At 35.9% G+C, this 226061-nt stretch overlaps 19 protein-coding genes and 1 long non-coding RNA gene across 37 annotated transcripts; 10 read left to right on the top strand and 10 right to left on the bottom strand.

Annotated features, from left to right (window-relative positions):
• Positions 1-10824: 10824 nt before the first annotated feature.
• LOC108320171 (glycosyltransferase BC10) lies at positions 10825-17529 on the bottom strand. 6 transcript variants are annotated; one of them, XM_052880189.1, is made up of 4 exons: positions 16700-17520; positions 15990-16616; positions 14451-14543; positions 10825-11127 (listed from the first exon to the last, which is right to left on the bottom strand). In XM_052880189.1, the coding sequence occupies exons 1-4, from the start codon at positions 17267-17269 to the stop codon at positions 10840-10842; spliced, it is 1578 nt and encodes a 525-aa protein (XP_052736149.1). In that variant the 5' UTR covers positions 17270-17520; the 3' UTR covers positions 10825-10839. The 6 variants fall into 6 exon arrangements, 5 of the variants coding, with proteins under 5 accessions (XP_052736149.1, XP_017407008.1, XP_052736150.1 ...); XM_017551519.2 differs by having other exon boundaries at positions 11116-11181; positions 16700-17516; XM_052880190.1 differs by lacking the exon at positions 10825-11127 and adding an exon at positions 13618-13958 and having other exon boundaries at positions 16700-17516.
• Positions 17530-26962: 9433 nt separating this feature from the next.
• Positions 26963-30859, bottom strand: LOC108320157 (protein FAR1-RELATED SEQUENCE 9). 5 transcript variants are annotated; one of them, XR_008250423.1, is made up of 5 exons: positions 30712-30859; positions 28690-30173; positions 28443-28518; positions 28073-28187; positions 27527-27664 (listed from the first exon to the last, which is right to left on the bottom strand). XR_008250423.1 is itself a non-coding variant. In XM_052880192.1 (4 exons), exons 2-4 carry the CDS (start codon positions 30166-30168, stop codon positions 27624-27626), a joined length of 1596 nt encoding a protein of 531 aa, XP_052736152.1. In that variant the 5' UTR covers positions 30169-30173; positions 30712-30859; the 3' UTR covers positions 27476-27623. The 5 variants fall into 5 exon arrangements, 4 of the variants coding, with proteins under 4 accessions (XP_017406993.1, XP_017406992.1, XP_017406991.1 ...); XM_052880192.1 differs by lacking the exon at positions 28073-28187 and having other exon boundaries at positions 27476-27664; XM_017551504.2 differs by lacking the exons at positions 28073-28187; positions 28443-28518 and having other exon boundaries at positions 26963-27664.
• Positions 30860-31730: 871 nt separating this feature from the next.
• Positions 31731-58064, top strand: LOC108320168 (brefeldin A-inhibited guanine nucleotide-exchange protein 1). 2 transcript variants are annotated; one of them, XM_017551516.2, is made up of 11 exons: positions 31731-33011; positions 36354-36671; positions 37931-38264; positions 38509-38931; positions 39420-39712; positions 49842-50115; positions 53297-53796; positions 54142-54463; positions 55117-55453; positions 56223-56905; positions 57114-58064. In XM_017551516.2, exons 1-11 carry the CDS (start codon positions 31957-31959, stop codon positions 57720-57722), a joined length of 5148 nt encoding a protein of 1715 aa, XP_017407005.1. In that variant the 5' UTR covers positions 31731-31956; the 3' UTR covers positions 57723-58064. The 2 variants fall into 2 exon arrangements, with proteins under 2 accessions (XP_017407005.1, XP_052736153.1); XM_052880193.1 differs by lacking the exon at positions 31731-33011 and having other exon boundaries at positions 36489-36671; positions 37921-38264.
• A 2097-nt stretch (positions 58065-60161) lies between these two features.
• Positions 60162-65651, top strand: LOC108320174 (protein FAR1-RELATED SEQUENCE 5). The gene is made up of 2 exons (XM_017551523.2): positions 60162-62648; positions 65198-65651. Exons 1-2 carry the CDS (start codon positions 60453-60455, stop codon positions 65369-65371), a joined length of 2370 nt encoding a protein of 789 aa, XP_017407012.1. The 5' UTR covers positions 60162-60452; the 3' UTR covers positions 65372-65651.
• A 1311-nt stretch (positions 65652-66962) lies between these two features.
• Positions 66963-74946, bottom strand: LOC108320173 (chloride channel protein CLC-e). Its single transcript, XM_017551522.2, has 7 exons — positions 74551-74946; positions 74063-74474; positions 73767-73967; positions 71953-72419; positions 70442-70999; positions 69618-69820; positions 66963-67282 (listed from the first exon to the last, which is right to left on the bottom strand). Exons 1-7 carry the CDS (start codon positions 74896-74898, stop codon positions 67252-67254), a joined length of 2220 nt encoding a protein of 739 aa, XP_017407011.1. The 5' UTR covers positions 74899-74946; the 3' UTR covers positions 66963-67251.
• A 5282-nt stretch (positions 74947-80228) lies between these two features.
• On the bottom strand, positions 80229-80960 carry LOC128197729 (uncharacterized). The gene is made up of 2 exons (XM_052880194.1): positions 80691-80960; positions 80229-80622 (listed from the first exon to the last, which is right to left on the bottom strand). Exons 1-2 carry the CDS (start codon positions 80901-80903, stop codon positions 80362-80364), a joined length of 474 nt encoding a protein of 157 aa, XP_052736154.1. The 5' UTR covers positions 80904-80960; the 3' UTR covers positions 80229-80361.
• Positions 80961-81939: 979 nt separating this feature from the next.
• LOC108320177 (CMP-sialic acid transporter 2) lies at positions 81940-93093 on the bottom strand. The gene is made up of 15 exons (XM_017551525.2): positions 92852-93093; positions 92699-92753; positions 92544-92619; positions 92360-92471; positions 92137-92216; positions 91408-91483; positions 91184-91284; positions 90784-90855; positions 86665-86713; positions 86528-86569; positions 86097-86218; positions 85775-85834; positions 83797-83845; positions 82409-82503; positions 81940-82144 (listed from the first exon to the last, which is right to left on the bottom strand). The coding sequence occupies exons 1-15, from the start codon at positions 92876-92878 to the stop codon at positions 82093-82095; spliced, it is 1068 nt and encodes a 355-aa protein (XP_017407014.1). The 5' UTR covers positions 92879-93093; the 3' UTR covers positions 81940-82092.
• A 3405-nt stretch (positions 93094-96498) lies between these two features.
• LOC108320162 (uncharacterized) lies at positions 96499-97338 on the top strand. The gene has a single exon (XM_017551510.2). The coding sequence runs from the start codon at positions 96636-96638 to the stop codon at positions 97068-97070; it is 435 nt and encodes a 144-aa protein (XP_017406999.1). The 5' UTR covers positions 96499-96635; the 3' UTR covers positions 97071-97338.
• A 2345-nt stretch (positions 97339-99683) lies between these two features.
• Positions 99684-102954, top strand: LOC108320176 (probable anion transporter 5). Of its 2 annotated transcripts, none has more exons than XM_052880195.1 (3): positions 99684-100034; positions 101097-101227; positions 101320-102954. In XM_052880195.1, exon 3 carries the CDS (start codon positions 101572-101574, stop codon positions 102859-102861), a length of 1290 nt encoding a protein of 429 aa, XP_052736155.1. In that variant the 5' UTR covers positions 99684-100034; positions 101097-101227; positions 101320-101571; the 3' UTR covers positions 102862-102954. The 2 variants fall into 2 exon arrangements, with proteins under 2 accessions (XP_052736155.1, XP_052736156.1); XM_052880196.1 differs by having other exon boundaries at positions 101097-101224.
• Positions 102955-104291: 1337 nt separating this feature from the next.
• Positions 104292-112758, bottom strand: LOC108320166 (calcium-dependent protein kinase 26). 2 transcript variants are annotated; one of them, XM_017551514.2, is made up of 9 exons: positions 112541-112758; positions 111551-112397; positions 111141-111284; positions 110906-111058; positions 110366-110481; positions 109920-110087; positions 108414-108638; positions 107778-107925; positions 104292-104706 (listed from the first exon to the last, which is right to left on the bottom strand). In XM_017551514.2, exons 2-8 carry the CDS (start codon positions 112305-112307, stop codon positions 107803-107805), a joined length of 1686 nt encoding a protein of 561 aa, XP_017407003.1. In that variant the 5' UTR covers positions 112308-112397; positions 112541-112758; the 3' UTR covers positions 104292-104706; positions 107778-107802. The 2 variants fall into 2 exon arrangements, with proteins under 2 accessions (XP_017407003.1, XP_052736159.1); XM_052880199.1 differs by having other exon boundaries at positions 111551-112402; positions 112541-112743.
• Positions 112759-114445: 1687 nt separating this feature from the next.
• On the top strand, positions 114446-120657 carry LOC108320165 (monosaccharide-sensing protein 2). Of its 3 annotated transcripts, XM_017551512.2 has the most exons (7): positions 114446-114645; positions 114715-114744; positions 114913-115085; positions 115188-115754; positions 116597-117510; positions 119065-119252; positions 120054-120657. In XM_017551512.2, exons 3-7 carry the CDS (start codon positions 115007-115009, stop codon positions 120496-120498), a joined length of 2193 nt encoding a protein of 730 aa, XP_017407001.1. In that variant the 5' UTR covers positions 114446-114645; positions 114715-114744; positions 114913-115006; the 3' UTR covers positions 120499-120657. The 3 variants fall into 3 exon arrangements, with proteins under 3 accessions (XP_017407001.1, XP_052736158.1, XP_052736157.1); XM_052880198.1 differs by having other exon boundaries at positions 114446-114744; XM_052880197.1 differs by lacking the exons at positions 114446-114645; positions 114715-114744 and having other exon boundaries at positions 114778-115085.
• A 1532-nt stretch (positions 120658-122189) lies between these two features.
• Positions 122190-124420, bottom strand: LOC108320156 (homoserine kinase). 3 transcript variants are annotated; one of them, XM_017551499.2, is made up of 2 exons: positions 123203-124420; positions 122190-122607 (listed from the first exon to the last, which is right to left on the bottom strand). In XM_017551499.2, exon 1 carries the CDS (start codon positions 124333-124335, stop codon positions 123232-123234), a length of 1104 nt encoding a protein of 367 aa, XP_017406988.1. In that variant the 5' UTR covers positions 124336-124420; the 3' UTR covers positions 122190-122607; positions 123203-123231. The 3 variants fall into 3 exon arrangements, with proteins under 3 accessions (XP_017406988.1, XP_017406989.1, XP_017406990.1); XM_017551500.2 differs by having other exon boundaries at positions 122190-122653; positions 123203-124413; XM_017551501.2 differs by having other exon boundaries at positions 122190-122681; positions 123203-124413.
• Positions 124421-125620: 1200 nt separating this feature from the next.
• LOC108320161 (glutamate receptor 3.2) lies at positions 125621-129233 on the bottom strand. Of its 2 annotated transcripts, none has more exons than XM_017551507.2 (6): positions 128699-129231; positions 127284-128614; positions 126904-127181; positions 126758-126789; positions 126266-126660; positions 125621-126147 (listed from the first exon to the last, which is right to left on the bottom strand). In XM_017551507.2, exons 1-6 carry the CDS (start codon positions 128994-128996, stop codon positions 125719-125721), a joined length of 2763 nt encoding a protein of 920 aa, XP_017406996.1. In that variant the 5' UTR covers positions 128997-129231; the 3' UTR covers positions 125621-125718. The 2 variants fall into 2 exon arrangements, with proteins under 2 accessions (XP_017406996.1, XP_017406997.1); XM_017551508.2 differs by having other exon boundaries at positions 126007-126147; positions 126247-126660; positions 128699-129233.
• A 1442-nt stretch (positions 129234-130675) lies between these two features.
• Positions 130676-142962, bottom strand: LOC108320169 (actin cytoskeleton-regulatory complex protein PAN1). The gene is made up of 14 exons (XM_017551517.2): positions 142804-142962; positions 142550-142711; positions 141227-142370; positions 140729-140938; positions 140373-140599; positions 138144-138218; positions 136616-136687; positions 136435-136533; positions 135549-135620; positions 135347-135461; positions 134430-134498; positions 133661-134072; positions 133148-133277; positions 130676-131412 (listed from the first exon to the last, which is right to left on the bottom strand). The coding sequence occupies exons 2-14, from the start codon at positions 142688-142690 to the stop codon at positions 130984-130986; spliced, it is 3195 nt and encodes a 1064-aa protein (XP_017407006.1). The 5' UTR covers positions 142691-142711; positions 142804-142962; the 3' UTR covers positions 130676-130983.
• On the top strand, positions 142315-142712 carry LOC128197730 (uncharacterized). The gene is made up of 2 exons (XR_008250424.1): positions 142315-142394; positions 142481-142712. It is a non-coding gene; the product is annotated as an uncharacterized LOC128197730 (long non-coding RNA).
• A 3223-nt stretch (positions 142963-146185) lies between the features above and the next one.
• LOC108320175 (probable serine/threonine-protein kinase PIX13) lies at positions 146186-149161 on the top strand. The gene is made up of 6 exons (XM_017551524.2): positions 146186-146456; positions 146556-146941; positions 147402-147537; positions 147654-147793; positions 148225-148348; positions 148518-149161. Exons 1-6 carry the CDS (start codon positions 146387-146389, stop codon positions 148919-148921), a joined length of 1260 nt encoding a protein of 419 aa, XP_017407013.2. The 5' UTR covers positions 146186-146386; the 3' UTR covers positions 148922-149161.
• A 962-nt stretch (positions 149162-150123) lies between these two features.
• Positions 150124-175573, top strand: LOC108320167 (uncharacterized). Its single transcript, XM_017551515.2, has 40 exons — positions 150124-150498; positions 151392-151581; positions 151674-151729; positions 151810-151909; positions 152005-152112; positions 152537-152653; positions 153482-153632; positions 154206-154450; positions 154642-154833; positions 155898-155974; positions 156041-156158; positions 157161-157244; positions 157814-157909; positions 158019-158120; positions 158328-158396; positions 158761-158856; positions 158929-159036; positions 160008-160121; positions 160264-160347; positions 160552-160680; positions 163349-163547; positions 163714-163857; positions 164695-164738; positions 166106-166189; positions 166301-166369; positions 166447-166523; positions 166795-166864; positions 168719-168868; positions 169113-169178; positions 169301-169445; positions 169574-169638; positions 169730-169795; positions 170799-170892; positions 171638-171674; positions 171773-171830; positions 171947-172057; positions 172309-172376; positions 174410-174476; positions 174559-174627; positions 175210-175573. Exons 2-40 carry the CDS (start codon positions 151546-151548, stop codon positions 175255-175257), a joined length of 3813 nt encoding a protein of 1270 aa, XP_017407004.1. The 5' UTR covers positions 150124-150498; positions 151392-151545; the 3' UTR covers positions 175258-175573.
• A 6569-nt stretch (positions 175574-182142) lies between these two features.
• On the top strand, positions 182143-184299 carry LOC128197836 (uncharacterized). The gene is made up of 2 exons (XM_052880660.1): positions 182143-184154; positions 184242-184299. The coding sequence occupies exons 1-2, from the start codon at positions 182143-182145 to the stop codon at positions 184297-184299; spliced, it is 2070 nt and encodes a 689-aa protein (XP_052736620.1).
• A 3576-nt stretch (positions 184300-187875) lies between these two features.
• Positions 187876-195027, top strand: LOC128197837 (uncharacterized). Its single transcript, XM_052880661.1, has 2 exons — positions 187876-191405; positions 191583-195027. The coding sequence occupies exons 1-2, from the start codon at positions 187876-187878 to the stop codon at positions 195025-195027; spliced, it is 6975 nt and encodes a 2324-aa protein (XP_052736621.1).
• A 7214-nt stretch (positions 195028-202241) lies between these two features.
• LOC128197838 (uncharacterized) lies at positions 202242-209066 on the bottom strand. Its single transcript, XM_052880662.1, has 3 exons — positions 208239-209066; positions 205864-208088; positions 202242-205686 (listed from the first exon to the last, which is right to left on the bottom strand). Exons 1-3 carry the CDS (start codon positions 209064-209066, stop codon positions 202242-202244), a joined length of 6498 nt encoding a protein of 2165 aa, XP_052736622.1.
• Positions 209067-226061: the final 16995 nt, after the last annotated feature.

Consider the following 226061-nt stretch of genomic DNA (forward strand, 5'->3'; position numbering starts at 1 on the left):
TAATTTCTTTCTTTTTAACATGTTTGGTTTTCTTATTGTAAATTGTAGATTTAGTTTTTGTTAAATATTTAAATCATTTTGCTGTTTCTTAGTTTTATTCAAATATTCGTATGTATTTTTAAACTTTTTTTCTATTTTTATAGTTTAGCTTTGATTTGAACTTTCATTTCTAGTTTTAAACTTGTATAGGTAGTTTGTTTTACTATTTTAAGAGATTTCAGTTTAAGTACAACTGTTGAGTAGTAGTTTTAGTTTCTATCCTGTTTTAGTATTCTGTTTCAGATTTGATAGTGAGATTCTTAGTTATGTGTTGTTTTTAGATAGTGAATTTCTATCCTCTTTTCTTAACTTTCTTTTATAGTTTCAAACTTGTTTAGGTCGATACATTGATGTTCTTTGAGTTTTACAGATTTTGCATGATTACTACTATTTCTAGTTCTTGATTGTTGTTAGAATATTTATCCTATTTATCATGATTATATTATGTCTAGGGTTACCCTATTTATCATGATTATATTGTGTCTAGGTTATCCTATTTATCATGATTATATTGTGTCTAGGTTACCCTATCATGATTATATTGTGTTTAGGGTTACCCTAATTATCATGTACTCTTGTATCAATTTATTTTTATAAATAGAAGATTATGAGAGGGATTAATCAAGCCTTTAAGCATTATTTCTTTTCAATCTCAAGTTGGTATCTGAATCTTTTCTACCGTTAGTCTCCAAACCCTAGTTGTTGTTCGCAATTGTTCGACACTATTTGTCACTGTCTGGCACGGTTTGCCGCTGTGTGGTGCCATTTACTGTTGGCACTATTTTTCCACTATGAGGAGCTGTCCACAAAAGTTTGTCACCATCAACCTCTGTTTCCTGTCATTCCGACGCCGTCCGCTAATGCCCGCCATCGACCACCGCCACAGTTTAGTCTAGTGACCAACGGATCTGCATTGCCTCCTTGAGCCATGGTCAACCCTGCCTGTGTCAAGGGCTAGTTCTCATCCAAGCACCGCCACGTGCGCCACATCTTGTTTTCTCTAGCAAAGTTAGGGGTTTTGTGCGCATCGAGGAGGGTGACCCATCCCTAGTCGTTGCCTCATTCTCATCCACACGCGCTGTCACACACGACTTCTCTCCGATAAGCTTTCGGCGTGTGTCTGTCACATGCCACCTTCCTGGTGTTGGAATCACACGTGCCACTTTCGTTCGTCTTGCTTGACCAAATAAAAAAAAGAAAAAACTCTCTGTTTCAACATTTTAACTCTGTTACAGCATTGTTCATTAGCCTCCCTTCATAATATTTGTTTAGCTTTGCATGTTGTAGCAGTTGTGATGTTCTTGATGACTTGTGTTATTTATTTAAAAGTCTCTGAGGAGAGTCAGTGTTATCAATAGTTAACACCAAGGAATTTCAACACTAAAGTCATGGGTTGAACGTTGCTCATGACATGTGGAGGAGTCTATTTCTGGCAAGATTCAATATCTTAGTCAAACAATTTCACCAGTCCCTTGTTAGATCTGTTTTTGGATGCTTTAATGAATAAAGGAGACTATTATGATCTTCCATCTTCACGATTTGTCATTGTTGTCATTTTCGTCGTTTGTCGTGAGGGGAAGTATGTTTCCAACCACTGCAATATGTTTCCAGCCACTGCATGTCCCATCAGTCAAGATGGTAGTCCTTGCAGTGAGGTATTATGATTATATTGTGTTTAGGGTTATCCTAATTATCATGTACTCTTGTATCAATTTATTTTTATAAATAGAAGATTATGAGATGGATCAATCAAGCCTTCAAGCATTATTTCTTTTCAATCTCAAGTTGGTATCAGAGCAGGTTGTCTGAATCTTTTCTACCGTTGCCGCCAGTGGCACCGGCGGCCTTAAAAATTTCATCTTTTCTTAAATACCTCAATGAGCAGTCCTGTTCTGGTTTCTATCTAGTCTCCAAACCCTAGTTGTTGTTCGCAATTGTTCGACACTATTTGTCACTGTCTGGCACGGTTTGCCGCTGTCTGGTGCCGTTTGTTGCTGTGTGGTGCCATTTACTGTTGGCACTATTTTTCCACTGTGAGGAGCTGTCCACAAAAGTTTGTCACCATCAACCTCTGTTTCTTGTCATTCCGACGCCTTCCGCTAATGCCCGCCACCGACCACCGCCACAGTTCAGTCTAGCGACCAATGGATCTAGATTGCCTCCTTGAGCCATGGTCAACCCTGCCTGTGTCAAGGGCTAGTTCTCATCCAAGCACCGCCACGTGCGCCACATCTGTTCAACCTCCGTCGTCGTTGCCGTCTTGTTTTCTCTGGCAAAGTTAAGGGTTTTGTGCGCATCGAGGAGGGTGACCCATCCCTAGTCGTTGCCTCATCCTCATCCACACGCGCTGTCACGCACGACTTCTCTCCGATAAGCTTTCGGCGCGTGTCTGTCACATGCCACCTTCCTGGTGTTGGAATCACACGTGCCACTGTCGTTCGTCTCGCTTGACCAAATAAAAAAAAGAAAAAACTCTCTGTTTCAACATTTTAACTCTGTTTCAACATTGTTCATTAGCCTCCCTTCATAATATTTGTTTAGCTTTGCATGTTGTAGCAGTTGTGATGTTCTTGATGACTTGTGTTATTTATTTAAAAGTCTCTAAGGAGAGTCAGTGTTATCAATAGTTAACACTAAAGAATTTCAACACTAAAGTCATGGGTTGAACGTTGCTCATGACATGAGGGGAGTCTATTTCTGGCAAGATTCAATATCTTAGTCAAACAATTTCACCAGTCCCTTGTTAGATATGTTTTTGGATGCTTTGATGAATAAAGGAGACTATTATGATCTTCCATCTTCACGATTTGTCATTGTCGTCATTTTCGTCGTTTGTCGTGAGGGGGAGTATGTTTCCAACCACTGCAATATGTTTCCAGCCACTGCATGCCCCATCAGTCAGGATGGTCGTCCTTGCAGTGAGGTATTATGATTATATTGTGTTTAGGGTTATCCTAATTATCATGTACTCTTGTATCAATTTATTTTTATAAATAGAAGATTATGAGAGGGATCAATCAAGCCTTCAAGCATTATTTCTTTTCAATCTCAAGTTGGTATCAGAGCAGGTTGTCTGAATCTTTTCTACCGTTGCCGCCGGTGGCATCGGCGGCCTTAAAAATTTCATCTTTTCTTAAATACCTCAATGAGCAGTCCTGTTCTGGTTTCTATCTAGTCTCCAAACCCTAGTTGTTGTTCGCAATTGTTCGACACTATTTGTCACTGTCTGGCACGGTTTGCCGCTGTCTGGTGCCGTTTGTTGCTGTGTGGTGCCATTTACTGTTGGCACTATTTTTCCACTGTGAGGAGCTGTCCACAAAAGTTTGTCACCATCAACCTCTGTTTCTTGTCATTCCGACGCCTTCCGCTAATGCCCGCCACCGACCACCGCCACAGTTCAGTCTAGCGACCAATGGATCTAGATTGCCTCCTTGAGCCATGGTCAACCCTGCCTGTGTCAAGGGCTAGTTCTCATCCAAGCACCGCCACGTGCGCCACATCTGTTCAACCTCCGTCGTCGTTGCCGTCTTGTTTTCTCTGGCAAAGTTAAGGGTTTTGTGCGCATCGAGGAGGGTGACCCATCCCTAGTCGTTGCCTCATCCTCATCCACACGCGCTGTCACGCACGACTTCTCTCCGATAAGCTTTCGGCGCGTGTCTGTCACATGCCACCTTCCTGGTGTTGGAATCACACGTGCCACTGTCGTTCGTCTCGCTTGACCAAATAAAAAAAAGAAAAAACTCTCTGTTTCAACATTTTAACTCTGTTTCAACATTGTTCATTAGCCTCCCTTCATAATATTTGTTTAGCTTTGCATGTTGTAGCAGTTGTGATGTTCTTGATGACTTGTGTTATTTATTTAAAAGTCTCTAAGGAGAGTCAGTGTTATCAATAGTTAACACTAAAGAATTTCAACACTAAAGTCATGGGTTGAACGTTGCTCATGACATGAGGGGAGTCTATTTCTGGCAAGATTCAATATCTTAGTCAAACAATTTCACCAGTCCCTTGTTAGATATGTTTTTGGATGCTTTGATGAATAAAGGAGACTATTATGATCTTCCATCTTCACGATTTGTCATTGTCGTCATTTTCGTCGTTTGTCGTGAGGGGGAGTATGTTTCCAACCACTGCAATATGTTTCCAGCCACTGCATGCCCCATCAGTCAGGATGGTCGTCCTTGCAGTGAGGTATTATGATTATATTGTGTTTAGGGTTATCCTAATTATCATGTACTCTTGTATCAATTTATTTTTATAAATAGAAGATTATGAGAGGGATCAATCAAGCCTTCAAGCATTATTTCTTTTCAATCTCAAGTTGGTATCAGAGCAGGTTGTCTGAATCTTTTCTACCGTTGCCGCCGGTGGCATCGGCGGCCTTAAAAATTTCATCTTTTCTTAAATACCTCAATGAGCAGTCCTGCTCTGGTTTCTATCTAGTCTCCAAACCCTAGTTGTTGTTCGCAATTGTTCGACACTATTTGTCACTGTCTGGCACGGTTTGCCGCTGTCTGGTGCCGTTTGTTGCTGTGTGGTGCCATTTACTGTTGGCACTATTTTTCCACTGTGAGGAGCTGTCCACAAAAGTTTGTCACCATCAACCTCTGTTTCCTGTCATTCCGACGCCGTCCGCTAATGCCCGCCACCGACCACCGCCACAGTTTAGTCTAGCAACCAATGGATCTGGATTGCCTCCTTGAGCCATGGTCAACCCTGCCTGTGTTAAGGGCTAGTTCTCATCCAAGCACCGCCACGTGCGCCACATCTGTTCAACCTCCGTCGCCGTTGCCGTCTTGTTTTCTCTGGCAAAGTTAGGGGTTTTGTGCGCATCGAGGAGGGTGACCCATCCCTAGTCGTTGCCTCATTCTCATCCACACGCGCTGTCATGCACGACTTCTCTCCGATAAGCTTCCGGCGCGTGTCTGTCACATGCCACCTTCCTGGTGTCGGAATCACACATGCCACTGTCGTTCGTCTCGCTTGACCAAATAAAAAAAAAGAAAAAACTCTCTGTTTCAACATTTTAAGTCTGTTTCAGCATTGTTCATTAGCCTCCCTTCATAATATTTGTTTAGCTTTGCATGTTGTAGCAGTTGTGATGTTCTTGATGACTTGGGTTATTTATTTAAAAGTCTCTGAGGAGAGTCAGTGTTATCAATAGTTAATACCAAGGAATTTCAACACTAAAGTCATGGGTTGAACGTTGCTCATGACATGAGGGGGAGTCTATTTCTGGCAAGATTCAGTATCTTAGTCAAACAATTTCACCAGTCCCTTGTTAGATTTGTTTTTGGATGCTTTGATGAATAAAGGAGACTATTATGATCTTCCATCTTCACGATTTGTCATTGTCGTTATTTTCGTCGTTTGTCGTAAGGGGGAGTATGTTTCCAACCACTGCAATATGTTTCCAGCCATTGCATGCCCCATCAGTCAGGATGGTAGTCCTTGCAGTTTTTTCCTTTTAGCCACTGCAGCCCCCATCACCTCGTCAGTCAGTGATGTCAGTGCTTGTAGTTTTGTCGCTTCCAGCCACTACAGGCCCCATCAGTCAGTGATGACAATTTAGTCCCTGCAGGCCCCATTAGTCAGTAATGGCAATTTAGTCCCTACAGTGAGGGGGAATATGTTTCCAGCCACTACAAACCCCCTTAGTCAGTGATGGCAATTTAATTCCTACAGGTTCCATCAGTCAATGATGGCAATTTAGTTCCTGCAGGCCCCATCAGTCAATAATGGCAATTTAGTCCCTGCAATGAGGGGAGTATGTTTCCAGCTACTAGTCAGAGGCCCCAACTAGTCAGAGATGACAGTCCCTACTTTCAGCCACTGCATGCCCCAATTAGTCAGAGATGGCACTCCTTGCAGTTTTGTTGCTTTCAGCCACTGCAGGCCCCAACTAGTCAGAGATAGCAGTCCCTGCATTTTTGTCGCTTTTAGCCATGCAAGCCCCATCCTTACTTGATGGCAATCCAGTCTCTGCAGTTTGTCGTTGTCTACCACTCATCATTCACTTTTGATGGAAATCAACTTTGTCAAAGTCATCCTACTTGAAGGTTCATGGTGCTAGATGAAGTTCCGTGGTTGTTCAATATTATTCTCCAAAAGCTTATGAGGAGTCTCTTTGGTTACGCTGGTTTGTGAGTCCAATTTGGTTTATAGACATTCTCTCTTGATGGTCTGAAACATATGTACATCTTATTCGAAGTCAGAGTTACCACGTCTATTGCCTCAACATTTTAGACAAGTGAATTTTGTTAGACTGAGTTTATTTATTCCAAGCTTGGCACATACAATTTTTATGCTATAGCTTGAGGGGGAGTGTTAGAATATTTAACCTATTTATCATGATTATATTATGTCTAGGGTTACCCTATTTATCATGATTATATTGTGTCTAGGTTACCCTATTTATCATGATTATATTATGTCTAGAGTCCTAAGAGACCTAAAAGCCCCTAGAGTCGAAATATCCCTCAGAGCCCTTAAAAGCCCTTAGAGCTCTAAAAGCCCTCATAGCCCTAAAAGCCCTTAGAGCCTTAATAATCCTAAGATCCTTTAGAGCTCTTAGAGCACTTATAGTCCTAAAATCCCTCAGAGTTTTAAAAGCCCTTAGAGTCTTGAAAGCCCTTCGAGCCCTTAGAACCCTAAAAGCCCTTAGAGCCCTTAGAGTCCTCAAAGCCCTTAGAACCCTCAAAGCCCTTAGAGTCCTAAAATCTCTTAGAGCCCTCAAACCCCTTAGAGCTCTAAAAGCCCTTACAGTGTGTGTGTTTTAGCGTGTTTGGGTGTGTTTGTGTGAGTGTGTTTGCATGCATAATATGTTTGTGCGTGGGTGTGTGTTTTTACAGTTGTGTGTGTGTGTGTTTGGGTGAGTGTGTGTGTGTTTGTGTGTGTAATATGTGTGTATGAGTGTGTGTGTGCGAGTGTGTTTGTGTGTGTGTCAGTTTTATTGTGTGTGTTTATGTGTATGTGTGTGTGGGTTTGTGTGTGCGTTTGTTTGGGTTTAAGTGTTTGTGTGAGTGTGTGTGCGTCTTTTTTTTTAGTGTGTCTGTTTTTGTTTTTATATTTATGTGTGAGTTTGTGTCTATGTGTGTTTTTGTCTCTGTGTGCCTATGTGTGTGTGTATGTTTATATGCATGTTTATGTGTTTTTGTTGTGTGAGTGTGTTTGTATGTGTATGTGTGTTTGTTTGTATGTGTGTTAGCGAGTGTAATGTGTGTTAGCGAGTGTAATGTGTGTGTGTGTGTATATTTATAAGGTTGTGTGTGTGTAGTTGTTTGTCTTTGTGTTTTTGTGTGTTAGTGAGTGTTTATGTGTGTGTGTAGGTATGCGTGTGGGTATGTGTATGTGTATGTGTGTGTATATGTGTTTGGGTTGGGGTAGGTTAGGTTAGGTTGTGTGAGGTTGGGCGGGATGTGGTTGGGTTGGGTTGGGTTGGATTGGGGTTAGGGTCAAGGTTGGGTTGCCCTTAGAGCCTTAAAAGCCCATGAGTCCTAAAAGCCCTTAGAGCCCTAACAATAATAAGAGTCCTAACAATAATAAGAGCCTTTAGAGCACTTAGAGCTTTAAAAGTCCTTAGAGTCCTGAAAGCCCTTAGAGTCTTGAAAGCCCTTGGAGTCCTCAAAGCCCTTAGAGCCCTCAAAATCGTTAGAGTCCTAAAAGCCCTTAAAGCCCTAATAGCCCTTAGAGTCCTAATAGCCCTTAGAGTCCTGAAACCTCTTAGAGCCCTTAGAAGCGCTAAAAGTCCTTAGAGCCCTAAAAGCCTTTAAAGCCCAAAAAGCCCTTCGAGCCTCAGAAGCCCTTACAGCCCCAAAAGCCCTTAGAGCCCTAAAAAGCCCTTAGAGCCGTAATAGCTCTTAGAGCCCTAAAAGCCCTCAGAGACTTAAAAGCCCTTAGAGCCGAAATAGCCCTTAGAGCCCTTAAAAGCTCTTAGAACCCTCAAAGCCCTTAGAGCCGTCGAAGCCCTTAGAGCACTCAAAGCCTTTAAAGTCCTAAAAGCCCTTGAGCCCTGAAAGTCCTTAGAGCCTTAAGAATCCTAAGAGCCTTTAAAGCCCTTAGAGCCCTCAAAGCCGTTAGAGCCCTCAAAGCCTTTAGAGCCCTCAAAGTCCTTAGAGCCCTCAAAGTCCTTAGAACCCTCAAAGCCCTTAGAGTCCTAAAAGCCCTTGGAGCCCTCAAACCCATTAGAGCCCTAAAAGCCCTTAAGAGACCTAAAAGCTCTAAATCCTTTAAGCTCTTAGAGCCCTAAAAGCACTTAGAGCCCTAACCGCCATTAGAGCCCTTATAGACCTTAGAGCCCTTAGAACCCTAAGATCCCTAACCGTCCTAAAGGAAAGTGTGCATATCATGGGTATTGGATTCAGATACCTTAGGACCCCAAAGAGGGCCTATTTTTCCAAGATGTCTTCTTGAGACATAGTATGCTTTAAGTATTCATATTAATCCTGTTGCCAAAACTGTATTGATCTTATTCTATTTTCTAATTTGTCCCAATTATAGTTGATTAGGTTTGAGCTTCTCATCTATGTTTTCATGTTATATGGTGTTGAATATCTTGTTTACCTTTTCCATTCATAGTCATAGTTTTAGTTTTATATTTTACACTTCATTCTATATTGTTCTTCTTTCATTCCCTTAGGAGATTAATTGTTCTTCTGATTTTAGATTCTGTCATTAATAATGTTCAGGTTTTTGTATTGCATTAGTATATCATTTTAGGTTAGGATTCATGCATTAATTTTCTTTCTTTGCATTTATTCATCCATACACCATTCATTCTAATTCTTCATTATCAGTGCATATATTTTTACATAGTTTCTGTTTTCATCACATTATCTTGCATTCATTGATTAGATTTAGTAGATACATGCATTATTAGTTAGTTTCATATTTTTAAACCCGCTGCTGAGGAGGTCGAGCCACGCGCTAATACTTCTCCCGTGAAGGTCAAAGACAGTGTTGTGATTGTCCTAGAGGTGAGATTTTTAAAATGGTACATTATAAAATTGTAAGACAATTGTTTATTTTGATGCATTTTTGTGTTTGGAATTGGTATTGGTTTGGGTTCTGAGATTTTTAGTGATATGATTTGGTTTTCCAGTGGTAGTTGTAATTGCACCTTCATTCTGTGTTTACTGATTTAGGTTCTTCCTGTATATATGTGATTATGTGAGTTTATAGGGTATAAAAATAGGGTTATAGATACTGATGTGATGGATTTATTTAGAAATAAAACAATGAAGAATTATAGAATACATTGAAATATTTGGAAGAAGGGTTTTGGATGAAGATGAAGAGTGAAAGAGATATAGAGATATGGAGTGAAATGGGTTCATTGCTTGTATAAGTGATTTGGTTGGTGATTACTCTGTAATTTGTGTAATGAGTAATTGTAGTATTACTGACATTACTAGTAAATAATGAAGACAAGATTTTGTATTTCTATCGGCTGAGAGATCTCTCTCAAGCTTGATTCTTAATCTATACATTGTCCACTATCACTTCTGACTGCCCTCTGCAGCTGGTGCACCTCATCCAACAAGAAGCAATTGTGGTGGTCATTGAGGCAACGACTATCCATTCTCCATTATCGCTTTTGGCTGCCCTAGTTGCCGACCTCCATAGCTGGTGCACCTCATCCAACAAGAAGCAACTGTGGTGGTCATTGAGGCAACGACTATGCATTCTCCATTATCGCTTCTGGTCGCCCCCTGCCACTGCTGACCTCTAGATTTGGTGCACCTCGTCCAGCGACAAACATAGTGAGCATTGAGGCAACAAATTCCACACAACCACCACATGCTACCCTTCTATAAAGCTTAGTCATGAGTGTGAGGTCCACACACCAGACTACGATGACCAAAAAACCACTACATTTCTTCCCGTGGTCTCATGGGCTCCTCTAGTCTCAATTTTATCCTTCTTTAGGACTTCAAACCTTGTCTTAGTTGTGGATTATAAAAGAAATCATATGTTAGACTTCTAAAAAATCTTTAGTTGAGATTGTTAGATGACGTTTGTAGAAATCATAACCTTTCTAGACTTTAACCCGAGACCCCAAATCATAACTCCTAAATGCAAAACTGTAATTTTTTAATTTTGTTATACTTTTTTATTTTAATAATTATTGTAGTAATACTTTTTTATTTTTTGTCATACAACAAAAAAAGTGAACAAGGACATATGGCATATGTTATTAGAAAAATATAAACTTAAGTACTCTCGATTAGTTAGTTTTAAGATGATAATAATTTTGTGGCAAATGAAAAGAGGAAAAAATGGGTATATCATGGACCTGATCATCAATAAAGTAAGATGTGATTTCGGGGTGACCCATTTGGACAATTACCAATTGCTACCCCAGAAGGCGAAGGAACCCTGTACTTCCACATTCACAAAACCTAACATCAATTTCTAGATATCTATCATCAACCTAGAGCGCCTGTGCACAATTTGATCTCCAAGCAGTACAAAAAAATCTTCTATCTTCCTGTCACTTGCAATTAGCTGTGCTACCTGAAGCCTTTTTTCATTGGTGTCAAATTTGCCACCTCTTCCCTCTGGACCAGGTTTACCTTTTTCTCTTGTCTTTTTGGTTTTGGTTCTTGACAAGCCTGTGTAATTGTTTTTTCCACCCATTGTTTACTTCATGCAATTCGTGCACAAATTTTGTGATTTAAATTGCTTATTGTACTTTTAAACTTATTGTATAGTTGTATCTGAAATTACATAATCTGATTTCAGGATGTTTGGATGTGCAAAACTGATAGATATACCTTTATAGGCTAGCTTATTCACCATTTATGACAAATGAAATCTATTCATAATACTCCATTTTTCAATTATAGCAATATTTAATATAAATAAAAAGAAATTGGTGACCATAGGTTGAAGTACATAAACCCCAAAATGATTATATATGAGATATGAGAAGATGATTAAGGAGAATACATTTCCCATGAACTTGCGGAGGTTACTGGAATTGTTGGCAAAAAGTGTACATGAGAATGATTGGCTGTCACGTACACACCAAACATGGCAATTTCTAGAATATCTTTGGAAGTGCCTAGAGATGACATCGTATCTTTCCTATTACCAACAAACACCAACAAATACCAATACCAGCAGCAACAGAATCAAGCACTGTGTTTGAAATCAATCAATAAATAAAGAGGAAATTTTATCTGAATCAGTCACCATAACCAAACATAAACAGAGATATGAAATATTTCATTTTCACCTGAGCGAACCAGGATATATGCAAAGTTATCTTATTGAGTTGATAATGTGACTGAAGCATCACCTTATATTTTTTTTACTTGAATGTTGCTGCAAAATAAATCATTGATTACTAGTCTGCTGTTTTTGGTAAGTTCTTAAACTTGATGTCGGCCTGTTTAGTTCCTAAAAGAGGAAGGTAGGGGGAGGGGGAAACCGAGTTGTTATATTTTGTGAATGTATAGTTGCTGGTTTATTATATTTATGTTTAAATGTGTAACTTGCAAAGTTCGCACATGAACTAGCTGCCAATTTTGACATTTTGGTTTGACTCCGTTTTTGGCGGGTCAATTTGTTGGTAAATATAAGGCTGTGCATGTAATTGCCTTATTGATATCAACACATGGTAAGCCTTCTTTCTTAAAAGTTATTTGCCTCTGATATATTCTGATGATCCTTTGTCACCTCTTTTTTAGTTGTCTTGTCATTCTCTCTCAATCGGTTGTTGTTCTTCCTCTGTTGCTTGGCTCATTTCTTAACAGGTATTTCCAATCTTGTTAAATTTGGCATGCAGGCAGATTCCATATGTTTAATGATCGCAACTGTGTTTAATGGAGGTTGTTGTCCTTGTTGCTCTGATCACGTTCAGAGTTATTGGGTTCCTTTCCTACACTTCAGATTCCAAAACTGTGCTTAATTGAAACTTTGAATTGTATAAATTTCTTGTGTTTATGTTAACATCATGGCTAACAATGGCAACTCCTCCTCCAAAACCCAACCCCCTTATGCTCCTAGTCCTAACCATCAAAATTTCTTACAAAACAATGGTGTGGGCATGACACCCCAGCCCCAGTTTTGTTCTGGCAACCACCATAGCCAAAGCTTGGCGCCAAACGGTAGGAGGCAAGGGGAAGCAAGCCGAGCGGTGGAAGGCATGGAAAGGTCAGGTCCAACGATAGAAGGCGGTGAAGAGCTGGAGCCGAACAGTAGGGTGCAGGGGAAGCAAAGCCGAACGGGAGCTGGACCCGATCGGTTGAAGAGTGACTATCCTAAGTGGGACAATAGTTAGGATAGGCGGGAAATATTTAGAAATAATTATAGTAAATAAGAATATATCTTAAGGAAATATTTTATTTAGAATAATATTCATATTTTATTCTAGGGAATAATTAGTATAAATAAGGCTAGAGGCTATTGTTAGGGTCATGCTTTTGGTTTGAGAGTCTTGTGAAGGAGGTTATGCTCCAGAATAATTGACGGAAGTTATGCTCCCAATTATTGTTTATTCTATTTGATTCAGTTATTCTTATCAATAAAAGAGGTTTATTCATCCATTTTCTATTACTCATTGTCTGTGAGAGTGTGAGGGATTGTTCTGGTTACGTTCTGGTTACGTTTCCTACTCAGATACGTAACAGTATACCAAACGGCCAATTTTGTGCCCCTTATCTTGTGCAGAATACCTACACAAATGCCAAGCCCTGGTTCCTGCCCCATGTTTGGGTTTCCAAACCAACGGCCTCAGGCTATGGTCCCTCAGTAAGTCCACAGTTAGGTTTTGAGCCTGGAGGGCAGGTCCGGCTGCAAATTGACCCGAATGAGAAAAACCTTGCACCACCAAACGTGAATGCAAATGCTTTGGTATCATGGTTACCTCCATCTTGTTCAAGGTAGTCATGGTAACCTTGGCCAACGAACCACATTTCAACAAAGGCAAACCACGACATATACATTTTCCCATTTAGTTTCCAAGCGGTAATGGAAGGAATTCTAGAGGAAATAGTAGGTCTAGTAGACATTTCAATCACACTTTGAGGAAACTAACAGGGACAAAGAACTAGCCAATAAGAAAACCTTAGCAAACCCATTAACCAAGTCAGAGAACAAAAGGACGGTAGGGACTAAAACGACACTAAGGAAGTCTGGCGTGCCCTAACCAGGAGTCGCAACGTTGCTCTGGTGAAAGGAAGGTGGCATGCGGACACACCCAACAGTAGGGAGGAGAAAGTGCATGTTTGGAGGCGCATGGAGTAGAGATAGGCTTAGGGACTGATGGGGTTGGCCGTTGCTTGGAGAGACGCTCTAGTTCCAATGGTTGTTGAAGAAAATTTTGGCGGTAGACAACAACAATAGATGACAATGAAAAAGGCACCCAAGAAGGCTGAGACCAATACAACGATATTGACTCACTCAAATACTAACTTAAGATTAATAAGAGAGAAAATATATTTTAGAGGGCTTAAAAGACCCCTCTTATATCTCATACTTATAATGATAAAAGATTGATACAATGAGAAGATGGAAGATCAAAAGGCTGAACTAGAAACCTAGGTACAACTTATAGGTACAACAGATAGTAGTTCCAAATTTAATACTTATTCTAACATCCACAACCACAGATAACCTGATAAATTGAGTGGACAAAGACAAGAAAAATACTTGTGTCCTTGGGTTATTTAGGTTTGGGTTTTCTAGGCCCAAAAATGGTTGATGGCTAACCCTGATAGTCATAGTGGGAAAAGGAATGGGCAGGAAAAACATAACAGTGCCACACTGACAAAACTCATGCGTAGCTGCAAACTGTTGCTCGAAAAAGATGGGTGTTGGTGAGAAAGAATGTGCTCACGTTAGTGGGAAAATTAAGCTTTCATTTAAAGTTGAAATCTCCAATTCAATGGAAGAGAGATGAATGCCATCATCACCTGAAAAGCCATAGGTGACACTTACACAAGGCTCAATTAAGGTTCTTTCAATGCCTTAGCACCACCCATAAAATGCCCCAATTTCACCATTTATCACAACCACTATTTAAAATTGTGATGATATTTAAGTTTCATAATGACCAAGAGCGTATCTGCTACACTATCCCACTATATCATTCTATTGATAACTATGATTTCAAAAACCACAGAATTTTTTTTGAAAATGTGGATATAAACACACGCACGTATGGGGAGGGGTCAAAAAGAATGACAAAACAAGACAAATAGATATAAAAAATGACTCCATTTTATTTATTTTGACGTCTCTGTGTAACTAGATATTACAGAGAACCCATAAAATTTTATTCCAAGATATTGAAAATTGCATTAATATGTTAGTATGAACTAAATGCCAAACTGAAATGAGAAATATATTTTCAAAATTTCAGAAGTTAAACTTATACACACACACACACAGCAGTAAAAAAGAACCTTGAAGTTCACAATTTCCCCAAACTTCAAGAATTCTGTGTGGACATCCTCATCAAATTCTTCAAAGCAGCGATCAATCTCTTCATCTGTATACTGGAAAAGGGGTTAAAGAGGTCAAAAAACATATTATGCATTAAAATATGATATTACATAAGGTCCTTTATACAAGAAACAAAGGGGTGTCATTTTCTGGCCCTAATTACAGAAAATATACAACTATTCTAAAATATATTAATTGATAACTTTCTTTTATACACTAAATTTATTGTCAATTCTATTGATGAGATAGTAATTCATTTCTCATAAAGGTGGATGCATGCATTGGATTATTAACTATATAATATGCAGTAGTTGGTAGGAAAAACTATCCTTTGAATTACGAGTAATGTCAACATATATAATATAACTAACACTTACACTATTTACTTCTATGGGTGTTCCTGAAATAATATTTTAGTTTGTAGCATTGTTAATAAAATTAACTAACTTTACTATTTTCCTCAAATTCAAATCAGTTATTTGTTTCTCATATAAAGGAATAGAGGTAGTAATAATACATATAAAGCATTAAAACAACCAAATACACACATGTCATTTAATACATTTTTGTATGATACAAGCATAAATTTAATAAACCTGACCATTGAATCACGGGATATTATCTTTATGATCATGCATACACAAACTATGGAACATTCATAAGTATGCAATATTATTATAGAAAAACACTTACATTTTCAAAATATATTTGTGTTAACATGAAGTAGCATAATGAAGGCTCAACTACATCTATTTGAAGAATACATCCAATCTGATGTTTGCATAGATGGAATTCAATGTACAAGGAGTTATCAAACACTGTAAATATGACAAGACTTATTCTTGGAACTAAACACATGTTTGGATGAACTCATTGAGGCAAAAAATAGTTTAACTCAAGGGTTCTTAAGAGTATTTTTAGGGAAAAAAGGATCAATTATTTACTAAACGATCATTATTTACCAAACATATTGTAATAGGAACAAATACACATAGCATATGTGTGTGTGCCTTGTGCCTAGAAGACGAAGTACTAAAAGTGCTAGTTTGTTTTTTCAGAACCTAAAATAGTCTTTATAAGTTATCAAAAGTTTTCGATAAAAGTAAAACCATTCTAATTAATTTCTATGGATTATAAAAAAGAATGTGAAGAGAAATAGTGAAATAGATGTCCGTTTCAGCTTTCTCTAGAGTGCATAAGGAGTGAAAAAGATACTACAAATTTTGGTTCATGGCGTATGGGATGTTGTATGATATTGGAAATCAAAAAGAAGAAATAACATACAAAAACCCGAAGAAAGTGCACCCTCAACTTTATACAGAAGGTTGGCAGGTAGGACACAAAAGAGAAACCAAAAGAAAATCCTCTGCCACAACAGCTGCATTGACAGAAACTGCCTACGAAATCCTAACACTCTACTCCAACCCAATGCAAACGTTGGAAATCTGAATAAAATATTTGCTTCATTCTTTAGACCCTAAACCCTAAAAGTTCATAACCTGAGAAGAAAGGTTTAGCAAGGGCTCGAGTGCACTGGGATCAAACTTGCGGGCAAAGAGGTAACAAATGGAAGTCATCTCGGAATTATATCGACAGAGGGAACCGTTGTTCCTTAAAGCCTGAATAAAATCGGCAGTTATATTAGCTCTCCCAAAGCTTGCAGGATGAGGACCCAACATTGACCAGTCAACCCATGTGATGGTACGGTTGGAATTAAGAGGACCATGAAACATGTTCAAGAAGGTTGGAATGTAATGCTCATCTGGGTAGCAGGCAGGCTTACAGTATTTTCGGAAGAGGGAAAAATATTGGGTGTCAGAGATTATATACACAGCAAGAAGACGATTGAGTTCAAACCACTGAGAGCCTTTACGCCAGTGTCGAAGTTGAATATGAGGAAGCATACTGCGACTGTAGCGACCGCGGCCATAGCGGGTGGGATCATCGTAGGATTCAACAAAACTGTGGGCGGAGTCTGTGAGATATCGGTAGACAGTGGGGAAGTTGTAGATTGGGATGCAGCTCTCGGAAAGGAGAACAAACCGCTCATTGGAGAAGTCCAACAGAGCATTTGCCAAAAGCCGTCTCTCAGCATCTGCCAGCGTCACTGTGCCCCACGAAACATCCTGATCACAATCCAATATCATGTCTGAGCACATCACGGAACCAAACAAAAAGGAAAAAAAAAACGAGAGTATTTGTGATTTACCTGGCTGGGGATTTGGCGCCCGTAGAAAGGGGAAGACTCGGAGACGTTGAGATGGAATCGCGGAGGCGCGTGGACGTAGATGCTGAAGAGAGGGGCGTGGCCGTTGAAGAATCTCTCCCAGAGGGGCAACATGGGAAGGGGACCCCTGGTCAGAAACATGAAAGCCACCTTCGGGATTCTGCGGAAAGGGTACCCTTCTTTCTTCGGCATCAAGGAAGCCCTCCAGAACAGCTCATCGTCCGACAGAGTATGAGTGAGGTTGGGCGGATGAAGGAACTCCCCCATGTCGAGAGGCGGAGGAGGAGGAGGAGGGGAAGAAGGCGGTGGTGGTGGTGGTGGTGGTGGTGAGGCTGCGGTGGAAGAACAGTTGGAAATAGGGATATAATTGTTAGGGTGATGAGGGTTGCGGTAGGGCTGAGATATGAAATTGGTGTTGTGGATGTGAGAGCTAGTGGTGAGACCCATGACGACTCCCCCCGCAAAGACGACGAGGTATGTGAGGATTTGGGCCAATTTGAGGAGCCCCGCGTGCTTGTCTCCCTCCTCCCTCTCCCTCTGATTCCGACCCATCCTTTCCTTTCCCTTCCCTTCTGATCCACCGATCCTGAACACCACGCCGCCGTGACCACTTTCACTCGCTCACTTGTATCACTCGGATGAATTCATACACACATGTATCGATCATCACCCTCCCACCGCTTCAACTGCCAATCGATTCCCTCTGTTTCTCGACCCAATCGCAATCACTCTCTGATATCGATGATGCGATCAACGTCTCTTTCTCTCTTTCTCTTTCTCACTCACCCTTTTCTCTCCTTCCCATCTGCCACCTCACTATTCCTCACCTAAACTAAACTAATTTCAAATTCAATTCCATTTTTATCTCTTATATTATTCATCTCTCTTCATATTTATTTAAATTTAAAAACTCTTTTGTGTAAAATGATATAAAATCGAAACTTAAAAACTATAATATTTTATCTTTACCACAATACGGTGATAAAAAAGACAACTTAATTGAAAGTAAACAATTTGGATAGATTGAAAAACAAAATATTTCGCATAATTCATATGTTCACAAATCATCTACTAACAATATTAGAAAACAAGTATACTAGTAATTTACATTTATACTCAGTTAACACCTCTTCCCTTTTAAGGTTTTTTTATCATTTCATGAATTGATATTACGTGTATTCCTCTATTTATTTAATTGACACGTGTCCATTACCAGTCTTTTGTTTCATTTGACTCATTGGTTTGGCCTTTTACACTTTCCGCCCAACATTCTCTGACGCAACTACTGTGCATGATGGCGATTTTCGATTTCTTGACTCTCGGTCTCTCTCTCCATTCATTCGCGTTGCTGGGTTTCTTGTTCTTCGTGGTGGTGGCTTTTCTCTCCTTCCTGTCCTGCAATTTTTCGATATGGAGTTTTCCCACCTTTCCGTTACTTACAATATTGATGTATTTTATTTTTGTTGAATGTTGATGTAAAATGGCGTTTTTTTTATGTTACCCAGTTTCGCAGCTTCCGAGCTTACTTGGTAATATGAAGTCTTCTTAGCTTCCCCTTACTTCCCAGTTTTCCAAATTTGTTCCAAGTGTTAATTTCCAGTTCTGTCTCAGATCCCTGTTTTTTTTTTTTAGTTTTGGTAGTTATGTTCGTTACTTCTTGCGCCAATGGTCCCAGTTTTGGGTTTGAACGGTAATTTCTTGTTTCTGATGCTTAATTATGGTTCTAATCACTGTTTCGTGATTGTTTACATGTTATATTCATGCTTCTATAATAAATTCCATTTTTAATTCTCATTTTCCACTTTCTACATTCTAGTTAGGTTTTACAGTTGGTTAATTTTAGGAACTTAATTATGCACTTACCCTTTCTATTAATTCTCAGTTTAAATGTTCAATTAGCATTGGTTTACACTTTTTTTGCATGTTAATATCATCATTCCATTCATAGCAAGACATAGAAATACATTTTGCATCATAGAGCACACTAGATCCTTTGCTGTCAAAACTATGTTACTCTGGTTCTAGAGTATCGGCTGCCAAATTGGGTTTAAAGTGTGAATTTGTGTATTTTGATGTTGTTTAGTAGTTTTGCATGCATCTCATGCTTAGTTTTAGGGATTCAAAATTGTCTCATTCATTTACATTGTGTATAATAGAATAGAATTCTGCATTAGCTGTCAAAAGCCCTTTTACTATGATGCTGAATTTGAAAAGTTTTATGCTTTAGTATATAAAGGAATTGGTTACAATTTCCCCTTCTGATTGATTAGTCAACTCAATTTCATGAAATTACTGCAACATAATTTTTAGATGAACTTTTGTAAGGGGTTCTTGTCATTTAAGCCATGTATTCCACAGAGCTTAATGCTAAGTGGGAAGCATAGTGTTGGATCACATTTTACTCTTTCAATTACCAATTATGTAAGTATCGACTTGAACTTTTGTTTTCAACATTTTAAGTAAATTATTTGCATGTTTTAATATGTGTTGCTCATAATTTTTAAAGATTAAACAGATTAGCAATTGCTTCCCATTTGTAACTAATAGGTATTTTACACACAAGCAAACTGTCATCAAATCACTTATAGTCTCACATAAACTCTATATTATGTGGTGCACTTGTTGAAACTAAACTATAAAAAAGAAAACAATCTATTATTTTATTTTACTCCCACAGAGCTTGTTTTATCTCATATAGAGCATTCTTCTTTTATGAGGTACATGTTTGAAGCAAAGAGAATCAATACATGTAGATGGCTTACTACAAGTTTTCTTCCTTACCATGCTTCCTTTGGAGGGACATCATGTAGACTCTTAGTTGGACAACAATTCAAAATATACGAAGTAATATGTTGAATGATACCCTACAAACATAATTGGCTCTTCCTTGCCATCCCACTTTTTTTTTTTCATTAGGTGCATGTATAAGGCAAAGAGAATCAAATACCTGTTAGATGACATACTACAAGTTTTCTTCTTGAGCATTCTTCCTTTAGAGTCACATAATGTATGTTTCTAATTGGACTTATATTATATAGACAACAATAGATACAACTTCTCCCCATAACTGTTTTGACATGTTTTTTTCTTTAAGCATACACTTTTTTCATGTTCATCAATATTTTATTCCTTCTTTTACCTTTTCCACTGTGTTAAGGAGCAAGTTCTTGAATTATACCATTCTTATTATAATAGGAATGGAAATCATTTGAGTTGTATTCATCACCCCATTTGTTCTAAAAAATTTAATAAAATTTTGTTGAGTACATTCTCGATTACAATTAGAACACTTAATCTTTCTTGATTTATGATTAAGTTTAAATAAACTTTTTTTAATTGGACTTTGTTACATTAAAATTTATTGAGCATTAACTAAAATTGTTGATTAAAATCAACTTTTAAAGGCTTGGTAGACATCAGGCGTACTAGATAGATAAGTATAATTAAAGAGCCTATGCTATTGAACTTCACTAGATAATTTGATAAATTTTCCATGAGCTGAGTTTTGATGTTATGATGCAGAGACATTTCCTTATCGCTATAGCTTGTGCTTTGTGCATCTAAAGTATATAAGTAAGATAAAAGTTGTTTATAGATGATAAAATGATAGATCATCTAATGTATCTATGGATGGATGATGCTAGCAAGTTGATTTCTAAATTTTTTTACAGAAACAAAGATAATAAGTTTAATGAATAAAAAAAAAAATTTTGAAGATTGAAAACATTGCTAGAATCGTCTAATGAGTGTATGGTCAAAATAGTCTATTTAGGTTATGACTAAAATTGTCTAATGTGTATTGGCAAAATCGTTTGATGAATGTATGACTAGTGTAACACCCCTTTTTTAGAGGGTTACAAAAATATTCACTTACATTCAAGGACACAATATTTATTTTTATTTCGTAATAATACATCACAGTCAACAGTAATAACTAAAATATAGACCGAATCTTAAAAAAAACTGTTTAAAATTATAAACCAAATCATTTCACAACATAAAATTACATATTTGAAAATACCAGAGTTTTTTCTAATGTATCCTAGCTCTAAACTTCTCCAGCATCACCTGAAACATCATCTACTCTCGTATAAATAAGATACAATAAATTTACTTACACAATTTAATAATTAAGATACTATCATCGTAGTCATACAAGTAGGGTGAGCTAACCAAATACAGAGAAGAAATAAGATACAATAAATTTACTTACACAATTTAATAATTCATCAATAACATTAACTGTCAACCTCTAACGAAAACAATCTAAGACTATAAGTTTAATTAGTTAGTCTATTCTAAAAAATTAAATTCTTAAATCAATTGAAGTTTATTTTATTCTTTGATAATGTATCGGGTAACACTAGATAATCAAAATAAATGAACATAAGTCTCTCTTCGTTTTCCATCCCTCACACTTAGATATTAGATTTATTGATTTTTGTCCTTCACACACAACTACTAGACACTGATCCTTCACACGTAGCTATTGGACCTATATCGGTTCTATCATACTCATACATTTGATAAATATATATCAAAACTAGTCCCTTATATGGACTACGAATAAGAGTCGTCCTCCACACGCAGCTTTGGACATATCTCCCATGTTCTTCAAGGTCTTATGAGTAAAAACATCCGTTCAACAAGCATCATACTCAGCACGAGTCATGAAACCTACGGCGACATATATATATTCCATCGAAAGAGGAAAATGATAGGACTTGAATCCACCTATCGCCTTACACAGGCAAAAGGAATTATCCTTTTAACTACCAAGATAAAACATAAATCTTCCCGATTATACATGATAAAACTAAAGAATCATCAAAGACTATTCTATCGAATCCTAACAAGACCCTCAACGTCAACGTATAAACTAATAATATACCAACTCCGTTTTTTAAGATTTCTCTATCCTACTATAAAAAAATAACCTTAATATAAATGTTCTCGGGAACTAAGAAGTTGAATGTGGCATAGCCGGTTAGACATCTTCTTATCCTTCCAGAAAATACAAGAGAAAAAGAAAAACAATAAACGTTTTGGGGAATCAAGAAGTTGAATCTGGTATAGCCGGTTAGACATCTTCTTATCCTTCCAGAAAAATGCAAGAGAAAAAGAAACACAACAAAAGTTATGGGGAAACAAGAAGTTGAATCTGGCAAAGCCGATTAGACATCTTCTTATCCTTCCAGAAAGATGTAACAAAAGCATAATATAATTCTAAATTCATAAAGAGAATCAAAATTCTAAACATATTTAAGATTTCATATCATACAAAAAACAAAAGACTCCCTTATCTCTTTTCCAGAATTTTTTTTTTCTTGCTTAGAAGTTGTTTCTCCGAAAATCTTCCAAAGTCTTTACCCTCTTTGCAACCAAAACTTCCTAATTCTCTCTCTCCTTAACTTATTTCTCATTCTTGGTGCAGAATTTCCCTTCCTCTTTCTTGGTACAAAATTTTCCTTCTCCCCCTTGGCTATTTATAGCCAAAAATATTTTTACTATCCATTTTTACTATTCAAAAAATAATTAATCAAAACTTATCTAATCATCCTTGATACCAACTTGGAATGCTTATCCAAAGTTTTTTTTTACTATTTAATTTTACTATTCATTTTTACTATTCATTTTTTACTATTCATTTTTTTACAAAATCTTCTAAAATATGTTCTCAAAATTTTGAACCCCTCCTTCTAAATATTCTATAATTCTCTATCATCAAATTTTAATTTTTCTTACTATTTTTGTTTATCTGGAAAAATATACTATTATAACAAGCTTCTTTCTATGCATTGAACTACTACAAAATTTTCTCCAAATATTCATACCATGTTCATATGCATAATTTTATATATAACATAATAAAATACATTCATCACATAAATCATACAATTGAATATATTATGAAATAATTTAACCGTACATAATCTGTCTGATAAGAATTTGGTTAAAAATTCATTGAGTAGACTTTCAGGAAAGAGAGGTGCGTCACAACAGACAACTTAAGTACTAAGTCTTTCCTAGCCAAAGTGTTTCTCAACTAGTTTTTTAACCAATTTCTTATTTACAGATCCAAAATAACAACATAGTTTTTTTATTAATAATATTAACACATAAATTCAAATATGTATAGTTATACAACAAGCACATATGTTTTTTTATTAACGGTATTCACACATAATTTTACATTATTTGTGAAGCAACATAAAAAATTGGAAACATCTTATCATATTTATTTTAGGTCTTACAACTAGAATTGTTTAATTAATGTATGTTTAATTAATGTATGTTATACTCCTATAATCAACGTTTAACTAGAATATCTACTTTGTGGAGAACTAGACTTGTCTAATGCTTTTGAGACTCATGATTGTCTACCACGTTAGACCTTCTACAACTAGATTTTGTTATTTTGGAATATTTTTTGCTTTGAATTTTGACCTATAAATTATTATAATGAGAAAATATATCTCTAATGCATTTTATTAATTATTTAATTTAAAGTATTTTCTAAGAGATAAAAAGGTCTATTATTCATTAAGATTTATTTTATTTAAAAAATTCAAAGAGAAGATGGTTCATTAATTATTAATATTTACTTTATTTAAAATATTTTTTTAGGAGATAAGAGGATTTATTATTATTAAGGTTTACTTTATTTAAAATATTTAAGAGATAAGATTTAGTAAATAATTATTCAATTAAAAGAATATTAAACAAACTTTTTAAGAGGTAGAGTGGTTACAAGAAGCGTATAAACTAAATTAGATCCCGAGTATATATAATAAGATTTTCTTCAAAATAATAATAACATAATTATATATATATATATATATATATATATATATATATATATATATATATTATGTGTAATTGTTCATAAAATATTACAAAAACATGTATTTATATATATATATATATATATATATATTTATTTATTTAATATCTCATTAGAATATTGATATAAATTCTACATGAGTCAATATGAAGAAGATCTCTTGACAATTTTCGAACAAATCTTACTTTCTTTTTCTCTTTGTACAATAGGTATATATGAAAGAAAAATATGATAAGAGTAAGGTCTTCCTAAACCTTAAATATCAATTTTAATAAACTTAACATACAATATTAGGGTCTAGAATTGGACTTACCATAAGATTTAATTCCATTGTATCACATATATGAATATATGTTTTACTTATGATGATCCACTATGAATATCAAAACTTAATTTGGGAAAAGATTAGTTAGTTGAGTATTTTTTATTAAAAATATTAGTACAATCATAATTAATTTTTTTTTAGAATATCCATCATTTATTGACTCATAATAGAGATATATTCTCGCTGCTAGGATTTCAACAGGCTAGGTCAAGAATAATAATATTTACTTGTTACTTTGCACATAAAAAATCACTAATTATCTGTCAGATACTCGTTTAAAAATTACTCGTGAGTATTTTAAAACTTACGAATACCATGAATATCTGTAAATAATTAAAAAATACGTTTTATAAATTTTTAAAATAAAATTTTAATTAAATTATAAAAAAATATAAATATAATATAAATTCAATTAAATATAAATTAATTTTAATTAAATTTTAATTAATAAAATATAAATTAAATTTTAATTTTATGTCATCCCTACTCACTACTTAACCTTGGCATGTGAGCAAGTATTAAACAATCTCACGTTTGACCTACAAATATCCTAGTCTAGAGCATTATTTTAAATTATCCAAATATTCACCTACCTTGTAAATACTTCTTTAAACTCCACCATGATCCTTGTCTTTTATTTTGTAGTGTACCAAACTGAGTTCTAAAACATAATCACTCTTTTATTAATTGAATCTCAACACATTAAAATTAAACCTAAGAATCTTAAACCTCCAATCAAGATGACTCATATACTTGTTAGAACACATGCCAAAACATACACAGAAGAAAGAAAAAGAAAGATAACAAGATAAATGAAAACTAAATATGAAATTTTTATATTTTACACATGCGTATAACATCATTACAATTTATATAACTATTATAAAAAAAATAGTTAACAACAGATTAACTTTTAACCAATATATAACACTAATTGAATTATCTACAACAAAAAACAATCATTATTTAAAAAAAATCTAAAAATTAGAATTTCTAGTTTGAAGACTAAAGACACAGTATTCCTTAATTGAAAAACTAAATACATAGTTAAACCTTTTAAAGATTTGAATTTTGAACATGATAAAATCACACTAGTTATTAAATAAATTGTACAAATTAGAAACATACTAATGCAAGTGTATAAGAAAAATGATTTTCATACAATAAAAACAATTCAATGAGATTAATTCAGCTAACATGACAAATATTCTACAAAATATATATATATATATTATGTTAATTATGTTATTAAAACCCTATAAATAAACATATGAATATGGTTAAGCTCACATATCCTCTTTTATATGGGTACATGAGTCAAGGTCAAAACAATTTACAAGATCAAAAGATACACATAAGAAAAAATTTAGATGGCCAAAATAGTTTCAAAAGCCTCATGAGGACCAACCCTAGACCAATTTATGTGAGTTGATTTAACATCAAGATAGAAAAGGTTTGGTTAGATATGGGTCAACTCAACTATATCCTTAATGTGGGCAAAATCAATTGAACTCTTCAAGTTGGGTCATCTCATATTGACTCTCAATCCAATCTGACTCAAATCGACTCTCAGTCCAATCTCACTCGAATCGACGATCGATCCAATTTGACTATAATCGACTCTTGGTCTGATATGACTCAAATTGACCTTCATTCCGGACAACTCGACTTGAATTTCAACTTGTGTTGACTTGGATAGTGTTTTGGCTTGAGCTAACTTATCTTAACATTTGGCTTAGACCGACTTGTCTTGACATTTGACTAGGGTTGTCTCATCTTGATTTTCAACCTACGTCGACTTAGCTTGACTATGGACTTTGGCTAACTTAGCTTGAATATGGGCATGGGCTAACTCGATTCGGTTATGGGTTAGGCCGAATTGGCTCAAACTTCTATCTAGGTCGGCTTGTCTTGACTTTGGTCCTAACCTATCAGTCTCAAACTTGGACCGAGTCGACCTCTTTCGACCCTCAATCCGAATGAGTCTGTCTCAATCTTCAACCAGGATCAACCCGTCTTAACCTTCGAACAGGGTCGGTCCGACTAAACTCATCTTAACCTTGAATCAAGGTTGGCATGTCTCGTCCTTTGCTAGAATCCGTCTATCTCGACCTTTGATCTAGGTCGACCGATCTTGACCTTCGGCCTAGGCTGGTTGTTCTCAACCTTATCCCTAAGTTGGCTACTCACGACCTTTGATTTAGGTCCATCACACTTGACCTTCGATCCCGGGTGACCCATCTTGACCTTTGGTACAATGGTCTCATCTCGACCTTTGCCTTGATAGTCTCCTCTCGACCTTTAACGTAGGCAACTTTGTTCGACCTTCATCTTACCTTGACTCGAACTTTGAACTGCACCAACTCAATTTAACCTTCAATTTGTGTCAACTCAACTCAAACTTTGATTCGAGTGGACTTGGATTGATCTTGAAGTCTTAACAACTCAACTCAACCCTTGACCAAGGCTAAAAGTGTTGTATTTAGAAGTTAATAAAAGTATTGTAGTTGGATCAAACCCACTTTGATCTCAAGCCTAACCTACTTTAAAAGAGGGCTTGGAGAGTTCGGACTTTGTTTTTACTTATTCATTTGGAGACCATATAAAAGAGAACTTATTCAAGAAAGTCGGAATTGGTCCATAAGTCAAATTACACCTCTGCCTATATGAAACCAATAATATATTGTTTGTAACTAAAAATGTGACCGAAGAAGATAAATGAAAACATCTTTATATGAAGATTCTCAAATGTCTTCCATTACTAATGGGCACGAGAAATCTATTCTACCATTTGTTTTAATTAATAATTTGCCGAGAAATTTAAATATTCAATGAGACTAGGATAAAAAACACACAAAAGCACAATTATTATATTCAAACATAGACAGTAATAAACTACGCATAGGTTATTTCGGTATCCTCAAAGGAATCAAAATGTACATATAGTGAAGGAGTCCTCTTGAACTTAACGAAGAATCTATCAACTTAAAGGATTTAAAGTCGATATAACATCCATGCCATTATGCGTGGATCTCGCCCAAACAGAAGAATAAAGAACAAAATATAAACAGAAAAAGAATCAACAAGAAAAGGAATTATGTTTTAACATTTCACCTCAGTTGAGGCAAGAATAAATACAAAGATTATTCTACACTTAAATAGACTCTTCAAGATAATAACCTAAAGCTAAAGACTAAATTCTCACAAAACTCTAATTCTCCTTTCAAGTGTGTAGAATATATGAGAAAATCCTTTCAAGTCCAAAATTCTACGATGATGTCCAGAGGTAGTCATCACCTCATCATTAATGAAGTAATTAAATTCATAAACTTGCATAATTTCATTAATGAAGTGACTATGACTACGTGGCTTCATGCATCGTTTCACTTCATTCTTCCTTAGAATATCTTAGAACCTTCTAGAAACTCCTAAAATATTTTTCATCACGTTTTCTAAACATAATTCTAAATTTTATAAATTTATTTTAAGCTCCATCTCTTGTTCTCTCTCTTGAGTAGTCTCCTTCTATTGTTCTTCCTTCTTCAGATATTCTATGATGCTAGATGTCTTCATGAGATCCTCATTAAAGCCTTTGCAATCACTGCAGTCATTCTTTCAAACTAAGTCTTGCATTTTGGACCTTTACTGATAGCTTTAACTTTTGTTCTTCCATATCCTTCAGCACAGCTAGCAAGTTTGCTCTATACACTTCGCATCGTTGATTTGCGACTTCTAACTCAGCAGTCAACTCGTGGATTTTTTTTAGCTTCTCTGCATGCTGCAGAAGATCCATGTGTATTAACAACAATACAGGTCATGTATTAAAGGTGTATACACTGGTGCAAATACACATAAAACCTGCGCTCTACTAAAGCATTAGTAAAAAGAAACTCTTCATTTATCATATAATGTTAAAAGGTTCACAAGATAAGCACAAAAACAAGGATGTATCAAGACCATGTGCCGTTCCTATTATCCTATGTCAGACTCAAGTCATAACAACAGACTCAACTTTAGAAGGTTCAATTTAAACTTACTGGAAAGGTAATTTCAATTTCTTAAAATATTAAGAGATGAGAAAAGAGATCACCATAGTCTTAAAACAAAAGAAGTAATACTAAAAAATAGTCCATCACATACCAACAAATATGTTATAACCGAAACACATAAAATTCAAATTATTCACCTAATATCGTATAAATGGTACGCATGTTTAAGGGGAAATGCAATGAGCCTTCATAAATTTTGACCCTTCCGTAAAATGGCATCACCAGCATTAAATTTGTACCAAACTATTAAATCTGCAAAATATTACAATAGATTCTTCTGTTTAGCTACCGTTTAGCTCAACAAGGGAAGAGCTAAGTGACATCTAACCAAATTCATTTGTGAAAATCTTTTGAACATTTACCAAAGTATCGAGAAAACATTGCCAATATTCCTCATAAGAACATTATGTAAAGTTTAATGATTAATTGAGACAAGGTTAAAGTTGGTGGTAGCTTAATAAAAGATCAAAATAAATGTTATTTACATACTAGATTGAAAAGGGTTACCTAGAAAACACCAAGCACGATCTTCAAGAGCCAGCTTGGAGGTAGTACAGTACAAGGGGAAAAATGGTCCCACCCCCTAATTCCATACATTTTATTTTGTTGACACAAAAACATATACAGTTATCCTAACCATGGATGCAACTCGTTATAGAATTCATCAGAAAAGATTTCGTGTACATAATTGTTTTAGTGAGAACCCAATGAGTTTATGATCTGAGGAAAAAATCATAAGGTCAAAGAAACTAACCATAGACTGATAGGTTGGAGCATCTTCATCTGCTGCAAGCAAACCCCCACTGCTTCCATTGGTTACTATAGCTCCCTCTGCTGTTCCAGTAATCTGATTTTTTAAAGTACAAACCTTACTAGCTGCTTCTTGCAAAGCTCTCATGGCAACATGGTAGATTTGGATTGATTTCGCCCCTTCTTCCACATATTTAATTGCTTCTTGGCGCAAATTGTTATAACGAACTGTTATAGACTCGCGAGAACTACTTGGCAATTCAGATGCATGTTCTTCTAACAATGTACCAGTTTTAGCATTTCTTGTCCAGCGTTTCAACAAATACTGTGATGGAAGAGTGAGAACATTTTTAGCTCTGAAGACTGCCAATATATGCCTACAAATAATTCCAGAATATTCAAACATCTGACAACTGCAACTAGCTTTTGTCTCAAAAGAATTAAAAGTCACAACGTGAGATTTTTGGTTTTCCCCAAATTTGGCAACTCTATATGTAGTGATGGTTCCTGAATCATCAATTTTTGTAGCAGGATTTGCAAGAGTCTCTACTAACTCTTCCTGGAATTTCATGAATATCTTTCTCGTGTAAAGACTGGCAGCTTGTTTTTCCATAGGAGATGGTGTTTTTAAAACTGGACTACTATTAGTGGTCTCATAATCTGCTTTTAATTCTCTTTCATGCCAATTTGATACAGCTTTCTCGTACTGTCTAACCAATCCCAGTAGCGTGGTGGATGAATTCACATATCCATCAAAGAAAAAATTCAAAGACTCATTTACCTCATTTGAAGATATTTCTCCAAAGAAACTATCCCGCAAGTAGACAGGAACCCAATGTTGTCGTGCATTGTACATTGACTGAAGCCATTCATTATCCATGACACAGAATCTTTCCAAGAGTGAATGCCAATAAGATTCAAATTCATCAGTAGTCTCACTCTCGTGAACGCATTTCTTGAATTCAGTTTCAAAAGCAGGATGCGATTGATATAAATGAGCCAGTTTGCCTCGGGTTTCTCTAAATATGCTCCATTTACTAAACCGGTGGCGAGTTGAAGGGAGAACTTGGGCAACAGTAACATGTATTGAAGGGTCAAAATCTGTTGTAATGGAGACAGGGTGACTGCCAGACATGGCATGAAGCCAAGTCCTGAATAGCCATATAAATGCTAACTCAGATTCATTGAGAATCAATGCACAACCAAATAACACGGGTTGTCCATGATGATTCAACCCAGTGAAAGAGGCAAATGGCACCCTACATCGGTTAGTCTTGTAGGTTGTGTCAAATATAACAGCATCTCCAAAATAAGAGTAGTTTGTTCTAGATGTTGCATCAGCCCAAAATATATTACCACACGAGAGATCATCGTCATCCTGGACTGCATAAAAGAAAGAATGATTTTCTGCCTGCATGCGCTTCAAGTAGTCCAAAACATGATGACCCCCGCCACCAAGGGTACGCTGTCTAGATATACTCATATGTGCTGCAAGGGAGCAAGCGGAAAGTGATCAGGATTGTCCCATAAATGGTGAGTTGACAGGTTCAAACTTTAGACGAAATCCATAAATAAATGATGAAAAGGTAATCAATTAGAATTTCAAACTTAATGAAACGGCAAAGATACGACCCTGCCATATCTAATCCCAGTACGTCAGAAACAAATGTGAATAAGAATACTATATTCTTAATGGGTGAAGAGAATAGTACAAAGCAGATCATCAACTTACACAGAACTCATATAGATAAAGCCATTAGCCATACATAATATAAGTCTAAAATAAGCTCAGCCAACGGTAGTTAAAGGCTACAAAATGTGAGCTAGAAATGCAGCTTACAACTCCTTTACATGAACACGAAAACTCTACTATACTAAAAAGCAATAAATTAAATAATTTCAGAAATATTTCTTCTGTACGAGAACAACCTACAAGTTGCTACAACTACACAAGAACAAGAAAGCAGCCCAGAATTTATTTTCTAAAAATCACGATCAGAGTGGCTGTCAGCGGTAGGGTCCTGACCAAGTGACGGACGGCCGTGGCGTCGGTGGCTTCCTTTCTTGGCGGCAGACCGCCGGTGGCCGAGAGAGTTAAGCGTGTGAGGGGGAGAGAGGGTTGGGAAAAGGTAAAGAATGTAATGTTTAATTTGATATTTTGATTAGGGCATGGAAGTGACAGAGGAAAGAAGTTGATTTTATGAAAAATAAAGTGATTTTTTTTTTTAAAAAAGAGCATTAAATTAGGAACAAAAATGAAAAATAAAACTAAATTTTTTATTAATTATGTGACTAATATGATAGAATAATTTTTAAAATATTGTTTACGTTTAACAATAAATTGGATTTAATATTGAAAAAAAGTATATCTATTATTCATATTTGGTATCCTTGTAAAATGATTCAACTATATTATATTGTCACTTAACAATATATTTAAAAAAAAATAGAATTAAAATTGAAACAAAAAAAATTCTGCAACGTTAGTACTAGTAAATTTTTGTTAAAAAGAATAACGATAATTTGTCCCGAAAATACCAAAATTCAAAATAATTATGTCTGCTATTCTTGGTAAAATAATAGTCAATTATACTATATTGTCTTGTCACTTAACAGTATATTTAAAAAAAAACTAAATTGAAATTGAAATAAAATTAAAAATAAAACAAAATTCTACAACGTGAGTACTACTACTAGTAAATTTTTTGTGGAGAATAACAAATTAGAATAATTTGTCACAAAAATACCAAATTTAAATTAATTATATATATTATTCATATTTGGTATCCACTTGTAAAATAATAGTCAATTATACTATATTGTGACTTAACAGTATATTTTTAAAAAATTAAATTAAAATTGAAATAAAACAATATTCTACAACGTGAATACTAGTAAAGTTTTTGAAGAGAATAAAAATACCAAAATTTAAATTAATTAAAATTTGAAATTCAAACCAATTGGGGAGATCGGGTCGGATCTAAAAAACCCGTTCACCATGTGGTAGATGTTGCCCGGTTAGCTAGACAATTGTTTTCCTTATTACGCAAACGTAGGTTCAGGAGGCAGAGACTCTCAACCAGCAAATGAGGGAGTTATGCTTATATTGTGCTTCATGCATGCAAATTCCCAAATCTCCAGGCGATAGGAGAATGAATATGTGAACGGACTCGGAGAAACGCATATAGATTTTGAGTTTTTTCCGTGGTTCACACACATCAGTGAATGTGAACAAATTCTATGATCCTGTTTTTTTCATCTCTGAAAGAAAATGTCCGCATCGCAATCTCTTGGAGGTCCTTCCCGCTGCGGCCGAGTTGTAGGTCCATCACTGGACAAGATCATCAAGAACGCCGCCTGGCGTAAGCACTCTCAGCTTGTCTCTTCGTGCAAATCCATCCTTGACAAGCTCGAATCCCTCTCTGACTCTGACTCTAGTTCAGGCGACACCCAATCTCCTGTTCCAGGCCTTTCCTCTTCAGATGCCGACAGTGTCCTTCAACCTCTCTTTCTCGCGCTTGACTCTGCCTACCCTAAGGTTGTTGAGCCTGCTCTTGAATGCACCTTTAAATTGTTCTCTCTCGGCCTTATCCGCGGGGAGATCAATCGCCCCGCCAATTCGAATGCTTCGCAGTCCGACGTTGTCTTCAATATGGTTGATGCTATCTGTAAGTCGGGTGGCCTTGGGGAGGAGGCAGTTGAGCTATGGGTGCTGAGAGTATTGCTCTCGGCTGTAAGATCCCCCAGCATTTTGATCCGGGCAGACAGTCTCATTCAAATTGTGAGAACATGTTATAATGTATACCTCGGGGGAGTCAACGGCACTAATCAGATCTGTGCTAAATCGGTTCTTGCCCAGATCATGATCATTGTTTTCACCAGAGTCGAGGAAGACTCCATGGATGTCTTCCTTAGAAAGGTTCCTGTCAGTGAACTTTTGGAATTCACAGATAAGAATTTGAACGAGGGCAATTCCATACACTTTTGCCAAAATTTTATCAACGAGATAATGGAGGCCAGTGAGGGTCCTCCTATCAAACCATCTTCAATATCACTTCCTGTGGAAGTCCAGAAAGTCCGTATACCGTTGCCCAAAGCAGCGGATGAAACAGGTACCGACAAGTCGGATAATGAAGCTGGAGCTGATGGTAGTAAAATAAGGGAGGATGGTTTTCTTCTTTTTAAAAACTTGTGCAAACTGTCCATGAAATTCTCATCTCAACAGCACCCTGATGATCGTATCCTCTTGAGAGGGAAAATTTTGTCATTAGAGCTCCTTAAGGTAGTCATGGATACTGGTGGTTCAGTATGGCGCGTGAATGAGAGGCAAGTAATGTTATACCTACGATTCTCTTACAATCACTATTTGTTGATTGTAATTTTTCATCTAGTATACATATTTATTCTATTCAGGGGCCTTTTGAAGTGTGACTTTCACTTTTACAGAGATATAAGAAGTAATGAAACTAATGGATTACAATTACTTACATTCTCTTACAATCACTATTTGTTGAATGTAATTTTCGTCTCTATTTTTTGCATAATTCACACAGAATGAATTTTTATTCTATTTAAGGGTTTCTTGAAGTGACACTTTCACTTATATAGAGATGTGAGAATTAGAGAAACTAGTGGATTACAATTGCTCACATTTGTTGTTAAGTTTGAATTTGGATCTCTGGCATGTTTTGTTGTGGGTGTTTTCACTCAAGCTGTATGAAAGACAGAAATTCATTTATGCGTCCACAGTTTCCCACTCATTAACAGGATCAAAGCAAACAATTTGGTACAGATTTGTAGTTCTTGTATTATAATGGCGCTGCTTTTTTTAGCTTCTTGGGGAATTCTTGGTGTGTCCTCTTGATGGAAACAAAGGGAAGTTTCTTTTGTAGTTGGACTGAGCACTCAAGTTCCAAAGAGGTGAAGAAGAGTTAGGAAGAAGAACCTTGCTTAAGGTTAGATTCTTGGATGTGTTTTAGTTAGGTTTTTGTTCAGCTAGCTTAAGGAAGCAAAGGAAAGAAGGTAGGTTGGTTTTGGTTAGATGTTATGAGGTTATTGGCTAATTCTTGAAGTGTTTCTTGGAGGCTCAAGATGTTAGAGGTTGCAAATGCTATGAATAGAAGATGCTAGCTTTGAATTCTGGTTTGGGGTTTGACGGGTTTTGTTGCGGATGGCTGGGGAAGGATGATTATAGGTTTGGTTTGAATTGTGGAAGCTATTTGGATGGTGTAGTGTAAAAAGGCTGAGAGCTATGGAAGGCCTTGGAAGATGGTTCTTGGTTGTTTGCTTGGATAGTTTGGTTGGGAATGAGGTGTCTAAGCTTGGCCACTTGATCCCTATTTATAAGAGCTTGGCAGTGAGCAAGCCAAGTCCAAACACAAAGAAAACACCTAGATTAGCCATTCCAACTTAGGTTTAAGTATCCTATAAACCGAACAATGCAATCTATAAGGAATTGACCCCAAATGATGCTATAATATGAGTACAAGGCTGCTTAACCCTTTCTAAGCTATATCTACTAATTCTAAGAGTCCTAATGGACTTGTTGGCTTGCTGAATTTCTTCCTCTTTCTCTTTATCCTTGCTTCTTGTCAAAACTCCTTTAGAAGCCTCCTTGATGGCTTGGACTCTCTTCTCCCTTTCTTGAGCTTTTTCCTTGCTTCTTGTAGTTACTCCTTCATGTGTAAGTGTCCCTTGATCCATGACCACACCACCTTCGTTGGAGCAAAATTTGAAAATATTTGGTAAATTAAAACACAACATTAAAATTTAGTTGAAGATGTTATCGGGGTAGTCCTTTGGTGTATTTGGTTGGATAAGAATGTTGATATCATAGGAAATCTCTTTGCCCTTGAACTTGTTAGGTAATGGGCTTATGTTTATGGTTTTTCTTTACTCTTTTTTTAATAGAAATGAGAGTGCTATCACTTTTTTGTTTGCCATCCCAACTATTTTGGCACCACAAACATCAATCGTAGGGAACACCTCAAAATGTCATAAAAGAAATAAGAAAATGCAATAAATCATAAGGGGACCAAACCTAACCCACTAATCCCTAACCATATAAAAGGGTAGAAGAAAGGTGAAATTCAAGATTGGAGATTGGGTTTACTGGAAGATCCAACCTTATAAGCTAAAAGAATTAGCCAAGAGAATTAATCAAAATTTGAGTCCTACCAATGGTGTGAACAGAGGTAATGGTGCAGCCACTTCCTCTGTGTATAACTGTGAATTGGGAGCTGGAAATGCAACTAGAAAAGATTCTAGCTCTGACAGAAGGAGAAGACAAGGCCTCGGAGGTGTTAGTCAAATGGAAGGGTATGCCATCATGTGACAATTCGTGGGAATCTCTACAAAATATGGAGAATTACTTCCCTGAACTTCACCTTGAGGACAAGGTGAAAATTATGAGGGATGGAGTTGATACGAGTATCAGTTTAAAAGAAAAGGGCAAAGTGGGAAGTTCAGTGAGGTGTATGAAAGGAAGAAGTGGAGACCTATTTCTTGGGGTCCACCAGCACACACCCAATGATTGGGATCTTAACATAATTGTTGTGTGGCAGGTGAGCTGGAGGTGGGATCTGGTGAGGAATATTTTCTGTTTTGAAGAGAGAGAAAGGGAGAATATAGAGGGGAGGAGCATGTGGGGAGAGGGGGGAGGGAGGTGGAATTTGGGACTTGGGATTGAGGTCATTGTATCATGTATAGTGAGCAAACCTTCTCCTCTGTAGTTTTGGACAGAGTGAGCAATAATTTAGAGATTTCTTTTTTCCTCTTCTCCTACTCTGTGCTGATTGCTATTACATAGCATCATGGCAGCTGATAGTTATGGCTAACTTGTCACAATATTTTTTACGGAGTGGCAATTACAGATGAGATCAGGTATGTTGTGGTTGTATCAGCCATTAGTCCATCATACTATCAATGAGCTAAAAATCCATTTTGCCTTTCCACTTTTCCTGATATAAATGACAAGCAGAATGTTTTCCCTGTTGAAGTCCAGAAGCATAATATTGATCCATGGCATCTTTTAGCTCTGCACTCCTATGTTTTTAGAACCCGAGTTTTTTAGAAATAAAGCATATGCAACGTTACTAATACGTGATAGTCAAACAATCTTTAGATTTCCTCCAATTCAATTTTACATAAAAGCACACAACACATAAAGGTGGACTTCCACTTCATGCAAGAGATGGTTGTCTAATTTTGGGGCACTACTTGCTTTTCAAAATTTGAATAATGTTGGAAATAGGAATATTTTAGAAGATAAGAGTTTCTTTTAAGTTTATTTTGTCCAAATGACATAATTGGTATAGCTAGGTTCATTGCGTCTTAGAATGTAGGTACTTTAACTATTCTCTTTTAAGTTGTTTTGGCATTAAATAAATTTTGTAATACTCTTGATTGTAAATAATTAATGGATGTGTTTGTTAAGTCTCTTGAGTGCCTTTGGTTTTCTATGTTTTGTAATAGCTTGGTTCATATAATATATATGATCGAACATAAGATGGAGTGTGAAAATAGTATCATAGAGTATTCTTGTTTGTGTGTTCAATGGCATTGACTTAGTCGTATGTGAAAAGGTTCTTTACCTAGGATCTTTTTCTTTTTCAATATTATTGATAATAATTTGTCATGACACCTATATTTTTCTTTTACATGGTGCAGGTTTCTCAATGCCATCAAGCAATATCTTTGCTTGTCATTATTAAAGAACAGTGCACTCTCAGCAATGGCCATTTTCCAACTTCAGTGTTCCATTTTCATGAACTTGTTAACAAAATTCAGATCAGGCTTGAAAAAGGAAATTGGCATGTTCTTTCCCATGCTTATCCTTCGAGTTCTAGAGAATGTTCTTCAGCCTAGTTTTCTACAAAAGATGACCGTTCTCAATTTATTGGACAAAATATCTCAGGATCCTCAGATTATTATTGACATTTTTGTCAACTATGATTGTGATGTGGATGCTTCAAACATATTTGAAAGGTATCTTGCTTTTGTGATATTTTGCTGTTCTTATACCCTGTTAGTGGTCAGTTTCCAAGAACAGAAATGGGTTAATACTTCAAAAGGCTTACATAATAATTAAACTTGATTACCAAACAAAAAATGACGAATAATCATGTTTTCATTTATTGATAGAAAAAAAAGAACGCTGACTAACTTCAATCCTAGGAGTATCTTGAGATTTGTATTTGGGCAAAGGGATTTGGATTTTTTTGGGTGTAATTGGTGTCAAATTAGGATTGTTGAATACTTTATCTACAATTTTGAACATTACAATTAGTTCTATCAGAAATATAATATAAAGGAGAGTTGTGCTAGGCTTTTTATTACTAATGTAAAACTTATCGATGTACCAAACATGGATCACTCACAAGATTTTTGCTAATGCTCGTTTGTTACCCACAAGTAACATGCAGTGTGAGTCAAGTATAATGTCAAATTAAATGAGCTAGAGCGGGTACATCAGCACCTAGATGTAGTGTTAAATGAGCGAGATTGCTCACATTTTCTAGGATGGATGTGTATAAAGAAGCTAGTTTAGAAGTGTCTGATTAGGAACGCTACTTGGAATATTGGTACTTTGACAGGTAATTCTTTAGTGGTGGATGACATGTTTTGGAGGAGGATAAAAGCTGTCTCTTAAGGATATCAAATGGGCTTGAGAAAATAGCTATAGAGCTTGATACTGCATGATTTAAACTTTAATAAACAGGGAGAGTTAGAGGAAAACTGGTAGGATATTATTGTGGACAGGGATTTGAAAGACTTCAACTATATAAGAAAGTAAAGAATTATTTTATTGACAATAATCGAAAAAATTACATTCTCATCACATAACAATCAAACTCCAAAATAAGGAAATAACAATATGTTTAAATGAAGGGAAAGATTCTAAATGTATTTTTGCTTCATCAATATAGAGATATTGAGTATTTTTTTTATCCTAATAAATATGTTTGTAACAAGTTCTGATGAAAGATTATGTTGTTTAGAGTAGAATGTCAATGTTGAGGGCTTCACTGAGTCACTGGATTTTAGGGTCATACCTGTTTCCTTGCTTGTGTTATTGAGAAATTTGCTTAAATGGTGTACTTGGAGCATTGTCTGTTCCAAGAGTTAAAGCTTGTTCAAGGACTGCAGTATGAATATAATAGACAGTTTTTTATTTACTTATGTTTGTTTTGTTTTGCATCGTGTTTTAGTATTTAAACTCTTATAATTCCATCAGATATTTTCAGGATTGTCAATGGCCTTCTGAAAACTGCTTTGGGACCACCTACAGGGTCAACTACAGCTTTGTCTCCAGCACAGGATATTACTTTCCGACATGAATCTGTGAAGTGTTTGGTCAGTATTATTAAGTCAATGGGAGCGTGGATGGACCAGCAGATAAGGATAGGAGATTTTGATGTAGTAAAGAGCCCAGAAAGCAGTAGCACTGCCGAAACTTATCTAATGTCAAATGTAGAAGAAGGAAATGCTTATGATCATGAGCTGCATCCTGATGTGAATTCTGAATTTTCAGATGCTGCCACATTAGAGCAACGTCGAGCATATAAAATTGAACTTCAGGTATCCAGTACTTGGTTCGGAGGACTACTAATGTTATATCATCATCATGTTAAATTATCCTCTTATACTAGCATAGGATTCAGTTATGATTGGTGATTTTACCTACACAAAAACCTGTGTGTTTTTGTCTGCAATTTCTTTTCTATCTCCTGCTCCAACGAATTCCATTTTTGCATAATTACACCTTCCTGAGCTTCAAATGTTCATGTTCTGTGCTGATTTTTTTTTTCTGGGTTAAATGCAGAGAGGCATATCACTTTTTAATCGAAAACCTCCAAAGGGTATTGAATTTTTGATAAGCAACAAAAAAGTTGGTAGTTCTCCAGAACAAGTGGCACTGTTCCTGAAGAACACAGCTGGCCTTGATGAGACCAAGATTGGTGACTATTTGGGAGAAAGGGAAGAGTTTTGTCTAAAAGTTATGCATGCGTATGTAGATTCCTTTAACTTCAAAGAGATGGATTTTGGTGAAGCTATTCGGTTTTTCCTTCAGGGCTTCAGGTTGCCTGGTGAGGCACAAAAAATTGATCGCATCATGGAGAAGTTTGCTGAGCGCTACTGCAAATGCAACCCTAGTTCTTTTAGCAGTGCAGATACTGCCTACATTCTCGCTTACTCTGTGATAATGCTTAATACAGATGCTCATAACAATATGGTGAAAGATAAGGTTTGACGTTGCTGAATCTTTTATATCATGTCTTAGGCTCAGCAGTTAGACTAGCAGCTCTGTGAATTAATTGGTGCCCATTCTTGTTGTGGTTTATTTTCTATCAGGCTTAACTAAAATATAATGATTGATACATCCTGTTTTACTGATGAAATTTGAATATAATAATAGAAAATTATCCTTTGAAGGCAATTTGGTTTAGACACATTATTCTGAATATGGCTTTGAAAATATCAGTAATTTTCTCATTCCATTTATTTGTCTTCTTCTGGTAGTTATGTTAAATTTTAGCTGTGTCAGGGAAACACAGTGAACACCATGAACGATCACATTTAAAATTATTTTGAAAACTACTTATCATTTGATTGTTTAAATCCTTATATTGATCTACTGTTTTACAAAATTGAGATTGTAAGGATATCTTGCAATGCCAACTATAGGTTTGACCTGATTTTTGTGGTGCATATTCTCTGTTAATGACTTTCCAGATGACTAAAGCTGATTTTGTTCGAAACAACCAAAGAATAGATGATGGAAAGGATTTAGCAGAAGAATACCTCGGGGCACTTTATGACCAAATTGTTAAAAATGAAATTAAAATGAATGCCGATTCTTCTGCTCCTCAAGATAAACAAGCAAATAGCTTCAATAGATTGCTAGGATTAGAAGGTATACTCAATCTTGTGAACTGGAAGCAGAGTGAGGAAAAAGCAGTGGGCGCAAATGGGCTTCTCATTCGGCATATTCAGGAGCAATTTAAATCAAGTTCGCGAAAATCAGAGTAAGCTAAGACAATGCTCATTGTTTGGATTTGTATTTTTAGGTTTATACTTGTTTTTGGTCCCTTAAACTTGGGTCTAATTTTCTTTTGGTTTTCCAAATTTGGAAGTGATTTTTTCATTCCTCTAATTTGGAAATAGCTCCCCTTTGGTCCCCATTACGGGACTCATGATTACTGAGAAGAACCTTAAGGGCTAAAAGTGGACTATTTTCGTTGTAGGCAATGAAGATAATCATTTTTTTAATTTGGAGATCTAAAGGAAACTAAGCACATAGTCAAGGGACCAAAAAGATATTCAAAAGTTATTTATATTATTATTAATTTTTTTGGAAGTGCATTTGGTTTCAGAACTGGACCAGCTAAGCTCTTTCTTCTTTGGTCCCTATTAGGGGGACTCATGATTACTGAAAATAACCTTAAGGGCTAAAAGTGGTCTATTTCGTTGTAGGGAATGAAAATTATCAATTTTTTTTAATTTGGGAGATCTAAAAGAAACTAAACACATACTAGAGGGACCAAAAAGATATTCAAAAGTTATTTATATTATTATTAATTTTTTTGAAAGTGCATTTTGTTTCTTTTTGATTTGGCTGTTTTCAATGGATTTTTTTTTATTTACATATTTTTGAGTGCATGTAATGAGTAAGATTTTCCTATGAAGTGGTTGGTCGTATGAACTGAGTGTCTAGAGTATAGTAGAGCGTTTAGAGTATAGTAGAGAGGACCAAATTATGTACCATGAGGTATGAAGGGAAGTAGAAAAGAAAGGCACAAAATGGCTTGTTATATAGATATGAAAGGTAGTTTAACAAGATCATGAGATTGGGGATAAAGCTAGACGAGTAGAGAAGTACCTTAATCCCTATGTATGAGTATGAAAACAAGGACGACTTACGAAAGTAGGCTAATTATATAGATATTAAGCGCATAGCCATAAGATGAAGCTACATGAGAGGGTAATTAAGAAGTTATTACAGAAAGTGATTTTCGTTTTATCTTTGGGAGGTTGATTGAAGGAGCGGTAGCTCAAAGATTAATGGAGAGACATTGGAGGAATTAATGGAGACATTAGAGGATTAAAAGGAATAGTCACCAACATGGAAAAGCCATATATTGTGGCAGGCGTAAGAGATGAAAGGAGTTTGTCTAGCTTGTAGTAAAAAAAACAAAGATATGTAAGACAGTGTCACAATTAGAGTGAGCCTGTTTAGGTACAAACTAGAAAAGCTTTTGAATCTTCTCTATTGGAAATATAGAGCTTTTCCATCTAGAGAAGGTCTCAAAAGCTCTTTTTGCTTTGCATTCAGACAAACTCAATTTGAACATAAAATGAAGCACCACAAAAGACTTTTGTCTGTCTACAGGACTGCACTAATGGTGAGCTTCAATCCAGTCTCTTTGACTTGGTCTTGGATGTTCTTTTCCTTACTAGAGAACCAATTAGCCTATACCCAAAAGTATAAACCCGGTGTCCACCAGCACAAGTTGTTAATCATGTATCTAAACACATTTAATTTTGTTTTGAAAGTGGTTAACTACTCTTAGTTATCTCCGTAACTTCAGTGCAGTTAACCATATCTGACAGTCACAGTCAATAACCTCATAACAGTGTTAACAACTTGTGAAACAAAGTTAATCATATTTGCACATGTAATTAACCACGTGAGATAGTCAATAACTCATGACATCATTAACCACTCATGAAGCAAAGTAACTATCATTAAAAATATCATTATTCTCGTGACTCTATTAGTCATATATTGATAACTATATACAATCAAGTTTATTTGCTTTTAACTACTTGTGAATAAAACTAACCAGATTTATACATACAATTAAATGGTTAGTTATACATATAATTAACCACATTGTACTGCTAATATATCCATGAGGCAGATACCATAATGCATGCATTTTGCAGATGATATGTCCTGGTTGGGGAGTTGAGAAAATAAATAAATGGGAAGCAATACGGGTGGAGATAAACTTTTGAAGCTTGACTTTCATTTATGTAAAGGGAAATGAAGTGTATGTAATGGAAGTTTAGCTAGAGGTGCACAAATTTTAGCATGGGCATGAAACTCGAACACCAAACCATACCAACAATCATGCCTTCAATCATTAAGTATCTTGGTTATAATACAAAATGACAGGGAAATAGAGGGAAATGTAAACCAAAGTATTAAAGTGGGATGGAGGAAATATAAATTGTTTCAGGTTTTATTTGTGATAGAAAAGTATCACTCAACTTAAGGGAAAGTTTTACTACATAACTACAAGATTAGTGATATTGTGCGAGACTGAATGTCAGTCAATGAAAGCCAACAATGATAAAATTTCAATCTTGAAGATATTAGAATGTTATGACGGTGATATTGTGCGAGACTGAATGTCGGTCAGTGAAAGCCAACGTCGAGAAAATTTCATTCTTGAATGTTATGATGGCATGCAGACAAGTTTGAGGATGAATGCGCTTGAGAAAATTAGATAGCAGCTATTGTTAAAAAAAAAGAGATTGTAGGTGGCTTGAGCTTTTGTAGAGAAGACCTACTTGAGAATTAAACTGTAAAATAATTCTTGAGGACTTGATTGATCCCTCTCATAATCTTCTATTTATAAAAATAAATTGATACAAGAATACATGATAAATAGAGTAACTCTAGACATAATATAATCATAGTAAATAGGATAACTCTAGACACAATATAATCATGATAAATAGTCTAACTCTAGACACAATATAATCATGATAAATAAGGTAACTCTAGACACAATATAATCATGATAATTAGGGTAAATATTCTAACACTCTCCCTCAAGCTGGAGCATACAAAATGTATGTACCAAGCTTTGAATAAATAAACTCACTCCAACAAAATGAACTTGTCTCGAATGTTGAGACAATAGACATGGTAACTTTGGCTTCGAACAAGATGCACATATGCTTTAGACCATCGAGAGAGAATGTTTATAAACCAAATTGAACTTACAAACTGTTAGGATATTTATCCTATTTTATCATCATTATAGTGTGTCAAGGGTTACCCTATTTATCATGATTATATTATGTCTAGGATTACCCTATTTATCATGATTATATTGTGTCTAGGGTTACCCTATTTATCATGTATTTGTGTATCAATTTATTCTTATAAATAGAAGATTGTGAGAGGGATCAATCAAGCCCTCTAGAATTATTTTACAGTTTCAATCTTAAGTTGGTATCAGAGCGGGTCGATCCCGCTCTGGTTTCTGTCTCGTAATATATATTTGTCCGGCGCCACAGTTCTTTGTCGCCCGCCGCTGCCCGCCGCTGCCCGCCGCCGGCCACCGTCAACCGTCGGCCACCGTCGGCCGTCGCCGGCCACCGTCCGGCCACCGTCACCGCCGGCCACCGCCCGCCATTGCCGGCCACCGTCGTCCATCACTGTCAAAGTTTCCTTCGTCTAAACCCTTAGGGTTTTCTTGTTCTTCGTTAGTACTATTCGTCTTCTTCAGAAATGGCGTCTGGCAGTACTCTTTCCTTCTCTGGAAGTCCATCAATTACCTCCGAGAAGTTAAATGGAAAAAATTATCTATCATGGTCTGCTGCCGTTGAAATGTGGTTCCTTGGCCAAGGGCATTATGACCACCTTGAGCGAGATGGAAGCCATGTGCCTACTGAAAAAGCTGATCAGTGGAAACAAGCAGATTTCCAGTTGTGTGCCCTGTTATGGCAATCAGTGGAACCCAAACTTTTTGTATCTTTGAGGGCTTTCAAAACTTGTCACTCCTTTTGGAAGAAAGCCCAAAGCATTTATGCCAACGATATTCAACGTCTCTATGACACTACGAATAAACTTGCATCTCTTAAAATGGAAGACCATGATATGGTGTCCTTCATGACTGAAGCCCAATCTGCTGTCGAAGAACTTAGGATGTTTTTGGAAGTAGATCCATTAGAGGATATAAAAAAGAAACTAGACAAATTCTACATGGTGTTGATCCTTCGTGCCCTACATCCCGATTTTGATCATCTCAGAGATCAACTTCTAACTAGTCATGAGGTCCCCTCTATGGAAACATTGACCACTCGCCTTCTGCGTGTCCCGGTATCTCAAACTCAAGAAGCGCATGAACTAGTGGAACCATCTGTCATGGTTGCCACACGAGGAAGAGGAGGACGTGGCACTAGAGGAGGAGGACGAGGAGGTCGGGGACGTACTCAATGCACATATTGTAAAAGGATGGGTCATACTCAAGAGAATTGCTACTCCTTACATGGTTTCCCTTCCAAAACCGCCAATATTTCGAAGACTGAAACTTCCACTTTGAAAACTGAAACCTCTACTTCTATGTTTTCTGAGGATGAATATCAAGAGTATTTAAGGTTAAAGTCTAACAGCTTGGCACAACCATCTCAATCTCCCAATACATCAACAGCTTGCGTTTCTCAATCTATGGAATGTCAAAATTCATGGGTAATTGACTCAGGTGCTTCTGATCACATTTCTGGTAATACCTCTTTGTTCTCATCTATTTCCTTTCGAGAAAAACCTCATTTCATAACCCTTGCAAATGGATCTAAAACTTCTTCCAAAGGAGTCGGTCATGTTTCTTTGTCTCCCTCCCTCAATCTCAACTCAGTCCTTTTTGTCCCTAATTGTCCTTTTAATTTAATTTCCTTAAGCCAGTTGACTAAAATGTTAAATTGTTCAATAACCTTTGATCATAAATCTTTTGTTATACAGGAGCGTGGTTCGGGGAGACAGATTGGAGAAGGATATGAAGCTGGCGGATTATACCATTTTGGATCTCGTCCAAGGGTGTCTTGTGTTGCTGCTCTTAATCCTAAAGTGCTACATGATCGACTTGGCCATCCTCATTTGTCCAAATTAAAAAAGATGTGTCCTGAACTTAGTGGTCTCCAAACCTTAGAATGTGAGTCATGTCAATTAGGAAAACATGTTAGATCTTCCTTTCCTAAAAGGTCTCAATCAATATGTAATTCTAGTTTTTCCATCATCCATTCTGATATATGGGGACCTAGTCGTATCTCCTCCTTTGGTTATAGATATTTTGTTACCTTTATTGATGAATATTCAAGATGTACTTGGGTTTATCTTATGAAAAATCGTTCTGAATTGTTAGCTATCTTTACATCCTTTTTGAATGAAATCAAGAATCAATTTGGTCAAGTAATCAAAATATTAAAAAGTGATAATGCCAAAGAGTATTTTTCATCCTCCTTTTCTGCCATCTTGAGTTCCCATGGTATCTTACATCAGTCTACTTGTCCTCATACACCACAGCAAAATGGTATAGCAGAACGAAAAAATAGACACTTGGTTGAAACTGCTCGTACCCTTTTGCTTGGTGCCCATATTCCTGTCCATCACTGGGGGGATGCCATCTTAACTGCATGTTATCTTATTAATAGGATGCCCTCCTCCTCTCTTGATAATAAAGTCCCTTTCTCCATTTTGTTTCCTAATGATCCTCTCTTTCATACATCTCCCCGAGTGTTTGGCTGTGTATGTTTTGTTCATGACATGTCTCCAGGTCTAGACAAACTCTCCGCTCGCGCTCTCAAATGTGTCTTCTTAGGCTATTCTCGACTTCAAAAAGAATATCGGTGTTACTCTCCTGAAACTAAGAAGTATTACATGTCTGCCAATGTCACATTCTTTGAACAGACTCCTTACTTCTCTCCATCTGTTCAGGATGTTTCTATCCTCCAGCAGGTCCTTCCTATTCCAATGGTTGAGTCAAATAGCTCCACTGTCTCTGTCATTCCCAGTCATGATCACAATCCTTCTACACCTGTTTCTCCACATACTGAGATCATCCCACACAGGGCCCCAATGAATAGTCCACCTCCCCAAGACAATGGTGAATCTCCTACTTCAGATTCTTCTCCCTCGTCACCTCCTCCCACGCCTCCTGGTGCAAATGATTCAGCATGGCCTATTGCCCTCAGAAAAGGTACTCGTTCCACTCGGAACCCTCATCCCATTTATAATTTTCTAAGCTATCATCGATTGTCGCCCTCCTATTTTTCTCTTTTATCCTCAGTGTCCTCTGTTGTTATACCCAAGAATGTGAAAGAAGCACTTGATCATCCTGGATGGCGACAAGCTATGATTGCAGAAATGCAGGCTCTTGACCACAGTAATACTTGGGAGCTGGTGCCCCTTCCCCCAGGAAAAAAGGCGGTTGGTTGTCGATGGGTGTATGCAGTTAAAGTTGGCCCTGATGGTGAAATTGATCGGCTCAAAGCTCGGCTTGTTGCAAAAGGTTACACTCAGGTTTATGGTCTTGATTATTGTGACACTTTCTCTCCTGTAGCCAAGATGACTACTATTCGTCTCTTCTTTGCCATGGCAGCCATTCGTCACTGGCCACTTCATCAATTGGATATCAAGAATGCCTTCCTACATGGTGATCTTGAGGAAGAAGTTTATATGGAGCAACCTCCAGGGTTTGTTGCTCAGGGGGAGTCTGGTATGGTATGCAAATTGCATCGATCTCTATATGGCCTCAAGCAATCCCCACGTGCTTGGTTTGGAAAGTTTAGCTCCATTGTTCAAAAATTTGGGCTAAAACGCAGTGAAGCAGACCATTCAGTTTTTTATTGTCATTCTTCTCTCGGGAAATGTGTTTACTTAATAGTATATGTTGATGATATTGTCATTACAGGAAATGATGCTGTTGGAATATCTCAACTAAAAGAGTACTTGTGTAGACATTTTCAAACCAAGGATCTTGGAAGTCTCAAATATTTCTTAGGCATTGAAGTAGCGCAATCAAAAGATGGAGTTGTAATCTCCCAAAGGAAGTATGCTCTTGATATATTACAAGAAACAGGCATGATTGATTGTAGACCGGTAGACAGTCCCATGGACCCAAACCAGAAATTAAGGACAGAAGAAGGTGAATTATTCTCCGATCCAGAGAGGTATAGGAGGCTGGTTGGCAAACTGATTTATCTCACTATTACAAGGCCAGATCTATCCTTTGCAGTTGGAGTGGTTAGTCAGTTCATGCAGGCTCCATGTATTGACCATTGGAATGCTCTCATTCGCATTCTAAGGTATGTAAAGAAGGCTCCCGGGCAAGGATTGTTATATGAAGATAAAGGAAGCATTCATGTCTCTGGGTATTGTGATGCAGATTGGGCAGGTTCACCTATTGATAGACGGTCTACAATAGGATATTGTGTTTTTCTGGGAGGAAACATTATTTCATGGAAAAGTAAGAAACAGAATGTAGTAGCTCGATCAACCGCGGAAGCCGAGTATAGGACAATGGCATCACTAACATGTGAACTTATATGGGTGAAACAATTCCTTCAAGAGGTTAAATTTTGTGACATCCATACTATGAAGATGTATTGCGACAATCAAGCTGCTCTCCACATTGCATCAAATCCAGTGTTTCACGAGAGGACTAAACATATAGAAATTGATTGTCATTTTGTTCGTGAAAAGTTGTTGACCAAAGAAATATGTACTGAGTTTATTGGGTCAAACGATCAACTCGCAGATGTATTGACCAAGTCATTAAGGGGTCCTCGGATTGAGTTTATTTGTTCCAAGCTTGGTACATACAATTTGTATGCTCCAGCTTGAGGGGGAGTGTTAGGATATTTATCCTATTTTATCATCATTATAGTGTGTCAAGGGTTACCCTATTTATCATGATTATATTATGTCTAGGATTACCCTATTTATCATGATTATATTGTGTCTAGGGTTACCCTATTTATCATGTATTTGTGTATCAATTTATTCTTATAAATAGAAGATTGTGAGAGGGATCAATCAAGCCCTCTAGAATTATTTTACAGTTTCAATCTTAAGTCAAACCATGTAACCAAAGAGACTCCTCATAAACTTATGGAGAATAATATTGGACAGCCACGAAACTTCAACTAGCACCATGAACCTTCAAGTAGGATGACTTTGACAAAGTTGATTTCCATCAAAAGTGGATGACAAGCGGTAGACAGTGACAAATTGCAGAGACTGGAGTTCCATCAAGACTGGATTTCCATCAAGTATGGATGGGGCTTGCAGTAGCTAAAAGTGACAAACGACAAGGACTAAATTGCCATCACTGATTGATGGGGCCTGTAGTTGCTGAAACAAACTGCAATGACAAAACTTCCATCACTGATTGATGGGGTCAGTAGTGGCTGAAACATACTGCAGGGACTAAACTGCCATCATTGACTGATGGGGCCTACAGTGGTTGAAACATACTGTAGGGACTAAACTGCCATCATTGACTGATGGGGACCTGCAGTGGTTGAAAGCGACAAACTACAGGGACTAAATTGCCATCATTGATTGATGGGGCTTGTAGTGACTGAAACATACTCCCCCTCACGGCGAACGACGGAAATGACACGTCGATGACAAATTGTGAAGGTGGAAGATTATAATGGTCTCCATAATTCATCAAAGCATCCAAAAACAAATTTGACAAGGGGTGGTGAAATTGTTTGACTAAGATTCTTAATCTTGCCAGAAATAGACTTCCCCTTATGTCATGAGCAACCTTCAACCCATGACTTTAGTGTTGAAATTCCTTGGTATTAACCGTTGATAACATCGACTCTCCTTAGATACTTGTAAATAAATGACACAAGTCATCAAGAACATCACAACTGCTACAATATGCAAAACTAAACAAATATTATGAAAGGAAGCTAAGAAAGAATGCTGAAACAGAGGTATAATGCTAAAACAGAGAGTTTTCTTTTATTTGATCGAACAAGATGAACGGCAGTGGCATGGTGTGATTCCGACACCGGGAAGGTGGCGTGTGATAAACACGCGCCGGAAGCTTATCGGAGAGAAGTCGTGCGTGACAGCGCGTGTGAATGAGAATGAAGCAACGACTAGGGATGGATTGCGCTTCTCAAGGCTCACAAAACCCCTAACTTCGCTAGAGAAAATGTGACGACGACGGAGGCGGACGTCAGACAGATGTGGCGCACGTGCGACGCCTGGATGAGAACTAGCCCTCTCGCTCAAGGAGACAATCTAGATCCACTAGTTGTCGGACTAAACTATGGCGGCAAATGGCAACGGAAGACAGTAGACGGTGGTCGGCAGCAGACAACGGCAGATAGTGGTCGGCAGCGAACAACGGCAGACGGTAGGAAACAACAGACAGTGGCGGACAGCGACAGATAGTGGGAAACAGCAAACAGTGGCGGACGGCGTCGGGAACAGAGGTTGATGGTGACAAACTTTCTCCTCACAGTGGAAAACAGTGCTAGGTGGACAACGACAAATGGCACCAGACAACGACAAACGGTGCCAGACAACTGCAAACGGCACCTGGACAGCGACAAACGTCGCCCGACTGTGGCAAACGGCACTGTACACTGACAAATAGTTCCAGACAGTTGCGGACAAATGTTTGGAGACTAGACAGAAATCAGAACAAGACTGCTCATTGAAGTATTTCATAAAAGTTGAAATTTTTAAGGCCGCCGGTGGCGGCACCGGCCACTGGCGACAACAAAGACAGAGTAGGAAGAGACTTAGACAACCTGCTCTGATACCAACTTGAGAATTAAACTGTAAAATAATTCTTGAGGGCTTGATTGATCCCTCTCATAATCTTCTATTTATAAAAATAAATTGATACAAGAATACATGATAAATAGGGTAACTCTAGACACAATATAATCATAATAAATAGGGTAACTCTAGACACAAAACTCTAGACACAATATAATCATGATAAATAGGGTAACTCTAGACACAATATAATCATGATAATTAGGGTAAATATTCTAACAGACCTGACAAAGTCCCAATAAGGAGAGTATAGGTAAACCAAGTTATAGGGAAAATATTAAGATTTAGATTTAAATAATTTGTCTATTGACATGTTTTTGAGGGGATTTCATCTTTTGATACATGTTTCTGACCCAACCTGGTGGTAAAAGGTTATTGTTATTTGTTGTTATATATTTATTGTCATGTATTAGCTCTGCACCTTACATCCTTTCCATATTTACATTTTTCTTTTCCTTGAAGGCTTAAGCTATTTGGCCAATATTTATTACATGAGTGATGTTATCTTTCTATACATTTCATAGTTTAGACATTCTATTTACCTGTTTTTGCAGATCTGCGTATCATGTTGTCACAGATGTGGCTATATTGAGGTTTATGGTCGAAGTTTGTTGGGGGCCTATGCTGGCTGCATTCAGTGTAACAATTGACCAGAGTGATGACAGGGTAACTACTTCTCAATGCTTACAAGGATTTCGACATGCTGTGCATGTTACTGCAGTGATGGGCATGCAGACTCAAAGGGATGCTTTTGTTACATCTGTTGCCAAATTTACGTATCTACATTGTGCTGGAGATATGAAACAAAAAAATGTTGATGCTGTCAAGGTAAGTGAATCTTGATTTAACTGTCATCAAGATTACTCAAATCAAATAATTTACATAAACATATTCTCCTTTTTCGTTTATAATGACGGTTGCCTATTTCACACACTTAAAAGGTTTAATCTGAAAAAAAGAAGATTCTTATTCAATTGATGCATTTGAAACAATACACCAGTCTCTATATATAGAGAACTCTAACCCTAACGTAATAATTATAAATAAAACTCTAGAATCTTCTAACAATTTCTAACAACTTCTATCAATTTCTAGTAATACATTTAATATTATACCAACAACTTCTAGTAATGAATTTACTATCCTACTAACAACATTTCCTCAAACTAGTGAATGGATATCTTTCATTTCTAGCTTGCGTGTGAGATCATGCAATCAGGCTCAATGGGAAGACTTCTTGTAAACGAATCTACTAACTTTAGCCTAGATGGGACATACGTAGGAAGTAGTGATAAGGTCACTATCCAATTTCTCTTTAATACAGTGTCAATATATCTTTGTGTTTGGTCTTATCATGTTGAACTGGATTGTGAAGAATACTAATGACTTATTATCACAATAAAGGATCATAGGTTCTTCACATGTCACATTAAGATCATTTGGAATAATTCTCAGCCATAACAATTCACACACCCCTTGTGCCATAGCTCGGAATTCAGCCTCTACACTAGACCTTGCAACAACATTTTGTTTCTTACTTTTCCAAGTCACCAAATTTACAGCCAAGAACATGCAATATCCTGAGGTGAATTTCCTACACGTGACACACCCTACATAATCCCAGATGCATAGATGGTAGTGAGAAAACTTTGGTGCTACATAGATAGGTTTTTGGAAGATACAAAATGAGAAATAGGATACTTGGTACAAGACCGAGTTCCTTTTCTAAAACCAATGGGAAAGTCATCAAGGTCAAGCTCACGATTTATATTCAAGGAATTTTTTAAAGGTTCAAGGGTGTCAGAAGAAGGAGCACTTACTCCCGAGTTAGGTGATTGCTGCTATTGTTGGATCAAGCTAGGTTTCTTTTGTCTCTTTTGATATTGTATATGGAAGAAAGTCTCTAGATGACAAATATCCAGAGTTGTCCTTGACTTGGGAACATAGATGCCTTTTTTAGGAGTACCTTCAAAAACATGACTAATTTTTGGAGCTAACACTGACTTGAGAACAAAGATGCCCTTGTTAGGAGCAGCTTCAAAGATATCCATACGAGATATGTCAAGAGTACCATGAGTAGTATGAGACGGTTCTTGTATGAAAGGGACAAAAGATGACTCAAGAGATTCAAAAGAACTCTCCCCTTGAAGTTGAGGGACATTCATAAAAAGATGTAGTTTCATCAAAAGCAATTTCGTAGAGGTAAAAAAATTTCAACTTAGAGAATGGTAAGAATGATATCTCTTTTTATTAGATGCATAACCAACAAATATGCATTTAACAACTTCAAGATCTAACTTTCAACGAAACTGACTATGAATATGGACAAACACAATACATCCAAACATCTAACTATGAAGACTAGAAAGGAAAGGACCATATGGAAATAAGGAAAACATGAACTCAATGGGTCTCAGACCATCTAGAACTCAGAAAGGGTAATCGATTAATAAGATAGGCAGTAATGAGGACAACCACTCCCCAACAAGATTTGGGGACATTAATTTGGAAAAGAAGTGTTTGTGTCACCTCAAGAAGATGCCTATTTTTTCTTTTAGCAATGTCATTTTGTTGTGGTGTATCCAACAAGTAAATTCATAAACAACACTATTTTCATAAAGAAATTTAGACATGTCATGATTTATATATTCGCTCTCATTATTAGAACGTAAACATTTAATTGACTTTCCAAGTTGTGTTTTTACCGTATGGAAGAATTTGACAAATAAGGAGGATAAATTGAGAAAATGAGGGATATCCTAGACGATAGTGGAGTAGCCAAATTTGAGAGGACTCAAAAGTAGTGCAAGATTGGAGACAAGAGGTACCTGTTTGAGTACTAATATTATCTTTAGTTCCCAAGTTGTTAAAACAATACAACCTTCCCTGTTACTTAACAGTTCCAATCGTCCTCCACGTGGCAAGATCTTGGAAAACACACTGAGTAGGAAAGAAGGTTACAAAACATTTTAGGTCATGGGTAAGTTTATTAACAGAAATAAGGTTATTAGAAAGGTTAGGAACATAAATAACATCTTTAAGGTTGAGGGATGGCAAAAGAGAAAAAGTTATTGGGATACGAGTCCCATTGGCAACAATAATGTGGTTACTAAAAAGAGAAACATATGATGTTAAAAGAGATGAATCAGGGGTCATATGGTTTGTCGCAACAAAGTCAAGAAGCAAGACTCATTACATAAAAGTTTTAGAAACATAAAAGAAGAATTGAAGTTCTTACCGGTCATGACTGGAGAGAAAGTACCAAAGGTTGACTTACTGATACACTCCATGAGAGATTTCAATCATTCAATTTCAGCATCTAGTGCATGTATATCTGAAGAGAGAAGCTCTACATTGCTTAGTGGAGCTGCCATGCTTAAATAAATAATAGAGATTATTTAAAAGGTTTGACACTCCGGCGAAAGTCTAGTGACAGCTCTGATGATGGCTCCAAGCAGCAAAGGTCTGTGGACAGTAAATGGGTTGTGGCAACAGTGATAAAACCACATATTGGGTGCACTTCAAGCATCCTCAATATTTAAAGGATATGAGTGCACTTCAGGCAACCCTAAAAAGAACCGTAACTAAGACGGTAAAGAAGAATTGCAGAAGCAATGCTCCCAAGATTCGAAGCTCTCATACCAATGTGAAAGGATTAATCTGAAAGAAAGAAAATTCTTATTCAATTAATGCATTTGAAACGATACATTAGCCGCTACATATATAGAACTCTAACCCTAAAGTGATAATTACAAAGAAATCTTTAGAATCTTCTAACAATTTCTAGTAATACATTTAATATTATACCAACAACTTCTAGTATTGCATTTCATATCCTACTAACAACACACTATATATTAGTGTCATTCTATTTCTAGTCATATTGGTCTTCTATCAAAAAAGCAATAATGAATGGATTACTTTGATTTGTACATTGTTTTTATCATGTGAATGAGCCACTTAATGTCATGTATGTCATTGTAATATCTTTTAAATCTTTTTTTTTCAGGCAATAATATCGATTGCAATTGAAGATGGAGATCATCTATTTGAAGCATGGGAACACATATTAACTTGCCTCTCCCGAATTGAGCACTTACAACTGTTAGGTGAAGGTGCTCCAAGTGATGCAACGTTCTTCAATTCAAGTAATTATGAAACCGATGAGAAAGCACCGAAAACATTAGGTTTCTCTCCTTTTAAGAAAGGAACACTCCAGAATCCAGCCATGGTGGCTGTGGTTCGTGGTAGTTCGTATGACAGTACAAGTATTGGTGTCAATGCTTCAGCAATATTAACAACGGAACAGATAAATAATTTCATTTCAAACTTGAATCTACTGGACCAGATTGGGAACTTTGAATTGAACCATGTTTTTGCTCATAGTCAACGGCTGAATGGGGAAGCAATAGTAGCATTTGTCAAAGCACTTTGCAAAGTTTCCATCTCGGAATTACAGTCTCCAACAGATCCCCGAGTATTTGGTCTCACTAAAATAGTAGAAATTGCGTAAGTTTCCTTGTCCTTTTTATGATAGATGTTCTCTTTGTGAAATTCATTCAGATCTCTTAGGTAACATTCTTTTTTATATGGAGTTTGCAAAGTGAATATAAATCATGTACATATTATGTTAATTGGTATATCTTTTGAAATGAGGGAGATGCTTCTTGCATGAAAAGGGATCTTTTGTTGATTTTATTAGTCCTTAAGAAAAGGATTGTGATGTTCTCTCAACCACATTCTATATAGTTTGTAATTGATGAGTCTAAGTTATTTTCTTGCAAATTTATGATTATAATTCTAGTGATCATTAAAACTACTTAAGTTATGACTAGAACATGATTGCATTTGCAGGCATTATAATATGAACCGCATCAGATTAGTATGGTCTCGCATATGGAATGTTCTCTCAGATTTCTTTGTGTCAGTTGGATTGTCAGAAAACTTGTCAGTTGCAATCTTTGCAATGGATTCCCTGAGACAACTTGCAATGAAATTTTTGGAGCGTGAGGAGCTGGCTAATTACAACTTTCAGAATGAATTTTTGAGACCATTCGTAATCGTTATGCAAAAAAGCAACACCACAGAAATTAGAGAATTAATTGTTCGTTGTATTTCGCAGATGGTCCTTAGTCGAGTCAGTAATGTGAAATCTGGCTGGAAAAGTGTTTTTATGGTAATGTTGAAGTTGGCTTGATTCTCCCTCACCTCCCCCAAACCCATGTTTGAGATATGGTTTCAAACTATCTGATAAAAAAAATTAATTTGTCAAACATTGCTCAATTGTTTTTATTAACAAAAGTGAAACAAATTAAAAAGTACTTTGTGATGATTTACTGTTTTTTTTTTTTTTTTTGAGAAAAATATACATTTGATTACTTGCATACACAAGAGATGCATTGAAGATAGAATGGTTACAGTTGTTGTCTATTTTTTAATTCATTATCATTGAAACATTTGATTTTATTATTTTGTTGGCAATTTAGATTGTCCAAGTGATATATTTCAGGAATGAATGTTAATAGTTAAATTATTGATCTAAGTTTGTACCCACTAAAACAGCTTCTTCAAAAGAAAATGAATACAAACAAAACAAAAGGGACATCAAGGATGCATATCCAGTCAAACTATTGAGGGTTTTCAAGAATCTAAATGTAATACACAAGTTTGGTATACCAGCAAATTGTTATTATAATTTCATTTAGCAAGTTTTCCTCTTACACCATGTTCAGATAATGGGCATCATAAATGTACATGTCATGTGTTAGCATTGGTGAATTGAGACAATGAAACAATCATGACTTCTCATGCAATGTTTTTGGCTATCAGGTTTTCACAGCTGCTGCAGCTGATGAGCGGAAGAATATTGTATTATTAGCATTTGAGACCATGGAGAAAATAGTGCGTGAATTTTTTCCTTATATTACTGAGACAGAGACAATGACCTTCACCGATTGTGTCCGCTGCCTTTTGACATTTACAAATAGCCGATTCAACAGTGATGTTAGCCTCAATGCAATTGCATTTCTTCGTTTCTGTGCAGTCAGACTTGCTGATGGAGGACTTGTTTACAATAAGAAGAGCAGTGTTGATGGCCCATCGGTTGTTGCACAAGGCCATACTGATAACGATGATCATGTTTCTTTTTGGAATCCTTTGCTATCAGGTAATATGCCTTTAGATGATTTGACTTAAAATTGTTTGTACTGTGGCCAAGCCACCATCTTGGTGGATCAAAAAACATATTCTTTTCTGTTAGGCATCTCATTGACTAAAAATATGATTAAATTATACTATATAAGCACCGGAAACTTTACTGTTTAAGTCGATTTTGTATAATTGAGTAGATTAAAATCACTTTTTAAGATGATATTAAAGTCTATCCTAGCAAGATTTATCGTGCTACTTGTTATCAAGCTATTATTGGACTACTTGTTAATATCTAAACCAATGTTCAAGTTGTCAAATTTTTAATGTGAGGTGTATTGGGTCCCACATTGAATAAATATATGATAAATTATATATATAAGTAAAAATGTAAACCTCATATTTCAAGTCGATTTAGTGGAATTGTATTAGATGTAAAATCCACTTTTTAAGATATTCCAAATAAATGTTATTTCTTGCATTTCTATTGAATATGCACTTTATACACGGTATGTTGCTTTTCTATTAAGTTTTTCAATCTAAAATCTTGATTGATGATTGCTGCGTTTTGTCAACAGAATTGCTTATTTTTCTCTTGTTAGATGTAACAAATAAATGTATCTTTAGCTCCATGTTTGTGTAAAAAAAGTCAAATAATTAGTGGCTTAACACCATTCTCTGCAGTACTGAGATAACCTAAATCTGCATAAGGATATTTCAGGCCTTATTTTCCATAAATATTACCTGTTCTTTCTGCTTCAAGTTAATATTCTGATATTTCATTGCAGGGTTATCAAAACTAACTTCCGATCCTAGATCAGCTATCAGAAAGAGTTCTTTGGAGGTGCTTTTTAATATTTTAAAGGATCATGGTCATCTATTCTCCCACACGTTTTGGAATAGCATTTTCTGTTCTGTTATTTTCCCTGTATATAATTCAGTGTCTGGAAAGAGAGAGGTGAATGTACAAGAAGACCAGTCCTCACCTTCTTCAGTATCTGTGCATACTGAAGGAAGCTCATGGGATTCTGAGGCTTATTCAGTAGCAGCAGAAGGTTTAATAGATATATTTGTCACCTTCTTTGATGAGGTGAGGTCTCAGCTACCAGGCGTGGTGTTGGTACTGACAGGGTTCATTAAAAGTCCTGTTCAGGGTCCAGCTAGTACTGGAGTTGCTGGATTAGTGCGTCTCACAGATGACCTTGGTAACAGGCTTTCAGCAGAGGAATGGAAAGAGATCTTTCTGTGTTTGAAAGATGCAGCTATGTCAACAGTACAGGGATTCATGAAAGTCTTGAGAACCATGAATAATATCGAGGTGCCTCACTTTTCACAGCCTTCCACGGACTTGGAAAGTTCTTCTGATCATGACTTGACAAATGATGAATTTGATGATGACAATCTGCAAACGGCCACCTATGTTGTGTCCAGAACGAAGAGCCATATTGCTATGCAGCTACTGATTGCACAGGTTTACTTATTGCTTTTGTTGTATGTATATTAGTTGACAATTAAAACACAAGCAGTAAATTTCTAGTATTCAATCTATACATGCATCCACGGAATTTAAATTGTAATCCACTCATTTTTTTTATTTCTTTCAAGAAAGTCTTTTTTAAGACTTACGTAGTTCAAGCTTGATACGAGTTTGAGGGCATTTTTCTGTGTTCCATTTGCAGGTTACAACTGATATGTACAAAAAGCATCAGAAACTTTTATCTGCAGCCAGCATCAAAGTCCTAATTGAATTATATTCATCTATGGCTTTACATGCTCGTGAGGTGAACAGAGAGTCAATCCTACTGAAGAAGTTGCAGAAAGCTTGCTCCATCTTAGAAATATCTGGCCCTCCCATGGTTCATTTTGAAAATGAGTCTTTCCAGAATCACCTCAACTTCTTACAAAATTTACATCTCCGGAATCATTTTGAGCATGACGAGATAGACCTGGAACAAGAGTTAGTTGCTGTGTGTGAAAACGTATTGGACATATACCTAAATTGTTCTGGTTCTGTTTCCACTCTTCACAAGCATGATACCTTGCTCGCCCCACACCGAAAATTGCCCGTCAGTTCAGCAAAGAAGGAAGAGATAGCTGCTAGGACATCTTTAGTCATCTCAGCATTGCATGGGTTGACTGGCCTGAAAAAGGATTCATTCAGACGGTATATTCCACAGTTCTTTCACTTACTGGTTGATCTTGTAAGGAGCGAACACACCTCTGGAGAAGTTCAACATGCCCTGAGTAATATTTTCCGTTCAGCTGTTGGCCAAATTATAATGGATTAAATTTAGTTTTGGGATACTTTGTTTCTGGATGTTGCTGAATATCAATCAGCATTTCCATACAAGATACCAAACGAGCCAATACATGGTCATATCTTGATTTATTCACCATTGTTGTCTAGATTTATTCTTGTTTGTTTTTTTATTGTATGTGCCATTAATGTAAATGAGAAATTTATTTCAAGCGGAATACTGAGGTACCAGATTTACTGATCGAGCTGTCAAGGACCAAGACTTCAGCTCCTTTTATTTTTAAGGCAATGGCGTAGGAATTAAGATATACAATTAATATTCTTACATTTTTAAGTTGTTATGGGATTTCTTATTATATCATTAACTTATTGATTAATTTTCTTATAGTTTATTCTTCAATCTCTGGCAAATTTGTAAAATAATTTCTTATTTGGTGAAAAAATTTACATGTGGTATCACCACAAAGTTAACTATCGTATTAAATGTTATCTACATTATAGAAAATAATTTATTTCAACTTTAAATCAATATAATTTAAATACATTAATGTTTTAACATTATGTAACAAATTATTTAATATAACATGAATTGTTGTGATTATAATATGATAGCAATTATATTGTGAATCAGCCATTTACATTGTCTATAATTCAAACCAACATGATAGGGCAAACCTTAATGAAATGGATAGATATTTCAAAAATATCGATAAAAGTCTAAGATTTCAAATAGTAAACATTTTCACTAAAGGGTTTGCTCAGGAGACATTTCAGGATCTTTTGTAAGCATGTTGAGAATAATTAATGTTCATCTATTGGAGTGTTGTAAATAATATATTATTAGGATAAAAACAATTCTCAATAATTTCATAATAATTAGAAAATACTATTCTTAGAATCTTCTTATTTATTTCAATGTGTTTTTATTTTATTATTTTTAAACTTTTAGTTATTAAATATAGATACGATGAGAATGTAATTTGTATGATTGGAATTAATAAAATATTCTTTTACTTTTTTACATAATTGAAGTATATGAATGACCTACCAATATTTTAATCAAATTAAAATTGGGGGACCACAAAGTAAGTCTATTAACTATCCTTCAATATTATATAGGTTATTTGAAATCTAAAAGAATAATCAATTTTATAGTCTCATTTGTCATGTCTTATAAACATCTTCTTTATTTACCATCCTTTTAAAAACCTAAAAATGCGTATCTCTTCTCTCATATCATTTATTATTATGTATGTGATTTTTGGATATTGAATAACAAATTCTAACTAAAAGGCAATTCCTTAAACTCATTTCAATACTTTATCACTAATTGCAAAGATATATAAAAAATTATTAGTCATCAACATAGTAATGCTAACTTAATCTAACAATTATAAAAAAATACTTTGGGTTGTGAAATCATTACTACATCCCCAACCTTTAGATATCTATCAATATGCTTTTCCTACATAATTTGTTATTACATCAAGATCCATTTACTATGAAAACATGTACTTTTAACATGTTTACTAATTTAAAGCATTGCGAATTAAGTATTAAACATAAATAATCATATAAACATAAATAATCGCATATGCAAAGAAATTTTTGCACTCTATCAAATTCTTAAAATACTTCAACTAAAAATAAATATATTTTTTCATATATCCAAGTGTGAGTAAAAAGAAACATTTCAATTTACATATCCTTAATTTTACCCACTTAGAACAACTAAACTAAACGATTAAACAATAAAGTAAAGTACAAAATAATTAAAATGTAATGAATACTTTTTAATTTTGATATATTTTATTTTTGTTTTAAACATTTTTTAATCTCTACAAATATGACTGTGTCTATTTTAAATTATTGTAAAAATATTTGTCAGTTTTAAATCTCTCGTATTTTTCATCCATTCTGTTTTTTTATTTTATATTTATCGTTAATTATGGTCAGTTTAATATAAAAATGGAAATATTAATTAATATATTTAAGGTAATATAGAATATTTCAAGTTAAGATAATTAGAATTTTAAGGTATATAATTTAATTAAGTAATATATTTTATTCTATTTAATATAAATAAGATAATTATACATATGCATTTTATGTTTTGACTAATATTTTACTTTTAAAATTATATGTTTGTTAAAAACAATTTACTCATACGCTTATAGTTTATTTTGATATTATGTTTAAATGACTGCAAAATAATTTATTTTCTCATAATTATGATTTTATCTTTTTCATAAAAATATTAAATGTATTAATTAATTTTATTATACATTATTTTAATTAATAATTTATATTTTTTTATTATATTAACTATAAATAGTGATAAAAATTAAAAAACACTAAAAAAATGCTAAAAGTTTTAAAGTTAAAAACAAATTTAAGAAAATAAGACAAAATAATATTTACAGGTGATTCCAATAAATTGTTTTATATGTACAATTAGAACTTTCTGATAAATATGATCATTGTGGAGTAAGTTTGTGTTGAAAAGAAAGCATTTCCTGATTTTGCAATCGTAGTGTATAATTCGTGGTTAGCATATTCTCCACTCCACTGGTGGAGCTCTTCTCGGTGTCTGCCATTAGAGTCGACGGTGAGTTGTTTTCTTTATATGTATATATGTGTGGTTTCGATGGTATGCTAAATTTGTAGTCGCTCTGATTTCGCTGCATATAATGAAATCCATGTAATAGAGTGATTCCTGATCACACAAGTAGTAAGTAGTAGTATTTGGGAAATTGAATTGATGATGGATAATGAGGTGTTAGAATTTGATATTGGGTTGGGCGGAGTAGGCGAGGGAGAATATGACGATGATGGAGGGGACATCGAACACCCAATGGATGAAGATGAATTGGGCGATAGCAGTGGAGGTGGAGGTGGTGGTGGTGGTGGTGTAACCGCTGGAATATATCTTCCGGAGGGGGACCTCTCAGATCTGGAACCCTGCGAGGGCATGGAATTCGAGTCTGAAGAGGCTGCCAAGGCCTTCTACAATTCCTACGCCCGTCGTGTTGGGTTTAGTACACGTGTCAGCTCATCCCGTCGTTCGAGGCGCGATGGAGCTATCATACAGAGGCAATTTGTTTGCGCAAAGGAGGGTTTTCGCAACTTGAATGAGAAGCGCACGAAGGATAGAGAGATCAAGCGTCCCCGAACAATTACCAGAGTCGGATGTAAGGCGTCTTTGTCTGTGAAAATGCAGGACTCTGGGAAGTGGGTGGTGTCTGGCTTTGTTAGAGAACATAATCACGAACTGGTTCCCCCGGACCAGGTGCATTGCCTTCGCTCTCACAGGCAAATATCGGGAGCTGCCAAGACCCTCATTGATACCTTGCAGGCTGCTGGGATGGGTCCTCGTAGAATTATGTCAGCACTGATTAAAGAGTATGGTGGGATTAGCAAAGTCGGCTTCACAGAGGTCGACTGTAGGAACTACATGAGAAATAATAGGCAGAGAAGTTTAGAAGGGGACATTCAACTTGTTCTCGATTATTTGAGACAAATGCACGCCGAAAACCCAAATTTTTTCTATGCTGTGCAAGGGGATGAGGATCAGTCCATAAACAATGTTTTCTGGGCTGATCCCAAGGCAAGGATGAATTACACATTTTTTGGTGACACTGTAACTTTTGACACTACATACCGATCTAATAGGTATCGCTTACCATTTGCTCCCTTTACTGGTGTAAATCATCATGGACAGCCTGTTCTTTTTGGTTGTGCCTTCCTAATTAATGAATCTGAAGCATCATTTGTTTGGCTTTTCAAAACATGGCTTATGGCCATGTCTGGACGTCCACCAGTGTCCATAACAACTGATCATGATTCTGTAATTCGTTCAGCCATAATACAAGTCTTCCCCGAGACCCGACACCGCTTCTGCAAGTGGCATATCTTTAAAAAATGCCAGGAGAAGTTATCCCATATTTTCCTCAAATATCCAAATTTTGAAGCTGAATTTCACAAATGTGTTAACTTGACTGAGTCAATTGAGGAATTTGAGTCTTGCTGGTCAACACTGGTAGATAAATATGATCTCAGGGATCATGAATGGCTTCAAGCAATATATTCTTCTTGCAGGCATTGGGTACCTGTATATTTGCGAGACACATTCTTTGCAGAAATGTCCATCACTCAGCGAAGTGATAGCATGAACTCTTACTTTGATGGGTATATAAATGCTTCAACCAATTTAAATCAGTTCTTTAAGCTTTATGAGAAAGCACTTGAAAGTCGCAATGAGAAGGAAGTGAGAGCTGATTATGACACAATGAATACTTTGCCAGTATTGAGGACCCCATCTCCAATGGAGAAGCAAGCATCTGAGCTTTACACGAGAAAAATTTTCATGAGGTTCCAGGAGGAGTTAGTTGGTACACTAACATTCATGGCATCCAAAGCTGATGATGATGGGGAGGTCATTACATATAATGTAGCTAAATTTGGAGAGGAACATAAAGGGTACTATGTTAAATTTAATGTTTTGGAGATGAAAGCAACTTGTAGTTGCCAAATGTTTGAGTTTTCAGGCCTTCTTTGCAGACATGTTCTGGCAGTCTTTAGAGTTACCAATGTGCTTACTCTCCCATCTCACTATATATTGAAACGTTGGACAAGAAATGCAAAGAGCAATGTAATATTAGAAGACCATTCTTGTGATGTATATACTTACTATTTGGAATCTCATACAGTTAGATATAACACCCTTCGACACGAGGCCTTTAAATTTGTTGATGAAGGTGCACAGTCTACTGAAACTTACGATGTTGCCATGGATGCTTTACAAGAAGCTGCAAGAAGAGTTTCTCAGGCAATGCAAAATGAGGGAAGAATTCCTATCAGCAATGGAAAATTAAGGAGTCATGTGATGAATGATGAAAGTCATGCTAATTACACAAGTGCATGCCAAGAAGAATGCTTGAGCCAACATACATCTAAGGTCAGATTTCCGTTAGATAAATATTATATAACCTCTTTAATGGTGGATGCATCGAGTGTGTTTTACTATTTTATCCACCCTTATATGAAACCATTCTTGAACCTTCACCTAATATTAAGGTATTATGATATAAATCTTAATCTAACCAATCTTGTATGTTGAAATGGTTCCAAAGCTTCTATGACCAAGTGGTTAGGAGTTTGATCCCTGCCACTTCCCCATAGACCAAGTCAATAATAATAAAGGTAAGCTAGTGTTCAAATATCGTACCGTGATGAATAGGTGGTGGATATTTTAATAAATCCTCGTAAGGCTGACTGATTCAAGTTGATTGGAGAATTGATAATGGTACAATCTATTGCTGATACAAATTAAAGAGAAGTATAGTAGATAATTTGGTTAGTGGTTATATGTTAATTAGTTAATTAGTGGATTATCAACTAACTGCTTGTAATTGTGGACTATAAATACTGATATTTTATACTCTTTTTGATCTCTAATATCAGTAATTGTGGATTATCAATGTTGCCTTGATTGGTCATTAACTAGTCCAATTGTGGGAAAATGAGAAGGGGAATTTCTGAACATTGAAATTCACTGGAACAGTAATTGGAACTGATAGCTGCCAGGAAATCTGTCAGTCACCAGAACAGTCTAATAGCTACAAGAGTCCGGTCAAGCTTGCTAAGGACTTTTTGGAAAAAGTAGAAGAGCCTTCTTAGATCGTTAGCTCTGATACCATGTGACAAGAAGAGCAAAGAGATTTTCTAAATGTGCTTGAGTGTTTTTTTCCACTCAATTTAAATTGATTTATTTATTACAAGAATGGTTACAAAGATAATAAATAACATCATTACTAAATATTAAAATATCATAACTTCCTAAGGTACATTGGACTAAGCTAAACACTAACTAAATTACTTGGAAAGATAATAAACATTAAATACTCTTATTTCCAACACCACTTTGGAGGTTGCCTTAATTGCATCTTTAAGGATGGTGGTTCGGTCCTACATTTAGTAGAGATATATCTTAAATAAGCTTTATAAAACTTCAACTTGAATAAAACCATTGAAACACTTATTTTAACACTGGTTCTGTTTAATTTATATTCTAAATGGTGAGCATCTTAGTTATTGATATGATATAGTCATAGAGAAGTTAAATACTTTGGTAGATTTCTGCCCTAAGCTACCAATTTTATGTCTGAAAAAATTATTTGCTACAATCTTACTTTCCGCAGAATATTTACTTCAATTGACTATTATGAAGAAAATTTAGTCCTTCGAGATTGGGCCTACATTAATTATGACTAAATTCTTGTAACACATTTTTTAAGAAGTAAATTGGTAGTTTAATATATTTAGAGAAGAAAGGTAATATCTTAAGAACATTACTTTTTCTTGTTTGGTCTCTCATCTATCCAAGCTCTTTACGGTTTGGTGTATTCTTGCAAAACTCAGTGCACATGAATAATCTATTCATCAGTTTTCCTTGTTCCTCTGGGATTGGTATTTTGTCAGCCATATTACTGCTCCGTCAATTGTCTGATGTGCATTACTTTTTTCCCTTATTTAAGAATTTTCTTAATTATATTTCTGAATTAATCAAGTATGCATATTTGTGTCAAACCTAGTTTATGAAAAATACTTTCACTACATATAGTCTCATAATCTTTCAGATTTGGTCTTGGTTTTGCTTAGAATCTTCAATAAACTAAGATATGGTATGTGGTCTTAATTGTGGGTTTTAAGCAATTAATGTTGATTACATTGGTCTGTGGATAGTGAATGTTGGTATTATGATGTTACGAGGAGCACAAATGTACAGATTTTTAATTTTTGTAATATGAGGTTATGGTTGGTGCTATAGGATTTACTGTGTTATGGAGTCAAAAAAAACTGGAGAACGCTAATACTCATGAATTCAACATATCATCTAAACAGATATTTGAAATAAACATTTGTAGTTTATTAAGCCAAATTAGACATTTACAAAATTACATGATCTGTGTAATATTGCCCTTTCATGCTGTGCTGAAGCTGAATTTAGACTTGTTTAATAACCTTCATATGGTTATTGCTGGATGCATTTACTTAGATCACATAATTACACAGCTATTGGATGGATATTGTCTGATATCCACTTTAGCTTAACATTTTGTAAACTTTCCCTGTCTCACTTCTGCTATTTTTGGTACAGAAGCATGTGCTTATTTTGTCCTTGTTAACTTTGTCAAAAGTGTGATTTCAAGTCCATAAACCTATTTTGTTCTCGCATGCATGCATTTGATTGAGAAAGGTTAAAAATATTTATGTTATTGAAAGAGACTAAAACACTTCGTTACTGTTTTACTTTGCGGATCTTATCATTTTTCTATCTAGAATTTATTATTCTTCCCCTGGATGTACTTTCTCTTATTTCCTTCAGATGTTATATTGTTTCTTGGAGGTGGGAGAGGTGGGATATTTTAGTGTCATTGTTTTAAATATTCATTCACGCTCAAGCATACTTTGTTTATTATAATTCCATTGCTTAATGTCCTGCAGGATGATTTGGATACAAATATTAGAAAGCTTCTGAATGAACTTGAGTGTGCAAATCGGAAGTGCGAAATTTATCGGTCCAACCTGCTTTCAGTTTTGAAAGCTGTTGAGGATCACAAGTTAGAGTTATCTGTTAAGGTGGAAAATATCAAAATAAGCATGAAAGATGGCATCTAAGACTGGAGAATTAACGTTGACCATGAGCTGTAACTTTAACCAAAGGAGGTATTTGATAAAGGTTAATTTTATATACCAATAATCATGATCGCTGAAAATCATAAATTTCAAGATTCACATAAGAATCATGGATCTTGTTACTCATGATTTATCGGGATAACTAAAATCTATGAGTTAATCATAGACATTCATGATAATATTTATACACGTTTCCTTGTAGGTAAGATTCACATGAATAAAACATTTTCCTATTCTAAATATATACAATTTTTCATAAATATTCTTAGAGAAATAATTTGTCAATATCCTTCTTAAAACCTTATTATTAATTAAAAATGTCTTTTTGTTTATATGTAGAAATGACAAAAATATTTGTGTGGTAGATAAAATCTAAGATAGATAATATTTATGAGTATTTATTATTTAGGAAAAACCTGTAACATAGAATATTATATGTATCTGTTTGTAAATAATTTTGGTGTGTGAATTGTATTCATAGATATTTATTATCTATAAAAAAATTAAAATTAAAATTTAATTTATATTTTATTAAGTTTAATTTAATTAAAATTAAAATTAATTTATATTTTATTATATTAAATTAATTAAATTTTAATTTATATTATAAATTATATTTAATTTAGTTTATATTATATTTATTAAAAATTTAATATATTTTATATTTTTTATAATTTTATTTAGATTTTATTTTAAAAATTTATAAAACATTTTTTTAAAATATTTAAGAGTATTTACGGATACTTAAGATAAATGGATAAGAGGTGAATACAATATAAAAAGTTTAGAAGGAATATTTATAAAATATTTATTATAACATTTTCTTGTAGCTAAGTAAAAATGTTAAAATCTAATTTAATCAATTTATACATTTGGATACTTTTAGCTGTAAAATATTTTTCAGAAAATTTAAAATGAATAAGTCAGTCTCTTAAAAAAAATTTAGCTCCTACATTTATAATAAAATTAATAATTCGATTTTAATTCCATATCAGATACCAAACGTGTTTTGTTAAAATATAAGATGAAAAACACTAAACTAAACTTCTGAAGGACCGAGAGACCAAAGTATATTTTATCCGCATTATGATTACTAACATTTTTTATTTAACTTTGAACATCAGTAAATTTTTCATTGTCTCTAATTTAGATACTTTTTAAAGATTTACTAAAATGTTTCTTGGATATTCTACAATAGTACTTTTAATGATTTGTTAATTAATGTATTGACCAATTTAAATTATTAAAATTTTTTAATAAAAATATAAGATTTAATATGTTTACAAAAATAAAATATTTATTCTTCTTAAATTTTGTTATTTATGACATTTAATAAAAAACTTTAGTTTATATAATGATTTTGAATAACTAACAAAGGTATTGATATATTTTTAGATTATTAAATATCCTCCTTAGTTAAGTAAGACTTCAGATGCTTATAATTTATGAAAAAACATGGTTACCACACTAATAAGAAAATATTGACTTGAATGAAAAACTGCTGAATTTCTGTTAAAAAGTAATAGAAAAATATGTTTTGCATTAAAATTGCAAGGGTTAGTACTATAATAAGTTGACGTACCAAATCGATCCTGCAAATCAAATATCGAACAGTATAAGTAGCTTTATCAGTTTACAAGAGTTCTTTCTTAGGCATCTACCTATATTTCATCCAGCAATAACAGAACACAACTCAATTGAGCCCTTTCTTTTACGTATAACACGGAACCGACGTGGCGTAATTCAACTTGACGTTTAAAGGATGACAATCGAATTACTAAAAATGGTTCATAATTCAAAACCAAGAAATATAAGATGAGAGCAGAGTCTTCAGCCTCCGAAATGTAATTAAGTGAGGAATATTAGCTGAGGGTTTGTCTGGTGGCCAAAGCACTGCACTTGACAAAAACAATTAATTACGTAAAAGAACAGAAAACATGGAAGAAGATACATAATATCCTTTTAAACCCAGCATGTTTTGAAATTAATTATTCTCTACTTTTCTCACGACGTTTTTCACACATAAGGTTGCTTCTAATCTCCTCCCAGGCCATCTTCGATTTTCCCTTTAATCATTTTAAAATATATCTAGCTTTTTACCATCATGGAAGTTTTCTGCATTCCCCCTATTGGAGTTCATGATTTTCCTGTCTACGCACCACATTTTGACACTATTCTATCGTACATTTAGTTAGCATTCCATATCATGAAGCAAAGGTTCAGTGATGGCAATGTTATTAAAATTCAAATTACATTTAGCTATCCTTCAACCTCCAAGATATTAAAATTCAAATTAAAAATTCCAAACGAATTCTAAATCATCAAACCTATGAGAAAATAGTTAAATATAATTATTATTCAAATAGTGAGTGCAGAAATATTTAAATTCAAATATCATCTTGCTGAAAGTAGAAAGGATTATTAGCCTTGTTTTTCTGTTTCTTTCTTAACCTCTAATGAGATAAAATTAAAAAATTTGATGACGAAAATAGAAACTAAGGAAGCTTCTTTGAAGATGATGATGTCATTAGGGAATTAGAGTACTAGAGGATTAGACATAGACACATCTGAATTTATGTATTTTATTTCAAGTTCTCCTAAGTTATATAATTCTGTGGACTTGTTTAAATTAAGATGGTATTCATATAAGTTATTTTTTTAATGTGAAATAAACTTTTACAAATTAATGAGTAGAATTTATGAATCTTACTATACTCTTCTAAGTTTATATAAACTTTCGAAGTTGAGAACCTTAATCATAATTAGGAGTAATATTATAAAGATAGTGAGTAAAGAATGTAAACGTATATAGTTTCCGAAAAAAAATAAATTAAGCATTCAAATCATTCAACACTATTGAACATGTCTTAAAAAAACAAAATGTGAATACATAACTAGAAGTAACAAATAATTATAATGAAAAAAGATGAAAAACAATGATAAAGGCTTGTTCTGGGTGAATTATAGGTCAACAGCATACCTCTAACTTGGTTCAAACCTATTTAATGGACAAGTTAAGTCATATTCAATTTGACCCATATCTAAAAAAATATTTTTCCCAATCCAGTCCGCCTGTGGTGAATCAAGTTTAAATACATTTTGACACATTTACATTCACATGACATGTTATATGATATGGTACTTCCTGTTTTTCGTATGGTTGTCACATATACAGGACAAAATTGAAATATAATTAAATTTAACATATAATATTTAAAGAATTAATTTTTTCAAACTTCTTTAAATAGCATTTATATAACATTGTGAAATCAAAAGTCACTACACATTTAAGGACTTGAAATGCTATTCAGCCTATTTGTAATTGTAACACATAAGTATAACCTAAGAAGCAACATAATTTATTTTTAAACATATAACATGAAAAGAAAAAGACAAAACAAAACAATAATTTTAACTAATTTATACAAAATAATGAAAAAAATTATATAAAAGATTAACATTTTGGGCCCTCTTTTATTGTGGGTATTTGCTAGTTGCACTTAAGGATTACGCCGGGGCAATTTCTTTCTGCATCTCCATAAGTCTCTTCCCACACTTCATATAAAAAAAATTTCCATTTTGCCCTTTCTGGACTGTGCAATCCGAAAGTAAAAAATGACTAGCTTCCAAATTGCACACTCCAGATGAATTGCACAGTCTAGAAGTCATTTGGCTTTAAGACTGCACAATCTAGAAGTCATTTTTTACTTCCAAATTGTGTAAGCTGAATGAAGTAATTTTTAGCTCTTGGATTGTGCAATCTTAAAGTTTATTTTAAGAAAAAAACTGTCTTCCGGAGAATCCGTAAAGGGCAAAATAGGATTTTTTTTTACATGGGGGTTCAAGAAGAAATATATGAAGGTGCATGAAGAAGCTGTCTGCCCAAGGCTATATCAGTAAGGAATATTGGAATAACGCTTTTCAAACAATCAAGAGAGACTAGCGTAGAAATAGAAAATGTTTATGTAATTTCTCAACTTCGAGAATAGTTTGGATATTTGAATAAAAATGATGAAATTAAATTAGTTTATGTACGAGTCAGAAATCAGATTTTTGGAAAAGCTAATAGGAAATAAGCTTTTTCAAATTTAGTTCATGCATTACTAATTTTAATTTCTAAAACAACTAATTTCATTTTCTTTTTCTTCTTTTTTTTCATAAGTATGTCTATAGATATCTCTCCAAACAGGTCCTTAGGGAAATTTACTATTCGAGAAAGTAATAGAACCTGCATGTTAGCCTGATACTCTCAGGGTCTATAATGCCAACTGGATACGTTCTTTCGTAGATATTCCTCACGACTGGAACTTGATTGAATCCGCGCTCCTTCATAATCATTTGAGCATAACGAAGTTCCATATCAGGTGTAGCTGTCCATGGCACGCTGCATATTTGTCCATCTAAAAGGCATAATTCAGAAACTAAAAGCTCCTATAAGAGGAAGAATCAAATAATTAGATTTGTGAAGCAACAACAAAGTTTAGTTCAGCACTTTGCTTTAGCAGTATCTATTGAATTTTGAAAAGACAACATCAAATCCTACTGTAAGCATTTCACCGACTGGTTTACCTTGGACCAAATTGACGTAAAATGGTCAAATTTTCATACTTTATGGAGCTCAGATAGGTAGCCATTATTTCCCCCTGTTAATATTTACTTGTCCTACCAATTATGTACAAATGAAACTTCCAAAACTTAAAAGCATAGAGAACCTATATTTGTCATCTCTACATTTGTTTAATGAATGCTGATTTTAATCAGTGATTGGTTAAATTTTTTATAAAAAAAAATATTTCTCTGCTACCGTCTAATGATTAGTGTTAATCAACTGCAATTGATAGTATAGAATTGCAAACTCAAGATTAAGATACAATTTCAATAGCATATTCATCACCCCTTATCACGGGATCTATAGATCCAATAAAGTTTTTGAGACTATTCTTTTTCCTCATTGCATATTTAGATTGTAACTGAAAATAATCTAGATTGCTTCAATTTGAAAGAAATATATAGACTGCACATCCAAATAATATGAAACTTGGATTATTGTACCTTGTGTTTTTTGCTTCTTGCTTTAGCAAATTTACCATACTCTTGAATGTCTCTAAGTGTCAAGAAACCGATTAATGTATCATCAGTATCAACAATTACTGCACAAGACTGTTTCTCTGCAATCATGAGATCTATTACTTCTGTAAGTAGTGTGCACATTGAAACCGTCACGTATCTCGTCTTCATGGCTTCTGAAACAAATGTTCTCCTTACAATATATGTTGTTTCAACATTATCATCCTCTACACAAAGTGAACTTTCCACTTGACACAAATTACTCAAATATGGCGCATCTTCAGCAAAGGTATTGCCAGCAGATGACTCAATTGAACTATGAGAAGATATTTTGGAAAGTGATGTAAAATTTGAATTTTCTGATTTGATCTTTTTTGCCCCTTTGTCATCTATTTTTGTCTGTACAGATGAAATCCACGAAGACAACCCTACAGCTCCAAGCAGCGGTAGAACAATTCGATAGTCCTGTGTTAATTCAAACAGAAGCAAAACTGCAGTAAGTGGTACTTGACAAACTCCTGCAAGAGTTGCAGCCATTCCAACCTACAAAAAGAACTTCAATATGATCATCTTTGCAGTAAGCCTGGTCAGCCAAATTTATGCATTATCTACAACAGGCATTTGTACGCAATAAATAAAACAAGTGCCGCTCTTCCCACAAGTGAAACCCACGCATACCTGTTCCATGGATGAAACAAGTGCCGCTCTCCCTTTATTAAAATGTATCCAGGCTACCACTCTTCCATCTCCAAAATACACAATTTCCACTCTATTTTCAGCTATTTAATTCAACTTCCAAACTCCATTTAGTCTCATTCCAATCCAATCCATCTTACTTCCTTTGCTTTTTTTCACTGCACCACCACATCACTCTATTTAACCAAATCTGCCCTGCCACCACACTTCAGTCCAATCCATTTTTCTCCCTTTATTTTTCCTAGTGCATCACCACACCACTCTGTCCACCTAAACTACCAAGTACCCAAACTTCCCTTTCCCAAACTGAACTCCAATTTGCATTCCCACTTATTAAAATGGCTTCAAACTCTTCTATACCCATGGCTCCCAAAAATGCTCCAAGAAATAGGAGTGATATAACTTGGAAGCATTGTATTTCAGTTGTTGAGTATACTAGGAAACTTCAACGCAAATACTGTCAAAAGGAAATAACGGGGAGTTTATCGATTGAAGCATCACTTGGTTGGTGCTCAAAAGGATGTTGGAGCTTGCAAGGATTTTACTGAAGGAGTGAAGAAAGAAATGTGGGAAATTGTTGTTGGTTTGCAAAGCTGTTGGTCAAATGTTGATAGCAAAGATGAAAAGACTAATTTAAAACTTACAGTCCTTGTATCGAAATAAAATTGACTGGGAAACGGCTTGTTTGTACACCCATGGAAACCATCTTGGAAAGATACAGTTCTTTCATAAAATGAACATGGCAATCATAAAATACTAAATGATAAAAAAACATATATCCAAAAAGAAAAGAACAGTACCAGGCCATAAGCTTGCGGTGATGCCACTTCCAACACAGAGAGGTTAATCATGGGATTAAACTCAGCAATTGCCAAACTAATTAATTTTCCATAAGCCATCCCAGTTGCACCACCAATAAAGAGAGATGGGGCATAATACCCCCCCACTAATCCAGAAGCCCTGCACAGAGAAGTTGCAACTATCTTGACGGCTATTAGCTGAAGCAATAGATCAGTGGAAAGGCCTTTAACAAATGGCCGAGATTCTAATAAAATGTCAACATTCTCAAAACCCCAGTAGAGGATTTCAGGATATATCAATGCTATCAACCCAACCGATAAGCCCCCCAATACAGGGAATGAAGCTCGTGGAATACCCGTGGCCTTGTGCAGATTGTCAACAATAGTCAACATATATGACGTACACCTAGATAGGACCAATGACACCAGGCCACATAAAATACCCAGCAATAGATACAGCGGGAGCTCTGAAATCAAGTTCAATACTCTCACTTTAAATCTTACCCATCAGATTGAGAATAGCAAGAAATGTTCACAGAGAATTTAGCTTTTGCTTTCTTGAGTTTCAAAATAAATAGTTCTATAGAATGCATTACTCAGTTTCTTTTTCAAAGAGACTTAAATATCACTAAAGAATATACAATGCCAAACATGAATTTCTATAAGCAGTAATTTACAAATGAAATCATATTGAACTACACTAGTAACCTTGTTTTCATTTTGAACATTAAAATCTTGCAAAAGTAGGAAGGACAAAGGTAATTCCATTAGTATATTGATATGCTTCCAAGAACTAGGAGATTCAAGAGGATGAGACTATGCACCTCACCTGTGACTCTTGTAGATTTAGAAGCAGTCATAGATTTTTATTTCCAGCAGTACAAACAATTCTTGAACGAATTAGAACAAAAATAGCAGCATTGTTGCTAATAAAAGAAACTTTTCAGCATTCAAAATGGAGGAACTGAAAGAAGCATTGGTATTGGCTTACCTGGCAGAAGAATTGTCAACAACAATGACCATAGTGACAAGATGAGCATAATCAGAGACCATCAATAGATGACGAGCATAGTCATTCTAAGGAATTTATGCCCAAAGATGTTCAATAATCCAATATGACACCCTAAAAGGATAATTTTCTTGTATTTGGTTGCATAAATTAGCATTGTAGGAGAAAAAGACGACTTTCCTAGAGGCTTCCACTTATTATTAGTATTACACTTAACTGGATTTAACCAAATTTGTACGGAAACACCCAGGTACCGCAATCCTTATATGTATGTTTGTAAGATAGGCTTAGTCAGTTAATTCAAAAGTGCTTCCACAAACCAATTCAGTAAACATATTACACATTAATGCCTTGTTTGGTTGCGGAGATGGAAGAGAATGGATGAAGATGGAAATAAAATAGAATGTTTGGCCGAGAGAAAAAGGAGAGAAATAATTCTAAAAATGGCGGGACCCGCTGTATTATTTCTCACCTTTTCCTATTCATCTTTCTATCTCTCTTCATATTTCCTACGAAAATAATTAAATTACGCAAGTTTAAAATCTACGTCTTCATTTCCCAATTATTTCTACTCTACCAAACAACTAAACACTCAATTTTACTTTTTACCTATTTTTGTTTTCTCAACTTATTCGTTCTTTATTTCCATTTCATCTTATTCTCTCCAAAAAACAAACATGTTATTAAAAATGGACCAACTCCACGTATTGAAATACTTTGGTAATACATGGCAGGGCAGAAAAATGATAACCATGAGCAAGTGCGACATATGGAAGCAGTGAAGTGGAATCCCTTGATGACTTACCACCGGGCGACCGGAAGTCGTAGTCTGGAACTTTAAAGGCTGGTTGAGAGCCAAGGCCAATCTCAGAAACTACAGAAGCAATGACAGCACTGAGTATGACCATGGAAGTATTATTAGTAAGTGGTAAAGATGCATCTGCAGGTGATGGCCACAAGACAGACTCGACAGCAAAAAAGCAACCGGCAACAGCAGCATTGAAACCTGATAAGAAATATAAATTAGAAATGAGAATAATGTAACTCCGAGAAAAGTGATGACATTGGTAAAAGCAACAGCGTAACATGCAAAATAGATACCGGCAGAGAGGCCAGCAGCAGATCCAGCAGCAAGAAGGGAGAGCATTCTGCCGGAAGTCTTTCCATTGTGAAAGAAAGGAGCGAGGCCTTTGGCGATGGAAGTGCCAATGTCGACGCTGGGACCCTCTGGACCCAAGGAATTGCCTGTGCCTAAAGTAACAGAAGCTGCCACGGCCTTTAGCAAAGGGCGGGAAGCAGACTTGAGGTAGGCAGAAGGTGTTCGGAGGAAAGGATCTTGTTGGAGAGAGGAATCAAAACGTGAACGGAGGAGGTTTAGCACAGACACGGCAGCGCCTCCAAAAGCCGGAACCAGTACTACCCGTGCCCATGTTGTCTCAATAGGCGCTTCTCTCAACCATGAGGCGCCACGATTGGGTATCCCATCCCAGAACAAATCACGAATTTCATGGACCTTACATGAAAATAGGAATATAATTGAAGAGCATAGTAGGAATCAAGTATCTATCGCATTCGGCGAGTTAACTTACAGCATAATTGAAGAGCACGACAGCGAAGCCGGTGAGGAGACCGACCAAACACGAAGAAATTATGCCGGAATCTCCAATCCTTCTGCTGAGGAGCTTCCACTCTAACTCTAGTCGCTCCGAAGTAGAGGGTCCCTCCTCCTCGGCGTCTATATTGTCAGGCCCACAACACGGACGCCTGGGCCTGGGCCTGCACCGATGACGAGTCTCGTATGCAGAAGCAGAGAGCAACGACCACCACCGTGTTACTTTAACTGCTTCTTCAGATTTAGAAGCGAGAATTCGAATTCGATGATGCTGCCAGCTGGGGTGGTAAACTCCTACTCCCGCAATGCATCCTATGCCAACCATTTCTCTAGATATTCCGACTTCCTCCCACCCCACTAACTAATAACGCATTTTCCCCCTCTAATTGAAAATAAAATTAAATATACAGGTGTCAAGAATCAATGGAATGGATAAACAATACAGCAGCACAAATGAAGAAATAATGGAAAATATGATTCTTTATATTAAGAGAGAGAAAAAAAAAAGGAATGTTAACCAAAACAAAATTTATAAAAATTTGAGAACGATTTCTTTGATATTTTTATTTATTTTATTTAATATTTTTATGTTAATTATTCATTTCATGATAATAGTCAAATATATTTATGAATATTTAATTATTATTTATAATTATATATTTCAATTATTTATTACGTTATACATCAAAATTTCAATTAATAAATTTTATTTTATTTATGATTTTAACATTTTTATTTTATTATAATAGAAAATATAATACAGCTATACTAAAAAAATAATCATTATAATAAATTAACTTATTACGTTTTTTGGTTTTTATTTTCTTACCTTCACAATTTTATTTTATTTTTACATCCTCTCAAATTTTTTAAATGATTATATTATCTTTCGTAAAAGTCACATCATGCAAAATTCTTAGAATAAAATTTTCGAAACACATGAAATGTGTTGAGATTTAGAATAAGCTTTTTAAAACGCATATAATATATTATAAAATAAGTTTTTCGAAACATTCTTTATATGAAGGTTTAATGTCTCCGTAGGTCCCTATTTTGGTCATGAATTTCAAATAGGTCCTCTTCATTTTCGGCGTATCAATTGAGTTCTTATTTTTGTAAAATTGAATCAATTACAGGCCTGCCGTTAATTTGGAGAAACGGCCGTTACGGTATTGGTTAGGTGGCATGGTTGAGTGCAGACGTGGCATTTAAAACGATTATTGTATTAAGTAATTGGTATGCACGTATGTTTATTCAGTTTTGGGGTAAGGGCAAAGTAGGAAATTTGAAAAAATTAAAGGGCAATTGAGATTGGGGAAAGATTATTAGAGTATTAGGGTTCGCGTGAGAGGCCAAAAATCGCGATCGTAAGTTCGACCTGAAGCGGCAGAGTGCATGCAATAGGCGGTGTCTGTGGGTCCTTTTGTTGTTGGACGCAAGAAGCTGAAGCACGTGGTCAGTGGAGGTTCATCTAAAGGAAGGTAAGTGTTTGTGCTTTATTGTATTCGTTTTTATTCAATCGAAACTACACCGAATACGTGGTCCCCCATTGATGTATGGTTTGGTCTCTGGTTTTGATTGCATTTTGGTGGTCCCCCATGTATGTTTAAAGTTATTTGACTTTGTCTGAGTGCGTATGTTTAAAGTTATTTGATCTCTGTGCCTGTTTTAATATATATTTTTTTTGTCGTCATATGTTTTCATAATAGGCCTGTAGATATATTTATGTTGTGTTGTGCGTAATGGAGGACGCTATTGTGTGTGTGTTCCACCATGGAGGAAAGTTCATTAATGATAGTACCCTAAAGTATGAAGGGGAGACAACAACTTTGTCCTTTGACCCTGATAGGTGGAGTTTTTTTGTGGTTGTCAGTGTAGTCAAAAGTTTAGGATATGAGAATTTGAAAGATTTATGGTACTGTTTAGGAGGGGGTTTAGTGTTGGAAAATAGGTTGGAACAATTGATTGATGACAGAGGTGCCATGCATATGGCTAACTTAGCTAGGCTTAATGGTGAAGTTCACTTATACGTTGTCCATGTAGTTTCTGATCCCGAAGTCATTCATATGCTTGAAGACATTACTAATGATGAAGGAGAAGTTGAAGGTAATGGTACAGTACAAAAAGAGGTTGAAGAAGATGGTGATTCTGTTAAAGTAAATGGTGAAGGTGATGGTGACTTACAAGAGGTCAATGTTTGTGAAGAAGATGGTGACGGTGTTGAAGTAAATGGTGTAGTTGATGGTGACTTACAAGAGGTCAATGTTTGTGAAGAAGATGGTGACGGTGTTGAAGTAAATGATGTAGTTGATGGTGACTTACAAGAGGTGAACGAGGGTGAAGAAGATGGTGGTGCTGTTGAAGTAGAGGTTGAAGGTCATGGTCACGTACAAGAGTTGCATGAGGTTGAAGAAGAGCAAGAGTTGAATGTGTGTGAAAGAGTCGTGGAGGATGAAGTTTATCTTTGTAGTTGGAGTACATCTTCTGAAGAAGGTGATGTACATGGAATTAATGAGTGCTTAGAGGGCCTAGTAGATGTGAGTGTTGAATGTGATATAGATGGTGATGTAGATTGTAATGTCGAAGTAGATGTAGAAGTACAAGTAGAAAGTCTTTATGATAGTGAAGATGACCGTGATAATGTCAGTGTTGAATGTGATGGTCATGACGATAGAGGATTGTCAGATTTTGAGTGGAAATCTGAGGAATTTTTTAGTGCAACAAATAGTGATGAAGAGGTTAATGACAGTGAAGGTTATGGGAGGTTTGGTATTTTTTGTATGCCAAAAAGTATGGTAGACTTTACATGGGAAGTTGGGACTTTTTTTGCAGAAAAGCAAGATATTTTAGATGCTGTAAAAGGGTATGCCTTGGAAAATGGGAGGAATATAAAGTTTGTAAAAAATGACAAGAGAAGATTGAGGATGAAGTGCTTTGGTGCAAAAGGAGAATGCCCATGGACAATATACTTTGGTTATATGGAGACTGTAAAATCATGGCAGCTGAGAACTAAAAAAGACATTCATACATGCAGCAGGGAGTTCAACCTGAAGTTAGTTGACGCCAAGTGGTTGAGCAAAAAGTTGGTGAAAACAGTTCAGGAAAATCCTAAGATGAAGGGTGTTGATATTCGTGAAAAAGTTCAAAGGAAGTGGAACATAGGTATATCAAGGTCTATGGCTTATAGAGCCAAAGCTATTGCATCTAATGAAATTGATGGGTCCTTTAATGAACAATATAAGAGGATATATGATTATGCGCATGAGTTGTTGGAAAGAAATCCAGGATCTACAGTTAAGGTCCATGTTGAGAATAATGAGGGTGAGTTAATTTTCAAGAGATTTTACTGTTGTCTGAAGGCATGCAAAGACAGTTTTGTCTGCTGTAGGCCAATAATTGGATTAGATGGAGCCTTTTTGAAAGGGAAGTATGGTGGTGAGCTGTTGACGGCTGTTGGGAGGGATGGAAATGATCAAATGTTGCCCATTGCATACGCGGTGGTAGAAGTCGAAAACAAAGATTCATGGATGTGGTTTTTGGAACTTTTGATTGATGATCTTGGTGGTGGAGAAGTGTGTTCTTCAATTACTTTTGTCTCCGACCAACAAAAGGTAATAATCATATTTAAATTGCTTCTTTGGAATATTGGTTCATTAATTTGATATGGTGATAAATCATTTATGTTAACACCACAGGGTCTACTACCAGCCATACAACAGTTACTCCCAGGTGTTGACCAGAGATTTTGTGTCAGACACTTATATTCAAACTTTAGGAAAAAGTTTCCTGGTAAAAATCTGAAACAGCTGATGTGGAGGGCAGCTACTGCCACTCATCCACAAAACTGGGAAAGGGAGATGAGAAACATTAAAGATATAAATGAAGACGCATTCAAGCATTTGATTGCCATCCCTCCAAGGTTGACAATTTGTATTAATTATTTTTGCCCTTTCTATATTATTTTATGTTTGTCCATATTAGTTGCAGTTTTAACATGTGTATATATCATCTGTTGTAGATATTGGTCAAGGTCCAGATTCAGTCCAACACCAAAATGTGACACATTGGTCAACAATATCACTGAGGCTTTCAACAGTGTCTTGGTTCACACCAGGACTAAACCAATCATAACAATGCTGGAAGAAATTAGGGTATACATAATGCAAAGATGGGCAAAAAACAGGTCTAAGATACAATCATTTTCAGGACCAATTTGTCCAAAGATCCAGGCCAGATTTACAAAGGAATCCCAAGCAACCAAGAATTGGATACCTAGGTAACTTTAGTCATAACTTCATAAATGTTTATTCATTCCTTCGTAAACTTTATGTCAGAAACTTAAATGTTTATAAATGTTTATTTCTTTATAGCTGGTCAGCACACAAACTGTTTGAAGTAAGACACGTCTCCCAAAGTGGAGAAAAATTTGTTGTAAACATAGACGAGTTCTCCTGCTCGTGCAGGAGATGGAGCATCACAGGAATTCCATGTTGTCACTCCCTTGCCGCAATGAAGTTTCTTAATATTGATGGCCAGCAGTTCATTCCGGCTTGCTTTCTAAAGTCCACCTATGAAGAAACCTATGCATCAATCGTATATCCCATCAACGGCAACAACATGTGGGACCTAACACCATATCCGGATGTCATGTCTCCTAGGAAAAAGGTTATGCCTGGAAGACCTAAAAGGAAAAGAAGACTGGAGCAGTGGGAGATCAGAAAGGATGATTCACGAGTGAGCAAGGGTGGTTTGCGGAAGAGATGCGGGATATGTAGGGAGGTTGGGCACAACAGGAGTCGTTGCCCGAAAGCAACCGAAGAACCAATCATGCCATCATCGCAATTATCTGAAGTGTGTATGAATGATGAGGAAGCTGAACTATAGATGTGTGTAATAGTCTAAGGAACTTTGGTTATGTAATAGTCTAAGGAACAAGGTTAATTGTTTTACTGCTATGTACATTAATGAATGACAATGAGCAGGAACTATTTTGGATGTATTACAATGAGCAGGAACTATTTTGTCAATGACCAGGAACTGTTTTGGATGTATTACAATGTTTTGGTTATATTACGTAGTTGGACGAGCGCTAGACAAGGGAGGACAACCACATCGAACGGTCTTCAGCACGCACGTAGTTGGACGACCGCTAGACAAGGGAGGACCACCAGACCGAACGCTCTTCAGCAAGGACGTAGTTGGACGACCGCTCTTCAGCAAGGACGTAGTTGGACGAGCGCTCTTCAGCACGGACGTAGTTGGACGAGCGCTAGACAAGGGAGGACGACCACACCGAACGGTCTTGAGCACGCACGTAGTTCGACGAGCGCTAGACAAGAGAGGACCACCAGACCGAACGCTCTTCAGCAAGGACGTAGTTGGACGAGCGCTAGACAAGGGAGGACGACCACACCGAAAGGTCTTGAGCACGGACGTAGGTGGACGAGCGGTACACGAGGGACGACGACTAAACCGAACGCTAGGGAACAAGGACCTAGTTTGACGAGCGATACACACGGTAGGACGACCGGACCGAGCGTTAATTATTATGTAACATTGCTGTCAATAAAATAAACATTATACAATTTTCAAAAGGCTTAAAACCTGCTAAATTAAACCAAAACCTCAATTTATTATGTTTATCACTTCAGTAACACAACTTCATTCCTTCACATCTAGTCATATACATAAACACTACTACATCTAGTCATATACATAAACAGTTCCATCCTAACAAACAGAAAAACCCAGCTAATTTCTTCCTAAGAATACGATCAACACTACTACATTATGGATTTATGATCCATATTGAAATTACAATAATATTAAGTAAAAAAATCAAAATAACTAATCCTGTCAACACCTTCATCCATTTCTCCACAACGTTGACAGATTTAATCAAATCACTCATCATCTTCGATCCACCTCCCATTTCTCTTGTCTTTGACAAATACTCATGCTTTTCTTCCCACTTCACATTCGTATAGCTTTTGTCATCACCGTCTTCACAACACCATTTGAAGAAATTGCAACCACCTTCATGTCCAGTCTGTGAAAAAAATAAAAATTAAAACCACTTTCCAGGAGTAACAAAACCCTACTTCTACACGTTCTTACCTTGTACTTAGGGCAGCTCCAGAATTGCTTCCCTCTGTTCTTAGCAGTTCTAGCTGTTCTTACCACTGTTTTCTGTCCACAGAGGCAAAGGGGTGATACACCATCAATGGTAGATACTCCACCACCACGAAAAACGACATCACAGTTTTGATTCCGCCACCCATTGCATGTCGAAGATGAACAAGAATGCGACTTTTGCACTTCATTATCCATCACTTGGAAACGAACAAAGAACGCGCACCCTCCCACTTCGAATCGAACAAAGAACGCGCACCCTCCCACTTCGAATCGAACCAAGAACGCGCACCCTCCCACTTCGAATCGAACAATGAACGCGCACCCTCCCACTTCGAATCGAACCAAGAACGCCCACCCTCCCACTTCGAATCGAACCACGAACGCGCACCCTCCCACTTCGAATCGAACAAAGAACGCGCACCCTCCCACTTCGAATCGAACAAAGATACACCTGATTTTTGGATCGAACTTAGGATCCCATTTTTGGCCTCTCACGCGAACCCTAATATTAAAAACCCTCAATTTCTTTCCCCAATCTCATGTGCATTCGTCAATTAAAACCTTTTGGCCTTTAATTTTTTCAAATTTCCTAGTATGCCCTTACCCAAAACTGAATAATCAAACGTGCATACCAATTATTTAATACAAAAATCGTTTTAAATGCCACGTCTGATTAGTTACTGCAGTCAACCATGCCACCTAACCAATACCGTAACGGCCGTTTCTCCAAATTAACGGCAGGCCTGTAATTGATTCAATTTTACTAAAACAATGACTCAATTGATACGCCGAAAATGAAGAGGACCTATTTGAAATTCATGACCAAAATAGGGACCTACGGAGACATTAAACCTTATATGAAATGTATTCTAGAATACATGAAATATGTTTCGGAAAGCGGAATGAATTTCTTTTCCACGTTTTCTTTCTTCTTTTCTGCAACATTTTCCCTTTCTTCTTCCTCTACAATAGCACTAGTGATGGAAGTTGTAAGAGTAGCACTGAAAATAATAGTTTGGTAAGAAAGAGTGTTGGAGTCTTTATTCCTCATTCCATACTCAATTTTTCTGAAATGCGTAATCCAAAAGCTTTTTATTACACGGAAAGTATTTTTCAGATTATGTTGGTAGTTTAAGAGGTTATTTTCATGATTCCTGAACGCAATTGCCATGGTTTTTTCCTGTGGAGGATGGGAACATCTCACGCATCAAGAAGTACAATGAAGACAATCGAAACTAAGCCTGGTCACTTCCGCGTTGAGATACATATGAAAATAAATATTTCATTGTATACACTGTTACAACGAACTAATAGGTTCAACATGAATTCACTTGCTCGAGGCTGAACAACAACGAATAAAATAATCCAGAGGCGGAAGTCACGGTTATCTTTGCATCTTCCCAACAGAGTGCAGATAAATTGCAACAGAGACAACACTGTAAACATACGTTAACACTCGTATTAAAGTGAAGGAAAAGGGTAGAGAACAATTTATGTGAGACTACAGAATGAAGCATTTCAAAATCTGACGAGTTATCATTAAGTGCCAAAGCCAAAAAAAACACTAAAAAATATTCAAGATTTTAATTTCAGTTGCTGGTACAATATGACGTATTCGTGTAAGTGCAATACTTGGACATGGAAAGAAAAACACGATAGACATGGCAAGCACACTCATGATATAATATAAAGTAACTTACACTGTGCCCAGGAAGAAAGCAAGGGAGAGCTGGAAGCCAAAAAGGAACACAGAAACAACTGCTGTAAGAAGCATTGCAACTGAAGTAGAATACACCTGTGTCAATGGGAAAGTTAACTATAAACTTGAATTCCACTTCAAAAGTTTGTGCTGGAGAAAATAATAGGCGTTGGAATATTCGTATAAACAATCAATAGCACACATATAGATCACATTTTATGAAAGCATTATCAATCATCATAATGCAGCTCAAATTCAAAACAGTAGGTACAGAATAAAACCTGTGTGCAATTAACTTTATGAGCTCTAAAATTTCATGCTTTCACATTTGTGCTTTCATTCTTCTTCATATTTTTTTGTTGTTGGCTTCACAGTGATGCAGATTGGGGTTCAGACCTAGATTATAGAAAGTCTACAACAGGTTTTTTGTGTTTATCTTGGCCACAATCTAGTTTCTTGGGGATCACACAGAGAGTTGTCCCCCGTAGCAGCACAGAAGTGGAATATCGTAGCACTGCTGCCACTTTGACTGAAATCTTATGGACTTCTTCCTTACTTCAAGAACTGTGTTTTACCACAACTATTCCAACTATCTACTCTAACAACTTAGGTGCTGTTCTCCTCTCCTCAAATCCTATCACGCATTCTCGAAGCAAGCATTTTAAACTTGATCAACATTTTGTCCGTGTTCAAGTTCAGCAGAAGCAAGTTCGTCTCGTACATCTTCCTGGACGTTTTTTCAAGTAATGGACATATTGACCAAGCCTATCTCTGCCTCTTCCTTCAATAGATTGAAATATAAACTTAAGTTGTTTAAAAATCCCACCTTATGTTTAAAGGGGGATGATAATACATCACAAAAGTAACTGACTCTGTTTTATCAGATACTCTTCTTTTCCTATATATTTATGTTCTCCCTCTTCTATTGTAAGACAGTGTTATAATTCTTTGAATACAGTTTGCATCTATTCCTCTCTCCTTTTCTTCCTTTCTTACACAGTCGTCTGAAGAACATCGCTGAAGTTTTGTTCTTAAAGAATAGTTGGGGTCTGCAGTAAGTAACATTATCATACACTCTAGGCAACAAGGGATACCGCAAGAAGGTGTAATTCTAATCTAACATTCTTGCACAATTTTAGTCATTTCACCATTTTTATATTCAGTATATGTGACCATAAAATCCCGACAAACAAAAAAAAAAGTTTATCCTACGAACAAACAAATAATAAAAACTTATTCTGGAAGTAGCATGTTTAATCATATGAACAACTCCATTTAAAAAAAAAAAAAAAAATCCCATAGCTTAATTAAACTTGTAAATATTTAGAATTCTGTTGATGCAATTAAGTGGCAGAAGTATCATAAAATAGTCATAAACCCAAGTCTTACTTTGACAATGTTGTCAGCATACTTCATTACCATTGATACAGCAATTCCACTGCAAAAAGAAACAGCCATGTAAACTCATTACATCAACAAGAAACTGAAAAGTTCTGCGTGTATTCACTTGGAAAGAGATATTCACAGTTTTTGTGCAGTTTATGAGGTAAAGAGGTAGAGACAGAAAACGAGAGGACTTGAGCACTAAAAAGAAAATGGCTTAAAAGTGGCAATAGTTGAAAATAGAAATCACCAAAGATAAAGTGGAAATAATGCTTGTTTCATTCAATTGGTCTCAAAATTAGAAGAAAATAACTTCTCTCTTATTCAGTCTCCATTACATACATATAATACACACACACACACTGATTAGATGATTTAGGAAATAAGCAACCCCTATTCTAAGAAACAAATCCCTGCGTGATTGATATGTTAGTAATAAAATCAAGATACAGTCAGTATAAAGAATTAAACCATCCGAAACTTCCTAAAATATCTCTCCACGAAATAAAATCTAAAACTTCCTAAAATATCTCGACACTCTTCATTAAGTTGGTGAATAAGTGTTCACCATTCCCACCTAGGATATAATTCTCTCAAAGTTATCGTTGTTTAGCCCCTTGGTGAGTATGTCTACAAGTTGGCTTTGAGTAGACACATATGGAGTACAAATCAAGTCATTGTCGAGCATTTCTTTGATAAAATGTCTGTCCACTTCAATTTGTTTAGTTCTATCATGTTGTATTGGGTTGTGAGCAGTAGTTGACCTCCTATCAATAACTAAACTTGCATAAACAGCATTAGTATATATCTCAAGATTAGCATGCTTATTTCTTTTGGACAAAATTCTTCTTTCCGGTATCCCGTTCGAATATTGAACAATTCTAAGAATAGCATGTAAATGTGTTTTCTTTGGTTGATGTATAAATTGACTGACTAGACTGCAGTAAAAGTAGTACCTCATCTAAGCATAATAACTTCCTCTTTGTCTTGAATTTGAACTTAAATCCTAATACAACCTCAAAAACTAGTATTATGGAGTGAGAAATTGTCCAAGCCTTTAATGTGAGATCTCAACAGACTAAATCCCAAAAACCAGTGGCGGGATAGAAGGGTGACCCAAGTGGTCATTGAGACTTCAAACTTATACAGTATATTATGCTGTTAAATAAACTTATTTTGGTCCCTCCAGCAATCTGCACAGTAAAAGGAAACCAAACTTTTCAATCCTATTCAAACTTTTACAATATATTATGTTGTTAAACAAACTTATTTTGGTCCCTCTAGCAATCTACATAGTAAAAGGAAACCAAACTTTTCAATCCTAATAGTTATTCTGCTTCTTCTTAGACATGCTACCCTTACCTCCACTTGGTTTTCTTCTCTGACAGCTCAATTGTGTCACAGTTCCTGCCATTTTTCTTCACTCTCAAATTGCGATCAGATCTCGATTCCTCTATATTCCTAAGGTATGATTCTTGTGCTATTAAATTATAACTTTATCATTTGTTAGAGATTATAGAGTTTTTTATTTATTTAAGTGAATAAAATCCAAAGTAAACACCATAATTACATCCTTTTAAGATTTGAAGAAAGAATACCAAAATAGAAGTAAATTCCAAATGAATAAAATCAAGAAAATGTTGTGAATCCACAAACAAATTGTACCAATAGGTTTAAAAACTTTGATGTAATAGGGAAAGTGAGAAACGATGGTAAATTTAAATGGTGATATACTCGCATGGTGTAGTCAATACCTTAAGTACTTGAGCCAGTTATGTATTCCTTTCACTCAAAAAATACAGTTATGTATTATGTATTAAAGTTACATGTTATGCATATTGAAATTTTTTGTCACAAAAAGCTATGCTTTTGGGCTGGAGGCTCTCATAAGACTAATGGTTCCGTCCCAACCAACAACTAGCTACACAAGAATGGTAACTAGGGAAAAACTTCCGGCCCTCAACAAATTTTATGTCGCCATTACCTGAGTGCATGGTTGAAAATCATGAGAACTGTAATGAATGAATATCCATGGAAGAATCCCCTGAACAAAGACAACGTAAGGCATAAGTATATATTAATCATTTGACAATTTAGGGCTTATAACTACATTGAGAACAAACATATGGTTTTACAATGGTTGGTGCTGACATGATCAAATCATCAAACAACATATATTTCGTGTTACCCATTTGATGACAAGATTTTCTTCATATATGATCACAAAAAAATAGGAGTAAAATAGTGAGCAATGATCAAAAGAAACTGATTGTAAAATAAAAATCCGAAAGAAAAGCTCAGATTACTTGTTCATCACCGCATCAAAGTCTTGAACCAACATTGCAACCAAATTGAAGCACATGCCAAAGATATACAACCAGAAGTTCTGAACATTTATGTTCCGTGAAGGACGCTTTTTAATAATAGCCTGCAAAAAATTACGTACAAAAATTGCTAAGCCACAAATTGATTGCGAAGAAATCTTAGTTTAAAAACAGACAGGCAGATCCAAAAAGACTAATGAAATTTAGCTCAAGAATTAATAAATTCAGATGGACTGATTAAATCATTTGAACTTAATCCAAACAGGTATGAATGCTAAACAATTTTTAAGCAGCATATTCCATCAGTCAATAGCGGTCAACAGTACAGAGTATAACTTTGGCTTTACACTGAGTGGACTGTCATTTCGTGAAACCTCTAGGGTATTAATCTAACTGCTCCAAATTGAAATTACCTCAGTGTATACTCCTGCAAAACCACTCAAGAGAGCCATGACCTAAAAGGAAAAAACTCATGATCAGTTTCAAGCCATAAATTCAGCTTATATTTTATATTCCTAATATGAGAGCACCACAAATCTTAACAACTCACGATTGCCATCGCCCAACCTTGAAATGGAGTTTGAAGAACACGATCAGAACTGAAAACACATTACAATTTTTCTTCAGACAAATACAGCATGATTATCAATAAAATGTAAAACTTCTGCAATACTTTTTTTTTGAAGAAGTGTTCAAATTATAGGATTTAAGATAGCAGAAGAGGAGGGAAAAGAAACCCAGACTAAAAGGACACCAACTCACTTGATTTATCATGATATGATACAAAAGACGAAGCACCACTTTAGTTTATAGTAAGAATTAGGCTATGTACTAAAACAACACTAATACACTACATGAACAAATAATTACTTTGAAAAAGTTGTTTAAATCTAACTCAACTTTACAAAACTGGCTTAGAATGTGAGAATTGTCTCTACTTATATGTTGCATTTTTGCATTATTTCTAGTTTATGTGTGACTTTTTTTCCAATAATTACTAATGGGAAGTTAAAATCCTTAAGAATAAAACAATGTTCTTAAACACATAATTAAGGAAAAATTAGGCTTAAAGTTCACTTCTTAAGATAGTATCAGAGTCATCCGAAGTCTATCCTACCGATATTTGTTAGTTGTTAGGTATATCATGTCACCCACTATCACACTGTTAGGATATTTATCCTATTTTATCATCATTATAGTGTGTCAAGGGTTACCCTATTTATCATGATTATATTATGTCTAGGATTACCCTATTTATCATGTATTTGTGTATCAATTTATTCTTATAAATAGAAGATTGTGAGAGGGATCAATCAAGCCCTCTAGAATTATTTTACAGTTTCAATCTTAAGTTGGTATCAGAGCGGGTCGATCCCGCTCTGGTTTCTGTCTCGTAATATATATTTGTCCGGCGCCACAGTTCTTTGTCGCCCGCCGCTGCCCGCCGCCGGCCACCGTCAACCGTCGGCCACCGTCGGCCGTCGCCGGCCACCGTCTCCGGCCACCGTCTCCGGCCACCGTCCGGCCACCGTCACCGCCGGCCACCGCCCGCCATTGCCGGCCACCGTCGTCCATCACTGTCAAAGTTTCCTTCGTCTAAACCCTTAGGGTTTTCTTGTTCTTCGTTAGTACTATTCGTCTTCTTCAGAAATGGCGTCTGGCAGTACTCTTTCCTTCTCTGGAAGTCCATCAATTACCTCCGAGAAGCTAAATGGAAAAAATTATCTATCATGGTCTGCTGCTGTTGAAATGTGGTTCCTTGGCCAAGGGCATTATGACCACCTTGAGCGAGATGGAAGCCATGTGCCTACTGAAAAAGCTGATCAGTGGAAACAAGCAGATTTCCAGTTGTGTGCCCTGTTATGGCAATCAGTGGAACCCAAACTTTTTGTATCTTTGAGGGCTTTCAAAACTTGTCACTCCTTTTGGAAGAAAGCCCAAAACATTTATGCCAACGATATTCAACGTCTCTATGACACTACGAATAAACTTGCATCTCTTAAAATGGCAGACCATGATATGGTGTCCTTCATGACTGAAGCCCAATCTGCTGTCGAAGAACTTAGGATGTTTTTGGAAGTAGATCCATTAGAGGATATAAAAAAGAAACTAGACAAATTCTACATGGTGTTGATCCTTCGTGCCCTACATCCCGATTTTGATCATCTCAGAGATCAACTTCTAACTAGTCATGAGGTCCCCTCTATGGAAACATTGACCACTCGCCTTCTGCGTGTCCCGGTATCTCAAACTCAAGAAGCGCATGAACTAGTGGAACCATCTGTCATGGTTGCCACACGAGGAAGAGGAGGACGTGGCACTAGAGGAGGAGGACGAGGAGGTCGGGGACGTACTCAATGCACATATTGTAAAAGGATGGGTCATACTCAAGAGAATTGCTACTCCTTACATGGTTTCCCTTCCAAAACCGCCAATATTTCGAAGACTGAAACTTCCACTTTGAAAACTGAAACCTCTACTTCTATGTTTTCTGAGGATGAATATCAAGAGTATTTAAGGTTAAAGTCTAACAGCTTGGCACAACCATCTCAATCTCCCAATACATCAACAGCCTGCGTTTCTCAATCTATGGAATGTCAAAATTCATGGGTAATTGACTCAGGTGCTTCTGATCACATTTCTGGTAATACCTCTTTGTTCTCATCTATTTCCTTTCGAGAAAAACCTCATTTCATAACTCTTGCAAATGGATCTAAAACTTCTTCCAAAGGAGTCGGTCATGTTTCTTTGTCTCCCTCCCTCAATCTCAACTCAGTCCTTTTTGTCCCTAATTGTCCTTTTAATTTAATTTCCTTAAGCCAGTTGACTAAAATGTTAAATTGTTCAATAACCTTTGATCATAAATCTTTTGTTATACAGGAGCGTGGTTCGGGGAGACAGATTGGAGAAGGATATGAAGCTGGCGGATTATACCATTTTGGATCTCGTCCAAGGGTGTCTTGTGTTGCTGCTCTTAATCCTAAAGTGCTACATGATCGACTTGGCCATCCTCATTTGTCCAAATTAAAAAAGATGTGTCCTGAACTTAGTGGTCTCCAAACCTTAGAATGTGAGTCATGTCAATTAGGAAAACATGTTAGATCTTCCTTTCCTAAAAGGTCTCAATCAATATGTAATTCTAGTTTTTCCATCATCCATTCTGATATATGGGGACCTAGTCGTATCTCCTCCTTTGGTTATAGATATTTTGTTACCTTTATTGATGAATATTCAAGATGTACTTGGGTTTATCTTATGAAAAATCGTTCTGAATTGTTAGCTATCTTTACATCCTTTTTGAATGAAATCAAGAATCAATTTGGTCAAGTTCACCTATTGATAAAGGATTGTTATATGAAGATAAAGGAAGCATTCATGTCTCTGGGTATTGTGATGCAGATTGGGCAGGTTCACCTATTGATAGACGGTCTACAACAGGATATTGTGTTTTTCTGGGAGGAAACATTATTTCATGGAAAAGTAAGAAACAGAATGTAGTAGCTCGATCAACCGCGGAAGCCGAGTATAGGGCAATGGCATCACTAACATGTGAACTTATATGGGTGAAACAATTCCTTCAAGAGGTTAAATTTTGTGACATCCATACTATGAAGATGTATTGCGACAATCAAGCTGCTCTCCACATTGCATCAAATCCAGTGTTTCACGAGAGGACTAAACATATAGAAATTGATTGTCATTTTGTTCGTGAAAAGTTGTTGACCAAAGAAATATGTACTGAGTTTATTGGGTCAAACGATCAACTCGCAGATGTATTGACCAAGTCATTAAGGGGTCCTCGGATTGAGTTTATTTGTTCCAAGCTTGGTACATACAATTTGTATGCTCCAGCTTGAGGGGGAGTGTTAGGATATTTATCCTATTTTATCATCATTATAGTGTGTCAAGGGTTACCCTATTTATCATGATTATATTATGTCTAGGATTACCCTATTTATCATGTATTTGTGTATCAATTTATTCTTATAAATAGAAGATTGTGAGAGGGATCAATCAAGCCCTCTAGAATTATTTTACAGTTTCAATCTTAAGTCACACCAACCATTAATGTATAGTCCTACACTCAAAATGTATATGTCTCGGCATGAGGGTGTGTTGGAGATCCTACCAAGAGATAAGGCAGATTTAAAATATGAGTGAGTGCAAATCTCATCTTACAAGCCAACTTTGTAAGATTGATTTAAGCTTAAAGTTCACTTCTTAATCTATTATAGAAAAAAGACACCCTTCCTGGTGAGACATTCAAACCTCACCTTTTCACCTTTTTTTCTGCATTCCACTATGAAATGATAGAAACAAGGAGGATGTATCCCAAAAAGAGAATGCCCCTATGCAACCGTCTTCTTAAAACCAAATGCCTAGAACCATAAACTTCTTGAAAAAATATATAAACCAAAAACCAACTCCCTACTATTTATGCCTCATATTAATACAAGCAAGGAGCACTAATGGTAATAGCTCACATCTTTTAGCAGTCACACTTGCTAAATTACTAACCTATTATTTATGATTCATTTGTTCGTTACATCATAACTTGTAAATAAAAACTTGACGACAATGTGTATTACTAGAGAACACATATACTACATTTATGGGAACATACAAATACCCAAGTGAAGGCCACATGTCAGGCTTGAATTATTCTTACTTTGAATTCAACTGAGCAGTAGTGCACCCAGCAGTGAGTAGAACAAAAGCAGCCCACTGAATTTCACTTAACCTGAAATGTTACAAGACAACGCCAAACAGATTTAGGAAACCTGAATTTCGGTGATGTAATCAATTCAACTAGATAACATTTATAAGTCATTAGGCTTAAAATAATAAAATATCCAAATAAAGATTGACAGTAGTGTGTTTGTAGAACATTTCATAACACATTGAGCCATAAGTTTTTCCTGCTCATTTTTTTCCAGACAAAAGTTTGGCATATAGAGGATATGACTTGCATTGATCCTTCACAACAATTCTCATGATGAAAGGAGAAATGACAACAATTTTCTTTTTTTCTTTGTGTGCATTTTAAGAACAGAAAACGAAAGACTTACCTCTTCTTAAGTATAATTCTGTATAGAACACCTGTACTGATAATATTTAAGTTCTTTAATATTTGATAGCCTGGAGCATCTACATATGCAAAGATGTAATACTGCCAAAAAATTGAAAAGAAAGTACATCCACATTTCAGAAGGGATTAACGTATCAGTTGCAATAACAAAGTTGTACAACATTCTCATGGCCACCATAACAAACATAACCATCCGTCACCGACCTGAAGCAAATTTTTGACAAGATAAAGTACGGCTGGTATAGGATACACTATAACTTCATCGAGGGTCGTAGTCAACCTAGGTCCAAGGAAAAATACACATCAAGTTATTTAAATTCATTTTATACAAAACACCAAGGGGAAAAGATAATGCTTTGGTGAAAAGATGAAGCTGCAAATGCCTAAACACTTCTACAAAAAACACTGTTCACACACTCCCCCACAACATTAAGTAAAACAATATAAAAGAAGTTCAAAATTAAAGTATCAAAAAATAGTAATGGAGTAGTCATGGGAATACAGCTCAAATTCCCATTAACACAGTTTTGGCTTCAAAATTGACCTTTGAGATCATATAGTATAGCCATATGTTTCAATTACCTAATGCAATTGTGCTTAATTTATATGGTGAAGTATTAAACTGTCAATCAGATTCAAAAGGAATACACAGCTACTTTTTTCTTCCTATGAATTAGACATCCGGGTTATTTCTTCAGGAAATAAAGAAGTCCGAAAGTTTACACATGCAATTAACAGTCAAATTAATCAAGTTCAAAAAGTGTCCAATAGAATGGATTAAAAATCTTCACCAACATAAATTAAGAGACAATGCTCTGTTAATTGTTTATATACTCCCTGACTTGCTCCTCATTATTGCATAATAGTTTGGGCATAGTAGTACGTAAGAACTAAACCAAAAAATAAAAAATAAAACTTGTGATCAAAGAACACCTATTGTCCTCATTGACACCATCTTTTTTCCATATTCTTCCCAGGGCCACCAGGGATATAGCACATTTTAAAGTCTCAACCTATAACCAAAAGAGTAATCAAATAAAAATAAATTAAAAAGTTCCAAATATTATCACTGTAAGAAAGATAATAAAAGTAGAAACAAGTAAAAGAGAATTAAGAGAATGAGCCTTTGGGATATGAGGATGTTGTATCTCCTCACCATAAAGTTAGCAGTAGTGACACTGTACTCATACTTTCCAGCTCTCTTGGACCAAACTATTAGAATGGCTTGTGAACTAGTAAGAATAGTCAGTGCAAGTGTAACAACGGACCTATATCAAAAGGGGTAATGATTAATTAAGAACTCAAACAAGTATTCACTTATTATATGTCAATTGTCATACTTGCGCTTCCACTTTGCCTTGGTCCTGTGGATGTCAATCCTGGTTTCTCCCCCGGAACTCAAACTGCTATCTGGCACTGGAGGTGGAGAAAAGGTGTTTATACGGAATGTGAAAACCAGAAATGGATTCTACATCAGAGGAGCGACATTAGGTACCTGAAAGCAAAAATGATTTTTCAACGTCTTCAAGGGCCCCGTCCCTAACTTCATCCTACAGCAACGCACCAAATCAAAATCACCATTAATTAAGACCAATCGGTTGACGGAAGAAATATGCTAACTAACTCTTCACCAAAGCAATCACCTCACCTCGTCTTTGATTTTCCTGTACTCCATTTTTTTGCCTATATCACAGAGATCTGCCCTTCACTCTCATGTGCACCGGAAAACAGAGTTCAAATTCTAAACTCTTACTTTCCGAATCCTGGATGCAACCCAATGCCAGCCAAGCCAACAGATCTCGTCTCCACTGCTCGCTGAGGCTTAATTGCCACACGAAAATTTCTAATCCAATAAGTCTATTGAATTTGGAACATGACCTTATCACATGGAAGAAATTTATGTCAATTTTTAAAAACTTTATGAATATACAAGCGGAGTCCTAAATACAAGTATAATTAAGGAGATAATTATTATGGTAAAATTAATTAAAAAATATTTTATTTTCTATGTTTATAATATTCTAATTATATTGTAAAAAGACTCATATATTTTATTAAAATAAAAAAACTATAATTATAATCAAATATGTATAATAAAAATAGCTATAAAATATTTTAGCTTTTATTTAAAAATGATAATTATAATATATACAATAAAAGCACTTTAAACTTTTGTGTAATATAAATATATAAACAGTAAAATAAAAAAAATAATGCCAAAAAAATACATAATTCAGTTTCCTTGATAATTATTATAGATAATGGTTTATTAAAGATTTTCTTAAAATGTCTTTATGATCGAGATTTTATAATTTATAATATTAAAGATATGAAATTATTAGATAGAATTTAAAGAGAGTTTTATACATTTACGAGAATTATATATATATATATATATATATATATAGATTAATATCTTAATTTTAATATAGTATTTTCAAAAAGTCCAAGATTTTTTTTAAGTGTGATGACTTTTATTTTTAAGAAAAAAAATATTTTTAAAATAATTTTAAAGAAGTACATGAAAGTAAATTCAAAGGACATTTTGTTAATGTCAAAAATTTAGACACTTGAAGAAAATTTTATTGGTGTAATGTAACAAATTATGTTTTAAAGTTTTGTAAAAAAAATGTCTATTATTTAAAAATGTTGACTTTAAGAAAAAATGTCTATTATTTAAAAATCTCAACTTCAAGTTTTGCATATTTCTTACCAAAGTAAAGACTAAAACTCCATGATTCGCTAAACATTTGATGTAACTTACCAAGAATAACAAAAATACCTATAGATATTTGTTAGTGATATTAACAATACATGCAGGTAAGAATAAAGATAATATATAACAGGTATCTTAATACTTATTTATAAATAGAAAAAGTATAAATATTATATTATTCGTATTAGTTTGTTTGTATATTAAAATTAAAATTTAATTTATATTTTTATTAAATTAAATTAAATTTAATTAAAATTAAAATTTAATTAATACTTTATTAGTTTAAATTTAATTAAAATTCAATTTTAATATATATATATATATATATTTATATTTTATTTAGAAAAATTATAAAATGTATTTTTTTAAATGTTTATAACTATTCGTAAATATTAGTAGATTTTTTAAAATTCAACAATATGTTTTAAACCAAACTAAGGGATAAGGGTTTTGTGAAATCTTTTTATGTTAATAGGTAAAAGGATTGGAGTTGGTTGGATGTATTTACTAAGATAAGCTAATCTTTTTTTAAAGCTAATGCTTTATATCATTTGTTGACGAAGCTAACTCTCCATGAGGTAATTGGATGATTTTCCAAGTAAAAGAGCCTATTACCTGTTAGAAACAAAAATAAATAGAAATAAAGTTCCAAAAAAATGAACACAATAAACCATATTCTTCTCCAATATGAGTTTTACTCACGTCTCAAATGAATTCAATAACATATTCAAATAAAATTTGATCGAAAGTGAGAATGGTTTACAGATTTCAATAGAAATAACAAATTTTTTTTCTGTTGCTGATCAAGTAATTGGTAAACATTATTCATGTTCGACACGACTAATTGTCATCCCTATCTATTACACAAATCAACACATATCTCTGAACCAAATATTGTAGGAAAATATTCTTCATAAGTTACTATTCTTACTTCTCCACTTCCTTCATTCATCACCATCAAACCTTCATCTTATTTATTTTTTCTTTTACTAGGTTGATACATAAATCCAAGATATCAGAATCTCTTAATAATTCAAAATATCTTATCCTAATCTATTATTTCTTTTTATAACACATCCTTATGCTTACCTCCAAAAACTAATAAAGAAAATCATCATATTTGTGACCAACTCCATCTTGAATAATTAATTATCTTATCATATATTGTCCAAACAAAAAAATAATTGTAAACACACAATTTTTTTACATAATGATGAGTTTTTAGAAGATAGTTACTATAAAGATAAATAATACTAATGAAATCTCAACCTGATCAACATAAGATATTGACACAAGTTTCAACCAAAAGCCTTAAAACAATAGGGTCATCATCTTTATATAGTATTCAACTCTCGTGTTTATCTTTAATACAGAGTTAGGACTCATACTATAATTTCTATTATTCTTCCATTGAGAAGTGAGTTTCTTTCACATTAGTGCATCTCCTCAATATTCCTAATTCTCAAGTATACATTTTTTATTATGATCCTTGTTAACAAAATAGACTTACTTGAATTCTCCATAAAAAAAACTTTCAATACATAAATCGAACTAATGAATTAATAAAAAAAAATAACCAATTTTTCATACCACTATTAATAATAAGGAAAATAATCTCTTAATATAATAGAAATTTAACTACTTCCACACTTCAAAACCTAGTTCCATAAATACTCAATGAAAATTTTATTATTCATCATACAATTTTTTTATAAAAGGTGAAAATTCATATAATTTTTGTTAAGTATTTATAGATATAGGCACCACTTCTTATACTTAATATTATTTTCATTGCGTGATTTCCAATATATAAGTGTTCCGTTATCTAAATTATTGAAATATAATAAAAAAAATCTGTTCAATCCAAGCGATTCATTAAATAAAAATCATCAATATTTGAATTAAAATATGCGTGTTAGATTACTAAAAATACAACGAGGATGAATGTCGGTTATAAAAAATACAGAAAGGATTATATCTAGTCTATTTAAAAATGATAGTAGGAGACGTAAGTGTATTCTAATTAAGGGAAACACGTATTTTTTTAAAAACTAAAGGAGGGTGTGTAATTTAACTCAGGAATTGAGAACTCTATAACTATTAAATTAACTTATATACTAAGGTAACCAAATTTAAAATACTTTTTAAAAAATATATAAGAAAAATATATACAACATATTAGTAGTGAGATATCTTTTAACTAATTTAATTAAATAAATTTGTTGAATAAAAAAATAAAGGTAGGTATTAATGTAATATTTAATGTTATTATTATAGAATTTAAATAATTAACCATTTTTTCTAGCATATTATATATTTAAAATATGTGTTTGTGTTAAATAATTTTATTTATATATAGACATAAGTATGAAATCTATCCTAAAAAGAGTATGAAATATGTAATATATTTAAAAATATCATTTAAGCTAAATAAAATGTAGATAATAACAAGATGAAAGATTTTTACCGCCCTGGTCCGATCTGGATCCAGTGAGTGAGTATTGACTTGAAAATAAAAACACCACATAAGAAGAGACAACTGGAAAGTGAAGAAAGACAGAAGAGAAGAAGTAAAATAGCAACACATGACCCAATGCTCGCGACCCCACCAAAGGAATAAAACAGGCTGTGGTAGAGCTGTGTGGTGCGAAGGTTCCATTTTACCTCCCTACCTTCTTATTGTGCTTTCCTTCGTAACCAAACAGTGCTTGAAAGCATGGGTGTGGGTGAGAACCGGAGTTTCTTCGGCACCGGAAAGCCATCGCTTCCTGTGTCGCGTTCTGACTCTAACTCTAACCTAAATGAAGGAGGCCTTCGCCGGCGTCTTTCCTCTCTGTCTCTCAAGATCCAAGGCTCCACGGCCGGCGGCGGAGGCGCATCGTATTGGTCGTTTCCCAGATCCAAGTCTCTCTCATCGATGAGTGACTATGCCGGCACCTCTATCAGGAAATGGTGGGACCGGAGCTGGGCTTGGATCCTCTCCAGGAAGCCAATCTTTGTGGCGGATCTCGAAATGAACCATCAGGAAACGAAGCTCCTCGGCTCCCACAACAGAGGCACTCTGAGACATGTTATCTATAAGATGCGCTCTGAGATCCGAAGATTCATCCCTTCTTCTGATCACGCCACACTTCCTCAAACCTCCTCTTGAATTCCAGCTCGTAATGCTTCATGTGCACCTACGTCTTTCAAATTGCAGATCTATTGCTATCTATTCCTTTGTTCTTTCTTGTGTACAATTTTTAGTGTTCATGTTTCTTCAATATTGTTTCTCCCAATGGACCATCTCACACTAAGCCTGTACTGTACGCAAATTACGTGCATGTATAATTGCTATATATCCATTAATATTCTATCTATGTTGTGGCTTGGCTTCCTATGCTATATATAAAATTGCCTAATGGAGTATTTTATTTTTAGCTGCAATTGCTCACTGCAAGCTCTTGAATTGTAAAACTCATTTTAGTGAGAATTCCATAGAATGCATAATGATTGGTGAATCCTTTGTTTTACATGTCCTGAGATGGAAGTTTCTTTTCCCAAGTTGCTGTTTCCTTTCATTTTTTCTGCCATTTGTATCTAACTCATCTCTGTCGGTGTGGTGCGGTTGCCGTTTCATGTGGCGGTTTATGACTCAACGACACACTGTTCCACCACCACAACACCAACCAACCAAAAATCACATATATATTCATACGATTTTTGTCGGTGCACTATTTATTTTCTCCCTTTTTTTTCACTCTTTGCTAAATAATTTTTTTTCCTTTTCACTTTTTGATAAATAAGAAATAATTGTTTTATTATATGTATATTTGAAAAACACGAACTACGATTATAAAAAAATCGTAAAAAAAATTGTTAAAAGAACTTTTAACATAAAAAAATATAGCTAAGTGCATGCTTTCGAGCTGTAGTATAAGGATGAGAATGATGTAAGGAAAATAATAAAGAAAAGAAATTAATATAGGTAACTGAATTATTATATTGTTTTTTTATATTATAACACTAACCATAGAGACACGTGGTAGGTAGGAAATGCTTAACTTTTTATATAAATTTCTTTAGGAAGTGAAGATAAAAAGAAAATATTTCTGTTTTAAAGATACTTTCTTTTTTAAATAAAAAAGATAAGGAAATATATTATAAATGTTAATATAATTTACTTTTAATATAATAAAATAAATTATAATTTTATTTCAATAAATTTAATTTAGTTAGTTTTATTTATTAAATTTTTGCAGTTTATATAATTAATTATATGTTTAATCTTTAACAAGTATGATTATGTGTATATTAGAGAAAAAATAATTTTAATATGCAATTTTTAAGATCCTTTCACTTTAGTTTTGTTTTTGAAAATTTATATAACTTTTTACTTTTATTTTATTTTATAAATTTATAACTCTCAATATTTTATTTATGTATTGTTTGGTATATATAAATGAGTTTTTTACCTTTTATTTTTATTTTTTGTTTTGTGAATTTAAAATTCTTACTTGTTATTTTAAAGCTAATTCTACATTCATGTTAGTTTTTTCTTTAAGTCACATATTACACTTATTACATACTAAAACATGCTTAATTATATTAACTATTAATAAAATTTGATTAAAACTAACAAAACAAAATCAAAGTTATTACAGTTTTTTTTTATTATATGAAAGATAAAGTATACTCAAAATTTATATTGAGCGGATTATTTATCCTAATCTTAAATATTAATAAGTACCAAATTATAGATTTTACTTTTCGTCACACATAAAAAATTTTCATGTGAATTTGTTTTAATAGATTGCTTATATTATTTAAAATATAAGCTTTCCTAAATTTGTATAACATATTTAATATAGAGATCTGTTCAACCAGATAAAACCTCAAAAATAATGAAATATATAAAAATGATCTGGTAAAAGATATCTTAATCTAAAACACATTATTGAATAATATACCAAATCTTATAAGACAAATTGATTCTACCAAAAAAACATGAATAGTTATTATATCAAGAAAAGATTAACTCTCTCTCTATATAATGGTAACTAAAATATTAAAAACTAATTTACTACTCTAACATTTTTTTTTTGAAAAAATAGAATCATAATATTAATTTTACAAAACTTAAACTATTTTCAGATTTCAGAAAAAGTAACTATATAAATAAAATTTACATTCAAATTGTAGAAAATTACGTGTAATTTTATTTAAAGGTCATTTAAAATAGTTTATATTATATCATATAGTTATTTAATTTATTATTTACGTGCACCAAACACTGTACAGGATTATCTTATAACAAAGATTTTTATTTTGGAAAAAATAATTTTAAAAGATTTAACTGTTCGGAATTTTGGAAAAAGTAAAATGAATTTTTTAATATTTTTGGAAGTTTTTCAAGTAACTTCTTCAAATGCAATGTTTTTTTTTTAAATAAAACAATGTATTTATAGATGCAGTAAAATAATATATATTAGCACTTGAAAAAATTATTTTTACGATAAATAGTCTTTTGTTTTAATCTATGGTTATCAATTATTGAATGAAAATACATCATACTTTAATCTCCTAAACAAATTTCTATAAATAATTATTCCTTAATTTCTGAGCATACATCATGGTCTTAGAAAAACAGACATTTTTTATGTACATATAAAACCTTTATTCTATAACACTTTTTTTAATGTTTTCTTAAAACCTTTAATTTAATATATTTTTTTGTGGACGCGCTAAACCAATCATTTAGTATTCTTTAAAACTAGTTTTCTCATACAATATGAAACCCTAAAATCAATTTTGCCACCACTTTCTCCATTTCTTATACAGTCCGAAGTCCTAATATTTGTTCCCATCCTTCTCCGTCTTTTTCCCCATTTCTGGAATAAACTGAGTGGAATTTGTGATTACTGTCTCAAACCTCAGGAAAACTCCCAAACCCGTGTTGCATTGGCGAGGGCCTTAACAGGTCTCAAATTCAGTCGTTCGAAATAAAGTTCGTGCGTGAAACAATCTTCAACTGGAAATTTGAGAAGCTCAAACCCGCTGCTGAGGAGGTCGAGCACGTGGTGGCGCTGATGCTTCTCCCATGAAGGTCAAAGACAGTGTTGTGATTGTCCTAAAGGTGAGATTTTTAAAATGGTACATTATAAAATTGTAAGACAACTGTTTATTTTGATGCATTTTTGTGTTTGGAATTGGTATTGGTTTGGGTTCTGAGATTTTCAGTGATATGATTTGGTTTTCCAGTGGTAGTTGTAATTGCACCTTCATTCTGTGTTTATTGGTTTAGGTTCTTCCTGTATATATGTGATTACGTGAGTTTATAGGGTATAAAAATAGGGTTATGGATACTGATGTGATGGATTTGTTTAGAAATAAAACAATGAAGAATTATAGAATACATTGAAATATTTGGGAGAAGGGTTTTGGATGAAGACGAAGAGTGAAAGAGATCTAGAGATATGGAGTGAAATGGGGTCCATTGCTTGTATAAGTGATTTGTTTGGTGATTACTCTGTGATTTGTGTAATGAGTAATTGTAGAATTGCTGACATTACTAGTAAATAATGAAGACAACATCACACTAAAATAACTTCAACGAGAGCTTTGTTATCTTTTAATATATTTTTTTTATGTTTATTGAGTTTTTAACTAATTGAAGTTGCAATATGCTAGAGTTGCTCATGCCTGATCAATTTGTTAGTCTTGGAGCCAAGCATCAGTAATTTGCATATAACTGTTACCAAGAGAATTTACTTTACTTTTGAGTGAAATGAAAAGAACAGTCTTTTGATAGCATGATAACATGATCTGTCTTAGTTGCCTACTTCGTGAAAGAGATATGGTGTAATCATTTTAATTATTGAGAAAGCTTTTAGCATGATATGATATGAGCCATATTATGAAACTCTAATTTTTGGGTGCAGATTTATGATTTACTAAAAAAGAATCACGTGATTTGTCTTCTATGCAGCTTTAAGTATCCATGCTTATATGCCTTTTAGCTTTAAAGTTATCATATTCTTTGTTATTTCTCTCTTAAAATGCTTGAAGGGTATGTTGTTAGCCTTTATGTCAACATACTCTGTTTTGTGGAAATAAAATTTGGAATGAAATGTTTCTTCTCCCTTTGTTTACCTTTGTATCAAACAATAGCCACCTGACCGTCTTACCTTGTGTCTAGGCTTAGCCCCAAGTTTCAATCCGGAGATTATTTTGCAAGTGGTTCTTACTTCAATTAAGGATTGCAGTTTAAATGGGAAAGCAAGTCACCCGCAACATTAATGTCTCAATCCGGGGATTATTTTGCAAGTGGTTCTTACTTCAATTACCTTGTTCCCATCCTTCTCCGTCTTTTTCCCCATTTCTGGAATAAACTGAGTAGAATTTGTTGTCTCAAACCTCAGGAAAACTCCCAAACCCGTGTTGCATTGGCGAGAGCCTTAAATTCAGTCGTTCGAAATAAAGTTCGTGCGTGAAACACAAATCTTCAACTGGAAATTTGAGAAGCTCAAAAGGATTGCAGCGTCCATGGCATATTTTAAAAGCCGTTAGATTAAGCAAGAGCTTGGTAATCATTGTTCTTGCTCTTCTTCCCTCAGATTTCGTCATTTTTTTTTATCTTGAATCAATTGTATTTTGACTTACACCCGTTGGCAATGAAGCTCCCTGTGCGGTACTTGATTGTTATTTTGACCTTCATCTGCACCTCAGTTTGCTACATCGAACGAGTAGGGTTTTCCATCGCTTACACCGTTGCTGCTGACGGTGCTGGGGTGAATCAATCGAGCAAAGGTACTATACTGTCCACCTTCTATTACGGATACGCCTGTTCTCAAGTTCCCGGAGGATGGGCTGCTCAGAGAATCGGGGGGAGGAGGGTCCTGCTTCTTTCGTTTCTTTTGTGGTCATTGACTTGTGCACTTCTTCCTCTCGATCCCAATCGTGTTATTCTTTTAGTTGTTGCTCGTTTGCTCGTTGGTGTAGCACAGGGTTTTATTTTCCCTTCCATTCACACAGTTCTAGCACAGTGGGTTCCCCCTCACGAGAGATCTAGATCCGTCTCTCTCACCACTTCAGGGATGTATCTGGGTGCAGCTCTAGGAATGCTTCTTCTTCCTACTCTGGTCAAGTTCAGAGGCCCTCAATCTGTGTTCCTTGCGGAGGCGGCATTGGGTGCTTCATGGTCTTTACTTTGGTTCAAATATGCCATTGATCCCAAATCCACTGCTTCTGGTGTTGGGGAATTAGTCTTACCCATCAATAAAAAAATGGACTCTCACAACAAAAAGGTACTTTCAGCCAAAATCCCCTGGGTCAAAATTTTAACCAGCTTCCCTGTTTGGGCTATTGTTGTCAATAACTTCACCTTTCACTATGCTTTATATGTGCTCATGAACTGGCTCCCAACCTACTTTGAATTAGGCCTTAAGCTTAGCCTGCAAGACATGGGTTCCTCTAAAATGTTGCCCTATCTCAACATGTTCCTGTTCTCCAACATTGGTGGTGTTGTTGCCGACTACTTGATCACCAGGAGAATATTATCTGTCACCAAAACCAGGAAATTCTTGAACACCGTAGGGTTCTTGGTTGCTTCTCTTGCCTTGGTGGTGATTCCCAGTTTCAGAACTTCTGGTGGTGCTGTCTTCTGTTCTTCTGTGGCTCTTGGTTTCTTGGCACTTGGCAGAGCTGGATTTGCAGTGAACCACATGGATGTTGCTCCGAGATACGCTGGAATAGTGATGGGTGTTTCTAATACTGCGGGTACTTTGGCTGGCATTGTGGGCGTTGACCTAACTGGGAAGCTTCTTGAAGCTGCTAAGGCTGCTAATTCTGATCTTTCAAGTCCAGAAAGCTGGAGAACAGTGTTTTTCATTCCTGGATTTTTATGCATTTTTAGTTCTTTTGTATTTCTACTATTTTCAACAGGGGAGAGAATTTTTGATTGAAGTAGCCTTGTCAATTTCATGGCTTAAGAGGTGTTGTTATTCTGGGGATTTAATTTTTATTACATCTCCATGTTATATCATTCTTGGATAGAAGAGGTCATGTTGTTATAACTGGATATGATTTTTTCTGTTATTATTAGTTCTTCAGCTTGTACAATTCCTGGCAAGTAAAGAACAAGGTTTCAAAGTGTTATAGCAAATTTTAAATACTTGTTACAATCCTTAAAATAAATATAAAATAATAATTGTAAATGTTATACTTAATTGTAAAAATGTTTTAAAAAATAAATAGAAATTAATTTTTATAGATTATATTTATATTTTAATTTGAATTTGACTATTTAAGAAAATGTTTTTTATTAGCTAATCAATAAAGGGAAATAATATTAATTATTTTTGTAATTATGTCTTTTATACCCTAGGTTATTATAAATTTAAAAGAAATAACATTCAGGTTATTAAAAATTTGAAATTAAAATTAATTTTAATATATGTAAAAAATTAATTACATAATTTAAAATTATCTTAAATAGTTAAATCAAAGGAAATATGGTTGTTTATATAAAAATTGTTACTGAATAACAAACTGTTAAATTTAGCTAAATGACATTAAATTATGTAATATGAAAAAAAAATAATGAAGGAAAGTTATTTTTTAATTATGTATAATGTAAAAATAAAACAATTTTAAACATTATATAAAATATTTTGTCAATAGAGACAAAACAGTGTTTCCTTATTCACGTTATATAAAATACTTATGTTTGTTGTAAAGTTGGGCAGGGGAGTAATTGCTTCATGTCATCTGTGCTTTATCAGGGATAGAAAATATTTTTCATCATAATTACTTTCAAATCTCGTTGCATCCCAGAGATGAAAAAAGCACCTAAATCAGCGCTAATCATTCATTGCAAATCTCTCTATGCATACATAGTTAATCTTCTAAATCCATCTCCTAAAATATCTCTAAACATTTTTTTTTCTTAAAATGAATAAAGCCGTATTCTTTGAAATTTCACCAATGACCATAATGAGAAATGACATTGTTAATGCAATTATTTTTGTTCAAAAGAAGTTTTAAACCCACAGTGGAAAAGATGGATTGCGCTGTTTAGTGAAATTGTGAAATATTTAGTGAAATATTTTACATCGTAATTAAATTAAATTCCAAAAAAAATTATCCACCTTTTCTACCTGTTTCTACTGAAAAGTTGGATCAAACTCATTTATTCTGATTGTGATTTTATTTCTACTTTCACATTAGTTCATGAGAATGCGAAAGGGACTACAATATGCAACTCAACTTCAAAAACTAATGCAAACGACTCTTTAAAAAGATAATTCCCTAATTTTCTTTTAGAAAAAAAAATCTCATAGACTTTATAATAATTCTACTTAAACCTTTTTACTTAGCCAGCTGAAAAATAATATACTTCCAATGTCACTTTAACATTAGCATAATGCATGTTCTCTGACATCATTCACAAAGGCTTCTTAGTTTGCCGAATACATCATGTCACGCGTGTGAAACTTTACATTCGTGAAATTAAGAACCTGAAAGGTCAAATCAAAATCCTTCTACTTAAACTATAGACAGAATGCCCCTACATGAAAGCACAGAAAAATAGAAGACCAACTTGAAAGAGCTGCAACACCCAACACCGAGGTTTACAAAGAGAAAAAATTTGCACTCATACAGCACATAAATGTAACACTTCATGGATGCTCGTGTTGAGCAACCACAATCCTGATTCTTCTTCATGGATTGACCCACCAGCAGGATATGAACAATTTTTTGTAAAGATTTACGGTTGTTTTTCTTTTTCTGGCTTCGCTGCATACAACCTGCCAAATTTGTATACCAGAATACAAGAATGACGTTAACATTTAGACCAACACAAAGTGAGCAGCTATACAGTTTTAGCAAATTGCCAAGATATAAACTATCATGCAAGACACACCTTGTTGAAAATTACTCACTGCTTACATCTAGAGACAACTCTGGATGCATTATTCAACAGAACACGAACTGATTTAAGACCTTTCACGAGAAGCAAAACCAAGATTTACGATTGGAACGATATTTATTTACAAATATGTACTTACATGAGGGCTTCACTCGCACCCCAAAGTTTGGCCTTGGGGCTACATCTTTTTATATATCTACTAATACTATTACCATATATAGAATTGCTAAGGTTCGTTAGCCATTTGGCTGGCGTACACCTCCAAATGTATGCCAATATGCTGCCCTCTTCCATTTATACTTTCATAACTCAAGCCATCCTGATTTATCTTTTTCATCGGAAAATCATAGACAAATATATATTGTATGGTATACGCTATAGACAAGGCAGCTCCATAGTGCTTGGACATTTTATTTTCCATACAGGCACATTGACTAAGCATGCTTGCACTTGCATCTTAGCTCCACCCCATTCTTCACTAGAAACAATACTTTATAGATTTTCAAATTCAAATATCAAACACGTCTAACCTCACCCAAAAGTGAAATGAATAAGAATGTCCGTTTTGTTTCATCATTGTCTACTTGAGAGCCTTCCCAATACATAATTATCTTTAGTTTTTCATCTCTAATGGGACAAACGAGTGGTAACTCTTTTATTAATAGATACTGAGATAGGATTTGACTTCTCTAATGGAAAAAGTGCATGATATAAAGAGAGAAGGTGAACTTATAACCATTGATAGAAAAAAAAAACATTTAAGATTTTAACGCTATAACTGTTATTCACGTAAAGATATTCTGTCACAACCCTGGACAACTGAACCCAGGGCACTTCAACTTCCAAAACTACAGATTAAATTCAGCAGCCATCTACACAGAATGCTTTAGAGTGGTTGATGTTAGAATGAGAGCAGATCACAAAAAATATTATGTACATGTACAAATGAGACTAATAAATTGGGCAATAAGGGTTGAAATGTCATGAAGCGATAACTGAACTTCACTCAAGTCATTTGGGTCCGTAAGGTTCATGATGATTTCTTGTGTATCAAAGAGTTAAAACTCTAACTCAGCTAGAGACTGGCATCTATTATCTATAAGTCTATTCCAACCACTAGTTGAAGATGATCACATTTAGAACATTTAATCATAACTTTCTTGGATTATAAATCCAATGTTTTAACTGGAATTTTTCCAAGTGGGGTTAGCCGAGCTTCAACTAGAATCATTGTTTAAAATAAGTTTATAAGCCCTGATAAGCGCTAGACATTTTAGATTGACAACCCTCATTAGACTATTTAGATAGATGAGATTCATCATACGGTTGAGCTTAACTAGATGATCTGATGGACCGTCCTTGAACTGATGATAAGTGTCCAAAATGCATACATGTTTCTTTAACATTCTAACATTTTTCTAAAGCAGAAGTATAAGCTCATATAGCGTTTATAACTCATACATCATCTATAGCTAATACAACAATAGAAGGTCTAATGGACCTATCGACGATGATAGACGCTTGATCTAGTGATTATTCCAATGTCTTTGAGAAGCTAAGATTTTGAGTTGAATGAAGAAATAAAGTATTTTGAAGATTGAAAAGATAAATTGATTTATGACAAGTCCAGTGGACTAGACCATCTGATGTGTGGATCAATTGACCGTCTAATTCTTTAAAGGCCCATTGAATAATTTGCTGCATTGGACCCTCTGCAACCGAATTTTGCCGGAGCCAAAAACTACGCCTCTGAAACATATTCAATTACCCCGAGACATTTATAAATAGAGACGGACACAAGCACACAAACAATCAATCACTCCAATGCTCATCACACCACATTCTACACCATTCCCTGCCACTTTTCTATTTTCTTATTTGTAATTATATTTTCTTAATTTCACAATAAATTATTAGGTCTTTTGCAATTCAAGTGTTCTTCAAATTCAGTAAGCATAGTGTATATCGCCTGTTCGTTTTGAATTCTAATTTGTGCTCTTAGGATTGTTTTTGAATACTTGTTGATAATTCAATTATGTTCTGTAATTAGAATTCTTGCTTGTTTACGTAATTCTAACAATTTCTTGTTTGTTTAATTCAAGAGTTGAGACAATAGAAATCTCAAACATAGATGCTTGGTGTCGCATGAGATGTCTAACAAATTGATTGACGCTTGTTTGAATAATTGGTAATTAAATGAATGATAATCATATAATAAATGATGAACAATTTAAGGAGAATTAATTTTTTCTCTAATTGTTTTATTCTCACTGTTTTAATGCCCTATACAACACAACCCCCTTTCAACTTTATTGTTCTTTCTAATTTTATGCTTTCTGCATATGTCTGAGTTATGGTTTATTGAAATTTTAATTGAATTTGTTGGGAGATAACTTTGGGTTGATTAACCCTATCTATACTTAATTCTTGATAACTTTTTATGTTGTAGGCAATTTTGGAATTCACAGTGGATGGTCTAATCTTGCATTAGACGATCTGCTCTTTAGAAGATGGTTTGTCCATTCAGTAGACGATCTACTCCTATTCGATTGTGGAAACGACAACAATCAATTCATGATGATTTTTTGTGTATCAAAGAGTGATAGCAACCTCCTTATGTTAGGTTGGACCAAACCTAGGAGATATGCATGGAGGGGTGTTTCCTTGGAGTATGGGTTCATCTTCCATGATGGACCAAGTAAAACAAAGCTTTGTTTCTCCTTCTAAAGATGGTTCTTCTTGTAGGAGCTTTGCCATATTTCTAGTGATAGGACCCTTGGCTATGAGTTTGCCATCATCAAGTCACAACTCTAACTTCAGAGAAAGAGACTAGCATCTATTGTCTCTGTCTATTCCAACCACTAGAGAAAGTCTACCACATGATATTATAAGTATGTTGGTGAATTTATAAAGGTGATGAAGCTCTACTTTACCCAAAGACAAAAGTACCTGTACATAATGAGTACAATTGAAGCTATTGAGCACTTGATGCGTCCCTCATGCTTAAATTCAGACTATTGCGCATAGTCCTCCTACCAATTCCAGCATTGCCTTTTTGCATCATTGCAGCAAATTCACCATAATCAATCCTTCCATCCTAAAACAAAAGATATAAACATAATCATGAAGCATAATTACACAAGACGATGGAAGAACTTTAATTCAATTAAACATTTATATGCAACAAAGAGTCATACACGTCAAATTGTCAAGCACTTGATATTTAAAGTGTATTTGAGGTATGATCTAATTTTGATTAATTGACTGATTTTCATAAATACAACATTTTCAATAAGAAAACAATTAATGAATAGATCAAGCATATTGAGATATAAGAGAAACCAAGAAGGAATTTAATAAATTGTGTTTTGGGTGCACACATGAGTATTCTTATTTATAGTGAAGAAAAGATACAATAATAAAAAACAAAAGTAATATCTAATAATGCAAAATATTTAGCAAAATATTTCCCTGTCAAATCATAGAACATAATAATTGTGATAGTAAGATGTTGTGATAGTAACTTTTAACATCCTACACTGATTTCCAATGTGAATGTATATACCACGGGTCAAAACAACTTACATTATCTTGATCAACTTCCCTAATGATATCTTCAAGAAAAGCATCAGTCATGTTATGTTCTGCACAAGCTTGTTGAAGTTCATCAACCGTAATATAACCACTGCCATCCTTGTCAAAATATTGGAATGCTGCAATAAGATGTTCTTCACGTTCTAGTTTGTTGAGATGAACTGTAGCAGCAATAAACTCCCCATAATCTATGGTTCCACTTTTGTCGACATCAGCCTGAAACAGTTCAAACATTTTAGCTGGATGGAATATAATCAGAGATTATTTATTTAACATGAACAAGCAATGCAGCTCAAAAGAAAAATGAATTAAAAATCTTTTACATGATCAATAGTATCTGTCTGTTATTTTATTTTTATTAAATAAGTGAGAAAAAATTCAGAAGGGGTGAGGATGAGGTTCCTCAAGAGTTGAGAAACACTAAACAAAAAATAGAAGTAAAACAAATATAACAAGGACATTAAGAAAGCATTAAGAAGACGAACTGACTACACGCTTAAAAAAATCTTAGGCAGAACACAACAGAGTGGTCAAGAACATTACCAATTCCAAAGAAAGTTTTAAGGGCAAGGGGATGTCTATGAGCATTAAGCTCAAGGAAAATGACCAATGAATAGACAATCTCAGTACCACGGCATTTCAGCCTAATGCCCTTACTCTTGCCTAAACTTTAAACCATAAAAAATACCCTCGAGTACAATGGCATACTCAGTGCTATTCAAAAATTCCAAAATGATTGCTGCAAAGAAAGGTTAATATATTGCAAAAAGAAAAATAAAATCCGAAGCATTTCCTCACTTCAAATACAGATGAAACCTATGTCAAGGGAATGAGGTATGGGGTCTATGAATCTGTAGCGGATCAATCCTGTTAATAACTGCTGGTAAGGCAAAGGAAAAAATAGTCTTACGAGGGAGTTGTGGATTTCCTGATGGGCTTTTTCAGGAACTTTTTATAGCAACCAGCAGGGGTAGGAACACACCGAGAAGCCATTGAGGGGTCTACAACTTAATCTCTCTTTGGCCTAGTGGCTACCTAGTCTATTTATCAAACAAGGCTTTTAAACCTATTCAAGGTACTGGGTAAAACTTATATGCCTTCAAGAATATCATTTGATCAAATTTGGTACACTATTTGTCATTTAAAAATATAACAATGATCATTATATAGTTTACCAATAATAATCATTATATAGTTTACCAATAATATATTGATATCATTTATTTATTTATTTATTTTATACACTATGAAATATTTTTTAAGAAGGCAGATATTTTTGAAACCTTCTAAACCTCTTTGCAAGCCATGGTCCTGTCCTTTGAGAATAATCATGCAACAGAGTGGATGACAAAGAATACAATACAAGCATACAGAGTACAAGGAAATATACAAGGAAATTTAAAATATTATATTCGAAAAAGAATATCTAAATAAAATGGACGCACAAACACTAGATAAAAAAAAAAAAAATTCTCACAAACCAAACCAACAACCTACCGCTTCCATCAGATCACGTATTTCTACATCTTTAAGGGTAGAACCATATCTTCTTAGACCAGCTTTGAGTTCATCAAAAGTGATTGCACCACTGTTATCGGTATCCATAGCCTGAAACATTTCTCTCAAACCAGCAATCTCCTCTTCAGATAGACTTTCAGCAATCACCTACAGAAATATTATGATAAGCAACTATAACCACAGTTACCTAGTTTCAGGCACCAAAAAGATAATAGATGAAGGAGAAGTGAAAACAGAGTTAGTGTGGAAGCCTAATAAGGTGAGGTTCATTTGGCATCCAAGAAGTGCATAGTAGTAACTTGACTCCACAAAGGCAGGAATTGCATTTCATATATCATCAATGGAATGAGTTATCTATTTCATAATAGTGTATGAGCTACATCCATACATCTTCTAATATCCATTCATTGATCAGCTTCACTTACCCGCAATGCCATCTTCTTCAGCTTATTCATTGCAGAAAACTGTTTAAGACGAGAAAGAACAGCAGGGTCTATTGCCCTGTCAGGCGCAACTCCATTTTCACATATCCAAGGATGACCTAAACAGGCACATGAAGGAACATTTTCAGACAAACACATTGAAACACAACTTTTGAATATTTGTAAAGTTTAACACCTAAGGAAGTTAAGCTGGACTTTGCTTTTGGGAAATATCAGCATCCAAGTAACTTGTTTAGATAGGAGGACTCTTTCCTCTTGGATGAGTCTGTTAGGGACGTTACAAGCCCACCCAGTGAAATTATAATCACCTAATGCATCTTTATAATGAAGATAACTTGAGAAATTTATGTAGCACAGGGAAAGCAACTTTATAATGCTCAGCCCCCTCAATTTACAACTAAAATAGCATCCACTGAGTAATCATAGCAAGATAGCGACTCCGAAAAGGAAAAATGACAGTTCTTTTGATGCATGGGCGGTCCTTGCTTATAGTAGATACAGTAGAGAAAAGGATGAACATACATAACACTTGATGAGCAGTCAACCGTTCTGAAGGCTGAGAACACAGCATCTTTCTGATCAGATCTTTTCCACTGTCAGATATTAGAGGCCAAGGATCTGAGTCAAAATCTATATGTCCCTTCAATACTGCATCAAATATACCCTGTTGGGTCTCTAGACTCCAAAAGGACAAAGCATTCAGTGATTAGACAGACGATGGACAGGAAATAAAAAGAGTATGGGCATTGAGATATACCTGCCCAAAATGGTGGTACACCACTAAGCAATATGTACAGTATGACACCTGCTGTCCACACGTCTGCTTCAGGCCCATAATGCTTGAGGAGAACCTCAGGAGCAACATAGTATGGGCTGCCGACTACATCAGTGAAAACTTGACCTGAGGCAGATAAGTTAAACGAACAAACACTGATTAGTATTAAAATGTGTCCCCTAAACAATAAATACTAAAGAACCTGAATCGGTATGACAATTAAATTTAAAGAAATTCTAATTGGAAGACAGGGATTTTCGCAAATTCAGAGGCATTAAAGATTAAAAAAAAGAAGATGGAAAAGGCCATAAAAATATATTCAATGAAACAAAAGTAACGGTGTTCTAAAAAGAAAAGTAGAGGGATAAAGCAGAGCAAGGAATATGCGTTACCGGGTTTGAAGAAAACGGAGAGGCCAAAGTCAATTGCTTTAAGAGAGAAATCATCATCTTTATTGACCAAAAGAAAGTTTTCTGGCTTGAGATCTCTGTGCATGACCCCAAGGGAATGACAAGCCTCAACAACCCCAACAATAATTTTGGTCAACTCTGCAGCCTTCCTCTCGGTATAGTGGCCCCTCTGGATGATGCGATCAAACAACTCACCCCCAGAACAAAGCTCCATGACTATATGCACATAGAGAGGATCCTCGTAAGCACCCTTAATGGTGACAATGTTCTTGTGACCAGCTAAATGATGCATTATCTGAATTTCCCTCCTGACATCCTCAACATCCTCCTTGGAAATCAACTTTCTTTTGGAGATAGATTTGCAGGCATATTCATTGGAAGTAGAATTTTCGGTGCATAAATAAGTAGTGCCAAATTGTCCCTGTCCCAATTTGCGGCCAAGAGTGTATAGATCACGAATGTTGGGAGTCTTATGGCCCAAGACATAATATGCCTGGTTGTCTAGGCCGCGGCGCATGATGGAGTCTTTCTTGGAGTTGAAGGGTGGATTGTTGTTGTTGTTGATGATGCCGGTGCTGTTGCTGTTGTTGTTTTCTGCAGAATTGATATTTTGTCTGGCTGAGGAGGGGTGTTCGGAGTCGGAGCGATCAGAAAGGGTGGTGCGCTTGGAGTGGTCTTCGGGCTGGCTGAAGCCCTGAATATATTTCCCTTTCAAAGATCCACGGCATGTGTTGCCCATCAAACAAACCAATTATTATATATTCATCAAACGATCTCTCATCAGCTTCCACTCCCCGTCTTGACCTGTGCTGTGCTATGCTATGCTATGCTGCGCTCAGCACAATAAAGAATCAAACGTCAAAGCCCATTCCCTTCGATTATTCATTTCATATAAACATGGCATCGTCGAAACTTGTAACAGCAGAAGAAGACGGTAACCGAAATAAATAAGAGATGAAGTATTGAGCGTACCAGAAGGAACCAGAAACCGAACGAATGGAAAGAGGATAATCGCTTCTTTGTTTCTGCTCCGACAGATCTCCACAAAATTAGTTTAGGAAAATATTTCTATTTTTTTGGTTGTTAATTTTAGGATGTGATGGTATTGGTTCCTGCCGAGAAACATCGGAGGTCAGTGCTGACCAGCTACGCCCACTTCTCTCCTTCGAGAATTTTCAATTAAATATCACGCGGCTTTCTTTTTCATTTCCTTCTTTAATTCAATGCATCTGGATCAAAGGGCCCAAAGCCCAATTCACCTCATACCTTTTGCATGGGTGTTTCTTCCTGCACCCCCAAAAACCTATAAATTCCAAATTATCTTTCATTAAAATTATAATAAGAGGATAAATAATTATCTCTGCATTTCCCTTTTTTTAAATAGATTCCAAGTTGTATAATTTGAAAGGCATTTTTTAAAATATATTATGAATTACGTAATATGGAATATATTTTTAAAAAATGGTTAATTATGTTTTTTATTTCTAAATTATAACTTGATTTTGATTTTTGTTTCTATTTTAAACTTTAATTCTAAGAAATGTATGAATTTAGTTTTTTTTTATTGTATTAATTGTCTTTTAGTGTGACAAATGACATGATTTAACGTGCTTTATTGGACAAAATTATTGCACTCATCGTGATTTTGTTAGACAAAAATTACTGCCTTAATCCGTTTCTTAAATATATTGACCTAAGGTGATTGAAGTTTTAGATAAATATAAAAATCAAAATCATGTTATAATTAAAAAAGAAAAATAAATAGTTAATCCTAAAAACTACATTCCAAGATATGGATCTACTAGATATTTTTTAATCCACACATGAGATATACATTTCTGAATACATTAAAAAAAAGCTATTTTAAAATGTGTATTCTAAGAGGTATTTTTAGATTTAAAGATTATACACATCTCATTATGGATGTTTTTAATATATTGTGAGATGTACATTCTAAAATGAAACGTGTTGTTATAAGCTAAAATAATTATCTTTTGCATTCCATTTTCATGGCTTTTTTCTTTATGCACTCCCACGAATTCTAAAATCACTATTTATTTTCCCTTCGATTATTCATTCCAAACAACCTTTTTGAAACATATATGATACTTTCTGGAATGAGCTTTTTTGGAACTTTTCCTTTTCTCAAAACAAATTTTCATTTTCTTCTTCTTGTCTAAGGGGTAGTGAAGAAGGTGTGAAAGTGAAAATGGAAGGAAATAAGGGAAAAAGAAAGTAGAAAGTGAGATTATTTAAATGTAAGAAAAAAAATGAAAAGTTTCTACAAGATGTAATTAAGGTGACTGAAAAAAAAAGAAAGAATTAACTGCTTAATTTAATCATTTAATAAAATGTCCTTGTGTTTACTTAGTCTTGATTTTTAAATAATTTAATTGAGAACATGTATGTTTGTATTTAAATGTATGTATGCATATATCTTTGTAATGGATTGTAGTAAAAAGTTATAATTTTTTTTTGTGAAAGTAATTATTACAATAAAAATCGTTTTACTTCTGAAAATTGAATATGTGTTTGTGTGATTTTAAATTGTGTGGCATTAATTTTAAATCATAAAATTGTGAGGTGCATGAACTTTCTTGGAGAAAAAGGTGTATTATAAATTATGGTTGCATCATAATATGTTATGGACACACATAATCAATTATTGTTTTGTACATAATGGATTATGCAGATACATGTAATCGTAATTTATGTTGATTCAACATACATATATGTTCTCACCGCAAATTCTCCTCAATTTCAAACATAATGACCTTGCCCTACTTGATAAAAACAGGAAGAGGGGTGCAAAAAGAAGAAAAATTGTGAATATTCCGCCAATTTTGTTAGTTCAAATTTGGCACAGAATCAGCAAAATATTAAAAAGCACGGTGGTGGTGATGATGGAAAAGGCAGAGCACGGTGAAGTTTAGAATTCTTGTATAAACAGGGATTGTTGAAAGGTGAGGAAATTCTGACAGGAAAAAAGAGACTGATTTGATTGTGTTGCAATGAAATAGGTGTTATCATTTTGTACCATTGCCGAATCGTTATGTTGAATCGAGTAGAGAGTGCAGGTACTGATACTATATGAATATGATACGCTAATGTTGCTACGCCCACTCACTTCATTATTTTATTTACAGAATACATCCAAAAGAGAGAGAAAGGAAGAGGTAGACCACCCTCCTAACCTCGTCTGGCACCAACTTTCTTCTTAATTATTATATTTTTATGTCCTTTTATGCATATCAGACTGATTTTAATACTTGAAAGTTGAAACATCAAACTCAAACTCACTCCAAGCCTGCAAGCTGATTTTTATTTTTCTTTTTTAACCTCAGAGTAGGGATCTCATCTGCGCTGCACCGTCGACCCAAACCTCAATCCGTTCAATTATTTCATCTTTCACTGCCTCAATCATAAGCGCTGTGCAGAATGAGCGGAGCCGTTCTTGTTGCCCTCGCTGCTGCTATCGGCAATTTCCTGCAAGGATGGGATAATGCTACTATTGCAGGTATTTTTTTATTTATTTGGGATATGAATAGCATAAGGTCTTCAATTTCATTGTTTTTGAACTGTGTTTGATCGATTCACCGGGTTCTGCCATGCCATGCAGGATCTATTTTGTACATAAAGAGGGAGTTCAAGTTGGAAAGTGAACCCACAATCGAAGGTCTAATTGTGGCTATGTCACTTATTGGAGCCACTGTGGTTACCACGTGCTCCGGGTCCCTGTCAGACTGGCTAGGCCGACGACCTATGTTGATCATCTCCTCTCTGCTTTATTTTCTTAGTTCTCTCGTCATGTTGTGGTCTCCAACTGTCTATATTCTCCTCTTTGCAAGGCTTTTAGATGGATTGGGCATTGGTTTGGCAGTGACCTTGGTACCTCTTTACATATCCGAGACTGCTCCAACTGAGATTAGGGGATTACTGAATACCCTTCCTCAGTTTACTGGTTCTGCTGGAATGTTCTTTTCCTACTGTATGGTGTTTGCTATGTCCCTCACCAACGCCCCAAGCTGGAGACTCATGTTGGGTGTTCTTTCAATTCCCTCTCTTATTTATTTTGCACTCACACTATTCTTCTTGCCCGAATCACCAAGATGGCTTGTCAGTAAAGGCCGGATGCTGGAGGCCAAGAAGGTTTTGCAACGACTTCGTGGCAGGGAAGATGTCACTGGTTAGTTATGTTATGCCCTTTTTCTTTAACAATTACTTATTCTCTCGACTAATCCTATTTGTTTGCTTTACTACCTTGGAGTTCATTTCAGATTTAGCTACCTTCATTCGAAGTCTGTAGGATTGTTTTGAGGTCACTTCATCTCTAAACACAACCCAGCTGATGCGGGATGTTCTGTTGTTCATTTTCAGAACTTTAGTTAGTGACTGTATTCTGTGAGCCTATCCTGCCGCATTTAGCAAAAACTATGTGCTACATTCATTTGTGTTTATGCAAACAGAAAACGGGACTTAGTTAACGAGAATATTACCGAACCATAGACTGTTATTGCAGTACTGCGTCTGAATTTGCCATTGATTAAATTTTTTGAATAAAGTGGTTTAAAAATAATATTGTAACTTTTGTAACTTTTTATTAATTTACTTATTAGAATATTGTTTTTTTTTATTCTTAAGACTCAGGATCTTATATAAGATACTTTCAACGAAAGTTTCTTATAACATCTGCGTCTTAGATTTAAAACCTCTGTATTGAAAATGTTCTTAATGCATCAATAAAAGGGGAAAACAAAACTAAAGTAATTAAGCTTTAAAATCGATAGCATGAACATTTGTTATTTGTCATTATTTCAAACCTATTGAAAATCATGATATTGAAAACTTAAATTGAATAGTCGTAGTGCAATTGTTTATTGTCGTTGTTTTCAGGTAGATTCCCTCAGTGTAGGTGCATTTATTTGATTCTACCAGTTGTTGTTGTTGACTTGCTTTTGATTCAACTATGGCAACTGATTTGTTATATGCATGACTTGGATGGTGATTGCTTTTGGTTATAATGATCAGGTGAGATGGCTTTACTTGTCGAGGGTCTCGGAGTTGGGGGTGATACCGCAATAGAAGAGTACATAATTGGTCCAGCCAATGAATTCAGTAATGCAGAGGATCCTTCAGCCGCAAATGAGCAGATCAAATTGTATGGGACGGCAGAAGGTCTATCTTGGATTGCTAAACCTGTCACTGGACAAAGTTCCATTGGCCTTTTATCTCGGAAGGGAAGCATTATTGCAAATCCAAGTGGTCTGGTGGACCCTCTAGTTAAGCTCTTTGGTAGTGTCCACGAGAAGTTCACAGAAACAGGAAGCATGCGTGGAAGCGCACTTTTTCCACACTTTGGAAGCATGTTTAGTGTGGGGGGAAATCAACTTAGGAATGAAGATTGGGATGAAGAAAGCGCTGCCAAGGAGGGTGATGATTATGTCTCTGATGCTGCTGCCGATGATTCTGATGACAATTTGCAGAGTCCATTGATCTCACGACAAGCAACAAGTGTGGATAGGGACATGGCTGCTCCCACCCAGGGTAGCATGAGGCAAGGTAGTCTTGTGCAAGGAGAAGCTTCTGGAAACACAGGGATTGGTGGTGGATGGAAGCTGGCATGGAAATGGTCTGAAAAAGATGGTGTTGTCAAGAGAATATATTTACACGAAGAAGGTGGTCCTGGATCTAGACGTGGGTCTCTCATTTCCCTTCCAGGTGGTGATGCACCGACCCTAACGGATGGTGAGATTGTTCAGGCTGCTGCCCTGGTGAGTCAGTCAGCCCTTTATAACAAGGAGCTTATGCATCAGCAGCCAGTTGGACCAGCTATGATCCATCCATCCGAAACAGCTGCAAAAGGACCAAGTTGGAGTGATCTTTTTGAGCCTGGAGTGAAGCATGCACTGATTGTGGGGGTGGGGATTCAAATTCTTCAACAGGTAATGAATCTTTTCAATATCTGTTTCTTTCTTCTTCTTTTTTTTTTTTTTTTTTTTTTTTTTGCTTCTATGCGTTTACACTGCCTTCCTGTGCTTTCACATTCATGCATTGCCCTGTTTTGTAACCCTGTCATGTATACTGATGCTTTGTTATCTTGTTCCCTTTATTGAAAACAAATGAATTTGTGAGGGCAATATTGACTCTACATTTTTGTGCAGTTTGTTTACATCATAATTATAGATTTTGTTTAATGCCCTCGTATTCAGTTCATACATAGTTTCTTTGAGCTTCAATTAGTGCGTCAAATGTAATTGCTGTTTGATTTTAAGTTTTCGAGTGATTTTTGTCAGTAATGATTATAGAAGATTCATTACTAAACAAAATATTAAACTAGGATATGCAACATGAAAAGTGATGTGAGTGACATTATTTTGGTTAAAGTATTGTCGGAGGAAGTAACTTTTTAATTAGTTCAACCCAATTTGCTTGGAGGCTCCAGGTCTTTGGGAAGCCGTAGAGGAGTATTGTAGAGATAAGTGATAGAGTCCTATGATGAAATTGTTATGTGTCTCAAGCACAGCAAAGGAAAATATTATATATACCATTGCAATGCATACAGATGGGCCTAGGCCCATGTAGTAATATACATCTATCCCAAGTTTGTTACAAATATAATCAATTGTAGGACTCCACATTGATTTGTTGAAGATATCCGACAACTTGTAATTGGATTTAGCAAACTGAGTAGTAATGTCCCCAGATGAAATCTTTTCGTTGATGAAGTGACAATCTATGTCAAGTAGCAAAAGAATTCTTAAACATGTTAAAGGCACAATTAATAATGGAATAAGGGTCAGTGAAGTTAAAAGTTCCATTCTTCTTGGTTATTCTTAGAGTGACTTGGCTTGATTTGTCGATGATATCAGAAGCACCTCAGGAGGTTATTGCTTCACTTTGGTTCTAGTCTGTTTTCATGGTGCTGAGGAAAATAGCTCAGTCAACAATAGAGGTAGAGTATATAGCTGCCAGCTCTTTGGATAAAAAGGCTCATGATAGACTTGCACATGGAACAAACGCAAAGAACATAAACAACCAATCTGCAATTTGTATTGCTAGCGATCCATTGTTCCATGGCAAAACAAAACACTTCAACATCAAGTTTTTCTTTTTAAGAGAAGTTCACAGGGATGGAGAGGTGCAACTTATTTGTTGAAGTACAGAACATCAGAATGCTGACATTGTACCGAAGTCTCTTCCTAAAGGCAGATTTGAGTACTAGAGGAAAAGACTGGGAATATGCAGCTACTATGTCAAGTAGGACTGCTAATTGGAATGACAGATGAAGATGCTAATCAATTTTTAGTTTCCCTGAAAAAGATAATTAAAATGCCATTTTTTTAAATTGTCAGGAAACTATAGACATAGGATATATTTTTATTTGACAACTCCTTGAGTAGGTGATTATTCATTAACCAATCACTGATCATCTTAACCAATTGTACCTGTTAAAAAGCTATGCTGACTGTGATCTCACTACTCTATAAACATTGCAGTTCTCTGGTATAAATGGTGTGCTCTACTATACACCTCAAATTCTTGAGCAAGCAGGTGTTGGGTATCTTCTTTCAAACCTGGGCCTTGGTTCTACTTCTGCGTCTTTTCTTATCAGTTGTGTGACAACCTTGTTAATGTTACCTTGTATAGCTGTGGCCATGAGGCTCATGGATATATCTGGCAGAAGGTATGCATCTTTCTCTTCTAACTTTTTGTTGGTTTCTTCTTGTTTAAATGATAAGATTTGTTTCAATTGGTGGATGTATCCTGGCGATGATTTTTTAATGGATAAACTCTTTACGTTGCATTTTTTTCCTGAACGTTATTTGCTATATTTTGCAATTTATGGTGGTATTTCAACAACAATTGCGTTTGAAATTACTACTATTGCAAAGAGTCTCTGAAACAAAAGCAAAATTACAGCGAGCACGGCAGTAAATGTTGGGTAATGATGTTTCAACGTGAGAGAAAGCTAAATGTGTTAATGATAAGAATGCCGGGGCTGAATGAACTGACATAAGAAGGCATAAGAATAGGAGTGCTTTTATCCTGGAAAATGTTGAAGTTAGCATCCATAGATATAGAAACTCATTCAAACAAGGATGTTCGAAGATCGATGAAGGATCTAGTGAGAAAAGTTATTCAAATCGAAGTGCTCTGACAGTAAAACTTAGGAAAACATAAGTAGTAGACTTAGATTTTTTTTTTTTTTTAAATAAATTTGCTCTATTTTTTATTTCAATTTTGGTTTTTATTGAGCTCATCCATGTACGTTGATTCAACCTAGTGAATAAGGATTTGTTGTGGTGGAAGTGCTGTTTTGTTTTGCATTTAAGTTCCTATATGAAAGTATCTGAGATAACTATAGAGAGTGTTACCTTAATATGTGATATTTGCGTAGTGTGAATATATGATATTCTGTTTTGCTTTTTTTAACGGATTCTGTATACTTCCCCATTACCTTTTTCTGGTTTTTTTCTTGATGCAGGACCTTGCTGCTGACCACAATCCCCGTCTTGATAGTGGCTCTTCTGATATTAGTAGTAGGGAGTCTTGTAGAATTCAACAGTAGTGTGAATGCTTTTATCTCAACTTTGAGTGTCATTGTCTACTTCTGTTGTTTCGTCATGGGTTTTGGGCCAATTCCTAATATCCTTTGTTCAGAGATCTTCCCTACTCGAATTCGTGGTCTATGCATAGCTATATGTGCTCTTACATTTTGGATATGTGATATCATCGTCACGTACTCGCTCCCAGTTATGCTTAATTCTGTGGGCCTTGGTGGTGTTTTTGGTATGTATGCGATCGTATGCATCATAGCTTGGGTGTTTGTCTTCTTAAAAGTTCCAGAAACCAAAGGCATGCCACTGGAAGTGATAACCGAGTTCTTCTCTGTCGGGGCAAAGCAAGCCGAAGCTGTCAGTGGTAGCTGAGTTAACATTATTGGAACTTTTCTTTAACATAAAATTGATTTCAATATATGGTTATCATGGTTTACTCCTCTTCAAGCACCCCTCCCACTTCTTAAAATATCTTCATCCTGGGAAGGGATTTGGGATTATAATCTATTTCTTTTGAAATTGATTTTATAATCCTTATTTCGTAATTTATATAATTTTTAAGCAAAATACTACTACTTATCTTAGTCCTTAGTAATGTGAAACATTGTGAAAATTTTAATTTCAGGAAGTAAAGCAAGTATTTATACATAGCTACGTCTTCAATTTAAACTCGGTGTTCTGCGGAAGGGATGTTAGTGAAAGTGGGAATTTTGGGAATAATAAAAATAGGAATAGTGTTTTTTTTTGGGTAAGCAATGTCTACCATAGAAATTATAATCAATGTTAAATATTTGTAAGGTTTTTTGCGTGGGTATTGTAAATGTTCTGAGAATGTTAGTATTTTAAAAATGGCGAAGATGCTGAATATAACTTAATTATTATATATTGTCAATATTTTTTAAAACATTATTGTCATCTTGATAAACTTTATTTTTGACTAGTTGTTTTGAAAGTTATATTGTTCTAATTTGACTACAACAAGAATATAGACATAAACGGGTCTAGCTTTTGGAGGGCAACTTAATCAGTGTTTGATAAAAAAAAAGTTTTGGTGGTATATAACATTTCAGTAATTATGGGTTCCAGAATGCATCATCCTTCTTTTTGTCATAAAATTAATTTATAGTATCAAGAGAGTTTACTCTTAGAGTTCCTTCTGAACAACTCTCGCCTATAAATAATAAATATTATTATATATCATAATTAAATACTAAATAATGAGTTGTTTGTAATTGTTTAAAATTTTTTCCAGGGACGAAATTGAATAAGTTACTACCAAATTATACCATACTATCCCATTCACCTTTCACAATTAAAACAATTCGAGTAACCTTACCCTTACTTCTTTCATTTTTTAAATAATTTATTTCTTAAAAAAAATAAAATAGCATAAAAATTTGTAATCAACTTATCCATTTGAAAAGAACGAGTAAAATTAGATTTTAAATTTATATGTAATAAACTTAATAACTGTTTTTGGATGTAGTACTTAAAGATGAGTAATTATTTTTTATTCTTTTATTTTATATAATTATAATTTTATATTTGACAAGAAAAAAAATATTTTTATTGATTTTTAAAAAAATTATGTTTATTACTGTAATTTTTTTTTGGTACAAAAATAATTTAATTAATAATTTAGATTAAAAGAATCGAGGTGCAAGTACTAGTATACCTACTTCCCATGAGAATGAAAATGAAACAAAGTTTATACTTGTTACATATAAAGATGTGAATGAACTTTTATTTTATAGATGAAAACTGATACTCAAACCATTACATGCCTTATTCCCATCCCTAGCAATAAATTATAATTTTGTAAAGTCTAATTTAGCAGCAAAATATTTTAAATGATTAATGTGATTACTATTTATTCTTTAAAAAATGATCTTAGAGGGTTTAACAATTTATTTTATAACAAGTAAAATTAGTTAAAGATTGGATTTTACAAGAAAAGTTAAACAGGCACGGCACTTCAGTTCATCTTAAAACAATCCTTCGACGAGCAAGGATACACATCCTATGGAAACTAGATCCTAAAACCGTGATGAAGTCTGAATGCATTTTTCTTAGATTTAACTAGGAAAAAGGGAAACTTGACATTGAAATGACAAATATAAGTACTACAGAACAATTAGTGAAAAACATTTTACATGCTACTGAAAAGCAAGATTAACACAATGAAACTAGGAGTAACTAGAAAGACAAAAAGGTTTAGCGGGTAGAAAAAGAAAACATAATCAAAGAAAACCTAAAACCTGCCTTTGGGCTCGCCATAACAACTGACCTGATCCAGTTCTTTCGTAATTATTCATGTATTTAAATTGTCGCCACCCAAATGCAGCTCCCATGGTTTATGTTTCTCTTTTTATTTAGACCTCCACACCAGATTGCTGCTTTTCCTTTATCAGATACACTTGAGCCAGCACTAGTAGTGTCCGGGGAAGTGAAAGAAATCCAATTTTTGAAATCTTCAAGATTCTGGTAAGCATATTAAGTTATGAAACAATTCATTCAGCGCCACTGGCTACAAATAACAAAAGCCGAGAAAGATTCTATGGAATTTCAGTCATGGATGCATTTAAAAAGGATAGGCAATTCAAAACCTGACCAAAATTCTAAACTCAAGATTTAATCAGAATATCACAATTTCAAGAAGCTTAGAACAGAAACTGTGGGGTTGGGAACAAAATGCGAGTGGACTTGTGCTGACACAATGAATGATGTATATGAATGTACAGAGGCAAAATAGATCAACAATAATCTGATCTGAAAAAGGTCTTCATTTTATATAATACCATTCAAGTTTCTGATGCGAAGGAGAAAAATGGAGAGTTGAGACATGGCAAGAACATGGCAACAGTTTTTTCATTGACAAAGAGAGTCAGTAGAGTGATTCATCAGAACAGAACAATTTGTGCAAGGAAGTAGTCCAAAAACGCAAAAGGATGTAAGAAGCATTACGGTAAAATGGTGGTGTCAGAGAGTAACAGAAGCAATGATGAAAAATGTATGTGAGATATGAAATGTTATTCGGGTGATCAAACAGTGGAGGAGGGAAGAGAAGAGAAGGTACCATAGGAAAGGAAGACACTGAGATAGAACTCAATCTAGAATGCGTCTAGCACCAAGGCGATCGAGCTGCAAGACTTTTGCAGAAGCCTTCAAATTGCCGTGGCTGAGAAAGGCGTGAATCATGTGTTGCGCAATGGCATGTCCGGTGGGCTCATCATCGATGACGGCAACGGCGGTGGGGCCAGCGCCACTGATGGTACAGCCAAAGGCCCCAGCCTGAAGGGCAGCCTTCTTAACAGCCTCCATGCCGGGAATTAAGGGGGCACGCCGGGGCTCAACGATCTTGTCAGAGGACAAAGCCTTCCCCAAACCAACCACGTCACCCTTCAACACCGCCGCCACCAGAGCGCCAGCCTGGCTGCAATTCCAAACGTGGTGCGCCATCCCAATCTCGCCGGGGAGCGCTGCGCGCATCTTCTTCGTCGGGGCTTCAAATTCAGGACTCACCAGCACGAAATACAGCTCCTTCTCCGCGGGAAACTTTAGCTCTATCAACTGCAGCGGCTCGTAGCTCTGAATCAGCACGAAACCCCCCATGATCGATGGGGCCACGTTGTCCGCGTGATACCCCGAAACCTTCTCTTCCGATTTCAACGACGCCACAACAAGATCCTCCACGCTTAATCTCTTCCCAAACATCTCGTTCACCGCCACGGCCGCAGCGGCGGCGCTGGCGGCGCTCGATCCCAGACCGCTTCCCAAAGGCAGGCCCTTCTGCAGGGAGAGCGAGAGGCCGACGGATCGAATGGAGAGCATTTTCATGACTTCGATGGCGGCGATGCCAGCGCAGTTCCATAGAGGGTTTTTGCTGAGCTTGTCGGGAGCGTGGCCGGTGATGTCGGAGATGCGTATCTCGCCCGGGTGAACCTGTGGGTCGACCCTGACGGAGACAATGTCCCCCATCCCGTCGACGGCGCAACCTAGGAAGTCGAAGCCGGGACCGAGATTGGCGACGGTGGCGGGAGCAAACGCTTTGACGAATGTGGTTACGGGTTGGGGCTCCGTTCGAGTATTGAGCGAGACGCTGTGGCTGTTTCCGCTGCTGCTGCTGCAGCATCTGAATCTTGCTATCGGCATCTCACTGCCTTTGAAACTCGCCGGAGACGGACACGGGAAGTAAGTTGCCGTCGCCATTTCCACTTCCTCTTCGCACCACTCTTCCCACTTACAAACCTATATTTAATAATAAATATATAATATCACTTTCTCTTTCAAATTGAGATTATATTATCATTGTTATTATTATTATAAATATAGTAGTTTTTCAATTAAATTTGATTTTCCTTTACAAATCAAAACAAATAACTCTCAGTCTATTCTGGGATGACACAAAATGTTGGTAGTTTGGCCGGACCTTTCAAAATTATTATTGAATCGATTTGAATGTTTGTAGTATGATTTGTATTAGATGTAGAGTTAAATAATACAGAGTTTCTTTTCTTTGAAATATATTTTCTTTTTCAAAAAGCATTTTATCTGTTATTTAAAAAATAAAACTTAAAATCGTATTAATTATGAATTAGATTTCCGGTTAACAATTTATTATGTTTATTCTTAAACCTAACCGTTGAAATCAAACTTAATTAAAACTATAAAAATATGGGTGTTTATTTAGTTGGATAAGAAATTTAAGTTTTTATTTCAAAGGCCTATTTTAAGTGTTGAATAATTAAAATTTATTAAACAAAAAATTTCTAGTGATCATGTGATCCATTAATTATCATTATATTAATCATGCCCTTACTTTTGTTTGTGGTTTAATTATTTTCCCTATTATCGTGACACAATCCATCCATGTTGTAGCAAATTTCAGTACTAGCACTAGCACTAATATTTGTGTTACTATTGAGACAAAATGTTGGAAATTGGGCTCTTTTTTCTTACACCTCTATGGTTTCCTCTTGGATATTCATAAGAAATGATAAAATTACTCTTTCTATGTATTACTTTATTAGAATTATATAATTTAAAATGTATTTTATATTTGGAAATGTATATTACAAAACGTATATTTTTTCATTTTTTGGATTATATATTTCAAAATATAAATTTGATAGTCCAAAATACAAATTTTAAAAAATATATTTTATTTGGTATTATGAATTATACTTTCTATAATAATAAAATATTGATGTTCAAACTGAAAATCCTAAAATAAAGAGTAAATCTGAAAATTTGAAATTTATGGAGATGGATTATGAAATTATGGGAGTGCAGTAAGAATTTGCCTGGAAATTGAGTAGTGTTGAATCCAAGTTGGCAAGTCCATCCAGTACTCTAATATAGTTTTTGTTTCTTTGAATGCCAAGTTATAATTTTATAGTTTTCATTGTTAAGCTATGTGCAATTTAATTTGCAAGTGAACCGTGAAGCTTGGAGCAAAAAAGCTTTAGAAGAAAATTAATTATGAGGTGAGATGACTTAAGAGAAGTAAATTAGAGAAGAATAAGTTTGAAGTAACTTTGTATATGTAGAGAGAATGACATATGTTGATGAAAATGAGAATGATGCAGCTTATTACTGTACTCTCTCACTCCTGCTCTTTGATATGCTCCTCAAACGATTTGATGAAATATGTTCCAGTTTTCTTTTTAATTTCCTGGGAGATACGACTTCTTTCTCGTCCACAAAATCTAGAAATGTTTGGATGCGTGCAGAACGCGAGCTGTCACGATTTGAAGGACCAGCTTTTATAGGGGATTTTTTACTGAACTGGTGTAGCATTGATAAGAAGTATATCAAAAGCGCCACGAAACATGTTATCCCACATATTAGAAACAGGCCCTTGAAGCTATTCAATTGAAGTTGTTCATTCTCACTACTGCGATGAGCACAAGCCTTTTCTGAAAGCCACTTTTCATGGATCCTCTGAAGTTCACCATTTTCAGATAAAGTTAAAATGGCTGTTGACATATCAACTGCAAAAGGAGAGTCCCTAGGAAATGCCTGTCACCACACCCAACAAATTAATATGGAAATTCAATCAATCCTTGAAACTTATTACAGCCATAAATTAATCAAGATAACATAAAATCCACTTTATACCAATTATAAAGATACTCACAAATCCCCATCCACTTTTGGTGAACTCTTGGCCCCTGATTGAGAATTCGCAGTGGTCTGAAAGGAATAGTTCTACATATGGCCTTTCATCCACCACTGCTGCAACTGTTCCTCTTTCAAGGGCAATGGCATATTCTTCTGGCGAGCCAAGAGGAACAAGTCTATGTTTGGGGATGTTGAGTTGCTCGGTTAGATAGTTTGCAGCAAACGAGCCTACTTGGAATCCTATACGTTCACTGCTGGATATCAAGCTATCAATTCCTGTTATGGGTGAAGACAGCTGCTGCACTGTCAGAATTGATGTCAAGCTTGCAGTGTAGCTTGAATTGATTATCAGAACCACAAAAAGCCAGATAATCAACACAATTCGACCAAGTGGACTCACTGTGTTTTCTCCTGAAATAATGAAGAAGCTTATTAATATCTACCAACAAGGATACACCAGAACATGTTTCTCGAATACGACATCAATTGCTAAAATGGGTGGACTTACTGTGCGCAAAGAACATGGTTGAGAAACTAAACCTGCAACATGATACAAAGATGATCAGTTACGTCAAGATATATGTACACAAGCTACAGGGAGTCAATTCAGAAGGGAAGTAAAGTTCAGTAATAGGAAAACTCCTCAGTACTTACCAAAGAACTGTAACTATCTGTTCCTTTGGCGGCCCCCGAAAGTCATCGTTCGTTCTATGTTCAAGAATCCACACCACTGTTCCAACAAAAAGGAAAAAAAATGCAGTGACACCCCACATCATTGGAGTAAATGGTCGCAAGAAAGCCCAAGCATGCGACTTCAATTTGTTTACCGGAGCAACCACAACTAGCCCCGACTCTATATATGGTTGAGTAAAATCCACAATCTTTGTTCGGTCAGTGACAATAGCAATGTCACCTACAGCAACATCGAAAACCTGTAGATGCAAGCGAAATAAAATCAATAAAAGCATGAAAATTAGCATGTTTGTACTCTGTAATAGAAGGAATGTAATTTTTTTGGGTATTGGTTGCATTACATCAAGAGTAATCATGTTGACAAGATCATAGTAGCTTGGGTTATTTTTTCCATCTCCAAACAGAACGAACTTATACTGAACTTCATAAGGAAGAAGTTTTATGGCAGCTCGGAATATCTCTATGCAATATCCTTGAACTGCATTGGAGGCATTTATTTGTGAGACTATGTCTCTATAACTAACTCTGTTGGGAACTCCAATTCTCAGTTGCCTCCCATTATTTGGGAAAACCCATCCACGAGGCCTTTCTATGGTATTTCCAGGCCATATGACAGGCTTTAGATGCTGGTTTGAAATTGAACGATTGGCAGGCTTCAACTGAAGTTTCTCTGGGGTGATTACGGAGAGCCCAGAGTAATTAGACCAGTAACCGATGCTCCGAAAACCTGTGGCAATTACATTAATGATATCAAATGATGGATGTGGAGGAGATCTATCTGAACCAAAGTGAATAGGTCCAGTCAATCCAGTCATATTAATGCGCAATATGTTATCAAGTAGTTGCTTCCCTCCATCAAAAATGCTCAAAGCACCCAGATCCAGAGTCTCTTCCCCCGTACTACTTAAATTTTTGTTAGAAAAAGAAACCCTTCCTTTCTGATCAAAGAATAAGTTCAGTGCCCGAGCAATCATCCACACAGAATCATAGGCATAGAGTCCGTATGGATTTAACCCAATTGAGCCATTACTTAAGTGTTTCCACCTTGAGATAAATGCCTGTTTTTTTAAGGATTGAGGGGTGTGAGGGCGAAGGGTAAGAACTCCTAGAATTGAGTTAGAAGTGTTTGAAGCAGATGAATCTAAAACAGTCGATAACCATGCAGTAGCTATCCAAACATACCCTTTGGACATCATTTCTTGTTTTTGAGCCAGGTCAAAAACCAGGAGACCAGTTTTGGCGAAGGTGTGTAAAACGATTATTCGAGACTCCATGCTCTTAATCTTCACTAACTGACTGATAATAAAGCTTGGAGTGGCGGTTGGATCAGGAGGCAGTGCTGCTTTGTAAGACAACTTACAACCCCTTTCTGCAAGTTTATCCCCCAGAACAGTTACCCCATTTCGACCCGGATCATCATCACTGAATATTGCTATGACTTCTCTCCAACCATAATTACTAATCATGTCCGCAATTGCAGTCATCTGGAACTGATCGCTGGGCGCTGTCTGGACAAAATAAGGATACTGGAGAGGTGTTAGGGTGGAATCCAGAGCGGTGAAGGAGAGTAGGGGAACATGGAGCTCATTTGCGAGATGCGAAAGCACATGGGCCATTCCTGAGGTTTGTGGACCGATTATAGCCACTGTGTCGGTCATCAAGAACTTGAGGGCTGTAATCAAGTGCACCAGTCAGCACCAACCAACAATCAAAACAAGAATATCAAACAAGCAAGTGATAGGCACTGATACCATACCCCCAATGAAGCCAAGAAAACCACTGAAGTTGGAATCATGGACGTTTATGGACAATCTACGTCCCCCCAGGATGCGGGGGTCGGAGTTTACGTCTTGCTCAGCTGCTTCGATGGCAATTTTGGAAACTTTGCCGTTTATAGTTTGCAATGTGAATATGGCACCGATATTGACGACATCATCGTCATCATGTCGGGAAGCTTCTTCTCTTGCTGTTGATGATCCATGTAATAGGATCAATGTGAATGCAAGGAATAGCAGATTCATGAAGAACCTACGATAGGCAAGCTGCACATTCATGTACTTATGAAAAAGGGCTGAAGATGGCGAAGAGAGACATGCGTTATTATAATTATAGCGGGAGACAGTTAAAGCAGAAAGCGGAGGTGGAGGTGGAGGTGGAGGTGGACCACTCTACCACCATAGTTTGTGCTCACTTGGTACCAAGTGGGAGTCAGAGCACAGCGCCATTTTGACATGAGTTCAAAATGCGAAATGAGCGCATCAGATTGTGACGTTTCATCTATGGCAATTTCAACGTTGAAGTGCTTTTGTCAGAGTTTATTGTATGACATGGTCTTGTCTGTCTAATCTATGATGCAGTGCTCATTAACTAACGCACTACTCGTGTGAATTATACGCTTTCTTCTACAACAATATTTTTTCTTCCTATCTGGACACCTTTCACAAATGCCATATCTGTACCACGCATGTACATGCCTTGTAAAGTGGATAAGTTATGCCAAGAGGAATTTAGGAGTGTTCATAGATCATGTGATTATAATGAAGTGAATTTGCAAATATAGAATATATCAATGCAATCTAGAATCACTGATCCATCATGGTTATATTGTACTTTCTTTTTATTTAATTACTTATTGATCATTTGGTAATACTTTCATAAAATTAAAAAGATTAATACAGCTCTAGAATTTACAATATAATCATATGTTGTAGAGGCAGTCGAATTTGTTTTTCTTAATCATATGTCTTTACTTAATTTTTATATGCTGATAAAAGACTTATTATTTCGGTGGTTTTCATATTAAAAATTGATGGTTCAAATTAGAGATTTCAATCCATTAATTTATTTTAACTCACTTTGTTAGCACGTCAAATTGACAAAAAAAAAACTAAATAAATGTTTTTTTCAAAATGAAAATAAAAATAATTTAATATTTTACATTATATTATTTTAAATATACAAATATATATTGTAACTTAAATCAATTATAATTATAAATTAAGTTTTAATCATTAATTATAATAAAATAAATTAATATATAAATATAATAATTATTTAAAATTATTCCATTAAAAAATTAATTAAATAATACAAAATTAAAAAATATTGATATAATTAAATATGTTTTTATACAATTGGCCAACTCAATCCGTACCATCCCCTTTTTAACTAATCGATGATAAAGCACGTCAGAACGCGAAAACGAGACGCTGAGTCGTTTTACCACCTTTAATTACATTAAGATAGTCAAGAAATGTCATTAATTTCAAATAACCCATCTGGATATATTCTAAGAATCTTTTCTGCCAATGCGGTCAGAAATAATTTAAATTTGACGCTTTAGAAATAAATATTTTAAACTATTTTAGAAACATTATTTCATCATAACAAATTATTATAGAATATTTTAAAATGATAAATTTAGAATAGTTATGCAAACAAACAGCAATTCCATTTCACTGCATTTCCTATTAATTTAAAATTCTCCACCCAACTTCAACATAATTTGATAACTAATCAATAATAAACACCTGCAGCAAAATCAGGACCGGGTCGGGTGTTCCGATGTGAAGAGGAATGGTAATAAATTTCAGACAAATAATTACGCGAATTTAAATAAATATCAGTTAACAACAAAAATAGTGAGAAAGTATTCTGTGTACATTTCTCTAAATTTAATTGGACAAATTAGGTTGCAGTTATACTTCACAAATGAAAAAAGAATTATAATAAAATTCCGCTGAGCAAACATCACTCAAATGAGACAGTCATCAATACCACAATCTCTTGTGCAGGAGTATGGAAAAGTATCAACCAACAAACCAAAAATATAGACAGGCCTTCAGTTTCAATTAAGGGAAGTGAGATTGCTGGAGTGGAGACAATGCCGCGCCCTTCCCCAAAGAAAAAAAGTGAGGAACAAAGAATACACAGGATAAAATAAAGATAATACATTACACTTATAACAGGTCCAAATAGTAAGACTAACAGACAACCCACTCCACCAAAACTACAAATAATGCATTGTGTGAATTTGCTAAGCTAAAATGCGCTCCAACTATCAGATTCTTTTCTGGGAGTTTGACTATCCGATGAAGTCCTAAACGGCCCAGAGCCGAAGAGATCGGAGTCATCAAATGCTGGAAATCCATGAACATGATCAAAATCCACACTGTTGCGTACTGAATCAAATTGTTCTGTCGCCTCCCTAGCAGGCAGAGGTACACTGTCGTGTGTTCTGAAAGAATCAAATCTTGAGAAGTCAAAAGCAGTTTCCAACCACTCTTTTGGCCTTTGCGGAGAGCTACTAGAATTGAAAAGTGGCGTGCTTGGAACAGAATCATCAAAATTGAATCCACTGTTCCTCTGGACAGGATCACCAACCTGTGGTGAACCTGTTTTGATGGGGTTTAAGCCCAGTTCTCCAGAATCAAAGAAATAGTTGTCTCCAGCTCCCTCAAAATCTCTCTCCTGTAAACAATTTTCCAAAAGTAATTGGTAGACTGCTACAGTAAAAATAACCATTGCTTAAACAAGCTGAAGCAACTAAAACTTGTACATTAACACAAGGAGGGGGTCCGGAAGAATAAGGTATAATTATGCTGTTTTTCATCATTCCTCGATTATATTCAATTTATGTACCTTAGGGCAGCATAACTAAGCTCATTAAGATTATACAATGCTTCCTCCTCTGATCCCATCAATCCTCTGCAAACTAGCTTCAATATTTATCCCTTTGATTTTATGACAATCATAAAATCCTGTACAAACTCTGAATTCGTACACCAAATCATCATGTCTTCATATTCCCTCAAGTAAAATGCAATTTAACTATTCACATCTCCTACATCCAATTCATATTCTCAATAAACACATGGAGGCCGACTAATGCTGGGGTTGATTATAATCAATAAAAGGACACAAAAGACCAGCCCAATCTTCACAGATCTAGAAAAATCCTATGATAGGGTGCACACGAAGTCCAATGTAAACTCTAGTGAGAAAGGACGTTGTAATTTACATAATATAAAGGATGTGTATAAAATGGAAGTGTCAACAGAAGATTCCCTTACAAATTACGTTAGCACCAAGGTCAATTTGCAGTCGAACCGTTCACCTTAGGCAATAAATAGTGAGTATCCTAATAGGCTTGTAACATAACAAAAGTCTTGGACTAAAAATCAACCTTTCATGCCTCTAATCCGCTATCCAGGTATTGGACATTTATTCGACACAACCAAGAGCCGATCCCTCAATTGAAATTCCCTTTGATATCTTTAATTATGGTAATTAGGCAATTGTTTCAAATTGTTAAATATCCTTGATTATCGGTAATTAGACAATCATTTCCTGTTTAACTATTACCCAGAGTGTATACTAATACACTCTAATGAGCACAATCAATCACGTCTCAAGCTTTTTCTTCTATTCAACAATAATAAACACCGCCTACAACTCAGTCGAAGTTGATGAGTGAAATAAAGAAAGAAATACAGTAAACTTAAATTGTGGAGGAAGACCACCAAACATAATAATGTTGTCTCGCAAAATTCTGTTTTCAATTGGGTCAGAGCTACCTTAACCACAAAAGCTAGCTCTTTAAGTTAGGATTGTTCAAGTGGTCATATAAGCTCTACATTGACTGTCCGCATAGTCAATGTGGATTCTCAACAAAATTTGAGGTTTATTCTGTTTAAAATTTCACAATAGACAAATTAGAAGAAATTTTGTGCATATGAGCCTTTCTGTCTACCTCGCTCGGGTCAATAATTCTTCATTCTCTCCAAACATGCATACCTCGAATGATTTAGTAGTACTACTAGATTGATTGTTAACTCATCCAGAGGTGCATCATTCCAACCATCTAATCAGTGTGTTGTCTCTATTAATATTCTTTTGGACAAGTTCAATTAAAGTCGGTGTTTCAGAACCCTATTAACATTGTGTGTTTTTTTTGGCCTGTCTAAGTTTGAAGTTATCATGCTTTTCAATTGTGTGTTAAATGGGTTGATTGTTAACAAGATGAGGGCATACCCATCTTCCACTAGAGGGGTGCTACCGTATTAGGATGACCATTATTGTGTACGGAGTCTAATCATGTACTTATACAACATTTGTACTTAGTGTAATATTAGTATTCAAAGGTATTTTAAAGATATTACAGCATCATAACCCAGCTAGTTTTAGGGTGACAGAATTGGCATACCTCCTTAGTGGTGCTATTGGCATTGAATCCCCAAACTGAATCAATATCATCATTAGCGTCAAAGGTTCCCCAATTTGGTTCATCAAAATTTTTGTCTCCAGAAAACACAGACTTCACATCACCACGATCACTACATATGCAAGATTAAATTTAAATTATGTTGCATCATCACAGGATCTATAGCAAGTGAAACTATTTCATACTTTTTTGAATAAATTTAATTTAACGCATAATGGATTAAAAAACATTGTGTATTAGATTACATATCTAAAAATGTGCGATTTAACTAAAAGCTTGATTTTCACGGCTGTTGAATCAATATCTACATATTCAATTTGTGGATTAATCAAATTTAATAGTCCAAAAAGTTATCAAAAAGAGTAACTTTACCAAGAGTTGCTTCTATAGTAACTTGATCCCTTCAGATAAAAATAATAATAATAATAAATTATACGGTAAAATGGGCAATTGGCCAGCATTTGGGAAACTGGAGTAAATATCTTAAAAACAAACCTTTGGGATTCTTGTATGGTATGATCACGGGGTGAACTATCTTCACCAGTAGTTTTTCTAAAGTCAGAATCAGCAAAGTCCCCATGTGGACTTCCAATAGCACTGCTTGCAAATGGACTACTGGGAGCACTTTTTGCAGACCCATCTTCACTTTTATTATAAACAGATCCATTGCCAACTTGTTCATTGGTAGTCTGTGGCTTTTCTGACTTGTCATCACTCCTAGGAGAAGCTGCAAATGTAGGACTGTCAGTGTTCACAGCTTCTGTGTTCACAGCTTTTGTGTTCGCAGCTTCTGTGTTCACAGCTTTTGTGTTCACAGCTTTTGTGTTCACAGCTGATGGCAACTTTTGCTTTGGAGGCGCTATAGTGTTTTGGACATCAAGAGTGAGTTCTTTGACAAAAACATATTCTGCAAGCATAGTGAATAACCAATTTATGTAGCCATTTCCAAAATATTATCTAAAAGTGAATAGGAGCAGCTAACCATTATTTTAATTCAAAAATATCATAATATCTCTTAAATTTACAGCTATGTTTTGGGAATATATTGTCTCCTGAAATACATAACTGTTCAAAATCAACCGCTCACAATTGGATAAACAGCAATGCTGAGAAAATAGTCACACAACAAAATCAACTAAGTACAGTTCATCCGCTAACAAAGAACCAAGTGTGAAAGAACATGGATACAAGGCAGGTATACGCAAGCATTTTTAGTTTTATTCAGTTAACAGATTATCTATCAAGTTAGGATTATTTTGAATACCTTTATCTTCAAGCTTATCCCAATCTTCATCCCAGTCAGCAGCTCCTTCTTGGATTCCGGGTTGCCAGCCTTAAAGGATAAAATTGAGTGAGGCCACAGAATACAAGATCAAACTCGATGTGTATGATTACTACATTACTCAATACAAATATATACTAGACAGGATCACGAGGGGTTCATTGGCAGGGCACCACAAAAACCACAAACCAAAGAGAAATGACAAGACACAAGCAAGAAAACTACATTAAAATAATGGTAGATAAATGCAATCATACATATACTAAAAACGAACAACTAAAGTTTTCTGTCAGAACAATCTAAAAATAAGCATTAATTATAGGATGCCATCAAAACATCAATCACATCAAATGTTTTGAAACTGAATAGTATATCTTGCATACAGTTGTCAGAAACATCAGAGTTCAAGTTTCCCTCTTCATAAAATCAATATTAACCCAATATATGATAGCAAGTACAGTAGTAGCTATTACAAAGAACCGTATAATTATATAAGTATCATGATACTGTATTGTAAACTGATTTCCAAAAGAAAAAATTGCACATGAGAAAAGATGCATGATAAGAGACACGCGTTGTATAAATTATTTTATAATCTGTCCAAACTGAGTTGTGCAACAAAATCAGTTAAAAAGGTCACATAAAATCTGAATAAACTGAATATGTTAATGCCACTTGATCAGGCAACCTGTACCAAGCTGCACTAGCACAAATAATTATTGCCAATTCAAAACCAGTGGTTCAGCAACTGAAGGCCACTTCTTCAAATTAAAAAGTAAAGCTGGTATCTAAACAAACGCACTAAACACAATAAAATGAAGTGATAGACATGACAAAGATTTGGGAACAACTGGAAGGATATAATAAAACAATAAAATCAAATACAAATTTGAATTTACCAAAGGGTAGCTCCAGTAATGTTGTGGGCTTAGCACGTAATCCATACTTCTTGCACCGCTCATTCAGAGATTTCACCAGCTCATCAAGGTCCGTTTGGATACGATCAACACGAGCCTTAAAAATTCAGGTGATAAATGAGATACAGAAGTTTATCACAATCTGTCAAGATGGATGCACAAACCTGGTAATATTAAAATGTACCTGCAGAGTTTCATCACCTTTTTCATCCTGTTCCATCTTTACAATCGCTTGATACAATTCAATTTTTTTCTCCTACACACAAACGAATTTTGACAATATCAAAAACAGATACGAAGAAAAAAGAAGATAATCGAAAACTGATCTTGTATATTGTTTCACTTGACTAAAAACAGAGAATACAAGCCTATTATATATAGGCTCTAAAGCCTTTTGTACAAGACACAAAAAACAGAAAACTAACATCCAGTTGAGTAACTTAATGTTTTTACAACAATATCTCTAATACCCCCCTAAACTCAAGATGAGGGATTTTTTCGAGCAAAATCATTTACATTGAGTTTGTGTCAAAGAACTTCAAAATGATTAGAGGGACTTGACCACAAACACGAAAAGACGTCAATCTCCATATACGGATCATATACTATGGCAACAGAACTTTGATTGTCACAGAGCATGATGGATGGGATTTGATATTAGGTTCAACTTGTTTCCAATGAAGGTAATTGGAATCATCAAGTTTTTCTGCTATGGAATTCATAAAAAACTGTGAAGCAGATGGGTGGGAGCTTGAATTGACCATTGCAGATCAAATTCTAGCCCTTGATACCATATCAGAAAACGATATGAAGAGAAGATAAGAAGATAAACAAAGACTGATCTTGTATATTATTTCACGTGACTAGAAACAGAGAATACAAGCCTAGTATATATAGGCTCTAAACTGTACAAGATACAAAAGACAGAAAACTAACATCTAGTTGAATAATGGTTTTGCATCAATATCTCTAATAGACAGCAATGAAGCATAACAGGCAAAAGAAAACAAACCATTTAGTACATATGCTTATAACCGATCAACTGAAGAAAAAGTCAGATTTCATTGCACCTGTATGTCACGAAATGTGGCTTCCTCAGTAGTTAACTTGGATGATAAATCTCCTACTTGCTTATATTTATTTTCATATTTCTTTGCTAGAATCTCAACCTGAAATTAATATTTTGAGCAAATAATAAATGTTATGATTACTGAGGTAATAAAGAACACATTCAATTTTAAAGAAAGATACCTCATGTTTATCAGCTGATATTCTTTCTATGACCTCATTAAGCCGATTGTCACATCTGCTTTTGTATAGAACCTTTTATAGCAAAAAAACAACAAATTTGTTGAAAAAGGGTAAAAAAAAAATTACATAACAGTAGTAACCATAAGAAGAAGAAGAATAAAGCCTGCTTTTATATGCTTCACTCCTTTCTATCACTTATTAACCATAGAAAAGGTGAAAATAAGCAGAAAAGTTAATATTAATATGACCCTATTGACCATAAGAACATTAAAGGTGAAAAAAAAAATGCCTTATAAAAAATTCTCACATTTGGCTTCATAAAAAACATTTATTCACAAAGAAATAACAAATTCGTTAAGAAAGCAATAAGAAAAAATAAATATGATACTCATAGTTAACATTCCTGCGTAGAAAATGTGGGGCAAAAACTACTATATTAAAGGTGAAAAAAAAAAGAAAAAAATGCCTTTATAAAAAATTCTCGCATTTGGCTTCATAAAAAACATTTATTCACAAAGAAATAACAAATTCGTTAAGAAAGCAAAAAAAAAAATATGATACTCATAGTTAATATTCTTGGGTAGAAAATGTGGGGCAGCCAGTTAAAAAAACTGCTATAGCAAGATAGCGGGTATAGGAATGACCTCTAATTTGAACTTATCACATGCCTTATTTAGTTTTTTTTATTAATCATTATAATTTGGTCTATATATTATATGTTATTATGGTTTATTTTATTTATTATGTTAAATTAAACAATATTTTGTTATGCTTTAAGTAAAAAATATAAAAACAGAATATGTAGCTATTAACCATAACAACGTGAAAGGTAGCTTTTATATGCTTTACTTTTCTACACAATTTTTACAAAAGGCATTACAACAGAACATGTCCGATTCATGTGCTTTTTAAGAACCTTTTCCCAGTAGTTTCTAGGTATCTGCAGAAGCAGACAAAAGCTGAAAAAAGAGGTGGTGTAACATCTACTAAACTACTAATAAGTAACAATAAAGTAAAGAGCTTTCCAAGTCCAAGTGCCTCTTGTTCACTTCCATAAGATTAATAGGAGAGGAAACCCAAGAAGTAGACAGGTGATTATGCATTTATGTTCAGCAGACCCAAAGTATGAAATTATTACTTTTCTTAAATCAGAACATATGTATGGTATATAGCTAAGCCTGCAAATCACCATACACTATACATGTAGACAAATCCTATATTAATCCAGAAAAGAGAGTTAAAACAGAGTAAAAACAGAGTAAAAACGAACTTTAATTAAATAGACTAGAGTTTTAAAGTTCTCTTATTTAAACCTTTTTATATCAAAGAAAAATTGTTTTTTTAATTAAAATGACATGTTAAAAGAATTTATAATGATTAGATAAGATTTTGGAAAAAGGAAAACCTTTTTCTCAGAAGCAGAAAACAGTAAATCTGAAAGAAGTCTCTAAAGAAATGCATCACATAACTACTTTCTATAAACAGACATTAATAAAATAAAAAGGAAGAGTGCAAGGAAATCACTAACAAGTTCTTGCATTTTTGCACGGCAGAAGTCTATTTTCTCTTTGGACTCCGCAATCTCTTTCTCAAGTTCTTCCACCTGTATTTAACATAACAAATGAAAAGATGAGCATTGACTGTGTTCAGTTGAAACAAGAATTTTATCAAGTATACATGGACTGCAGAAATGATATGATTCACACAAATGACAATCTAGATCATAATCTTTCCATGCTATTTTCAAATATACCAGTAATAGCTAATAATTTTTGTACCTATAAGTTTCAATCGGTAGCAAAAAACAGTGTGCACACTTCAAGGTTTAAACCAAAAATAGATTACAATGTCATCTCAACAATTCTCAAATTAATTGAGCTTAAAAGATTACCATAGAGGACACATTCCCTATAAAGAGTTGCTTAACATGAAACTAAAAATTCAATGAAAATAAGCCATTGCAATTGATGGATATACAAGAAAATACAGCAGCATATACAAAAGACATGTAAACATATGCAAAAATTTCAATCAAAATAAAAACAATAATCTGCAGCTATGTTAGTGAGGGAAAAAATAGAGTAAATTAAACTCCACATTTTTGAGAGATGTTTAATTCAGTCTTCCTTCTCTTATTTTAAAAGATACAATCCCTTTCCCAGAGAGATGAATATACACCACCTGATTCATAACAAACCTCTTAAAACAGTGCATAACTATGAATGTGTCTATCAATGACATTTTTTTCTACAATATTTAGTGTCATAAACAACCAGTTTTGAACATTCGACTATTAAATTCAACAAATCTGCCTATGGTATCATTCAATGTTAAACTTATCTAGACTCCAAAAAGGATCATTCAACAGATTATGTTTGCTAACGTAAACTAAAGGGTCGTATGGCTCCAGTAGTATCAAATAAGTTAAAGTTTCCACATTGGCACGTGGCTATAGAGTTAAATTAGCAAGGGTTGACACATTCTTTTTGATGAATGTGGGTAAAGATGCAAATTCAGGGATGCCTGATAAGATTTGCTATTTGGCATGTTTATACTTTGATAGGTAAGTCTTTGGAGGTAGTGGACACCCCAATTCAGAGAAGGACTAACATCTTGTGTCTTTGAAAAACTAAATAGGTTAGAGAAAACAGACTGTCTTCGTCTTATGTAATATATGAACATCATCATGGGTATGAAAGAAGATTGATGCAATAATGCTAAAAAATGGGAAGGTATCGCAAGGCTATAAATAAAGCACAAAACAAAAATTACAAACATTATAACATGTAATGATTGACCCAAAACTTTCAAGAAGTTTGATAAGAATGTAGGCATTTGGGGAACCCACCCAAAAAAGCTAGATGTTAACGGGGGAGGAAGAAACCACACACTTAAACACTCCTTCAAACGTGTCATCGTGTACTATAGGGGACTTAAGAATCCCATAATAACCAAGTCCTATTAAAGTTTTGTTGAGACCTAAGGACAAAGAATGGAAAAACAAAAAACTACAAAGCTTGCCAAAAATAGAGAAAGGAAATCAAGAGATTTGGACTAATTGACTTAGTAAGTAGTATTAAGGATGGAGAAGAAAAGTTTTAGGTTATAAATCACGGGGTCAAAGAGAGATGAGAGAACTATTTTTGTATGTTTTTAAGTGACAGACAAGGATTGACCTGTATATTATATCAAAGGATTGGGAATCCAAGACATCATTTGGTGTGGAATTCAAATTAAGTAAAAGTAACTATTTTGAGTGGATGGGTGAGCTATTTAATGAGAGTTTGAGATCAAAGGAAATGCCAGATGAGTGGAGGTAGATTACTTTGTTCCTATCATTAAGAAAAAGAGAGATATTCATAACTTTGTAAAATCTAAAAGGGAAAAAACTTATATGTCACACTTGAAAGTAGAGGAAAAGGTGATTGAACTTGGATTGTAGAAATCAATTTGGATTTAAAATTCTAAGCCTAAAGAGATGTTTTATCTTATTGCTATATGACTAACTATACTCTATGGTGGTGATACTGAGCTTTAAAGAGAGAACAAGAGAAAAAAGGGAGAATTTATTCTTTATAAGGACGTATTAGTGTAATACCTATCAAGGAAAACATATTATAAATTGTTAAGGTGGTTTATATTTATACAAAATCGCTGAAAGAACCAGTGAAACGAGTAGATTGCATTACTTTTAGCCCCTACAGTAAGTGTGACAATAGAAATTAGGCAAGAGAATAAACAAATAAAAAAGAGGTACCTTCTTATCAGCTTCTGTTGCTTCTTGAAACTTTGAATTAATTGAATTTTGCTCATCTGAACTCAGCTGATTTATGAGGTGCTTCTCCAAGACTGGAATTCTAGATTTCTGTGGTTTGTTCTGAGGTCCTTCATCAGACTGAGAGACAGCAGCTGGCCTTGGCGGCCGACCAGAAGCAGGATTCACTTGTCGAGCCCCAGAACCAGTCATCCCTTGTTGTTGAAAACCTTCAATATATAAAATAGTGGAGAAACAAAAGCATTAAATTTTCATTTATCAGAATGGTTATATTAGTAATGTCAGTACTGGGGCAGTAGTAGAAGTAAAATAAAAGCTGCTAATTATTGGGCACACACCTGACGGATTTCCCCAAGGTACAGCACTGTAGGGAGCAGCAGGTTGACCACTAGTTGGTAAATCAACCATGATATTACTAGGAAGTACTGCTGGAAGAACACGTCCTTCTCTATGTCGCTCCATTAGGTACAACGCAATACAAAACTCCCTGAGAGAAAGCATGCTATCATTATCTTGATCGGATAAGTCCCAGACCTGCTTTAAAACCTCTGAAAAAAAATATAAAACATGGCATACAGATTATGTTCAGGAAATTAGCTAGCCATTGACAAGTAACACACATGTTGGGTGTCAAAAATAAACATAACCCCCCCTTCCCTATAAAACATGCATAAAGGCAGATGTTATCAAACACACCTAGTCCTGCAATTTGTGTAATTAATCATATCTAAGTTGATTTCCTGTTGTGTGCGGAGCTAGACAAGTAGAAAAATAAAGATAGCCTTTTAAGCCAGCTGTGCAAGAAAAAAAAGAAAAGGAAGGAGGAAGAAATATACCTCTTGGCAACCTCCAACTAAGAAATAGGTTCCGTGCTTGTTCCCCAGTTATTTTCCCGTCTCTATCTGTGTCTACTTCCATGAATACTTTCATATATTTCTGAACATCGGTTTGTGCCATCTTTGGCCATGGAGACTGGGGCTGACTGGAAGCAGAATCCTGCAATCTCCTAGGAGTTCCAGATGAATTCAGCATGTTATGTGTTTGGACTGGGACATGTTGGTCCTGTTTTACCACAGCCTGGGTTTGCTGAAGCTGAGCACCAACAGGCTGGACTTGCTGAAGCTGAGCACTCACAGGCTGGGCTTTCTGAAGCTGAGCACCAACAGGATGGGATACAACAAGTGAGCTCTGCAAAGAATCAGGGGTAGTAGTCCTAATAGAAGGCTGGTTTCCTTCGGATACAGGAACAATAGCTGAAGAAAGCACTGAACTGCCAGAAGAATATCCTTGTAGAGAACTAACTTGCTTGGGCTGAAACGAATTAGCTGAGAATAAATCACCTCCAAAAAATGAATCAGGGGCATTACCATTAACAGTGACTGGTTTAGAATCCTTAACGATTTGATCTGACGGCTTTATGCTGGAGGCAGGATATTGGCCAGGTGGCCGTGCCGCATTTGATCCAGAGGTTGCAGGCCCAAACCCCTCCTGCGTAGCTGGGAAACTAATTCCTCTGACTGCTATCGGAGAGGAAGTTAGTTCTGGAGCTTCACCCATCTTGCCAGCGGACCCATAACCTGATACGTTGAGGGTTTCAGGGCGTGCTCCACCAACAGCCATACCAGGTGGTAGATTAGGAGCTGGAGGCCTCCCCAACTGACTTCCCAGAGAAGGAAGGTTTTGTCGGTTAACGCTGAGATTTGGAACTGCCCCCCTTGGTCCAAGATTTTGGTGGGACAAAGGATTAACAGGACCCGCCTGTGGTGCAGGTGCAGGTGCAGGTACAGGGGGTGCAACTGTGGCACTGAAATTAATTTGAGGTGCAGGAATCTTAGATGCAGCCGGGCCATACAATGCTGCTTTTACCATATCGGGGGTTAGTTCCCGCTTACTTTGTGCCACAGTAACAAGTTTGAGGGCATTGTAAAACTCTGCCCGGCCAAGGAAACCACTTTGGCTTTGGTTTGCAAATGCCCAAATCTGCAGACCGAGTACACAAGAAAGGTAAGTGATCTCTGATGTATTTAGCATTTAGACGAACGAAATTATGAAGCAGTACCAGATTAACTCAAAGCAATGCTTAATGGCAGGAAGGATATTGAGTAATTGAAATCATTAGCAGAAATTGAGAATAAAGAGTGTGTGAGAGAGATAGTGACCTGTGCAAGGACATGCTTGGGCAAACCGGAGCCTTGGAAGAAGGAGACGGCCTCGGCACCGCTGATACGGCCGTCGCGATCCAAATCGGCGCGTCGAAAATAAGCATCGAATAGATCGACATTAGGCGCTGCCGATGCCATTGCAGAATTCAACAGCACCGCCTGATTTCAATTGATTGCACACTTTTACAGTTTGCCTTTGCAGATCACACCATGTAACCAACAAAGAATTAACCTGTGATTCATTCACTCACCAAACCATCTGAAGAACAGAATTGATGAATCCCTTGGTTTGCACTTCGATTGTCTCCGCCTCCAATCCAATCGACGCACTCACCCAACAACAAAATTACAGATCATCCCTCCTTCTCATTTTTCCCCAACGGACAATTTTAATCCTCTCCGGTTACCAAATTTCAAAAATACCCCTCATCTATTAATTTCGTTTATACAGGCGAAAATACATGTACGCACCTTTTCTTTTACTTTAATCAATATTTTTTAATAATTATTAATTAAAAAATAAAAAATAGGATTTCATATTTTTCATCCCTAAATTTGATGTTAAATTGAAATTAGTGTATATTATTAACTTTTCACAAATTTTAATCTTCAGACTCATTGAACTTCTTTTTACATACATGATAAACTAATTTTTATACAAAAAAAATTAACTTTAGAAAAATTATATTTATTTTTAAAAAATTAGAGATCAAACTAAGTTTGAGATAATGATAAATTCAAATTTTGTATTAAAATTTAAAGATTAAAAATATATTTAATCATGAAAGTATTATTAAATTTACAAAAAAATATTAATAAATTATTTTTATAATTTCATTATAAGAAATTTTTCAAGTAATTAATTCAGTTTAAAAAATAGTTATAAAACTAAAAATATCAAATTAATAAAAATAAAATTAGTAATAACACTAAAAATAATTATAAATATGATTCATTTGTATTATAATAATAATTTATATCTATAACTTAATAATTAGAATTATATTACAATTAAAATTCTCAAACTGAATTATTAGCGAATAAATCATGACTAGTTTAATTACATGGTTATTTTTGTTGACTTTTTTTTTATTCACTAAATTTAAAGATCGTCATTTTGATTATTATCCATAATATTTTAATTTTTTTAATTCTCATACCTTTAATATTAAATATTTTGAGTCTTTGCTGTTTAAATTCATGAGAAGTAAAAAAAAATGATACGTAAAATAATTAAAATAAAAAATGTATCAAAACTAAAAGTTAAAGTTGATCTAAATATTTAATTAAGCTCATGTAAACTTTATCTCATGGTATGGAGGAGTGGAATGAATGATAAGCTCTGAGTATATGTTATTGTACTGTCAAAGACTACGGATTTGTAGTGTTTGGATCAACACATGTGTGAGGAAATGGAGGCAGCGAGGAAGTTCCATAAACACATCTATATTCACACGAAACTATTTGAGTGGAAACAGACGAAAATACCCTCAAATTTTAGTTGTGCGTGACTTGGGTCTATGAGTGATAAAATGGGTCAATCTCATTCATTTATGATATTAGTTTGCCAAAAAAAGAGTTGGATGAGGCTCATTATTAATTATTAATTGAAAATTGATTGAATTTTACAATTTGGATTAATCATCTACCAGATTAACAAACTGATTAACTTAACTTTTTTTCTGTCATCAAAAGTTTAAGATCATATCAAATGATTGATTTTTTTTTATATTAAAACGATTGATCAAAGGCGGTTGGGTTGATTCTGAACTAAAACAGACAATCATTTGGACTATTTCAGATCGTAATCGAATTGTATCATACTCTGACTAAATTGTTGAATTGTGTTAACATGAAGTATTGCGATGCAAATTTTATTTTATTTTATTTTTAATGAAATTGGACTCATAGATTGATTCGACTGACCTACCAATCTGTCAGACTATGTGAATAAAATTGGATCAGACTTCCATAATAAAAATGGTATCCCGGGAAACTTGTCCTAAATTTTTAACTTTTCAAGATTTATGTTTAAGATATTTTTGAGTCAAAAAATTACTTTTTAAGAACACTCAATTTAAAACATATATAAAAAATATATTCAAAATTATATGTTTCCTAAGATATTTTGTGATCCGAAATATTCAATTTGAAAAACATTTGATATTTCGAATTAGATGTTTCAGAATGTATTTTTTAAAAGTTGTTTATATTATGTTTTTTTAAAATAAAGAAAAATAAGGATTTTAAATTTTACGAAGTACAAGAAAGAAAAAAAATGAGGTGGAGGAGGAAGCAGCCTGTTTGTAACTGTAACTGCATTTTTTTCATATATAAATAATGCAATTGCATCTTTGGTATGCATAATTAAATAATCGAATAACTTGAATAGCTATCTTCTAATTTTTACTCAATATATATTAAGAAAAAATATTATCATTGGATGAATTTGGTCACATCAATTAGAAATTCCAGAAGTGTAATTTTCTCATAGATATAGCAATTACAACAATAAAATATTTAAGCAACGCAGTATCTTAACTCTCGAGTCATTAAACAACTTTGAAGTTGATATTTTTTTCAGAGCCAACAAAGATTATCTTTATGCAGATAGTCACATTACTCTGTCGTTGAATTTGTAAGAAATCGAATTACAACTTCCATGGCCACGGTATGAACCTACCCAAAGAGATGATAGAATTGAATTGTTCTAGAATAACAATAGAATCGAACACTGAAGCACCCAACAAATCACGGTTGACCGTGAATATCCTTTTTTTTCCGACCATTATTAATTTTTCTATAATAAGATTTACGTCTTGTAGAAGTAAATTTTAATAAATTAATAAATGAAGTAAAGTAGTAACCATATTTTGTTTCAGTGTCTATGTATAGATTCATGTCTATTTCCCATTACTGACGAGTTATCTCAGATGTTATGACGCATACTGACGCATACTTGTATAGTTTTGAACTAAAAATTTATAGAAAATGGAGCAATCGCAATCTATATTCAAAGGCGCCAAAACTATGGTGGAAATTGGTGAAACGATTTCACACCGCAACGCAACACAACCAAACAGCGAACACGAAAGCGCGGAAGGGAACGCTGTGGGTTTCTTCAGTCAAACATTTGTTTGGTGTATGAAATGTGAGAGATGATTTTTTTTATAAGTTTGAAATGAAATAGGATAGTTGGAGGCGTGTGCGTGTCCGATTTGTTTGAACAGAGAGAGTTGGTTGATTTGACGAAACAAAATAAAAGATCTCATTGTCACGAGAGTTGACTTGAAGACTAACGATGGATGATAGCCTCTTTCCTTTTCCGTTAGATTGTTTGGTATGATAAGATTAAATATATTTTTATTAGACTAACATGTTTATATCTTTTGATATTTAGTATGAGTCGAAAATATTATTGAATTAATATTATTAAATTAAAAAGTTATATTGATTTATTTTTAAATGTTGAAAATCAGAATATATAATAGTTTGGAAAATGAATTTTATTCTTAAAATATACTGATATTGATATTTTATTAAAAATATTTAAAATCAGTGTATGATATAAATCCAAATTTTCCATGAAAGAGAAAGACCGAGTCATTACTTAATTGGTCAATAGCATATCAATTAATAAATCATGTTTGCATTCCATGGTCCATTACTTTTGCCTTTTGCTGCACACATACATGTCCATTCCATCCCATAGGTTCAGCCAAAGCTAATTTCAATTATTGGATGCAAAAGAGAGAAAACCAGGAGGAGGAAGCAACCAGGTCTGGTCTTCATCGATCGGAGAAGCCATAGAATTGTTCTTTCGCCACCGTTTCAATGGGAAACTGCTGGGGTTCTCAGCCTCACAGCGAGGTGACCCCAACAACCACCGGTAACCTCAGTACAGGTTTGTTCTTTACCTTTTCCTCTGAATACCTTTCATTTCTCGCATGTTTCCGCTTCATTTATGTTTCCCTCTTCGCTAATTCATCGCATCGCTGTTTAGCCACACCGGGGATATCTCAGACCATCAGCGGCAGCACCACCACCAGCGGCAGCTATACTACTACAACAACCACAACCACAACAACTACTACTACTTCTGGAAGTGGGAACAGCTCCGTAAATAGCAAGTTCTCGGTGGCAAGCGGTGATCAACCTTATCCAACTGGGCAGATCTTACCCACCTCTAATTTGAGGATTTTCACCTTTGGTGACTTGAAGGCTGCGACTAAGAATTTCAGGGCTGATACAGTTCTTGGAGAGGGAGGTTTTGGAAAAGTCTTCAAGGGTTGGCTTGAAGAGAAGGGCACGTCAAAGGGTGGAAGCGGAACAGTCATTGCCGTCAAAAAACTCAACTCTGAAAGCTTACAAGGAATTGAGGAGTGGCGGGTAATTCTTCGCGTGATGTGGATAACAATCAAACCCCTTTTACTTTTCTCCTCCCGCTTTCTCTGACATATCTTTTGTCTTATGTGATTTCTATGAAATTTTATGCATCTTCTGCTTGCCCCGAAAGTTTTTTGCTGGCTAGTGTCACGTTCTCCAGCCCAGATTTAAGCAACCACATGCTCTATTTGGAACTAGAATAAAAAAAATATTTAGGCTAATTAAACAATAACTGAATCATTCCATGCAATTTCCCTTCCCTTTTATGATAAAGGCAAAGTGTAGCAGATTCAGCACACTGCTTCTTACTAATTTGATAATTAACTGCTTTGCGAAACAAAAGTCTGAGATCTCAATTTCGTATAGGTGCATTAAACTCTTGTTCTGTTACTTGTTTCATCAAACTGTTTAATCATTGACTTATAAATTGCCATTAAACTAATGATTCATTCATTTGGTGCAGTCCGAAGTAAGCTTTCTAGGTCGCCTTTCTCATCCTAATCTTGTAAAACTTCTTGGTTACTGCTTAGAGGAAACTGAACTTCTTCTCGTCTATGAATTCATGCAAAAAGGAAGCCTTGAAAACCATCTATTTGGAAGTGAGTGCTTAATTAGATACGACTGGCTTGCCAAGTATATTATTAATTCAAGCATGAAATAAAATGCCAAATTAAATGTATATTTACAGCTAAAAGCTACATTGTTTTAATTGTAGGGGGTTCTGCCGTTCAACCACTTCCTTGGGACATCAGGCTTAAGATAGCAATTGGAGCAGCTCGTGGTCTTGCATTCTTGCATACATCCGAGAAAGTAATTTACAGAGATTTGAAGGCCTCAAACATTCTGCTTGATGGGGTGAGCTTCGCAACACCCTGACAAATCTTAGCAAAATAAGCTTATATAATTGAAAATTAATTATTCCGTAAGTTAAAGTTACCATATGCATAAATCAACTCGTAGAAGCTCTCTTCTAGCTTTAAATTTTTAATTTTTAACTTGTACATCAACCGATTTTAGCTTTTGTAGAAGTTTATTTATTTATTTTTTCTTGTTTTTCTTCCTTACAAGTATTTATCAAAGAAGTGTATTTAAGAAAGTATTTACCAGAGAAGTGTATTTAGGAAAGTATTTACTGAGATGTTTGTCTAAATACGCGTATATATTCACTGCTGCCATGTTATGACATATTGACACATGAATGTTTTTCACCTATTTTCTTCGGAAATTGTGTTAGTTTGGTATGTACCATTTGGTGCTCAACTTAATTAGTTTCTGTCATGCTACAGTCCTATAACGCGAAGATATCAGATTTTGGCTTGGCAAAGTTGGGTCCTTCAGCTAGTCAATCTCACGTGACAACAAGGGTGATGGGCACATACGGTTATGCAGCTCCTGAATATGTGGCCACAGGTAATGTAACTCTGTTCTAATATCAGTGCATATTAAGTAAAGCTTAATTTTTTCTCTTTTCAAAACTCTTTGTGTAGTCCGATGTTATTTGAAGCAACTGTATTGGGCTAAAAATTTAAATTGATTGTTGAAGTACTGCACCTTGAAATTGTCTTTGTTTATGATACAGGGCATCTATATGTCAAGAGTGATGTATACGGGTTTGGAGTTGTTTTGGTGGAAATACTAACAGGGCTACGAGCACTTGATTCGAACCGTCCAAGCGGGCAACATAATCTAACAGAGTGGGTGAAACCATACCTGCATGACAGAAGAAAGTTGAAGGGCATTATGGATTCTCGATTGGAAGGAAAGTTTCCATCGAAAGCTGCATTCCGTATAGCTCAGCTTGCTTTAAAATGTCTTGCATCTGAACCCAAACAGCGGCCATCAATGAGGGAGGTTTTGGAGAGTTTGGAGCGAATTCAAGCAGCCAATGAAAAGCCTGTGGAGCCTAAATTACGATCTAATCATACTCGTCAAGCCCACCAGGCTGTGCATCATCGTTCTCCACTCAAAGACGGTAGTTATTAGTTTCTCCTGAGAAAACTAATCCCTTTGGTTGTGTTGTTTTGTCTCCATTCAAGAGTTTGCCACTTGTTCATTTGTAATGTATTTCTTGGGCTCAGAGATTTGTACGGGTAAACCAAACATATATTAGTATTGTAAAGTGTAAATCATCGTTTGTGTTCTGTTTAAACAGATGGCAAGGTCCATGACAACATTATCAGAAAAGTGGCTGCATTAAAATTGGCGAGTCTTTGTTGATTCCAATGTCTGTCATTGTTTACGCAAATATATCTATATATCTATATCTATCTATCTATATATATATATGAGCTGGGGGAAACAAACAGTGATTAGTGACTTCAGCAGCTTCGGGTATGCACAAGTAATTGTTGATGGACCATTGGTGGTAATTGTATTATAGGTATACGAGTCTTGCAAAGACAGCGGAGATGCCCCGAGGCAAGGTGGAACCAGAGGAGACAAAGAGAAAACACAATCGGGTAAAAGGAAATGTAAAAGCTTTACGATTGATTATTGAATATTTTATGTGTTCAAAGCAAAGGAAATCCCTAACTTAAGTAGAATATCCAGAAAACCTAGGGAAAAGAAGGAAAAGAGAAAAACAGGAAAAAGTGATTAGTGCATCCAAGCAGTAATCTTACTTGCTAAATCAACAGTCATGTCACAGGAATTATATTGAAGTCATTTTGCTTATAGTAGTTTTCTAGTTGAAAAATGTAAATTTTCAAGAGATACTGTTAAAAGGTTTTTAAGATTTCATATGTTTTATATGTTATTAATGTACATTTAAACTATTAACTAATTAAAAAAATAATTATGAATAGGACTGTTAGAGCAATTATTGTAAAACAAACTTTTATTCATACTGACGGAAGGAAACCACGAGTTAGTACACAAACATAAATCTTTACATTTACTCTTAACAATAGTATTAGTTGGCAATTTTAAGATCTGAAAGAATTTTCCAACGGCAAAAATATCATTAAATGAAAATTTCCGTTAAAATTAAATACAAAGAAAAACTAAAGTTTATCAATTATAAATCATTTAAACACGTATTAATTATTGTCTTGAAAGTTATTATAATGTAACCGTCCTCTCCTGTCTGTTTTCTATATATATACATCTCCTTTGCTCTGTTATTATCAGTCAATAATAAGGTAGATATCTTTCAGCTTCTGTCCTTTTCTTTTCTCTCCTATATTCATACGCCTTATCAGAGCCATTTTTTTAATCATGAACTCCTCCTCATCTTTCACCGCTGTGATGGCAATTCTACACCCACTCAAGATCCTTCTTCTGTTCTCCCACATACCTTCAATACTTCTTTTCTCTTCCAATGATCACATTGACGCTATTCTTGATGCGCTTCCTTATACTGTTGAAGAGACAGAAATTTTGCTTTCAATCTAAGAAGAACGTTTTGAAAAACATCCTTTTCAAGAACAACAAATTGTTGAAGCCAGTGTTGCATCTACTACATCCAACTCTTCAAAAAAAAAACTCCCAAGGTTCTTATTTTTCACCAAAGAAAGGAGGCAGAGCCCGCACCAACAAGAATAAATTGACACTCTCTTTCAGTAAGTACACTTATTTTACTTAACCAAGTCGAAATTATAATTTTTGCGTATGTTTGTAGCCGTCCACGTAAAACTTAAACATTTTATTTTGGTTGTTAAGATTCTTGATGTTTTCATCTCAAGGTATGAGTCATAATTATTTCTCTTTTTTTTTTCTTTTTTAGTACCGTTCCGATTCCAACTTAAAGAATGATTACAAGAAATTCATTATTTATTTTAAAGAAGTAACTAATTTTAAAAAATTCAAGAAATAGTATCTTGATTGTCTTCTAACATGCCTATATATACCAATTGCGTTTAAATCACTCATTCGGTTAAGGTTTTGGAATTCAATTTATTAAATCATGTTCACCCTGTCTTTAATATATAAATAAAAAAGTTTCATCCGAATAATTATGATTTTACTAAAATTAGATAGAATTTAGTTGATAAAAATTCTTTTTATATTGAAGAAGTAGTAACCCAATACCACACAAATGTTACCCAAGTTTTAGATACAGGAAGGAAACAAACCAAGAAACAAGAAAAGTAGGGAAAAAATAATATTAATACACTGTGTTTAGTATTATGCATTGAAACACTGATTATTGGATTTTAGATAAATTTTATATAGTTAATTTTACGTTAAAAATTTCTTCTGTATGTTTTTGTTTTCACAGTATAAAAATGAAATGAAATTTAACGGTTAAATTTTTTATATTGAGTTTAGTGATAATTTACTTTTATATAAAAAAATATATTTAAATACATGATTCGAAATTTATTTTATAATTTTGTAATAAATAAAATAATCAAAATACGTGAAAGGAAGTTGTAATGAATACTAAGACAATTCTTGTTGAGAAAGATATTGGTGGAAAAGAAGGGCCCACATAGAATAACTGGCCTTGTAGGATCCGTTTGGAGGAAGAGGCAAGAAAAAAGGCATTAAGAAGCGAAGGCACGCAATACTCGTGTCCCGCGAGTGAGTACTACTGAGTAGTAGGAGGATCATCGTGTGACATTCACCTGCGTTGCCTTTGTCTGCAATCTCCACCGAACAACAATATGGATATCATCTTCTCCGTTGCTTTTCTGTTACAGGCAAGTATTCATTCCTTTCTCTCTCTCTTTCTCTCTCTTTCATGGATCTCTTCGTTGACTTGAACTTGGACTATGCTGCCATAACTACGTAGGTATTCCTGCTCTCTTCGCCTGCGCTCTCTGCAGGCTCACAGCATGAAACGTATAGGTATGGCTAAATCTACTTCCGGAGATTGTGGTCGCTCTTTCCAAACCAGTAATTTGTAATAATCATTTAATTTCTCTTAGGGCTAAGCATTCTGAAGAATACTGCGCAATGTATGATATATGCGGTCAACGCAGTGACGGGAAGGCTCTCAATTGTCCCTATGGTTCTCCTTCAGTTAAGGTAATTCATTCATCTTTTATATACCACTCGATGCCTCACCATCTTCACCATCCTTTGATTTAACCACTTTCTGCTGCTTTGGTTTCTAACACCAGCCTGACGACCTGCTGTCTGCCAAAATTCAAAGTTTGTGTCCCTCCATTACTGGAAATGTTTGCTGTACTGCGGATCAGTTTGACACACTAAGAGTACAGGTTCAACAGGCAAGTTCTCTTTCTCTACTATCTCAGTCTCTGGTTTTATGTTGGTAACTCGTTTTCTTGATTAAATGTAAAATACAAGAGATGCATGTGCTTAGTGATTTTTGCTGTGGCTGGTTACGTTAGCTTGCTCTTGGCTAAATATGAGGTTGTTATAAGCCTGTTGTTGTCGGAAACTGCTCTTTCCGCTTATGATAAATTGCTTCATTTATTTATTCTTTGTCCTGGGTATTATCTAATATGCAGGGGGTAATATAGAGGAGACGAGGGAGGATGTGCACAGCTTATGTCTAATTATTTTATGAATATTCTCTTACTACTCTCATTAATCATTTCACTGATTTGACATATTCACCAAGCAACGCCCATCTGACTTTTGTTTATTTGTGTGTATAATGCAGTAACAGAAATGTATTGTATCTTGCAGGCGGTACCAATTCTAGTGGGCTGTCCATCATGCTTGAGGAATTTTCTAAATCTTTTTTGTGAACTTTCTTGCTCTCCTAATCAGAGTTTATTCATCAATGTGACTTCTATTTCAGAGGTCATGCTTTCCTTTTCCTATTTTGTTTTGCAGTAGCATGTTTTGCTTGATATTTTATATTTTTGGATGGCACTTCTATGGTTATGAGAATGTTTTTATAAATAACTAGTATGTTGACTTGTGTACTTTCGTGGTTGTGTTGGTCTTTAGGTATGTACAAAAAGGTGTATGGCTTTTGAATACCGCAATAATTTGCCATTGTATTGCTGGTGTGATTTCCCTTTTTTTAACTAAGCCAAAGTAACTTTCTTGTTTGCATAAGGTACAACATTTGTTGTTATATTTTTATCTTTTAATTGGGAACAAAGGGTTTAGGCACAATAAATAAGACCATTGGAGACATTAGTGAGGAGAGTGGATTGCATGGTTTTTAGCCTATTATAACAGGGAGAAGGGAGGCTAAAGACATTGGAGGAAGTCATTAAGAGGGAGGGATCTAGTGGTCAACGATATCTATGAAGATTTGGTCTTTAATCAAACTGACTAGCATTGTGTGATCCATTTAGCAGACCTCACCTAATGGGCTAAGACTTTTGTTATTTATTTTTTTTAAGAAGAGAAACAAATATTTTATGAACATACTTTTGTAATAATGCCACCCAACCAAATTAATTTATTTTCATACAAGAGTCTAAAACCCAAGAGTTCTTACATACAATTTTAGAAACATTAAAAGAGGAATTGAGGTTCTTACTATTCATGGTAAGATATTTTCTTTTGACTCAACACTATCATATTATATAGTAATAGATTTTTTTTTTTGTGGTTTAGTCTTATAATTACACTCTCAACAATAAATTGATGTCCACCATCTTGTGTTCATATCAGGTTAATGGTAATATGACTGTGGATGGCATTGATTTCTATGTAACTGAAACTTTTGGAGAAGGTCTATACGAGTCATGTAAGGATGTAAAGTTTGGGACAATGAATACAAGGGCCATAGATTTTGTTGGAGCTGGAGCTAGCAATTTTGAAGGTGATCCATTATAATATGGGGAGATTTATTTTATGGATTTGATGAACTCTGTTATGAAGTGGTATTACCATCCTAATCAGAACAATGCTCCCATCTTGTATTCATATGTTAATTGTGAATGTGTCTTTAATTTGGGAATGGATGTTTAGTTTTGCACATCAATAAATGGGAAAATTGGAAAACTAAGTTAATGTTAGCAAGGGATCCTCCTATGTAGATGTGGACATATTTTTTCCATGTCTGTTGTACTTAGGTAGACTGCAGTTATACAGGTTTAGCCATGAAAAAATACACAAAAAGATCCTCCTATGTAGATGTGGACATATTTTTTCCATGTCTGTAGAACTGAGGTAGACTTGAGTTATACAGGTTTAACCATGAAAAGATACACAAAAGCTCCTCCTTTATAGATGTGGACATGCTTTTTCTTATTGATATTTTGGCACTTTATTGCTGCTTCTGATATTTTGTTTTTCTTATCATTGAATATTTCCTTTTCCCTTTATCTCAATTTGGTAATGTATTATACTTGCTCTTCTGCTAATGTGTATTGTGTCTGATTATCATTGCCAGAGTGGTTTGAATTTCTTGGTCAGAAAGTTCCTCCTGGATTTCCTGGATCTCCTTATTCTATACTTTTTAAGACAGCCACTTTGGATCCATCTCCAATGAAACTTATGAATGCATCTGTATATTCGTGTAATGACACTTCACTGGGTTGCTCTTGTGGTGATTGTCCTTCTTCATCTGTTTGCGCGGATCCTGAACCTTCTCCACCCAGCAAAGATCCATGTGCCATTAGAATTGGGTCTTTAAAGGTTGAAACAGTATATGCATATTTTTTTATGATTAATTTTCACTTGCTGTATGACTGAATAAATTCTGCATTTGTTTTCTCTCAAAATTATTGCCTCACTGATCTAGTGAAAAATTTGGTTGTCTACCGAAAAGCTTTCTTTCATCTTTGATGCATGTCAAGAAATTGGTTTTTGTATGATGATACCTACAGGTCAGGTGTGTGGATTTTTCATTAGCCATCTTGTACATTGTATTGGTTTTCGTGTTGTTTGGGTGGGCATTGCTGCAGAGGAGAAGAGGAAGGAGGAGACCTGAATCTATTGTGGAACCACTGTTGAATGATAGGGTTGGTGAAGGGAGTAGTTTTTCTCCCCTCCCAAAGGATGGAAATCATCATGTAGAGGTATGTGCAAAATCTTGTTTGGTATTGGCCCATACATTTTGGAGTTCAGAATGAAGATTTTAATTGTTGTTATTATTATTGTGGAAACCAATTGTTGCAAAAGCTAGTCGTTAGTTGAAGTGAAAAGAATGATTTTTATACTTTAACAATTTAGGTATCAACTCATGAAAGAGCTTATTGGGTTTACATTGAAACATAGATAATGAATTAAACCCTCAACTTCTTTAATGGTAATAGTATCAACTTTGCTTTCAACAAGAGCAATAGCTTAAAGAATAGAGTTCAAATGTTCTTTGAAAGAGACTGAATCTCCAATGAAACAAAGAGAGTCACCAAGACTATTGATATGAGAATTAAAAACAAAAACTGTGTGACTATATCTGTGTGTGTGTGTGTGTGTATATATATATATATATATGTCTCTGTGTGTGTACCCCATCATGCCCTGCACAATTAGGCTTGGTGCATGGATAATATGGTTGGTGGAAAGTTAATAGATCACATGCTGTAATGTCATCTTAAAATTTGGGTTCTGAATTGAATTCAACCTTACAAAAACTAGCTTGTAAAACAAGAGTAAACCCCTAAAAGAAAGGCCTTATTTTCCTTAATTTGTTCCTTCTTAAAACTTTATTTGAAGATATTTTTGGAGAAGCTATTTTTTGATAGCTGGTATTGCGTGCACCATATTGGTTGTTGCACTATATTTTTATATCATAGTATTTTAATTGCACATGACACTCTTGAGTACTTCGTCAAAACATCTTGTCTAAAATAAGTACGGACTGGGGAGCTATTCTGCATTGAAAAAGTAATTCATAAAGGTCTTGGAGTTTTAGGAAACACTATTTATACAATTGGTGCATAATTTGCATATTGCATTCATAACAATTTTGTTGTGTTTTTCTTTCTTGGTTTAGCTCAGAAATCTTGTTTCTAAGTTTACCTTTTCCAATTGTACATTATAATGTGTGAAGAGTTAAATGATTTATTGCATTTCTATAATGAGCAGTTTTACTCATTACTCCTTGGGATATTGTTGATTGTGTGTTTACAAATAAAAGGTGCAACAGATAGATCCTCAAGGGCAGAATGTGGTGCAATTTTCTTTTGTTCAAGGATGCCTATCTAGCTTTTACAGGTCAGTGGTTCTGGTAGTTCTTGTTAGGTTTAAAATCACATAAACTTTGTTTTGTTTTGCATCCAGGACATATGGAAGATGGGCTGCTAGAAAACCCACAATTGTGCTTTGTTCCTCTTTGGCAATTGTTGTTTTTCTTTGTTTGGGTCTGCTTCGTTTTGAGGTGGAGACCCGGCCTGAGAAGGTACCATATTTACAGCTTTAGCATCTACACAGTGTGCAATTTTGGATTTGCTTTCCATATGCACACATTGTTTATCTATTTCCTACCTGACAAATAATGTTTGGGCTTGATCTTTGCTAATCTCCCTTTATACATGTTTGGATGAGCTGTTGGAACACATTTTTTGCGTTCTAATGGGCAGATAGTCTAGCAATTTGCATAGGCCTAAATTTTGGTGAGTCTGCACTAGGAGGAATATAAGGGAAATTGGAGGGGATGGCTAGGTGGCAGAGAGAAAAATGAAAGATGGGTAGGTAGTTATCAAATAGGTAGAGAGAATGAGAGTGGCATAATTTTGGAGGAAAGTAAGTAGCTCTCTGTAGGAGCATTGTTCAGTAGCAGTAGACCCATTTTCTGCTGTAATTCATCTGTGTCTGAAATACCCATATTCTAATTGTTGAGTTCTTGTCCTTAGATTTTTGTTAAGCACATTACCTAACAGCTTACGCAAATTAAAATTGTTTTATGCTGCAAATCTTTACTGATAAATAATGTGATGGAAAATATTTTCGCAAAGGATTATAGTACAACAAAAAAGTGCTCTAAACCAAAAAAAGAATACCATCCAGACGTTGATGTGATGTAAACAGCCTTTCTTCTGCCTGCACTTTTTGGATAACATAGCAGTCAAAATATGGGCTTTAATTCCTAAATTTTTAAGAATTTAATATTTCATTGAAATTTTTTGCTTGCGTTCTTGTTCTTTTAATTGATTAAGGACATTTATTCTCTAAATGGGTTACTTGTTCTCACTGCCTCTTTAAGAATAGGTTTTCTTTTGTCCTCCCTCCTCAGCATACTTCAAAATATTTTACAGTACTTAATCTAGAGTCACTAAACAAAGGTCATAAGTTTTAAATAGTGGTGATACTGATAAGTTTCAGATGAATATATATGCTCGTAAAACTTATTTTCTTCTTGAACTTGAAGAGTATTGGCCTTGTTTTTTTCTTTGTGCTGCAGTTATGGGTTGGTCCTGGAAGTAAGGCAGCTGAAGAGAAAGATTTTTTTGATAGTCATCTTGCTCCATTCTACCGAATTGAACAGGTTTCAGTTTGCTTATAATTTGTTTTACTTTTCTTTTTGGTCTTGTAATTCGGAGCATGCAATGTAGCTACTAAAATTAAGCTCCCTCTTATGTGAATGTACTATCTAGTGTCTGCTCATCTGTAGGAATGGTTGCAGGTTGAATTGGATAAGTTTTGAACTTTTGAAGAGAAACAATATTCAATCCAAATCCAATCGCATTGGTTTTTGTAATTCATCATGTATTTGGTGTAGTTTAAATTTAAATCCAGTCCAATTCCATTTAAAGCTATTTGAATTTGATTGGTTTTCTGTTTTAGTCTTAGTTTTTTGTTAGTTTTAAGAAGTATTAAATAAATGATGATATATAGCGTACCTAATCAATAATTTATAACATTAATAAAGGGGATTTCCTTTTTAACTACTCTTTTGGTCTCTACAATTTTTTCCAATTTCACCCATTAATTAATTGCTTTTTTAAATATGAAGTCAACCATAGTTTCCTCTTAAATTTTTTATTACGTTTCTTTCTTATTTCGAACTATTATTCTATATGAAGTAAATCGTATTTTAAAATGTGTACATTTCAGCTCATATTCGCAACAATCCCAGAATCCAAGCACGGCAAGCCTCCAAGTATCATAACAGAAGAAAATATTGAATTGCTTTTTGAAATACAGGAAAAGGTGTTTACAATTCAGTTCTTTTCACTTACTAGAATTTAAATGTTGTTACTTTATGTTTGGTGGGACATTTTATTAAAGAAATACGTTTATTGTTTCAATATTCCAACAGGTTGATGGAATTCGAGCAAATTATTCTGGTTTGTTAGTATCTCTGAGTGACATTTGCTTGAAGCCTTTAGGCGAAGATTGTGCCACTCAAAGCATTTTGCAGGTCTAACCCGCTACCTTCCAAACTATTTCTGTAGTACTTTTGAATTGTGTATGGCAAATAATTAATTATTTGGCTTCTATTATCTGTAAGTTGTACAACCAACTGGCTTTTGCTATTTAGTTCAATTCCAATTTACTTTTCTTTTTTGTGGTTTACCTCGGATCCTTAATTTGATTTCCCTTTTTGTCATTATTTTTATTCCATTAGTATTTTCAAATGGACCCTGACAATTATTACGACTATGGAGGTGTTGACCATGCTGAGTACTGTTTTCAGGTAAACTTCTATAATCTAATTATGGGTTACCCTTGTTATTCAGAAGATTTTAATTTAAAGCAGTTTACTTTATGAGCAGATAAGAATTTTAGAGAAAAAGGATTAATGTTTTAAAAAACACTAAATTCCAATAAATATACTAATTCAAGTTAAAGTATTTGTGTAGGTATGGATGGACTACCACCTTTTCAATTTTTTTTCTTCGTAGTGTAGCCTTTTTCATCAAATGTATTCAATTGAACGTGTAATGCTGTCTTGTACAAACTATCTCCTTGCATGTGTTTAATTAGACTTGAACGTGTTGTCGTGATTTGGCTCATCTTATTATATATGTGGGCTCTAATTATATGATTGTCATTCTCAGCATTACACTTCTACAGAAACATGCTTTAGTGCATTTAAGGCTCCTCTTGAGCCAACTACGGCCTTGGGAGGGTTTTCTGGAAACAATTATTCTGAGGTAAGAATCTTGGATGTTGTATAGATGCCTTTTTATGCAATACTTTCTGCTATGATGATTATCCTATTCCAGGCTTCTGCATTTGTTATCACGTACCCTGTGAATAATGCAATTACGAAAGTTGGAGATGAGAATGGGAAGGCAATAGCTTGGGAAAAAGCTTTCATCCAATTAGCTAAGGTATGACTACTAAAATATATTCATTGCAGTTATTAATTCTTTTGTATAGCTTATATGCACAAAATCTTTATTTTATTTTACATTTAATTCTTGTGTATTCCTTATGTCACAGTTGTGCTTTTTTTTTTATTAATGAAGAAATTTGGTTGTCATCTTTGGTTTTATTCCCACATAAAACCTTGAGAAATGTTGTTCAGATTTATTTCCAAGAGTCTAGATCTTTCTCCACACACCAAACTTCTATCAACACATGTTTGCGGGGATACTTATAGAGAAATTTTTTTGGACCCTGATCTACATCTCTTTTAAGCAAGCCTTTGATAGGATAAAATGTTTCCTCTATGACTTTCTAGCTTAAGCGAATAATTTGCATAATTTAAGTGAGCTAAAAGCATAAGTAAGCAATGGGCCTTGCTTAAGTGAGTTGCTAGAAAGAAGGAGTAGTTGGCCTAGTTTAAGCAGCCTTCTTTTAGCAAGTCTATGTTTTCTCTTGCTTAGGCAAAATTCTTTAGTTTATATACCTGGCTCTAAGGAAACACTCACAAAACACATCAGAATGCTCAATTATTTATTTTCCTAAATAAACTATTAAAAACTCAATTTATTTAGGTTTCTAGGAAAATAAGGTCTAAAAGCATAGAATATGTGTTCGATAGTGGTTGTTCATAACTTGATTATCATTTTTCACCTTTCTAGTTAGCATTAAGACAGATTATAATCCCAACAATTCCAGTAAATATTGCTCTAAAGAAGTTTTTCAAAACCTAAATAAACTTTACTAGGGATCAAGATTGTCTAAAAAATGAATAAATGGATTGAGCTTACTTTGTATTGTAGGCAATATATTGCATATTTTTTTGAGCGAGTGTGCTTTTTCATGTTGCGTAATATCATGTTTCAAGTTAGCATATTTGTCTATTCTTCTCTTTCCTTGTCCATACTCATTTTTTGACCCAATTTATATTTGGAAGGAGGAATTGCTGCCAATGGTGCAAAGTAGCAATCTTACCTTGTCATTTTCAACTGAAAGTTCAATTGAGGAAGAATTAAAGAGAGAAAGCACTGCAGATGTAGTAACAATACTTGTAAGAAATTTGTGTTTCTCTCTGCTGAATGCAAAAATATGATTTGTGTTGTGTGTAAGCTAATGATCTGTTTAGTTTGATTGGGGGTTCATCCACATGCTTTATTGGAACATACAATAAATTTCTTTTCCAACATTGTTAGGTGAGCTATATTGTGATGTTTGCTTATATATCGGTGACCTTGGGAGATAAACCTCATCCATCTTCTTTCTTCCTCTCATCTAAGGTATACTTTTCTTGAAGCTTGCAATTGTCATATAGTATAATTCTGATATTGAATTGTTTGTGCATATTGATAAGTGCCAATATGTGCTAAATTGTACTTCTTGATATAAATATTCTCGGCTAATTCTTGATATAAATATTCTCATCTTCTTTCTTCAAACTCTGATTATTTTATACTTCCATTCTTCAACTTTATGTTATTCAGGTATTGCTTGGTCTTTTGGGGGTTTTGCTTGTTATGTTTTCTGTCCTCGGATCAGTTGGATTTTTCAGTGCTATTGGAGTAAAATCAACACTAATCATTATGGAAGTTATACCTTTTCTGGTGTTAGCAGTAAGTCTTTATGTTCTTATCATTATCAAGTGTATTTATTGTATGTATTACGACTACCAGAGTTTTTATATTGTCTTATATCAGTATTGTGCACATTCAATGGATTATGTGCAGGGGACATGACGTGCCTGTTTGGTTGCCTCCAAACTCACATTAAGTTGGGGGGTACCAGAATCAATTTGGATAGTATCCATGCTTGTAAAAGAATACATGCAGATGCCAATTTCTTTATTTTCTGCTATGTTAGTTGACTGTTATTCTCCGAGTAGGCAGTTATAGCTGTCATCATGAAATTTATAAATGAAACATCTGTCACTTCATGGCTGTAGTGTTCTACTAGGATATTTACTCCTTGTATACAGAAAGCTTAGCATCTTTTGTAATCTTTGTGATAGAACCACGAAAAGTACAACTGGAAACAAGGCTTTGGCTTGTAAATCTTTATTGCTTTATTTCCAATTCTGCACCTACCAATGGCTTAGAATGTTAGAACATATTTTCCCCAGAGGTTGTTTGAGAGAACTTCACTCTCCACAATAATCCTGAACTTTTCTTCTTTTCCTCCCCAAAAAAATAACCTGCTCACCTCCTATTAAGACGATGTATAATAGTCTGTTACAGTTATGTAATAATTACAACTGTACTAACTACCTTCTTTTTTCCTTCTTTTATAAACTGTATCAGACCTATCAATACCCCCTCCATGAAGATTCACCTTGTCCTCAAGGTGAAATTCTGAAAATTCTTTATGAATGCAGGCAGATTCCCAACTATTCTCAATATCTGGAAGATGCTTCCATTTGATAAGAACTTCTTACTCTCCTTGAGTGGTCTATCTGATATACTTCCAGAATATAGTCTTCAATAAGTGGAGGAGGTAGGGCTGGGTAGACGTGGCTGGCTGCCCTCCCTGGTGACTAGTGATGCTACTTGTGATGTTTGGGCTCTCCCCATTCCCCTTATTATGATTACTTGTGACAATAGAATTTCCCACATCTCTAGAAAAACTTCTAGTTATTGAATATGACCTATACCCACTATTGCCCCTGTTTCCATCCGGTGTTCCCCGTTTTGTTGTAACTATGATTTTCTCCTCAACTATCTGAGCCTTCATCATAAATTCAGCAAGATTAGCGGGTTCATATAACTTCACCTCTACCTTAATGTCTTCTTTCAAGCCATTCAAAAATATACCTATCAAGTAATATTGTTCAATGCCCTTAAAGAATCCCGCATATTGTTCAAATTGCTCTATGTAATCTTTAGACCGTACTAGTTTATGTTAATCCGATTAAAATTTCGAAAGGATTTTTTAACATAGTGGGTTGAAAAGTACAACAACAAACAAAACTCTGTCTTGTAAATCTTTATTACTTTATTTCCAACTCTTCACCTACCAATGTAACAGGCATAGAAATGGCTTAGAATGTTACAACATATTTTCCCCAGAGGTTGTTCAAAAGAACCTCACTCTCCACAATAGTCTTGGACTTTTCGTCTCTTCCTTGCAAAAAAACTCTCTAGTTACCTCCTAATAAGACTATTTATAATAGTTTGTTACAGTTATGTAATTACAACTGTACTAACTACCTTCTTTTTTCCTTCTTTTGTAAACTGTATCAAACCTATCACTTTGAATATTCAGTGATGCAATAATACATCAATACAATTTCTTGTTGTCCTTTTCTCAATATATTCAATATGGTATCAAGAGTGTATGAGATATTGGTTTTTTTGTCTTGGAAGACTCTTTGCATTCCATTCTTAACAATGCCAAAGTAACTGAGGTAAATGTATTGGAGTATTCATTACCTGCCTACTGTTTTTCTTTCAGTTAGGAACTTTGTAACTAACTTAGGAATTGCGTAACCAACTCTCAATTAGGTACAATTTGTTAGGTTTACACAATTAGCTTTACTAATTGTAATTATGTTACCATAGTTAGATAGACCTATCTACTAAGGCTACATATTGCATATTGAGGTTTTCAAGCAAGGTAGTTTTTGTAATCTATCTCATTCAATGAAATAATCTGCTGTCTGGACATCCTAAATCTAATAACATGACAGTGTCATCGCCAGCAAAGATTAGGATGTTATTGACAACTTGAACCAGAATTTTTAGTTCCACATCGCCTATTTTAATTTTTGGTGTACAACTTATATATTTATTGGGCAACTTTGTTTGATGTCAATTGATTTTAAATTGAAATTTGACAAATTTATCCCTACTTTCATCAAGTTACTTATTCCTGTTCTAGATATTTTGACCAACATTCATTCAGGTCCTCAAGTTAGTTATGTTTGAAACCCGCTTGTTGCATGACTCCTATGCAACAACTTTAGAGGAGTGATTGAGTAATGTTTAGGTTAATTTTAATTTTAATTATTAGAATGTTGAAGAGTAAACATTAAGTTTTGTTATATTTAGTTCATGCACCCTTCGAGCAATAGTGTCATAGGAAATAGCTTGAATTCATTGTTATTGTCTTATAAATGGATGCATATAAATATCATATATGCTGACTACCATTTTCTTAAGTTAATTCAGATCCCTTCCTCTAAATTTGGGTCATTCTGTAAATGAATGTTTTATTAACATTTTTAACCTTACTTTTTTGCAAGTTTTGAAAGATCGTACTTCTTTTGGATTTTCATTTTTTGTTCAGGTTGGTGTTGATAACATGTGTATAATCGTAGATGCTGTGAAGCGACAACCCTCAAATTTACCAGTTGAAGAACAAATAAGCAATGCAATGGGTGAAGTTGGACCTTCAATAACGCTAGCCAGCTTATCAGAGATTTTGGCATTTGCTGTAGGGTCATTTGTTTCCATGCCAGCATGCCGTGTTTTCTCCATGATTGCAGGTTAAAGAATTATTTCTTCTCACCTTTTATTTTTGGCAAACAGAAAACTGAACTGGAAATTTTCATCAATACATAAATAAAGGAGGGTAAAAAGTACAACTACTTAAAAAAGTGATTTTTAGGATTTCATAACGTTAATGATTACTGCTGCTTTTTTTTTCTATAGCTTTGGCGGTTCTACTGGACTTCCTTCTGCAGATTACTGCTTTTGTAGCTTTGGTTGCATTAGACTTTGTGAGAGCTAAGGACAACAGAATTGACTGTTTTCCATGCATAAAGTTGAATCGGTCCTCTGTGGAGGAGAATGAAGGTACATGCATAGAGTTAAGGCACAAATACTTTGGTACTATGCTTGCATCTTACAATTTAGGCTTTTGGGTTTTGATGGTTTTCAAAATGGTATAGACTTTATGATCATGTTGTCAATAGGAGTTGATCTTATATAGTTATAATTATAGAAATAAAGAGTCGATCCTTTATAATCGGGAACATTGTTATAATCGGGAACATTGTTATAATCATATAAATAAAGAGCTGATCCTTTATAATCATAAATATCTATATTATATATGTATTATATTATTAGGAACATTTTTATTTATTTCGTATCATTGCTTGTTATCAAAGAATACCAAATCTCCTTTATTTATTGTATTGATTCCTTTCTCTCGATATAAATAAAACATTTGTGCTATGAGGGTTTTATTTAGACCTATAAATCACACTTGCTAATTTATCTAGTACTAATAGGTTAATCCATAAACTTATTGGATCTAGTGGTCTTCGACATGATATCACAGGCTTCTTGTAGTGGTTACAAATTTGATCCTTTTGATGCTGGTTTAGTCTTGGTGAGATTTAATTATGGAACAGGGCATGATTGTTACATGCTTGTCAACACTTCAATTTGAAAGGCCCTCGTGTAATGAAGCATCAAACATGTTAAGGATACACAAACACTCTTAAGTAGTGCATCTTGTGGATTCAACTTTTAACTTTAAATTGATCTCGATAATTGTTTACATATCTTACAGTTCCATTCAAGAATAGTCATGAACTATTTTTAGCATCTGTTGGTATTTTGCATGCCAGACTTTTTTCTTTCCATGCTTATATATGGTTCTAAGCATATCTAATCAAAGTGTAGGAAACAGGCAGGAAAGAGATGGATTATTGACGTGGTATATGAAGGTAAAGTTATTCTTAGTTCATGGGCTGATTATGTGTAAACTTAAATAAATTTCATCTTATTACGCATGTTTTATGAATTCTATTTTGTTGTTTTCTTATTCTATTTGATTATCACAGGTAGAAATTTCTTAAGATACAGTAATCTTGTACTTTGTTTGAAGGGTTAGCTAGATAAATAGGTGAGAATGAGGGTGGAATGGGCATTTAGTGGATTAGAACATTTGTAAGAAAAAGATAAATCCTTTTTGAACGGGAAACTCTAGGAGAACTACTTTTCCTTATTGTACGTAGTTCATGGGCTGATTATGTGTAAACTTAAATAAATTTCATCTTATTACACGTTTTATGAATTCAATTTTGTTGTTTTCTTATTCTATTTGATTATCACAGGTAGAAATTTCTTAAGATACAGTAATCTTGTACTTTGTTTGAAGGGTTAGCTAGATAAATAGGGGAGAATGAGGGTGGAATGGGCATTTAGTGGATTAGAACATTTGTAAGAAAAAGGTAAATCCCGTTTGAATGGGAAACTATAGGAGAACTACTTTTCCTTATTGTACTTAGTTGCAATGAGGAAATTAAATCATTTTTTAATCTTGGATTCCTATCAAACTGTTTCAACTTGCTAGATCAACAAATGGTTGAAATGAGTCATGATTGAAGCTTTGGTGAGTTTAGTGGACTTTTAGAAGCAAGTAACCAACAAATACAATTCTCACCTTTTGAAGATCAAGTACAGTGTAGGGGGAATTTACAACTTCATATAAATGCTAGGAAGTGAATGCAGAAGTGGAATCAATTGGGAGGACGAGTACTAGTATAAAGAACCCACTCAAGAGATACCTTCCAATGAAGACAAATAGGGTGGGAGTGTAGAGGTTCTAGGATCTTTTGATATTCGTCTTCTGATGCAAATCACTGACTAGTTGAGTTCCTTGATTCTAATTGTGAATTCCATGATTCTATTAACTAGGATAACTATTCTATTGGGATTAGTCAGTTAATTTGAGGGGATTAGTCATAAATTTGGAGAATTGACTGGAAGGGGCATTCAAGGAATTGAAAGATTTCTTAGAAAGGAAATATCCTTTGTGATGGGGAAGCCCTTTGAGGAGAATTCTTGTTAATCAAGAAAAAAACGTTTGTTTCTTTTTATGCCATCTTGTTTCCTACTAATAGTAATTTGGGTATTATGGGATGTCTAAGTCCCACATTGAGTAGTATGGGATTGTTATTGGAATATTTATGTGTTTAATTCTCCCCTTTAAATGGCTAGGTTTTTGTGGGAGTGTTTCCCGGGCATTTTGATACCTATTACTTTCACTTTTCTGATTAAAATTAAGTGTTCTATAATTGTGCGATTGTAGGAGGTTCATGCACCATTTCTTGGACAACGGGTGGTTAAAATTTTGGTCATCGCCATCTTTCTTGGATTTACCTTAGCAAGCATTGTAAGTTTCTTGGTAAATGAGAAAATATTAACTTTCTGTAAGACCCTTTTGAGAACTGTCATTCTATTTATGTGTGTGTGTGTTTTCTTTTGTTTCATTTTATTTTGGCAGGCATTATGCACTAGGATTGAACCTGGTCTTGAGCAACAGATTGCTCTTCCACGAGATTCCTATCTTCAGGTTTAATTTTCTATTTGTATCCCATGTTTCATTTTGTACCGTCCAGACTCATGTTCATTTTTTTTGGGTCTTTTCAGGGTTATTTCAGTAACATATCTGAGTACCTTAGAGTTGGACCACCATTATATTTTGTTGTAAAGGATTACAACTACAGGTTGATTAATTTTATTGCTCTAAGTGTACTTGTCTGTTATTAATTGTGTTTTAAGAAGATAACTAAGTGTGTATTATTTACAAACTGAAATGAAACATTAAGCATGCAAGATGCAGTTGAATACAATAGGACATAGAATTAGTGGGAAGAACATTATGATATAAATCATTATTTTCCTCCACTGTACTGGCACATGAAAAAATCTCATAGATGTACGTTTAAGTGCATTATTTGAACACTTGAACTGATTTCCTGTGAGTATCTTGCGCAGTTTGGAATCCAAACACACAAATCAGCTATGCTCCATTAGCCACTGTGATTCAAATTCTCTTTTAAATGAGGTAATTCAGTGGTCATGTTCATAAATATTGCAGTATAATTTTACTCCTTTTTATTGCACCTTCTTGTATGAGTAGATTAGTTTATTCATATTTAACCAACTGACAGCTAGTCAGATACTTGAGGTTACTCAGATCGTTATAACTGATAGTTAATCAATTTCTTTCATCTGGAGATATAAGAATGTGATATAATTCAGTTGTAGTTGGCTTGAATTCATTTTGCACAACAATTTCCTTTCTCCCTCTCCCTTGTATATATCAAACTGAAATATAGTGTAAGTGAGCTTGTTCGGTCTTTATCTTCTTTTATTCCCCAATCTCTAACCCTAAACCCTTATGCATACCATAACTGTTGAATATGGGTGTAATATTGCATAATTTTTCTTACTGCCTACACAGTTTTTCACATGGTATTGGAGTTGTAGGTTTTTCCTGGAGCCTTGGTCTCTGATTTTACCACATATTACCTTTATTGTCATTTTATCTTCAAGAGGCTAGAACCTTATTTTCTGCAGTTTCATTGTAACAGCTTTTATTGCTGTTTTCTCTTTTTAAAATCACCCATTAGACAGCCAATTGCTGATTTTCATCTCCATGATCTGACCCAAAATCAACAGAGGGAGGATTTAATAATGTGGAGATAAAAAGACTGAAAGACCTACTGGGAACACTTAAGAAACCCTCTGAATTGTACTCTCTTGCTCTCTCATGTAATGTTTCTTGTATGAGAGTCTCACATAGTGCTAACTCTTGGATTGTGGATTTGGGAGCTAAAGATCATATGACATACTCGTTTCAACTCTTTCATTCTTATATCGTACCTCCAAGCATTAGGAAAATTATTGTTGCCAATGGTTCTTTAACTATAGTTGCAGAATACGCAGATATTTATTTATGTTCCAAACTTTTTCTTAAAAATGTTCTACATGTCCCAAAACTTTCAACAAATCTTATCTCCATCCATAAACTAACATATGACTTCAATTGCATTGCAATGTTTTCTGTCTTGTGTTTTACAGAAGTAAGACACAGGGAGGTGGATTGGACTTGTTAAGGAATAAAACTAACATATGACAAATGAATGTCTGTACTCATCATATCAAATAAAAATACTCTTTGGTTATACCTCTGTGGTTTAGGACATTCATCATATTCTGTTTTAAAACTTATGTTTCCCCATTTATTTGGGGTTATTAGGAGACGGAATAGAAATGGATTTTTCTCAGACATGGTGGGGAAAGAAGTGAAATCAGATCTGCAATCACAGCCAAAAGAATGAGAAGATAGGACTTTCTAATAGCTGTAAAATAGGGTGTATAAGACAAATCAACCCCTGAAACATAACAAAAAGTGGCTGGGACCTGTTCTGTGGTGGCAGTGGCATGTGGTGTACACACAACTAATATGTGTAGCTACTGGTTGCACATATGAAGGGGAATGGCTGATTTGATGGGGCTGTAACTTTGGGTACCGGGGCATCAGCATCAGCTGGTTTTTTGAGGGGATCTTTGCTGGAAAAACCCACTGGGCACATATTTCAGCAACAGCACTGTTGGCTGATGGCAGTAGTTTCTGGGCATGATGAAGGTGCCAAGGTGGCAGTGAAGGCTGCTGTTAAGGCCCCTTTGGATCAAGAGTCAGATACCTAGTTGATAAATGTAAAAGATTTGAAAGGAAGTGATTACAGTTTATTTCATATTCAGCTTATTAAAAGGGAGGATTACTACTTACTTTTATATTTAGACTGTTAATTGTAATTCTAGAATTTGTACATAACTACCCTTGTGATGTATTCTACTTTTTTATGTTTGCCTGTATGAACGGATTCTGTACGTTTGGTTCTATATATTGCAGATATCTAGAGCTTCATTAGTGCCAAAATCGAGCTACATAGCCAAACCAGCTGCATCGTGGCTTGATGATTTCCTTGTATGGATGTCACCTGAAGCTTTTAGCTGCTGTCGAAAATTCACAAATGGCTCTTATTGTCCACCTGATGATCAGGTACGTGCTTCTTTGTACGTTGGATAAAATTTGGATGCAGCGAGTTCAACTTCTCTTTCCTCCTATATACGTTTTGAACTTACATTCATGCATAATGTATATGTTATATGCTTTGTGATATTCTGGTTCCATTATTTCTTCGGCTTTATTTTTGTTTCTAAATTAATTGTTTAAACGATTAATCTAATTAAATATTGTTTGTTGTATCTTTCTATTTGTAATAGTAAGTATCTGTATTTTTCAGCCACCTTGCTGTTTACCAGATGAAGGACCGTGTGGATTGGGTGGAGTGTGCAAAGACTGCACAACAGTAATATACTTTCTCCCCTGAGTTTCTTGTTTATTACATTGGATAATACTTGCTCAAAAGTTGCAAATATAATCCGAAAGGGTAAATCGGTAAAACAACTGACCTTTCTGGTTGATTCCTAGTGTTTTCGCCACTCGGATTTGGTCAATGATCGTCCATCTACGGAAAATTTCAGACAGAAGCTTCCCTGGTTTCTTGATGCACTTCCATCAGCTGATTGTGCAAAGGGTGGTCATGGAGCTTACACCAACAGTGTAGATCTGAATGGTTTAAGAAAATTCTCACTCCCCCTTTTTAAAAGAACAAACCTTTTATTCTGTTCCTTTTGTATTTGCTATAACATTCTTAAACTTTAAAATCTGATATACAAATATTGCTTATAACTGAGCTTTCAGGTTATGAGAGTGGTGTTATCCAAGCTTCTGAGTTTCGAACTTATCATACACCACTTAACAGACAAGTAAGCAGAGTGATAAATGATGATCTTATTTTCCTTGTTTTGGCAAAAGTTTTTCACACATCTGTGTTTGATCAAATGAAAATCTTGTTAGGGTGACTATGTTAATGCAATACAAGCTGCAAGGAATTTTTCGGCGAGAATTTCTGCTTCTTTAAAGGTTTGAGCATCAATGGCATTATGCATTTTTACCTGAGCTGTTTTTGTATTCAGGGTCTAGGAATTGTTTGTAATATGGTGTTCAGGTAATTTTATCCTTGTAATTTTAATTTTTTATTAGGACTGCATTTATGAGCCTTTTTCTATGATTGACTCTATAACTATTATGACTTAATTCTTTTATTTTTTTATTTTCATCCCTATTAACTTTTTTTATTTTTGCTTTTGGTTTTTGAAGTTAAATTCCTCCGTTGAACCTAACGGTGATGACATTATAAGTCATGATGTCATCACCTGTCACGTCAACAAAATGACCGAAGTAGAGATGTTGACGTCAGTCATCATTAGTGTCACATCAACATACGACATCAATAAAAAATGTTATGCATGTATATGTAGAGAATAAAATAAAGTAACATGTTTTTAGGATCTAAAATTAAAAGTTACATATTTATAAGGACTAAAAACAATATCTAGTCATATTCTTAAAACGAATATTCAACAACTAAAAATTGACGCGAATGACCAATAATTTGAGGACAAGAAAGGCCAACCATCATAAATGATTTTGTAATAGAAGAAAAACTAGATTCAGTTGACTATTATGAGGTTTTAATAATAATGAACATTACTATAATTGAATGAGATGAGAAGGGTAAATTATATTAATGCTAACGAGTACTGATTTAGTGTTATAGTTATTCTTTTTTATTATTATTATTTCTGTCGTTTACCAATCTAATATTTTACCTGGAATTGTTGTTCCTTCTTCTCTTGACCTGAGTCCCCATGTTTGTTGTTATTTTTAACTCATCACTTTTTCTTGGAATGTCTTTTTGGTTATATAGTAAGTTTGACAAAATAGCATTTCATATGATTATGGATCTAGTTTCCATTTTCTCATCCTTATGGACCATTTTGTAATTGCTAAACCTGTACAGTGTACAACATTGTTGATTCTTTTGGGGTCTCCACTTCTTGTTGACTAAATTTATCTCATGCAGATGGATATTTTTCCGTACTCAGTGTTTTACATTTTCTTTGAACAATACCTGGACATATGGAAGTTTGCCCTGATCAACATTACCATAGCACTAGGTTGGTGTTCCAAAACCATTTAAGTAATGCATATCTATGCAGAATGACATACTCACGTGTCAACCTTGTGTAAGCTGGACGGTCTGTTTTGATCCTTCATTTTTCCTTTGTGTTCGCACTTTGCACTTTATATGTTGAAATTTTAGCCTTGATTGACAAGGTTTATACCCATGTTCTTGGCTTCAAACTTCCAAATTCTATCTATATGGTCTTTGATGAAGTAGTTTGTCATCTCAACAATGCCAAACCGCTTTATTTCTGCCTCTTGAAAGAATATATACCATCATCTGGTTCTTTTTACGTATGAAAGATTTCAGTATTGGGATTTAAAACTATATATCTATGGGTAATACTTATTTGCCGTCCTCTTAACATTTTTTATTGGACCAAAATTGGAAAGTGAAAATCTAATTCATGTCTACCTACCCACTTTTGTCCATGTTTTGTTTCCCCTTTCTCCTTGACATATATTCTTCAATTATTACTTGTGTGAAAATGTGTCATATCAATGTATCTTAACATTTCTGAGTGGACCAAAATTGGAAAGTGAAAATGTAATTCATGTCTACCTACCCACTTTTGTCCATGTTTTGTTTCCCCTTTCTCCTTGACATATATTCTTCAACTATTACTTGTGCGAAAATGTGTCATATCAAGTCTATCTTTCCTTAATCAAATTCATTTTAAATACAAGTCTATCTTTCCTTAATCAAATTCATTTTAAATAACTTAAGGTATATCGCAGGTGCTATTTTTGTTGTTTGTTTGGTCATCACATCCAGGTATACTTAAGTCTTGCATATTTACAGTTAAAACTACAAATATGTTCTCTCCATTACAGCTATAAGTATATCTCTTTTGTGTTTTCTATTCAATGCAGCTTGTGGAGTTCAGCAATCGTATTACTAGTTCTTGTCATGATAATTTTGGACCTCATGGTATCATTTATCTTACTGTTGCAAATTTTGTTTCGTCTTTTATTTGCTTTCCTTTTTACATCCTTTTTGATTCCGTAGTTACAGACTCAAACAAACGACCTTTGCGACTCCTGCAGGGTGTAATGGCAATTTTGGGTATCCAACTCAATGCAGTGTCTGTTGTAAACCTTATTATGGCAATAGGGATTGCTGTGGAATTTTGTGTGCATATAGTCCATGCCTTCACGGTTAGTCTTGTCCTCTGTTCTATAAATTGACAGGTCTTTCCTCTAGGGTTTTCAATGGAATAGTGATGTCTGTTTACTTCCTAACTGTTCGGAAAAGAGATTATGAGGATTACTAAAGCATGTGAAATTCAACCTGCTTTGTCACTAGGGGAATATTGATAGTTTGATAAATTCAGAGACTTTATGCAATTGAACCACCTGCCTATTGGTGACCATGCACATTTTCTGATCTTGTATACAAGTTTTCACAGGTAAGCTTGGGAGATAGGAACCAACGAGCAAAAACAGCATTGTGTACCATGGGGGCTTCTGTATTCAGGTTGACTATATTTACTTTTGCATTTGGAAATGCCATGGATTGTGACATATCTATCCTTGTACCATGTGTAGCTCACTATGGGTATAGAAAAAATATCTAGTAATAACTGCTGTTGTTTGATACTTGAGAACAACAAATTTTGTCTACAAATCATATATGGATCTATTAACCATCATGTATGCTTGTAATTTTGTTGTGATGATAAAAAATGATAACAAACCTAAGCTGATATGCCCCCATTATATATTATATTATATCTTAGTGATTGACCTGGTTAATTAATAGTATAAGTAAATGCATTAGGTTATTGTATTTTTCTGTAGCATTTTGGTATCAAAGTCAAAGGGAGATAGGTGTGTTGAAAGTGTGTTTACCCATGGAGGACACCCCACTGTACCAGGTGAGCTTGGGGGATGGGCAGAAGATGAAAACCAGGGGCTGCTGTGAGAGAGTCGTGATCAGTTAGGGGAAACCGAGATAGTAGAGAGGTTTCACTTATTTGAACTAGGGGGAGTCGATGTAATATTGGGAGTGGAGTGGCTAGCCAAGCTGGGAGAAGTAACTCTAAACTGTGGAAAATTAACTATGGTGTTCAATCAAGGAGGGAAGAAGGTGATCATCAAGGAGAATGATTGGCCACCACCAAAACCTCCAGACCTGAATCGGAGGACAGTAGCCAGTGGGCTCCCTTCATATAATAACACGATGATGAAGAGGAGCCAGGAGATCAAGTTTCATGGTTCTAACCTTGAGGACAAGGTTGTTTTGCAGAGGAGTGTAATGATAGGATCTAAGTAATAGGAGATAATGGGTTTAAGAGAGAAGGAAGAGTTAATACAGAGCTAATATCCTAACTGTTTTAGTAGTTAGGAAAGGAGGGAAGGGAAGTCTTGTATAAATAGAGTTCTATTCATTGTTAGAAGGCAGTTAGTCATATTCTTTTGTATAGACAGGTCTTGGACCTTGTGAGGGGGGTTAGGCTCCCGTTAGATTGAGGGAGGTTATGCTCCAGATACTGATTGTACACTACTTTTGTACACTACTTTTATTGATGAGAATACATATAATTCATTATTTTCCAATTGTTTTCTTGTTGTGATTGTGTGAGTGAGTTGTCTTAGTTAGGCTTCAAAACCAGATACCTAACAATTAGGTTATTGTATTTTTTTTGTAACATTTTGGTATCAAAGTCAGGGAGATAGGAGGGTGGTAGGAGGAGGTAACGGTGGTGGTTTCAGAGTTGTGGGTAGCAGAAGAATTTTCAGAAGCCATGACAGCTACCATGTAAGGAAAGGAAACAGAGAGAGAGAAGGAAATAATATTGAATATATAGGAAAATTGTCTTACAAAGAAAAGATAAATAATCTATTTAGAACAGATAGAAAACTAAAATATATACAGAAAGAAGAGTTAACTGATAAAACATAATAAGTTACTCTGTGTTGTGTTATCAGGAGGAGCCTTCAAATTTTAACATGCTATTACACTAGTGGCGTCTATCATGGCCATAGACTTATTGTATTATATACATTTTAAAATAACTATCATTTTTTGGATACACATGTGCGTACTGTATTTGTGCATCAACTTGTAAAATAAGCTTCAGCTTGAGGGGGATCATTATAAGAAATTAGGGTTATTTGTAGTAGACCTAAGCTAAGCCGCTAGCAGGTGGGCTAGTACTGGAAGGACTAATGCTTGGGCTTTTCAATGGTATAAATAGGTGCATTTAGTTATTGTACTTGTGTGTGATATCTTATTATCAATCTCAATACATTGTTTGTGGTCATTCGTTCTTTTCATGTTCAGTGAAAGAACTTTTGATCCATTGGACTTCGTGGAAAGTTTGAGTTAGTATATAGTTCTGTACTTTTGATATAACTCTTGCTATGTTGTTAGAGAACTTGTACAGGTATATAGCATTTATGACTAAATTACAAAAATTATTTGAATGATGGTTGAATTATTGACGTGTCTGCACTATTATTTTGTTTGATATTTTTCTTTCTGTATTATTTATCTTTGTTTGGCAGTGGAATCACACTTACAAAATTAGTCGGAGTTATCGTCCTTTGCTTCGCTACATCTGAAATTTTTGTGGTATGTACATATCGCCCTTAGATCCAATACTTGATTATTGTCTGATCAATAAACATTAGAATTAATTTTTGGGTCTCTGCAGGTGTATTACTTCCAGATGTACTTGGCCTTGGTTATCATTGGCTTCTTGCACGGTCTTGTGTTTCTACCAGTAAGTCTGAAATAGATTTTACAACGTTTCCATTTTGAGTTTTATTGATCAAACATGGCATTCAATTTCACAATGCGTTCAACATGCCTTACAAGTGTATTAATCATTAATCCATAAAATCACCAATTGGATTACTGCTGCCTATAGTAATCGAGCACTTTACGGCTCTGGTTCAATTACTACTTGCCAGCACTCAGCATGACGCTAAGCCCTGGCTGAGGCTTGTGGTATGTTTTGACCTTAGGATAACCTAACTTCCCCCTAAACCTTTCTGTACCCGAAAAGTATATATGCACAAAGTTTAATCACACATTTAGTTCTTATAATTATATACGTTCTTCTTTTACATGTTAGACACACAAATCAGACACTTTTATAGACACTTTTAATCATTCATTTTAATCCTCACTTCTATAATTTTAATTTTTTTTATAAAGATTAAAAATGTTATATATGAAAGTTAAGACAATTTTTAATATAAGGATTAAAAGGTAAAATGTGTTCAAGTACAAGATTAAATGAGTAACTTATGTGCAGTGGCTAATTAGGAAGCATCTAACGTTTCCTGCCCTTCCTTTTCAGGTGGTATTGAGCCTGTTTGGTCCTCCGTTGAGATATACAGATATTTAGAAGATGACGTGCCCTCTGTACTTCATCAGAACAGAGCCTCTACTTAGATGAAGCTTAGATTTTAACCACGCCGCTGATCACATGTTTGATGAACAGAAAAATTGTTCTGACAAGGATTCGTAGTATCTTTTCTTTTGACTTTTGGATTGAAAAAGCTTATCGCTTATGTATCTGAACATGTTCACGGAGGAATATCTGCTAATTTCTGCTAATTTCTGACGATTGGTAGGTTCTTCACAGTTACAATAGTGTGTATATGATATAATTCCGAGAACATTTTTATAGAGGAAATGTACTAACATTGGTAATAGTTTGACATCATTCCATCACAAAATAAGTTTGCCAACTTTTAAATTAATAATGTTAAAACCCAAATCGACGGTCATTTGTGATTTAGATAACAAGGTAAAATTATTCTGTAATTGACTATTGTTGTCATTCTCAAATTAGGGTATTTTAAGTACAAAAGTACCCATAACAATTCTGATAATAACCCTAAGTTCAATTTCAATGAAGTATTTTCATTATTAGAATGTTCTTGAGAATCACGTTTAAACGTATAATATGGAGTTAGATAATTTTATTTTTAGAAAATATTGATTAAGCTTATACAATCATATTCTCAACTTTATACAACTAATACTTAAAATATTTTTAAAAAAATCTCTAATATAATTTACGGGGTACATTTCTCATTTATCATCAACTTGATAGTTTTTATACTTTAAAATAATTTTCTCAATTGAAACGGACTCAGTTGCAGAAAAATTCACAAAAATATTTTTAATTAGTTAATATTATAATCGAAAATAAATGTTCCATTACTGCTGCAACTATATTTTGATTACATATTTGATGATACTAGAGATATTTTGATTTTGTTGACTTTGTTGTATATATCCTGAGAAGACGGGATAAACATTTTGAATCATTCTATTATTTTATTGATTTGAATTCAACTGAATGAAATATATATTAGTTAAAATCATTTAACGCGAACACAATTAGATGATTTTTAAATATGAAATTAAACAATGGTTATAGAATTTTTTTTTTAATATTTAAAGTTTGATTTTAGCCTCTAAAAATAATAATAATTGGCCACCTACAACTAAATATATTAAATCACTTTTTCATCCAAATATTAAAAATATGGGAGCTAATATGTGACACTAAATTTTTCTCTTCCATTCAACTTACACTTATAAAGTATTATTTGATTATAATATTGCATTTATATTTTATTTATTTATATTAATATAATATTTCATTATAAAAGTGTTGTGCAAGATGAATGTACAAACAAAAGTTTGTGTCAAAGAATAATTTTCCTAAAGATATGCATCGAGTTTCAATTAGCAGTAATAGTAGTAATATTAAAACATTTGAAATTACAAACATTTTATTATTGGTTAAAATATATTGAAAATGGAGTCTGTAAGGAATCGTACTTTTAAAAAAAAAAAAAAAAAAAAAAGACAAAACAAAGGGGGGAAGGAAGGAACGTTGGCCACAAGGAGACAGCCAACGTTGCTTCCCCATAGAAAGGAAAAATGGGAGGCTTGTGGGAGATAAAAAGGGAGTATGGGTTCTGCGCTTGGGGTGGAAATCATTCCTGCAAAACTGAGAGAACGTGAGGTGGAGAGCTGTTGAAGTGCAAGGAGGCTTTGGTGCTGCATCTGGAGGAGTGGAAGAGTGGCTGCAAGTTCTCGGAAAGAGGAGAAGTGGAGAACTTTTGAAGTTGGAAGGAGATCAAACCCTTTGGAGATAAATTCAAAGAAGTCTTCAAGAGGTAAGGGGAGCTAGATCTTTTGTTTAATTGATGATATATGTAACATCCCAAAATACAGTAATTACCATAATTTAGAATTAATTACAATTAACAGTAACATAAACAGTCTTTGCATTAAACAGGATTAAAAGTCGAACGGCATCAGCACAAAAGAACGCGCATAACGCATACAAGGGAAAACCTGGAACGAGCGTTCTTTGATATATAAAACAACGTACGTAAAAATAGAGGAATATATGGTTAAGACGAACGGCCTTACAAAATACTTGGCCGAACGTTCTTTCTACACTAACATTTACAATTCAAATTTAACGAGCACTCTAAGGCTCGGCCTTCACTTCAACCTCCACCAGATTTGCTTCATCCAAAATTTTCTTCTTCCAGCATTTGTTCAAGGGATGCACCACCATCTGCTCACACCCACAACGGATGATCATTGCATTTTGACAAGACGGAATATACATGGACAGTAGACAACACAATGGAAATGCAAGGGTAAGCTTATAATATTTAATTTATACAATCAACACATACATTTACATTTCAATTCACACATACAACATTGTGACTTATCCAATAACAATCATAAAAATACGTATATAAGACAGACCGTCCGGACTGTATGAACCATGTAGTTACAAGCGTCCTTGCACCCGAGTGATGTAGTAACTGGGATACACCAAACAGCTGCCACTCGAGGTTAACCCTATCTGTCCAAAATACTCAATAGGACTAGGGTCTCCTGCCATTCCCACACATGACTACCCCCTTCTATTTGAAGAGAAGTATCACGGAATATCAGGATGGACAGCGAGGCTTAACTTATCCAGGTTCATACTTTACCAAATTTAACATCTAATACATCTGAGTCGTTCCTCCATGGAACGCTCGTTTAAATTCCATAATCATAAAATCACTCCATATAACGTTCGCACTTTAATTTATCATCATTCATAATCAATCTCATCTTTAACTTTAAGAGTACAAAAGAACGAACGTTCAGTCCTTTGAAGAAATCGGACGAACGTTCAAATATAGTACTGGATGGACAGACGTGACTCTCTGTTTGACCAGTTAAATGCACTGACTCAATTTGAAGTGTATTGGTACTTAGAAGATTTCAAAATAAATACCTTGGACCAGATTTAATATAAGAAGAATACTCAATAAGACTTAGAAATTCTCTTTGTAAAATTTGGTATATACTGAACTGATGCCAGTATTTGAACGAATGTAAGAGAATGAATATTGAAATATTTGGACGAACGCTATTTACGTTCGTTAAGGAATTAAGAATAAGGACGAACGTTCGACATGAGGCCGAACGATATTTAGAACGAACGTTCGACATGGGGCCGAACGCTATTAAGAACGAACGTTCGACATGAGGCCGAACGCTATTAAGGACGAACGTTCGACATGAGGCCGAACGCTATTAAGGACGAACGTTCGACATGAGGCCGAACGCTATTAAGGACGAACGTTCGACATGAGGCCGAACGCTCATTCACTCAAATGGGGACGCTCGTTCTCGAGCAGAATTCTTTCCAAATGAAAGGATTCCATTCTAAGTTATTTTAAGGAAAAACCGAACGGTCTAAGACCGTACAGTGACGAGCGTCATTTATCAAAGGGGATGAATAAAATTTCAGATTTCTCAACCTTAGAAAATTCTTCCAGATTTCAAATTTATAAACTTTATGACTTTCATTCCAGATTTAATTCACCTTAAATATCATCATCATATAGATCTCATCATTTTAATCATTCCAACTATACAATAACCATACTCCATTCATACGTAATCAAATCAACATGCATTTCAATCAAAGTCCACAACGTATTTAATACATACAGGCAGTGCTCGTTCATGACAGATCAATCAAAACCAGAATTCATACCAGATATCAGTAAACGTCCATAACAGCTCAAACTTCATACTTTTCATACATGCAATCCAGATTACACAACATACAAGTATAAATTAAAAATATAAGCTTCCCTTACCTGGATAGCAGTGAACATTTAATAGTGTAACTTGAATCTGCCCAACTATGACTTTCTACCCGTTAAGCTCTTCCTTACGCTCCTTAACTAAGTCTAACCAAAGAAAACTCAGAACTCAGATTTTATCCTTGCATGCAACTGAAACAGCGTTCATAGTAACTCCAGAACTAGGGTATTGCTGGGAAACTTACCGGTTACAGGATCAAAAGAGGTTCGGCTCAAAATGAAGCTTACTGGCCCGTGAACGTTTCTACGGTTTCAGAAAGTTGATTGGAGTTGAAAGAAGTGAGTAATGGTAGAGAGAAGATGAAGGTTCCTAGAGAGAAGTCGGAGAAGATGAAAGGTTTGTTTTCTGAGGAAGAAGATGAGTGATGCAGGTGAGCGGAAGGGTTTTCGAAAATCACTTTTGTTCCTTCCAATTCCCGACGAACGAGCGTCTCACTTTCGGACACCTGCACCTCCACTCTGACTTCCGAAACTTCCAACGTGACAAGTGGCATGCGTGCATGCAGCGCTTGGTGCGTTTTTAATGCACTGAGTGTGTGACGTGGTGCGTGTTTCAGAGAATGATGTGGCTTGGTTTCAGTGCCCAGCAGAAGGATTTAGCAGATTTGAAGTGGGTTTTAAAGAGATAAGCATTGATTATAGTGTGCATTAATTTGATTTAACACCGAATTATTATTGCTAAATATTGAGGGTTTCACATTCTCCCTAACTACAAAAATTTTCGTCCTCGAAAATTCAGAAATTACATGTAAACAAATGCGGATACATATCCTTCATTGCACTCTCCACCTCCCACGTTGAATCTTCAGTTTTAGCGTCCCACACAACTTTCACTAAACGAACGTCTTTTCCTTTGTGTAGCTTGGTGCGAACGTCTTCTATGCGGACTGGTTGTAACTGCAACGTTCGGTCTGGACGCAGTTGAATGTCTTGTCAAGGTTTGATCTTTGAGCGCTCGTCCAGTATTGAATTTGGTGTTCGGTAGTCGAGCGTTCGGCCTAAGTAATTGATCTTGAGCGTTCGGCCTTATTTTGTGAGTGTTCGGCCTTAGTTTGTGAGCGTTCCGTATTATTTAAATTCTGAGTGTAGCGTTCGTCTTCGGCCTGAGCTTTCGTTCAAAGAAGTGTTGTGTTGAGCGTTCGTCCAAAGTGATTAGTGTTCGTCCATTTGGTATTTCGCGTTCGTTCGTCTTAGTATGGGACGCTCGTCCAAACAGTGTTTGTCGAGCGTTCATCCTTCCCAGCGAGCGTTCGTCCCAGTGAGCGTTCGTCCAGAGAGCGTTCATCCTTCCCAGCGAGCGTTCGTCCCAGTGAGCGTTCGTCCAGAGAGCGTTCGTCCTTCCCAGCGAGCGTTCGTCCCAGTGAGCGTTCGTCCAGAGAGCGTTCGTCCTTAAGTTGCATGTTGAACGTTCGTCCGAGTAAATGAGCGTTCGTCCGAATAGTTGAGCGTTCGTCCGAATAGTTGAGCGTTCGTCCGAATAGTTGAGCGTTCGTCCGAATAGATAGCGTTCGTCCGAATAGTCGAGCGTTCGTCCGAATAGTTGATCGTTCGTCCGAATAGTTGAGCGTTCGTCCGAATAGTTGAGCGTTCGTCCGAATAGTTGAGCGTTCGTCCGAATAGTTGAGCGTTCGTCCGAATAGTTGAGCGTTCGTCCGAATAGTTGGCGTTCGTCCGAATAGTTGAGCGTTCGTCTAAACAGTGAGTGAGCGTTCGTCCAATAGTGTCCAGTGAATAGTGTCGTCCAAATAGTATTTTACAAATATGTTGAATTTTAAGTTCCTTTGCTTTTGGATTGAATTATGTGTACCAATGTTTGGAATATTATCTATGACATGAAATATATGAATGTATGAAATATGTCGGATTTGTTGTGTTAATATGGCGGTATCTGATTATTCATAATTGTGGTTAAGTTTCAGAGTAACAATATGATTCATGGACGTAATTCCATGATCCTCAAGGAGAGGATACATGGTGGTGTTTTGGGGTTGTATAGAATGATTACATGGTAGCTCAGTTTTGGGGGTCATCCTTAAGCTCCAATGGTCTTTCTTCTCATGTAGAGAGGATTGAACCATGTGGTGAGGAGTAGCAGGAGGTCCTAGTCTTGGGTGCTTCCATATGATCCAAGGTGAGTGATAACGGATTAACCTCGTGATTGTGGCCGGGCGGGAGTGCCCCAAAGTTTCACCAGGCGGTAGTGCCAGAGCGGTAGTGCTCAAGTTCCATAAAACCACCACAAGTGCAAGACCCGCCATAGCTCGGTAATCATTCTAGTCCGGACGAGTCGGTATCTAAAGTAACAAGTCGGGGTATAAAGTAACAAGTCTTGTGATGTCAGTTTATCATGTTTGGATGACTTTTGTATGTCGTATGAGTGGGTGAATGATGATTTAATGAGTATGCCCTAATTGTTATTTTATATGAATCTAAGTATGATAACATGAATTAATTGTGGTTTATGTATAACATGCTTTTTATCTCTAGCTCACCCTTGCATTGTTTGTGTTGTGTGCCAATTTGGATGTGTTATTTGGCGATGATCATCCACTTGGATGGGAGCAGATGGCGGGGAGGATACCTTGGGAGCAGCTCTTGATGGAGACGGCAATGCTGCAACCTAGCATTACTAATTCTTATTTCGTGAACTCGTTTAATTACATTTGTGTGTATTTTAAGTTTTAAATTTTCCGTGATTTCCATGGGAGATTCCAATAATCGTATTGTCAATTTCCGCACTATTCTGAGGATGACTGTAATCCTTAATTACTCTTGACTGCTTTCCTGTATTATGCATGATGACGTCTTTATTATATATGCATGATGATGTATATATTTGGGATGTCACATTAATGGTATCAGAGCAGTTTCTGTCCTTAGAGGATCCTGTAGGGTATGTGTGTGCCGTGCTTGTGCTTTGTACTCTTAGCCTTGTGGGATGGTTGTCCTTGTTTCCTTGGGTTGGACTAATGGTATTTTCTCGGTATGAGCAGAAAATGGCATATAGATCACCTTCTCCTCCTCCTTATTAACCGGAGCCCTATGAGAACACCACAAGACTTGAGGCTGTACTTGAGGCTATGCAACTTCAGAATGCTGCATTGGTGGGACAAAACACCATCGCTCTTCAGAACCTAGAAGCTGCAAGAGTATCAGCTGAAGACACTCAGAAGTTCCTCATGGAAATGATGGCTAATGGAAGACCTTCTCCGGGTGCTTCTTCCTCTGTTACCGTTCCAGTTCAGGAGTGGAGTTTGGAGAGTTTTCTCCAACATCATCCCGCCAAGTTTAGTGGCAAGTGCAGTTCTGATGAGGCCGATCATTGGTTCCAAGATATGGAGCGAATCTATGAAGCCAAAGGATGTCCGGATGAGAAGAAGCTGGCCTACACCCAGTACTTGCTGACAGGAGAAGCTGGACATTGGTGGAACAGTGTGAAGACGATCTTGGAGAGGAACGAGACTCCTATCACTTGGGAGTTGTTCAGAACTAAATTCTACACTGAATACTTCCCAGATAGTGTCAGGTATGCTAAAGAGGTAGAGTTTCTTGAGTTGACTCAGGGCAACAGATCAGTATCGGAGTATGCAGATCGTTTTAAACACCTGCTTCGCTTCACCACCATGTCAATAAATGAAGAATGGCATTGTCGCAAGTTTGAGAATGGCTTGAGGAAGGATATAAAGTTACTGGTGAAAGGATTGCGCATCAGAGAATTCTCCGCATTGGTAGAGATGGCCCGTGATATGGAAAAGACTAAGGGAGAACCAGAAGGACCTCAGAGACAACCAAGCCAACCACTTAGGGTTGGTGGACCTGTGATACCCCGAGGAGACTCCAGTTCTAGAAGGACCCCTTTCTCTAGACCTTCTTCCTTCAGGTCCAGGAGTTCATCCTCGCAGTCATCGGGGCAATCCAGGTTTGCCAGTTCCGTTAGATGCTTCAAGTGTGGTGGACCACACCTCCAGATGTCTTGCCCTCAGTTAGAAGGGTACAGGAGGTGTAATATCTGCAGGCAAGAGGGACACTATGCCAGAGACTGTCCTACTACTAGGAGGGCAGGACCACAACCACGCCAGGCTGACAGATCTATTCAGAGGAGTGGACACAGACCTCAGGCAACCGGGAGAGTCTATGCGTTGACTGGGGCTGAGGCAACCAGTGCAGGTAATTTAATTGTCAGCAGTTGTTTGTTATTTGGAGCCTCGTGTGTGACGTTGTTTGACTCGGGAGCGACACATTCTTTTGTGTCTAAGGCTTGTGTGGAGAGGCTTGGTTTAGTTGTCAGAGAGCTTCCGTGTGATCTGGTGGTGTCTACACCAACAGCTGGGTTAGTTAGAACATCTAATGTGTGCTCTAGATGTTCTATCGAGGTAGAGGGGCGCAGGTTCATAGTGAACCTTATTTGCTTACCTCTGCAGGGGCTAGAGGTAATTCTGGGAATGGATTGGTTAGCAGCCAATCGTATTCTTTTAGATTGCGGTGGTAAGAAGTTAATATTTCCCAAAGAAGATGAAGACTTGTCGTTATCACTCGGCGCATTGAAGCAAGACATCTTCGAGGGTGCCAGTTGTTTCCTAATCATGTTTCATGAGGATGGGACTCCCAATGTAAACTTTTCAGCTCTTGTGAACCAGAGTGTAGACCTTCTGGTTGTGAATGACTTCATGGATGTTTTCCCTGAAGAAGTTCCTGGTTTACCTCCTCCGCGAGAAGTGGAGTTCTCTATCGATCTTGTCTCAGGAGCAGGACCAGTATCCATAGCCCCTTATCGGATGGCTCCAGCTGAGCTGGCTGAGTTAAAGAAGCAGATTGAAGAGCTGTTAGAGAAACAATTTATCCGGCCGAGTGCTTCGCCGTGGGGTGCACCAGTGTTGCTAGTAAAGAAGAAGGATGGTAGCTCAAGGTTGTGCGTTGACTATCGACAGCTGAATAAGTTGACGATCAAGAACAAGTATCCATTGCCGAGGATCGATGATCTGATGGATCAATTGCACGGAGCTACGGTATTCTCCAAGATTGATTTGAGGTCGGGTTACCATCAAATTTTAGTGAAAGCCGATGATGTGCAGAAGACGGCATTCAGGTCCAGGTATGGCCACTATGAGTATGTAGTTATGCCTTTTGGTGTGACTAATGCTCCAGCCATTTTCATGGACTATATGAATCGAATTTTCAGACCCTTCTTGGACAAGTTTGTGGTGGTGTTTGTAGATTACAAATTGGACGAACGCTAACTGAAAACCATAAATGGACAAACGTTCCTAGCTATTGTGGACGAACGTCCAATTTGAAACCAAATTGGACGAACGCTCGATAATTTGGACGAACGTCCAATTTGAAGCCAAATTGGACGAACGCGCTTGTAGAATTTCAGAATTTGCAGAAACCCAGAAACGAAACCAGAACCCAAATATTCATCCCATTCTTCCCAGATTTGCATCAAATACAACATATATCATCAATTAATCAAAAGATCTAGCTCCCCTTACCTCTTGAAGACTTCTTTGAATTTATCTCCAAAGGGTTTGATCTCCTTCCAACTTCAAAAGTTCTCCACTTCTCCTCTTTCCGAGAACTTGCAGCCACTCTTCCACTCCTCCAGATGCAGCACCAAAGCCTCCTTGCACTTCAACAGCTCTCCACCTCACGTTCTCTCAGTTTTACATTTCCGTAGTTTTCCAGAATAAGCTATGGTGGCGACTCCAAATCTCTTTTTTTCAAAACTTTGTAACATTATTTATATTATTTCGGATCGTCGTCCCGTCGCGATTCCGGTTGCGACAGATGGCGACTTCACTGGGGACTATACTAGAGAGTCAAGCCATTTAATTATATGCGCGAATTCGATGTGGTTTTTCTTTGTGTTGTTATTCCCTTTTTCCTTATCTATGTTTAATATTTGAATAATTGCATGTGAGTATTCTTTTACTTTTTCTTTATGTTCGAAATAATTGTTCTTTATCTATGTTATATATGTCTGCTTATTTGTGTTTATTTTTGCAATTGTTTTACATTATAATCTCCTTCCACACATTATGCATATCATGAGTGGGGCCCTTTACCCGGGTCTGAGCGCAACATAGAAATAGAGGGGTTGTGTAGCGGTGTCACTCTGGGATGTACTTCCTGTTTGGCTATCGTGAGAACTCCAGCTAGAGTCTGTTCTCTTCATATGTGTCTCCACACCTAGTTGATTACTCGACTGTTGTGGAGATGCTATAAAGGGGGCCATAGCTCTAGTAACCTTTGACCTTTAAGTTCAGGAAACCATCCTTGTGAGATTGCATATACTTGACCTTAAACTCAAAACAGTGAACCTTTGTTAGGGCACGATGGGAGGAATATGTATTTCTGTAGTCCTCACGTTGTTCGTTTTTTATGATATTACATTTCATACCATGCATGTGCTTTGTTTCGTCATGCTGTTTATTTATCATGCATCATATTCATACATCATTTGGTAACATGTTAATTTTTAAAGGAAATCGCGGGTAACTATTTGACTTCATATGAGATGGATGTTGACACAAGATCCGATGCTACACGGCACACCGACTCTTCCAATTTAAGAAAGAAGTATAGTCTAAGGACCTATGTTGGAAATTTGACCGGGCTGATAAATTTGGGCAAAAGGCTTAAGACTATGAAGAGAGAAACCTTTCAGAGAAGATATGGAAATTTGTTGAATTTAATGGAGGTTGAAGTACAAATACCCGCTATCACAGCCTTGGCACAATATTATGATTCTCCGCTTCGATGTTTCACATTTCAAGACTTTCAGTTGGCGCCAACTATAGAGGAGTTCGAGCATATCTTGGGTTTGCCACTAGAGGGCACCACTCCCTATCAATATTTAGAACATCATGCCTCTATACCCACCATTGCTGCCATCATGAAACTACACCCCAAGGAGCTTGAAAACAGGATGATGATGAGGAATCAATTGCATGGGTTATCACAGGAATATCTAGAGCAATATTTACATCACCTGGCTGATAAAGAGGATTGGGAAACTTTCATGGATGTATTAGCCCTCACCATATACGGCATTGTCTTGTTTCCCAAAATAGAAAAATTCGTGGATTATATCGCAATAGACGTTTTCGTGGCAAGCAAAACCAGATCAGAGAATCCTGTAACGGCCGTTCTTGCGGATGTTTATGGGACCTTGAGTTTTTGCCAGGAGAGAAAGGGAAAGAAGATTCTTTGTTGTTTACCGGCGTTGTATACATGGATGACAACGCGCGTGTTTAAGGAGATGGTCGACGTCAAGAGTCTATCGAAGACGTCGTCGCACCAAGGGCTTAAAGGTAAAGGAGGGAACGATTGGGCCCGATTCCTTGCTGGCTTGAGCGAAAGAAGTATAAAATGGCGCCTTCCTTGGCTCGAAAATAAACTGGCTATACAACATTGTGGTAGTTTTCCTAATGTGCCTCTCATAGGCGCCCGGTACTGTATCAATTACAACCCCCTTTTGGTGCAAAGACAATTCGGGCATCCCATGAGAGGGGCACCTTCATCAAATTACCTTGCTACCCTATTCATTTATTACGAAGACGGGCATTTCACTGAACTGTTAAGAAAGGTTAAAAACGCCTGGGAAAATGTTGTTCGAGCAGAGAAGGACTTGAGGAATGGAGTAGTGGATAGCAGGGTTAGTTATCACACTTGGATTCTAGAGAGAGTGGAAGTGGTCAAGTTTCCTTTCAAGCCAATCAAGGATCAATCAGCTAGTGAAGGACCATCCCAGGCCCTAGAAAATGAAGAGGTGCAACAATTGAAGGCTGAGATGGAGAAATTAAGGGTGAGGAATGCTAGGTTGGAAAACGAATTACAACGGGCGCGTAATGATCTTGTGGATATGAGAAATGATAATGAAGAAAAGTCGCGGGCTTATGAAAACATTGTCAAAAGTCAGAAGGCTGAAGGAGATTATATATTTCGAGTAAAACAGGATCTAGCGGCCGCGAATAAGGAATTATCCATGAGGGCGAATGATAATAAGGTGGCTTTAGAAGAAAACAGGCAGTGGAAACAACTCTATGAGGAAGTCAAGAGGGATAAAAGGGAAGCCCTAAAAAGATTAAGAGAAGCACAGGTCCAAGTACAAGATGCGGGACATCAAATGAAGGAAATGGCTACATCATTTCAGGCAGAGATGAATCAGGAGCACTGGAAGTTGGAGGAGTCCGAAAAGGAGTACCGGGCCATGTTAAAACAAATGGAAGATTACATCGAGGAGCAGGAGGAGCGATGGAGGTCGATGGAATTTGAAGAAGGGCATCAGGCCTTGATAAAGCAAATGAAAGAGCACATCGCAGAGCAAGAAATGACTGTAAAGCACTGGAAGGAAAGCTTCTCTCAATTGGCTGCTTTGGCAAATGGGGCAATTGAAGATATCCCCAGGATGGTGTCGAATGCTGAAGCAAGTACTCATTTTCGTAACTCACCAGCGGAAATAGAATTGTTTATTAATCATTGTAAATGGTTGGTGGGAGAGATGAAATCTTTCATTGCCCGGGAGCGGGATTGATGTACATCAGAATTGCGTGTTTTAGACGATGTAATGGATCAAATTTTCTTTAAATGAAAGATGAGGGATGTTTGTTCGGTACCGGCTTGTGTTAATTTTCTATCAGTATTGTCATCGTTATCCTGTGATTTCCACTTATCACTAGCATGCATCATGTTTTCTTTTGTTTTGCATTTTTCATCTATCTAATCTAATAAAAATAATCATCAGTACAAGTGAGAGAACAACGGCAAATTTTCCACGACATTCGTACAGGACCAGAGCTAACTCAAAGGTCATGGAGGATTGGGAACAGTCACACGAATCCATTAAGGCCGAGGTCAGCCAGTTGAAGGATCAGATGGCCCAGATTTTGACAGCTCTCGAAGCCCTGAAGACTACGGGAGGGTCGACGCCTGCACAAGTTGAGGGAAGTGCTCAATATTACCCTCCGATGTTCAATGCTGGGAGCCAATCTGTTCCGTTCCCAATGTATGGATTACCCCCAGATTACACTCCACCTGTGGGAGAATACACAGAAGGGGAGCATGCTTCATTCTCTTTCCCTACCACCATCAATGTACCGCCCATCGGTACTCAGGGCCCTGTCCTAGTTTCGGCACCCATGAAAGGTGTAACTACGAATGAGTCGACCGCAGTTGAAGGAACGCGGGTAACTGTAATGCCACATGTAATGGTCAAGGAGGATCCTTCAGCTAGGGGCGCGCCACATACCACAGTGATTAGGGGGATTGATAGTTTCATTGGAACTAAGAATAAGTTGGAAATTCTGGAAGAAAGACTTAGAGCCATAGAAGGAGTCGAAAGCTATGGGTTTGGAGATGCGGCCAGACTGAGTTTGGTTCCAGGCTTGAAAATCCCGCCTAAGTTCAAGGCGCCGGAGTTTGAAAAATATAAGGGTAACACTTGCCCTAAAGGCCATGTAACCATGTACTGCAGAAAGATGGCTGCGTATGCTCATGATGAGGAGCTACTCATTCACGTTTTCCAGGAAAGTTTGGCCGGGGTAGCATTAAACTGGTATACCCACCTGGAGCCATCCCAAATTCGTTGTTGGGCGGATCTAGCTGACGCCTTCGTGAAACAATATGTATATAATACTCATGTTGCCCCGGACCGTCTGCAGCTGCAGAATATGACAAAAAAGGACAATGAAACTTTCAAAGAGTACGCCCAACGATGGAGAGAGTTGGCTGCGCAAGTTGAGCCGCCGTTGTTTGATAAGGAGATGGTGTCGATGTTCGTAAACACACTCCAGCCGCCATTTTATGAGCATATGGTTGGGAATGTATCTGTCAATTTTGCTGACACCATCATCATTGGTGAAAGGATAGAAATTGGATTGAAAAACGGAAAGATAGCATGTGGCTCATCTACAACTACAAACTATAAAAAGCCCAGCTTCAATCAGGGGAAGAAAAAAGAGGGGGAGGTACATGCTGCGTCGGTAATGCCTGTGTGGAGAGGACGAGCTCCCGATCCTAATTATCGACCGTACTTAAACCCACCTCCTTATGCTGCTAACACCACGCTTGCTCACGAAGTTAGGCCTCAACAACAACAAGCGTATTATCCACCGCAGCGTATCCCAACCGAAGCTTTAAGACCGGCTACAAACATGGGCCCAAATCTGAATGTGGGTCACAACAACAACCCAAGGGGAAATCAATTTGTTAGGTTCACTCCAGTCCCTATGACCTACACTGAATTGTTACCTAACCTAGTCAAGAAGGGTCTGGTCGCCATTTGCCCGATGAAGCCTGTACAGGAGCCGTACCCTAGGGGTTATGACGCAAATGCCAGGTGTAGTTATCATGCAGGAGGCATTGGCCACTCAACCGAAGGATGTTTCGCTCTCAAATATAAAGTTCAGGCTCTGATAGATTCGGGTTGGTTAAAGTTTCAAGAAGACCAGCCCAGCGTCGATACTAATCCATTGTCCGGGCACGGGAATTCTTCGACGAACGCCATCGAGGTTGGAAACCATGATTTGATAAGAGATGTGGGTGAAATCCGAAATTCTAGGAGGTTTATCTTTGAAGCTTTGTTGAAGAAGGGCCTAGTGAATGGCGATTATGATCTGAGTATAGCGTGCGCACTCCATCCGGATGCCGGGCACTCTATTGAGGAATGTATGGAATTCGAGATTTTTTTACAAGACTTACTTGATAGAAATCTGATGCAAGTGTGTTGCAAGGTCAGAGAGGAAGAAGTATTTGCACAAATGGGTGGAGAATCTGATGTGACTCTACCCGAACCTTTGGTGATCCATTTTACTAGGACCACCCATGCACTGGTAACTGAAGGAAATCCATCTGTTGTCATCCGAGTGCCAACTCCTTTCCCTTATAAGAACGAGAAAGCCGTCCCATGGAGATATGGAGCAATTGCATTAGATGAGGGAGAATATGCGAATCCGACTGTGGAAAACATATTAGGCATTGGTGGAATGACCAGAAGTGGTCGAATATTTACACCACCAGAATTGGCGAGAGAAAGAACCAATGATAGGGAAGCAACAATGGCTGCAAAAGCGAAGGAGTTCTTGAGGGGGAAGAACGTGGAGGCCGAGGAGACCCCCGATAAAGAGAAGAAGAGGGAAATATCTGAAGAAGAAGTTGGTGAATTCCTAAAGTTCATACAACAGAGTGAGTACAAAGTGGTGGAACAGTTGAACCGCATGCCTGCCCGGATCTCCTTGCTAGAATTACTCATGCACTCTGCTTCCCATCGAAAGTTGTTGATGAAGATACTCAGTGAGGCTCATGTGGAGCAAGGTATTTCTCTGAGCAAGTTCGAGGGCATTGTTGGCAACATCGTTGCTAATAATTACCTCACCTTCACTGATGAAGAGATACCTGTTGAGGGGAGAGGTCATAACAAAGCTCTTCATGTCTCTGTGAAATGCCTGGATCATGTGATAGCACGTGTCTTAGTGGATAATGGATCATCCCTAAATGTCATGCCAAAAGCAACCTTCGAGAAGCTACCCAGTGACGGAACGCATATGAAGCCAAGTTCTATGATTGTGAGAGCCTTTGATGGTAGTAAGAGGGAAGTGATGGGAGAGGTAGAACTACCAGTCCAAGTCGGTCCGTGTGTCTTTCAAGTGACATTCCAAGTCATGGACATCCTCCCGGCCTATAGTTGTCTGTTGGGTCGCCCATGGATCCATTCTGCAGGGGTTGTGGCTTCTACACTACATCAAAAGTTGAAGTATGTTATGGGAGACAAGCTGGTGATAGTGGCAGGAGAGGAGGATTTCTTGGTGAGCGGACCATCATCCTCCCGTTATATTGAAGCAACTGAGGAAGCTCTCGAGACAGCTTTCCAATCTCTGGAGATTGTGGGAAACACCTATGTGGAGCCATTCGCGGTCAACCCGCATCTGTCGCGTGCTTCTATAATGATGGCCAAAGTCATGCTGAAAGGAGGTTATATGCATGGGAAAGGTTTGGGCAAGTGTGGACAGGGGCGAGCATTCCCTCTGGAGGTCGTCGAGAACAAGAATAGGTATGGCCTAGGTTACAAGCCCACCAAGGAGGATAGGAGAAGACTGATAAAAGAAAAGAGAGAACGCAGTCTGGCTCGGGTGGAAAGACGGGAGCCCAAAGTGGGAAGAATTCATATCTGCGACCTCAAGGAGAGCTTTCGCAGCGCTGGTTGGGTTAACACTGGCCACATAGCAGTTGTGGGAGATGAAGATGGATCGGAAGGCTCCAGTTTCGTGTGGGCCTGCTCCCCGGATGCACGACTCAACAATTGGAAGATGCTGGATTTGCCCGTGATGCTTAATTTGAATGAGATGTAATAACTTTAATTAATCCTATCGCTTTACCCGGGGCTTTAGGATTCATGACTTACGGGTTGACGCTTTTAGTTTGTTATGCTCAGCGCGATAATCAAAGTGTGTTTGTTTTTGTTTTGCATTCCTCGTCGTTTTTCCGTTTATTTATTTCCTTTTCGTAAACTTAAATAATGCAGATATGACAATGAATGTTTTGAAAGTAATTATGTCAATATTCCTGATTTTGGGCGCCCTGTCAATAATACGGAAGATGATTGTGATGATGACCCAGAACCCCCTCCTGAACTGTTAAGACTAGTGGGACAAGAGTGTAAGGAGATAAAACCTCACCAGGAAGATGTTGAAGTACTCAATTTAGGGAATGCGGGTGAGGAAAAGGAGGTGAAGATTGGTACAACCATGAAAGCAGAAGTGAAAGATAAATTGCGTGTCTTATTGAGGGAGTTCAGGGATGTGTTTGCTTGGTCTTACAATGACATGCCAGGTCTCGATACAGATATTGTACAACACAAGCTCCCACTCAAGCCGGAATGCCCACCGGTAAAGCAAAAACTAAGAAGAATGAAACCGGAAATGTCCTTGAAGATCAAGGAGGAGGTACAGAAGCAATTCGATGCAGGGTTTCTAGCTGTGGCGAGATACCCAGAATGGGTAGCAAACATTGTACCGGTGCCTAAGAAGGATGGTAAAGTTCGGATGTGTGTCGATTATCGAGATTTGAATCGCGCAAGCCCAAAGGATAATTTCCCATTACCACACATCGACACCCTAGTTGATAATACAGCCAAGTATTCACTGTTTTCGTTCATGGATGGTTTTTCGGGGTATAACCAGATCAAGATGGCGCCAGAAGATATGGAAAAGACGACTTTTATTACATTGTGGGGCACATTTTGTTATAAGGTGATGTCTTTTGGACTCAAGAATGCTGGGGCAACATATCAAAGGGCGATGGTGGCACTTTTCCATGATATGATGCACAAGGAGATTGAAGTTTATGTGGACGACATGATCGCGAAGTCCGAATCAGAAGAAGAACACATCCTCAACTTGAGAAAGTTATTCGAGAGATTGAGGAAGTATAAGCTTAGGCTGAATCCCGCCAAATGTACATTTGGAGTGAAATCCGGGAAATTGTTGGGCTTTATTGTCAGCCAGAGGGGGATAGAGGTGGATCCAAACAAAGTGCGATCGATAATGGAAATGCCTGCGCCTAAAACGGAAAAAGAAGTTCGAGGGTTTTTGGGTAGATTGAATTACATTGCTAGATTCATCTCCCAATTAACTGCTACTTGTGAACCACTGTTCAAGTTGTTACGAAAGAATCAGGCTGTGGTGTGGAATGAGGATTGTCAGGCCGCTTTTGAGAGAGTCAAACAATACTTACAGGACCCTCCTGTATTACGTCCACCAGAACCAGGAAGGCCACTCATTTTGTATTTGACTGTATTGGACAAGTCCATGGGTTGTGTATTGGGTCAGCATGATGAGGATGGCAAAAGAGAGCACGCTATATATTACTTGAGCAAGAAATTCACAGACTGCGAACAACGATATTCATCGTTAGAGCAGACTTGTTGCGCGTTGGCATGGGCCGCTCATCGTTTAAGGCAATACATGTTGAGTCATTCCACATGGTTGATATCCAAGATGGATCCTATCAAGTATATTTTTGAAAAGCCTGCTCTTACTGGAAGGATAGCTCGATGGCAGATGTTATTGTCAGAATACGACATCGTATATGTCACTCAGAAATCTGTCAAGGGTAGCGCACTAGCAGAATACCTGGCTCATCAACCCCTTTGTGATTATCAACCAATGCAACCTGAATTTCCAGATGAGGATATCATGGCTTTATTCGAAGAGAGCAAAGAAGACCAAAACGAAAAGGCATGGACAGTGTTATTCGACGGAGCCTCGAATGTGATGGGACATGGAATAGGGGCAGTGCTTATCTCCCCAGAGCGTCAGTATATACCAATGACGGCAAGGTTGTGTTTTAGCTGCACAAATAACATCGCTGAATATGAAGCCTGTGCCATGGGTATTCGAGCAGCAATTGAATCAAAGGCAAAAATTCTGGATGTATATGGAGATTCAGCTTTGGTCATCCATCAATTGAAAGGAGAATGGGAAACTAGGGATACAAAATTAATTCCCTACCAAGCTTACATCAGGGGATTAATGGAGTATTTCGATTCCATCACATTTAACCATATACCGCGAGAAGATAATCAATTAGCAGACGCGCTGGCTACCTTGTCGTCAATGTTTGAGGTTGATCAAGATGCAGAATTACCAAGAATCAAAATGAAAAGCCATGCAGAGCCAGCATATTGCCACTTCATCGAGGAGGAGTTAGACTATAAACCTTGGTACTTTGATATCAAGCGTTATCTTAAAACTCGAGAATACCCTGAAGATGCGTCTGAAAATGATAAAAGAGCACTAAGGAGGTTGGCCGGCAGTTTCATCTTAAGTGGGGATGTTTTATACAAGAGAAACCATGACATGGTTCTCCTTAGATGTGTGGATGCAAAGGAAGCTGAGTTGCTACTGAAAGAAGTGCACGAAGGTACATTTGGTACACACATGAATGGACATTCGATGGCTAGGAAGATCTTAAGAGCTGGTTACTTCTGGTTGACCATGGAAACCGATTGTTGCATACACGTGAGAAAGTGTGAGAAATGTCAGATATATGCAGATAATATCAATATGCCACCCGCTGCTCTAAACGTGTTGTCTGCACCATGGCCATTTTCGATGTGGGGAATAGATGTCATCGGAGCTATAGAACCAAAAGCGTCAAATGGACATCGCTTCATACTAGTCGCGATCGACTATTTCACCAAATGGGTTGAGGCTGCTTCGTATGCCAACGTGACTAGAAAGGTTGTGGTTAGATTCATAAGGAAGGAGTTGATCTGTAGGTATGGGCTACCTAGCAAGATCATCACTGATAACGCTACCAACCTAAACAATCAGATGATGGCGGAGTTATGTGAGGAATTCAAAATTCACCATCATAATTCCTCTCCTTATCGTCCAAAAATGAATGGGGCAGTAGAGGCTGCTAACAAGAACATCAAGAAGATTGTGCAGAAGATGGTGGTCACCTACAAGGATTGGCACGAAATGCTTCCTTTCGCTCTGCACGGATACCGCACATCAGTACGAACATCAACTGGGGCCACGCCGTTCTCGCTAGTGTATGGGATGGAAGCGGTACTTCCATTTGAGGTTGAAATTCCCTCCTTACGCGTGTTAAGGGAAATTAAGTTAGAGGAAGCTGAGTGGGTTCAGACCCGATTCGACCAACTCAACCTTATCGAAGAAAAAAGGTTAACAGCAGTGTGTCATGGACAACTGTATCAAAGGAGAATGAAAAAGGCGTTTGACAAAAGGGTGCACCCAAGAGAGTTTCATGAAGGCGAACTGGTGTTGAAGAGGATTTTACCCGTCCAAAAAGATCATAGAGGCAAGTGGACCCCAAACTATGAAGGGCCGTTTGTGGTAAAGAAAGCTTTCTCTGGTGGAGCACTAATTCTCGCAAGGATGGATGGGGAGGAATTACCGTTACCGGTTAATTCCGATGCGGTCAAAAAGTTTTATGTATGATGATTCCGTGATAGGGGTTGCCGTTAGTGAATATTAACATTGCTTTTTTTAAATTGTTGTAATCTGTGTTATTCAATAAATACCGCATATTAATTTTTGTTCATACTCTCTGAAATGATTGCATGTCACGCTGAGCTCTTTAGGTAAATAAAGAGGAATGAAAACGAAAATAATTGAGCGAATGTCAACAAAAGCATCACGGGTATTCAGTCGACTTGGCTCGGTCCTGGGGGATGTCGTAAAAAAAAAAAATAAATAAAAACAAAACGAAACAAAACAAAAAAAAATCTGTTTTTCAACTAGTATCATCATGTTCATTTCATATTACTTTTTTTCATGCATAAAATCAAAAAGATACACAAAAGTTAAGTCAATTATTTTCAATGCAAATCATCCATTTTATGAGCTCTGAAAAAAAAATGTAATGGATGTCATAATCTCTTGTAGTCAAATGTTTAAACCACATATTCTTAAGAGATATCTGTGTGTGCATTGCTTGAAAACATCATCCTTCAGCCCTCGCTAGACCAAAAATTAACTCAATCACGTTCTTGAGCCCAAATAATAAACACAGAGTTTCACACTGGGGCAGATTTTCTGTTACTTCCACTAGCTTTCATTTGGGAGATCCTGAAATCCGTTATAAAAAAAAAAGAAAAGAAAAATGACTCTTGTTGAGATCATGTAGTCTTGTCTCCTAATTAATCTTTTGAAAATAAAACAACCAAAATTTGAAATGACGTGTGGCCATTTTTCTTCATCAAAAAAAAAAAAAAACAAAAAAAAAACAAAAAAAAAACAAAAAATATATCCATTGATACCAAATTTGAGCCAATAAGAAATTTCTTTTCAAATTTACCCAAACAAGGGTTACCATCACAGTAGAAGTCAAATTGCAAAGGAACAGACTTAGTGATCAAATGAAGAGAGTTCATCAAAAGTAAAGCAAAAACGGAAAGAATCACAAAGTGATGACAAACAAAGAGAGAAGTTTGCAAATTAGCAAGGAAAGTCAAAACATATTTGACAAATAGCTGATACAAAGTGTAGATGGTAACTCTTGTTTCAAATAACCCCAAAAATTTATTTGAGCCTTTATATCCTTTCTTTCAATACCCTTCAGCCCAAGCCACATTACAAGCCCAATAAAAGTCCACACGGATTGAATAATGGTTGCTTAAATTTTCATAAAGCTTAATTTTCAGACAAGACAAAAATGACTAACAATGCAGTTATAAAAAAAATGATGATGAAAATGAATGTCCTCGGAAGAAGGGAACTCCGTGTTGATCAATTATACAAAGGAAAATCAAGCCAATTGGGGCAATCCTTTCAAGCCAATCATTTCCATATCCATCACAAATTCATATCCCATTCAAACTCTTCCCCCGATTCCCAAACTAGGGGGCAACTTTGGGCAACTTTTTGAATTTCAATGTTTTGGCCCATTCAAAATATTGGGCAACTTTGTTAATCTCGCATTTGTTTCATCTGTATATTCAAAGTTCGTACCAGGACCGGGGCATCCCTTATTGGGCCTCTCAGATTTGTCCACACTATTTTCATAAATCCACCCTCAAACAGGGGCAGACACTTTAGGGCTTTGTATGATTTTGAGTCCATCTTATCATTCGTAAACCCAAAGTGGGGGGCAACCTCTTTTTGAACCTCACTTAATTGACTCATACCCGAAACTAGGGACAACTTTGTGATTTTCATGTGTTTTGACCCATTCAAAGTATTGGGCGTCTTTGTTAATCTTTCATCTGAATATTCAAAGCTCATACAAAGACTGGGGCATCCCTTGTTGGGCCTCCCATGATTTTTGGTTCGCCCCAAACTTCAAAAATCCATCATCACCAAAATTGGGGCAATTTGTAAATCTCACATGATATTCTCACTCCCTGATTCATGACTTATTCCTTCACAATTCACAAATACATTTGTCCATACCTATCTTTTTACCATGCCCCCAAACTGGGGCAACTTCTGAGTATCTACGACTTCACATTGGCATTTGTAATTGTTTTAAGGAGTAAGAGGCCCAAGTAGCCAACCCGGTACTCTCCAAATCCTTCCACATATTTGTCCCAACCCGAGCACTCACACGGCTTTTTCTTTGTTTTTTATTGTTTTGCGTAATGAGTACTAGGCTGATGCGTACGATCGCACGAGCACTCACACGGCTTTTTCTTTGTTTTTTATTGTTTTGCGTAATGAGTACTAGGCTGATGCGTACGATCGCACGAGCACTCATACGGCTTTTTTTGTTTTTTTTTTATATTTTGGGTAACGAGTACTAGGCTGATGCGTACGATCGCACGAGTACTCATACCGATATTTATTATTACATGTTTTTTAAAGTTTTATATTTTTTTATTTTTTTATTAAGAAAGAGAGGTGAGTTGAAATATCTATGACGTAAAAATATTAAAAAGCATAGGATAAAATCGTGGTAGAAAATAGGATAAATTTATAAACTAAAAAATGATCAAAATGAATATAAGTAGAATGAAAAGAAAATGTGTACCTTGTTAAGGATTTGAAAGATGAAGTAAGACTTTGCTTGTAATAAGTTGTGAGAAGAGGTAGATTGATGGTGAAGAAGATGAATTTGTAGTAGAAATGTGGTATGAGATTTTATATGTATAGAGAGATAGTAAAATGTGAGAGAAAAATGAAGTAGAGTTTTAGGATGAAGAGGTTTGGTGTGTGAGAGAAAGAAGATGGATATTATGTAACTTTTTTTTTGTGAAGTGAAGAGAATGTAGGTATTTATAGAGTTAAGGATGAAGAAAGTTGATGAATAAAAATAATATAATAAGTTGGTGGAAAATTTAGATGAAATAAAATATAATAAAAAAAGATGAATAGAAAAAGTTAATGTGGAAAATAAGTGAAAGAAATAATATAAAAAGTTTGTGGAAAAATTAGGTGAAATAAAATATAGTGAATAGTAAAAGTTAATGTGGAAAATAAGTGAAAGAAATAATATAAAAAGTTGGTGGAGAAATTAGGTAATGAAATTAAGTGAAAGAAATAATATAAAAAGGTGGTGGAGAAATTAGGTATGGAAATGAAGTGAAAGAAATAATATAAAAAGTTGGTGGAGAAAGTAGGTAAAATAAAATATAGTGAATAGTAAAAGTTAATGTGGAAAATAAGTGAAAGAAATAATATAAAAAGTTGGTGGAGAAATTAGGTATGGAAATTAAGTGAAAGAAATAATATAAAAAGGTGGTGGAGAAATTAGGTATGAAAATTAAGTGAAAGAAATAATATAAAAAGTTGGTGGAGAAAGTAGGTAAAATAAAATATAGTGAATAGTAAAAGTTAATGTGGAAAATAAGTGAAAGAAATAATATAAAAAGTGGGTGGAAAAATAAGGTGGAGAAAAATGGATAATAAAAAATGTTGATGGAGAAGATATAATTAAAAAATGTAAGTGGAATAATTAGAAAAGTTGATATATAAAATTAATATGGAAATGATGTGGAAAAAGTAAATGAAAAAGGTAGATGATGTGGAGGGTGAGGTGGATGGTGATGTGGAGAATGGGGTGTGATAAGAAAAGATGGGTGGTGAGGAAGTAAAAAAAGTGAGATTATTTTGGGCCATTGGATTAAGTGTTTAAAAGAAAATTTAGGGGTGCAAAAAGTAAAATAAATAGTTTTTTCATTTTGGTTTATTTTTGATTTTTTTTTTTAGTATTATTTTTTTTTTTGTGATAAATTATATTTATCCGGACGAAATTGGGTGTTGACAGCTGCCCCTCTTTACTTAGATATTACTGGATAATATGAAAATTTGATATTTTTGTATTATCGGAGTAAAAGCTAAGTAAAGAAAGAAACACTAATTTCGTCTGGATTTCAAAATGGACAATGAACAACAGGAAAGTGAATGAGGTGTCATAACCTCGTGGAGGGTGTCGTAACCCTATGGAAGTGAATGAGGTGTCATAACCTCGTGGAGGGTGATCGTAACCCTGTAGAAGTGAATGAGGTGTCATAACCTCGTGGAGGGTGTCGTAACCCTGTGGAAGTGAATGAGGTGTCATAACCTCGTGGAGGGTGATCGTAACCCTGTAGAAGTGAATGAGGTGTCATAACCTCGTGGAGGGTGTCGTAACCCTATGGAAGTGAATGAGGTGTCATAACCTCGTGGAGGGTGATCGTAACCCTATAGAAGTGAATGAGGTGTCATAACCTCGTGGAGGGTGTCGTAACCCTGTGGAAGTGAATGAGGTGTCATAACCTCGTGGAGGGTGATCGTAACCCTGTAGAAGTGAATGAGGTGTCATAACCTCGTGGAGGGTGTCGTAACCATGTGGAAGTGAATGAGGTGTCATAACCTCGTGAAGGGTGTCGTAACCCTGTGGAAGTGAATGAGGTGTCATAACCTCGTGAAGGGTGTCGTAACCCTGTGGAAGTGAATGAGGTGTCATAACCTCGTGGAGGGTGTCGTAACCCTATGGAAGAAGGAATGAGTTTGATTGCTGGACTCGACTATTGCCTTGCAGAGGGCCGAGATACCAATAGCAAAAATTTTTTTTTTTTTATGATTTTGATTTTTTTTTTTTTTTTGAGATAGAAATGAGTGTCTATTTTTTTTGAAATGAGAAACAAAATTTGCATAAGGTTGAAATTAAGAAACAAAGTGTTGCATTTTTGTACAAGTATTTGGATTTTGAAACCTCGATATGCAAAAGAAACATGATTGATGTAAATTTTGAAATTTGGAGAAGAAAACTTTGATGCATGTTGAATTTTTTGTCTTTTTGAAGAAAGAAGATTTGATGTAATTTTGAAATTGGAGGAGAAAACATTGATGCAATTTGATGTTTTTTTTTTCTTTTGAAGATTTGATGAACATTCATGAAAATGTGTACATGATGTTGACTCTTGATCCGTGATGGAAGATTATGAAACTATGACACTTTTTACTGAGTCAAGTTGTTTTTCTTTGAAATCATCCGGTCTATGAAGATTTAGACTTTCATCATCATTTTTTTTTTGGATGTCAAATTCTAAAGTTAAATGTTCAAAATGAAGCTTCTGTGCTAGAAATTTCTTGACGAAATATTAGTGCGTACATGCTTGATATCAAGGGTTGGGACAAATATGTGGAAGGATTTGGAGAGTACCGGGTTGGCTACTTGGGCCTCTTACTCCTTAAAACAATTACAAATGCCAATGTGAAGTCGTAGATACTCAGAAGTTGCCCCAGTTTGGGGGCATGGTAAAAAGATAGGTATGGACAAATGTATTTGTGAATTGTGAAGGAATAAGTCATGAATCAGGGAGTGAGAATATCATGTGAGATTTACAAATTGCCCCAATTTTGGTGATGATGGATTTTTGAAGTTTGGGGCGAACCAAAAATCATGGGAGGCCCAACAAGGGATGCCCCAGTCTTTGTATGAGCTTTGAATATTCAGATGAAAGATTAACAAAGACGCCCAATACTTTGAATGGGTCAAAACACATGAAAATCACAAAGTTGTCCCTAGTTTCGGGTATGAGTCAATTAAGTGAGGTTCAAAAAGAGGTTGCCCCCCACTTTGGGTTTACGAATGATAAGATGGACTCAAAATCATACAAAGCCCTAAAGTGTCTGCCCCTGTTTGAGGGTGGATTTATGAAAATAGTGTGGACAAATCTGAGAGGCCCAATAAGGGATGCCCCGGTCCTGGTACGAACTTTGAATATACAGATGAAACAAATGCGAGATTAACAAAGTTGCCCAATATTTTGAATGGGCCAAAACATTGAAATTCAAAAAGTTGCCCAAAGTTGCCCCCTAGTTTGGGAATCGGGGGAAGAGTTTGAATGGGATATGAATTTGTGATGGATATGGAAATGATTGGCTTGAAAGGATTGCCCCAATTGGCTTGATTTTCCTTTGTATAATTGATCAACACGGAGTTCCCTTCTTCCGAGGACATTCATTTTCATCATCATTTTTTTTATAACTGCATTGTTAGTCATTTTTGTCTTGTCTGAAAATTAAGCTTTATGAAAATTTAAGCAACCATTATTCAATCCGTGTGGACTTTTATTGGGCTTGTAATGTGGCTTGGGCTGAAGGGTATTGAAAGAAAGGATATAAAGGCTCAAATAAATTTTTGGGGTTATTTGAAACAAGAGTTACCATCTACACTTTGTATCAGCTATTTGTCAAATATGTTTTGACTTTCCTTGCTAATTTGCAAACTTCTCTCTTTGTTTGTCATCACTTTGTGATTCTTTCCGTTTTTGCTTTACTTTTGATGAACTCTCTTCATTTGATCACTAAGTCTGTTCCTTTGCAATTTGACTTCTACTGTGATGGTAACCCTTGTTTGGGTAAATTTGAAAAGAAATTTCTTATTGGCTCAAATTTGGTATCAATGGATATATTTTTTGTTTTTTTTTTGTTTTTTTTTGTTTTTTTTTTTTTGATGAAGAAAAATGGCCACACGTCATTTCAAATTTTGGTTGTTTTATTTTCAAAAGATTAATTAGGAGACAAGACTACATGATCTCAACAAGAGTCATTTTTCTTTTCTTTTTTTTTTATAACGGATTTCAGGATCTCCCAAATGAAAGCTAGTGGAAGTAACAGAAAATCTGCCCCAGTGTGAAACTCTGTGTTTATTATTTGGGCTCAAGAACGTGATTGAGTTAATTTTTGGTCTAGCGAGGGCTGAAGGATGATGTTTTCAAGCAATGCACACACAGATATCTCTTAAGAATATGTGGTTTAAACATTTGACTACAAGAGATTATGACATCCATTACATTTTTTTTTCAGAGCTCATAAAATGGATGATTTGCATTGAAAATAATTGACTTAACTTTTGTGTATCTTTTTGATTTTATGCATGAAAAAAAGTAATATGAAATGAACATGATGATACTAGTTGAAAAACAGATTTTTTTTTGTTTTGTTTTTTTTTGTTTCGTTTTGTTTTTATTTATTTTTTTTTTTTTACGACATCCCCCAGGACCGAGCCAAGTCGACTGAATACCCGTGATGCTTTTGTTGACATTCGCTCAATTATTTTCGTTTTCATTCCTCTTTATTTACCTAAAGAGCTCAGCGTGACATGCAATCATTTCAGAGAGTATGAACAAAAATTAATATGCGGTATTTATTGAATAACACAGATTACAACAATTTAAAAAAAGCAATGTTAATATTCACTAACGGCAACCCCTATCACGGAATCATCATACATAAAACTTTTTGACCGCATCGGAATTAACCGGTAACGGTAATTCCTCCCCATCCATCCTTGCGAGAATTAGTGCTCCACCAGAGAAAGCTTTCTTTACCACAAACGGCCCTTCATAGTTTGGGGTCCACTTGCCTCTATGATCTTTTTGGACGGGTAAAATCCTCTTCAACACCAGTTCGCCTTCATGAAACTCTCTTGGGTGCACCCTTTTGTCAAACGCCTTTTTCATTCTCCTTTGATACAGTTGTCCATGACACACTGCTGTTAACCTTTTTTCTTCGATAAGGTTGAGTTGGTCGAATCGGGTCTGAACCCACTCAGCTTCCTCTAACTTAATTTCCCTTAACACGCGTAAGGAGGGAATTTCAACCTCAAATGGAAGTACCGCTTCCATCCCATACACTAGCGAGAACGGCGTGGCCCCAGTTGATGTTCGTACTGATGTGCGGTATCCGTGCAGAGCGAAAGGAAGCATTTCGTGCCAATCCTTGTAGGTGACCACCATCTTCTGCACAATCTTCTTGATGTTCTTGTTAGCAGCCTCTACTGCCCCATTCATTTTTGGACGATAAGGAGAGGAATTATGATGGTGAATTTTGAATTCCTCACATAACTCCGCCATCATCTGATTGTTTAGGTTGGTAGCGTTATCAGTGATGATCTTGCTAGGTAGCCCATACCTACAGATCAACTCCTTCCTTATGAATCTAACCACAACCTTTCTAGTCACGTTGGCATACGAAGCAGCCTCAACCCATTTGGTGAAATAGTCGATCGCGACTAGTATGAAGCGATGTCCATTTGACGCTTTTGGTTCTATAGCTCCGATGACATCTATTCCCCACATCGAAAATGGCCATGGTGCAGACAACACGTTTAGAGCAGCGGGTGGCATATTGATATTATCTGCATATATCTGACATTTCTCACACTTTCTCACATGTATGCAACAATCGGTTTCCATGGTCAACCAGAAGTAACCAGCTCTTAAGATCTTCCTAGCCATCGAATGTCCATTCATGTGTGTACCAAATGTACCTTCGTGCACTTCTTTCAGTAGCAACTCAGCTTCCTTTGCATCCACACATCTAAGGAGAACCATGTCATGGTTTCTCTTGTATAAAACATCCCCACTTAAGATGAAACTGCCGGCCAACCTCCTTAGTGCTCTTTTATCATTTTCAGACGCATCTTCAGGGTATTCTCGAGTTTTAAGATAACGCTTGATATCAAAGTACCAAGGTTTATAGTCTAACTCCTCCTCGATGAAGTGGCAATATGCTGGCTCTGCATGGCTTTTCATTTTGATTCTTGGTAATTCTGCATCTTGATCAACCTCAAACATTGACGACAAGGTAGCCAGCGCGTCTGCTAATTGATTATCTTCTCGCGGTATATGGTTAAATGTGATGGAATCGAAATACTCCATTAATCCCCTGATGTAAGCTTGGTAGGGAATTAATTTTGTATCCCTAGTTTCCCATTCTCCTTTCAATTGATGGATGACCAAAGCTGAATCTCCATATACATCCAGAATTTTTGCCTTTGATTCAATTGCTGCTCGAATACCCATGGCACAGGCTTCATATTCAGCGATGTTATTTGTGCAGCTAAAACACAACCTTGCCGTCATTGGTATATACTGACGCTCTGGGGAGATAAGCACTGCCCCTATTCCATGTCCCATCACATTCGAGGCTCCGTCGAATAACACTGTCCATGCCTTTTCGTTTTGGTCTTCTTTGCTCTCTTCGAATAAAGCCATGATATCCTCATCTGGAAATTCAGGTTGCATTGGTTGATAATCACAAAGGGGTTGATGAGCCAGGTATTCTGCTAGTGCGCTACCCTTGACAGATTTCTGAGTGACATATACGATGTCGTATTCTGACAATAACATCTGCCATCGAGCTATCCTTCCAGTAAGAGCAGGCTTTTCAAAAATATACTTGATAGGATCCATCTTGGATATCAACCATGTGGAATGACTCAACATGTATTGCCTCAAACGATGAGCGGCCCATGCCAACGCGCAACAAGTCTGCTCTAACGATGAATATCGTTGTTCGCAGTCTGTGAATTTCTTGCTCAAGTAATATATAGCGTGCTCTCTTTTGCCATCCTCATCATGCTGACCCAATACACAACCCATGGACTTGTCCAATACAGTCAAATACAAAATGAGTGGCCTTCCTGGTTCTGGTGGACGTAATACAGGAGGGTCCTGTAAGTATTGTTTGACTCTCTCAAAAGCGGCCTGACAATCCTCATTCCACACCACAGCCTGATTCTTTCGTAACAACTTGAACAGTGGTTCACAAGTAGCAGTTAATTGGGAGATGAATCTAGCAATGTAATTCAATCTACCCAAAAACCCTCGAACTTCTTTTTCCGTTTTAGGCGCAGGCATTTCCATTATCGATCGCACTTTGTTTGGATCCACCTCTATCCCCCTCTGGCTGACAATAAAGCCCAACAATTTCCCGGATTTCACTCCAAATGTACATTTGGCGGGATTCAGCCTAAGCTTATACTTCCTCAATCTCTCGAATAACTTTCTCAAGTTGAGGATGTGTTCTTCTTCTGATTCGGACTTCGCGATCATGTCGTCCACATAAACTTCAATCTCCTTGTGCATCATATCATGGAAAAGTGCCACCATCGCCCTTTGATATGTTGCCCCAGCATTCTTGAGTCCAAAAGACATCACCTTATAACAAAATGTGCCCCACAATGTAATAAAAGTCGTCTTTTCCATATCTTCTGGCGCCATCTTGATCTGGTTATACCCCGAAAAACCATCCATGAACGAAAACAGTGAATACTTGGCTGTATTATCAACTAGGGTGTCGATGTGTGGTAATGGGAAATTATCCTTTGGGCTTGCGCGATTCAAATCTCGATAATCGACACACATCCGAACTTTACCATCCTTCTTAGGCACCGGTACAATGTTTGCTACCCATTCTGGGTATCTCGCCACAGCTAGAAACCCTGCATCGAATTGCTTCTGTACCTCCTCCTTGATCTTCAAGGACATTTCCGGTTTCATTCTTCTTAGTTTTTGCTTTACCGGTGGGCATTCCGGCTTGAGTGGGAGCTTGTGTTGTACAATATCTGTATCGAGACCTGGCATGTCATTGTAAGACCAAGCAAACACATCCCTGAACTCCCTCAATAAGACACGCAATTTATCTTTCACTTCTGCTTTCATGGTTGTACCGATCTTCACCTCCTTTTCCTCACCCGCATTCCCTAAATTGAGTACTTCAACATCTTCCTGGTGAGGTTTTATCTCCTTACACTCTTGTCCCACTAGTCTTAACAGTTCAGGAGGGGGTTCTGGGTCATCATCACAATCATCTTCCGTATTATTGACAGGGCGCCCAAAATCAGGAATATTGACATAATTACTTTCAAAACATTCATTGTCATATCTGCATTATTTAAGTTTACGAAAAGGAAATAAATAAACGGAAAAACGACGAGGAATGCAAAACAAAAACAAACACACTTTGATTATCGCGCTGAGCATAACAAACTAAAAGCGTCAACCCGTAAGTCATGAATCCTAAAGCCCCGGGTAAAGCGATAGGATTAATTAAAGTTATTACATCTCATTCAAATTAAGCATCACGGGCAAATCCAGCATCTTCCAATTGTTGAGTCGTGCATCCGGGGAGCAGGCCCACATGAAACTGGAGCCTTCCGATCCATCTTCATCTCCCACAACTGCTATGTGGCCAGTGTTAACCCAACCAGCGCTGCGAAAGCTCTCCTTGAGGTCGCAGATATGAATTCTTCCCACTTTGGGCTCCCGTCTTTCCACCCGAGCCAGACTGCGTTCTCTCTTTTCTTTTATCAGTCTTCTCCTATCCTCCTTGGTGGGCTTGTAACCTAGGCCATACCTATTCTTGTTCTCGACGACCTCCAGAGGGAATGCTCGCCCCTGTCCACACTTGCCCAAACCTTTCCCATGCATATAACCTCCTTTCAGCATGACTTTGGCCATCATTATAGAAGCACGCGACAGATGCGGGTTGACCGCGAATGGCTCCACATAGGTGTTTCCCACAATCTCCAGAGATTGGAAAGCTGTCTCGAGAGCTTCCTCAGTTGCTTCAATATAACGGGAGGATGATGGTCCGCTCACCAAGAAATCCTCCTCTCCTGCCACTATCACCAGCTTGTCTCCCATAACATACTTCAACTTTTGATGTAGTGTAGAAGCCACAACCCCTGCAGAATGGATCCATGGGCGACCCAACAGACAACTATAGGCCGGGAGGATGTCCATGACTTGGAATGTCACTTGAAAGACACACGGACCGACTTGGACTGGTAGTTCTACCTCTCCCATCACTTCCCTCTTACTACCATCAAAGGCTCTCACAATCATAGAACTTGGCTTCATATGCGTTCCGTCACTGGGTAGCTTCTCGAAGGTTGCTTTTGGCATGACATTTAGGGATGATCCATTATCCACTAAGACACGTGCTATCACATGATCCAGGCATTTCACAGAGACATGAAGAGCTTTGTTATGACCTCTCCCCTCAACAGGTATCTCTTCATCAGTGAAGGTGAGGTAATTATTAGCAACGATGTTGCCAACAATGCCCTCGAACTTGCTCAGAGAAATACCTTGCTCCACATGAGCCTCACTGAGTATCTTCATCAACAACTTTCGATGGGAAGCAGAGTGCATGAGTAATTCTAGCAAGGAGATCCGGGCAGGCATGCGGTTCAACTGTTCCACCACTTTGTACTCACTCTGTTGTATGAACTTTAGGAATTCACCAACTTCTTCTTCAGATATTTCCCTCTTCTTCTCTTTATCGGGGGTCTCCTCGGCCTCCACGTTCTTCCCCCTCAAGAACTCCTTCGCTTTTGCAGCCATTGTTGCTTCCCTATCATTGGTTCTTTCTCTCGCCAATTCTGGTGGTGTAAATATTCGACCACTTCTGGTCATTCCACCAATGCCTAATATGTTTTCCACAGTCGGATTCGCATATTCTCCCTCATCTAATGCAATTGCTCCATATCTCCATGGGACGGCTTTCTCGTTCTTATAAGGGAAAGGAGTTGGCACTCGGATGACAACAGATGGATTTCCTTCAGTTACCAGTGCATGGGTGGTCCTAGTAAAATGGATCACCAAAGGTTCGGGTAGAGTCACATCAGATTCTCCACCCATTTGTGCAAATACTTCTTCCTCTCTGACCTTGCAACACACTTGCATCAGATTTCTATCAAGTAAGTCTTGTAAAAAAATCTCGAATTCCATACATTCCTCAATAGAGTGCTCGGCATCCGGATGGAGTGCGCACGCTATACTCAGATCATAATCGCCATTCACTAGGCCCTTCTTCAACAAAGCTTCAAAGATAAACCTCCTAGAATTTCGGATTTCACCCACATCTCTTATCAAATCATGGTTTCCAACCTCGATGGCGTTCGTCGAAGAATTCCCGTGCCCGGACAATGGATTAGTATCGACGCTGGGCTGGTCTTCTTGAAACTTTAACCAACCCGAATCTATCAGAGCCTGAACTTTATATTTGAGAGCGAAACATCCTTCGGTTGAGTGGCCAATGCCTCCTGCATGATAACTACACCTGGCATTTGCGTCATAACCCCTAGGGTACGGCTCCTGTACAGGCTTCATCGGGCAAATGGCGACCAGACCCTTCTTGACTAGGTTAGGTAACAATTCAGTGTAGGTCATAGGGACTGGAGTGAACCTAACAAATTGATTTCCCCTTGGGTTGTTGTTGTGACCCACATTCAGATTTGGGCCCATGTTTGTAGCCGGTCTTAAAGCTTCGGTTGGGATACGCTGCGGTGGATAATACGCTTGTTGTTGTTAAGGCCTAACTTCGTGAGCAAGCGTGGTGTTAGCAGCATAAGGAGGTGGGTTTAAGTACGGTCGATAATTAGGATCGGGAGCTCGTCCTCTCCACACAGGCATTACCGACGCAGCATGTACCTCCCCCTCTTTTTTCTTCCCCTGATTGAAGCTGGGCTTTTTATAGTTTGTAGTTGTAGATGAGCCACATGCTATCTTTCCGTTTTTCAATCCAATTTCTATCCTTTCACCAATGATGATGGTGTCAGCAAAATTGACAGATACATTCCCAACCATATGCTCATAAAATGGCGGCTGGAGTGTGTTTACGAACATCGACACCATCTCCTTATCAAACAACGGCGGCTCAACTTGCGCAGCCAACTCTCTCCATCGTTGGGCGTACTCTTTGAAAGTTTCATTGTCCTTTTTTGTCATATTCTGCAGCTGCAGACGGTCCGGGGCAACATGAGTATTATATACATATTGTTTCACGAAGGCGTCAGCTAGATCCGCCCAACAACGAATTTGGGATGGCTCCAGGTGGGTATACCAGTTTAATGCTACCCCGGCCAAACTTTCCTGGAAAACGTGAATGAGTAGCTCCTCATCATGAGCATACGCAGCCATCTTTCTGCAGTACATGGTTACATGGCCTTTAGGGCAAGTGTTACCCTTATATTTTTCAAACTCCGGCGCCTTGAACTTAGGCGGGATTTTCAAGCCTGGAACCAAACTCAGTCTGGCCGCATCTCCAAACCCATAGCTTTCGACTCCTTCTATGGCTCTAAGTCTTTCTTCCAGAATTTCCAACTTATTCTTAGTTCCAATGAAACTATCAATCCCCCTAATCACTGTGGTATGTGGCGCGCCCCTAGCTGAAGGATCCTCCTTGACCATTACATGTGGCATTACAGTTACCCGCGTTCCTTCAACTGCGGTCGACTCATTCGTAGTTACACCTTTCATGGGTGCCGATGTCGGAACAATCGGTATCGTTATAGAGTCGCGCAGCGGAATAAAATACTTAGAAAGCGTGTTACGGTCACAAATCAAGTTTAATGGTTCGTTTTAGAAATTTAATTTTCTTAGAGACAAATTTCCAAACGGTTGATGTACGTACAATAAAATAAGTATAGGGAATAAGAAGAACAACACAGAATTTTTATCCTGGTTCGAATCAAAAGATTCTACGTCCAGTCGTTAATCACTATAAATAGTGATTAACCTTTTTCACTAAAAATTGTTTAACAGATTACAAGATAATGAACAATAAAAATGAATGGAACTACTCTACCAACTTGAAGAGAACCACTTCAGCAATCGACCAACGATTCACAAGCTTCTCCTTTCACAAGACCAGGCAGAGCACCTTGCTAACTTGAAGAGAGTCTGCTCCGACTATCGACACACGATACGCGAGCCTCTCCTTTCACAAGACCAAGCAAGGGAACAATGAACAAAAAGCTTTCTGAGAACGTTCCTCTGACACACAGTGTTCTAAGCTTTCTCAGTTCAAAAACAACGTTTTTGTTCTAATTTCTCCAAAACAAAATATATAGCCAAGTACACTGAATGCCAAAGGTCAGCTCCCAACTGCCATGAATAATCGATTATTGTAAGTGATAATCGATTATTCAAAGTCCGTTATAGGTTTTCAAAGATGTGATAATCGATTATATGAAGTGATAATCGATTATTCAAGTATGACTTGTGATAATCGATTATTGCTTCATCATAATCGATTATTGTAGTTAAAAATGTAAGTTTACAGGGTTTACAAGAATTTCCTACTACATTTAATTTCTACAAATTGCTTTTAACTAATTCTAATATCTTCTGCAACTAAAACTTCTTGTAACATCATCAAAACAAATTTCTTCAAGATTTACCAATACTCCTTATTGGTAACAATCTCCCCCTTTTTGATGATGATCAAAAATTCAATTTTAAAAGCAAATTTGGCTTATCTGCAAAACATACAAGCTAACAAACAACAACAAGGTTAGCAATACCTGTAATAATTTATACTTCTCCCCCTTTTTGATCAGAAGCAAAAAGATCAGATGTTAAAGGCTCCCCCTAAATATGATCTCCCCCTTAATTAATCAAAGGATGCATATAATCAAGAGATCATTTTATTTATGAAAATAAAGATTACATTGGAAGAGGACACATAACAGACTGAATTATAACATAGATGAAATGGCAAGTAAACAACAAAACAGTCTTACAGAGAACCTATATCTAAAACTCAGGACTAGGAGATCTCTCGGGAGGTTGAATGTTGAGATGATTCTCGATGTTAGATAGGCGAACATCAAGATCAAGAAATTGATCAACCATGTGCTCATCAACAGATCGTTGCCAATCATAAATCGCCTCAAAGTGAGTCTTTTGTGCAAGACTCATATCCTCCAATTGTTTAGATAACCTTGCAAAATGTTCTTCCATAGAAATTGAGGAAGAGGAGGGTATGTTGGATGGTCCAGCATCAGACGGAGCAGCGGCACTTACGGGGTCAGCCATATGAGTGTCCATGTCATCATCTTCAACTACATCAGGATGATCATCATCTTTGTGAATAAGGACCCTGCCTCTAGTAATGAATCCCATCTGACGAAAGGTAGTGTCGCCGATTTCCGAGCCAACAACTTGAGTGGCTTGGACAAGTTCTCCTTCAATATTGACCCCTTTGTACTCCAAGATTCTAGAAATAAGAAGAGCATAAGGAAGGTGATAAGAATGGGATTTCTTAGCTTTTACCATAGTGTCAGCAATGAGAGCAGGCCAATCGATGTGGATGTGATTCAGGATCCCATATAGAAGAAGTAGATCCTGTTCAGAGCATTGAGCATGATTGGTTGCTCTAGGACAGAGGATCCAGACAAGTAAGTAGTGAATCATCCTTTCTTCAACCTTGAAACCTCCAACAAGCAATTGCCTTCGATTAGTCTGTTGTTCAGGGTGACGTAGGAAGGATTGGAAGGTCAATAAGCGATCGAAATCTTGGAGTCCGAGATGAACTTTGACAGCATCATCCCAGATGGGTAGGTGGGCAACGTTGGTCCACACATCATCATCTAAAATTATAGGGACACCCTTGACTTTGGTGGAAATAATCCCATCTCGATATCGCAAGTTGAAGTAGAACACTCTGATGAGATCGGGATAAATGCAACCGTTTTGCTCCACCAGATTTGAGAGTCCTTGATCATTAAACAGCGCTGGAAATTGAAATCCATAGAAACCGAAAAAATCAAGGCGAATATACTTTACTGCCATGATGCGTCTCTCTTGCCAGGAAGAAACATAGTCCGCATGTCTTTCTTGATCTGAAATCCATCCATCAATCGTTGCCGGACGTGGTTGAGAGGAAGAGGATGCTCCAACAGCTCTGCGGCGATGTCTCCTTGAATCTGCCATGGAGAAAGGTTGAGGGAGTGATAGTTTGAGAGAGTGAGCAAAATTGGAGGGATTTGAAGCTCAAGATTTTGATTTCAGTAGTTTCTAGGTGCAAAGAGATGGCTAACAATCGATTATCGAGGCCTATTTATAAGAAGAAGGGAAGAACTAGCCGTTTATGACCGTTTTGAGCCGTTATGGAGTCTCTAACGGCTTTATTTTTGAAACTGGTAGCGTGATAATCGATTATCGTAAGTGATAATCGATTATCTGCTCATTGGTCTCGTTCCAGAAATTGTGCGATAATCGATTATGTATGAAGATAATCGATTATTTGCTCATGATTTTCCAGGGATGAGTTTGAAGATTCATAATCGATTATGGTAGTGTAGAGGATGTATCCCAGGTTTGGAATAATCGATTATGACCTGATGATAAGCGATTATTAACGCTGATATTTTGAAAATTTGCAAAGAACCATAAATGTGGAGTCTAAGACATGTCTAATACCCCTAACTCTCTTCTAAGCTCATAGAATCTATCTTTAGGCAGGGCTTTAGTAAAGATATCAGCTAATTGATGTATCGTGTCAATGTATTCAATTTGGCAATCTCCCTTTTGAATGTGATCTCTCAAGAAATGATGTCTAATTTCAATGTGCTTAGTTCTTGAGTGCATTATGGGGTTCTTAGTTAGGTTGATAGCACTAGTATTATCACATTTCAAAGGAATGTGATCAAGGAAGATATCAAAATCCTCCAGTTGCTGTTTCATCCATAAGATTTGGGCACAACAATTTCCAGCAGCAATGTATTCAGCTTCAGTAGTAGATAATGCTACACAAGCTTGTTTCTTTGAATGCCAAGACACTAAAGAACAACCCAGAAAATGACAAGTGCCACTAGTACTTTTCCTATCAATTTTACAGCCACCATAGTCTGCATCAGAATAACCTATTAAACTAAGTGAAGCATCAGATGGATACCAGAGTCCAAAAGAAGTGGTTCCTTTAAGGTATTTCAAAATTCTTTTGACAGCAATTAGATGAGATTCTTTAGGATTAGCTTGGTACCTAGCACACACACATACACTTTGCATAATGTCTGGTCTACTAGCAGTTAGATACAGTAGGGATCCTATCATTCCTCTAAACATGGTTTCATTTACCCCTTCACCAGATTCATCCTTATCTAAATAGCAAGACGTTGCCATAGGTGTGTTGGCTTCTCTACAAGTATCCATACCAAACTTCTTAAGTACTTCTCTACAATATTTAGTTTGAGAGACAAAAGTCCCCCCATCTATTTGCTTTATTTGCAGCCCTAAGAAGAAGGTAAGCTCACCCATCATAGACATCTCAAATTCACCTTGCATGATTTGTGCAAATCCCTCACATAATGAATTATTTGTAGACCCAAAAATAATGTCATCTACGTATACTTGAACAATCAAGATATGTTTTCCTACTTTCTTAATAAATAGGGTGGAATCAACCTTTCCTCTAGAGAAATCATTTTCAATCAAGAAGGTGCTAAGTCTGTCATACCAAGATCTAGGTGTCTGTTTAAGACCATACAAGGCCTTTTTTAACTTATAAACATGATTAGGATATTTAAAATCCTCAAAACCAGGAGGTTGACTAACATATACCTCTTCTTTAATAAAACCATTCAAAAATGCGCTTTTCACATCCATTTGGTACAATTTAAACTTCATCAAAGAGGCATAAGCAAGTAATAATCTAATTGCTTCTAACCTGGCTACTGGAGCGTAAGTTTCATCATAGTCGATACCTTCCTCTTGACAGTAGCCCTTTGCAACTAACCTGGCTTTGTTCTTTGTGATGTTTCCATCTTCATCAAGCTTGTTTCTAAACACCCACTTTGTTCCAATGACTTGAAGATCATCTTGTCTAGGAATGAGTTGCCAAACATCATTCCTTTCAAATTGATTAAGTTCTTCTTGCATAGCAACACACCATTTATCATCTTGAAGAGCTTCCTTTATGTTCTTAGGTTCTACCTGAGACACAAAAGCTACTGTTAAGCAGAAATTATTAAGATTGTGTCTAGGAGTTACCCCTTTTAATATATCTCCGATGATGTTGTCCAGAGAAAGTCCTCTTGGTTGTTGATAGCTTTTAGGATCAACTACTTGATGTTCATTTTGAGTTTCTGGTGGATAGTTTTCATTTAGATACATCTCTTCAAGAGCTTCCCTCAAATAATCCTCATCACCTGCAATTGATTTATTTGACTCAAGAGGGTTCACCTCAAGGTCCACAATTTCATCAAAGACAACATGCATTGATTCTTCAATTGTCAAGGTTCTTCTATTAAACACCCTATATGCTTTGCTAGTTAAAGAATATCCTAAGAAGATTGCCTCATCAGATTTAGCATCAAATTTGCCTAAATTATCTTTACCATTATTCAAAACAAAACATTTACATCCAAAGATTTTCAAGTGAGATACATTTGGTTTTCTACCGTTAAACAGTTCATAGGGAGTTAGCTTAAGAATAGGCCTAATTAGCATTCTGTTCAACACGTAACAAGCAGTACTAACTGCATCAGCCCAAAAGTATTTTGGCACATTTGATTCATTTAAAAGAGTCCTAGCTAGTTCTTCTAATGACCTATTTTTCCTTTCAACAACACCATTTTGTTGGGGAGTTCTTGGAGCAGAGAAATTATGAGCAATTCCATGTTTTTCACAAAACTTTTCAAAAGATTCATTTTCAAACTCACCACCGTGATCACTTCTCAAGGTTTTGATTTTCAATTCCTTTTCATTTTGAACACGTTTTGCAAACGATTTGAATGCTTTAAAAGCTTCATTTTTAAGGGTTAAGAAGAATGTCCAAGTAAATCTAGTGTAATCATCAACAATCACAAGAGCATAGTAGTTTCCACCAAAACTTTTAATTCTAGATGGACCAAACAAGTCCATATGCAGAAGTTCTAAAGGTTTTGATGTTGAAATCATAGTTTTAGATGAGAATGAGGATTTGGTTTGCTTTCCCTTTTGACATGCAGAGCAAAGTTTATTTTTCTCAAATTTTAAATTTGGCAAACCAATCACAAGATTTTTTGAAATCAATTTATTCAAATGTTGCATATGTATATGTGCAGCTCTTTTATGCCATAGCCAAGGGTTTTCCTCTTTAGCAACTAAACATGTTATATTATGACTAGATGCATTTTCAATATCAATCAAGTAAATGTTATTATGCCTAACACCTTGCAAAGCAATTTCAGTAGAATCTTTAAGATATACGGTGCATCTATCACGTTCAAAAGTTACCTTGAGACCCTTGTCACATAATTGACTTATGCTTAGGAGGTTATGTTTGAGACCTTCAACACATAATACGTCCTTTATAGTCAATGTGTTTCCTCCTCCAATGTCTCCATTTCCAATGATTCTACCTTTGTTGTTATCTCCATAAGTCACAAAGCCTTGCTTCTTCTTCTCAAAAGAAATGAACTTTTTCTTGTCACCGGTCATGTGTCTTGAACAACCACTGTCAAGATACCACAGTGACTTTTTTGACTTAATAAGTTCCTACAAAACAAATTTGAGCAAGACTTTAGGTCCCCAATCTTATTATGGGTCCTTGGGGTTAGTTTATGCCAACATACATCATTTTACAGTTTTAACCCATGCATATTTACCATTTGGAACACCAAAGTGTTTGATGCTGCATTTGTTTGAGGTGTGACCAAGTTTCATGCAGTAAAAACAACAAGCCTTATACACTTTATTTTTCACAAAAGTCCCTTTTTCTACCCAAACTCTACGGGTTCTTATCACTTTAGATTTTTTGTGTAGATGTGTGTTTCCACTTCTTGCATTGCTTTTCTCAAAGTTTGTTTTGGCATATGATTTAGACTTAGTTGCCTTTGCAAGTAAGTGCTCAAGAATGTCAATATCAAATAGATGACTTTTACATGATAGACATTCAATAGGATGTACAATAGTATCAGATTCAGATAATTTAGTTTCCAAATTACTAACTTTGTTTCTTAAAACAACTTCGTCATCTAGAACTTTTTCATATCTCAATTTCAATTCATTATGCTCTTTCTTTAGCTTTTTATGAGCAACATCAAGTTTTTCAGATTCATTTAACAAATCAAGAAATGCCTTTTGTAAGTCAAACTCATTACTTGACTCTAAGCTAGAATCACTTACTTGGCTTCCTGCATCTTCTAGGTCTGCCATTAAGCACAAATTTGCTTCTTCATCTGAAACGCTTGAGCTTGAAGAACTAGAAGCATTCTCTTCCCAAGCTATGTAAGCTTTCTTCTTCTTTGGAAACTTTCTTTCTTTCTTTTCTTCACTTTTCTTATTTTTTGGACAGTCAGTCTTCACATGACCTCTTTCTCCACATCCATAACATTTAATGCTTGAAGAAGATCCATGATTTTCTTTCCTTTCTTCACGGTATTTGTCTTTTCCCTTGGCTTTCATAAATTTTGCAAACTTCTTAATCATAAGACTCATGTTTTCTTCATCATCATCGGAGTCATCATCTTCAATCCTTTTAGAGTTCTTTCCTTTGGAGATCTCGGACTTGAAGGCTAGTGTCTTTCTTTTGCCTTGATCTTCTTCAGCCGTCAATCTTCTCAACTCAAGCTCATGCTCACGAAGCTTTCCAAAGAGAATCGCCGTTGACATCTGAGTGAGGTTTTGAGACTCCGAGATGGCAGTCACCTTTGGTTGCCAAGACCTGTCTAATGATTTCAAAATTTTCACATTCAATTCATCAGTGTCAAAATTCTTACCTAAACCTGTTAGGTGGTTCACAATGTGAGTGAAACGCTTCTGGACATCAGAAATTGGTTCTCCAGGTTGCATTCTGAACATCTCATACTCCTGGATGAGTGTATTCTTCCTTGCACGTTTCACGTCGTCTGTACCCTCATGTGTGACTCTGAGGACCTCCCACATTTCCTGTGCTGTCTTACATACTGAAATTCTATAAAATTCATCAAGTACAACAGCAGATGAAATAATATTACGAGCCTTAATATCAAATTGGGCTCTTCTATTTTCCTCAGGAGTCCAGCTAAAGTATGGTTTTTCTACTTCTACACCATCAACAGTTCTTTTAGGAATATAGGGACCATTTAGTACAGCTTCCCAGATGCCTCTGTCAACAGACCCCATAAAAATTTCCATTCTGACTTTCCAGAATGCATAGTTATCACCAGTAAAGAGTGGTGGTCTGTTGATGGAAGCACCCTCGGCATATACTTGAGTTTGATGACCGGCCATTTTCGAAAAGATTTGAAAGAATATCAAAGCAAGCTCTGATACCAATTGTCGGAACAATCGGTATCGTTATAGAGTCGCGCAGCGGAATAAAATACTTAGAAAGCGTGTTACGGTCACAAATCAAGTTTAATGGTTCGTTTTAGAAATTTAATTTTCTTAGAGACAAATTTCCAAACGGTTGATGTACGTACAATAAAATAAGTATAGGGAATAAGAAGAACAACACAGAATTTTTATCCTGGTTCGAATCAAAAGATTCTACGTCCAGTCGTTAATCACTATAAATAGTGATTAACCTTTTTCACTAAAAATTGTTTAACAGATTACAAGATAATGAACAATAAAAATGAATGGAACTACTCTACCAACTTGAAGAGAACCACTTCATCAATCGACCAACGATTCACAAGCTTCTCCTTTCACAAGACCAGGCAGAGCACCTTGCTAACTTGAAGAGAGTCTGCTCCGACTATCGACACACGATACGCGAGCCTCTCCTTTCACAAGACCAAGCAAGGGAACAATGAACAAAAAGCTTTCTGAGAACGTTCCTCTGACACACAGTGTTCTAAGCTTTCTCAGTTCAAAAACAACGTTTTTGTTCTAATTTCTCCAAAACAAAATATATAGCCAAGTACACTGAATGCCAAAGGTCAGCTCCCAACTGCCATGAATAATCGATTATTGTAAGTGATAATCGATTATTCAAAGTCCGTTATAGGTTTTCAAAGATGTGATAATCGATTATATGAAGTGATAATCGATTATTCAAGTATGACTTGTGATAATCGATTATTGCTTCATCATAATCGATTATTGTAGTTAAAAATGTAAGTTTACAGGGTTTACAAGAATTTCCTACTACATTTAATTTCTACAAATTGCTTTTAACTAATTCTAATATCTTCTGCAACTAAAACTTCTTGTAACATCATCAAAACAAATTTCTTCAAGATTTACCAATACTCCTTATTGGTAACAGCCGAAACTAGGACAGGGCCCTGAGTACCGATGGGCGGTACATTGATGGTGGTAGGGAAAGAGAATGAAGCATGCTCCCCTTCTGTGTATTCTCCCACAGGTGGAGTGTAATCTGGGGGTAATCCATACATTGGGAACGGAACAGATTGGCTCCCAGCATTGAACATCGGAGGGTAATATTGAGCACTTCCCTCAACTTGTGCAGGCGTCGACCCTCCCGTAGTCTTCAGGGCTTCGAGAGCTGTCAAAATCTGGGCCATCTGATCCTTCAACTGGCTGACCTCGGCCTTAATGGATTCGTGTGACTGTTCCCAATCCTCCATGACCTTTGAGTTAGCTCTGGTCCTGTACGAATGTCGTGGAAAATTTGTCGTTGTTCTCTCACTTGTACTGATGATTATTTTTATTAGATTAGATAGATGAAAAATGCAAAACAAAAGAAAACATGATGCATGCTAGTGATAAGTGGAAATCACAGGATAACGATGACAATACTGATAGAAAATTAACACAAGCCGGTACCGAACAAACATCCCTCATCTTTCATTTAAAGAAAATTTGATCCATTACATCGTCTAAAACACGCAATTCTGATGTACATCAATCCCGCTCCCGGGCAATGAAAGATTTCATCTCTCCCACCAACCATTTACAATGATTAATAAACAATTCTATTTCCGCTGGTGAGTTACGAAAATGAGTACTTGCTTCAGCATTCGACACCATCCTGGGGATATCTTCAATTGCCCCATTTGCCAAAGCAGCCAATTGAGAGAAGCTTTCCTTCCAGTGCTTTACAGTCATTTCTTGCTCTGCGATGTGCTCTTTCATTTGCTTTATCAAGGCCTGATGCCCTTCTTCAAATTCCATCGACCTCCATCGCTCCTCCTGCTCCTCGATGTAATCTTCCATTTGTTTTAACATGGCCCGGTACTCCTTTTCGGACTCCTCCAACTTCCAGTGCTCTTGATTCATCTCTGCCTGAAATGATGTAGCCATTTCCTTCATTTGATGTCCCGCTTCTTGTACTTGGACCTGTGCTTCTCTTAATCTTTTTAGGGCTTCCCTTTTATCCCTCTTGACTTCCTCATAGAGTTGTTTCCACTGCCTGTTTTCTTCTAAAGCCACCTTATTATCATTCGCCCTCATGGATAATTCCTTATTCGCGGCCGCTAGATCCTGTTTTACTCGAAATATATAATCTCCTTCAGCCTTCTGACTTTTGACAATGTTTTCATAAGCCCGCGACTTTTCTTCATTATCATTTCTCATATCCACAAGATCATTACGCGCCCGTTGTAATTCGTTTTCCAACCTAGCATTCCTCACCCTTAATTTCTCCATCTCAGCCTTCAATTGTTGCACCTCTTCATTTTCTAGGGCCTGGGATGGTCCTTCACTAGCTGATTGATCCTTGATTGGCTTGAAAGGAAACTTGACCACTTCCACTCTCTCTAGAATCCAAGTGTGATAACTAACCCTGCTATCCACTACTCCATTCCTCAAGTCCTTCTCTGCTCGAACAACATTTTCCCAGGCGTTTTTAACCTTTCTTAACAGTTCAGTGAAATGCCCGTCTTCGTAATAAATGAATAGGGTAGCAAGGTAATTTGATGAAGGTGCCCCTCTCATGGGATGCCCGAATTGTCTTTGCACCAAAAGGGGGTTGTAATTGATACAGTACCGGGCGCCTATGAGAGGCACATTAGGAAAACTACCACAATGTTGTATAGCCAGTTTATTTTCGAGCCAAGGAAGGCGCCATTTTATACTTCTTTCGCTCAAGCCAGCAAGGAATCGGGCCCAATCGTTCCCTCCTTTACCTTTAAGCCCTTGGTGCGACGACGTCTTCGATAGACTCTTGACGTCGACCATCTCCTTAAACACGCGCGTTGTCATCCATGTATACAACGCCGGTAAACAACAAAGAATCTTCTTTCCCTTTCTCTCCTGGCAAAAACTCAAGGTCCCATAAACATCCGCAAGAACGGCCGTTACAGGATTCTCTGATCTGGTTTTGCTTGCCACGAAAACGTCTATTGCGATGTAATCCACGAATTTTTCTATTTTGGGAAACAAGACAATGCCGTATATGGTGAGGGCTAATACATCCATGAAAGTTTCCCAATCCTCTTTATCAGCCAGGTGATGTAAATATTGCTCTAGATATTCCTGTGATAACCCATGCAATTGATTCCTCATCATCATCCTGTTTTCAAGCTCCTTGGGGTGTAGTTTCATGATGGCAGCAATGGTGGGTATAGAGGCATGATGTTCTAAATATTGATAGGGAGTGGTGCCCTCTAGTGGCAAACCCAAGATATGCTCGAACTCCTCTATAGTTGGCGCCAACTGAAAGTCTTGAAATGTGAAACATCGAAGCGGAGAATCATAATATTGTGCCAAGGCTGTGATAGCGGGTATTTGTACTTCAACCTCCATTAAATTCAACAAATTTCCATATCTTCTCTGAAAGGTTTCTCTCTTCATAGTCTTAAGCCTTTTGCCCAAATTTATCAGCCCGGTCAAATTTCCAACATAGGTCCTTAGACTATACTTCTTTCTTAAATTGGAAGAGTCGGTGTGCCGTGTAGCATCGGATCTTGTGTCAACATCCATCTCATATGAAGTCAAATAGGTACCCGCGATTTCCTTTAAAAATTAACATGTTACCAAATGATGTATGAATATGATGCATGATAAATAAACAGCATGACGAAACAAAGCACATGCATGGTATGAAATGTAATATCATAAAAAACGAACAACGTGAGGACTACAGAAATACATATTCCTCCCATCGTGCCCTAACAAAGGTTCACTGTTTTGAGTTTAAGGTCAAGTATATGCAATCTCACAAGGATGGTTTCCTGAACTTAAAGGTCAAAGGTTACTAGAGCTATGGCCCCCTTTATAGCATCTCCACAACAGTCGAGTAATCAACTAGGTGTGGAGACACATATGAAGAGAACAGACTCTAGCTGGAGTTCTCACGATAGCCAAACAGGAAGTACATCCCAGAGTGACACCGCTACACAACCCCTCTATTTCTATGTTGCGCTCAGACCCGGGTATAGGGCCCCACTCATGATATGCATAATGTGTGGAAGGAGATTATAATGTAAAACAATTGCAAAAATAAACACAAATAAGCAGACATATATAACATAGATAAAGAACAATTATTTCGAACATAAAGAAAAAGTAAAAGAATACTCACATGCAATTATTCAAATATTAAACATAGATAAGGAAAAAGGGAATAACAACACAAAGAAAAACCACATCGAATTCGCGCATATAATTAAATGGCTTGACTCTCTAGTATAGTCCCCAGTGAAGTCGCCATCTGTCGCAACCGGAATCGCGACGGGACGACGATCCGAAAAAATATAAATAATGTTACAAAGTTTTGAAAAAAAAGAGATTTGGAGTCGCCACCATAGCTTATTCTGGAAAACTACGGAAAAACCATAAAATGATAAGGCAATGGTCTACGAACATGAGATTCGAAGTTCGGGAGTCGGTTACGTGTAGGGAAGGTATTAGCACCCTACAACGCCTGCCTGAAGGCAGTACCTTTAATTAAACGTGCAAAGTCGATGTGGTTTTTAAAATGATTATTATTCCCCGAAAATAAAATTACAAGACAATGCAAAGAAAAAAAAATATTTTTTTATTTTTTAGGAAGCCCGACAAGGATTGACCTTGTTCCTACGTATTCTCATGTGAGAAATCAGGGGTACGTAGTTCTTTTAAAAAAACTGCTTGAGAAAATTGTTTGAGAGATTTATTTTGAAATTGTTTGAAAATTTGTTTAATTGATTATGGATAAATTTGGATTTTTGGGAGAGTGAGCCTGACAAGGTCTGGCCTTGCTCCTACGTATCTCCACTTTTGATGGAGAATCAAGGATCATGTAGTTCTGGCTAGCAATATTGATTGTTGTTTGAAAATGTGGATGTTTTTAGTTTTTGAAGATTTTTATATTTTTTGGTATTTTTTGATGTAATGTTTAGATTTTTTTTGCGTAATGAGCACTAGGCTGATGCGTACGATCGCACGAGCACTCACACGGCTTTTTCTTTGTTTTTTATTGTTTTGCGTAATGAGTACTAGGCTGATGCGTACGATCGCACGAGCACTCACACGGCTTTTTCTTTGTTTTTTATTGTTTTGCGTAATGAGTACTAGGCTGATGCGTACGATCGCACGAGCACTCATACGGCTTTTTTTGTTTTTTTTTTTATATTTTGGGTAACGAGTACTAGGCTGATGCGTACGATCGCACGAGTACTCATACCGATATTTATTATTACATGTTTTTTAAAGTTTTATATTTTTTTATTTTTTTATTAAGAAAGAGAGGTGAGTTGAAATATCTATGACGTAAAAATATTAAAAAGCATAGGATAAAATCGTGGTAGAAAATAGGATAAATTTATAAACTAAAAAATGATCAAAATGAATATAAGTAGAATGAAAAGAAAATGTGTACCTTGTTAAGGATTTGAAAGATGAAGTAAGACTTTGCTTGTAATAAGTTGTGAGAAGAGGTAGATTGATGGTGAAGAAGATGAATTTGTAGTAGAAATGTGGTATGAGATTTTATATGTATAGAGAGATAGTAAAATGTGAGAGAAAAATGAAGTAGAGTTTTAGGATGAAGAGGTTTGGTGTGTGAGAGAAAGAAGATGGATATTATGTAACTTTTTTTTTGTGAAGTGAAGAGAATGTAGGTATTTATAGAGTTAAGGATGAAGAAAGTTGATGAATAAAAATAATATAATAAGTTGGTGGAAAATTTAGATGAAATAAAATATAATAAAAAAAGATGAATAGAAAAAGTTAATGTGGAAAATAAGTGAAAGAAATAATATAAAAAGTTTGTGGAAAAATTAGGTGAAATAAAATATAGTGAATAGTAAAAGTTAATGTGGAAAATAAGTGAAAGAAATAATATAAAAAGTTGGTGGAGAAATTAGGTAATGAAATTAAGTGAAAGAAATAATATAAAAAGGTGGTGGAGAAATTAGGTATGGAAATGAAGTGAAAGAAATAATATAAAAAGTTGGTGGAGAAAGTAGGTAAAATAAAATATAGTGAATAGTAAAAGTTAATGTGGAAAATAAGTGAAAGAAATAATATAAAAAGTTGGTGGAGAAATTAGGTATGGAAATTAAGTGAAAGAAATAATATAAAAAGGTGGTGGAGAAATTAGGTATGAAAATTAAGTGAAAGAAATAATATAAAAAGTTGGTGGAGAAAGTAGGTAAAATAAAATATAGTGAATAGTAAAAGTTAATGTGGAAAATAAGTGAAAGAAATAATATAAAAAGTGGGTGGAAAAATAAGGTGGAGAAAAATGGATAATAAAAAATGTTGATGGAGAAGATATAATTAAAAAATGTAAGTGGAATAATTAGAAAAGTTGATATATAAAATTAATATGGAAATGATGTGGAAAAAGTAAATGAAAAAGGTAGATGATGTGGAGGGTGAGGTGGATGGTGATGTGGAGAATGGGGTGTGATAAGAAAAGATGGGTGGTGAGGAAGTAAAAAAAGTGAGATTATTTTGGGCCATTGGATTAAGTGTTTAAAAGAAAATTTAGGGGTGCAAAAAGTAAAATAAATAGTTTTTTCATTTTGGTTTATTTTTGATTTTTTTTTTAGTATTATTTTTTTTTTGTGATAAATTATATTTATCCGGACGAAATTGGGTGTTGACAGCTGCCCCTCTTTACTTAGATATTACTGGATAATATGAAAATTTGATATTTTTGTATTATCGGAGTAAAAGCTAAGTAAAGAAAGAAACACTAATTTCGTCTGGATTTCAAAATGGACAATGAACAACAGGAAAGTGAATGAGGTGTCATAACCTCGTGGAGGGTGTCGTAACCCTATGGAAGTGAATGAGGTGTCATAACCTCGTGGAGGGTGATCGTAACCCTGTAGAAGTGAATGAGGTGTCATAACCTCGTGGAGGGTGTCGTAACCCTGTGGAAGTGAATGAGGTGTCATAACCTCGTGGAGGGTGATCGTAACCCTGTAGAAGTGAATGAGGTGTCATAACCTCGTGGAGGGTGTCGTAACCCTATGGAAGTGAATGAGGTGTCATAACCTCGTGGAGGGTGATCGTAACCCTATAGAAGTGAATGAGGTGTCATAACCTCGTGGAGGGTGTCGTAACCCTGTGGAAGTGAATGAGGTGTCATAACCTCGTGGAGGGTGATCGTAACCCTGTAGAAGTGAATGAGGTGTCATAACCTCGTGGAGGGTGTCGTAACCCTGTGGAAGTGAATGAGGTGTCATAACCTCGTGAAGGGTGTCGTAACCCTGTGGAAGTGAATGAGGTGTCATAACCTCGTGAAGGGTGTCGTAACCCTGTGGAAGTGAATGAGGTGTCATAACCTCGTGGAGGGTGTCGTAACCCTATGGAAGAAGGAATGAGTTTGATTGCTGGACTCGACTATTGCCTTGCAGAGGGCCGAGATACCAATAGCAAAAATTTTTTTTTTTTTATGATTTTGATTTTTTTTTTTTTTTTTTTTTGAGATAGAAATGAGTGTCTATTTTTTTTGAAATGAGAAACAAAATTTGCATAAGGTTGAAATTAAGAAACAAAGTGTTGCATTTTTGTTCAAGTATTTGGATTTTGAAACCTCGATATGCAAAAGAAACATGATTGATGTAAATTTTGAAATTTGGAGAAGAAAACTTTGATGCATGTTGAATTTTTTGTCTTTTTGAAGAAAGAAGATTTGATGTAATTTTGAAATTGGAGGAGAAAACATTGATGCAATTTGATGTTTTTTTTTTTCTTTTGAAGATTTGATGAACATTCATGAAAATGTGTACATGATGTTGACTCTTGATCCGTGATGGAAGATTATGAAACTATGACACTTTTTACTGAGTCAAGTTGTTTTTCTTTGAAATCATCCGGTCTATGAAGATTTAGACTTTCATCATCATTTTTTTTTTGGATGTCAAATTCTAAAGTTAAATGTTCAAAATGAAGCTTCTGTGCTAGAAATTTCTTGACGAAATATTAGTGCGTACATGCTTGATATCAAGGGTTGGGACAAATATGTGGAAGGATTTGGAGAGTACCGGGTTGGCTACTTGGGCCTCTTACTCCTTAAAACAATTACAAATGCCAATGTGAAGTCGTAGATACTCAGAAGTTGCCCCAGTTTGGGGGCATGGTAAAAAGATAGGTATGGACAAATGTATTTGTGAATTGTGAAGGAATAAGTCATGAATCAGGGAGTGAGAATATCATGTGAGATTTACAAATTGCCCCAATTTTGGTGATGATGGATTTTTGAAGTTTGGGGCGAACCAAAAATCATGGGAGGCCCAACAAGGGATGCCCCAGTCTTTGTATGAGCTTTGAATATTCAGATGAAAGATTAACAAAGACGCCCAATACTTTGAATGGGTCAAAACACATGAAAATCACAAAATTGTCCCTAGTTTCGGGTATGAGTCAATTAAGTGAGGTTCAAAAAGAGGTTGCCCCCCACTTTGGGTTTACGAATGATAAGATGGACTCAAAATCATACAAAGCCCTAAAGTGTCTGCCCCTGTTTGAGGGTGGATTTATGAAAATAGTGTGGACAAATCTGAGAGGCCCAATAAGGGATGCCCCGGTCCTGGTACGAACTTTGAATATACAGATGAAACAAATGCGAGATTAACAAAGTTGCCCAATATTTTGAATGGGCCAAAACATTGAAATTCAAAAAGTTGCCCAAAGTTGCCCCCTAGTTTGGGAATCGGGGGAAGAGTTTGAATGGGATATGAATTTGTGATGGATATGGAAATGATTGGCTTGAAAGGATTGCCCCAATTGGCTTGATTTTCCTTTGTATAATTGATCAACACGGAGTTCCCTTCTTCCGAGGACATTCATTTTCATCATCATTTTTTTTATAACTGCATTGTTAGTCATTTTTGTCTTGTCTGAAAATTAAGCTTTATGAAAATTTAAGCAACCATTATTCAATCCGTGTGGACTTTTATTGGGCTTGTAATGTGGCTTGGGCTGAAGGGTATTGAAAGAAAGGATATAAAGGCTCAAATAAATTTTTGGGGTTATTTGAAACAAGAGTTACCATCTACACTTTGTATCAGCTATTTGTCAAATATGTTTTGACTTTCCTTGCTAATTTGCAAACTTCTCTCTTTGTTTGTCATCACTTTGTGATTCTTTCCGTTTTTGCTTTACTTTTGATGAACTCTCTTCATTTGATCACTAAGTCTGTTCCTTTGCAATTTGACTTCT

Source organism: Vigna angularis, chromosome 7 (assembly GCF_016808095.1).
Source record: "Vigna angularis cultivar LongXiaoDou No.4 chromosome 7, ASM1680809v1, whole genome shotgun sequence".
NCBI lineage: Eukaryota > Viridiplantae > Streptophyta > Magnoliopsida > Fabales > Fabaceae > Vigna > Vigna angularis.

Excerpts from the sequence above, each read along its gene's own strand:
- LOC108320171 (XM_052880189.1), bottom strand. The coding sequence starts at position 17,269 with ATGGGTCGGAATCAGAGGGAGAGGGAGGAGGGAGACAAGCACGCGGGG. Across the intron at positions 14,544-15,989 it reads TGCTAAACCTTTCTTCTCAG|TATACAGATGAAGAGATTGA; the intron begins GTTATGAACTTT and ends CCCCTTTTCCAG. Across the intron at positions 11,128-14,450 it reads GGGAAATTGTGAACTTCAAG|GAAAGATACGATGTCATCTC; the intron begins GTTCTTTTTTAC and ends TGTTGGTAATAG.
- LOC108320157 (XM_017551504.2), bottom strand. The coding sequence starts at position 30,168 with ATGAGTATATCTAGACAGCGTACCCTTGGTGGCGGGGGTCATCATGTT. Across the intron at positions 27,665-28,689 it reads CTCCAACCTATCAGTCTATG|CATGCAGAGAAGCTAAAAAA; the intron begins GTTAGTTTCTTT and ends GATCTTCTGCAG.
- LOC108320168 (XM_017551516.2), top strand. The coding sequence starts at position 31,957 with ATGTCCGCATCGCAATCTCTTGGAGGTCCTTCCCGCTGCGGCCGAGTT. Across the intron at positions 38,265-38,508 it reads CATATAAAATTGAACTTCAG|AGAGGCATATCACTTTTTAA; the intron begins GTATCCAGTACT and ends GGTTAAATGCAG. Across the intron at positions 54,464-55,116 it reads GCTGGAAAAGTGTTTTTATG|GTTTTCACAGCTGCTGCAGC; the intron begins GTAATGTTGAAG and ends TTTGGCTATCAG.
- LOC108320174 (XM_017551523.2), top strand. The coding sequence starts at position 60,453 with ATGATGGATAATGAGGTGTTAGAATTTGATATTGGGTTGGGCGGAGTA. Across the intron at positions 62,649-65,197 it reads TGAGCCAACATACATCTAAG|GATGATTTGGATACAAATAT; the intron begins GTCAGATTTCCG and ends AATGTCCTGCAG.
- LOC108320173 (XM_017551522.2), bottom strand. The coding sequence starts at position 74,898 with ATGGTTGGCATAGGATGCATTGCGGGAGTAGGAGTTTACCACCCCAGC. Across the intron at positions 72,420-73,766 it reads CGACTTCCGGTCGCCCGGTG|AGCTCCCGCTGTATCTATTG; the intron begins GTAAGTCATCAA and ends ACTTGATTTCAG. Across the intron at positions 67,283-69,617 it reads AGTATCAGGCTAACATGCAG|TGCTTTGGCCACCAGACAAA; the intron begins GTTCTATTACTT and ends TGTCAAGTGCAG.
- LOC128197729 (XM_052880194.1), bottom strand. The coding sequence starts at position 80,903 with ATGGATAATGAAGTGCAAAAGTCGCATTCTTGTTCATCTTCGACATGC. Across the intron at positions 80,623-80,690 it reads GGAGCTGCCCTAAGTACAAG|ACTGGACATGAAGGTGGTTG; the intron begins GTAAGAACGTGT and ends TTTTTTTCACAG.
- LOC108320177 (XM_017551525.2), bottom strand. The coding sequence starts at position 92,878 with ATGGAGTACAGGAAAATCAAAGACGAG. Across the intron at positions 91,285-91,407 it reads TTGTCAAAAATTTGCTTCAG|TATTACATCTTTGCATATGT; the intron begins GTCGGTGACGGA and ends ATTTTTTGGCAG. Across the intron at positions 85,835-86,096 it reads TTTGATGCGGTGATGAACAA|GGGATTCTTCCATGGATATT; the intron begins GTAATCTGAGCT and ends GTCTTTGTTCAG.
- LOC108320162 (XM_017551510.2), top strand. The coding sequence starts at position 96,636 with ATGGGTGTGGGTGAGAACCGGAGTTTCTTCGGCACCGGAAAGCCATCG.
- LOC108320176 (XM_052880195.1), top strand. The coding sequence starts at position 101,572 with ATGAAGCTCCCTGTGCGGTACTTGATTGTTATTTTGACCTTCATCTGC.
- LOC108320166 (XM_017551514.2), bottom strand. The coding sequence starts at position 112,307 with ATGGGCAACACATGCCGTGGATCTTTGAAAGGGAAATATATTCAGGGC. Across the intron at positions 111,059-111,140 it reads TGTACCACCATTTTGGGCAG|AGACCCAACAGGGTATATTT; the intron begins GTATATCTCAAT and ends TTTGGAGTCTAG. Across the intron at positions 110,482-110,905 it reads GACTGCTCATCAAGTGTTAT|GTCATCCTTGGATATGTGAA; the intron begins GTATGTTCATCC and ends GTGCCTGTTTAG.
- LOC108320165 (XM_052880198.1), top strand. The coding sequence starts at position 115,007 with ATGAGCGGAGCCGTTCTTGTTGCCCTCGCTGCTGCTATCGGCAATTTC. Across the intron at positions 115,086-115,187 it reads GGATAATGCTACTATTGCAG|GATCTATTTTGTACATAAAG; the intron begins GTATTTTTTTAT and ends CATGCCATGCAG. Across the intron at positions 115,755-116,596 it reads TGGCAGGGAAGATGTCACTG|GTGAGATGGCTTTACTTGTC; the intron begins GTTAGTTATGTT and ends TATAATGATCAG.
- LOC108320156 (XM_017551499.2), bottom strand. The coding sequence starts at position 124,335 with ATGGCGACGGCAACTTACTTCCCGTGTCCGTCTCCGGCGAGTTTCAAA.
- LOC108320161 (XM_017551507.2), bottom strand. The coding sequence starts at position 128,996 with ATGAATGTGCAGCTTGCCTATCGTAGGTTCTTCATGAATCTGCTATTC. Across the intron at positions 126,790-126,903 it reads CAGATAGTTACAGTTCTTTG|GTTTAGTTTCTCAACCATGT; the intron begins GTAAGTACTGAG and ends ATCATGTTGCAG. Across the intron at positions 126,661-126,757 it reads AACCATGTTCTTTGCGCACA|GAGAAAACACAGTGAGTCCA; the intron begins GTAAGTCCACCC and ends TCATTATTTCAG.
- LOC108320169 (XM_017551517.2), bottom strand. The coding sequence starts at position 142,690 with ATGGCATCGGCAGCGCCTAATGTCGATCTATTCGATGCTTATTTTCGA. Across the intron at positions 138,219-140,372 it reads CAACAGAAGCTGATAAGAAG|GTGGAAGAACTTGAGAAAGA; the intron begins GTACCTCTTTTT and ends TGTTAAATACAG. Across the intron at positions 135,621-136,434 it reads CCACATTTCGTGACATACAG|GAGAAAAAAATTGAATTGTA; the intron begins GTGCAATGAAAT and ends GTTTGTGTGTAG.
- LOC108320175 (XM_017551524.2), top strand. The coding sequence starts at position 146,387 with ATGGGAAACTGCTGGGGTTCTCAGCCTCACAGCGAGGTGACCCCAACA. Across the intron at positions 147,538-147,653 it reads TGAAAACCATCTATTTGGAA|GGGGTTCTGCCGTTCAACCA; the intron begins GTGAGTGCTTAA and ends TTTTAATTGTAG. Across the intron at positions 147,794-148,224 it reads CAAACATTCTGCTTGATGGG|TCCTATAACGCGAAGATATC; the intron begins GTGAGCTTCGCA and ends GTCATGCTACAG.
- LOC108320167 (XM_017551515.2), top strand. The coding sequence starts at position 151,546 with ATGGATATCATCTTCTCCGTTGCTTTTCTGTTACAG. Across the intron at positions 154,451-154,641 it reads TTAGAATTGGGTCTTTAAAG|GTCAGGTGTGTGGATTTTTC; the intron begins GTTGAAACAGTA and ends TGATACCTACAG. Across the intron at positions 160,122-160,263 it reads CAGATGTAGTAACAATACTT|GTGAGCTATATTGTGATGTT; the intron begins GTAAGAAATTTG and ends CAACATTGTTAG.
- LOC128197836 (XM_052880660.1), top strand. The coding sequence starts at position 182,143 with ATGCAACTTCAGAATGCTGCATTGGTGGGACAAAACACCATCGCTCTT. Across the intron at positions 184,155-184,241 it reads AAGACGGCATTCAGGTCCAG|ACCCTTCTTGGACAAGTTTG; the intron begins GTATGGCCACTA and ends TCGAATTTTCAG.
- LOC128197837 (XM_052880661.1), top strand. The coding sequence starts at position 187,876 with ATGGAGGATTGGGAACAGTCACACGAATCCATTAAGGCCGAGGTCAGC. Across the intron at positions 191,406-191,582 it reads ATGCTTAATTTGAATGAGAT|ATATGACAATGAATGTTTTG; the intron begins GTAATAACTTTA and ends TAAATAATGCAG.
- LOC128197838 (XM_052880662.1), bottom strand. The coding sequence starts at position 209,066 with ATGAAAGGTGTAACTACGAATGAGTCGACCGCAGTTGAAGGAACGCGG. Across the intron at positions 208,089-208,238 it reads GGAAGAAAAAAGAGGGGGAG|CGTATCCCAACCGAAGCTTT; the intron begins GTACATGCTGCG and ends TATCCACCGCAG. Across the intron at positions 205,687-205,863 it reads ATGCTTAATTTGAATGAGAT|ATATGACAATGAATGTTTTG; the intron begins GTAATAACTTTA and ends TAAATAATGCAG.